Raw genomic sequence first — 288,358 nt, forward strand, 5'->3', positions numbered from 1 at the left:
AGGACAGCTCGCCAGGGGGCTTTGCAGAATCCGGTATATGTGGCCGGAGCACGGACTCTTTTCTGCGGCAGAGTCGGGCAGCTTCGCACGATCTCTCCGAGTGTGACGGCCATGGCTCCTGCACAACCATGTAATTTTCTTTTGACCCTTGTGCTAAGACCCTTAGTGTGATTAAGCTTATCTTAAGGGGGAGGAAAATTACCACCATTGATCAGAAAATTGTAGCACCTCAGTGATCTCTTTGCCGCCGTTAAAATCACAGGGAGGCTGTGTGCTAGGTAAAGGCGATTTACCTCTGTTTGTTCTAATTTTACTAACCATTAATTTTGGCAAGCGGCTGCCTGGCCTCGGATTAAATCCTGATACACTTGGAACTAAAGGGAAGTCAGGGCCCCAGTCACAACGATGAGACACAGGGGAGGCTCCGGAGGGACTGGCAGGCACAGAGGCAGGGGGGTAACCTTGTCCTGGTGCCTGCCATTGGCTCTCAACAATGAAAGGAGAAACGGAGGTTATGAAGTATGGTGACTGGGAAACGCTCTGAGGCCTTGTCGGGCTCAAGAGGGCTGGAGATGGGGTGGGGGGACTGGTTCTAGGTTCTAGGACTCTATCACTTCACATAAAAGTTTGGCTCTTATCATCAATGGTCTGTGTCACAGAAGTGACTCTCATCCAAATCCTCCTCCCTTCCCTCCTGCTTCCTCCCTGCCCAACCCTCCCTTCCCATCAGCTCTACAAGAGGAGGGGCAAGGGAACAACCCAGAAGTGATGAGATCTCACAGTGAGTGCAGGCTCGTATACACATGCTTCTCCACGCTCCTGCATGCTGCGGAAATACATGAAGATCATCCAAATGAGAACAAGCAAAGACTGTTGATTCCAAGCTTGCTGGAGCAAGGGAGTCGGCCACCATCACTTGCATTTTGGCCGAGGCTCAAAGGCAGGCACAGGAGTGGGAAAACTTGATAGTGGGAAAAAGAGAAGGTTTCACGTATGCCCTGATAGCAGAGGCTGTTGGCATGAGGAACCCGAAACAAGTTCTAATTACTGGTTCTAGTGACTGGCTAGGGGGCGCATATTTGGCTTCTCCCAACTTGGAAGAGGGAATAAAAGTAGGGGCCATTGTTACAAGGACTATTGTTTGGCTTCCTGGACCGGTTACTAGAGATAGGGTCTGACTTGTACACGTTTGATTTACAGCAGGCTGGCTTCCTGAGTTGTTTGCTACAGACCGTGGATTACAGTTTTATTATTACATATATGGTCTGGCCTTTGTCTGTTTATATATCATCTCTCGACACACACCCACATGCATACTCACACAAAAACTCCACCCACACCGAGACACATGCACACACTTTCTGGGGCTTCTTTCTCTGTCTAAATGCTAGATGGTGGCAGCTGATGGTCTGCAGTGCTTGCTTAATAAAGAAGGTCCTCAGACATGGTAATTGTAAGAGCAGGTGGGCGTGTAAATCACTCTGAAGCTGACTGAGAGGGTGTAGGGAGTAGGCTAAAGTCCCAGGCTCTGAAAGGAGTGCCCATACAGATAAGTGGGCAGGGCAGGGCTGGGGCCAAAGGGTTAAACTGAACCCCAGCATGTGCAGAGAGGCTATAGCCAGGAGAGGGGCTGACAGCAATTCTGCCATGTCTTGGTCAGCTTGGGCTGCCATACAAAATACCATAGACTTTTACACTTGACCTTTGAACGACACAGGGCATCGGGGCACTGACCTCCCACACAATGAGAAATCCATGTATAACTTTTGACTCCCCCAGGACTTAACTACTAGCAGCCTACTGTTGACCGGAAGCCTTATGGATAACACAAATAATCCGTTAACATCAATTTTGTATATGTATTATAGACCACATTCTTGCACTAAAGTAAGCTAGAGAAAAGAAAATGTTAAGAAAATCATAAGGAAGTATGGAATCAGAAAAGACCCCAAATAGCCAAAGGAATTTTGAGAAAGAAAAGCAAAGCTGGTGGCACCACAAATCTGGACCTCAAGCTCTCTTACAAAGCTGTCATCATCAAGACAGCATGGTACTGGCACAAAAACAGACACATAGGTCAGTGAACAGAACAGAGAGCCCAGAAATGGACCCTCAACTCTATGGCCAACTAATCTTCAACAAAGCAGGAAAGAATGTCCAATGGAAAAAGACAGTCTCTTCAACAAATGATGTTGGGAAAATTGGACAGCCACATGCAGAAGAATGAAACTGGACCACTTTTATACACTGTACACAAAAATAAACTCAAAATGGATGAAAGACCTAAATTTAAGACAGGAATCCATCCAAACCTTAGAGGAGAACACAGACAGCAACTTCTTTGACCTTGGCTGGAGAAACTTCTTGCTAGACACATCTCCAAAGGCAAGGTAAATAAAATCAAAATTGAACGAATGGGTCTTCATCAAGATAAAAAGCTTCTGCACAACAAAGGAAACAGTCAACAAAACTAAAAGGCAGCCTGTGGAATGGGAGAAGATATTCGCAAATAACATATCAGATAAAGGGCTAGTATCCAAAATCCATTAAGAACTTACCAAACTCAACACCCAAAAAACAAAAATTCCAGTCAAGAAATGGGCAGAAGACATGAACAGACATTTCTCCAAAGAAGACATACAAATGGCCAACAGACACATGAAAAAGTGCTCAACATCATTCAGCATCAAGGATATACAAATCAAAACCACAATGAGAGATCACCTCACACCAGTCAGAATGGCTAAAGTTAACAAGTCGGGAAATGACAGATGTTGGTGAGGATGCAAAGAAAGGGGAACCTTCGTACTGTTGGTGGGAATGCAAGCTGGTGCAGCCACTCTGGAAAACAGTGTGGATGTCCCTCAAAAAGCTAAAAATAGAACTTCCCTACGACCCAGCAATTGTACTACTGGTATTTATCCAAAGGATACAAACAGAGTGATATGAAGCGGCACATGCACCCCCAATGTTTATAGCAGCAATGTCCACAACAGCCAAACTGTGGAAAGAGTCCAGATGTCCATTAACAGATGAATGGATGAAGAAGAAGTGGTATATATACAATGGAATATTACTCAGCCATCAAAAAGAATGAAATCTTGCCATTTGCAATGACATGGATGGAACTAGAGGGTATTATGCTAAGCAAAATAAGTCAGTCAGAGAAAGACAAATACCATATGATTTCATTCATATGTGGAATTTAAGAAACAAAACAGATGAGGGTGCCTGGGTGGCTCAGTTGGTTAAGCGTCTGCCTTTGCTCAGGTCATGATCTTAGGGTCCTGGGATCGAGTCCTGCGTCAGGCTCCCTGCTCAGCAGAGAGCCTGCCTTTCCCTCTCCCTCTGCCCCACCCCTGCTCTGCCCCTTCCCCCTGCTCATGCTCTCTATCTCTCCCTCTCCCTCTCTCAAATAAGTAAATAAAACCTAAAAAAAGAAAAGAAACCAAACAAATGAACATGAGGGAAGGGAAGGAAAAACAAAATAAGGTAAAAACAGAGAGGGAGGCAAACCACAGAAACTCTTAACTCTGGGAAACAAACTGAGGGTTGCTGGAGGAGAGGTAGGTGGGGGATGGGGTACCTGGGTGATGGGCATGAAGGAGGGCACATGATGTAATGAGCACTGGGTGTTGTATGCAACTGATGAATCACTAAATTCTACCCCTGAAACTAATAATACACTATATGTTAACTAAATTGAATTTAAATAAAAGTTTGTTTAAAAAATCAATCAAGAACAAAGAGAGAAAATCATAAGGAAGTTCCAAAAAAAAAAAAATCATAAGGAAGAGAGAATACGTTGAGAGTACTGTACTGAATCAAAAACAATCTGTGTGTCAGTGAACCCATGCAGTTCAAACCCATGCTGTTGAAAGGTCAACTGTATTTTCACATAGTTCTGGAAACGGAAAGTCCAAGATCAGGATACCCCCATGGTCGTGTTCTCGGGAGAGTCCACTTCCTGGTTTATAGATCACTGCCTTCTCGCTGTGTCCTCACACGGCATCGACAGAGAGCAAGCTCTTTGGTGCCTCACCTTATAAGAGCACGAATCTCCTTGTGAGGGCCTCACCCAAATGACCCCATCAACCCCTAACACCTCCCAAAGTCCCCATCTCCAAATACCTTCATATTGGGGGTAAGGGGTCCAACATCTGAATTTGGGCGGCACACATATTCAATCTATAGCACACAGTCTTTGAAGCTGGGAGCCTACACGTTTGGTCCATCCTGACCAGCCCCTCTGCACCTGTCAGGACGCTCGGTGATCTCTGTCCCTGCATCCGGGCTGCCAACTCAGGTGACATATGCTTCAATCGGTCACTCAAAGAAGCTGCTGCAGCATTTGGAGAATCCTAGAAGCTTCCACCCCGGGGCCTCAGCAGGCACCTCCTCCATGACAGAGGCTCCCGGACCCAGGGGGATGGCTCATCACCAAATATGAAACTGGGAAAGATTGGGGTTAGGGGCAGAAGTGGCAATGAGCATGTGGGACGAGGTGCAGATCTCTGGTCCGGAGGGCCATGTGGAGCACAGGAGGAGAAGAGTCTGGCTGGCCCCGAGACCCTGTAGCCCTCCTTTTAACTGCCCAGGGTCTCCCTGAGGGCAGGGGGCCGCTCTATTTCATTCTCCGGTCAATCCCCAGCATTGAGGACAGTGCTTAATAGTTTTTTGAATGAACAAATGAATGAAAAATCGATTAAAAAAATCCTTTTGGTAGTGGTTTTTTTTTTTTTAAGTGGGTGGAAAGAGGAACCTACGTTGGGATTATTTGGGTGAGCTTGTTTATTTCAGAGTCCTGGACCGCACCCCAGAACTAGAGAGTCAGAATCTCTGGAGCTGGGGTCCAGAACTCTGCGTGTTTCATGATGTTCGAGGGGATTTTTATACAGGCTAAAACTTGAGAATCGCTAATCTAGAGTTTCATTTTTAGTTCCTGGAATGGTATTTCCCTTTTCTCAAATAGTAAGAAATGAGTAGCACATGATACTTCCCCTTTTTGCCTTGTTTGCCAGGAAGCCTGGAACTAAGAGTAAAGCTTGGTTGTATAACTCTGCCTAGACCAGCTTCCGTTAGCCCTTCTAGGAACATTTCTTTCCTTGGCTTAGTCAACTTATCTTTCAGGACCTCGTTTGACACCCATTGCCACCAGGGAGCCCTCCCAGAAGTCTCCCCTTGCCTCTTGCATGGCTGAGTGCCCTTCCTCGTCCCCGCCTCCACGGTGCTGGGCAGAATAGACCCGGGCAAGTGCTCCCCTCCTGACTGCCCCTGCCTTACTCAGCTGGGGCTTCCCACACCTGTTAAAAAGAACGCAGTTTCCTTCTACTGCTGTTTCGGTTTTGATCAAATCATATCTTGGTAACTTAGATCTAAGTCTCTTCAAGCAATTTTTAAGTAGGGCAGACAACATTAGTAAATACATAGTACCTGTTCTGAAGCCCACTTCAGAATGATAAATGCAGATTACTGGTCTCAGTGCTTTTTTTTATTGGTTTTGCTATTTAATTTGACTTCTCCAATTCAGCCGATGTCCTGGCCAACTAAATCCTCAACACCAATGAAACCAGAAAATAAAAAGGCACAAAGGTTTGGGGAGAAATTGCCAATTTGAGTAAGAAAGATGTAAGGGGACACAACTCCAATGCTAAGGTATGTGGGTAGTGCCAAAAATAAGTGAAAATGGAGAGGATCTGTAGCAGGTAGGAATGAGTAGTGGAGGGTGGGCGGCGATTGTTTTTTAGGTAAAATGTTATTTTTTCTTATTACAAAAATCATGCGTATTTATGCGGTAAAGTTAAATGCATATAAGCAAAACGAAAGTATTCCATGTTTAAGTTGCTGCAGATATTTTTCCGTACAGACTAGCTAACGGTGTCACCCTAGTTTCATCGCCTGCTACCAGCAGTTGGTACTACTCTCCTGCCAACAGACAGTAGGTTCAAAATGCACAGTCACAGACTCAGGTCTGGAAAAACACTAACTTACTCTATTTTTCCTTTATAGTATCAGTTCTGAACTTCAATTCTGGTAGTGGTAGAAAGGATATAGTCACTTACAAATACAACCAGTCAGTTTGGCAATTTCCCATTTATTTGGGATACACTTTCGGTTATTTTAGGGTCCCTCCATCTCCTTAGTTTTCGCTGAGATTGTGCTGGGAATGCTGGAGTTGGTGGGGAGGGCTGTCTCTAAAATGCAACTCTGGTCCTCGGGCCCTCAGAAGATCAGAAGCCAAGGATTATCTCTTTATAGTTATCTTTGCATTTTAGCTGAGACCTCTTTTTCCTAGACCAAATAGTCTAATTTGCTAGTCTGGGGAGCTCTCGATGAGTGTATGAACAGAGACAGCCCAGGGCCCCCAAATCCTTGTACGTATAGAGGTTCATCTAGTCCTTGCAGCACATGTTCGTGATAATTTTAATAAGAATGCAACTAACTCCCTCAGGGAAGGATGGAAGTGGTGAGACACTCTGGGTCCCCTGGGTTGAGAATAAGAAGTCCAAGGCCCCAGTCTTAGTTCTTTCACTAAATGGACTCTCTGGGCCTCATTTGCTTTATCTCTAAAACAGTAGGGTTGGCTAGATGCCCTCTAAAGTCCCAGCACTCACATTCTATGAGGCTGTGAGTTTCTTCGGAAGCAGGCTCATATAAGCGTTTTCAGAGGAGACCCGGGCCTCTGTTTCCAAAGACAGGACTTGCTTACAAGCCACACAGCCAGGTTCTCGAGATGTTTCTTCATCACTGAGATTCAGAAACGTAGGCATGTATTTACAGCAACATAGCAGCGCTGGGCTGGATAAGAGCGGATCCAGGGGGGTATCACTGAGTGAATGGGAGCGGCCATAAACACAGTGGGCTGGAGAAGCATGGTGGGGGTGGGGGTGGGGCAGGAGGAAGGGAATGAGCAGGCAAGGACACTAAAGAGAGAGATGATGCGTTTTCTTCACTGTCGTGAAGCAGCAGGCTCAAAGCTTCTTCGAGGCCAGGAACAAAAGCCCTCAAAGTCTGCGGGTGTGATTATTTCAGCTCTAACCACACAGGAGTGCTGGGCACGGCTGTCAATCCCATGTTCCAGTACCCGAAGGTCGGCAACAGCCCCACGGCACAGGAAGAGGTCACTTACTTATGTGTCTCATTGTTAGGTTCTCTCTTTGTGAAAAACAGCAATCCCTTATAATAGATTAGATCGTTGTTCCCAGTTCTTTATGCTTTCTCTGAATTACATAAATTACATCCATGCCCTCGTGACTTGGCAGTTCCTTCCACTCAGACAGACAGAGATTATTTCCCTGCCTTGGTGATGTGGGGCCAAGGCCATGTATCACTTGCTCTGACCAATGAAATATGGGGGGAAGAAAGAGTATGCCAGGTGTGAGCAAGTTCTTTAAGAGCCATCGCGTAATCTGGCTTGCCTTCCTGCATTTCTGTGATCTGAGATCATGAGCCCTATAATGTGAAGCAGACCTCAACAAGGTCAGAAACCTGGAATCCAGCCTCACTCAGCCAAACCTCAGCTGACTTAGAGACCCGGGGCATGACGATGAATGTTTCTGATTAGAAGCTATGGAGATTCAACAGTCTTACACAATTCACAGCGCTCACCATAGCACACACCCTCCCCAATGTCTATCACCCAGCCACCCCATCCCTCCCACCCCCCACCACTCCAGCAACCCTCAGTTTGTTTCCTGAGATTAAGAATTCCTCATATCAGTGAGGTCATATGATACATGTCTTTCTCTGATTGACTTAGTTCGCTTAGCATGATGAATCACAGACCTGTACCTCTGAAACAAATAATACATTATATGTTAAAGAAAAAAAAAGAAGAAGATGAAGATAGCAGGTGGGGAAGAATGAAGAGGGGGAAATCGGGGGGGGGGGACCAACCATGAGAGACAATGGACTCTGAGAAACAAACTGAGGGTTCTAGAGGGGAGGGGGGTGGGGGGATGGGTTCGCCTGGTGTTGGGTATTAAGGAGGGCACGTACTGCATGGAGCACTGGGTGTTATCCGCAAACAATGAATCATGGAACACTACATCAAAAAACTAATGACGTAACGTATGGTGATGAACATAACATAATAAAATTTTTTAAGAAAAGAAGCTATGGAGAGATTTAGGATTGTTTTTTACATAACATGAGTGCAGCAATAGCTGACTCACGTCTCCCTTAAGATTCTTCATTCACAAGTTGCAAACCTGAACAGAGAAAATCAGAGAAGGAAAATAGAGCTGTTTTTGGCAAAGCCACGAAATTTTGGCTGTCACCCATACTGTAGACAGTAAAGATAGGGCTTGTAAAGACAGGGCTGTTCACACTTAACTCGCCATTGTCCTCTCCTTCCCTCCTCCGGGAAGAGCTACTGCTCAGTCCAGAGCTAGCAGATATATACAGCTGAGTCATGCTGTGTGACCACGCAGGGTACGCCTGGATCTCTGAGTCCCTGAACAGTTGTGCTAGAAACACTGTCCATGGCAGTGATTAGTGGAGAGGAAGTATATTGACAGCACCTGCAGACTGTTAGCTCTACTTATGACCTTTATCAGAACACATTTAGATTATATAATTTAGACGATCTCTTTCTGCCCTAATTGACCATGCGCTTCTAGAAAGCAGGAACCATGTCTGAGTTAACTGTGAGACTTCTCTAGCTCAAAGCTCTGCCCCACAAGAGAGCCTAAGACCAATTAATACATGTTGAATGAACAGAGGAAAGGAAATAAAGACTCTAAAAACGGCCCTTATTCTAATGGGATTTTTTAAAAATCTCTTTTTTTGCCTTTGTAAATGGTCACAAGTTACCAAATTGGAAACAAAATAATTCTTACTGTCTCTCTGCCAGGAGTTTAGATTCCCGAACTTTCACAAGGGAGAACATTTACTCCCCAATGCACACGCTGCCTAAATTTTCCTCCTCTGGTGTAGTTATTTGTCCCATTGCATAAAATTGTCTGTCCTCCATCCTCAGGGTTTTTTTGTTTTTGTTTTTGTTCTGCAAAACACATTGCCTCTTTCTTTGAAAAAAAAAAAAACTTAGCTACAATAGAATGGAGGTTTTGATGTTTGGCGTTTTGTATCTGAACATCTGAAAGTGTTTGTGTGGTGATGTCTGGAGATTTGTTCGGGCTGAGCTGAAGGTGTTTGGCTTGCTTGGGGAAAGGCGATCTCATGTGGTTGGAAAGTGGAGTGTAAAGTTAGAAAGGAAGGCAGGGACAAGGTCCTAGAGGAAGGGAACTGGATTCTGATGGCAATGCAGCAATATGGCTTGAGCGGCGTTCTAGTGACGTCTACCCCGTGAAGAACGTTTTCTTTTAAATAACATGTATTCCCCCGCCCATGTTGCAAAATGGGTTGCTTTTAAAGGCGCTGCATTTGATATTGGTGGGTTTTCACTGAGGACTGGGTGGTTTGCTACAATTTGGGTAAACAAGTTCCTGAGGAATTGGAGGCAGATAAAAATAGCATCGTGCACAGCTGTCCTTTTGGGTGCAATCTAAATCCATGGCAAGTGAAGTCATAGCACAAATACTCATATAAGTAGCCATCATCTGACACTTCCAAATAGGTTTATTACCGCAATTCTAAATTCAAATGAATCAAAATAGGCTACAGTGTGTTCCCAGGGTATCTCGTGTTGTTTACATTTGCTAACTCCGGAATGGACATCATCATCCTCAAAAGCATTAGAAAACAAAGCACTTATTTACTTATGACACCCCACTGGGCACTACACCAGATAAATTCCTTTATTTTCCTTTTACTTACTTACACATCATACATTAATGTAACATTTTCATATATGTTTTTTAAAGATTTTATTTATTTATTTGAGAAAGAGAGAGAGAGAGAGCATGAGCAGGGGCAGAGGGAGAGCGAGAAGCGGACTCCCCACTGAGCAGGGAGCCCAGTGACAATGTGGGGCTCCATCCCAGGACCCTGAGATCACGACCCTTAACTGACTGGGCCACCCAAGCGCCCTAACATTTTATTATTTTTGAAGTGATATATGCTCACTGTAGAAACATTAGAAAATGCAGATCAGTAGATGGCAGAAAAGAAAAGCATCACCCACTCTTTATTTCCAGAGTTTTTTTTCAAATTAATAAAGAAAAACTATCATTTTTTTCAAAGAATAATTCTGAAATTACACTTGTGTATTTCTGTTCTTTTTTTAAAAAAAAAGATTTTATTTCTTTATTTGAGAGACAAAGTGAGAGAGAGAGAGCACAAGTGGGGAGGGAGGGAGGGAGAGGGAGAAGCAGACTCCCTTGCTGAGCAGGGAGCCCGACACCGGGCTCGATCCCAGGACCCTGGGATCATGACCTGAGCCGAAGGCAGACACTTAACAGACTGAGCCACCAGGAGCCCCACACTGGTGTTTTTCTATTTAAAAATAAAAATTTTCCTGGAATACAGTATGGAGGTTCCTCAAAAGGTTAAAAATAGAACTATCCTACAATCCAGCAAATGCACTACTAGATATTTACCCAAAGGATACAAAAATACTAATCCGAAGGGATATATGCACCCTGATATTTATAGCAACATTATCAATTATAGCCAAACTATGAGCCCAAATGTCTATCAACCAATGAATGGATAAAGAAGATGTGGTGTATATATACAATGAAATATTACTCAGCCATCAAAAAGAATGAAATCTTGCCATTTGCAACAACATGGATGGAACTAGAGTGTATTATGCTGAGCGAAATAAGTCAGTCAGAGAAAGACAAAAATACCATATGACTTCACTCATGTGGAATTTAAGAAAAACCGATGAACATGGGGTGGGGGTAGAGAAGAGAGAGACAAACCATAAAATAGACTCTGAACTATAGAGAACAAACTGAGGGCTGCTGGAGGGGAGGAGGGCAGCGGGACGGGTTAAATGGGTGATGGGTATTAAGGAGGGCACTTGTTATATGATGAGCACCAGGTGTCGTACGGAAGTGTTGAGTCACTAAATTCTACATCTGAACCTAATACTGGATGTTAACTGGAATTTAAATAAAACGAAAACAAATCAAAGTAAAAATTTTCCATTTAAGTGGTGCCTGGGTGGCTCTGTTGGTTAAGTGGCCAACTCTGGATTTCAGCTCAGGTCATGAGCTCAGGGTCATGGGACCGAGCCCAGAGTAGGGCTCCCAGCTCAGTGGGGAGTCTGCTTGAGGATTCTTTCTCTCCCTCTCCCTCTGCCGCACCCCGGCTCATGTCCTCTCTCTCTCTAAAACAAAAACAAATACATCTTTAAAAAAAATTTTTTTTTCCATTTAAGTAAGTACAGGAACCTAATCTATCCTCCAGTTAAGTCTTTATTCTTGGTGAAGTTGATGCCAGTGTGATAACCTCTTGCTCTGGGAATGTAATTATATGTACAGTAATATTTGACTGTAAGGAAAAACAACTACAACAGTAGTTGCTTTTATCTTAATTAGTTAATTGTTGTCTTAAATTAACTAGTTAATTTAATATTTCTAGATATTGTTAGTCCTTTAGAAATTATCGTACTGTGGATTGATGGTTTGTTCCAACAGAGCACATTTTTGTTTTAGCCCTGATAACTTAGTTTCCATTTCTTTTCCCCAAAACAAGTTAAGAATCGTTACTAATTTTATTTTTTTTTTAAGATTTCTTCATTTATTTTAGAGAGAGAGAGAGAGTGCTGCACATGAGTTGGGGGATAGGGGGAGAGGAAGAGAGAGAATCTCAAGCACACTCTCCACCGAGTGCGGAGCCCAGTGAGGGACTTGCTCCCAGGACCCTGAGATCATGACCTGAGCCGAAATCAAGAGTCTGACACTTTGACTAAGCCACTCAGGCACCCTGAAAATCATTACTAATTTTAAAAAAGAGACTTTGATTCTGTTTTTTTTTTTTTTTCATTCTTTTGATCTGAGGAAGTAGAAATCATTAAAAGTACTCCAAGACATGGCAAACAGGGAGCAGAGTGAAGGCACGGCAGCAGTGACTAAAGATATTAGTTCTGGAGTTATTTTCCTAAATCACCCTTTAAACCATTTCAACATTCTTGTCATGGTAGCTTTCATTCCCAACTTCCTCTTAGAGTTTGAAGGAAGATACATCAGGGTATTTTATTGTCTTGAGGTAGGTCGTTGGCTGACTCAAGGTGGCACTTGACCCAAAGCCGTCCAGTGATTACAAAGTAGTGGGTCCGAGAGCTTTTTCCTATAAAGGTGATAATAAGCTAACATAAGTGTGTCCCTCTGAAACTTGAAAGAATTTTTACCCCTTTGGCCAATTTGTTGGTGGAAGGAGAAGGATAGAACTCACAAAAATAGAAGGAGAGGCCCATGTGGGTCAGATAAACCAGAGACAAGAGGAGGACAGGCTCAGAGCTTTGAGATGTGAGAGGTCCAACCACACACAGCCTCACAATAAAGCCTCTGTCTCAAAAGGCGGTCAGGTGTCCTGTTTTTGTTTTGAACAACCAGAGGCTGTACGTGCATATGTTCATTTTAGTGTTCCAAGTGATTAGCATAAGCTTGATATGAACTAAGTCTTAAAAGGTATGGAAATGAAATAATTACAGAAATGAAATTATTCATTTGTTCTCAAACTATGTTGTATTCGAGACCTTGGAAAGATTCTGCATAAAATGTCATGATTCCAATAGACAATACTAAGAGAATTAGAAGACAAGACCCAGACCGGGAGAAAATATTTGCAAAAGACACGTCTGATAAAGGACTATTCTCCACAACATATAAAGAACTCACAAAATCAACAATAAGAAAACCACCTGATTGAACCCTGGGTCAAAGACCTTAACGGACCCTCAACAAGGAAGATATACAGATGGCAAGTAGGCATGTGAGAAGATGTTCCACATCATATGACATCAGGGAAATGCAAATTAAAACAACAGTGAGATACCACCACATAGCTATTAGAACGGCCCAAACCTGCAACACTGACAACACTAAACACTGGTGAGCATGTGGAATAATAGAAATTTTTTACTTCTTGCTGGTGGGAATGCAAAATGAAGCAGCCGCTTTCAAAGACAGTTTGGCAGTTTCTTACAAAATGAAATAATCTCTTACCAAATGATCCAGCAATCATGCTCTTTGGTATTTATCCAAAGGAATTGAAAATTGATGTCCACACAAAAACCTCCTGCACATGAATGTTTATAGTAGCTTTGTTCATAATTACCAAACCTTGGAAGCCCCCAAGATGTCCTTCAGTAGATGAGGAGATAAATAAACTATGGTACATCCAGACAATGGAGTATTATTCAGTGCTAAAACATATGAGCTATCAAGCCATGAAAAGACATGGAGGAAACTTAAATGCATATTACTAAGTGAAAGAAGCCAATCTGAGAAGGCTATATACTGTAAGATGCCAACCATCTGCCATTCTGGAAGAGGCAAAACAGTAAAAAGATTAGTAGCTGCCAGGGCTTGGGTGGTGGAGGGATGAATAGCCAGAGCACAGAGGATTTTTTAGGGCAGTGAAATTACTTTGTATGATAGTGTCATGGTAAATGTATGTTATTATACATTTTTCCAAACAACACCAAAAGTGAACCCTAACGTAAACTATGGACTTTGGGTATCAGTGTAGATTCCTCAATTGTAACAGATGCACCACTTTGGTGGAAGATGTTTTAATGGGGAAGGCCATGTATATATATATATATATATATATATATATATATATATATATATAGGGGGGCAAGGGGTATCTGGTTAATCTCTGTACCTTCTTAATTTTGCTGTGAACCTAAAATTACTCTTTTAAAAATGAAGCATTTTGGGGTGCCTGGCTGGCTCAGTTGGTGGAGCATGCAACCCTTGATCTCGGGGTTGTGGGTTTGAGCCCCATGTTGGGTATAGAGATGACTTAAAAATAAAATCTTTTAAAAAATGGAGGCATTTTTTAAATGCAAAAAATCATGATTTCTGATCTCAAGAAATTTAAGATATAGACACAAATATCTGCAGGCAAATAAAAATGGAGTAATCTTCAGGAGGCTAAAATAACATATGTCATTTAGGATGCTTTTGGCTTGAAGAAACAGAAGACCTAACTTCAAATGCCTTAAACAAAGAGAATCTCACGTAACAGAAAGTCTGGAAATAAAGCAGGTCCAGGGTTTGTTAGCTCAGTGGCTCAAGGACATCATCGAGGACCTGGTTTCCTTCCACCTTTCTGCTCTGCCGTCTTCAGGGTATTGCCTTTACTCCTGAGGCTTGTTCCCTCAACAGATGCCAGATGGCTCTTCTCCCAGGATCAGACCCTCACACCACAGTCTGAAGCCTGGCACACAGAATGTTCCTGATTCCTGTTCTAAAGAAAACTTTCCCAGGGACCACCATCTGACTTCCCTTCACATTGCCATTTTTATGCTAGTCACCGGCAAGGAAGTGGGATTACCTTTATTGGTTTAGTCTAATTAAGAGTCACCCGTGATAACACTGTATTGTATAATTGAAATTCGCTAGGAGGATAGAACTGAAATGTTCTCACACACAAAAGATAAACCTGTGAGGTGATGGATGTGTTAACTAGATGGGAGGAACCCTTATCACAGAGGACACATACATCAAATTATCATGATGTACACTTTAAGTATCTTACAGTATCACTTACCAATTACTTCTCAATAAAGCTGAAAAAAAGATCACCATTGAGACTTTAGAGGCTCTCATGGGGCACATGACTACCCAATACCTCAACAAAATTGGGGTCTCATTAAGAGGAAAGGGGGATATAAAATGACCCTTGAATGGGCATGGGCTAAAAGGGGGCAAATTAAAAAAATATTGATAAAATAAAATGGAGTATAAATTAGCATCAAAGGTGGCAAGAAAAATCTAGATACACTATAAATTAAGGGGCGCCTGGGTGGCTCGGTCAGTCAAGCGTCTGACTTCTGCTCGGGTCGTGGTCTCGGGTGCTGGGATCTGGCCAGTGAAAGCCTCCACGCTCAGCGGGGAGTCTGCTTCTCCCTATTCCCCTCCCCCCCCATGCCCCCTCCTACCCTCTCCCAAATGAATAAATAAAATCTTTTAAAAAAACTATAAATTAAGGAAAAAATAGAACATAGTTTAATGGGAAGAGGAAAACAAAAGCTGAGGAAAATCGAGGTCTAACTGAAACACTCAATCCAGAGAACTAAACTACTAAAAGGATGAAGCGATACGGTAAGACCCGAGGTCCTCAAAGTGTGGTTCTTGGAGAGGCAGCACCAGTGTAACCCGGGGACTTGTCAGGAAGGTAAATGATTAGGCCCCACCCCCAGGGCTCTGGAACCACAAACTCTGGGAGTGGGGCCTGGCGATCTGTGTTAACAAGTTTGCCTGGTGATTCTGAGGTAGCTAAAATTTGAGGATCCAAAAGGAAAACAGATATTTTAAAACACTGAGACTGGCAAAACTCAAAAGATCAACAGGCAAAAAGGGCAAAATAAAAACCAGCCCCTAGATCTATTCCAGGGTTAACGCCCTCGTGTGGGGCAAACAGGTCCTCTGCTCCTCTTTGGGTGCCCCATCCCTCTCCCTCTCCCGACTGACCACCTATTTGGTTGCCCCACCAAAAGTCAAGTCAGTGGTTGTCACCCTAGCTGCACTTCAGAATAACCTGGAGAATATGTCAATAACATGGCTGCTGCAAATCCCACTTCAAACCAAGTAAGCCAGAAGCCCTGGGGGTGGGGACCTCACATTTGTGTTTTTAAGAAATCTTCAAGTGATTCTATTAGCCATAGCTTAGAGTCTCTGGGATGAGAGTGAGGGTCAGAGAGCCTCTCCGTGGCTCCCTTTGCCTGCTCACATTTGCTTCTCATATCTGCATAGCCCAGCTAAGAACATTCAGGAGAAGATTAGGCAAACAGGCGAGCTCATTTCTTTTCTCCAGCAGGTCTACATATACCTGCCCTACCTACACACATTTATTTATGTAAATAAATGGGGGAGACTTGGGGCACCTGGGCGACTCAGTCGGTTGAGCATCTGACTCTTGATTTCGGCTCAGGTCATGATCTCAGGGTCATAAGACCGAGCCCCACTTCGTGCTCGGAATTGGCCCACGCTTGGCAAGGAGTCGGCTTGGGATCCTCTCCCTCTGCCCTCCCCCTCCCCCCCGCTCATGCGTGTGCTCTCTAAAATAAATAAAATAAAATAAATCTTTTTTTAAAGATGGGGGAAACTAATGGAAGATTAGAGTTACTTAATTATTTATCATGTAGATTCATCTTGGTGCCCGTCTCTGGTTTAATAAGAGTGTAGAGTTCTCTCCTGGTGATGAAGAGTTCTTCCCTTCCTGATAGAGGAAAAGGAGACAACTTTACAAATTTATGTGCAGCTCTTAGGCAAATAGGGGGAGGGCAGAGAGTTTTCCTCACATCTGCTTCTTCCCAGCTGCCTTCAGCCCAAAATAATCCTAAAAAATAATAATAATAAATAAGACCACCCAGTGTGGGAAAGCATAGGCCAATGCGGAAATCCTTGACTGAGGTCTCATGTTTTCTGAACACCTGCTGGGAACACAACGTCCTTCCTCACTTCCAGCCTGGGCTGGTTCCCCAGCTAGCCAGCAACCTGTCAGTGCTATCAACACAGTGCAGCTGCTGTGAATGGCTCCAGCATGGGCCCCACAGAGGCTGGGCATGGCCATTAAAGGCAAACTATGGTGGTCAACAACTCGCCAAGCACTCCCTCAAAAAGTGATCCTACCTAGGCTCATCTGGTACTCTGCTTTCTCACCAAGAACAAGCACCCCTTTTTTCCCAATCTTGGTCATGTTGACTAGCTAGTTTTCCTTCCTAGCTCATTTTTGTCCCCTCTCTGACATTCATGCTCGCTTGATCCCTTAGTCTAATGCAGCTGACTCCAGGGGCCCATGGCCCACGGCAGCACTGACCCTTCATTGAATCACCAGTGCCTAGACGGTAAGACACTTCTTGTTGACTTGGAGAAAGATTTCTGGAGTCCTGGACATTAAAGGACCAGAATCCAGGCCTCTGGTCCATTCTTGAGCCATTTCCTTGACTTACATGTCTCTATAGACAGATTCCTTCTCCTCTGCATGTCTTAACTGCCTCCCTGCCCTTATCCACTCTGTGGATAAGACCTGCTGACTCATTTCCCCAGTGTGTCCTTCAGCTCCCTTGACCTCCCGAGGTCCCCTCATCACATATCTTAAAGGTCTGTATCAGTGATTCTCAGTCATGGCTAGACTCCTCTGAGAAAATTAAGTAGATAGATGGTGCCTTGTAGTAATGCTTCTCAAGAAGGTGAACGCAGAGAGGAAACAAAGAAGGTTGTAAGGACCAAGGAATTTATGTGATTACATATATAATAGGTATGTAGGGATCTATGTTAATACAATATTACATAGACTATGTAAGTTCATATATATATATATATATATATATAAAGGAATTTACATATGATAATTATATGTAAATTCCTTTATTTTGTGTAGCGATAATATCTATATATATGAATTCCCCAAAACTTTTATGTATAATTTTATATATAATTTTTATATAACAATATATTATAGCTAATGTAATATGTAATGTAAGATATTAATTATATACATAATATATACATGTGATTACATATTACATGTAATTGTATTATATATAAATGCCTTTATATATGTAATTATAATATATACTTATATATGAATTCCTTTATATATATATATATCCTTAGGAAATTATATATATGCGTAATATAATTACATGTATAAAGGAATTTATATAAATTGTATATGTTAATTACATATGATTACATATTACATAATTACAGTATATAAAATTCCTGTAGACTTTCATATGTAATGATATATGTCAATACCTCATGTGTAATTATAATATCTTATATATATAAATTCCTTAGGCTCCCTTCTTAGAGATTCTGACTTAAGTGGTCTAGGCTGGGGCCTAAATATTTTTGAAGCTTCTCAGGTGATTTTCCTGTGTGGCGAGGATTGAGAACTACTGATTCAGAATGAACCCTTTGTAAACTGAGATCTCCAGATAAGGTAAATATAACATACTTAAACTGAAAGAGAGAAATACAGCTAACCAAAGTCCCCAAAGAAATCATGTCACCCTTACCACAGAGTACCATCAACAGCCCCCTTGGTTACACGGGCTCTTCCACTGAACCTTCTGTCTTTTCTTCCCATCCCAAAGGCTTTGCTCTCCCTTCCTGCCCAGGGAGTGAGCTCAGTTCAATGGCCTCTTCACATTTGCCCTCTCCTGCTAAGCCTCACGTGAACCAACAGACACAAATGACGCTCCTGAGGCTCCTTCCTGTCCTCAAGGCTCAACTGAGCTGAATGTCCCCGGAAAAGTCTGAGCTGGATACAGGAGGGAAGGACTATGCAGAGACCAGAAAGCGGCCACGGTAGATCAAGCAAAAGAAGATGGAGAAGGCCCGTGGGGTGGTGGGGGGGGAGGTTAGGATGACCAACTGTCCTGGTTTGCCAAGTTTTAGCGCTAAAACCAGGACAGTCTTGGACAAACCAAGTCTTAGGGCCAAGCACGGCTTTGTATTCTTCTGGAATGGAACCTCAAGTGTGGCAGCGAGATCTTACTTAGCACAAGCATTTCCTATTTGTTACCCTGTGAGCATGCAGGGAGTTAATTTTTCAGTTTTATTTTTTGCTTTTTAAAGAATTAAGCCATTGAAAAAAATTAAAACAATTGATGCATCAGCCATAGAAAAACTTAAATATTCAGAGAAGCAAGAAGAAAATGAATGACGTTGCTTGTGATCTCACTTCCCCCAAAAAACTGCTTTTAAGATTCTGGTGTTTCTCCTTCCAATTTTCTTACGTGCATATATTCTAATTTTCTGTAAGTATGTAAATATGTTAAATTTATTTTTTTCTATTCGGGAAATCAAAGGTGTCAGGAGAATAGCAGAGATCATTAGGCATGAATAAAAGATGGCATGCCAAGGGCAATGAAAAATAAAACATGAATGACTAGGTAAACTGGAGTAAAAGTAAAAAGCATCTGAGCTGTGTCCAGAGCCACAGCCTTGTTTTGAGATATCAGCGTCGCATGGTGCATGTGGAGGCCAGTGTTCTAGAACCACACAGCCATGCTCCCAGCACTCTCTCCGACGGTGACCCGGTTCTGTGCACATATCTGCACTCCAGAACTCGAGATGCCTGGGCAGCATGTGTGTGAGTGGCTGTCGCTAAAGAACATGGAAAGAGCTCAGAGAACAGAAGCAAAGATGAGTAATGGGGAGTACCAGAAGGCCTTCAAACAGAGGGAAAGAAAGCAGAACTCTTCAGCCGGAAAAGCCAGGCAGTCTGAGGGACAACTTAATAATGCCCTTCACCTAGATGAAGTGTTGGGCACCCACGGGGCAGTGACCCACTGTTTTCCATTTTCCCTAAGGACCAAAAAAGGAGAACAAATAATCAATGTTACCTTGCCTGTGGGTTTTTTTCTTGGCCAAAAAATTTTCATGCCCATTGGATGGTCTCATCCTCAGAACATCTTTGAGATGCTGAAGATGCTTACCTGAGTTGATTTCGATTTATGCAGGAGAAAATGCTGTGAGGGCTATGAAAGCATCCAACCAGATTCTCCATGAAGGGCCCAGGCTCTTCTTTTCGTGGTCAATAAAAATAGAACCATTTCTCTTCAAACGGGGATGCTTTCGACAGTGCCCTGCCTGAGGACAGGGAAAATAATAAGTATCCCTTCCATTTATGTCATACATTATCTGAATTTCTTTCATTCTCCTAAATTTACTGTGGATGAAACAATCATTTGAGGTGGCAGGGATATATTATTTTCTCTAAATGAGGAAATATAGCATTAAAGAAGTGAAGTGACTTGCCCAAGGTCTCACAGTGAATTGGAGAGCTAGAGTATACTCTTGACCTAGGCGTCTTGGTTCCCAGGACTCTTGCCACACCAGCTGTCTCCAGCCTTTAGCACACATTAGAATCACCTACAGGGCTGGTTAAAACACAGACTGCTAGATCCACCTGCAGAGTTTCTGACGCAGGAAGTCTGAGGTGGGGCCTGAGAATTTGCATTCTCAAAAGTTCCCAGGTAATGTTGCTGCAGCTGCCTGGCAACCACATCCTGAGAACCACCATGTTACACCATGCCTGTTGGCCAACTAGACTGGCAATGGGAAAAACAATTTTTTTCCTGAAGGCCACAGACCCGTAAAAGTTTGTTTTAACTTGAAAAATCATCTCCATGCAACTCACTAACTTCTGACCACCTCTCTAAACAGCTGACAGCTGTGTTTACCAGAACACCATAGCACACGCATCTGCTCCCAGGGTAGGCGCCAACTCTTCCCAGTTTCCCACAACACAACCCAAACAGGTAGAAGTAGAGCAAGAAATGAAGAAATATTGAGCACATATTCTATTCTATGACAGGCTTTCTTTAAGGTATTTTATAATACCCTCTTTTATGTTTGTAGTTACTCCTTGATATAAAAATCATTATTTGCCTTTCGTAGATTAAGAAACTGAGGCTCAAAATGTTATGCAACTTGAAAAAAGAAAAAAAAGTAGGATATCCAGCTTCAACACTATATTTTTTCTTTGACGTCATGTATTATTTTAGATCTATTTACCTGATTTCCATTATACTCATCCTAATCTTTGTTAGGTGCTCAACACATTAGTCCATGTAGCTTTCTCCCACTCTACATAGTTATTTTCTCCCCAGCCTATGGCCTTATATTTAACTTCTCCCTAATCCATAAAGATCTTTTCTGGACTTTGGTGCTGGAATCAGTTAGCACTTGTTAGTTGACCAATTCATTTGATGCAAAAGACCTGCCTAAGAAGGAATTAATTAGTTGGGTAAATTGTGGTACATCCGCATGATGCTGTTTTAGTACATACTGAAATGAAAAGATTGTCATAACCTATTTTTTTAAAAGGCAAGTTACAAAGGTAAATACCATATGATTTCACCCATGTGTGGAATTTAAGAAACCAAACAAAGAAGCAAAGGGGGAAAAAAGAGAGAGAGAGAGAGAGAGAGAAACCGAGAAACAGACTCTTACCTACAGAGAACACACTGATGGTTCCCAGAGGGGAGGGGGTGCAGGGATGGGGGAAACAGGTGTTGGGGATTAAGGAGGGCACTTGTCATGATGAGTCCTCGCTGTTGTATGGAAGTGTTGAGCCACTTTTCACCTGAAACTAACATTACACTGTAGGTTAACTAACTGGAATTAAAATAACTTAAAAAGTAAAATTTAAAAAAAAAGCAAGTTGCAAAACATGCAAGGTATACCTTTTCTGGTAAAAATAGTCATGTAAACACACGTGTGTATATGCAAATGCATGTACCCACATTTCGACACACTTAGGAAGAGCACACCTCAAGGTGTTCACAGTGATTATCTCAGAAGGGGTGGCTTTATGGTGACTTTTTTATTTTCTACAATTTGCTTTTCTCAAGCTTATCCTTTTTCTTCCATGGGCATGTATTATGCTGTGTTAAGAAGGCCTTCTTGACCAATCCTTAAAATCAGCCTCTTACCCTACACACTAAGTTCTTTACATTTTCCTGGTGTTTCTTCTCCTAACTAAATATTTAGCGCTATCTTCCCCTCTGTACCAGAAAATAAGAGTTCTTTGGGAACAGAAAGGGGAAAAAAAAAAAACCAACAAAACAAAACAAAAACAGCCTCCCACCTATGTGTAGTTCAAGGAGAAAACAAGGCAGCTACCAAACCTCCCCAGGCTCACATTTTATCTGAGCAGTGAGAGCACTATTCAAGGGCATCAAAGAACTGAACATATGTAATAATTATTCCTCCGGGATTCTTGATCTCTGCAGGGTATGATTAAGAATGGACTACACCAACCCATAAATCCAAATGATTTACAACAAGAGCAAATATACCCTAGTAAATACTTCTGGAAATCAACGAACAGAACTTCTCTGTTGTAGCAGTGCCTAAACAACATGGAAAAATTAATAGCTGAAGTTTGAAGCCCTCGAGTAGTAAATTCTCTAGCAATTCTCTGCCCAAGTGAGTCTGCCTGAGACTTGAGGACAGTGAGGACTCAAAGCTGTGCAAGTTTGAAGAAAGATTGTGCCATGTGAAGTGATCGCCCCTTGGGGAGCAAGCCTCAGGGCCAGGCCTCTTCCGGTAGAGATCATTTGCCAGCGGAACAGAAACCACCAGGTGATGCCCTGGGTTCTGATGAACTCGCTTAGTCACAGCCGGTGCCCTGAGTCAAACCACCCACCCACCTCAAGGGAGCGGGTACCTGCGCACTATCCCCAAGAACAAAACCACCTTTGACCTCTAATGACATTCAAGCCAGAAAGGGAAGGAATATGGCTTCTTTCATATGAGTTCATGGAAAGGATGGAGGGCAGGGGGATTCACTCAGTGAGCAAAGAGAAATATTTGAAATTAGAACATCTCCAAGCCTGCAAACAAACACCTCTAAGCCTTCAAAATAAGAACGTGAGAGTGAGAGCAATTTCTGGCCCTGAGTGCTTCAGCCAGACAACCCTCCTGAGGAAAACAAAAGGGTCAGCCCTCCTTAAGGCCTACGGGGTCTGGCCGGAAGGCTGGTTGCTTAAACGGATGATTGTTTTCTAAAGAGCTCTCAGGGAGAGCAAAGTCATGAAACTGTTTCGCGTTTTCTATCTGGAGAGTGGGCCTCTGCCTGCTTCTGGTTGCTTCTCCAGAGCCTTCTCCTTCACTGTCACTGTCAGACCTGTCAGGTGGGAGTGGGGCAGACAAGAAAGAATGACTTCACAGCCCTTCCCTGTAGGTTAGGGAGCGTGGTGACTATTAGCAGCTAGACACCTGATGGCCAGGAGCGGCGCACCAGACTCACTTCCTCTTTGAGGTGATCTTTTGGAACGTGTGTGTGTGTGTGTGTGTGTGTGTGTGTGTGTGTGTGTGTGTGTGTGTAAGACTTCTGCTCCAGCCCCAGCCTGCCTCCCTACTGTGAGTTCCACCCACATGCCATCAGCAGTGCCTCGGGTGGGTCTGAGCTGTCCCTTCTCTTCCTGTGAGCGCTCCCTAGGGCCCCAGGAAGACCGGCAGGGCCCAACAGCGCAGCAGGGAGATGCCAAGGTGGCAGCACCTCACATACCAAGGCCCGGGCGCCAGCAGCCCCGAGAACACTTTTTGACCAATCTGAGCTGAGGGAAAAAGCACAGCGGCTTGAGCAGGATGCTACACCGGCACCTGCACCTCGTAGCCGCCGAGGGGAAGAGGCTCTTGGAAAGATTCTTTGGGAACCTTGACAAGAAGCTGAATACAATGAGGCACCAAGTGGCTCGCTAGCCACAGTGTCATGCTCACAGCTGCACGTTTGTCTTCGTAACTCCTAGCCACCGCCTATTATCACCTGCCTCCTACTTCTCCAGAGAGGCCCAGGGAAACAGTAGTTCACTGAGTTGTCTTCTAGAATAGCAGCACAGATACTAGAATAGCAGAATGTTTCTCATCTCCCCATGCTGAATGTAGTGTGCCTTTGCCCCTCCTGCAAGAGAACCAGGGCTTCCTTGTTCCTTCCTGTCCTCCTCGTTCTTATAAATCTATCTGAGAAAACACTCACTCACTCTGCCTTTCTTTTTTTTAAGATTTTATTTCTTTATTTGACAGAGAGAGAGCCCCGGTGGGGGGGAGAGGCAGAAGGAGAAGCAGGCTTCCCGCGGAGCAGGGAGCCCCACGCGGGGCTCAATCCCAGGACCCTGGGATCATGACCTGAGCCGAAGGCAGACGCTTAATGACTGAGCCATCCAGGTGCCCCCACACTGATCTTTGTTATTAGAGAAATGCACATTAAAACCACAGCGAGGTACCAGCACACACTTATTAGAATGGCTTAAAAAACAAGGGGAGCTTAGGTGACTCAGTTGGTTAAGTGCCCAACTCTTGGTTTCGGCTCAGGTCGTGAGATCGAGCCCCGCGGCCCAAGGTCTGCTTGTCCCTCTCCCTCTGCTCCTCCACCCCCCGCCCCCGCTCTCTCTCTCTCAAACAAATAAATAAATATTTTTTAAAAAATGGCTTAAAAGACAAACTAACGGTATCAAGTAGTGGTGAGGTTGTGAAGGAACTAGAACTCTCACCTACTGCTGGTGGGAGTATGAAACGGCACACTCTGGAAAACAATTTGGCGGTTTCTTATAAAGTTAAACATATACTTACCATCTGACCCGATCGTCCCACTCCTAAGTGACGTAAATATCTATGTCCACACAACAACCTTTATGCAAATGTTTATGGCTGCTTTATTCAAAATCGCCCAAAGCTGGAAACAACCCTAATGTCCTTCTACTGGATATGGATAAACAAACTGCGCTACATCCATACATGGATGAGGAATGAGGTTCTGATACAGGCGACAACATGCATGAACCTCAGAAATATTATGCTAAACGAAAGGAGCCAGACTCAAAATTCCACGTCCTGTTGCCTCCATTTATATGATATTTACGTGATATTTTTGCAAAGGAAAAACCACTGGGAGAGAAAACAAACCAGTGGTTGCCAAGGATGGGGGTTGGGCAGAGGGGTTGACCACAGAGGGGCATGGGGGGAATTCTGGTAAAGATGGAGCTCTTCTATATCTTCATTATGGTGGTGGTTGCACAAATCTACATGTTTATCAAAACTCACTGAGCTTGGGGCGCCTGGGGGGCTCAGTAATTAAGCGTCTGCCTTCGGCTCAGGTCATGATCCCGGGGTCCTGGGATCGAGCCCCGCATCGGGCTCCCTGCTCCGCAGAAAGCCTGCTTCTCCCTCTCCCACTCCCCCTGCTTGTGTTCCCTCTCCCTCTGTGTCTCTCTCTGTCAAATAAATAAGTAAAATCTTAAAACAAAAACAAAACTTACTGAGCTATACACACAGGGTGAATTTTCCCATATGTAAATGGTACCTTAATTTTAAAACCAGGAAGCCAGAGTTGGAGTCTGTCTTCAAGCAGGCGGTGTGAATGGCCATGACAGCACATCTCTAGCCAGCCTTTCACGAAGGGGTATGGCACTGCTTCTCACCCCCCTGTACGGAAAAAAGAGCACCTTGGAGCCACTGAAAATAAATGCAGCTTCCCCACAGGCTTCTAGCTGGGGAGGAAACTGCTGTTGAGGATTAGCTGAGAGAGGTGACACTAAAAAGAAAGTCAGGTTGTGTGGCTGGTTAAACCCAACTGGAAGGGGCTCTGTCAGGACTGCCCTTTATAAACAATGTCATATGATTAGCGGTCATATAGTAAGTGGTAGTCACTGATGTTGAACACGGTCACCGTCAAGCCATTTAACACTAGGATGACCTCCAGGGTGAAAGTGATGGGAGGCAGCCTTGCCTACCATGCGGTAAGCACGTGCCAAGCTCAAGAAGGTCCCCAACCCCAGGTTACCCTCTGTCCCTCCCCTCCACCATATCCAGTGCCCAATACCATGGGGCCACTGTCCTGGTGAGCAATGCCTCACTCTTCAGCCAGAAAGCCATCTGACATTGGCTAGGAAAACAGAGAGCCAGGGAGGGTTCAGAACGGACAGGCCCCCATTGTCTTTTGTTTCTCTGATAAGCAAGGTCTATTTCAAGGCTGGTTTGGGAGTCCAGGTTCCCTCCATCAACGAAAGCCTATGTTCCTGGGAGCCAGCCTGCCACTGGTTCTGGAAAGAATCCTTTGGGCCAGAGATGAACTGGGGCCTAGATGGCTCCCCTAGCTGAATTCCTGTCTAATGTGCCATGCCCAGGGTGGGCCCCAACAAGGCAGGCCGCCTTCCTACAGTGTGGAGGCCCAAGGGTGCAAGGATTCACCTTACCTCTGGTATCTGCCTCGCCCTGGCTCCAGGCTTGCCTCCATTATTCTTCTCATTGCTCTTCCTTGGCCCTTGGTTACCCTGACCGGCAGCCTTCCCTCTCTCTCTCTCTTTCCCAGTTTTATTGAGGTATGATTGACATAAGCTGCACATTCTAAAATACACAATTTGGGGCACCTGGGGGGCTCAGTCGTTAAGCGTCTGCCTTCGGCTCAGGTCATGGTCCCAGGGTCCTGAGATCGAGCCCCACATCGGGCTCCCCGCTCGGCGGGAAGCCTGCTTCTCCCTCTCCCTCTCCCTCTCCCCTTGCTGGTATTCCCGCTCTCGCTGTGTCTCTCTCTGTCAAATAAATAAATAAATAATCTTAAAAAAATAAAATAAAATAAAATATACAATTTGATAGATTTTGACATGGGCACACATTCAGGAAAACATCACCAGAATCAAGATAGAAAACATGTCTATCACCCCCAAAACTTCCTTCATGCCCACTTTGTAATCCCTCTCTCCTGCCCTTGCTTGCTTGCCCCTCATTCTCAAGACCCACTGATCTGCTGTCACCATAGATGAAAGCACATATTTGAGAGTTGTATATAAATGCAATCATACAAGTATTTCTTTCTCTTTCCCCCTCTCTCTCTCTCTCTCTCTCTCCCTCTGGTCTGGCTGCTTGCAGAACAATTATTGTGAGATTTATCCCTATTGCTGCATTTATCAATAATTCATTCCTTTTTATTGCTGACTAGTATCCTATCATATAGATATACCACAGTTTGCTTGCTATACCATTCATTTGCTGGTGGATATTTCGACTGTTTCCAGTTTTGAGACCACCTTTCTCTTAAACCATCTGGGCTGGCAGTTAATTTCCGAAACGTCCAGGCTTCCAGGGCTTCTTGCTCTGACCTCCCCTGCCCTGCCACAGTGGGAGTGGCAGGCGTCAGTCCACAGAGGATGGGAATAGTTGTGGGGAGACAGCTCTCCCAGCAGCTCCACACACCCCTCCGCTTCTCCCCTCCTTCCCCGTCACCTCCATGCCAACAGCCTTTTAAATCACAACAGCCCCTTGTTTTGAGCTAGGAAGGGAGGTGACCACGCGAACCCTGGGAGGAAGGGGCAGCTTGATAAGGACATCCTCCATGGTGCCACCTCCCACCGCCTCAACCCTTTCAGAAGAAGGCAAGTAAGTCTCTGCAGGGTGGTAGGTCGCTGACAGCTTTTAGAACACTGGTTCTTGGAACCTGTTTTTAAGAGACCAGTATAGAATGTCTATGACGGTGCTTCCTCCACTTTGAGGTGGACCCAAATCATGATAGGATCACACCAAAATGCAGGTTCTGACGCAGTAGGTCTGGAACGGGGGCCTCAGGTTCTAGATTTCCAGGAGGATCCTGGATGATGCGATGCTGCCGCTCTTCAGACCACGCTCTTCGAAAGGGTCAGTCACAGGTATGTCATCATTTAATAATTGCTTTGTAACAAGTGTTTAATCACTACCTATGAAACTCCACTAAATACAGGCTAATTCCTATCTTCCTGTCTCCCGAAGATCCCTGCAGCTATTCTCAGCCGGCCAGGGCCTCCTACTGAACGGCTCCAGTGCTACCTAAGGGCGAGGACTGGCTTTTGAGCTGGATGGCGTCAGATTTTATTGTTTTATTTTATTTTTTTAATGAAATGAGAACTTTTTTTAAGATTTTATTTATTTATTTGTCAGAGAGAGAGAGCACAAGCAGAAGGCGCGGCAAGCAGAGGGAGAGGGAGAGAAGCAGTCTCCCCACTGAGCAGGGAGCCCAATGTGGGGCTCAATCCCAGGACCCCGGGATCATGACCTGAGCTGAAGGCAGACGCTGAACCAGCTGAGCCACCCCAGTGTCCCAGTGGTGTCAGATTTTAGAGGGTCAAGAACAGCACCTCCTGCTGGCAAAATATCTACTGCTTCTCTTGTTTTCTGCCTTATCCCTTAGAGAAATACTAAGTTCTGGAACTAAGATGCTACAGAACTGGGTTATGGGATAGGCTGAGAAACTAAAAAAGAGAATAGAAACAAGGGTATGAACAGGAAAGAGAGGAAGAACTCCTAATTACGTTCCCAAGGCTGATCCAGCTAGAGGCCCAAGGACTGGATGGTGGCGAATCTGAGCCATGCTCTAAGTTACAAACCTAGATCTCCAGAAAATTCCAAATGGGTCTCAGCTGGTCCACTGTTCCCATGAAATGCCCCTACCCTTCTTTTCATTGGCCCTCAAGAACTCCCATGTTTGAGGAATGGCTCATTCATTAATTTGACTCATTTTTTAGGCTGTATACACTTCCCCAGAGCCTAACTCTAATGGAATCTTTTTTTCGTAGGGGCCAACTATCACAGATTTAACTAGAGTGGAAATGAGCTGGTGATGGTCACTGTGGAGATCACAGATCTCTTGGGTACCAAGTTTTGATAAGGTGATTCATTCAATCATGCAAATGAATGTCCCTTAAAATGTGCAAAGCACTGGGGATACTGTCCCTTCCCTCAAGGGAGGATAAGACAGAAACTGATAGATCTACTCTCATTCATGTTGGGAGGTATGAATGAAATCTTTGAGGAGATCAGACAAGAGAAGTGTCACTTGTAGCTACAGTAAACAGGGAGAAGGCAGCCTGCGGCAGGTGGCATTTACCTGGGTGATTGCTAGGAACTTGTTAGGGGATAATGTGAAAGGCACAAAGGTGGGAATGCCTGCTGTCTTTAGAGAAAGGAACTCGCCCAGTCTTTGTGTTGGGAGGAATGGAACAGGAAGACAGGAAGGGAGGCCCACCCTGACTCTATGGCTGCCTGAACTGTGTTGGTGGTCAGCTGAGGATACAGAAGTGACAGAACCAAAATGGAGCTTTAGGGTTAACTTGGCCCCAATGTGCTCTGATGGATCAGAGTGGGGTGAGTGGGGGGGTAAGGAGTCTAGTTAGGAGGCCACCCTATCGGGCTGGGTGGGAGGGCCTTGCCAGCATGGCATTCTGGGAATAAAAAAGGTGGGTTGGGTGAAGGGGTGGGGAAGTGTGATGTCCCAGAACCAGGGGGTCCGTATGTCAGGAATGATAGAGATAAGGCCATGGTCATGTTGTGATTTTGAGTCTCTCTGGGGGAATGACAATTCTGAACCATGAGTTTGGTTTTAGTTCAGCTGAGACATTATGTGAAAATGTCCAGCAGGCACTTAGAAACAAACCTGTAGCCTTGAAAGCGAGGGCCTCCTGAAAACACACATTTGGTTACACTGAGGTCCTTCGAGAAACAAGCAAACAAACACACGAGAATCTCTGGAACTTCACACAGTGCTACTCGCTGGGGCTGGAAAAGTAAGAAAGACAGGGTCTTCCCCTTGTGCAGTTTTCAGATCCGTAGAGGAAACAGGCCCCTCCTGCGATAATTGATTCCAGTGCCCGGGATGGGGAAAGTGCTGCCCTGGAGGGGCATTCAGGGAGTTGCCCCTGAGGAAACCCCTGGAATGGACAAGAGTTCTGAGGAGGCAAGGACATGAGGAAGCAGGCTCTTTGCCCATTGGCTACATTTTTTTAGGGCTTACAATGGGCCAGGCTCTATTCCATGCACTGCAAAGTACGGACTTGAAACCACCATGCCATACTGTCCTACTAAGCAATGTCTGGGCTCTGCAAGGAGAGGAGAGAAATTAGAGGACATGGAGAGGAACTCAAGATACCAAGATGTCCGTGAAGTAAAAAAAAGAGAATATTTGCAAGTGATAGCAGTGGTCGTCAGTGTCAGATGCTACCAAAAAGTCAAGAAGGATAAGACCTGAGCAGAGATGGGGCGCCTGGGTGGCTCAGTTGGTGAAGCGTCCAACTCTTGATTTCGGCTCAGGTCATTATCTCAGGGTTGTGGGATCAAGCCCCACGTTGGGCTCTGTGCTGGGCATGGAGCCTGCTTAGGATTCTCTCTCCCCTCCCCCTCTGCCCCTCCTCCTCCCCTCCCCCCCCCCCCCCCCCCCCCCCCCCCCCCGCTCTTGCATTCACTCTTTCTCTCAAAAAAAAAGAAGGACTGAATAGAGATGGCTGATCTGGGGACTTAGGAGGCATGCTGACCTTGGGTGACAATTTCAGTTAAGAAGCATCAGAGAAAGTTATATTCTAAAAAATTAAGGAATGAGCTGGTTAACAGGAAGTAGAGGAATACTGAGTATAGACGTCTTTTTTGAGAATTTTGGTAATAAAAGAGGAAATGAGTGCTAGCAGTTCAAGGTGAGAGCAATTTAGGATTTTTTTTTTTTAAGGTAAGAGAGCTCAGGGCGTGTTGGTACTCAGAGGAAGGAGAAACCAGTGGAGTGGGAATGTTCAAAGATTGGGGAGATAATAATAACCTAGATCCCAGCGAGAGAATGTAAACGTCTCCTCAGCTACTGGCCTCTGGGGCCCCCTGCTCTCCACGTGGAATCACCTAGGCCTCACCTGTGGTGGCAGCCCTTGGTGGGAAGAATGGGGCCCCCAGTCGGTAGCACTCTGGTTGGACCCTGAGTCCTTCCAGAACCACCCTGCCCTGATCAGCAGTTTCTCCCTTGTGCTCCATTTCCCTGAGAGTGAATTAGTGGCCTGAAGCCCAGTTTCTAATGGCGTTGCTTCTGCCTTCTCACCTGTAAATAAACTCTTGACCTGTTGCAAAGATCTCAAGAAACTGGTTTTCCTAGTCCTAACTGCCAGATTCCCCTGATGCCCAATGACAGACAGCTCCCCACCGTTTGTCTACCTGGATTTCTATGAACGCCATCTTTATTTACCAGACACCCAGGATTTGAGACTTGGTGTGGAAATTTTGCTAGTTGTCCTTCTCCCAAGAAACCTTGCACCTTTCTAACACACAGCTACTAATAACCTGCCTTATTTATATAAGGCTGCCGAACCAGCGTTCGGCTGTCTCCAGTTTAGCTTAGCCTGCTGTTGCCTCAACTTTGGTGTTGAGAGCAGGAGAAATTGTGAGGAGAGCATTGGAATTGTGAGTGGGGCTGCACCCCTTACTTTCAGGAAGTTTAAAGGAGGGGGAAGATTAAGGAGTTCAGGCAGGTCAGCCTCAAGCTCCCGGTTCTCCAGCCCATCAGTCATCCACCTATTCATTCATGTATTCATCCCCTCAACCACTTTTTTATCTGTTCACCAGTCAGCAAGGTTTGTGAAGCACCGACAGTATGCCAGACTCCAAAAGCAAGAGATAAAAACACCGAGAAGCCTCAGGAAAGACTGAAACCAGCCCATCGGTGACTCAGACGCCTAGACTCGCCCAAATTCTCTCTTGCTTTCCACCAAGGAGAAAGGGAAAAACCTGTTTTGTTTGCCCCTCTCAGTGCTGGGGCCTCCCTTAACCAATTGGGATCTCAGGCCTCTCTCACCCTCCCATTCTCCCCCGGGAGGCGCGAACAAAGTCATCATTTGGCAATTCTGGACAATAAAGCAAGCACCGGATGCCAAGTCCTTTAAAGACCTTGCCCTGATTGCCAAAACTGGAGGTGGGTTGAATGCTACCTGCCTAATACGCCTTGCTATTCGTCAAGGCGAGAGGAAAATGAAACTCAAATTTAACAGCAGGCCCTGCTCCAGCAGAAGACCCAGACGGCCTTCTCAAATTTCCACTGCTGAGCACGGGGAAACCAGCAGTGGCCCCCCCTCACCCCAGTCCCACCCTAGAGACACCTGCTTCCAGCTCTACTTCCTTCCCACACGGGACTCATGGGACCCAGAATCCTGACAGCTTCGTCTGCTCCCCCAGGACCAGAATGGAGCCCAGCCTTGGGCCAGGCAAAGGAAGAGGCAGGGCTGTCAACTCCAAGGTGGGGTGAAATTCAAGACTCTAACAAAGGAGCAGGAAGGCTGTTCCACCCCACCCTGCCCCGTCAGACAAGGCAACGTGCGACAGGCCTCTATCTAAATATGCTCGTTTGAAAATGGATTTGTATTTTTTAAAATTTTCTGATTATAAGCAAAAATATTATTATGGTAGAAATTTGTAAAATATTGAAAACTATTAAGAAGAAATAAAGGTCACCCAGAAATAAGCAGTGCTAACATTTGGTCCGTTGCCTATATATACATGTGTTTTCTTTGCCTACATAAATTATGTATTTACAAAGTTGTTATCAGGATTACGGCTATTCTGCCAGCTGCTTTTTTTTTTTTCACTTCCTATATCATGTCCATTTCTCCATATTTTTACATGCTCTGCTACATATTTAATAGCCATGTTGTGGGCACCTGGGTGGCTCAGGTGGTTCAGCGTCTGCCTTCGGCTCAGGTCATGATCCCGGGGTCCTGGGATCGAGTCCCGCATCGGGCTCCGTGCTCAGCGGGGAGCCTGTTTCTCCCTCTCCTACCCACCTGTGCTCTCTCTCGCTATCTCTGTCTTTCTCTCTCAAATAAATAAATAAAATCTTTAAAAAAAAATAGCCATGTGGTATCCACAGGAAGAAGAGTAATGATAACAGCAGCTAGCACATAGACTAGAGCAGGCACTTTAAACAGAGCAACCCATTTAATTCTCACGAAGACTTAGGCAGATGCTATAAAATTATCCTCAGTTTACAAGTAAGGAAACTGAGGCACAGAGAAGCCACCCAGTACTAAGTGAAGGGCCAGGATGTGAACTCAGAGAGTGTCCGCATGCATGCTATTTTGTTTTTTAAGATTTTATTCATTTATTTGAGAGAGAGGGAGAGTATGAGCAAGGGGCGGAGAAGGGGGGAGGGGCAGAGGGAGAAGCAGGCTCCCTGCTGACCAGGGAGCCTGACGCGGGACTCGATCCCACGATCCTGGGATTGAGCCAAAGGCAGACACTTAACCGACTGAGCCACCCAGGCGTCCAGCATGCATGCTCTTAACCACTTACTCATCCTGCAATGTAATGTACTGAATCTATTTCCTGTTGATGGCTCTCATTCCAACTCAGGGGCTGCTTTGCAATCATCAATACTGAGTTAAACATCCTCGAATACACTTACTTTTGTAAACATGCCCAATTATTTCTTTATGACAATTCCTAGGCCAAAGGGAAAACTTACTTTTAAGGCTTTTGATACATATTGCCAAATTTCAGGAACATACCAAGTTATAGTCTGCATATATGAAAGTACTTTTTTTTTTATGAATGCTTACCGATGCTAGTAATTTTTTTCTTTGTGGCTTATTTGGTGAAAATGTTCCGCATGGTTGTTTTAATGTGCATTTATTTGTTTACTAGTTGTTGGTTTTCTGTAACTATTTATTTATTTATTTATTTGAGGGAGAGGAGGGGCAGAGGGAGAGAGAGAATCTCAAGCAGGCTCCATACCCAGCGCCTGAGCCCGACCTGGAGCTCGATCTCATGACCCCAAGATTATGACCTGAGCTGAAATCAAGAGTCAGACGTTTAATCGACTGAGCCACCCAGGTGCCCCACCATGTTTACTAGTTTTATAGAACATTTTTTTCATAAAATTATTGAGTATTTGCATTTTCCTTTTATAAATAGCCAATTTGTGTGTTTACATATTTTTTTCCTATTAGGATCTTCTCCTTTATTTTATTTTTATATTAAGATTTTAAATCTCATGTCTGCAAGGTATGTTGGAAACATTATTCAAGATTGCCATTTGCCTTTAAATGTTATTCACGGTGTTTTTGAAAAAATCTACAGACGTTTTTAGTTTTTATTGTGTCACATTCACTGATCTTTTTCCTTATGTTCTATTTTAATGCCATATTTAGAAAGAATTTCCCTATCTCAAAAGAAGTTGAATAATCACTTATATTCTCTTGCAGTTCTTTCCAAACAATGTCCATTCATGACTTTACGGTCCAGTGAGGAAAACTGCAGAAAATCCGAACAACGTATCCAATGACTTGATTGATTGTCCAGCTCAATATCTACTTTGCTGCCATTTTAAAAATGCCCCTCTTGGGGAAAGACAGGACTCGGGGCTATTTTGCGGGTCTCTTGAGAGCAGCCTATCATTCTGACTCAAGGACTTAAATTCTTCATTCTCACAAGGCTTCATTTCCTATCTCAGAGGTGGCCTGCTTGAGTCAAGATGATTTCTTGCTGCTGTTGATGGGAGCTGTGGGTTTACCATCTGTGTGCACTTGGACCACTTTTCTTTCCTCTCCAGGCTTCTCCAAAGAATATGTTTAAGAAGAACAAACACCTAGAGCTCCCAAAGACATTGAAATATTGGCCTAAGGACTCCAACATTTCCTTTCTTAAGAAAAGAAAAAAAGAGACAGGGAGAGAGAATTGCCTTCGTAGATGCTTGATAGACCTTGTCCCCGCAGGAACAGCTCCACCCAGGGCACCACCCTCTGCCTGGCTGTGATCCTCACAACAAGGTTGTTTTCCAAGCCCCATCAGGCATTCTTGCTGAGGGAGAGGAACACTCAGCGTATTGAGCTGCATCTTCTCAGCAGTCACTGGAAATAAGAAAAAGATCATTCAAGTCCTTATGAGTCACACACTGCTGGCACAGATTATCTTGCTAGACAAACTTTGCCAAGTGCAGAATGAACAAGGTACAGCCTAAATGCCTGAGCAAGAAGCTGACAGTCAAGCAAATGGACCCATTTGTGAGTGAGGAGCCTATGAATTCGGTCTTCTTATCATATTTCTCCTTCCCCATTTTGAGTAAAAGTAAAGAAAAATATTTCCTCTGCATAATTTATCTTTATCCCCTAACCTCACCATTATTTCCTCCCCTCCCCCTTAACCCTGTATTACAATGACTTCCAGTCTTTCAAGAGAGTTCTCCAAGCAAAGTGTTTTCTCCCTGCAATGACCAAGGTGTAAATGAGAGAAGATTTTGCTGAGACAGGAGAGGAGGGACGAGGTCCAATGGGCCTGAATTCTTAGAAAACATTGTTGTGTTAATCACAGTTTCCTCCTCGCCTCCCCTCCCTGCTGATGTATCTGCAACCCTGAGGTGGAAACTGGTAGTAAGTCTAAAGTGAGCACCAACCTGCTTCTTCTTCCTGAAGAGGAACGGGAGGATGAGAGGAAATGCCTACAAAACATCAAGTTTTAGTCACTTTCAATTCCTTCCCTCACAAACATACTTAAAACAGTCTTTAGCTAAGGAATGCAGGCTTGCGGGGGGGCAAAAGAAGAAATGAGAAATCGTGAGAGGCTCAGTCCATCATACTACCATACTCTACCCAATAACCAACTTAAACCAACAATACACTTTCTATTTTAGGACAGTTTCAGACTTACGGAATTTTTGTAAAGATAGTACAAAGAGTTTCCGTATACCCAGTTCCTCCTATCATTAACATCTTACAGTAGTATGGTAGATTTTTTACAATTAAGGAATCAATACTAATAAGTCATTGTTAACTAAAGTCCATACATTTATTTACGTTGTCTTTGTTTTTGCCTAATATCCATTTTCTGTTCCAGGATCCCAACCAGGATAACCACATTACATTTATTTGTCATGTCTCCTTAGGTTCCTTTGGGCTGTGTCAGTTTCTCAGGCTGTCCTTGTTTTTAATGACCTTGAGAGTTTTGAGGAGTACTGGTGAGGTATTCTGTGGCATGGCCCTCAGTTTGGGTTTGCCTCCTTAGACTGGGTTAATGTGTTTTCGAGAAGAAGACCACAGAGGCCAAGAGCCATTCCCGCCACATCCTATGAAGAGCAATGCTATCCATATGTCTTACTACTACTGATGTGATCCTTGATCACCTGGCTTGAGGTAGTGTTTGTCAGTTTTCTTCACTGCAAAGTCGCTCTTTTTCTGTCCACTTTCCATGGCCCTCTCAGGAGGGAAGTCACTAGGCCCAGGCCACACTTAAGGAGCAGGGAGCTCCTCTCCTCGAGGGTAGGGTATCTACATTAGTTATTGGAGTTCTGCATTTGTCTCTTCTTTCTCATTTATTTATGTATTCACTCAATATAAAGATAATTATTTGCATTACTATTGATTCCTGCACTTTATTTTATACTTCAGGATATAATCCAATACTACTTTAACCAATAGGCTTTTTTTTTAAATGTTTTATTTATTCATGAGAGTCAGAGAGAGAGAGAGAGAGAGGCAGAGGCAGAGGGAGAAGCAGGCTCCCCGCCTAGCAGGGAGCCCGATGCGGGACTCGATCCCAGGACCCTGGGATCATGACCCGAGCCGAAGGCAGACGCTTAACCATCTGAGTCACCCAGGTGCCCCTAGGCTTTTTTTTTTTTTTTAGTTTCTCTTATGAAGAATCTTGACTACAGACAAATGTAAAGGATATAGTATAACAAGCCCTCACATCCCAGTCACCCAGTCCCAAAAACCATTAAGCCATGGGCAATTCTGTCCTCCAAACATTGTATCATTTCATCCCTAAATATCTCTTTGTGTAACTATAAAATACAAGGATTTTGAAAAAACAACCATAACACAATGGCCACAGCTAAAATAATGACCAACAAATCCTGCAGAGCAAATAGTCAATATTCAAATTTCAAATTGTTTCCTAATCCTATATTTACAGTTTTTCTTTTAAATTGGAATCCAAATAAGATCCATATATTGTGATTGGTCAATGTGTCCTATAAGTCTTTTTTTTTTTTTTCAGTCTATAAATTCCCTCTTTCTCTCCCTCCCTCCCTCCCACTCTTTTTCAAGTCTTGCAATTTATTTGATGGAAGGATCAGCTGTATATCCCAAGAGTTTTCCAGTCTGGATTTTGCTGACCGCATCCCTGGGGTGTGGTTCAGTATCCCTCTGGCCTCTGGGGTTCCTTTAAATGGGTGGTTGGATTCAGAATCATTAGCATTCTTCAAAGCAGACACCGACTGTCAGTGAATGATGAAACATGAGTTATCGTTACCTGTTAGTATGACCAAGCATAGAGAAGCAGGTCTGTGCAGAGCCGCATTCAAGCCTTGTACCAGTGTTGCCTTGAGATGGGTCAGCGCTGTGGGCCTTCAGAACCTCAGCCTGAAGCAGCCTGAGGAATGGCCGCCAGCCACTATAACACGATATCAGACTCACTTAGCATGCTCTGATAACAGAAGCCCCACAGAATTCAGGTTCAAAGAGGTCTGCATAGATCTAAATCTCCCATTTCTACTAATTTTTAAATGTTCTTGAGGTTCTTTCCAAGCAGCTGCTGACGCTATAATTTTCTTAACTGTTAAAATTCCTGTGACCTGGGATCAGAACCGGCTACATAAGAGGTATGAAGTCCAGGTATGAAGATATGGGGGCCCTTGTTCAAAATTACTAAGAATTTCAAGATGGCAATAGCAAAGCATTAAGCCGAGCATCGGACCCCCTTCAGTGTCAGAGTCTGTGTGACTTGCAGGGCCCAGGAAGCCAGTCCCACATGTAATGCTCAGGAGTTAAGCTGGGAGATGGATACTCCTGATCTTCACCCCTTATACAGGCGAAGGAAAGGCATCTCTACAGAACACCGCACTTCCAACCCCAGAACTCACTGAGTTCTTTGTGGAACACCATGGGACGCTGATACCTCACATCCCTGCACGACAAATCTCTCTCCTTCTCTGGCTCATGGACACACCTGGAGGCAGTACTGCAAAGGCCTTGGCTGGGCACTCTAGAACTGTTTCGTGGCTGGTCACACTGCATGGCACTGAAGGGGGTTCAGATTCCAAGACCCCCATCTCCATTATTTGGTTATGTGGGAAAATTGTCTTGTTCTTAGGAGATACATGCTTAAGTATTTTGGGGTAGAGCATCAGAATGCCTGCGATTTATTTTCGGATGGTTCCGATGTGTGTGTGTGTGTGTGTGTGTGTGTGTGTGTGTGTGTGTGTGTACGTGTGGTGGTAAGGGGCAGCTTAATTGTGCACCTTGTATGTGGACATGTGGACAAAGAGCATTCCGGAACAGGGAACCACAGGAGCAAAGCCTTGACCCCGCAGGCCCTAGCTGGGCAGCCAGCGTAACAGAGCTAAAAGCCTAAATTTGGGGTTCCCAAACCTGACAAGTACCCCTTACAGACCCCACTTTAGCCCATCATAGCATAGTTTGCCACTTGCCATTTGTTTGTTTCCCCCCCAACTAAAATGTAAAGTTATTAGGGAAGGGACCGTGTGTTCTTAGTCACCCCATACTGCCGTATCCCAGCACCCAGAACGGAGCTGCGAGACTAGAAACCCCCTCGATATTTGTTGCCTGAGTGACAATGTGTGAGTAAAGGGTCAAAACGACCGTTTATCTCAAGAGTGTCAAGGGCCCATCGCTCCCTGGTTCTGCGTGCTGCTGCCCCAAAGGGCATAAGAATCAGTGAAGTCAGTCACACGGACTGGCCACATGTCCCATGGCTGTGTCTCAAGAGTATGAGACACTTCAAAGAGAGCCGAGGGAGAGGCTATTACTAGAAGGGCACACCTCAGTGAATGAGGAGGTTGGGGTGGGTGAAGAAGGATGAAAGAGGGGAACTTTCCTGCTTTTCAAACCACTCCATATCATCGGAGTTTGGGCCCCACCCTCCAGGCCCCACCCTCCCTTTCCCTGGGTGGGCCCTCCGAAACTTGGTGGGAGGCCAAGGTGCACAAGTTGCTAGGGGAGGGGGGTGTTATTTCCTCTTTGCTCAGCAGCACTCTCTCAACAGAAACAGAAATTCAAAGGTCCAAGGGTTAAAATGCCACCAAGACCCCTCACCAAGCTCCCCAGGGGGCTTCACAACCTGTTGGAATTAATCTCCTAAGGTTTAGCCATAACCCACGGACTGATTTTATTATCATAATTCTCCACTCGGGAAATACACAGTAGCGATCTGGCTTGACAGGGACATTTGCATCGCCCTGCCTAGAATGTTGATGATCTGGCAGAATACAGAGGAATCCGGGGCCACATTTTTTTTTTCATCATTTTTAGCTTCTTCAGGCACCAAGGAAGAAAGGGAAAGAAAACAACTGTCTGGGAGTTCAAGTAAAATGATAATTCTGGACCTTAAAAACCAGAGTTGGATACATGCCCCAGGGCTGAGCACTCCTGTCAGACATGTTTTAAGAACAGCAGGTTTCTTAAGTACAACACCACATGTGGTGTTGGCAAACCTGCGTGGTTGCTTCCCCACCTGTGAAATGTGTGCATTTATTCCTCTTAAAACACACTGAGGCTGTCAAATATTTAACGTAAAAATAGGACACGTCATGTCATATAAATAGGATTTATGAAACTAACATGATTTGTATGTCAGAGAGCACACACTGGAAGTAGCTAAGGAACTAGCTAGAAGCTTGAAAGTCTAAAGGTTTTATATATATATTATATCATTCCCCAAAGCCAAGAAAACAAAATAAAAATTATGCCAAATTATTCCAACGTTTCTCTCTGCTAGTGAGTTTAAAATCTTTTTAGGGAAAAGTCCATCTGTTTAGACGCAAAGAACAACAGTCCCTTGGCCTTGACACAGGTGAAACTTCTTCAGAGACTTGGTTGGCCCTTTGCCTCAGGTAAAAGCTAGACACGCCAAGTGCACAGACGTATCAGAAATGAAGGTGATTCCCTTCCAGGAACAAATACGAGTCTAGTTATTTGGCAAATGACTAAGTGAGCGTCCTGTTGGCAGACAGATAAAACTGAAGCAAACAGACAACTTGAAAGTTTCTGTAGCTTCTCTCAGAATCAAAGAAACAGAAAGTTGGTTCTATCAACCAGCCCAGTATGGACTAGAAAAACAGGCATTCCATAACCAAGTGCAACAGAGCTTGCGTCACACAAATGACTAATGTCACCAATCTAAATACATCCAACAAGAAACACCTGCTTTAGAAGAACTGTCATCTAGGTTTCATCAGAAGTCATCGCATGTTTTAAGAACAAAGTTAAAACTCCTAGCAAGATTAAGCAAATTGCTTTAGATGGTAAGGAAAGGTCTAGAGAGGATGTAGGAAACACGAGGAAGGTTGAGTCCTTTGCGTTCTTTTTCTCTGGGTCTTTACCTCTGTTTCTTTTGCTTTCAGGCTGGGGCAAGTCCTTTCTTAAGAAACTAAACAGGTAAGAACAGATGTGGTAACATATGCTGTCGAGATGTTTTCTAAAACACGTGATTTAAATGATAACAGTATTTCTAAAAATAATTTGAAATCTGAAACTATTTTCTAAGACCTATAGCTAAGTATTAGTCAGATAACTTTTTAAAAGACCAGGCTTTCACTAATTCACTTGGGGAAAAAAAAATGTTTGTTACATATGTACATTGGAAGCAAACAACACCTTTAAGTTTTAATCTCCTTTTCTTAATTCATGGAAATGAAATAGTAATTTCTATCTCATTGTTGCTGCTGGATAGAAAAAAATGCCCCCACGCGAAGATTCTCAGCAAAAAGGGCTGATTGTTTTAAAGCTCTGGTTTCTCTTGCTTATAAATACACCATTCGTCCTCTGTCTAAATATTTACGAAAACTGCTATGTGCAAAGGAATGAACTAAAGGCTTTGGTGCACGGAGAGAGGGCTCTCCTGTGGATCATTTTGCATGGAGTGTCTAGGATAAAGAACACACAGGACTACAGTCAACTCACCTCACCCCTGGAGGCCTCACTATCTTCCCCTATCAAATGAGAAAGAAACTAGATCGGTAATTCTTAACCTGGGGTCCACGCTGCCCAAGGTGTTCAAAGGTAATATTGGGGGGTCTATAAACTTGTATGGCAGAAAATATTGCATTTAGTTTCCAGTAACCTTTAACTGATAATGGGCATTTTCTGCCATTGTGAATGTAGGCAACAAACCACAGTAGTATTTGCCATGTATTAGCTGTACTCTGTCATCAATAGAAACAATAGGTATCTTCATATTATATGGAAAATTTGCAGGTATCTTGAAATATTGCTTGGGCTCATTGTTACTTTGAAACTATGATAATGATTAAAATTTCTTAGAGTTTTGAAAATTAATATGTTCATGAACAGCATACATACAGTACGATATTACAAACTTGTTTTTAAAAATACGTTGAAAACTCCACCTCATACCCATGACGACGGCTACTATTTTAAAAAGAAAAAACGAAAACAAAAAAAAAATGGAAAATAACAAGTGTTGGCAAGGATGTGGAGAAATCAGAACCCCTGTGTACTGTTGGTGGAATGTAAAATGCTGCAGCTGCTATGGAAAACAGTGTGGTAAGTCCTCAGAAAATTAAAAGTACGACAGATGTTGGCAAGGATGCGGAGAAAGGGGAACCTTCTTACACTGTTGGTGGGAATGCAAGCTGGTGCAGCCATTCTGGAAAACAGTAAGGAGGTTCCTCAGAAAGTTAAAAATAGACCTGCCTTATGACCCAGCAATTGCACTACTGGGTATTTACCCCAAAGATACAAATGTAGTGATCCAAAGGGGCACCTGTACCCCAATGTTTATAGCAGCACTGTCCACAATAGCCAAACTATGGAAAGAGCCCAGATGTCCATCGACAGATGAATGGATAAAGAAGATGTGGTGTATATATACAATGGAATGTTATGCAGCCATCAAAAGGAACACAATCTTACCATTTGCAATGACGTGGATGGGATGAGAAGGTATTATGCTGAGTCAAATAAGTCAATCAGAGAAAAACAATTATCACATGATCTCACTGATATGAGGAATTTGAGAAACAAGGCAGAGAATCATAGGGGAAGGGAGGGAAAAATGAAACAAGACGAAACCAGAGAGGGAGAAAAACCACAAAAGACCCTTAATCTCAGGAAGCAAACTGAGGGTTGCCGGAGTGGAAGGGGGTGGGAGGGCTGGGGTGGCTGGGTGATGGACATTGGGGAGGGTATGTGCTATGGTGAGCACTGTGAATTGTATAAGACTGATGAATCACAGACCTGTACCCCTGAAACAAATAATACATTATATGTTAATTTAAAAAAATACTTAGGTAATAAAAAAGAAAAGAAAAGAAAAGAAAAGAAAAAGTAGAATTACTGTATGATCCAGTAACTCTACGTTTGGGTATATACCCAAAAGTATTGAAAGAATGGACTCAAACAGATATGTGTACAACCGTATTCATAACAGCATTACTCACAACAGCCAAAAGTGGAAACAACCCAAATGTTCATCAACAAATGAATGGCAAGCAAATTGGAATATTACTCAGGCATAACAAGGAAGGAAATTCTGACCCATGCTACAACACGGATGAACATTGAAGACATTATGCTAAGTGAAATAAGCCAGTCACAGAGGGGCAAATACTGCATGATTCCACTTCTCTGAGGTACTTAGAGTCGTCAAATTCATAGGGACAGAAAGTAGAATGGTGGTTGCCAGGGGCGTGGGCGGCTACAAAGAATGGAGACATACTGTGTAATAGGTACAGAATTTCAGTTTTGCAAGATGAAGAATGTTCCGGAGATGGAGGGTGGTGATGGCTGCACTGGTACATTTAAAAATGGTTAAGATGGCAAGTTTTATGTTATGTGTATTTTATCAGAATTTTAAAAAATAATAATCAAAAACTACATTTTGATAACTCTATCTCAACATGATCGACATGTCTGGAACCTTCTGCATTTTATTTAATGCATTTAAAAATATTATTCTGGAAGGGGTCAGTGAGCTTCACAGGAATGCTAAAGGGACCCTTGACACAAAAAGATTGAAAACTTAAAAACCCCAAAAGCGTTTTTCAGTTTTGAAATTCTATAATTCTCTGCAATGGAAAAAGAAGCAGAAGAAAAACAGTTGTTTTATAAAATGGATGACTGTAGCTATATGTAGGAATAGTCAAACCTTCACTATACATTAATATCTTTTTTCCTAATAAAAATTTTAAGCTGGATTCAGAAATATTGAAAATGTTAATTAAATCCCAAGAAAGAGCAATCATATCATAAGCTGCCTTTTTCTTCAAAAAGCTCACCTTGGGGCACCTGGGTGGTTCAGTTAGCTAAGCGTCTGCCTTTGGCTCAGGTCATGATCCCAGGGTCCTGGGATGGAGTCCTGAGTCGGGCTCCCTGCTCAGTGGGGAGTCTGCTTCTCCCTGCCACTGCCCTCCCCCCACCCGGCTTGTGTCCTCTCTCTCTCTCTCAAATGAATAAATAAAATCTTTAAAAAAATGCTTACCTTGGGAGTTTGTCTGATCAGGTGCTCTATGAATTATGTTATTGATTATAACTAATGCAGTCAGGTTTTACCAAGATACAGTAGTGGGCTAAGAAGAGGACTTTTACATCATTCTGCATATAGCAGAAAAGCTCTCCTCCTGTTTTTTTTAATATCTTGACTTCAAAGGGGAAGAGGAAAGTATCTAAAATCTTGAAGGCTTTTTGTCAGCTCTGATACTACTGGATACAGGAACTGGGTATGCTTGATCCAGCCCCCATTGCCTGCCCCAGCTGGTCCCACCACAGGCGAAAGGGGCAGTTCAGGCAAAAGGTCAGGAGGAATTTCCCTAAGGTGAGACAAAGGCCTCTTTGTCAATTCTGTCTCCCTTACCTGATCCCTAAGGTTTGTCTAATTACCTGAGCTGCAAGTAGGTCGTTCTCAGTTGTAAAGGATTTGTATGTAAACTCTTAAGTAGTATGTCATTTGTATAGGCTGCATGTGCTACAGAATGCCTTCATAAACCTTATCTCAGTGGTCTTAACCAGTGCGATTTTGTCCTCCGGGGGAGACATTTTTCATTGTCAAGACTGGAGGGTAGGGGTGTGCTACTGGCATTTAGTGGATAGAGGTTAGGGTCAGGGAAGCTTCTAAGCATGCTACAATGCACAAAACAGCTCCCCACAACAAAGAATTATCCAGCTCAGAGTGTCGATAATGTCAAGGTTGAGAAACCCTGCTTTACCTGATTTTGTTAAAAAGAAAAAGATTCAGTGTGCCTGGGTGACTCAGTGGCTTAAGCGTCTGCCTTCAGCTTAGGTCATGATCCCAGGGTCCTGGGATGGAGCCCCGCATCGGGCTCCCTGCTCAGCGGGAAGCCTGCTTCTCCCTTTCCCACTCCCCCTGCTTGTGTTCCCTCTCTCGTTATATCTCTCTGTCAAATAAACAAATAAAATCTTTTTTTAAAAATCATATTGAGCACTTTAGGCTTTACTTATGAATACTTTAAATATATATATTTTATTTTTAAGTAACCTCTATACCCAATGTGGAGCTTGAACTCCCAACCCTGAGATCGAGTCACATGCTCTACTGACTGAACCACTAGGTGCCCCTACTTATGAGTACTTTTAATGCTCACAACCATGTGTTTTAGGTATTTTCTCCATTTGTACAAGTGAAGAACTAGGCTCCGTAAACAAGTCCCTTATTTGGGTCATAAAGTGACAGAACAAGAATGAACCTGAGCTAAGTCTGGCCCTGAAGCCTATGGGCTATCTGTTACTTGGGCTGTAAATACTGAAAATTCAGCTGTAATAGGATGGACCTAGTCTTTATTCAGTCTTTATTCATTATTTATGCCATGCTGTGGATGGAGCTTATACAATATGCATTGCAGCCTAACTCTTTGTTGCTAAAGCAGCATACAAAAGCAGTATTAGATTGTTCTGGGGAACAGAAATGAGTTGAGGAGAAAAAAATGAATCTGCTTGAAGCTAGTAAATAATAGCACAATATATTATAGCACAATATATTGAATTGAAATAATAGTGCAGTATATTGACAGGTGTTGAATTGGTTGGCATCAACAGTGAGTGTTACGGGATTTGAGAAGGGGACCCATCAGTGTGTGCTGGAGTAGATGGCAAGACTTCATGAAGGAAGTGAGAACTGAGCTTTCAGAGAACATAGGAGTTGAGGACAGAGTTAAATTCAGGAGAGTATGGCAGTATATTATCATGATGAGCATGGCATCCTCTGGAATCAGATTCCCTCGGTTTAAATCCTACCTCTAGCACTTAAAAGTGGTGTGACCTTGGGCAAAGCATTTAGCCTTTTGTGTTTGTTTTTTCATGGGCAGAATCCAGATACTATATTTTCCATTAGGTTGTTATGAGAATTAAATAAGTCATGCACAGAAAGTCTTAGCATACTGCTCACCCATAGTAAATGCTCAGTGAATGTTAGTTAAAAAAAAAAAGGCAAGGTGGGTGTGTGTGTGTGTGTGTGTGTGTGTGTCAGGGTTCTTGCGTAGAAGCAACAGAAATCTAGTTAACTTAAGCAGGAAATAATTTTACTGGAAGATTACAAGGTAACTTGAAGAATTGACAGACAAGAGGACTGGGATCAAGAAACTAAATACAGGTGGGTCACTGAAACGACAGTCAAAATCATTTGGTGACGGGCAAGGTCCTGCCTTCCACCAAGACTCACACAATGAGGAAGTTCTCCAGATAGGAAAGGGTAATTAAGATGTTAGGTTATCGTAGTGGCGCCTGGGTGTCTCAGTTGATTAAGCCTCTGACTCTTGATTTTGGCTCAGGTCTGCCCTGAGCATGGAGTCTGCTTGAGAGTCTCTCCCTCTCCATCTGCCCCTCCCCCTCCTCACTCTCTCTCTAAAATAAATACATCTTTTTTTAAAAAAAAGATGTTAGGTTATCCTAGATTAGCAAATATCTACTAAAGTGGGTATTATGTTTCGGGGGAGTAAGAATGGATTCTAGGGGTTTAAATTTGATGGTGAAGGGTAACAGAAGAAAGCTTCAAATACTAACTGGGTACAGGGTCAGTGGGAAGGTGTTTGGGGGTGCAAATAGAGCCTCCTGATGGTGCCTGTATGAACAAGGAATATAAAAAGTGGCATGAATGGAAGGAACTTCTGAATCTTCCACTGAAGCAGCTTAACCAGCAACCAGAGGAGAATGACCTCTTGCCTCTGCGGGACCAGAAGAAGCAGCCCAGAGGGACCTGCCACACACTCAAAATTTCTTTTAAGTGTCCTGTTTAGTCTTTAAAGTTCTTGTGAATTTAGTATTCTTGTTCACAATATGTTTGTTTTAATATATAACTTAGGTTGCATACTAATTAAATTCTTTAATATATTCCCCTCAAAGCTTCAAGTAAAATGTGTGACTTCACACATCCCCACCCAAATTCCCCTCGTACTCTCCAGAGGGATATGCAAATTTTCAAGCATTTATTCAGCAAGTGTTGATTATGCAGCTCCTATGAGCCGGATGCTAGGTATAGGGCCCTGAGTAAAAACCAGCAAGGTCCCTTCTCCCTCATGGAGTGGTGGTCTATATCCAGTCTAAGGAGCATAAATCCTAGAGGGCTGAGAACAAACGTGGGTGAAGAAATATGGATGGAGTCCAATCAACTCAACAATCACTAGGCCTTAAAGAGAAAACAGAGTTCGCACCAAGTAGGAGAGGCAGACAGGAAGAGGAGAAAATCAGACTCAAAAAGTGGGCAGAAGATACGTAAAGACAGACACTACGTATGATGTAGTTCTTAATAGACGTATGCCTGAGAGAGCGCAACAGCACAAAGAAGGCAGTGATGAATGCCAGGGGAGATGTTACCCTGAAGATGGTTTTAAGGGATGACTCGGAGCTGAGAAGGCAGACGTGAAGGGAAGGGCACTTCGGGCAGAGAAAAACTCAGCGTTGAGAAGCAGCATGGTGTGATGCGTGTCTTTTTACACCCCTTTTCAGCAGTGGACAGAAACAGCCTGGAGGGATGAGTGTGAGCCACATATGACCCCTTTGTCTGTCACATCAGTGCTAGGACTTTATCTGAATGCAGTGGGGGAGTCACCAAAACGTTTTTAAACAGAGGAATGAAAGAAATCCAATGTGTTTTCAAGAAACGTAACTATGGAAGCAGTCGGTAGGTTGGTCTCAAGGTGGCTGGAAGACAACTTTTGAGACTAGCGAGCTAGTCAGGCAAGAAATAGTGAGAGTCTGAGGTGACTGCTGCAGGGATGGGAGGAGGGGCCAAATCGAGCAGGGTGAAGAAGATGACGGTTACAGCAATCAAAATACCAGTGCAGATTCATAAAACTATTGCTATATGCCAGGCACTGTTCTAAGGACATGATGTGAATTATTTTATTAATTCATTCAATAAATATTTGAGTACCTACTATATTCCAGACAGAAATCCAGATACAGTGGTGAATAAAACCAATAAAAATCCTTGTCCTCATAGAGCTTTCATTCTACTAGGAGAGACAGACAAGCTAAATAAATAAAATTTAGTAGCATGTTAGATATTGCTAAGAACTAAGGAGAAAAAATACTGCGGGAAAAGGGGAAATGCAGTGCTGAAAAGGGGTGTAAAAAGTTTAGCTAGCAGAGCCAGGGAAGGCCTCAATGAAAGGTGAGATTTGAATAGATGTGAGGAAATGAGGGACCTAACCACAAAGATAACTGGGGAAGAGCCTTCCGTGCAGAGCGAATAGCATGCACAAAGTCCCAGATGCAGGAGCATATATGGTAAGTTCCAGTAGCGGTGGGAAGGCTGGTTTGGCTGGTCTCAAGTGAAGGAGGAGAAGAGAAATTAAAGACATGGTAAAAGCAGTACTAGGGTCTTAATCTTGTTAGACCTTGAAAGTTGTAATAAGGACTTTGGTGCATCCTGAGCAGAAGAGTGACATGATGTAACAAATTTTACTGGATCATTCTGGCTGATTTTTGAGACTACACTGCAAGGACAAGGGCAGGATTGGAGAAACCACTAGTGCTGTAATTCAGGAGAGAGATGATGATGGCTCCGAACAAAATGGTTGCAATGCAGGTGGTGAGAAATGATCAGTTTCTGATTATAATTTGAAGACAGGGGTGCCTGGGTGGCTCAGTGGTTTAAGCATCTGCCTTCAGCTCAGGTCATGATGCCAGGGTCCTGAGACTGAGCCCCACATCAGGCTCCCTGCTCAATGGGGAGTCTGCTTCTCCCTCTCCCTTCCCGCATTGTGCTCACTCTCTCTCTCTCAAATAAATAAATAAAATCTTTTAAAAAATAATTTGATGACAGATAAAGTCAATAAAATTTGCTGATGGATCAGATATAGTGCGTGTGTGTGTGTGTGTGTGTGTGTGTGTGTGTGTACATACATACGATTGTGGGAGAGAGAGAAAGGCCAAGATATTTCTAATCGTTTTGGCTGAGCAGCTGGAAAAAAAAATGAAATTGCCCTTAACTGACATGGAGATGACTATAGGAGAAGCAAGTGATTTTTGCAGGGAGATTGATATTAGTTCATTTTGGGACCTGTTAGGTTAGAGATGTCATGCTGGCAGTTGGATAATTTGAACTGGACTTCAGAGGAGTGGTCTGCGTTGGAGAGAAAAATGCAGGGATGATCAGCATGTGGGTGATGTTTAAAGCTAGGAGACTATGTGAGATCAGCTAAGGAGGGAATAGACAGAAAAAAGAAGGGGTCCAAGGACAAAACCCTGGGCATGCTGACATTCGGAGGTTGTAGAGTTGAGGAAGAAGAAATTGTTATAGGAGACGAACACGGAGCAGCCAGCGAAGGTAGGAGAAAAACTGGGCAAGTGTCCTGTCCTGGAACCAAGTGAACAAAGTGTTCCAAGGAGGAGAGTGACAAGCCACCATACAGTGTTGCTGATGGATCAAGTTAGATGAGAATTGGGAAATAATTACCAGATTTAGCAATATGGGGTCAAGGGTCCTGTGTTCAGAGCAGTTTCTGAGTGGAGATTCAAGCAATAATGGGGGGAGAGAAGTTGATGTCTGTGGGTGTAGACCATTCTCTCAAAGGAGTTTTGCTCTAGAGAATGAGGGGAATACAGCAGTGCCAGATGCAGAGCTGGGGTCAAGAGAGGTTTTTCTTGAGATGGGAGAAATAACAGCATGTTTGTAGGCTGATGGAAATGACCTTGCAGAGATGGAAAAACTGATGGAGAAAGGAGGAAGAATTTAGTAGTGAGAGGGGCTGGGCTCTAAGGCACTGGAGGTGGGTTGGCCTTAGCTCAGAGCCAAGTTCAGCAATAGACGCAGGAGAGCACATGGAGAACACAAGCACGGATAGGGGCATAGGAGCTTTACATTTAAATTAGTTAAACATTAAACAAAATTTAGAATCCATTTCCTTTGGTTGCATTAGTCACATTTCAAATATTCAGTAATCACTTGTAACTGATACCACCCCATCGGACAGAGTAGATAAAACATTTCCATCATGGCAGGAAGTTCTCTTGGACAGTGCTGGTCTAGGGTAAGGCCATGGGAATGAACGGCTGAGGTCAGGTGGGTAGAGGACAGGGTCATTGGAGGAAAAGTCAGGGTGTTAGAAAGCTGATCTGTGTGTAGCTGACACTCAAGATGGAGCAGTACTGGGGAGAGTGAAGGTGAGACAGATATTAAAATCATCAAAATGTGTAACAATGCCTGGAGACTGTTACAGTCTGTTGATAAGATCATCAAAGCTGAGCGAGCGTGGTCTAGAGGCAGCAAGGAGGATCAAGAGGAGCACCATCCCACCTCTAGCCCCCTGGGAGAGATCCAGCCACCACTGCAGGGGGCCTCAGGGGAAGCAGTGTCTCTAGGGGACAGAGCCAAGTCTCAGTTAGGGAGATGAAGGGAACACTCAGAGGAGAGGTAGAGGCAAAGGAAGATTTTGCTGATGACTGACTCAAGTTCCAGAGGGCAGGCGTTGGGGAGGAATGCTAGATGAGGAATGCCAGATGAGGTCAGGAAATAGGGTAGGGATTAGACTCCCGGGAATGAGAGGTGACCTGAGAGTCCTGGGTCTTGTGAGGATAGGGGACATGGTGAGGTCAGTCCTGATGTTCACTTGGCAGATTGGGAGGGACCCAGGGATCTTGACAGGAGCTGGACAGGTTCTGGATGCCCCTGGATGGCTGCTGGGGAAGGCGTGATTCTGGCACTGATGTGGCCTAATGCCGGGCGCTGTCCTGGCTGCTGCCTAATGGGAGCCTTATTTAATCCCTACAACACCATGAAGGGAGTACAGTTGTTTTCCAATTGTACAGAAGAAGAAATACTCAAAAGGCAGGTAGGATGTAAAATCAACAGGGCTTGGTGAATGGAGAACCTTAATTTGCAGGTTGAATCTGGTCTTGATCACCAGTGAGGAAGTTGATAAGGGAGTCTATTGGGATGTGAATTTGGAGGAAGAGAAGGGTTTGGGAAGCAGATTCCCAGATTCCTGTTCAACAGGTTTTCGGTGGCAGGTGCTGGCAGGGGGGTTCAACAAATGGAAATGAGTTGATGCTCAGAAAACACAAGGAGTCTTGGCTCATGTGGCTGGGCAGGAGAGGTTGATTTGGAAGTCAGCAATCCAAGGCAGAGCAACTTCTCAGTCTCAGGTCTTCCCAGATAGCGGTCTTACTACTGCAGGGAAAGCGGAATTATTTTCTAGGGGTGAGAAACAAGAAGAGATTAGAAGTGGATTTCAATTTAGAAACTTGACAAAATCCCAGCTGCTGCCCTCAAACTACCCGTAGAATGTCTTTCCCCTTGCCATGCTCTGAAGGATTCTTTCTCAATTTTATTGCTGATGTAAGGCTGAAGCTTTTGAAATATTGCTTTCACAGTGACCTCTAGTGTTATAAAGAGATCTCTGCTAACCAATTGAGGCAGGCTGAGAACAAAAATTCCTTAACCTCAGAATCATTGCATAGATTCATTTTGCCAGAAGGTACCTTAATAAATTATTCAATCCAGGCTTCTGCCTTTAGGGAAGACATCGCTTGGACAATTCCAGGTCACTTCCCTTCAAGGCAGCTGTAATGGAGTTTGAGAAAGTTCAGAGAATGGTAACTAGAGTAAACAAGGAGGGAGATGTACTTTCTTGGGACAATACATTTCTTTTAAGATGAAAAGGAATACACTGCAGACTAGAAAGTTGATGTGTCTAATAGAGTGAACAAATCTCCAAGTGCAAGATCTAAGCTAATAGAATAGATCTGAGCTAATAGAATGAACAAATCTCCAAGTGCAAGATCTAAGAAGCACCTCTCTGAAACTACGAAGAGGTCACTTTAGCATAATATTGGCTACTACTTTGGGGCATTTACTTTGTACCAGGTAGGCTGACAGCCACCCCTAAAGTATTATCTCCATTTTACAGGTAAGGAAACCAATGGAGAGCAATCAGTTAATTAACCAAGGCAACACAGCTGGAAGGAGGCAAAATCAAGATGGGAACCTAGCCTCTTCCACCCCAAGTCTGTGCTCCCAACCTGTAAGTGCAACAACCCCTTAATAAATAAGAATGCTAATTTAGATATAGGATGCACATGAATCAGTAAATTGGCAAAGGCTAAAAATGTAAATTTGTTCAAGAAAAGTGTGGACGTGGACATGGCAGTTTGGGAACATAGGGGATCTTTTCAGGCATGGGGGTAGGGGCCGTCCCCTTCCCTTTCCCACCCAGGGTTCCTCAGTCCTAGCAAACCTTTGATCTGACCCTGTGTGCTGTTTCTCATGTCCTTACTAAGTACCACATCTATGGACCTTGGGAGAAGAAACTCTGAGCTGACTGAGCCATGCATTCAATGTTTAAGAATCCTCACTAGCAGAAAGAGTCTTTATGTCTACTCTAAATCCCTCGTGTTGATGCCCATTTTCTTTTATTCTGTCATCAGTGAGGATGGAAAAAGTTGACCAGAATCCTATCTCACCCTTTCTATAGGTAAGCACCATTATTAAGTCACTCTCTAGGATTCTGGTCTATCTGCCTTCAAGATAAGTAGTCCTCATCCTTTTGAATATCTCCATAGGTCTTGTCCATCTTGAGGCTTTGATGCCTCCTTATGGGAGCATTTCCAATCTTAAAGGGATGCTTGTGCATATGTATTTAATAAACCATAAAATGTCTTCCTCCATAATACTTATACAATATTTCTCATTTTCAGAGGACTTCGATATACCTTCTCTTGCTTGATTCTCACTTGTTTGTCCCTGTTTAACAGAAAAGAAAGTGAGCCTCCAGAAAGTGAAATGATTTGCCCAAGGTCCCCTAAAGGGAGAGTGGAAAAAATAACAGGGTTGTCAAGAAAAGATGGTGCATGGTATCTGATGACTCAGAAATTTAGAGACAACTTTTTAGAAAGCATGTAAGGGTTGAAAAAGAATCTTCTTTGTCTTTTCTGTTTATTTTGGTAGCTCTCAGCATCTAGTAATATAAATATCCACCAAACCAAAGCAAAGCAAAGCACAACCTCCCTATCTGGTCATCCTCAGGGCTTTCATCTTCAAACTGGAGCCCAGCACCTCTCCTTTAATTTCTAGGACTTCGGTAGCTGTCAACTCAGTGCCACCTAATGATTTTGATGGTGCCAGTCACTGTTTCGATCACCCTACATGTATCAACTCATGTAATCTTCACAAGGACCCTATGAGGTGGGGGGGGGGGGCTATTTTTACCTCTTGTTTTGGAGATGATAAAATAAGCACAGAAAGATTAAATAATTTGCTCAAGGTCATTCGGGTGGCCCTGGTAAATATAAAGTTTAAGAAAAAGTCATCTAAATTCTGCTATTAAGCAGTCAGTATTCATTACAGACTATGACCCGTAATAATGCTGTAGGGAGGCAGGACAAGTATGCTTCCTTTGACGCATGAGGAATTTGGATCTCAGCGAGATTCAATTATTCAGTGTTGGTTGCACAGTGAGGCGGGGCCGATATCCGTTGGCACCCATTAGTGTGACAATATCGGTTGTTAAAAAGATAAGTTTTTCTATACAGCTTAGCAATGGCTGCTGCCCCAGCTTGCCAAGAATCCCCATTTACCCCTGCTGTCCGGGACCCTCCCCCGCAAGTCCTCCAGCTCTCCCAATAGCCTGGCAACTCCGGGGGTCCCTGCACCAGTGGTGGTTTTGCTCAGCCACGGCAGCCCAGCGTTTGGGAACTGGTGTGGGATGGGAGTGGCATGCCAAGGCAGGGCGGGGGGGGGGGGGGGGGGGGGGGGAGGGGAGGCAGAGAGGACAGCCCAGGATGGGAGGCTTTAGATGCGTCTGCTGCATAGCTCGTTTCACTTAACCTCTGAATTAGCATCCCAAAGACAAAAATAGGGTTCAGGAACAGCAGAGAACATATTTTCTCCTCTGTTTTTACATTAGCTGGAGATACTCCAGGTGTCCGAGCAAAGAAACAGCCCTGTCTGTGGTGTGATGGTACCCTGAGGGGGATTCTTGGTTTCTGCCACCTTCTGGTGGCTCCTGCCATTCCTTGGCTTGTGGCAGCATGACTCCAATCTCCGCCTCTGTCTTCACGTGGCCTTCTTCCCTCCATGTTTCTTTGTGTCCTTGCTTCTTTTTACAAGAACACTGGCCATTGGATTTAGGGCTGCCCTAAATCCGATGATTTCATCTCAAGATCCTTAACTAATTCCGTCTAATTACATCTGCAAAGACCCTGTTTCTAAATAAATCCACATTCTGCAGTTTTGGGTGAACATGCATTTGGGGGAAAATGGTTCAACCCACTACAATGTGTGACCCATAGCAGAAAATGCACAAAGGGGGAGCTTATGCATTTATAAGACAGGGAAAATTTATTTATTTTTTATTAACTTGTTATTCTTACTACATCTAACTATGTCATGATGGTTGACAATAAAAAGCAAACTTGATCTTTATCTATATCCCACAGGACGGTGGTTCTCGGGTCCTGTACCATTGGATAGCACTGGTTCAAGGAGTTTTCACAGGCCAAGGCATCTTTCCCCATAAACCCTGCAGGTTCTGTGTTGAGGCCCCCAGGGCCTCCAGGTGCTCAGCCTCAGCTAAGAGGAGTCACTGAGTAGGAACTTCTTTTAGGTATTGGATTCCACCCCCCAGATTCTTTAGGGCCCAGGAGTAAGGGCAGCATCAGAGCTGTTAGTGAACAGGCTTCAGTTTACACAGAATATTCCAACTTCAGGGAAATGTCAGTAAGAGTGTTATTCCAGTTTTTTTAACAAATCTATGAGAAACAGAGTTTAATAGAAAATGATAAAGGTAAAATATGAAAATAAATTGAACATTCATGCTCCACTTCACGGTATCCCATTGAATATGTAACCACAAGCATCCACCTAATGATTATATACGACGTCATATTGTAAAATAAAATTTCAGGTTGCAATTCTTAAATGCAAAAATGTTGTATATATCTGAAAGAATATATTTCTTCTGTGTTGCCAGACTACCAACTGTCCTTTTTGCTCTGCCCTGTTTACTGTTTGGATGTCAAATTCTTATTTCTTTTATGAAATCATAGTTAAAATCGATTTCTACCTCACAAAACATAAAGGAGGAAACTTTTTGTTGGTTCTGTACTTTAAAAACACAGTTACTGAATAGATCTTATATGTCAATGATTTATTAATCTATTGCTTTGAAACATAGAACGATTACAGAAACAGGTTTCAGAATATAAAGGTATTGCACTATGAGAAAACCTGCCCTTTGGGGCACCTGGGTGGCTCAGTCGGTTAAGCGTCTGCCTTTGGCTTGGGTCATGATCCCAGGGTGCTGGGGTCGAGCCCACACTGGACTCCTTGCTCAGCAGGAGCCTGCTTCTCCCTCTCCCTCTGCCGCTCCCTGTTTGTGCTCTCTCTCTCTCTCTGTCAAATAAATAAATAAAAATCTTTAAAAGAAAAAAAACCCTGCCATTTGAAAGTCAATCTTAAAGAATACATTCGTTACAATACTCTTATCTGTGTTGTTTTTCTTTGAGGTAAGGATTTGCACTTGAGAGAAGGTACACCATGGATGTCCTTTACACAATAAACTCCTAAAGTGCATTTATAATATGATTTCATTTAATACTTAAATCCAAAATTTCAAGAGTACAGACACTTTGCAAATCAAATTATACCCCCCTCTTTTTTTCCAGAGGTAGCTGTCAGTAGGCAAGATATGCCAAAGGCACTTTAAGATCAGGTGGGTAGAATGACTGCAGATGTGGGAGCCATACCCAGACTGGGCAAAGTCGTTCTGCCCAGGACATTGGGTTTTCTTTTTCCTGGGCCTTTACTCTGATTGACAGCCCTGTGACAAAAGCTGATAGCAAAGGCAGGGTCACTAGATCATTATTACAATAGCTTTCAAGTGTCAGAAGACCTGTCTTCCTTCAGATGGAAACCCTCAGCCCTGTCATTTGCAGGAAGTATTGAGCCTACTCTGTCTGAGGTGCTCCAATGGGCGTGGCATACGGTCTAATCGTGTTTTATCTTCATTACGTCCTTGATGTTTCTCTTGTGCAATTGCTTCTGTACTTCCTTCCTTGTACACTTAGGGAAAAAAGACAAAAGTCTCAGGTGCCTTACTAGGAACTGGTTTTGTTGGCTGCTTATAATTAGAAAAGGACTATGTCAAGTTGTCTTCTAATCGTTGTGAATATTTCAAGCTTTTAGAAACCGAAGTCTTATTCATTGCCCTTAAAATGTTTTTGAATTACAACCAGAGGCCTTGTTTACCAATAACCCCGTACAAAGTCATGTTCTAAGAAATACGTATGTAACATGGCTGACTTGCTTTCCAGTCGACTCTTATGGAAAGTTAACCGTGCACTTCTATCTGTGGGTGCAGGGATATGCGGATCTCTGGCTGATTCCCAATGACATTTTTTATCTGCCTCCATGGGGATACATAGTTTAACATCATGCATCAAACCACCTGTGCCTTTCATCCCAGAGAAGGAGTTGGCACAGACCAAGGATGGCAAGAGTCTAAGAAGATGAAAACACTTACCAGTTTTCTTCTTGGTCTTTCTTGTGCTTCTGCATTTCATACACAAAATATATTACGTCCCTGGAAACGTCTTTTTCCCTCTGCCCTCCTACCATCGTGTCAGAGTGTAATATATCATACTGTAAGCCAGATAATAAGCATCCTTTTGGATTGAGCTGGCCAGTAAATTAACTTATGCTAAACGGCTGTCTGCCCAGGATTGTCAGCCCTACCATCCTTGTCTGTCTTCTTTTCCCTTTCTCAGACATTGCATTTCACTGTGGATGACATTTCATTTCATTCTCAATACTATTTCATCTCCTTGCAATGTATGAAATTCTTCAGTGAACAGAATACTCGCTGACCCTTCTGAAACTGACAAGGATACTTCCACACTCCAAATAAGTTCATAATACAATACTGTTTGGCTTCCTTTCCAGTTTCTCCCAAGCTAGTCTACACTTCAGAGTTCTTAAAAAGCATCACCTGTCCTATCTGTGCTTGACTTTCAAAACTGGATTTAAGCCTTCATTATAGACACCCACCTTCAAGGATTGGCCATCACATGAAAGTCCTTAACGGGCTAGTGAGCAGAGGTCATCTAGGAATGAAAAATCAACAGAGATTTCCTAAGCTCTTGCAGTGTGACCTTAGATGTTGGGCTGGTCTCAGAGCTACTTTAGGAGCGCGTGATTACTATGTGCTTTATGATAGAGATCCGTATTCCTAGCATAGCAACTTTTGGAGGTCTTCTATAAATATACGAGGGTTCTAAGTTCTCCCTACCTCTTCAGTTCCAGATACAGAATCACTTTTTCACACAACTATTTATTGAGGCCCTACTAAGTACCCAGATATTTGTTGAATGCTGAGAATACAATGCTGAAAAGGTGGGTGTGGCTGGCGATCTGGTTAATGTTTCTTTGGTGCAATTGCTTTGGCACTTCTCAGAGCTTGTGGTCTGGTTGAGGAGCTGGATGGAGAAACTATTAAGAAAAGGGGATGGGAAGTACAGAACGCTGTGGGAGCACACAGAAAAAGGGAATTAGGAGAGCTTCTCGGAGGAAGCAATATCTGAGCTGAGACCTGAAGTGTGAGTAGGATTTAGATTAGGGGATCGTGAAGGGACCACATTAAACCCTCCTGTGGATTAAACATTGGCTAGGTTTACTGTAGTAATCACTCACTCACACACACATACCCACATGGTTCTCTAAGTATAACTGACATCTTACTATTTCATGCTCTCCTGAAACCTGAGACATAGTTACTGGTCCTATCACCCAGGCTCCACAGCTCAGGCTTGTCTGTATGCACTCCTGGCATTGTAGACCAGGAGCTCCACGGAGGAGAAACATATAACTCTTTTGTAGAGCAACAGTTAGCAAAATGCCAAGAATGAACCCTTGTAATAGTTTCTAAACTGGTGTATGACTCATTTCAATGGATCCTTGCAAGATAGTACCCTCATTTAACAGATAAAGAAACTGAGGCTCAGAGAAGTTAACTGAGCTGACCATAATCACACAGCTTGTAAGTGGAAAATTGGGACTCAAATCAGGATCTAAGAAGGGTTCGTATTTGTAAAATGTTTTGAACAGTGTCTGGATCATAGTTGGTGATACACAGGTAGGGGTTAAGGAAGTCATGAAAAATGTTAATAAAATAGGCTTTCCGACTCCAAAAACAGAGAAAACAGAGCTTTTTCTCTTGATCACAATGGCTTCTCTTGTGTCCTGGGGAGTAGTAGAGTTCTTTGGGGGCTTATTAGGGGTCACTTTAGGGACTCTAGGAGAAGGCAGAGAAACTGGGACTTGAGACCCATCCTACCCTACCCCACACCCCCAACCAGAATGGTTCATTTGCTTGAAGACTTTCCTGTGGGGAGGAACGGAGCAGCCTCCCTAGTAATATAGCTTGCTTATATTCTACAAATACTATCTATCTGAGGGTGATGGTGATGTGATTGGGAAATTGTAACCTAAATATGAGAAAGAGAAACAACAGCTTCCAATTTCCAAATGCATTACATCCCATGGGGGAGAATAGGTACCAGCCGGTGGATCACAGACAGAAGTAACCTTATTTCCTGTGAGAGAAAGACCTGGAACTTTTAAATTGGAGAGAATTATATTTAAGCCTTAAACCTTTCACTGGCTATGTGAACCCCAGTTTTGTCATTGGTAATAGTGGAGCTAATAAATCTTCTTTACAGGATTATTATGACAAGGCCCTAATTTTCAGTGTGTATCCCTGATGCCTAGAGCGGTACCGGGAGTATGGTAGGTTCTCAGTAAATTTTTGTTGAATGAATGACATGAAATGACAATTATGATAGTTTCTAGCCCAGCATCTGGCTCATGGAAGATGCTTTAGTTTCTTTCTGGGAAGATGAATCAACTGGATAAAGACCGAGACTGTTTTAGGGCAGGGGCACTGGAGAGAAATAGTAATAATAACTAACACTTACTCTTTGTACCAGATATGACTCTACGTGTTCATACACATTAACTCTGTGCCCTGAGGAAAGTTACTGAACTTCTCTCAGCCTCATTTTGCACATCTATGTAATGGAAATAATAAGGGTTCCGACCTCACAACTTTGTTGCGATAATGAAATCGGTTAGTCCATATGTAATTCTTAGAACAATTCTGTGTATGTAGTAAGCACTCAATGTGCTTGAACTGCAATCAGGTTGTGAAATCTCAAATACTCCATGTTTTACTAATGTGCCGTTCTCCTGAGTTCAATAAATAAATGCTTTACGAGTTCCGTGATGAGATCAATATAGGCGATAGGAGCATTTACCAGAGGACACGGGATTTAAGCTGGGCCTTCACTACATTTGGTTGGGCAGAGTGGAGCAGGAAGGGCATTCCGGGAGGAAGGAGATACACAGCTGGGGGTGGGGTTAGACTCATCCTCTGAAGTCATGCTTAAATTCCAGCTCGAATATTCACCAGTTTCCCCATCTGTAAAACCAGGATACTATCTGCCCAGGGTAATTGCTATTCGGATGTTATCCGAAATAATGAACATAAAGTGCTTAGCACAGTGCCAGGCACACCATAAGCATCCAATAGAGCTATCACTATTATTTTCATAGAAGAAATAGAAGGGCAGAGATTGCAGTTTGTGAGACAGTGAGAAAACTAGCTGATTCCATCCAAGAATTCAGCTAGCCCCTGGCTCCTCAGAATATATCATTAATTTAGTGATTTTTTTTCATCTACATCAGACCTTATTTGTAGCACAAATCTGGTTTAAGTGGAACCTCAAGTTTTAGTGGCTTGGATTTGGGGCCCGGGGAGTGGGAAGTGATTTTGAGTATACTACTTAGGGTAGGTGTTTTGTGCTCAAACTGGTTAATGTTAAAGTTACTGTGAAATGGAATTACTGGAAAGTAAGTCAAATAGTAAGCTTAGTGGAGAGGCCATTTGCTCTTGCTTCACACCCTTTCATGGAGGCAGAGCCGTGTTTCTTTGAAGTCACCTTGTGGCTGCCGGGGCAGGCAGCAAGTAGTAACATGAGCCAGATTACTTTCCAGCCACTCCTTCACATGCTCAATATAAACTTCTAGCTCCCAAAATAATTTTCTTGACCTCGGTGCTCTCTTGGACTCTGGTGTTCCCTACTGGATCCTTTCATGCTAGCTACCCCAGATAGCTGACATTCCAAAGCAAGAGTTTAGGCCCCTCTGACTTTTTCTTTGATGTGTACGGTAGGAATTGATATTTTAATGATTTCTAAAAGTTCCTTTGTGAGGATTACAGGCATTCATTTAGAATGGAAGGGCGATTTTCTGTTGGAACTTTATGCAGGCAAGGGTGGGTGTTGGTGGCTTTATCTGCAAACTGCACAAGCCCTAGGTGAATCAAAAGACTCATCTTCCACCATCTACGTTTGGAAGCATTGTAAATGGACATTCTTCTTTATATGTGACACAGAAAATATCCAACTAAAGTCCTTTGGTAATTCTTCCAGCCTGGGTTTATTACCCTGCACTTCACCTGTCCAGGACTGAAGCCTTCCTGATGATGGTAATTCACACCACATTCTTCTCTGCACTCTGGGAATCCCGTTCTCACAGGGATTGGAAATTTAGCATGTAGTGGCTTGTATCATCCGGTGTGTTTATTCTGTCTTCCAAATTGGATGGCAAAATCCAAGGGTAGAGACCAGGTCTTTAACTCCTCTATGTCTCTCCCCACAACCTAACATAAGACATTGCAGAGAAGGCTCTCAAAATAATATTTTACCCCTATGTGACATTCTTCCTCCCGGTTCTGAAATAGCTCTGCTAATAATGTTTGTATGACTGAATCATTATTTTCTTTGCTCCAGAAATAGAACACATGTCATTCCTGGGATATTGGCCTGGAGTCTGTAACTCAGTGATTAAAACTTGTGTCTCTGAGGCTCCAGGAGATGATACTGTCAGAGAATGTCGCAATGAGCAAGTCCTGGTTATAGAGATTCAGCCTGGTACTCATTCTGGACTCCGTGTTCAGCTTCTAGAGAGCACAAGTCCTCAGACCATTCTATTTATTAATTGGATTTGGCAAAAGGAGTTAATTCCTTGTAAAAAATACACCAGCAAATGATTAAAAATAACATTCAAAGAAGATAGCCAAAAATAATGTGCAAAAGAAGAGCAAATTGCTTAACTCAAATGCAAGTTTAGAAAAAGAATTCTATTAAAATTTTCTTTAGGTATTTATCGGAAACATTGAAGTGTTTTAAAAAGAAGAGTCAGATGTGGGATATGAGCTCAACTCCTCAGAGACTGAGTTTTTTCTTTCCTTTTAAGCAGTTTTGTATAGCTTTTAATGATGAAGACTATAAATGGTGAAAGGATGAAGCAGGGGCTCTTAATGGTGAATCTTCTGGCATTTTAGGCAAATTTTATATACATGTCCTTTTCCTGGAGAAAATCCAAAGTTTTACTTGGATTCTCAAAGGGGGGTATTAATCAGACGAGATCTAAAAACACGGGTGGGGTTGCCTGGGTGGCTCAATCGGTTAAGCATCTGCCTTTGGCTCAGGTCATGATCCCTGCGTCCTGGGATCAAGTCCCGCATCGGGCTCCCTGCTCAGTGAGGAGCCTGCTTCTCCCTCTGCCTGCTGCTCCCCCTGCTTGTGCTCTCTCTCTCTTTCAAATAAATAAAATCTTTAAAAAATATAAACAAAAACATGGGTGTTCTTCCTATCTACTACTCTGAGCTTAAAGGAGGGATGAAAACACTTTCAAATTACCTTTATTCCAAGTACATCTCAAGTCTCAATGCATTTCTCATCTATTTCAAAGTAAATTTTAGAAACCTCTACCTTTAGCAGTCTCAAAATGAAAAAGAAAAGAATCCACAGGTGGAATTTTTTCAAGGGTTGAAGTATGTACCGATCTCATGCGCTTATCAAGCTTGACAAGGACTTCTGGAGTTGTTCTTGAGAGCTTTGAACATCTGGAGCCCTGTAGAAGTGGGACCACTAAGTCATCAAAACGTGTTAGAGTTTTAGCTTGCCTGATTAAAAATGTAGTGTCATCGCCCCTAGGTCCCACAAAAATCACTAGAAGTACTTAACAGATTCCCACACAGTGAAACCATTCTTTGGGCAGTTAATTAGGAACTGTGCTTTTTTCCCTAGAGTCAAAGAAAGTCTCAAACTGCTCAGCACAGTGTGTCTATTACACACATTATTGACAGTTAAAAAAAATTTTTTTTTTTGCCTGAAACTTGTGGGAAAAATTCTTACCGAAAATAAAAATCAAAAGAACCATCCTCCAACCAGGGGCATTGTGTGAAATAAAGTTAGTTTTTAAGATGTCTGGTTTCTTGTTAATTACATATATTGGAGGTGGAGCAGTGTGAGAAAAATGTGTTCTCAGTGGAAGTGATTTTAGACTCCTACTCCTGTTAATGTGTTCATCATAAAGCAGGGAACGACACCCCAGCTGAGAATATGGTCACGCCAGTGACAACAACAGAATTTGGGGAGGACAGCAAAATTCTAAAAATATTTTTTCTATTTTTTATGCTAAGAAGAGCTGAAGAATAGGATAAAAATACCAAGAAAATACCCAAAATAAAAAATTAGAGGAAAGAACCTTGCCTGTTGTGCTTTATCTGTGCTAAAACATACTTTCTTCTCTTCCTTCTTTTTTTTTTTAAGATTTTATTTATTTATCGGACACAGAGAGAGAGAGAGAGAGCATACAAGCAGGGGAGCAACAGAGGGAGAGGGAGAAGCAGGCTCCCCACTGAGCAGGGAGCCTGAGATGGGGCTTGATCCCAGGACTCTGAGACCATGACCTGAGCCAAAGGCAGACGCTTAACCAACTGAGCCACCCAGGCGCCCCTTTGCTCTTCCTCCTTGACTCCCGTACCCCAGTCTGTTATATAGTATAGCATATCTTGTTACTACACTAGATAAGGGGAAATAAAGGAAGGAGACATCATTTATTAGAGAATCATTTTTTTAAATAAACATTTATTTTTCCTTTTGTCATATTTTTTTCTCCTTAGGTGTTTTCAAATCCTCCTTTTGAGGCTTGAACCTTGAAATAGATAGCTTTTGGATGGATTACTTATTTCTTTTTTAATAGCATTGAAGATGTGTTATTCTAAGATGTTAATTTCCAGTGAAGCCATTTGAGGGCATTGACCCAACATGACTCAAGCCATGCCATGAAAAATCACACCTCAAAGCAGAGAATCAGGAGAACCCTGGCAATTATTCTACTTGTGCTTCCTCATTACACATGATAGTCATCCATATTTATAGAGAAGTGGCAAAAAGGGAATCAAGACTGTTACAGGAGATTGTTGAAATCTATTTTAGTGTTTTTGTAAAGATGTATGTCTTATAGTATGACCTTACCTGTTTGTTCCATATATTTGTTCTTTCCTCCTAGATTGTAATTTGTATTATTAGCATCAAGGAATTAGTGTCACTGTTTCGCCATCACTAGAGGGACGGAGACCGGCATTTCCGCTAGGTGATCACCAAGCAAAGTCCTGGCTGCTGTGGTCAGAGGAAGACTTCCCTGAGCAGGTGTTAGGAGAGAGGATGCCTGACAAGCCCGAGGCCCAGGCAATGGGCACTGCCCATTCTGGTGCTCACTCCAGTGGGTTCTGCACCATCTGCATCGGCAACTCAGCTCCCATAGTTCTTGACCTTCAAATGACATCCCTCTCAGTGACCTTGGCTGTCACCTTCCTCATTATTTTGTGGCCGCGTTGATGTCTCTGCTCTCAGGCCTTTGTCTCTTTTCTCCCCACTGCGGCAGGAACTGCTTTTTATCTTGAAAGGAGACTTCACTTTGGTCAAATTCCATTTTCTTGCTAACACTTTGAGTATGTTCCAAGTCCCATCGGCTTGCTTTGGCCTAGGCTTTAGAAGACCAAGATGGGTCTCTCTTTTCCGTTTACTTTTTTTTCTTATAAAAAGGAGAGCAAATGCTTACCCAGCCCTGACTACAGGCCAGTCCCTGCAAGGCCTGGTCTCTACCTACCTCACTACAATTTTCTTCACTCTAGATTCTTTCTTTCAATTCCTTAACCCATTCAGGCTCCTTCCCTTTCAGAGCCTTTGTCCAGAATGGTCTTCTCTTATCTCCTTTGCCTAGCGAACTCCTACTTACCATTCAAATCTCTGGTCTCAGCTCCTGACACTTCTTCACTGACTCCTCCCTGACTTTAAGACTATGTCAAATTCCCACGTTACATGATTTTAGAGAAGCAGGTGCTGCTCCTTCCGAGTACTTATTGCGTTTGCAATGTTATATGTGTTTGTGTCATTATTTAGCAGTGTCGGTCTCCCCCACGAGACCACTGATTCCGTAAGGGGCTTTTTTTCAATCTCACCATTAAATCCTCAGTGCCTAGCTTAAGGAGGGTGATAGGTTCTTGTGGGATAAACAGTCATTTTTTTCCCTCACTACAATCTTCAGAGTCACTAGGATTGAATCTGTTCTATTTGGAAACTCCTGGAGTAACTAAATTAATTAGGTAAAAAATTAACCTGGATTTCCTAGGATTTCGTATGATTTCTCTAACAGAGTAAATGAATGTGACAGACAATGATCAGATTTGGAAGAAAAAGTCTCAAATTGAAGTTCTGCAGCCTAAGTATAAGTAGATGTAAAAGGTTAGCCTTGTAGTAGACTTAAATTGTACATGCTACAGTTCAGGAATGCAAAAATAAACCCTTTTGAAAAATAAGCTTTGGGGGGTACCTGTGTGGCTCAGTCAGTTGAGTGTCCGACTCTTGATTTTGGCTTGGTTGTTGGTTTCATTTAATTTGGTAATTAACTGTTCATTACATGAACAATATGAAATTCTCGTAAATACTTTTGAGTGTACAAGTGAGGCAATTATCTCTGCAAGAGTTAAGAGGTAACATTCTGGATCTTTCCGGAGGAATGGTTCCTCAACCCGGGAGGTCGTGACAGGAAAGTGGCTCTTAATCTCTTTGCTGTTACCTATTTTGCAACGGTAGAAAATAAGGTGTGGGATCAGCCAATAACACAGGCAGTGACTTTGCATTAACAAAGAGAGTTCAGTAGCACACAATGAGGAAGTTAGGGGAAAACAAAACAAAACAAAAACTTGTTCTTTATTACGAATACAGGAAACAAGACTATCAGCATCTTTGCATTTGGTTCTCCAACTGAGCAAATATTTAATATATTGATAGCCTGTTTGTATTTAATAGGTACTGTTGGGGAGAGATATATAAAGGCATTATACAACAGCCCCACCTATAAAAAAAAAGACAGTTAAACATGATTCTGTTGGATTTGATGACTAAGAAAAAAATAAGTTAAAGTGAAGTGGGGCCCTATCTTTTCAATTTTTTCCCCTGACATATTGGCTAAGAGTTCTCTGAACAAGGAAGTTGACTTCTTTGAACTTAAATTGGGCTAATGCATGGAGATGAACATGCAATCTATAGTACATTAAACCAGCAAATCTAGTTTTTCACCAACTCAATACTATGCTATAGATCCTGTTTCACTTGGCAAAAAAATTTCTAGCTTGGTGGTGGATGATAGGATGTTCAACAAGGAGAATCCGAGGAATAGATTTTAGTTCCAGAATTTGCAAGTCAAATTTAGAATATATCCAGTTCAGGCAAGCAAAGTTGCATATATGTGCAAGTAAAAGAAGTTAAAAAAAGTTTGGACCTTGACATTACACTCAATATTACATGTATATTTAACCAATTTTCTACTAAAAACAGTTTTCAGTCTTTTTTTTTAAGATTTATTTATTTATTTGAGAGAGACAGGGGTGGGGGGTGGGGAGGCACAGAGGAAGAGGGAGAGAGAAAGAATCTCAAGGAGACTCCTCACTGAGTGCCGAGCCCTACACAGGGCTCCATCTCGTAACCCCGAGATCATGACCTGAGTTGAAATCAAGAGTTCGCTGCTTAATGGACTGAGCCACCCAGGCGCCCCAAATAGTTTTCAGTCTTGTTTCTGTTTTAAGCTACTATAGGACCAAATCTTTTATCTGCATTCTGAAACATGAAGAGTCGTTCTGAAAGCCTTTTTGTAATCCATTTGATGGTGAAAGCTGGCCTGATATGAATTTATTTGGCAATAAAAACCATGAAGCTATTAAGCTATTTAGAACGTTTACGTATTTGACTTCATATAAATATGCTTCACTGCAGAGTTATTAATGTTTGATTGTGGGGTGCTGCCCTAGTATCTCCTGGGGGTGTTACATAATATGAAGTATACACATAGGGGCACCTGGTGGCTCAGGTGATTAAGCATCTGCCTTCCGCTCAGGTCATGATCTCCAGGTGCTGGGATCAAGCCCCGTGTCCGCCTCCCTGCTCAGCGGGGCTGGATCTCACGATGCTGAGATCATGACCTGAGCCAAAATCAAGAGTCATATGCTTAACTGACTGAGCCACCCAGGCGCCCCATATGTGAGTATCTTTATTGGTACTAGTTGTTATGGATTGAATGTCACCCCGGAAATTCATATGTGGAAGCCCTAAGTGTAGTGCTGCTTGAAATGGGGTTTGGGGGAGGTAATTAGGATTAGATGAGATAATGAAGATGGGCTCCTCATGATGGAATCAGTGCTCTTACAAGAAGAGATACCAGAGATCGCCCCCCCCACACACACTCCCTGTGATGGCACAAAGAGGTCACGTGAGCATATGGTGAACGGGTGACTATCTGCAGTATTTTGCTGAAGCTTTGCACAGGAAAAAATGAATGTTTCTGGGTCACCTTGTTCCTTCATTCAAAGTGGAAATGTTTTAGTTCTACAGATAAATTGCATATTCCTAGAAATGCTGACTTCCCTGTTTTATTGAATAAAGGAATGCCAATGAGAAAATTGTCATTGATGTCTAGTGACCACAAAGCTAATACCTGGGCATATCCAGAAGTAGTAGCACTGAGGCACCATTCTGGTCATTCTTTGTAGTCAGGGAACACTTTAGAGTTTGCTAAATGCGTTTGCATGCAAAATTTTCTTTCATCCTCAAAATAAATTCAAATGAAGTGTCAGTCTCATTTTATGGGTAGTACAAACTGAGATTTAGAGAAATGAAATGTCTTTTGCAAGGTAGCATAGAACTAGAGCTAGATTTTTTTTTTTTTAAAGGAGTGTTTTGGGGTTAAGCCAAATGCTTTTTTTTTTAAAGATTTTATTTATTTATTTGAGAGAGAGAGAATGAGATAGAGAGAGAGCATGAGAGGGGAGAGGGTCAGAGGGAGAAGCAGACTCCCCACTGCGCGGGGAGCCCGATGCGGGACTCGATCCCGGGACTCCAGGATCATGACCTGAGCCGAAGGCAGTCGCTTAACCAACTGAGCCACCCAGGCGCCCTAGAGCTAGATTTTTTCTTTGAATGAATTTTTCTTCTGAGAACTTACTGTGTGCAAACTACGGTCCCCCAACCTAGGCCTTTCTCTCCTCCAGCGGTAGGAATTCTTCTCAGCAACTGCTGTAGCTTCTTGGCTGCCTTATGCCACGCTGTACTTAGCTAGGTAGCTCTAGGTACCCCCAAAGATCCAGCCCACCACTGGACTCTGAACCTGTTGGCAGATACGGGGTGCTACCTCCCCTGAGGGACAAATCTCTCTCTGCCAGTCTCTACTGAGCCAGTGTTTGAAAAGGGCTTCTCTTGACATCTAAGGTGTTTGCTTGGGAAGCTCTCCTTCAACTCTCCCTCTCCTCTTCTTCTCCTCCCAATTATTCTGCTTTGTATACAGTAAATGGGAGGTTTTACATTTGACCTCAGGTCCAAATGAGAAGTCAGGCAGGCAACATAAAACCCTCAGGTCTTGGTTTACTCATTGTCCTACTTTATCCTGAACCAAACCTTTCACTAGTGAAGTGAATCAATGTCCCAAATTCAATATAAGGTTTGTTGTTTGTTGAAGTAGACAGAAGGGAAATCATTGTTGCAACAGTAGAAATTTATAAAGCAAGAACAATGAAAATGATGTTACATTTAACTGAAAAGCAGGTGAATTGTTAAGTGAAGTTCTTTTCTGAAAAGACAAGTGACATTTAGTCCCAGCTTTGTATTAATTGTGTGTGGAGAAGATAAATCAGGAGTGAGGTATGCCGTGATTTTCTGTTCTAGGAAAAGTGAATTAAAAAAATTTTTGTTCTGAAAATTTTTAAATTTACATAGCTTGTAAACTACACAGAAGGGTATACAACATTAACAACTTAAAGTTTATCTTTAAATTTAAATCTGCAGGCATCTTTTTCTTATTCACTGTAGGAGCCTTCTCTAATTTTATCCCCTTTAGACTTACTATGCCCCAGAAATAACAAATGAATCCTGTCACATAGGAGAAAAACTGGTAGGTCCTTTCAGCACTTTGGGCATATTCATGCTGTTTCAAATATTTTTCTTAGAACTCCACTGGAATCTCTTGTTAGAGTGGTACGGAATTACCAAGCCAGAAAGTCCGAGTGTTGCGTTAGTAACAGTGTTCGCAGGAGAGATCTTGGGAACAGAGTTATCAACATAGATTCAGCAAATTCTCGGATATATTTCACCCTCGGGCCTCTAAACTCAAGGGAAAAAAACAACAGCATTTTCTTTTATGGAGTATAGAAAAGCAGCATTGTGGTATATAGAGGAACACAGGACTAGGGGACACGGTTTTGGTTTTGGTTCTGAGATTTTAACCAAATTATTTTTTCAGGTTTCGATTTCCTCATCCATAAAAGTGGCAGTAGTAATTCCTATGCCATAGAATATCTGGAATGATTAAATAAAAATATTTGATATCAAAATGATATGAAGTAGAGAAACAGAGAGAAAAGAATTCCTGAAGGCTCGACAGCCAGGTGCTCTGGTTGCAGCTGGGGCTCCTAAGAGAGATTAAGATCCATGATTTAGGTCCACAATTCCAACCACGCTAGAATTTTAAATCAAATCATTAATTAAAATGCTTTCAATTAGGTTTAAGTAACCTATATTTTGCTCTACAAGAAATTTTCTTAATTTGAATATATCTTTAAGGCTTGCCATTACTAAATCTCAAAAGCAGAGTAAATCAACAATGGAAAATAAAAATACTTGCTATAAGTATTTCCTTCCAAATGTGTCTTTTGTTGGCAGACTAATAATTCATAATAAAAATAATCTGTATAACATTTAACACTTTTTCAAAATACTTTTCAAAGGGTACCCTAACTTATATGTAATATGTTAAATAAGTATGGCGTTTAAAATTTGAAAACACCAAAGTCTGACAGGTTATATTTTTCTACTTTTAAAGACTATTCTCTGGATGGAGAGAAAATAATTTCATACAGTATTTTAAGAGATTCTGTAGACAAAACTTCCTCAAGCAGAAATTTAATTCAATATGTTAGCCATTGAATTTGAAAGAAAAAAAGATTAAATATATCAAAATATGCTGAAAAGACACTCAGTTTTTCCTGAAAATAAAATTCAGTAAAATCAAGAAAATAATGATAGATTAAAAGTTTCAGCTGTTAAAATTAGAAAACTATCTAACAACCACATAAAACATTTTCTTTTCTAATAACTGCATATATATCTTCATATATACTTTTCAAGAGTAATCTTATTAAAATATAAATATTACAAGAGTTCACAAATGTTCCAGTAATAGATTTTTCTATTAAACACACACATATACATACAGATATTTAGGAAGAATCCATATCATCTTCTGGTTATAGATGACAAAAAGCATCTGATAAGTTAATAGTCTTTCATTTGACCTTCTACAGAAATAACTGGAAAGTAGTGAGACATATATTTTTAATCACTTTGGTGTATAATTGGATCAGATTTTATTTTCAGTACTTTTTCATAATTTCTTCTTAGCAAGATAAGCTAGTTACAAGAAAAATAAAGTAATTTAAAGTTAATACTTGATACGAGGCTGGAATATATGTCTTTATAAAAATAAATATGTAATAGATATTTTACTTCCGAGACGAGGTAGATAAATTAAAATATTCTATAACATGATCTGCACATAAAAAAAAATAGCAATTCACCAATTCAGCTATATGAATCAAATAGCTGGAAAGTTTTTTTATTTTTGACATTTATACCATATATTTCAAGTACAAGGCCTCTGAAATACATTTTCTACTCCCCAAAACCTTGCTAAATTGAAATTCTTATTTTTCATTTACTTACTCATTACTTAATCTACCTAGGGAACTTTTCCATTCAGGCCAAAGACATATGCAATTAAACAAAAGATTTCTTTTTTTTTTTTTTTAATGTTTAAGTGGTATTTTCCCTTTATATACCTCATGTGGTAAAATACATCAGGAAAAGCTATTACTCTTCAGATGTTGTACCACAAATAATTATTTAGATGATGAGTTAATAAAAATTTCAAGGTCTGCTAAAGAATTATGAAGCTCATCATTCATATCTTGACTTCTAAGAAAATTTTTAAGAGTATCTAAAGCAGTTATTGCCTCATTTTTTGATGGCAAAGGGAGTTCAGTTCCTAGAGATCCATCATCATCCTCTTCGTCAGAAGTATAAAATTCAGTTTCATCTGATTTACTTTCTTCGGTCCATACCACATCACCTTCTGGTGCAGCTTCACAAGTCTCCAAATCATCGTCGAGGGCAGCATACTCTTCTATAGATAAACCTTCAGGAAATTCCACGCCTGCTGCCTGAGCATGGGCAACCAAATCAAGACCGGTGTCTGTCTCTGCATTTGTCTTGTCACTTTCTCCTTTTTGAGATCTGAATCCTGCCTCTTCGTAGCTCTTAGCAATAATCTCTGGGGTCACAGCCCTCCAACAAAGGTGCAAAGTATCAACTGCATCGAGTAGGGAAAATGTAAATTCTTTGCTGCCTTCAACAGAGCTTAAAAATTTCTTGATAAGACAATGTCGATATTTGATTTTAAGGCTTTTAATAACACCTTGTTTCATAGCTATAAATTTGGAAGATAAACATGATGGAAAGAATGCTAACTCAATGGACTTTAGGTTCTTTACCTCTGGATGTGAAGGAAAAGAATCAACAAAAATCACCACTCTTCGTTGCTGGACTTGAAATTTCTCATCGAGCTTCCGCATCCATTGTTCAAATACAACTGAGGTCATCCATGCCATTCTGTTAGCTTCATAACACACAGGCAATGATTTTATACCTTTGAAACAATGTGGATTTCTGTTTTTTCCAATGATAAGCAAAGGAAGTTTCTCTGAGCCATCCATGTTTGCCCCAACCACCAGAGTTATTCTGTCTTTGCATAACTTTCCGATTGAGCATGTTTCTCCTTTAAATGCAAACGTATTTGTAGGTAGCATTCGATACAGCAGCCCAGTCTCTTTTATATTAAAAACATTTTTAGGATGATAATCATTTAAATAATAAGGAAGTACATTTTGGTGCCAGACAGTTGAAGGGTCTACTGATACACCTGTAGCTTCTACAGGTTGAGCTCTGAATACTAAACCATACCTGGATTTAAAGCGATCCAGCCAACCATTACTGCACTTAAAATCATTATGTCCCAGTTTCTGGGCAAAATCGTTAGCTTTTAGACGCAACATTGGACCATTAACTGGTACATTTAGACACTGAGCAATTCGATACCACCTCATTAATGCTTCTTCCAGATCTGTGTAAAAAGCAGTTCTCAGTCTTTTTCTCTTTGGATCAAATCTCAGAGATTCAAAGGCTTCTAGAACTTTGTCTTTATTCTTCATAATAGAAGACAATGAATTTTTCTTTATTCCATATTCAGCTGCAATTTCTGCCTTTTTCTTGCCGCTTTCTACTGCATTTATGATGTCGATCTTTTCTTCAATGGATAAACTTTTCTTTTTCTTCACTGTTACAGGCAGAGCTGAGGCATCCTCGGAAGCTTCTGCCATCTCCACCAGTGCTTATGTAGAGATTGCTCGTCTTTCTGGTGGCTGTTTCTTTAAATTTCTAAAAATTGTTAAGTAAATATATTTTCAAAGGTTCTGAGTAAGAAAAATGTTACACACAGCTAGAATATTTTGGAAGAGAAACTTCCTTCCCAGGACCTGTGCAGCTCAGTTTATAGTTTATTCAGTGTTCCAGAAGTCAAGCTAAAATAGAAATCTCATTATGTCAAACCTGTCCAGTCCTGCTGATATATTTTTGGAACTTCAATCCTTTAAGATGATCCATTTTATCCATGAGCGCATTCAACCTCCTATTAATTCTCCGCAGAAGGCCTCCGAGATAAGAAGGAAAAGCATTCAGTAATTTTCAAGCAAAATGTTACCCATTAATTTCCAAGTCTCTTCAGGGTGGAGAAGAAAGTGGTAGAATCCTTCTAGGACTTGACGGCATATCTTCTGCCTCTTGAAAATAGAAAAGAAAAGAAAAGAAAAAAAGAAAGCTATTTTAGCAATGATGTGTCAATTGAATATCAAAAAGAATATTTATACTAATTGGTTATGTTTTTAATAATAATGAAATGAACGGGAACATGTTTCTGCAAATGTAATAACCAAAGCTTCCAGGAGAAATGCTTACCTCCTAAAGGGCCTCTGTAAAAAGCCCTCTAGGTCTGCTCTGTGCTTTTGAATTCTCACTTGCTTTCAAATGCTTTGTAATATATACTTCTGAAATAATTCAGGCAAATTTAATCTGTTTTAAAAATGGGTGCTTACCAAAATTAAAGAACTAAAAATGATGCTGGATAGATCTTTGGTGGCTATTTTTCACATGAAGTCACAACTGCCCCCCTCTGACTTCTCCAAAAGAAAAACACAGTCAGACAGAAGTCACAAGGTTCAACTTTTAATAGCACATGAGAGACAGCGTCCCCTTTATAGGAGTCTGGTAGAAAAGGCTTCACTAAAAATCAAATCAAGCGATTCCATTACAAATTTTAAAAATCAAAATATTATTTTATCTAAATGCTTACAAACCTAGTAACTTTGTAGTAACTTGACACATTAGCCACATGCACAGAGGCCAGAAATAATCAACAAAATGTATAGGAATAAGCAAATGATTAAGAGGATATAATGCAGAAAAAGACCTAGACTAGAATAAGAAGGAAAGTGACCATGGCTCTTGACGTCTCAGGACCTCCAGTTCCTCATCTGTAAAATAAAGAACTTACTATACTGTAAGGATCTGGGCTTTGGTGTCAGGCACACCTAAGTTGACAAGTGATTCCGCCATTTAAATTTATGTGATCCTGGGTAGTTTACTTAACCATTTGAAGCTTCAGCTTCCTTATTTGTAAAATAGGTGTAACTACAGCCCCTACCTTATAGGATTATCGCACATTCAAGGAGATTCAGCAAGAGAGTGTAAAGCACTCAGCACAGCATTTAGCACCTTACAAAGTGTTCAATGAATGTTTGGTGATGATCTCATCATCATTATCCTCTCTCTAATGGCCCCTTGGCTGTGTCGATCTTTATAATTTGAAGATTTTTCAAAATCCTACTTGCAAACAGAAGCCAAGAATCCCACTGAAATATATACTGAAAGCAGAGATCCTTTTAAATCAAACAGTACTGTGAGAACAGACACACGGACCTAGATGGGCTTGCCCCTATCTTCCCAGGTGGCAGGTACCCTCCGAGAATCTACAAGCTCGGGGCACACTGCAGGCCAAAGTAACAAGCTAATTTGATGAGCAGGTGTTACTACTGTGTGAAATAGTGTGGGCATGATGTTCCTCAGGTTTTTCGCTCTGTCTTTCCAGGTTTCAAGATGTCATGTGCATTTTTTGCACAAAATTTTGGACAAGAGTTTTTGTCAAAATTCCTCTGCTTTTGTTGTCTAAAAAAAGTAATTTTTATCACAGGAATTACAACTAGTAAAGGAGTTTTTTGTTGTCACTGTAAAAAAAGTCTTAATAATAATTATGATAGCCCAGGGCTTTAATTTACAAACACCTTTATTTCCTATATTCCAAACAACTCAGGAGGAAGATAAAACTGAATTTCAAAGCTCATATAGTTATAATGCGTTGAGTGCAGTCCAGAATCCAGGCTTTCTAAAGTCTACTATTCTTTTCACTATATTACAGTGTCTTTGAATCACACTGGTGTGGCCTCCTCTGATAATAGTTATACACTCTGTGTCCCCAGCACCAAGCCAAACCAAGGCAGCATTTTCAATGCCTATCTGAATCTAACAAAAACAAAACAAAACAAAACAAAACAAAAAACCCAAAAAAACAAAACAAAACAAAAACAGTATCAAGCCTCTACAGAAGAACAGAAGAATAGGCCTGTATGAATTCTGTGAACACAAATAGCAACCATATTCCACTATTAAGTGGGCTCACCTTCCTAAGTAAGTAAGTTTTGACCATTCAACTAAAAAACAAACAAAAGAACCTTGCTCACATATGGGATCTCTCTGCACATTTTTCTGTCATTTCCTATAAATCTACAATTACTTCAAAATAAACATTTTAAAATTATCTTGCTATTAGGAAGATACCGACCTTCAGAAATTGAGGTAGCAAGAACCAATTTTTCAAGAGAAAACCATGCAAAATTACTCCCTAAGAGAAAAAGGGACTGTCCCAGCTTCTCTCTCCCTTCTGTCTTCTGTTCTTTCCCTTCTTCTTTTCTTTCTTCCTTCTTTTCCTTCTGCCTTATTTCATCATTTGTCACAAATAAACCCTGTCATCTCAAATAACAAGGATTACAGAAAAAGTCACTTGAATTTCCTCCCATATAAAGCAATATAATATACACAGAGATTAGTGATTAACTTGATCAAATTGAAAATAATGATATGTTTCTTTAGGAAGATATTCATTGTTTTCTGTGAGTTAACAGTATATATTTCCTTCTAAAACAGTAGTGAAACCTACAATTTTCCATGGTAACATACAATACATCTTTATTCCTGAAACAATCACATGCCTAAGGCCAAACCAGACAAGCCAGACTTTTTCCCTAGAAAAGAACGAGGCACAAATACTGCTTAATCAATGAAGTTAACAGTTTCCATTCTCCCACAGTATAACGTCTGGGATATTTCTTGCAGGGAGTAATGGCAGAAGGTAATATTTCTCAGAAGTACCCATTCTCTCAATTAAGATCATTAATCATTCTACTCCTTGAAAATATTACAGCAGAAAAATATTGTACTGCATGTTAGATACTATTTTCTCTATGTCAATGGTAAAGCTAACTAAAGAGTAAGAATAGGCAAGTCACTAAAAAAAGACTTACCAATTGAAACTCCAAGAAAACAATAGTCAATTCTACTGGTAACAAGAGAAATGTAAATCTTCTTTCAATACAGGAGATACCTTTTTGTTTTTTGTTTTTGCCTATCAGAATGGCAGTATCTAGTGTTTGCCAGAATGTCATAACATAGTTTGTGAGGAGGTATATAAATTGGTACAAAGCTTATGAAGGACAAATTAGTAATATGATACAAAAGCCTTAAAAATGTGCATAACTTTTACCCAGCAAGTCCATACCTAGGATTTTTATCCCGAAAGAATAATTATAAATATAAAAATAACCTAGCTTACACATGTCTTCATGATCTATTGCTGCATTTAGTAGCTTAAAACAATACCCATTTATTATCTCACAGTTCTGCAGGCCAGAAATCCAGGTGAGCTCAACTGGATCCTCTGCTTAGGATCTCACAAGGCAGAAATCGAGATGTTAGTTATCTGGAGGCTCTGGGGAAGAATCTGCTTGCAAGTTCATTCAGGTTATTTGCAGAATTCAACTTCTTGTGGTTGGAGGACCGAGGTCCCTGAGTTTTTTGCTGGCCCGTCAGCAGAGACTGCTCTCAGCTCCTGGTTCAGGTCCTTGACTGTGGCCCTTTTCATTTCAGCAAGAGAGAACCTTCCTCCTGTCAAATCTCTCTTACACTTCACATCTCTCGCCTTCTCTGCTGCACCAGCAAGAGAAAACTCCTTGCTCTTAAAAGGCTCCTGTAGCAGTTTAGGCCCATCCAGATTATCTCCCTTTTGATTAATTTAAAGTCAGCTGGCTACATCTGCAAAATCTCTTGTGCATGTAATACATGATGAGAATGATGTCCTATCATGCTCATATGGGAGGGAATTATACAAAGTGAGAATCATTGGAAGTCATCTTAGAATTTTACCATACAACCATATTCCTCACATTGTTGTTTTTTAATTACAGACCAAACAGGAAAGAACCTAAATGTATAAAAAGGACTAAGTAAATAAATTAAGAAATACATATGCTGAAACACTACTGAGCCACTGAAGGAGAATATTTAATGATATGAAGAAAATTCCATAATATCTTAAGTGAAAAAAGCAAAATGCAAAACTGTATGGCAACAAAACCAACATATACTGTAAGTTACATAGGGGCAGAGGCTCATGGCTATTCCTACAGTGCTTAGTGCCCAGCAAACAGTAGGTTCTAAATAACAATTTCTTAAATAAATGTAGACAAAGCATATATGCATAGAAAAAAAGACACTGACAAAATGTTGAATGTTAATTCTAGATAAAGGAATTATGAAAAACTTCAGTTTTTTTCTCTTTGTAGTCAGAACAATTTCTACTCTTATATTCTACTCAGACTACTATTCACTATTCTTTAAATGTTCCATTTATCAGTATCCTCTAACAAAGGTTTGTTTCCAGATAATTACATTGTGCAATCATTAACTAAATATGTCTCCATGAAAAGGGAGGTAATGATGGAGAGTGATATAATTATTGTGACATTACCAGAATTCCCCTAGAAAAGATGTGAAGGTAGCACCTTTTTCTTTCTCTTGAGGAAATATTTATATGCAGCATACAGTATTCAACATCTAAAGTGAAGAAAAAAGGTTTTGTGCACTTTTAACTCATTGAGAAAGGAATAATATTCTTTAACCTGTTGCCCCCCTTTGTGGTCAATAAATGAAATATAGGCTGTCAGGGTTCCCACAAGCCAAGTGACTAAATAGCACCCGATTTTTCAAAAGCTGAATAATAACCAATAACAGTACAAAGGCAAATTAGTAGATAACCCCATGTCATAAACATACAGAGAAGATAACTATTACCTTTTCTCTTACCTCTCCAAACATAGATGCCAATTTAGAGAAAAGAAGTAATCTATTCTTCCTAAGAGAATGAGCAGGCAGAATTCCCCAAACTCTAGGGCAAAGAAAAAAAGAGAGGGAAGAAGGAAGGAAGGAAGGAAGGAAGGAAGGAAGAGAAAGAAAGAAAGAAAGAAAGAAAGAAAGAAAGAAAGAAAGAAAGAAAGAAAGAAAGAAAGAGAGAGAGAGAGAAAGAAAGAAAGAAAGAAAAAGAAAGATCCCCATCTAAGCGGGGTTAGATTTAAAATAAGGTCTTTCTGTCAGCATCAAAAATATCCCCCAAATCAAAAAAAATACCAGTTACTGCTTCCTTTTTCCAAAATAAATTACATAGAATTTCACTGTCTTCCATCACCAGCTGAAGTAGCTTCCAGGGTTTTCTCCAAGCCAACCTACATTCTAATTTCCCTTGGGGCAGCAGAAATCATGGGAAGAGTAATCCTGTGTGGAGCCTTGCACTATGTATGAGAACTAATCACGTGCAGTACCAGAATCACACCAGACTGGAGTACCTAACATGGTTAACCGCACCTTCACCAAACAGAAATTAGCATGAGTTCCAAGCAGTTCGGAATCCATCTGAATCTCTATCAAAAACATCAACAGCTGCCAAGGAAACTATCCAGCTAAGGACAAATAATTAAAGCAAATGTCCACCTTTCCAATTTAAGAAACACCTCTGAGTCTAACAATTTAATAGTTAGACTAACTCTAATGAAGCTAAGCATCCCCAAACTCAAGAGACACCTGGCAGGAATCCTTAAGGTGCCAGCCAACTCAAACAGTCAAGTACAGATCATTCAAGCACCACTGAGCACTACTATGCTCCTCTTCCTAATTACCCTTCTGAAACTAAGAATACTTGTACTTAGCTGCTAAGTTCCATTCTGTTCCTATACAACAAGAGTAGTAATTATTCTAGATTGGGATCCTTTTCTTATAATTGAGAAGACTAACATGATGGCTTTGAACAGAAAAGTCCATAGTAGGCTATAGAACTGAAGTTACAGTTTGAGTGAACTGGCATATACATTTGCTCTTCTCTTTTTGTTAAGGACAAAGCCACTTAAGATGAGGGTCCTTAATACACAGATTCATGTTTTGAGACTTCAGTACCTTTTTTTGACAGAGGAAGTGTCCTGGAGATCTCAGCCGATAAATAATGTTACTTACTTTTGAAACTTTTGTGTCCTCAGGGGTATTTACTATTCACGGATATGGGGAAGATATTTGCACAGGCATATATGATTCACCATGCTGAAACTCCCTAGAATTTGTAAAGGCAAAGGTCTATCTTTGGGCACTTAGCCATTAAAAATGTCTCATCAGCTAATATGACAAAGGCAGGTGAGAAGTACAGTCTAAAGAAGAGTTAATCCCACGGGATGCACTGTTATCCTTCGCATTTCTACAAGTGAAATGGCGGTAAAAATGAGCATGCAAGGCATTCAAAGGAAAAACAGTTCTGAACCTTGATGGGAGATGTATGTGGATGGATCAACTGTAGGTACTGTATGCAAATGAGCTTCAGGTGTGTCTAGCACCATTGTGCAGCCATACATTCCCTCCATTCAGTGCCGGGGGGTAGGGAGAGTATCCACAGTACAAGTTGGGCTCAGAGAGAAAGGATTGTTCAGCGGTTTCTGCAGACAAGGCAGTGATCTACCTAAGAAGAAACGGGGCGAGCAAATAAAGCAGAACTCAGTCATCTGGATAAAGAAATAGGAGCAGGAAAGAAAATGTATAAGGGGTCCACCGTCGGCGAGCGAGCAGCGCAGAGAGTGATTACAAAAACAGCAAGTCAAGAACTCAGGGATGCCAGGGTTGGAGGTCTGGTCTTCTTTAAGGAGGTGGGCGTGAGTGACGTGGCCGGAGTGGCGCGCTCCAAGCACCGGGGAAGCGAGGGTAAGGCGCCCGCATCCCGTCTGTTCCCTTAACCCCGCATTCCCTCCACCCTCCCACTCCCCCGCGGGACTGAAACAACCTTCTACGTGCTCTCCAGCAGCTGAGAAAGCTTTGGTTCTGTGATATGCGTGGCGGCGAGCTACGTCTACCTCCACCCTCCCGCCACCGGCTCACCGTCTGCTGGGGGGACGCCTAACGCGTGAAGCTGGGGTGTATGAGTGAGAAAGAAGGGATGCTGAGGGCTCCAGGAGACCTCCGACCACTGAAGACCAGGCCCGCGCGCCCTTCTGCAAGCTCCCGGCTCTGGCAGGTGCATTGGGACCCGGGCGCACACCCCTCTGTGATCCGGCCGCAGCCAGAAAATTACCCGGGCAACAGCACCCGCGGGGCCCCGGATGTGGTTGCTAGGGCCGCAGCGGGAGGGGCGGGGCCAGCCTCCAGGAGAGGGGCGGAGGAGGCCTCAAGGGAGGCGCGCTGGCACCATCGAGATGTGGCTGGGCCGGGCCGGATTGAGGGAGAGAGAGGCCGTCCAAGGCCAAGGACAACGCTACTTCCGGTCTCCTCACTTCCGGCTCCGCTGCTCTCTGTGTTGGTGCTGCAGGCCGGGTTGAGAGGCTGCCGGTCTGAGTGTCCTCGCGGTTGGTCAGTGTGAAGCTGTGACAGCTGCAGTTGCTCCCCGCCCCCGAGGATCCGAGGTGCGTGGGGGGAGGGGAAGAAGGAAAAGGCCCAGGTCGCGTTTCCGCTCACTTGGTGCCCGGTTTGAGGCGATTCCAGAGAGCCGCGGCAGGGATAATCCTCGACGTGAGAGCCGCCGAGTTCCCCCGCAGACAGGTGAGGGCGGAGCCGGCCCGCAGGGAAGGGAGGGGCAGGCTCGTCCGAGGTAGTTGGCGGGGGCGGACACGTTGCCTCTGGAGCTTTCCGTTCCGGACTTTCACTGGACACTGTCCCTAGGCTGTGCTGTATCTGCCCAAGTATTCGGCCTTTCGTTTCTGCCCCAACCCCCTGTGTGCCCGAAACAGCCGGTGAAAAGGGAGGACTGGCCCTTGCAAGGCTGCACTCTTTCATCCTTGCATGTGTTGGATGGGAAAAGGGGTGGCAGGATCCAGGTCTTTCTCGACGAGGTCTAGGAGTGGGCCACCTTCAGGTGTGATGATATCCCGTGTTAATTTTTCTCCTCTCTCTGCATCCCTTACTTTCTCTCTCCCGCAACGAGAGGAATGGAGATAGTGATAGTCCCTCCCAGAGGTTCATGGGGCAATCAGTGGTGCAGGTTGGAGCCTTGCCTAAGAAACGTCCCAAGTCTGTGCCTGTGAGGACGGCCAAGGAATGCTGCAGTTTGGGGAGGAAGTCGTGCCGTCGTTTTCTTGTCCGTTCCTTTTTGCCAAGTTGGTGTTTACGTGTCTAGGAAAAGGAAAGATTTTTTTTTTTTTAAAGAACAGTTTCTAGACGCTTTTCCTTTTTACTTTATTGCTTCCTCTGTTGTTTTTATTTCTCTCTTGAACACTTTGATCTCAAAAAGTTTATAGTTTACACTTACTACAGCCCTTAAGCCATCCCCTTTTAGGATTTCTGTCTCCTCCCTTTGTTTTCTTCTAGATTAAAGTACGTAATTTCTCTAACTCGTTTCTTATCTTTGTTTTCCTTGCTCTACACGACCAACACCCTCTCCTGACCACGTCTCACACTCATTGAGAAAATAGAAAATATTTCTAATTTTATTATTTGAATGAAAATCTCTGCCTCCGTTACTTTCATTCCTTTTCAAATTAATAAATTAGTTTGCTTTAATCCTGGGTTATGCCTTGGGGTCCATAGTCTAGGAGTCTGTAACTTCCAGGGGTTTTCTCATCTGCACCCCTGAAATTATGTGCAGAACTTTGTTTCAGTGCATGGGGTGGGGGAGTTGGGGGAGAATGTCCATTTACAAAATCAAATTCTCGAAGGAGATATAAATCCTCCAGAGAGATTAAAAACCATTCCTTAGTGTCTTGTTCAAGTTAATGACAACTTTTTTTGTGGAGCTTTTATTTTTACAAACTGTAAATAGCTTGTGTTGGGACAGTAGAAAGCAGAGGTTCTAGCTTTATACTGAAATCTCTTAAGTACTTCAAAATGTCGGTGTTTCTAAATTCTTTCCTAGACCTAGAGAAGGAAGCAAGACTGCCTACTTACTTAGTTCCTGATTTGTGGTTTTGAGGTTTCTTTTTAGGGATAGCTGTTTGTGACCAATGCTTTGGAGATCCAGTGGGTTTACAGATTAATGTGGTTAATTATTATGTAATACATATTAAATACCACCAACCTACTAGGTACAGTTCAGAACAAAAAATTTAATTTTTGTTGTTCTTTCTTTCATTTTCTTGTTTTTCCCTTGAGACTTTGGCTTTGCTAAGAATGGCAAATGAGATACTTCAGTAGTGTAGTTCTTAAATTTTTGGTATGTTGCTGCTTATCTCGTCATCCCCTTTCCTTCTCTGTATTAGGTATTTTAATGATTGTTCTTTCATGTGACTAAGTTAGTATCCCTCCAAACTTAATGTGAGTTTAGAGTGTGTACTTGAACTTACTGATCTGGTTGGGAAATGTTTATTGGTTGAGGGTTGAAGTTCTAAACGTTTGCCTCTTGTTTCGTAGAATGTTAGAACTTGAAGAGACCTATACAGCTTATCATAGTTTGTGTAGAGTAACCAGGTTCTTCTGCTCACAAAATTATTTTCCTGAAGTCCGTCATCACTTGGGGAAGCAGAAAACATAATTTTATAAAGAGTAGATTATGCTGAATTAGTTTCTTTCTAAGCTGATGACAAAGTCAGCAGATAGGTTATATCTGACACCGTACCAACAATTAACATTTTTTTGCTTACTGTGTGCCAGGTATTATTTTAAATGTTCTACGTGACTATCTCATCTAATCCTCACGGCAGCTTTATAAGATGGCTAAAATCTCCATTTTTATAGATGAAGAAACTAAAACTAAGTGATTAACTGAAGCCAAAGTAATCTGCTCAGAAGCACACTGGTGGAGCCAGGATTGAACTTAGGTTGTTTGACTCCAGACTTGAGCTCTTAACTACCACTCTAGACTGCTACCATATTTCCTTTACATCATTTTTGGCATGACTTGGGGGTATCTCACCTTATTCCTATCAGCTGTTAATAAAAGAAGATCTTTTCCCTTATTAATCTTCAGTAGGTAAACACCTTTTTGAATGTCATACCTAAAAGTATGACACAAAGAAATGAACTTGGTGAAAGCCTATGGAGTGTTTATTTGATAGTTTTCCCATGGGGATGGATATAAATCTGTGTGTATGTAGAGTGTGTGGGTTTATTATGACGTGAGGAGTGGAAAGTGAGAAAAAGGTTTTAAGTAATAAACTTGGCTTTGTAAGAGTCTGGAGGTATAAATACATCCAAGAATGATAGATTTGGGATGGAGTAAGGAATAAACTCAGGATGAAGGAAGGAATAAATTCAACAGGGCATTTTTTTTAAGATTCATTTGTTTATTTTGAGAGAGAGAGAGAATGAGAGGGAGGAGCAGAGGGAGAGGGAGAGAGAGAGAGAGAATCCCAAGCAGACTCCATGCTCATCGTGGAGTCCGGCTCGGGGCTCCATCTCATGACGCTGAGATCACCACTGGAGTTGAAACCAAGAGTCATGTGCTTAACTGACTGAGCCACCCAAGCACCCCTCAACAGGGAATTTAAGCTAATATGGCTATGGATGAAAAAACTAACAATATATGTACAGACTGGAAAGACCTGTTCCACATAATATGAAAGACGATGACTTAGGAAACATGACAGTCTGAAAGTCAGATATGTACCAGCATTAGTTCTAGGATGTATGAAAAAACACTATAAAACAAAAGAATCTGAAAATAATCTTGTTATCTTTGGTCTACTAGCTTTAGGCAGCCATGGAAGCCACTGAATAGCTCTTGCAGATTCTCAGCTATTGTCTATAAAAGTATCTTTTCTTTTTCTCTTTCCTTTATTCCTTTTCTCTTCTTTCTTCTGTCTCTTATTCTTCTCTTCATGATTTCTAAACCTTTGTCTTACGGTGTTGCTGGAAATAGCTCAAATCTTCTGTGAAAATATGGCAATATCTTTGCCATATTCTCGTCTAAGAGTTTTTATTTTGTTTTATTTTTGTATATCTGTGATAGCATTGGACTAATAGCTCCTTGATGTTCAGGCTTGATCTTTGACCTTTTAGGGAACTGTGATGCAGTTTTTGAAGCAGGATCATAAGAACCGTGGAGTTGATGATGAGGCCTAAATATCCAGAGGAGTCAGTTGGCCAACTCCAGTTTCTGCTAGCATGAGATAGTATTTTAGAACAAGGTTTCCAGACTTTTCTGCATCATGACAGAAATGATTTACTTGTATGGCAGACTATAGCCTGGCTCTCCCTGGCTCCCTGAAGTCTGAGGGAGGGGTCAATATTTCAGCACATCTATAATTCATTCTTGGCACACTGGTTGGAAAGCTTTCCCTTGGAGAAGAGGAATATGTTACTCTTTGTTTAATACCTTCTGTTTATTTTAGCATATAATAATTTACAAAGCACTTTCATACTTTATTTTACTCCAGTTTTTTCCATACTCCATTTTACTCTTAGTTTTACTCCAGCCATATCAAGTAGGTGGAGCAAATAATATTACCATGTTAGAAATGAAAAAATTGAGATTTTAGATAAAGTGCTTTGTATAAGGTCACACATGTAATAAGGGGTGGATCAGGAATTCAAATCCCAGGTGGAAAGAGTCCCTGGGAGTTAAGTCAGTGGCATGTAACCTCCAGGATGGCCAGGACCCTATCTGTTTTGTTTAAGTGCTACTTTCAAGGCATCAAGGGCAGGGCCAGGTACATAGAAGTCCATAATAGTTGTCAGTTATTAAGTGCTACTCTGGCTAGGCAGTATGCTTTGTAGATGCTATATTAGGTATTATATTAGGTATATTAGATATTAGGGATTCTTATTTTCTATTAACAAATGAAGAAACAGGTATATAAACCAGCAGAAGTAATTAGTCCAAGGTTACCCAAGCTGTAAAGGAGAATCACAGACTAATAACCAAAGTTGCTTGCTCCAAAGCTTGTACTCTTTTCACTATAGTGACTGAATGATTTCATGACATTGTAGGGTAGAGATTGGGTTCCATTTAAAGTGTGTGACATTGGGGGCAAAGGTGATGGTGGCAAAGGGAGCTAGCCAAGTGGACTATTAAGTGTTTATTTTTGGCAGTTTTGTGGTTGAGTTCTAGAGATGATGGCTGTCTTTTTTAAAGGATTTCCAAGTTGTTTTGAGATGGGGGTGGGATAGAAGAGTAGTGTGATACAACTCAGTGACTTGGGCCGTTGGTGCTATAGGTGCTCCTAACAAAAGGGTTAAAAAATATAGATCCTCTTCATATATGACTTAATATTAATTATAGATTATTTCCTAAAGGTAGGTTTACAGATTATTTTTATTTGTTCTTTCTGTATTTACTAATTTTTCTCTACGGCATATTAATGACTTTTAAAAATAATTATACAAGTAATATATAGTCTTCAAATTAAAATTCAAATAATATAAGCAGATGGAATGAGAGCTTCTAGTGCTCTAATCCCTCTGTCACCCACATCCACTGTCAGTTAATTTGCACGGTAGTTGCTGGGGATTAGATGAAATAGATGAGGAAGCTCTAAACCAGCTCTCATACTGTAGCACTAGCCACATGTGGCTATTTAAATTGTTTAAAATAAAATAGGAGTAAAAATTCAGCTCCTCAGTCACATCAGTCACATTTCAGGTGCTCAGCAGCCACATGTGGCTAAGTTGCTACTTTACTGGGTAGCGCAGCTATAAAACATGCCCAACAACATTGGCCAGCCCTGGTAAAACTAAAATACTACATGATTAGTGACATAATTGCTGTACTGTTGAACCAAGATTTTAAAAATCTCTATTCCCCATGGTGCCTAGCAGTTTTTGTTTTAGCTGATGAAATATTATTACCATATTCTCTCTCTACTTTTTGTTTTAACTAAATCCAGATGGTCAAAGTCTAATGTTTTTCTTGGATATTTGGGGATTATAGTTAGCTGCTTTTCTAGGATAAAGAGGACAGCTTTTCTAAGGGTGTGTTTTCTCTCTCCTCTGAGCTCTAGACCTGTATATTTTGCTTTCTAGTTGGTGCCCTCTCTTGAGTATGTAAAAGGTGTCTCAAACACAACATGTCTAAAACTAAATCGATTTCCCCTTCACTTCCACACCCCTCCCGCAAAACAAAACAAAACAAACCCCCAAATGTTCATCTTCTGTCTTTGTTCCTTATTTCAGTGAGTGACTCCATTATCTTTCCAGTTGTAAAATCCAGAAAACTAGGAGTGGTTCTTAATAACTCCCTCTCCCGGTTACATCCAGTCTGTCAACAAGTTTTATTAATCTTTCTTTCTGGATATCTCTTGAATCTGTTTACTTCTTCCCATTTCCACTACCACTGCATTATTTTGTTACCATCATCTTGCCCGAAATTTCTCCCGTAGCCTCCATTCTTATCTGCCCACTTCTGTTTTGGCCACTCTCTAGTCCATTAACCATCCTGAAGGCATAGTGGTTTATTTTGAAACACACATCTGATTGTTGCTCTTCTCTCCACCTCCCCAGTCTTTCTATGGCTTCCCACTGCTTCCAGGATAAAAATAAAACCCCTTAACAATGCTTAACTCATTCTCACCCTCCAGCTTCCTCCTATACGGTGTTCTGCTTAACTCTCCACTTCAACCATGCTGGCCACCTTTTAGTCCTTTGTACTTGTCTTGCTCTTTGCCATTACAGATCCTTGGCACATGCTTTTCTCCCTGTCTGGGTCACTCTTCTACATTTCACTTCTCTTGTTAGCTCCTAGCTATTCTTCACACTTCAACAGAAGTTTTGTTTCCTTAGGGAATACTCTAACCTCTGAGATTAGATACTCTAACCTCCCAGAACACACATTTACCACAGTTACAATTTACATTTTGTGTGTGATTATATGATTGTCTTTCTCTTAGATTTGCCTCCAAACTCCATGAAGATAGGACTGAATCTTATTTTCTTTTTTGGCTCATTCTTAAATCCCTGTGACCTACCTAGCTCAGTACCTGATATGAATATTGAAAACTAATTATTATAAAATATAGCACAGTATTCTTAGATTATATTATAATAAACTTATTTTAGAACAGTTTTATAGAATTATTGCAGATAGTATAGTGATTCCTCTATACCCCATGCCCAGTTTCTCTTATCGTTAACATATTGCATTAGTATGGTACATTTGTCAGAATTCATGAACCAGTATTCATATGTACCAACCTGTGTTCAAATTGCATCAGTTTCTCCTAATGTCCTTTTTCTATGCCAGGATACCACATTACATTTAGTTGTCATGTGCCCTCTTGGTTTTGACTGGTTCTCAGACTCCTTCATTTTGATTACAAGTTGATAGTTTTGAGAATTACTGCTCAGGTATTTTGTAGACTGTCCCTTAATTGAGATTTGTCTGATGCTGTTCTTAGGATTAGATTGGATAATGTGTTTTGGCGAGGAAGACCCACAGAGGTAAAGTGACATCCTCATCATATAAAGAATAAATACTATCATTGTGTCTTACCACTGTTGTTAACCTTGGTCCACCTGGCTTGAGATAGGGTTTATCAGTTTCGTGGTGTCCTCTGTAAAGTTACTTCTACCCCCACCTTTGCACATTGTATTTTAGAAGAAAGTCACTATTAGATGAAGTACATGCTTAAGAAGTAGGGGGTTACGTTCCATCTCCTTAATAGTGGAGTATATGTGTGAACTTTTTGGAATTCTTCTGCAAGGGAAATCCGTCTCCTTGTCCTCATTTATTAACTTAATCATTTATTTATATGAATATTGACTCATGGGTATTTATACTTTGACTTATAATCCAGTACAACTTTATTTGTTGCTCAGATTGCTTCAGCTTTGGCCATTGGGAGCTCTTCCAGTTGGTTTTTATATTCCTTTGACATATCCCCATCATTGTGAGGATTTTGTTGTTTGGTTTGGTTTGTTGGTGGTGGTTTGTTTTGTTGTTGTTGTTGTTTTTTAGCACATCTTCACTTTCTGGCACTACAAGATGTTCCAGACGCATCTTGTATATTTCCTGCCGCAGTCCTAGAATCAGCCATTTCTCCAAGGAGTGCTGGTTCCCTTTATTGGAGAATGGTATTAGAAATCAATATCTGGGGACTGTGTGTGCTCATTGTTGCTGTGATTGCTTCTAAAAATATACACCAACTCGTGAATATACATATCTATAAATATTTAATATCTGTATTTGTGTTTAAGCTGTATTCTTAGATTATTTACTCTGAACTGTTTTCCACTGAAAATAATTTCCTGTGAATACTGAGGGGTTTATTTTATATAGTTTTGGGAATTTATCAAAAGAATTAAAATATTCCAATTCTTTTGGTTCTTGGTTGGCTTCACTGCTAATGTTCTGGAACTTGACTGGTCATTTATGAAGAATGAGGCCATAGTACATTGAATAATTTAGAGTTTATTTACAGCTATTTTTCTTTTCAAGGTGTAATTTAGTTTTGAGAGTCTTACAATTTTACTTCTCATTAGTTTCTCCGTAACACGATCTGAATGGGGAAAATAAGACTTCTTCAGTGAATTTATTACTTGGTTAAAAATTAGTAATGGTGGTAGGGATGGGAATAGTTGAATATTGAGTTTTATTTTTTAAAGTTTATTTTTATTAGTAATCTCTATACCCAGCATAGGGCTCAAACTCACGACTCCAAGATCAAGAGTTGCATACTCCTCCAACTGAGCCAGCCAGGTGCCCCTGAATATTGATTTTTAAGTTGTTTCTCATTATTACATATAATTGAGAATTAACTATATTTTGCCAAAGCTTTCTATTTTTGAATTATCTAGACTGTTGTGTTTATCCTAATGAGCAACTTAATCTTAACCACTACCCGAAAGGACTTAGAGATATCTAGCAAAATAGCTTTTACAGATACAAGGTAATTTGTTGACATACAGACAGCAGCATAATGTAAATGGTTCTTTATTATCTTACTTCTGTTTATTTGGTTATTCTACTTAGGAAAGGGAATGTAATTGTATTTTGAACATATTGTGTGGTGGAAACATTTTTAGTTCAGTATCATTTGCATTGGACAGTGGGTTAAAGGATTTTTTTCCTTATATTAAGAAAACTACTATCATAAAAACAAAAATTACTTTAAATTGTTTTGACTAAAGCAGAAAGCTTCTGTATTTTGGGTATTATTTTTCAACTTTAAACACATGTAGTTATTTAATGTCACTATGTATTTTAACTTTTTTTTTGGTAAGTAAGTTCAAGTTGAAATTTCAGATTAAATTATGAAATTAAAGCAAGTCTTGCCATTCTCTTTCTGTTTATCCATGGGCAAGAAAATATATTCTATAGATTCCGTCAAGAATGAAAGAAACAGAGTCACTTTTCTTTAATATTTAGCCTGGTAACCAGTCTCTGGAATAGCAGCAATATAGTAGTCTAAAGAAACTAAGCAAGTTTGGATTAAAGCAAGCCCATTTTGCTACTTTTTGCTTTCAGTTTTCTATATTTACTTCCCTAGCATTGTCTTTGACTCACCAGTCAGAGCTGCTTTGTCCCATATATTATAATTATTTCTACTATTTCTCCAACTTTTTTACTAAAGTACCCCTAGAAAGATGTATCCCTCTTCAGATTTTCTTTTCTTTTTCAGATGTTTCTTTGGAGACTCATATTTTGTTAGAAAAATTCAAGAAATTTCTTAGAAGACTTATGTATATTGTCTTATTCAAGTGAATTTTGCTTTAGCTCCCATAAGATAGTACTTATTTTAATAAAAAGAATGTAAATTCCCATTCTAGTAGGATGTGCCATGTTATCCTGTTTATATCTGCCTTCCTGTGTCTTGATCATGCCATTTCAGACTCTCTGTGGTATGTGGATACCTTAATTTGAAAAACTCATGGTTTCTGTTTAACAACACTTATTCCATACATAGGTCCTTTAGTATTAGACTTCCAGTCTTTTAACTCATTGGCATCATGGAGACTATAAATGCAGTTTTTCTTTTCTGATATCCATGGAGTCTTTTGTTTCTTCTTCCAGTATCCTGGCAAATCTAGTACCTACTGGCTTCTCTTTCTTGGGTCCTAGGAAGACTTTAAGTGCATTTAAGTATTGTAGGCATAGAATCTCCCTCATTAAATTCCAGTTAAAGTTCTTATATAATTTCCCTTTGCATAGCTCTAGTTCATTCAGTTTATGGAAATTAAAATGTGATTTTAATAATAAAATCAAAAACAACCCCAAACGGTTGGATGAATTATAAACTTCAGGTGATATTATTTATGTACTTTTTACAAGTGCTAATTAATAATTCACTTTATAGGTCATTTGTTCTTACACTCATTAGTTAATGAATACCTCTGGCTGATTTATAGAAGTAGAGCCCCAGAGATGACTTGAGGCATTTTTGACCTGCACTACAAACTGGCCTATGAAGCCTGAGCATTAATGGTAGTTTTGTAATAGTAATTTGTCATTCTATTTTGAAAACAGGTTTTTTTTTTTATTGTATTTATTCATTTGAGAGAGAGAGCATGCATGCGCACAAGCAGGGGCAGAGGCAGAAGGAGAGGGAGAAGCAGGCTCCCCACTGAGCAGGGAGCCTGACAAGGATTCTATCCCAGAACCCTGGGATCATGACCTGAGCTGAAGGCAGACACTGAAGGACTGAGCCACCCAGGCCCCCTATTTTGAAAACAGTTTTTAAAGATAACTGAATTTATGTAGAGATCAAAAAACACATAACTTAAACAGTACAAGTTACAAGTCATTAACTTTTTAAATCTTTTTGTTCCCATGTATATTAGTTATCAAAGTTGTGAACAAACTTCTAAAAAATAAATGTGAAGGTCAGATCATTTAAAGAGTATGAACAAAACACAGATCTAGTAATTATCTCTGTAATTCTCAGAAATTTGATTTCCTGTTTCCCTATATGCCTAGGGTTATTTGGCCTTTTCTTGAGCTGGATAATAATATTTTCCTAATTGGTGCTGCTGATGAATACAGGGGGAACAGATGATAACTCCTGTTTTGCTTTTTTCACTTAACAGTATGTCCTGGAAATCACTCCGTATCATAGAAATCTTCCTCATTTTTTTTTTAGTTGCATAGTACTCCATTCTTTGGATGTACCATAGTTTATTCAGTCATTTTCCTATGTACAGACATTTAGGCTGTTTCTCATATTTTGCATTTATGAAGAATACTGCAATGTCTATGTATTTTTGTATTGTTGGAGGTGTATTCCCAGGATAGATTCCTATAATTGAGATTGCTGGGTCCAACAGTAAATCCATATGTGATATTCTTAAGCATCACCAAAATTCCCTCCAGAATGGTTGTACCAATATGTATTCCCATCAGCAGTGTATGAGCGTGCCTGTTTTTCCTTATTTCCTCACTAACAGAATGTTTTTGTTATGTTTAAAATTTTTTTGCCAGTCTAATAGGTGGGAAATGGTATCTTGGTGTTGTTTTAACTTACACTTCTCTAATTGTGAGTGAATTTGAACATTTTTATATTTTGAAGGGCCATTTTAATATCTTTTGTGTGTGTGTGAATTTTCCGTTCATGTCTTTTTCCTGCTCTCAATCTGGTTTTTATGTTTTTTCTTTAAGAATTCTTTACAGTAGTCTCCCCTTATCTGTGGGGGATACATTCCAAAAACCTCCAGTGGATGCCTAAAAGTGTGAATAGTACCAAACCCTATATATACTGTGTTTTTCCTACACAATACATATCTATGATAAAGTTTAATTTATCAATTAGGCATGTTCAGAGATTAATAACAGGGATGCCTGGGTGCCTCAGTCGGTTAAGCGTCTGCCTTCAGCTCAGGTTATGATCCCAGAGTCCTGGGATCAAGTCCTGCATCAGGCTCCCTGCTCAGTGGTGAACCTGCTTCTCCCTCTGCCTGCAGCTCCCCCTGGTTGTGTGTGCGCTCTCTCACTCTCACTCTCTCTCTGACAGATAAATAAGTAAATAATCTTAAAAAAAAAAAAAAGATTAACAACAGTAATAAAGTGGAACAATTATAACAATATACTGTAATAAAAGTTATGTGAATGTGGTCTCCTTCTCTCTCAAAATATCTTATTGTTCTGTACTGTACTCACCTTCTTCCTGGGGTGATGTGAGATGATAAAATGCCCATGTGATGAGATGAAGTTGAGGTGAGTGACGTAGATGTTGTGACATAGTGTTAGGTTGCTGTTGATCTGATGACATGTCAGAAAGAGGATCATTTGCTTATCAACCACAGTTGAAACACAATGATATCCCTCAAATATACAATAGTCTCCCCTTAGCTGAGGTTTCACTTTCTCTTGTTGCAGTTAGCCAAGGTCATGATGAGAAGTTAGGTTGAGAAAGTCTCCCTTGATTCCTTTCTCCTTGAATGTTGCATTTTGAATGGATGTTGAATTTTGTCAAAAGATCTCTCAACATCTGTGAAGAAAACTTTATTCTTTCCCTTAGATTTATGAATACAGTTTATATTAATAGATTTTCTAATTGAACTAGTCTTGTATTCCTGGGATAAATCCCATCTGTTCATGTTGTATTTTCCTAATGTGGTATTGGGTTTGGTTTACAAACTGAAATTGTAAAATTGTTCCCTCCTGTGTATTTCAAAAGTAAAAATTTGTTTCTTTGTATTATAGTACCTAACATGGTGCCTTGTAATTATTTATTTGTTTCCTTGATTAGATTCAGAGTACTTGTAGAATGTGAATTAGATTTTACTCTTCTTTCTCCTTAGTGCCTAGCAGAGTTCTTCATAAATAGTTGGTGTTCTCTAAATGTTTTTGAATAAATTCGAAGCAGAAATAGTCTGTTAAACTCTTTTTTATTAAACTTTTATTTAATGAAATTTGGATATAGTGTTTCACTTAGAGAATGACCAGTCATATCTGTTATCAGTTCAAAAGAGCACTGGCCAGGGAAGTAGAAGAGGTCTGAGTTCTGGTCTAAAACTTTGGGTTTATATAGGCCATGAATAACTAATATTTTGGTTTCAGATATCTTTGGATATGAGTTTTTTCATCTGTCAAATCAAGTTGACCCTCTGATCTTTTAAATTTTGTTTCATATCTAAAATGTATGAAGTTATTTCTTAATCATTGGGGTCTGTATTTACATTCTACATACTTTTTTTTTAATTTTTGCTTTTTAGAATTGTTTACCTGTTATAATCAGTAGATACTCATGTGGTTATAGATCATCTTGCAAAGCACATTCTTACTGCAAATAAATTAGTTACGTTACGGAATATTTGTTTAAGAATATTGGTGAGATTATACAGCTTTTTTAACTAAATTATTTAATGTGTGCTTAACACATTTTACTTTTAGGTATGTCTGACTGCAGCAATGATACTACAACTCTTGGTGCATCTAAACCAGGCACAGAAGAAGTCAAGTCTAATTCTGAGGTGATTGGGTGGTATTTCTATGCTTTTTGAAATCAGCCCATCTCAATCAAAGTTTTAGACTGTCCAAATTGACTCAGTTGATCTAAACATGTGTCATTCTGAATAAACTCTTTTACACACATAGACACAGGAAAGGAGTGGGAAGAGAGAGATTTCTTCAAAAACGGGGAAGTAAGTTGCTATTTACTTTTGGGCATCTGAAATTCTAGAATATACTTGTCACATAAAGATGAATGTAAAAGTTGAGGTCAAAGTATAGCTTTTAATTGTTATATTTATTTATTTATTTTTAAGATTTTCTTAGGGGGGAGAGAGAGAGCGAGCGCACAAGCAGTGGGGAGCAGCAGGCAGAGGGAGAAGCAGGCTCCCCACTGAGCAGGGAGCCTCATGCAGGACTTGATTCCAGGAGCCTGGGTCTGTGACCTGAGCCAAAGGCAGACATTTAACTGACTGAGCCACCCAGGCGTCCCTATAGTTTTTAACTTAAACATGAAATTTTCTATTGAAATAATATAGTAATAGGTTCATATTGAACCTGTCTACTTCCGTATACTGTCTTTAGTTAGGTATGCATCAGAATCCCAAGTATAGAGTTAAAAAAAAAAAAACAAAAAAAAAAACCTGAGTTCTGAACTTTCCTTTTGACTCACTGAATCTAAAGCTACAGTGATAGGTACCAGGTCATATGGGTTTTTGGGTTTTTTTCTTTTTGGAAGTTCTGCAAATGATTCTAATCACTTCTCTGATGGTTCAATGAACCACTAGTTCATTAGAGTAAAGAGAAAAATATGGAAAAAGTTAATTTTATATTAAATTTAATTTATCAGATGTTTTTAAATACCTAATACTAGTAAAGCCTCTCATGTTTATAGTGTGTAACGATTTATAGAGTAGCACTTTCATATTGTCCCATTTTGAACCTTAGAACAGTTTGGTATCATTCAGATAGGTACTAGAACAGCTGTTATTTCCCCACTTATTTGTTGAACATACTTCGCTTTCAGAGATAGTGACTGACTTAGAGGAATTGGCAAGGCTGGAACACCACGTGGGGTCTTCTGACTCCAGATACAGTGTTTCTGAACCAGGTTGCCATCAGTATATATGAACAATGCCAGGCACAGTATTTCTTCAACTAAGCCAAGTCACTGTGAGTCTGTATGAAAGCTTTAACATGGGATTTAGAGCTAGATAATTTAATTTTAGTCCAAAAGTCAGAGATGAGTTCTGGTTGGCAAAAATGTATTACCTATGGAGGGTTTAGGATTCTTTGTGATTTAAAATAGTTTGGTTATTTACTGTTTGTCAAAACAATGTTTTAATTGTATTTAGTTCAGAGAAACTAGGGAATTATGTGTACTGTATTTATCTTAACTCATGGATTTGATTTTTTATAATCAGATCTCTGAATCTAAACTGTTGAGAAATGATCAGAGGAAGTTTGATGCTTGTGAGCTACAGGAAGGATTGGCAGCCCAGCCAATGATAAGATTCATAATAAATGAAAGTATTGTATTTGTGGTTTACCACTGAGTTTCGGCTGTGTGAATGTCACTCACATAGATGTTAAACTAGAAGTTTCTTGCTCTTTTAATAGTTAAACCTGAATGATGATGATCTGAAGGAAACTACGGCCAAGTAATTGTTGTGAAAATTTGTATGTATATTAACATTAAAATCCATGTTATGGGGGCGTCTGGGTGGCTCCACCATTAAGCGTCTGCCTTCGGCTCAGGTCATGATCCCAGAGTCCTGGGATCGAGCCCCACGTCACGTTCCCTGCTCCGCGGGAAGCTTGCTTTTCCCTCTCCCACTCTCCCTGCTTGTGTACCCTCTCTCGCTGTGTCTTTCTCTGTCAAACAAATAAATAAAATCTTTAAAAAAATCCATGTTATGCATTCCCTGCTTTTTAGCCATATCCAAAGTGCAGTGTTCACAGGAAATATTAGGCCGGGCACGGTGGTGCGGGCCTGTAGTCCCAGCTACTCGGGAGGCTGAGGCAGGAGGATCGCTTGAGCCCAAGAGTTCTGGGCTGTAGTGCGCTATGCCGATTGGGTGTCCGCACTAAGTTCGGCATCAATATGGTGACCTCCCGGGAGCGGGGGACCACCAGGTTGCCTAAGGAGGGGTGAACCGGCCCAGGTTGGAAACGGAGCAGATCACAGGAAATATTAGGATTTATTTATTTATTTTTTAAAGATTTTATTTATTTATTTGAGAGAGAGAGAATGAGAGATAGCATGAGAGGGAAGAGGGTCAGAGGGAGAAGCAGACTCCCTGCTGAGCAGGGAGCCCGATGTGGGACTCGATCCCGGGACTCCAGGATCATGACCTGAGCTGGAGGCAGTCGCTTAACCAACTGAACCACCCAGGCGCCCGAAATATTAGGATTAAAAAAAAAAAAAAAAAGATCAGGTGTGTGAGTATAGTCTGAATTTATGTCCAAATTTAAAAGTACTGTGTGAGTTTACAGTTAACCAAAGAAAGATTTAGGGATATTTTTGACTTTAAAATTCCCCGTTTATGGTGTGCCTGGATGGCACAGTTGGTTAGGCTTCCAGCTTTTGGTTTCATCTCAGATTGTGATCTTGGGTTGTGAGATCGAGCCCTGCATCAAGCTCCATGCTCAGCGTGGAATCTGCTTAGGACTCTCTCTCCCTCTCCCTCTGTCCCTCCTTCACTGCACGCGCGTATGCGTGCGCTCTGTCTCAAATAAATAAATCTTTAAAATTCCCCATTTACACTGGGTATAAGACTGATGAATCACTGACCTCTACCTCTGAAACCAATAATACATAATATGCTAATTAATTGAATTTAAATTTAAAAAAATAAAATTCCCCATTTATTTGTATTGTGCTAACTTGAATCTGCTCTTTTTCAAAATCCAGATGAAAACATTTTTGGGGGGTCAGATTTGCTTACAAGAATTTTTCCTTGAATATATCTCTATATGTATTATGGCAGTTAAGTTCTTAAATGTTCTATGCAGCAAACTTCAGTAATTCGGACTGATCTTCAAGCTTGGTGCATGACTGGTGATCAGTAATTCTTGCTACTAGTATAAAGGATATATGGATATTGGTTTCTTAGGAATAGAATATTGAGGACATGGGTGATAGTTTTGATATCTTTAAAAGCAAAACAGAACAACAGCAAGGGGGTTGCTGGGTGGCTTAATCAGTTAAGCGTCTGAATCTTGGTTTTGGCTCAGGTCATGATCTCGCTCTCCTGGGATCGAGCCCTGTATGCAGCTGCTCACTCAGTGCGGAGCCTGCTTCAGATTCTTTTTCCCAGTGCGGAGCCTGCTTCAGATTCTTTTTCCCTCCCCCTCTCCTTTTTTTTTTTTTTAAGATTTTATTTATTTATTTGAGAGAGAGAATGAGATAGAGAGAGAGAGCATGAGACGGGGGAGGGTCAGAGGGAGAAGCAGACTCCCTGCTGAGCAGGGAGCCTGATGTGGGACTCGATCCTGGGACTCCAGGATCATGACCTGAGCCGAAGGCAGTCGCTTAACCAACTGAGCCATCCAGGCGCCCCTCCCCCTCTCCTTCTTCCCACTGGCTTGCACTCCCTCTCTCTCTCAAATAAATATACAGAATTCTTAAAAACAACAGCAAAAACTCCAGCTTCTTGAACTGAGCCAAAAACACTGTCAACCCTGAGCAGAAAGAAACTTAAAAAGTTCATTTAAGTTCTGTAAGGTGAATTGCCTTGCTCATGATCATTCAGCTAGTTAATTATAGAACCTAGGGTGATTTTCTAGCTCTCAACCAAAAGAGCTGTTAAAATATCCATCTCATCAGTGACCATAAAAATGCTTTCTTCTTTTAATGTGTGTGTGTGTTTTAATGACATCAGTTTTTTTCTTTTTAAATTAAAAAAAAAAAAGAAGAAAACATGAGCTTGGCTTGCTTTATACTCTAGTCCAGTCTTGATTACAGCAGATGAAGGTGGATTTTTTTCTTTGTGTTTTTAATATTTAAACTTTGTACCTTGAAATGTGTTTAAACTGCTTATTCTGTATCTGTAGAAGAAATAATGGTTTAATAGGCACCATTCACAGAGAGTCTGTTAGGTGCTAGACACTGTACTGGGTTTTACATATGTACTATCTCATTTAATACTATAATAACCCTGTTTGCATTTGAGGTATTCTCCCTCATTTTACAGATTAGGCAACAAACATAGCTAATGAGGAACAGAGCTGTGATTTAAACCCAAATAAAAGTGGAAAATATGAGTAAATTTAAGAAACTAAATAGGGAAAAAATTATTTAAAGGTAGAAGCAAGGATATTGGGAAAAAAGCAAATAGATATATTTTTAACAATAAAAAAGGAAAGAAAGAAAAGTAAATGTATTAGGTATTAGCATGTTTTAGGGTTATTGCCTGAATTCTTCTTTTCTGTCTGCCCTTCAGTATAGTAACACCTAATACATATTCCAATTTCTAATGTCCAAAAAATATATACAAAAATTTGTGTTTTTCTTTTAATATGCTACGAAGGGAATGCAGATCCTGCATTCAAGACATGTTGATTAATAGAGGAAATTTTAAAATAAATAAAATGTGGAGTAATAATGTCTTTAGAGTGATACAAATAAAGAATTGTGACAGTTCAGAGGAGTATCAGCCAGAAACATCACTGCAGGTGGCATTTTAAACTGAGTCTTAGAGTGTGAGTAGAATTTGAGCATATGAGTGATGATGGTCACTGTTTGAGCAAAGGCATAGAGAAAGGAAATTGAGAAACGTGTTTGGGAAAGTGTGAATAATTAAGTTTGATTTAATAGGGTATCTGAAGAAGTATAATTGATGGAAAGAAGATAGTCCAGGTCATGAAAGGATTTTGAGTGTCAAGAGGAGTTTGCTTTTATGTTGGAAACATACTGAGGGAGACAGAAGTTAAACATATACATAAATAGGGGCACCTGGGTGGCTCAGTTTGGTTAAGCATCTGTCTTCAGCTCAGGTCATGATCCCGGGGTCCTGGGATCTAGCTTCAATTTGAGTCGGGGCTCCTTGCTTAGTGGGGAGTTGTCTTCTCCGTCTCTGTTTGCCCCTCCTCCCCCACTCATGCACACACTCTTTCTGTCTCAAATAAATAAAATCTTTAAAAAAATACGTAAGTGATTTTATAATTAATGTAGTCTTTACTGCTATAAAGCAGGTTAAGGGGCTAAAGAGTGATGAAAACTGCAGATTTGCATTGGTTGGTCAGGGAAGGCCCTTCTTAGATGATGTTTTAGCAAAAACCTGAATGAAAATCTGGAAATATGAACTTTCCAGAAAGAGGAAACAAGGGCAAAAATAAGATTGGTGTGTTTGAGGAACAGTGGTAAGGGCTCTGTGGCTGGAACTGAGTGTCACTGAGGAAAGAGTGGGAGGAAATGTGGTTCAGGTGGTAGCTGCAGCTGAGATTGGCTTGATATAGAAATGAGAATGACAGAGGATGAGAAAGTTGGGAGAAGATTTGAAATGCAGTGGTCAGATAGCACCTGGTAGAAAATATAAGACAAATTAGGTGTTGATACTAATATATTATAACATTTTTAAGGGAAGCTTGCAACGTGTGAAATAAAGATTAAATAGTAAATGAATTTGGGGAGGAGGAGCAAGATGGCGGAGGAGTAGGAGACCTAAATTTGTCTGGTCCCAGGAATTCAGCTAGATAGGTATCCAACCATTCTGAACACCTACAAACTCAACAGGAGATCGAAGAAAAGAATAGCAGCAACTCTGAACAGAAAAGCAACCACTTTCTGGAAGGTCTCCTCTGATTTGTTTAGTGTATATTTTTCTGGAGTTATTACCCTTTTAGCATTTTGTTCTCTCATTCATCTATTCTCCTCTGGACAAAATGACAAGACGGAAAAACTCACCTCAAAAAAAAAAAAAACGAGGCAGTACCGACTGCCAGGGACCTAATCAATACGGACATTAGTAAGATGTTGGAACTAGAGTTCATAATGACAATTATAAAGATACTAGCTGGGCTTGAAAAAAGCGTGGAAGATACTAGAAAATCCCTTCCTGGAGAAATAAAAGAACTAAAATCTAACCAATTCAAAATCAAAAAGGCTATTAATGAGGTGCAATAAAAAATGGAGGCTCTAAATGCTAGGATAAATGAGACAGAAGAGAGAATTAGTGATATAGAAGACCAAATGATGGAGAACAAAGAAGCTGAGAAAAAGATAAACGACTACTGGATCACGAGGGCAGAATTCGAGAGATAAGTGATACCATAAGATGAAACAATATTAGAATAATTGGGATCCCAGAAAAAGAAGAAAGAGAGAGAGGGGCAGAAGGTATATTGGAGCAAATTATAGCAGATAACTTCCCTAATTTGGGGAAGGAAACAGGCATCAAAATCCAGGAGGCACAGAGAACCCCCCTCAAATGAATAAAAATAGATCAACACCCTGACATCTAATAGTAAAACTTACAAGTCTCAGAGACAAAGAGAAAATCCTGAAAGCAGTTTGGGACAAGAGGTCTGTAACCTACAACAGTAGAAATACTAGATTGGCAGGAGACCTATCCACAGAGACCTGGCAGGCCAGAAAGGACTGGCATGGTATCTTCAGAGCACTAAACGAGAAAAATATGCAGCCAAGAATACTGTATCCAGCTAGACTGTCACTGAAAATTGAAGGAGAGATAAAAAGCTTCCAGGACAAACAAAAACGAAAGGAATTTGCAAACACGAAACCAGCCCTCCAAGAAATATTGAAAGGCGTCCTCTAAGCAAAGTGAGAGCCTAAAAGTAACATAGACCAGAAAGGAATAGAGACAATATACAGTAACAGTCACTTTACAGGCAATACAATGGCACTAAATTCATATTTTCAATAGTTACCCTGAATGTAAATGGGCTAAATGCCCCAATCAAAAGACACAGGCTATCAGATTGGATTAAAAAACAAGACCCATTGATATGCTGCCTGCAAGAGATTCCTTTTAGACCCAAAGACACCTCCAGATTGAAAGTGAGGGGGTAGGAAACCGTTTACCATGCTAATGGACATCAAAAGAAAGCTGGGGGCAATCCTTATATCAGACAAATTAGGTTTTAAACCAAGGACTATAATAAGAGATGTGGAAGGACACTATATCCTACTTAAAGGGTCTATCCAACAAGATCTAACAGTTGTAAATATCTGTGCCCCTACTATGGGAGCAGCCAGTTATATAAGCCAATTAATAACAAAATCAAAGAAACACATCAACAACAATACAATAATAGTAGGGGACTTTAATACCCCCCCTGACTGAAATGGACAGATCATCTAGGCAAAAGATCAACAAGGAAATAAAGGCTTTAAATGACACACTGGACCAAATGTATATTCAGAACAAACATTCTCCAGAGTAGATCACATCCTAGGTCACAAATCAGGACTCAACCAGTACCAAAAGATTGGGATCATTCCCTGTATATTTTTGGATCACAGTGCTTTGAAACTACAACTCAGTCATAAGAGGAAAGTCGGAAGGAACTCAAATACATGGAGGCTAAAGAGCATCCTACTAAAGAATGGATGGGTCAACCAGGAAATTAAAGAAGAATTTAAAAACTTCATGGAAACCAATGAAAATGAAAACACAACTCTTCAAAATCTTTGGGATGCAGCAAAGGCAGTCCTAAGAGGAAAGTATTACAGCAATACAAGCCTTTCTGAAGAAACAAGAAAGGTCTCAAATACACAACCTAACCCTACACCTAAAGGAGCTGGAGAAAGAACAGCAAATAAAGCCTAAACCCAGCAGGAGAAGAGAAATAATAAAGATCAGAGCAGAAATCAATGAAATAGAAACCAAAAGAACAGTAGAACAGATCAGCGAAACTAGGAGCTGGTTCTTTGACAGAATAAGATTGATAAACCCCTGGCCAGACTTATCAAAAAGAAAAGAGAAACGACCCAAATAAAAAAAATCATGAATGAAAGAGGAGAGATCACAACCAACACCAAAGAAATACAAACAATTGTAAGAACATATTATGAGCAACTATATGCCAGCAAATTAGACAATCTGGAAGAAATGGATGCATTCCTAGAGAAGTATAAACTACCACGGCTGAACCAGGAAAAAAATAAAAAACCTGAACAGACCCATAACCAGTAAGGAAATTGAAGCAGTAATCAAAAATCTCCCAACAAACAAGAGCCCAGGGCCAGATGGCTTCCCAGGGGTATTCTACCAAACATTTAAAGAAGAATTAATACCTATTCTTCTGAAACTGTTCCAAAAAATAGAAATGGAAGGAAAACTTCCAAACTCATTTTATGAGGCCAGTGTTACCTTGATCCCAAAACCAGACAAAGACCCCATCAAAAAGGAGAATTACAGACCAATATCCCTGATGAACATGGATGCAAAAATTCTCACCAAAATACTAGCCAGTGGGATCCAACAGTACATTAAAAGGATTATTCACCACAACCAAGTGGGATTTATCCCTGGGCTGCAAGGTTGGTTCAACATCTGCAGATCAATCAGTGTGATACAATACTTTCATAAAAGAAGGAACAAGAACCATATGATTCAGTAGGTTCAGAAAAAGCATTTGACAAAGTACAGCATCCTTTCTTGATTAAAACTCTTCAGAGTGTAGGGATAGAGGGTACTTACCTCAATATCATAAAAACCATCTATGAAAAACCCACAGCTAGTATCATTCTCAGTGGGGAAAAACAGAGCTTTTCCCCTAAGGTCAAGAACATGGCAGGGATGTCCACTATTACCACTGCTATTCAACATAGTATTAGCCTCAGCTATCAGACAACAAAAAGAAATCAAAGGCATCCGAAATGGCAAAGAAGTCAAACTCTCACTCTTTGCTGATGATATGATCCTTTATGTGGAAAACCCAAAAGACTCCAGCCCAAAACTGCTAGAACTCATACAGGAATTCAGTAAAGTGGCAGGATATAAAATCAATCTACAGAAATCAGTGACATTTCTATACACTACCACCAAGACAGAAGAAAGAGAAATTAAGGAGTCGATCCCATTTACAATTGCACCCAAAACCATAAGATACCTAGGACTAAATCTAACCAAAGAGGCAAAGAATCTGTACTCAGAAAACTATAAAATACTCATGAAAGAAATTGAGGAAGACACAAAGAAATGGAAAAACGTTCCATGCTCATGGATTGGAAGAACAAATATTGTGAAGATGTCAGTGCTACCTAGAGGAATCTACACATTCAGTGCAATCCCTATCAAAATACCATCCACTTTTTTCAACGAAAGGGAATAAATAATCCTAAAATTTGTATGGAACCAGAAAAGACCCCGAATAGCCAGAGGAATGTTGAAAAAAAAAGGAAAGCTGGTGGCATAACAATTCCGGACTCCAAGCTCTATTATAAAGCTGTAGTCATCAAGACAGTATGGTACTGGCACAAAAACAGACACATAGATCAGTGGAACAGAATCGAGAGCCCAGAAATGGACCCTCAACTCTATGGTCAACTAATCTTCGACAAAGCAGGAAAGAATGTCCAATGGAAAAAAAACAGTCTCTTCAACAAGTGGTGTTGGGAAAATTGGACAGCCACATGCAGAAGAATGAAACTGGACCATTTCCTTACACCAAACACAAAAATAGACTCAAAATGGATGAAAGACCTCAGTGTGAGATAGGAGTCCATCAAAATCCTAAAGGAGAACACAGGCAGCAACCTCTTCGACCTCAGCCGCAGTAACTTCTTCCTAGACATACTGCCTTTCAAGGCAAGGGAAGCAAGGGCAAAAATGAACTATTGGGACTTCATCAAGATTAAAAGCTTTTGCATAGCAAAGGAAACAGTCAACAAAACCAAAAGACAGCCAACAGAATGGGAGAAGATATTTGCAAATGACATATCAGATAAAGGGCTAGTATCCAAAATCTATAAAGAACTTTTCAAACTCAACACCCAAAGAACAAATAATCCAATCAAGAAATGGGCAGAAGACATGAACAGACATTTTTCCAAAGATATCCAAATGGCCAACAGACACATGAAAAAGTGCTCAACATCGCTCGGCATCAGGGAAGTCCAAATGAAAACCTCAATGAGATACCACCTCACACCAGTCAGAATGGCTAGAATTAACAAGTCAGGAAACAACAGATGTTGGCAAGGATGTGGAGAAAGGGGAACCCTCCTACGCTGTTGGTGGGAATGCAAGCTGGTGCAACCACTCTGGAAAACAGTGTGGAGGTTCCTCAAAAAATTGAAAATAGAGCTACCCTGTGACCCAGCAATTGCACTACTGGGTATTTATCCCAAACATACAAATTTAGTCATCCAAAAGGGGACATGCACCCCAATGTTTATAGCAGCAATGTCTACAATAGCCAAACTATGGAAAGAGCCAAGATGTCCTTCAACAGATGAAGGGATAAAGAAGATTTGGTGTACAGATATAGATATAGATATAGATGCAATGGAATATGATGCAGCCATCAAAAAAATGAAATCTTGCCATTTGCAACGATGTGCATGGAACTAGAGGGTGTTATGCTAAATGAAATAAGTCAATCAGAGAAAGACAAGTATCATATGATCTCACTGATCAGAGGAATTTGAGATACAAGACAGGAGCATAGGGGAAGGGAGGAAAAAATGAAACAAGATGAAACCAGAGAGGGAGACAAACCATAAAAGACCTTAATCTCAGGAGACAAACAGAGTTGCTGGAGTGGGGGTGTGTGGGAGGGGTGGGGTAGCTCGGTGATGGACATTGGAGAGGGTATGTGCTATGGTGAGTGCTGTGAATTGTGTAAGATTGATGAATCACAGACCTGTACCTCTGAAACAAATAATACATTGTATGTTTAAAAAAGAAGAAAATAGTATAGGAAAGGAAAAATGAAGGGGGGGGGAATCAGAGGGGGAGATGAACCATGAGAGACTATGGACTCAGAAATACACTGTGGGTTTTAGAGGGGAGGAGATGGGGGGATGGGTTAGCCTGTTGATGGGTATTAAGGAGGGCACATATTGCATGGAGCACACAAGCAATGAATCGTGGAACACCACATCAAAAACTAATGGTGTAATGTATGGTGACTAACATAATAAAATTAAAAAAAAAGAAAAAATAGTAAATGAATTCCCATATACTCATCATACACATTCAATAATAATCTGGATTTTACCACATTTGCTTTAGCTATTCCTTTATAATAGGTTTGAGAGTCATCCCCCCCTTTTTTTTTAAGATTTTATTTATTTATTTGACAGAGCACAAGCAGGGGGAGCGGGAAAGGGAGAAACAGACTGCTGAGCAGGGAGCCCCATGAGGGATTCGATCCCAGGACCCTGAGATCATGACCTGATCCGAAGGCAGACACTTAACTGACTGAGCCACCAAGGCACCCAGTCATCTTCCTTTTAAAATCATGAAATTGCCGGGGGCGCCTGGGTGGCTCAGTTGGTTAAGCGACTGCCTTCGGCTCAGGTCATGATCCTGGAGTCCCGGGATCGAGTCCCACATCGGGCTCCCTGCTCAGCAGGGAGTCTGCTTCTCCCTCTGACTCTCCTCCCTCTCATGCTGTCTCTCATTCTCTCTCTCTCAAATAAATAAATAAAATCAAAAAAATAAATAAATAAATAAAATCATGAAATTGCCAAGAAAGATAGAATAAAATAAAAAAGAACAAAGTTACAGACAATAACATTTGGATTCAGTTTCAACTCTGTCTTGATATTGGTCTGTTTTAGAAAAGTATAGTGAGGATACCCATGGTGAAAAAGTTAGCAAGCATAGGTGTGCTGGTAAGTATTAGTGTTGATGGACCTATTCCAATATTTGTCCTATTGGAGCTGAGCTGAAACCAGTGTGCTATAGTTATGACATCTTTATGTAATACGGTGTTTTCAGTTTTCCCAGCAATTTCCTATTTGATCCTTACGATATATAGTAAGGTTAATAATCTCATTTTATAAGGAGGAAATTGAAACTTGGGAAAATAAAGTGACTTTGATAAACTTATAAAAAGGGGTAAGGCTAGTCCTTAAGTCCATGTTTCCTGATATGTTGGCTCATTCTGAAACTTCATGCAGGAGGTTTATTCACCTAACACTTTTGAACCATGCTGAATTAACACTTCATAATAAATACATTAACTATTTTTTAAAGAAGGTCATATTTTTACTAATGTAGAAGGAAATTTCAAAAACTGAATTATGAGTTTAATATAATTGCTTTCTCTTTTTGTAGGCAAACAAAAATGTAAATAATTTCATTTGACACAGAAGGCATTTGTGCTTTTTGTATTGGAACAAAGTATGGTCTCTGTTGACATGCATATAATTCGTCCACTAAACACTGCAACCTTCATTGTTTGAAGCCATAACTGGAACAATTAGAGTTAAATATTTTGGCTACTTTCTTTTCTTTTTTCACACTGTTCACTTTCTTTGTTGCTCTTTTGTCTCAGATTGACTGGAATTAACAATTTAGTCCCTTAAATTAGCAGAAAATATAGCTATGTGATAGAACAATATACCTACTGAATATATGTAGCCAGTGAACTGAGCACTGGAAATATTTCACAGTACTTTTTAATGAATTTTCAAATACCTTTTTTAAAATGGTAGATTTAAGAAAGAATTGGAAAAACTTAAAGCTTATTATTATATCACTTTATTTTTGCTTGCTCAGTGGTAAATTGGAGTAAAGAACAATGTTAAATGTGTGTGTTTTAGGAGATATAGTGCCTTGTGTAGTTGCAGAAGTCCAAGACTATGACAAGTTCTTTTACATCTTTTCTAGAAAGTTTCTACCTTGTTGCTAAGCATTGTAGAAATTAAGTTTTACCATTAATAATGTAATAAATTGATAACAGGAAGAAATATATTTCCAGTATGCCTTCTCTTTCATTATTAAGATAGATTTTTAGTCTGGGTAAACATCTGTTAATGTTGTATCTTTTATTTTCCATGGGGTGTTCACCTATAAATGCTGACTGTTATATGTAAAGCCTTTTTAAATGTTAATGTCAAGATCTATTTTGAATTAGAATTTGAAAAATATCAGTTGTGCCAGCAAAATTTACAGGAGCTTTTTTTTCTTTTAGCCTAGGTCTTCAGGAACTACAGAAAAGGCTTTAGACTAGGAATTGAATAGAGAGGGAGAAGAGTTACTGTGCATCCTGAAGGTGAAGATGAAGTTAGTAGATATTTGGTTGCCCAGTTGGCCAAGTTGGAGAGAGCTGGAGGAGAAAATGGTATGAGAAGCAGCTGGAGGAATAGGTAGGGGTCAGACTGTAAGCAGTTTTCTGAGCCATGTTATAGCTCTTGTAGTGTTGAAAAAGCTGCTGGAATGATGGACAGTGTTAAGTGGTTCACCAAAGGAGTGCATGGGGGGAGTAATTCTCCCCCCAATGCAGTTGGTCACATGCTTTGGAATGGGTTATCTTTATGACATTAAAGTGAGTAAGTATTAAGACTCATGGGACCCACTAGTGTAAGAAGCAGTTTATAGCATCAGGCTGTATACAGAGCCTTTCAGCTTTGACACTGTGACATTATTTGGCTAGATGATTTTTTTATTGTGGGGGGATTACCCTGTGCATTGTAGGATGTCTGGTAACATCCCTGTCCTGTACCTTGAGGATGCCAGTAACATGCCATCCCCACCATAAGAACCAGAAATGTCTCCAGACATTGAAAATGTTTGGGGGAGGGGGTGTGCAAAATCAGACCTGGTTGAGAACCATTGAGTTATTAGGATCATTGATAACACATACATATTTTCTGGCAGTTGATGCCATTTGCAATAAGAGACTTAGTATCCTGAAGCTTCTGATTCACACATGTCCTAGCTTAATTCTGCATCTGCCCACAGTGGGGAGTAGGAAGTTCCAGGATACAGCTGTCTCTAGGACTCTGGTGTTAGTAAAAGACAGCACTAATGATATAATTGGAGGCTGATGCTACATTTTCAGTTGTTGGAAACGAGGGTCAGAAAAAGACAGTGCTACTCTTTGTGCACAACGATATGGAAATAGAAGGAACAACAGTACAAGTTGTCAACATTAAGAAAGCAGTAGGTTTGACTCACATAAATCTGAGTGCATATATATTGGTTGGCATGACCCAGTGATGTATTTCAGTCACCTTTGGAAAGGTACTTTAATGTAGAGGTTAAAAATGGGGTCTCTGAAGCCAGACTGTCAGATTTGAATCCCAGTTTATCACTTGCTAGTTGTATGTCAGTAAGCAAATTTCTTAATCTTTCTGTTTTCTTACCTGGAAAACAGGAATAATAATGGTACATACATTAGAAAATTATAGGGTTGAATGAGATAATGCACATGGAACAATTAGAACTAAATCAGTTAATTTATGAAAAACACAGAATAGTGTCTGACACATGGAAATACTCAATAAGTGTTAGCTCTTAAAAATTGTTGTAGGGCTCCATTTGCAAAAGGATACATTATTTAAATTATTTAAATTCCTTGACCTTCCTAGTCCTCAGTTTCCTCATCTGTAAATTGGGAAAATCTCATCTATTTCACAGGGCACCTGTGAGGGTTAAATGAAATAATTAACATGACGTGCTTAGCACAGGGCCTGGCATGTAGAAAGCAGTCGATAAAGATCAGGTTTTCAGTTATTCTATTAGATTAGGGGACCATGAAGCTATCAAACAAGTTTCCTAGCCTAACGTTCTGAAAAGTTTCTAAACCATTTCGTAGTTTTCACTCGATACTCAGAAACATTCATAAGACCGTTTTCCATTTATTCAGTTCTTGCAGCTCTGATGTCAGGGTCTTACGTTGCAAGCAGTGAAACTGACTCCAGCTCACTTATGTAGAGACATTTACTAAGAGGATATGAGGTAGCTTACAGAATTGTCAGAAAGATTGGAAAACCAGAATCCAGGCTTCATACCTAGGACTCTGACACAATTGTGATTCAGCATTGTTTCAGTGAGGTTCCCAGTGCTGCCATCACCTAGCACCAGATGTAGCAGCTCACACTGCCAGTCCCCCGAGCTGTGTGCCTAGATGCTCCCGCGAGTGCTGTGGCCACTGCTGACCCAGCATTTGATCTACCTGCAAGTTATGGCTGCTCCAGATGGAGTTCCTGGCGTCCCTCTTTCTTACCATCACTGGTTTCTGATTCCAAGTCTGGGCCAGTGCCTTTTATTTGACAGAACCTAGGTCAGATGGCAGTGCCCCCAGAGCTTGGAAAACAAATAATAATAATTTATATGGTACTTCTTATAAGTCAGGCACTTTTCTAAGTACTTTATATTTCATTTTATTTTCACAACAGTGCTACAGAGTAGGTACTATTACATTTTACAGATGAGGAAAGAGAACTTCAAAAACTTGCCTAAGGTTACCTAGCTCATATGTGGAACCCAGGTAATCTGGCTCTGGATAGTTGCTTGGTTATGTGGTATTTTGAGCTTTTATATAGTAAAACACAGGCTCTACCTTTCCCTGGCTTACAATATGGAGGCTTTCCCCAGCATTGGAAGGGAGCTGTGGCTAGGCAGCCAGAAGGATTATACACACACACACAATACTTGGGCTAAAATCTGATTTGGCAAGCTAGTTATTGCCTCGATTGCTGATTTAAAAGATCTAGGAGAAGGGTCACTGGATCTGAGAAACCGGGATTTTTTTTTCAGTGCCATTTTTTAGATACTCTCTTAGAATGCAAGTGCTTATGATTTTCAGACTGGCTTAAATAGGGAATATATATCTGTAAATGGCACTTAGGACTGTGTAGTGATTTTTATAGTGAGAGGGTATTAGTCTAATATATTTTTGTCATGGAGACATATTTTGGAAAATGACAAACTTCATTTGCTCCTAGGTTGTAGAGCTGCAAGTGCTTAAAGGTGGGTACTATGATCAGGCCATAAACCTCCCCCCACCAGATTGGGCTCTCTGGGTGGATTTGGGGCTAACAGAAGAAATGGATCCTTTACGATTAGAGATGATAGAATGGAATTTTACCCTTTAAAAAAGAAAACAGTTTGAGATGAAATTTTCATATGATAAAATGCACCCATTTAAATATGCAGTCCAATGAGTTTTGACAAATGTGTAAACTTGGGAAACCATAATCATAATCAAGATAGATAATGTTTCCATCATCCTAAAGTTTCTGTGTCCCTTTGCAGTCAATCTTCCCCTCCCCCTCTCTCAAGGTCACAGCTGATCTGCCATAATAGATTTTGTATGTGCTAGAATTCTATATAAATGGAATCATTTGGTATGTCTTCTTTTGTGTCAGGCTTTTTTTTGGCTCAGCATTTTTTGAGATAAAATAATTAACAGTTACTGCATACATAAAGAATTCATTCCTTTCTGTTGCTGAGGAATATTACATTATGTATACATGCCATAGTTTGTTTATCCATTTACCTATTGATGGACATTTTTTTCTAGTTTGGGGCTCTTATGAATAAAGCCACTATGAATATGCTGATAAAAGTCTCTTCTGGACATTTTTTTTAAATTTCTGTGGTGAATGATTAGGTGTAGAATGGCTGAGTCATATGGTTAAGTGTATATTTACTTTCATAAGAATTTGCCAAACATTTCTCCAAGTGAAGTACTTTTTTACATTCCCTCCAGTATGTAAATTATGCAAATTCCAGCTACTCTTTACCAACACTTGTCAGTCTTTTTAAACTTCAGCCCATTATAGTGGGTATATAGTTGTATCTTAATTTGGATTTAAATTTCATTTCCTTGATGATTAGTGATGTTGATCATCTTTTCATGTACTTACCTATCACATACTTTCTTTTGTAAAGTGCCTGTTAAAATTTTAGCCATATTTTGAGTTATTTGTCTTCTTATTACTAAATTGTAAGACTCATATATTATTGTAAATTATATACATATTTATATATCTTGAATACCAGTCATTTGTCAGATACATATATTACGTTTATTCTCTTCCAGTCTGTGGCTTGCCTTTTCATTTTTTTTAATGGTACCTTTTGAAGACATGTTTTTAATTTTGATGAATCCCAGGTTATCAGTGTTTCTCTTTTATTATTTTATGCTTTTTGTGTCCTAAGAAATATTTGCCTACTCCAAGATCATTATTTAATCTAATAAGCCCATTTCTGTTATAGTGATTTTGATCTCTAGCATTTCTCTTTGGTTCTTTTGTATGATTTCTGTATCTCTGTTTACGTTGCCCGTCTGTTGGTATATGCTGTCTACTTTGTCCATTGTAGCCCTTAACATATTAATCATAGTTGTTTTAAATTCCCAGTCTGATAATTCCAACATCCTTGCCATATCTGGTTGTGATGCTTGCTCTCTTTCTTCAAATTGTGTTTTTTGCCTTGGGTAGGCCTTATAATTTTTTTCTTGATAGTCAGATAGGATGTAAAAAGAATTGTTTAAGATCTTTAGCAATATGGTTGTAGAGTATGGGAGAAGGGAAGCATTATATAGCCCTGTGATTAGATCTCAATCTTTTAGTGAGCCTGTGCCTCCAGACTGTGAGCCTCACAGGTGTTTCTCAGTTTTTCTCTCCCTTGCTTAGATGGGACAAGATAGCTAGAGTGTGTTGGATTTGGTTATTTCCCTTTCTGAGGTCAGTTAGGGGCTGATTATATCCAAGCCGGTTATATTCTGGTTTCTCCTGAGGGTAGGCCTTGTTAAGAAGAACAGAGTGGTAGGGTGCCTGGGTAACTCAGTTGGTTAAGTGTCTGCCTTTGGCTCAGGTCATGATCCCAGGGTCTGGGATCGAGCCCCGCATTGGGCTCCCTGCTTCTCCCTCTCCTTCTGCCCCTCCCCCAACTCATGCTCTCTCTCTCTTTCTCTCTCCCCCCCCCACTCTTGCTCTGTCTAATCTTAAAAAAAAAAAAAGGCAAGTAAATTTAGTAGTAGAGGATCTTTAGAAGGTTAAAGTTAAGAGACGTAAAGCCTGAAAAGTTCATTGGCCCCTACTGTGAAGGACCTTATCTTAGTCCATTCTGGCTGTTATAGCAAAACACAGGGTGGCTTATAAACAACAGAAATTTAGTTCTCACAGTTCTGAAGGTTGGAAGTTTAAGATCAGGTGCCAGCAAAGTCAGATTCTGGTGAAGGCCCTCTTCTAGGGTCTTTAAAAACACTAATCCCATTCATGAGGGGCTCTACCCTCATGACCTAAGCATCTCCTAAAGGACCCACCTCCTAATACCTTCACATTGGGCATTAGGATTTTAACATGTGAATTTGGGGAGTGGGGGATACAAACATTCAGACCATAGCAAACCTTAAATAACATAAATCTTAGAAGAGATTCTAATTTTATTTGTAAAGGATAATTATTTCCCAAAGCCTTTTGTATAATTATTTTGAGTGTTTAATTTAAATTTAAACTCAAATTCAATTTCAGTTTAAAGCATGACTGAAGTACTGTGAATGGTTTTTATCCAGGGAGATGACATGGAGTTTTTGGTTTTGAGCCCTATTCTGCCAGTTTTTGTATTGGGTATTAATTTTCACTTCTATGATTAATGTTTAGTAAATGATGTTTCTAAAAGTAGGTCATTCTTTGTGGGTAAGAGAGTGAACAGATAATAGCTGGAATATTTGTATATCTTTTGGCAAATGAATATTCCTATTACCTGCTTTATGGCATAAAGTTGTATTAGTTTATTGTACTTTTCACTTTCAGAGCATTTGTTATAAACTAAAACAACACATAGTTTTACTGTTATAATTTTCTCTGCCGTGTCTGCATCGAGAACTATTTGTCCCCCCCCCCATCTCTTTTGCAGTGTTCTCTGCCCTTTAATGTTCCACTGGATGCTTCTCTTCAGTTTCTCTTGTCCCTCTTACCAGTTCATGCCATCGACATCCCTATATTGGTAACTCCCAGATTTATGTGTTCAGTCTGGGGCTCTGGACCTATATTTTGAAATTCCTGAGGTACTGGTGGTCTTGGATACCCCACATTCTCAAATTCAGAATGTGTGCAACACAACTCATTTTCTGACCTTCCCAAAGCCAGATAAACCTCCACTTTTCCCACTTTGGTGAGTGACATGTTTGTCTTTCTAATTGTCCAAACCACAGGAGGAGGCATAGGTCATCCTAGATGTTTCTTCCTTTTTTATCTTTCACAATCCAATCACTCTGTAAGTCTTTACTGCCTTTTTTTTTTTTTTTTTTTTTGAGAGAGAGCAGGCATAAGCAGGAGGGGCAGATGGAGAGAGAGAGAGAATCTCAGGCAGACTCCATGCTGAGCATGGACCCCCAGCTTGGGGTTCGTGATCTCACGACCTGAGATCATGACTCGAGCTGAAATCAAGAGTCAGACACTCAACTGACTGAGCCACCCAAGCGCCCCTCTTTTGTCTTTTAACCAATTCTTGAATCCACCGTTTTCTATTCCCACAACCTTAATTTAGATCATTATTATTTCTTACTTGAACTGTAAAATAGTGTCTTAAATAGTTTTTCTATGTGGAGTCTTTCCTTCTTTCCCTTCAGTCTAACCTCCCGTGAGACTGTTCTCTAAAATAAATTGATCAGGCTCTCCTGCTGCTTTCTCCTTATCCCTCTCAGGATGAAGCCCATCATGATAGGCTGCTGCATACTTGTTATTTTTATTTTAAAAGACTTTTAATTTTGATGATAAGATTTCATACTGAAAACTTAAACTCTTTACCCAGATTTACCAGCTATTGTTTTGTTCCATTTACCTGAACATTTTCTCTCTATGTATATACAGCTTCCTTTTTGATCCATTTGCGGGTGATTCTTAAATATCATGTCCCTTTTTTCCTAAGAACAAGGACTTTTTCTTATATAACCTCAATATGTTTATCAAAATTAGAAAATATAATTAGAAAATTGATACAGTGCTATTGTTTAACCCACAGTTGTTCTAATAATGTCCTTGCAACTGTCTTTCTCCTTGTTTGTGAACCAATCCATAGTGTACATTGTACTTAGCTGTCTTTGAAGTCTCTTCTTTCATGCAACATTTCATCTCTTTGTTTCTTATGAGCTTAAGCTTGTTGAAGTATGCAGGCCAGTTTTTGTACTATTTCCTTAATTTTTGGTGTGTATTATTATTTCCTTCCTACTGCTTACTTTTAGTTTAATTTGCTCTTTTGTTTTGTTTTGTTTTCTTAAGGTTCATCCTTAGATCATTGGCTTAAGATCTTCTACTCAAATGTAAGCATTTAAAGCTATAAATTGCTCTCTTAGGTGCATCCCACAAACATTATTGTTTTTGTTATCATTCAGTTCAACATATTTTCTTTCTCTCTTGATTTCTTCTTTGTTCCATTAATTATTTAGAAGTGTTATTTAATTTCCAAATTTTGGTGATGAGGTCACTGATATCTTATTCCTTATTGAAATTGATTATAATTTAATTCTGCTGTGGTCAGAGTACATATTTTATATGGTTTTCGTATTTTAAAATTTACTGAAGCTTATTTTATGCCCCCAAATTTGATCTGTTTTATTAAACATGTCATATTCATGTGGAAGTGATATGTATTCTGCCATTATTGAGTGTACTGTTCTATAAGTATTAGTCAAGGTGGCTAATAGTGTTCAGATCTTCTATGTCTATGCAGATTTTCTTTGTCTAGCTGTTCTTTCAATTGCTATGAGATTGGTGGTAATATCTCTAACTATGATTATGGACTTGTGTGTTTCTCCCTTTAATTCTGTCAGTGTTTCATTTATTTTGAAACTCTATTATTGGGACCAATATACACATTTATGATTGTTATGTATTCCTGATGAATTGATCCTTTTATCATTATGAAATGTCCCTCTTAGCTCTTGTAATGAAGGCCTGAAACATACTAATAAAGCTGCATTGACTTTCTAGGTCACCATCATCTCTTGCTTAGATTATTCTGTTAGCCTCCTAATTGTTCTTCTTGCTGCTGCCTTTGTTCACTTATAGTTTAATTCAACACAGCAGGAAAAAAGTGATCTTTTTTTAAAAAAAAAGATTTTATTTACTTATTTGACAGAGAGAGACACAGCAAGAGAGGGAACACAAGCAGGGGGACTGGGAGAGGGAGAAGCAGGCTTCTCGCTGAGCAGGAAGCCCGATGCAGGGCTCCATCCCAGGACTCTGGGATCATGACCTGAGCTGACGGCAGATGCTTAATGACTGAGCCACCCAGGTGCCCCCAAAGAGTGATCTTTTTAAAACATAAGTCAGGTCATTTAATTTTTATGTTCAGAACCCTCAAGTGGCTTCTTACTTCACTGAAAATAAAATCCAAAGTTCTTATGATGGTCTTTAAAGCCACACATGTTCTTGCCCCTGGCTGTTTCTTGATATTTCCTCTCTTCCCTTGCTCTCCCCTCAAGCCACATGGCCTTCTTGTCTTCGCTTAAAAAGCTGAGCTTCTTCCCACCTTTTCGTCTTTGTATTTACTATTCCCTCTGCCTAGAAGGCTATACTCCCAACTGTTTTTATGACTTACTCCCTCACTTTATTCAGATACTACAAAAATATTAAAACCTCCTCTGAGGTTCTCCCTGACCACACTGTTTAAAACACATGTATGAACACATGTGCACATATACATGCCTGTTAGCACTTAGGACTCTGACATGCACATTTATTTGCTTTTTCCCCCAACTAGAATGTAAGCTCTATGAGGATAGGGAGTCTTGTCTGTTTTGTTCACCACTGTCTTGTGTGTCTGAAATTGTGCCTGGCACATTTAAGCGCTCAATAAATCAGTTGAACCAGTGAGTATATGAATGAGGAATCACCATTCTAGCCAAGTTGCTTTACTTGCAATTTCTAGAGTATACCAAGCTCTTTTTCCACTATGCTCCAATTATTCCTTCTATTTAGAATCTTTCCTTTACTGTATCCCAATCTGTTATCCTATAAGATTCAGCTTAAATACCATTGCTGATTAAGTTTTCCCTCTTCCTGCTCACCACATTAAGTGCTTCCCTCTGGTGTTCACCCCACTGTATTATAATTATTTCTTTTTGTCTGCAATACACTTTAGATTTATATAAAGACCTTATTGTTATTTTTGTTTTATCCCATGTACATTGGAAGATAGTAAATACCTGTTGAATCACCAGCTGTTTTTAAGAGGAAGAAAGTAAGAACTTACCTTAAAATTTGAAAGAGTGATGATTATTTAGATGGCTAGATTTTAGCCTTCCAGGTTGAATTAGAGACCAGATAACTAGTGTCTCTTATTTGCAAGAGGCAGACGTCTAACTCCAATAGCCACAAGTAATCTGGGTGTATTGTAAGGATGCAGTAGCAGTGAGGAAAATAGGAATCTCAGAAGAATCCAAGATGCCAAGAACATTCAGTGGGAAAAGGAAAATCTCTTCAACAGATGGTGCTGGGAAAACTGGGTTATCCACATGCAAAAGAATGAAATTGGACCCTTATATACAAAGTCAGCTCAAAATGGATAAGATATCTAAATATAAGACCTAAAACACCTAAAACTATAAGATTCTTAGAAGAAAAAACAGGGGAAAACCGTCATGACATTGGATTTGGGAAAGAATTCCTGAATATGATGCCAGAAGCACTGGAAACAAAAGTAAAAATAGACAAATTGAACTACATCAAAACTGAAAATTTCTGTGTATCAGAGGAAACAACAGAATAGAAAGGCAACCTATGGAATGGGAGAAAATATTGGCAAACCGTATTTCTGATGTGGTTAATATCCAGAATATAGAAAGAACTCCTGTAATTCAGTAATAAAAACACAACCCAATTTAGAAAATGGGCAAAGGACTTAAATAGACATTTCTCCAAAGATGATATACAAATGGCCAACAGGCATATAAAAAGGTGCTCAGTATCACTAATCATCAGAGAAATGTAAGTCAAAACCATAGTGAGGTATTACTTCTTACCTGTTAAAATAGTTACTACCAAAAAACAGTAAATATTGTTGGTGAGTATATGAAGAAATTGGAACCTTTGTGCACAGTTGGTAGGAATATAAAATGGTGCAACCATTATGGAAAACAGCATGCTGTTTCTTCCAAAATTTAAAAATAGAGTTACCATATGATCTAGCAGTCCCACTTCTGAGTATATTTCCAGAAGAAAACAGAATCTTTGAAGAGATATCTGCATACCTGTGTTTATAGAAGCATTATTCACATATAGGTAGAAGCAATCCAAGTGTCCATTGTTGGATGAATGGATAAATAAAATGTAGCATATACATACAATGAAATGTTATTTAGCCTTAAAAAGGAAAATTCTGACACATGTTACAACATGGATGAATCTTGAGGACATTATGCTAAGTTAAATAAGCCAGTCACAAAGAAACTGTACAATTCCATTGATGAGGTATCCAGAATAATCCCATTCATAGAAACAAAAAGTAGGATGATGCTTGCCAAGGGCTTGGGGGTAGGGGAAAATGGAGAGTAGTTGTTTAATGTGTGTGGAGTTTCAGTTTTGTAAGATGAAAAAGTTCTGGAGATTGATTATACAACAGTGTGAATATACGTAATACTACTGAACTGTACACTTAGAAATGGTTAAGATGGTAAATTTTATGTTAAGCATTTTTTACCACAGTTTTTAAAAAAGAATCTAAGAACAGGATTTTCATAAGGTCATAATTCAGAAAGGAAGAAGCAGCCACAGATAACACTGTAAATAAACTTTGACAAGTTTGATTAACACTTGTCAACTAGAGTTTGTGAATTTTTAAGCTGTGACCTGTCATCAACCTAATTCTACTCTTTGCTCTTCTTCTCTCATTTGTCTTTCAATATGCCAGTTGACTAATTCTCTCAGCATCCGTAATTTACACTTCAAAATGACTGATTAGCTCAGAAAATTTCTCTTTCTTCTATTGGGCAATACTTTTCTAACGTGGCCTTCTCTTAGCTTGTAAACTGTGGATCAGCCAGTCTGGTGTCTTTGGTTCAGTTAGTGGGCGCTCCTTAATTGGGGACTATGAAAGGGACAGATTTTCTTAGTAGAGATCAGCGAATTTCTGTAAATTTATGCATAAAATAGATATCCTCTAAACAAGACATTTCAAGCTCTTTTAAAATCGATACTACTTTAGGGGGCCTGGGTGGCTCAGTCGGTTGAGCATTCAACTCTTTGTTTTGGCTCAGGTCATGATCTCAGGGTTGTGAGATGGAGCCTGATGTCAGGCTCCCGAGTCTGCTTGTCTCTCTCCCTCTGCTCCTCCCCCACTGCATGCACACGTCCTCTTGAGAATGAATGAATGAATGAATGAATGAGTAAATACATACATACATACATACATACATACATACATAAAAGATACTACGTTAGTAATAAGGAGGATATAGTGGATGCTGTGGTGAGTGGCTCAGTTACTTCCTTTGGGACCAAAGCCCTCGTTCCAGGAGTACTGCCTCCTGAGGGCTCATAGCTGAGTCTTCCCAGGAATTGCCTCTGCCAAAGACAGTTGCCTTATCCGTGGTCATAGCCCCATCCAGGGAATAGCCTGCATCTAATGATCAGGGGTACAGATGTCAGGGTACAAAGGCCTGGTCTCCTTGCCTTAATTTGGACAACTTTAAAGAGCCATCTCAGCTTTAGTGCTGGCTCTGGGATTGGCCATCGTCTATAACAATAGCATTGCCGCTCTGTCCAGTCTTACTGGCCTCTACTGAAGTACTTTACTGGAGGTGTCTGCAGGCAAAATTCTAATTAATAAGAGTGCCTTGCACATAACAAGCTTTCACGAAATGTTGGTTAAAACCATTTGTCTGTACCATTGTTTTTCAAAGTGTGGCCTGGAGGTTTTGGAGGACCCCAGGAATATTTCAGGGAGTCTACAAGGCAAAACTGTTTTCATTAATACTGGTAAGACATTTGCATTGTTTGCATTTTTCATTGTTGTGTCATTTGCACTGATGGTGCACAAAAATAGGTAAATAAGAGCACCTGGGTGGCTCAGTCAGTTGAGTCTGCCCTCGGCTCAGGTCATGGGCTCAGGTCATGATCTCAGCCCTCATCAGGTTCCTTGCTCAGCGGGGAGTCTGCTACATGACAAAGGTCAGTGGTTGTCTTGAGGAAAAGCACATGTGTGATTCAGTTGTTAGCTGTACTATTTTTTTGTTTGTTTGTTTTTTTAATATAACACCATTTTTTTATTAGGAAAAATGGCAGACAAACTGTGGCTATATTTAGACTTGGGTATTTGAGAGACATACTTTTGGAAAAACCTGTTACTTGAAGTAAAATGACTGACATCATTTCTTGCCAGTGGCCAAATTCAAGTTTTCCAAGCAAAAATTAGAATTTTGGGAAATTTATACCCACCAACCTGAGCTTGATGGCTTCCTAGTACTTAAAGACTGTTTTGATAAGATCAGTTATATATAAAAGTAAGAATTTTTATTATTTAAGGAACTACATCAATATTTGGGTGATATGTGTAAGTCACCAAATCAATGTTTTCTAAATGACCAATGCATGATGTTACTAAAAGATGCATTCAAAGTACAGGGTAGACTGGTGGATTTTAATGCGACAGATTATGAAAGAAGTTTATCATTATGGTTTATATTCCACATTTTAGTTAACTTTTAAGAAATGACCACTTGTCAAGTTTTGATATAGTACCAAAAACGTATGTCCGCAATTATTTGAAGAGACAGTAGCCACATAAGCCAGGTTTTCTTCATAGACTTGTACCAAAGCAACATATTGCAACAGATTGAATGTGGGAATAAATAAGAGAGTCCAGCTGTCTTCTTATAAAGGCAGACATTACAGAAATTTGCAAAAATGTGAAACAGTGCTACTGCTGTCACCAAGTTTTTGTTGTTTTAAAATATAACTATTTTCATAAAAAGATTTTACATTAACATATGGTGGGTGTACATTTATTACTTGAAAATGGATTAATACTTTTTAAATTTACTTTATAATGTAGTAAACATTGATAGATATAACCCACATAAATAAAGGCTTTTTGGGGTACTTGATGATTTTTAAGAATGTGAAGAGGTCCTGAGGCCAAAAAGTTTGAGAATTGCTGGTCTGTAGTGTTAGGAATAAATTAAGTCCTACCTCCATGTACTTGACAGTATCTTCTGTCTCACATACGTAATGATACACACAGTGTATGAAAAATATTGTTAGGTATCATTCAATATATTAATAAGACTTTTTTATGTTTCACCGAAGTAGAGAATAGGCCACAAACCTATTTACATTAATACTTGCTTTTAGTAGTATGACTCACCCTATTAAAATTCCCTAAATTATAAAAATATAGTGTGATTTTTTTTTTTTTTAAAGGTTCCTGGCCTTGAACCCATCCTTAACCCCTCAAAAACAACATGAGTAATGCATGAGCTTGGTATGACAACACTATCTTAGTTATTTTAATCTTTTAAACAAAATTCTTCCCAGAGAAAATCAAAGAGCCTCTTAATGCTCTAGGTAGTAGATTCAGGTCTGTAGATTAAACATAGACACACGCACACACACACACACACACACACACACACACACATTTTAGTTGTTTGGTTTGGTTTTGGTAATTCTTTGTAGTGCAGAATCAGGAGTAGCAGCTGGATTCAGGATTGAACATTAGAACACATATTGTTAGATATCGATTGTGTTGCTAACAAGTCTTTTAGTGTTCACTGTTGTTAAAAGTGTGTGTGTGTGTGTGTGTGTGTATAACACTTTTAAAGCCATTACTGGTTTAAAAGGGAGGGGAGCTGGGCGGAGATGGGGTACTTGTTCTCTGTGAAAAGTGGAATAGGGGTGCCTGGGTGGCTCAGTCTTTGGGCGTCTGCCTTTGGCTCGGGTCGTGGTCCCAGGGTCCTGGGATCGAGCCCCACATTGGGCTGTTCAGCAGGAAGCCTGCTTCTCCCTCTCCCACTCCCCCTGCTTGTGTTCCCTCTCTTGCTGTCTCTCTCTCTCTGTCAAAATAAATAAATAAAATCTTTCTAAAAAAAGTGGAATAGTTTAGCTATTTACTCTGAAGTTTTTTAATTTTTAAAATTAGGAAAAATAGATAATTTTTAAGATCCTTTACAGGTATAAAATTCTCATTTTAACTCTTAGCCACACATGCTTTTTACAATCACGTACGATTGGAGGAAAGAAAGTTTTTACCAACCCCAATTGACTTTCTATTACTGATTAACTATAGTAAGTTTCTGAAAGAAATTTATATTTAGAGAAAATAAGGTTATAAAATTAAGGACTGTATTTTTTAAACATTATTGACTTCTTTTTTTTAAGATTTTACTGATTTGAGAGAGAGAGAGCACGAGCAGAGGGAGAGGGAGAAGCAGACTCCCCGCTAAGCAGGGAGCCCAATGTGAGGCTCAATCCCAGAACCCTGAGATTATGACCTGAGTGGAAGGCAGACACTTAGCCAACTGAGCCACCGAGGTGCCCCAAACATTATTTGACTTTTAGAACGGTAAAGCCAGAGTATAAAACTAGTATAGAGATTTAAAGATTTTTGTTATGGGGTGCCTGGGTGGCTCGGTCAGTTAAGCATCTGCCTTGGGCTCAGGTCCTGGGATTGAACCCCATGTCAGGCTCTTTGCTCAGTAGGGAGTCTGCTTCTCCCCCTCACTCTCCCTCTGTTCTCTCTCTCTCAAATAAATCAGTCTTAAAAAAAATAAAAATAAAAATTTTTGTTATATCAGGGAAACTCTTTAGACAAAAGCTGACCTAGAAGCCCATTATGTACAACAGGAAAAGTAGAGCTGTGTAGTAGAATTAATAATCAAGCTTGGCTTTCTGTGATATTTTTTTCAGTTGTAACTGGTAGTCTATCATTACACTATTTGTGAAGCAAGGGTATTGCCCACTGGGATCTACAAGTAACTTTTTTTTTAAACAAGGAATTTAAGTTGACTGCAGTTTTAAATGCCACATGCATTTTTTATTAGATTAGTATCATGTTTATTATGTGTTAGGTTGTAATTGTTTTTTAAAATGCTATAATAGTGGCTTTTAAGTGCTATAAACATGAAGAGTCTTTTGAATGTGTGCCTTTTATGATTTGGTGTTATTTACAGCTGTTTCTTTTCTTCTTTTTTTTAGGAGTATAGCATGGCTCAAGAATCTCCCAAAAATTCAGCAGCAGAAATTCCAGTGACTAGTAATGGAGAAGTGGATGACTCTCGTGAACATGGCTTTAATAGGGTAAGAATAGTTTTCTTTCTCTTAATACAAAGAATCATGATAAACCCTTAAATGTTGAGATGAAAGTAATAGAGTTTAATATAGGAATATTTTTCTTAGATTGACTGAAGTGTTGGGAATCTAATGTTACCATGTAGGGATGACTAGGTGGATCATGTTAGTGAATTGTCAAGATTAAGCTCCCTGCCAGTAAGCATTTAAGCTTTGATGTTATCATCAGTAATTCTGTTGTATGACCAGGACAAGAGTGTAGCTGATGACTTTGGCATATAACTTTATAAAACTATTTAATTTTATTTGTGATAAGAAAAAATATTAACTGTAGATTATCCTTTCAAAAATTGGCACTGATTTGTTTTTTATGTGTCCTTAGTACATAATTCCTAAGTAGGCTTTTCCTGACTTTGCTCTTCACTTTCTAAAGTGGCATATTGACTCTGGAAAATGAAACTTGCGGTGCTTTTAATTTTGATTTGACTCTCATTTGAAATTGAAATTTAATGCATTTTAATGGAAACACTATGGGTTTAGAGATAATCTGCAAATTTCCACTATTTCATTTCTAGCAGTGTAATCTTAGGCAAGTATTTAATCTCTTCTAAATTTTGTTTCTAATCACTATAAATGAGAATCTTATTTCATGGGGATATTGATATTAAATGAGATAAAGTAAGTAATATGCCTAGGATTGTCCTAGAAATGTTAGTGATGATTATTATCTCTGGAGATATTTACATTAAATACCCCTTTTTATGACATTTGATACATGTGTACAACTTCCCTTTTTTTTTTTTTTTTAAATCAACTTGGGGCTTGAACTCAACAACCCTGAGATCAAGACCTGAGCTGATATCAGGAGTTGGAGGCTTAACCAATTGAGCCACCCAGGTGCTGCCCCTGTACAATTTTAACTTTAAAAATATAGTGTTCGTATTTTTGGAAAAGTAATAGTTGAAAGAAACTTGAATTATTTTATAGTTTAAATAGGACTCTTTAGTTCATACACTTAATAAAATCCTTTATTTTTTAAAATCCTTTGTTTTAACATAAGGTGATATTTTAGATCAGGATTTCTTAATCTCAGCACTGTGGACATTTTGGGCTGGATAAATTCATTGTTGTAGAGGGCTGATGTCTGCATGTAGGATGGTTAGCAGCACCCCTTGGCCTGTTCTGCTAGATGCCAAAAGCACCCTCCTCCAGTTGTGACCAACAAAAATGTCTCCAGACATTGCCAAATGACACCTAGGGTTGAGGAAAAACAAGTTTTAGATAGATTGTTTTAGTTGATTTTAGTAAATTCCATTGAATTTCACTTATTTTTGCCTTAGCCATTTTTTGGAAGCAATGAATGTGTCTTCAAACTTGAGGCTTATTTTAGTTGCAAGTGTTTTAACTTGGTTTCTAAGCCCCTGTGGCCTAATATAGAGTGACTCACAGAAGGAAGAGACCTTAAATTCTGAACACACAAGAAATTTTCATTTTAGGTTTAGTCTTTCTTGTGTTTGAAAGTACTGAGACACACCTGCATAATAAGCTAATTCAAGTTACCATCATTAGACTCTAGCAATTACTTTATAAACTTCTGTTAATTCAAATAACTCATTATACCAAGATTTTAGTTAATGATTGCTTTGTTTTACTTTTGCTTAACAGCTCCTTTTGCAAACTTATTCTGCAAATATTTTTTTTAAGATTTTATTTATTAGAGAGAGAGAGCATGAATGGGGGGGCGGCGAAAGGGAGAGGGAGAAGCAGGCTCCCCACTGAGCAGGGAGCGATCCCAGGACTCTGGGATTATGACCTGAGCTGGAGGCAGACACTGAACCAACTGAGCTACCCAGGTGCACCTTATTCTGCAAATATTTATCGAGTATCTGCTGGGTACCATGCCTGGAGATACAGTAGTGAATAAAAATGACAAAAATACCTGCCATCAGGGAGTTGATATTCTAATAGGCAGTCTAGTGACTTTCGTCTAAGAAAAATGCAGTGCATACAAAATGTTGCATTGTTCTAGAGATTCACCTGCTACCTTAAGCCTGTTCTTTTTCTTGTTGTTTTCATTTTGTTTTGTTTTGAGCTATAGTTTATACACAGTATTAGCAGAAATGTTAATGGGGCACATGGGTAGCTCAGTCCGTTAAGTGTCTGACTCTTGATTTCTGCTCAGGTTATGATCCTCAGGGTTGTAAGATTGCATCCTGTCAGGCTCCATGCTCAGCGGGGAGTCTGCTTCTCTTGCTCTCCTTCTGCCCCTCCCCTTGCACACATGTGTTCATGCACACTTCTCTCTCTCTCTCTCTCAAATAAATCTTTTAAAAAACCCTCAAGATCGTAGATTAAAAAAAAAAAGCACAAATGTTAAGTGTACAGCTGAAGTGGAACCACTACCTACATTAAGATGTAGAACATTTCCAGGACTTTACTGGCTCTCTTGGCCTCTTCAGAGGCAATATACTTCCCTCCCTCCCAGGATAATCACTGCTACTCTAACTTTATATCATAGATTGCTTTTGACTGTTCCTGACTACAAATAAATGGAATCATACAGTATGTACTCTTTTTTGACTGGCTTCATTCAACATTATTTCTATGACATTTATTCATACTGTTGCTTATGGCAGTATTTCATTCTTTTTCATTGTAATGTAGTTTTCCATTGTGTTAATATACCACAATTTGTGTATCCATTCTTCAATTGATGGATACCTAGGTTTTTTCCAGTCCATGGCTATTATGAATAAAGCTGTTGTGACCTTTCTTGTACAGGTCTTTTGGTGTACATGATCACCTATTTCTATTGGGTATATACCCTAGAATGGAATTGCCAGATACATGATGTTTGGCTTTGGTAGATACTGTTAACTAATTTTCCAAAGTGGTTGGACCAGTTGACAATCCTACCAGCAATGAGTGAGCGTTCTAGTTGTTAAACATCCTTACCAAAACTTAGTATTCTCATACCTTTTAATTTTAGCCACTCTGATGGAAACATAATGGATCTCACTGTGATTTTCTTATGCATTTCTCTAATAATTTATGATGTTGAGCATATTTTCATATTCTCATTGACCATTTGAATATTATCTTTTGTGAAGCCCTTTTTTAAGTTTTTTGCCCATTTTTCTGTTGGGTACATGCCTTTTTCTAATAATTTGTAGGCGTTCTTTATATATCCTAAGTCACTTGTTTGGATATATATATTTCAGATATTTTCTTTCAGTCTGTAACTTGCTTTTGCACTCTGTTAATGGTATCTTTTGATGAACAAAAGTTGGTAATTTTTAATGAAGTCCAATTTATCAGTATTTCCTTTTAGTGACTTTTGTGACCCTTTTGAGACATCTTTGCCTATCCCAGTATCATGAAGATATTCTGTTTTCTTCTAAATATTTTTTGTTTTGTTTCTCACACTTAGCTCTGTGATTCATCTTGAATTAGTTTTTGTGTGATGTGGGGGTCAAGGTTCTTTTTTTTTTTTTCCTCATATAAATATCTAATTGCTATTCACTGTTTATTGAAGAGACTGTCCTTTCTGCACTGGAAGCTTTTGCTGTTAATCAGGTAATCATATATGTGTTGTTCTATTTCTGGACTCTGTTTTATTTCTTGGTCTTTTATCCTTATATTATCCTTGTAATAATACCACAGTTACTTAATTACTACAGTAATTAAGTCTGGAACAAATATTATGTTTAACCCTAATACCTAGTAGTTAATTCCTCTAGCTCTGTTCTTTTTCTGGGTTGCCTTATACTTAAACTTATTCATGACTCTTTACTTAAGAACCTTTATTTTTAAAAGCCTTTGGGGCATCTGGGTGACTCAGTCAGTTAAGCGTCCGATTCTTGGTTTCAGCTCAGGTCTCAGGGTCCTGAGATCAGCCTTGCATAGGGCTCTGTGCTGAGTGCAAGTCTGGTTGAGATTCTCACTCCCTCTCCCTCTGTCCCTTCCCCCACTCGCCTGCACACATGCTCTCTCCCCCTCTCTCTCTCAAATAAATAAAAATCTTTTTAAAAGCTGTGGGATGTCTGGGGTCGGGGGGTGTTCAGTTAAGTGTCCAACTCTCTATTTCCACTTAGGTCATGATCTCAGGTTTGTGGGATAGAGCCCTGTCTCAGGCTCTAGGCTGAGCGAGGAGTCTACTGGTCCCTCTCCCTCCCCCTCACCCACTCGCTTTCTCTCTTGCCCCCTCTCTCTCAAAATCTAAAAAAAAAAAAAGATTTAAATAATAAGAACCTTTATTTGCCTTTGAGTGGCACTGAAAAAAGTTTTTATCCTTTCAAATTTTAACTTTAGAATTGAGTCTTATTTGAGTGAAGTGAATTAAACCATAACATTATCTGTGTAAGCTCTTTGCTTATGCAGTCAAGACCAACTGACTTGCTGCTTTGTAAATTACTCATTGGTTAACGTCAAATCCTCTTTTTGGACATTCCCCTGCAGTGTTATTTCACGTCTTTTGGGTGGTAAGAGAAGGAAAAAAGATGTTCTCCTGGAGGTCTCCTTTTATTGGATGTGAACTTTACCTGTGGGCAAGGTTTCTTAAGAAGCAATCTAGGGGTGCCTGGGTGGCTCAGTCATTAAGCGTCTGCCTTCGGCTCAGGTCATCATCCCAGGGTCCTGGGATCGAGCCCCGCATCAGGCTCCCTGCTCAGCGGGAAGCCTGTTTCTCCCTCTCCCACTCCCCCTGCTGTGTTCCCTCTCTCACTGTGTCTCTCTCTCTGTCAAATAAATAAATAAAATCTTTAAAAAAAAAAGCAGTAATCTACTTCAAGTAGTACACCCCACTTCACCTACCTGAAGAAATTCAACATAAAACTTGTTTGTTTGTACCTGCTCTTATTAAAAATATATTCATCACGAGAGCCTCTTACATATTTAATATCCTTGAATTAAAATAAAATTGGCTGTGTGATCCCTTTCACCGTGAGTGAAAACAATATTTCAAAAGCATCTTTCGACCGTTTTGAATAAATTATACTCAAGATCTTGTAGGGATATTTACCTCAATTTTGTCATACTTTCCATCCTTTATTTTCCTGAGCAATAAAAGGAAAATTGCATTTAACCTCAGGTCTGTGTTCATATTTTAATATTGATAAAAGTTCATATGGAAAAATAAGTGTGAAAATGTATTAGCATTAGACTGTATTTTATAGACTAGTAAAGATGTCTCATGTAAAACTCGATCATAACCAGAGTTTTCTGAGATATTTTACTTATATACATCTCCCTTTTATACCTGTTTGTTGTTTAAAATCATTTGATGGCTTTTATTTAAAGCATACTGCATAATGCACTTTAAAAAATATAAAGTCTTGTATAAAACTAAGATGGTAGTTTATCAAGTTGTCATATCTTGACTGGCCAGTTGGTGTCACTGTGGCACAGGCAATGAAATTGTAAATGTTTCTGTCCTGGTTTTTGTGTCTCATTGCAGATGTTTCATTCTTCATTTGGTTTCCCCTCTTAGTGTGTCCTACAGGAGGTCCTGGTTGGATGCTAACTCAACATTCACATTCTAATAGAGATCGTAATGAAAGAGCTTGTCCTAAAAATCCCCTGGTAGCAGCTTAACATATGTTAATATTTTGAGGCTTGTTATTCTTTTTCTTAAGATAAGGGACAACAACTATATAAAGAGATGATAGAATACTAGTCTTAATATTATCACAGTTTTTTACAGCAAAAAATATTTTTTTCTAAATAAAAATTCTTGTTTTTTAAAGATCAGTAAAGTTTAATCTTAGAAGGATACAAATTATTCTTTGACTTATAAACCGTATATTATTTTTACTTTTTCTGTTAAAGTGCTGGTCAAAATATTAGATTAAAAGCATGCAATTTGTGACCTGAATTAAAGAGAAGAAGCAAGTATGAGCTCCACGAAGTTGAAACTTCTTGTTAATTAAGTTATACTTGGCAGATTTAGTGAAATTATCTTAGTAGATAGAGTTAAAACAAAATTTTTTCTGTGGGAAGCCCAAAACTAAAATCCATAATTTAGTTTTTTCCACCTGTGGAACTTTTCTCTGGAAAAATGTACATATACAGAAAACTACCAAATTTTGCATTCAGTTTTAGGGAGTTTAGGACGCCCTGAACCCTGCCTGTGGATCCTTAGTTTCCTGGGTCTTAAAAACCTCTGGTCTACAAGTTTTGAGTTAAATCACAGGATTCAGTTTAGTAGGAGTACTTTACAGATCCCTGAATCCCATTACTTTATTTTACAGTTGAGGAAAAGGACCCTTGGGGTTTTGATGGAATTATCCTTATAACTGGCTGTACCAGTTGTACATGACTTGATTATAAGTAAGGTGAGGGCAAAAATGTTTCCATTCATTCATTACCTTATCTGCAGTGCTGCCACATAAGAGGTAATCCAGGCTTTCATTAAATGTTTGGTGAATAAATGAGTGAATGAAAACACATGTTAAAGCTGGGACTAAAAACACGTTTCTAGACTTCTGTGGAACAACAGGAAGATGTACTGTACTCTCAGACTTGATAAATCCATCTTGTCTTTAATTTCCCAGCATGCATCATCATTGTTGTTGTTGTTGAAATTTTGCATCCGTGGCCTTTGTTGTTATTGTTCTAAGGCTTTTATTGAACTAAGTAGTTACTCCATTCCCCTGTACTTATCAGTCTGGATGATAAACTCTAGCAGTCTGGAGAAGATTGGGGAAGGAACATAAGAATAGAAATGGTTAGAACACTTGTTTTGGACATATTTCCTCCCCTCACCTCAGCGTTGTAACTGCCCATTTACTTATCTGCTTTTCCCAAGAGGTTGAAATCAACTTAAGGGCAGAAACAGTGTGCACACAGCACAGTTACAATTTCATAGGAGTTGCTCAATAAAGGAATGAATTCCAGTATAAGGACTTAAAAAATGTAACATGTTTTCTACTTCAGCCATCCTGTCCTAGAGTGTGAATAGCATGTGATAACAGTTTGCCTCCTTACTACATATTATTCAGTATCACATTTCTGCATTACTCACATCTGGAAAGTTTAGTAGCTCCATCAATGGCAACATTGATTTGATGGGGACTTTTTCCAAAGGCCAGTTTTTACCAGCTGTATATCATGTGTATTGTGGACCCTTTTAGAAGTATGGCAAATGTTTTTCAAGGATTGTTTAACCCATGCAAATCTAGATTCATTTTAATACTTACTTTTCAAATAAAGACTATATTCTTAGTACTATTACCACAAATTATGTTTTTAAGTATATGTTTTTACTACGTATACATCTTTTTTTATGAAATGATTTTTTTTTAAAGATTTATTTATTTATTTGAGAGAGCGAGAATGAGAGATAGAGAGCACGAGAGGGAAGAGGGTCAGAGGGAGAAGCAGACTCCCTGCCGAGCACGGAGCCCGATGCGGGACTCGATCCCGGGACTCCAGGATCATGACCTGAGCCGAAGGCAGTCGCTTAACCACCTGAGCCACCCAGGCGCCCTACATATACATCTTTTAAATTAACTCTGGATTGAAATTTCTATTGAAAAGTGTGAATAAATATAATTATATATAAATATAATTTTTATTATATATTTATATATATAAATATAATTTTTAATGAGGGGCTGAAGCCTTATCTATCTTAATTATAAGATATTGTGCCTATAAAATAGATGGTAGATTCTGCCTTTATTTATAAGCAAATTCTATCATGAATAAGTTTTTTGATTTCTAGTAGCAGTTGTTTTGAATGTAGATACATACAAATGTTCCCACAGTGATAAGTCTTTGAATGAATTCAACATTCCCTTGATGGAGGTTGGCAGGTGATTTCATTCTTATCAAATTTCAGTACTATTTAAAGTTTAGACTAAGAGGGCATGGGGGTGGGGGTGAAGCCGAGAGGGTAGGCAGAAAACTATCAAAAGAGTGCTTCTGTAAGTTCTTGTTAAATGTTTGTTGACTGAATGAGAGGGGAGGAGGGAGAGACAGAGGAGACTGAGATTGTGTGTATGTGTGTGTGTGTGTGTGTTGATAAAATGGAGAAAATAGATGAGTCAGGAGATTTGCTAACTTGATCAAGTGGAATAACAGATACAGGAGGTTGTGACCAAAAAGTGAGTTATTGGTCTTAAAATTCCAGAGGTATTGCTTCCTGAGTGATGACAAGGTCCCAAAGAGTGGCCATGGGAATTCCGGTGGCTTAAGTAGAATGGGGCATGAAAGATGAAAGGAATTAAAGATGAAGTGGTTAATGAAATCTGAGACGAAAGTATAGGTTGGATTGTTTTTTATCTTTTATCGGCCCTCACATTTTTTTTGGCCCATTGTCCAACTACAAATTACCAAACCTGTATCAAACGACCAACTTTGGGCTTCCTACAAGTATACTAAGAAAAAAAAAATCATACAATAACAGATTATTACTACCACCCATCATTCTGTATCAACATAGGTAGGCAAGCTCATGCGATAGATTTTATTTCATTTTCAGTATCTCACAGTTTGTATTAAAAAAAAAAAAGGCAGGGGCACCTGGGTGGCTCCGTCGTTAAGCGTCTGCCTTCGGCTCAGGTCATCATGAGCCCCGCGTCGGGCTCCCTGCTCAGCTGGGAGCCTGCTTCTTCCTCTCCTGCTCCCCCTGCTTGTGTTCTCTCTCTCGCTGTTGTCTCTCTCTCTGTCAAATAAATACATAAAATCTTAAAAAAAAAAAAGAAAAAGAAAAAAGCAAGCAACAGACTACATACCGTGCCATTATAGGCTATGTTTTTGATGAGCTATTAAAACTCAGCTTGGACCTTATATATCAGTTTGGAAAGAATTGCAAACTGAACATAGAATCATTTTATTCTCTGAAAGTGTGCCCAAGGACATGCAAAAGGTTGGGAACACCCAGAATAATGGTAAGAGTTGGGGATAGAGCAGAAGACCTGGATGTGCCAAAGCTCTCAATAAATATTTGAGATTGGCTAAAAAGAAGGTAGATGACCATGTTAAGGTGGGGGAAAGGGCAGTGAGGCAATGTGGCCCACAAGGAAATGTGGGATGGGAGTCAGTAATGTACAGCTATGCAGAAACAGTTCTCTACAACAGAGTTCCTTAAAATGTAGACAAAGGATTAGCTGCATCAGCATCACCTGGCTTATTTGTTTGAAATTCTGGCTCCTTGGCTTCATATTCCAACTTAATGAGATCACAGTGGACAGCTGAGAAGAATCTGAATTTTAGTAGGTTCTCAGGTGGTTCTTACCCAAACTAAAGTTTGAGAACTGGTAGTTTAGAAGTATCAGTGGAGAACTGAGAAAATGCTGACCCTGCCTTTTATTCCTTTGATAAGCAGAATGTTGGAGAATACTCATCTTTGACTCGAGGTAATTGTGGAGGGTAGCGAGGCCACTACGTGGAGGTTAGGATGTTGCGGTAGTTTACAGTAGGATTGGGGGTGTGGAGATCTGTTTGAATAATAGCTTTGCTTCTGGCAGATACTCCTTCTAGGCAGCTGTTAAAACAGCAAAGGGGATTTAAAAAAAAAAAGATTTTATTCATTTGAGAGAGATCATGGTGGGGGAAGGAGCAGGGAGGGAGAGGGGAGGAGCAGACTCCGTGCTGAGCCAGGAGCCCCGTTGTGGGGCTCAATCCCAGACCCTGGACTCATGACCTGAGCTGAAGGCGGATGCTTAACCCACTGAGCCACTCAGGTGCCTCAACAAAGGGGATTTTAAATTACCAAAATTCATAGAACATTTAACAGAAACTTTTCAATTTGTTTCTTTAAAAATTATGTAAATGTTTTGGACGGTTTTATCCATTTTGAGGAATGTTTAAATTGAGGAAATTTCTAGTAAATGAAGTTTTAGTATTATATCTACTAGATGCTAGGAATGAAAACTAAAGGGGAACAAGACAGATAAGCAACCTGGTCTTAGCTTTTACAGTAGGCGGGAAGAAAGAATATAAAAATTAATTAATTTACAAATTTTAATATCATCTGAAAAGTAATATGCTAGGCCAAGTATAGCATGGTCTGAGAACCGGTAGGAAGAGTATGGAAAGATTACCTGAGGAATTGCTGAGCAAGCTGAATCTCAAGAATGAGCTGGCCAAATGAAGGGTGAGGGAAGTTCCCGTCAGAGGCAACTAGAAGGAACTGAAAAAGGTGTAAGACTATAGAATTGAAAATTTTCTGTTGTTGGAGTGGAGAATGTGGGGGCAGATATGTGAGAAATGAGGCTAGAGAGATAAGTAGGGACCAGAGCCTGCAAAACCTTAAAATCGTGTTGAGTAGTTCGGGATTTTACCTAAAAGGCAAAGGGAACTAAATGATGTAAAAATGGGAGGTCTCAATCAGATTCACGTTTTAGGAAGTTCTCTCTATGGGGCGCCTAGGTGGCTCAGTTGGTTAAGCATCTGCCTTCAGCTCAGGTCATGATCCCGGGGTCCTAGGATCTGAGTCCCACATCGAGCCCCACATCAGGCTCCCTGCTCAGAGGGGAATCTGCTTCTCCCTTTCCCTCTGCTGCTCCACCTGCTTGTGCTCGCTCTGTGTGTGTCAGATAAATTTTAAAAATCTAAAATAAAAAAGAAAGTTTTCTCTGCCTACAGTTTGAAGAATGAATTTCAGGGGTGACAAGACTAGAGACACGGGAGATGGATCAGATTTCCAAGGGAAGTGGGGAAGTGAGACTTCAGACTTTTCTCTTGTAGAGAACCTAGAACCAGTAAAGAACAGCAGACCATTTTAGAAGGAGATAAGAGGAAAACAGGGAGAACATAGTGTAAGGGAACTGAGGGATGAGAGAGTTCGTGTGATTTATAGAGTACTTAGAGAATCCTTAACAGATTGTTGCTGGTTACAGGACACACTTTGAGAATCACTCCTTTGTTTAAAATTTCTCCTCTCACCCTACATAAAGGGGAGTATTAATTAATAAATCTCTAGTTCTGCTTATCTGTTGTGGTGTTATGCATCTTATTAAGGATTTGTTAAGCATCCTTAATAAGATGCATAACAAAATTGGCTAAACATTTTGTGTTATTTGCTGGTTTTGCACTATTTCAAAAGTAGATTACTGTGCAAAATTATAAATTCTGAAGTTATGTTTTTAGCCTCATTCCTGTTCTTACCTCCATGAGAATCTGCAAAATGAAGGCATTTTGGTTGAAAATTAGCACCCCTTCACAGCCTTATGGAAGCTGTTACTACAAATACTATTTTGTATCCTCTCAAAAGGACTTAAAATGTACATGAAACTTTTTTGCCAAAAGCATTATATTTATTGCTTTAGCTTAATTGTTTGAAGATTTGTTTTTAAAATATTAAATGCTGAGTTTTAACCTAATGCTTTAATAGAAAGTTAACTTTAGGATTATTCCATTTTATTGTATAATTGTTAAGCATGACTTTGCTAAGTCCTAAACTTTGAATTGAATGTCAGTGACATAAAAATGCAAATTAAGGATTTTATGTTGTTGGGTATAGTGGGCTCATTGTTGCTGAAATACATTCTAGAGACCATAGGGGTAAATGCAGTAGCAGATATTTAAAAAGTTACTAAGCTAGGCACAGCCTTATAACTGAGACACTAAAAGATAAATTAAGGATCATATAAAGGCACATTTTAGGTTTTTGTGAGTTTCGAGGCTAAATTATATTAACATAGAGAATATGTATTTTACAAAAAAACAAAAACAGTAAACAAGCTCATACAATACAGAGTTACCTCACAAGTCCTACATTTCTCTCACATAACCCCATATCACTTTGTGTTACACTCAGCTGCTGGACAACTGTCAAAATGATAATTCTGTTCAGAATCTGAATGGACCCATTTGTACCACTTTTGGGTAGGTTCCTTCTGTTAGTGACAGTTGAGGCATAGAAAGGCCTTAGTGCTTGTCAGATTTCACAGCTGTTTTACATAAAGGTTTTTTTTCTGGAAGAACTTTTGTTTGTTGAGTAAAAGACCCCTAGGAGGTCATTGGGAGGAGCCTGAGTGAGATGTAGTATCTTCAGAAAACTAGTTTCTTCTAGAGGCCATGCATGAGAAGTTGGAAGGCATCCCTGTAACTTCTTGAAAACTTAGATAATCAGAGATATCCATCATGTTTACTGTGTAACCCTCTTACCAACTACTACTACTGTATCTCTTTTCTGGGAATTTACACAGTACTTTGTGACAGGACAGATGATTCAAATGAGTAATGTTCTTTTCAGAGAAGTTCCAAGAACACAGCAAACACAACTGCCCTGGATCTGTATACCATTTTTATTTTTTTATTTTTTTTTTTAAAGATCTTATTTATTTATTTGACAGAGAGACACAGTGAGAGAGGGAACACAAGCAGGGGGAGTAGGAGAGGGAGAAGCAGGCTTCCCACAGAGCAGGGAGCCCGATGTGGGGCTCGATCCCAGGACCTTGGGATCATGACCTGAGCCGAAGGCAGACGCTTAACGACGGAGCCACCCAGGCGCCCCTACCATTTTTATTTTGTTTGCATGTGCCTTTTTTTTTTAAGATTTTATTTATTTATTTGACAGAGAGAGTACAAGTAGGCAGAGGGACAGGGAGAAGCAGACTCCCAGCTGAGCAAGGAGCTGGATGTGGGACTCAGTCCCACGATCCTAGGATCATAACCTGAGCCGAAGGCAGGCGCTTAACTGACTGAGGCACCCAGGCACCCACATGTGCTTTTTTATTCCTCAGATTTTGAGGGGTGTCTTTGATACTTATTTTCTTAGGGAGAGCTAAAAAGTTATCAAGACTTTGAGCAAGGCAACATTCAAGGAAACCATTCTAAAAATAGGTTGGCCTTAATGACCAAACTTGCAAAGTTTAAAAAATGTCTTGGTAGTTTGACAGTATTTATTTTGTAAGTGATATATTTGTCTTTCAGGGAGAAAAGATCGTCTGGTTTTAATGTAAATATGAATCAAAGGATCATTAATATTTAAAACTAGAAACCACTGATTTACTATATTAAAAAATAAACTGGAAAGGTAAAGATCATTTATTCCGTGAAATGAACAGACTCAGAGATTTGGTTTAAAAAGAGGAATTAAATAAAGCTGAGTGTAATGATTTTTCTTTTTAATTCTAAATTTAGAGGAAAAGGATTTTGTCCTGTGATAAGAGATTTTAAGTGACATTAGGAAATAAATGAAAATGGATGAAAGAGTTTTAATTTCTTTTGTACTATTAGGAAATTACAAGTTGAGAATGTATTTGCATTAGTGTTTAAACTTCAGCAGATTCTGAAATAATGTTTTTTAAAAGGCATTTCTTTAAATCTTTTAGAAAACGTAGGGACTAAAATAAATTCTAAGTCTCTAATAAATTGCTTATAGCTATTTACGTTTACTATACATTCAGTTCATATTGTTTCTTAAAGCCTAGTCCTAACTGTATTGCTAGTTAGTTAGTAACTAAATGACACATTTCTGTGTCCCAATTTTTCATCTGTAGAACAGTATCATGATAGTACCATTTAGCATTATTGTCAAGATTAAAGAGAGACTATACAAGCAGTTCTTGTTTTGTATAGATTCAATATGCATTAATTTCATTTACCACAGTTTAATTAAATGATGCCAGTCTCCCAACAACACATCTCAGATTTAAGTCTCCATGGTATATTAACTGTAATTGAATAAAGGACAAACTTCACTGCTAGCACTGGAGTCCATAAATCACTATGTGAATAACAGAGGTAAATCATGATTATCGACTAATCATATCACTTCTTTCAAAGTCTCTTGGTGATTGGTCACTGCCATACCTGTTATTCAGTTCATACAGACAGCAAACCATGTGGTAGTATTACCTTCTTGTCTCTTGGTCATAAACCCATGTGACATTTTCCAAAAGTGGATGATCAAAAGGGAATGGGTGAATAAAGATGGAAGTCCAGCAAAGAAATGAAGAATGATAACACTGGAAAAAGTGAAATTCATATCAAACCTAAATGGAATTTTGGAAGAAATAGCTGACTGTAGGGATGTTGATTGACACTGCCACTGTTGGAGAGACTCTAGATTTGATCCGGAAGAACTTAGTGACGTCTCACTGATTAACGTAAACAAGGAAAGAGCTTTAACATTGTGACAAGAATTTTTAAAGGTTGCGGAATAATCAATATTTTCCATAAATCACTTTGCACGGTTTCAGCTTGCTCGATCATTGTTACAGTCCTACACTGTAATGCAAAGTGAGGACTGCCTATACGTATGTTAAAGTGCTTAGAACAATTCCTAGCACTTAGTGTTCAAGAAGTGTTTTTCACTGTAATTATTAGCAATAGCATTAATTAGTTGTAACAATGATTGTAGTAAGGGAGAGGGATGCCTAACATTAACTGAGTGCCTAAAAATATGTAATGGGGTGCTTTGCCTATATTAATTATCTCACCTGATTTTCATAGAGTTCATAGAACTCTGAGGTAATTTTTAGCCTATTTTTACAGCTGAACAAACAGGGACTAAGAAAATTTTTAAGTACTTGTCCAGGATCACATAGCCCCTAACTAGAAAAGCTGGTATTCCAATAAGGTCTGTCTGAATTATCTTTCCAGGTCTTTCATGTTTCTAGTAATAGTTGGTTCTTGGTGAGACTATGACAATCTTTAAAAAGTGATTTAAGAGTCTTTGCTATTGGGGCACCTGGGTGGCTCATTCGTTAAGTGCCTGCTTTCGGCTCTGGGATCGAGCCCTACATCAGGCTCCCTGCTTAGCAGGAAGCCTGCTTCTCCCTCTCCCACTCCCCCTGCTTGTGTTCCCTCTCTTGCTGTGTCTCTCTCTGTCAAATAAATAAAATCTTAAAAAAAAAAAGTCTTTGGGGGGCGGAGCAAGATGGCGGAGGAGTAGGAGACCTGGATTTCGTCTGGTCTCAGGAATTCAGCTGGATAGGGATCAAACCATTCTGAACACCCACGAACTCAACAGGAGACTGAAGAAGAGAGTAGCAACAACTCTGAACAGAGAAGCGACCACTTACTGGAAGGTAGGACGTGCGGAGAAGTGAATCCGAGGCGATATTCGGGAGGATAGGCGGTGGGGGAGGGGGCCTTCCTCGGCCGCTTCTTCCAAGTGATAGAGCCAGGGAGCACAAAATCGGAACTTTTAGAAGCCGGTTCCGGGGAGGGACGTCGCTCCAGTGGCTAAGCAGGGGGTGGAAACCTCGCGGGACAGTGTGATCTCAGGACCCTCGGGGTCACAGAAAGACCGGGGGTGCCTGAGTGCGGCAGAGCTCCCAGGTATCGGAGCGGGGAAGCCGGCTGCAGAGATGGAGCCGAGGCGCAGGCTCTTAGCTCGGGGTTGCCATAAACTGTGATCTGCGGCCCAGTCAGGCCACTGCTCCTCCAGCAGTGACCCAACAAGCGGCAGATCCAGGGAGACTCCCCTCCCTCCCCCGGGAGGAGCGGCGCAGGAGTGCACTGCAGGGATCTGCTGGGTTTGGAGACTCTACACGGGGTCGGGTGCCAGAGATAGAAACGCTTGGTCACAGGCCGGGTGAGCACGCAGTGCGGCCAGAGACCAGGGAGATGGGAGTGACTGCTTTTCTCTGGGGACGCACTGAGGAGCGGGGCCCCAAGTTCTCAGCTCCTCCGAGTGGAGATTGGGAGGCCACCATTTTCACCTTGGTCCTCCAGAGCTGTATCAGAGTTTGCAGGGAACAAAAGCTCCTGAGAACAAACCGGAGCAGCTTGCTTAGCCTGGACCACAGGGGTGGGGGCAATTCCGCCTCCGGCAAAGACATTTGGGAACCATGGCAACAAGCCCCTCCCCCAGAAGATCAGCAAGAACAGCCAGCAAGCCAAGAACAAGTTTACCGATCAAGGAGAACGGGAGAACTCCAGCGCTAGGGGACTACTGCACAGAGAATTCATGGCTTTTTTTTACCATGATTCATTAGTTTTTCAAAGTTAATTTTTTAAATGTTTTTTTTTAATTTTTCTTTTTCCCTTTTTGAACCAACATCGTATCAATCCCTTTTTTTAAAAAAACATTTTTTATTTTTCATATTTAGAGTCATATTTTATCCCTTCATACTAGCTACCCTTATTTTTGGCATATATGTGTAAATTCTCTCTTTAAAATTTTGAGATACAGTTTCTTCTAACAGATCAAAATATACCCTAAATCACTAGTGTATGGCTTTGTTCTAGTCTCCCGACTGATCACATTCTCTCCCTTTTTTTTATTTTCTTTTTCTTTCTTTTTTTTTAAATCTTCTTCTTTCTTTTTTCAAACAACTTCTTGTATCAATTCCTTTTATAAAATCTTGTATAATTTTCATCTTTACAGTCATCTTCCATCCCTTCATTGTATCAACCCTTATTTTGTACATATATAAGTCTTTCTTCCTTTAAAATTTTAGGAGGCACTTTTTTCTAACAGACCAAAATACACCCAAAATCTAGTGTGTGGCACTGATCTATGCACTAGCCTGATCATATTTGATCATATTTGTTTTTTTTGGTATTGTTCTGTTTTTGTATTTATCTTTATCTTTTTCTTTTTGTTTTCTTTTCTTTTTTTTTCTCTTTCTTTTTCTTTCTTTCCCTTTCTTTTCCTCTGGTTTAGGTCTTTTCTGATTTGTATAGAGTATATTTGCTGGGGACGTTGTTAACCTGTTAGCATTTTGTTCTCTCATTCATCTATTCTCCTCTGGACAAAATGACAAGACGAAAAAAATCACCTCAGCAAAAAGAACAAGAGATAGTACCGTCAGCCAGGGACCTACTCGATACGGACATTAGTACGATGTCGGACCTAGAGTTCAGAATCATGACTTTAAAGATATTAGCTGGGCTTGAAAAAAGCGTGGAAGTTATTAGAGAAACCCTTTCTGGAGAAATAAAAGAACTAAAATCTAACCAAGTTGAAATCAAAAAGGCTATTAATGAGGTGCAATCAAAAATGGGACCACCAACTGCCAGGATGAATGAGGCAGAAGAGAGAATCAGCGATATAGAAGACCAAATGATGGAAAATAAAGAGGCTGAGAAAGAGAGAAACAACTACTGGATCACGAGGGCAGAATTCGAGAGATAAGCGATACGATAAGACAAAACAACGTTAGAATAATTGGGATCCCAGAAGAAGAAGAAAGAGAGAGAGGGGCAGAAGGTATATTGGAGCAAATAATAGCAGAGAACTTCCCTAATGTGACGAAGGAAACAGGCATCAAAATCCAGGAGGCACAGAGAACCCCTCTCAAAATCAATAAAAATAGGTCAACACCCCAACATCTAATAGTAAAACTTACGCATCTCAGAGACAAAGAGAAAATTCTGAAAGCAGCTCGGAAGAAGAGATATGTAACCTACAATGGTAGAAATATTAGATTGGCCACAGACCTATCCACAGAGACCTGGCAGGCCAGAAAGGACTGGCATGGTATCTTCAGAGCACTAAACGAGAAAAATATGCAGCCAAGAATACTATAGCTAGGCTCTCATTGAAAATTGAAGGAGAGATAAAAAGCTTCCAGGACAAACAAAAACGAAAGGAATTTGCAAACACGAAACCAGCCCTCCAAGAAATATTGAAAGGGGTCCTCTAAGCAAAGAGAGAGCCTAAAAGCAGCATAGATCAGAAAGGAACAGAGACAACATACAGTAACAGTCACTTTACAGGCAATACAATGGCACTAAATTCATACCTCTCAGTAGTTACCCTGAATGTAAATGGGCTAAATGCCCCAATCAAAAGACACAGGCTATCAGATTGGATTAAAAAACAAGACCCATCAATATGCTGTCTACAAGAGACTCATTTTAGACCGAAAGACACCCCCAGATTGAAAGTGAGGGGGTGGAAAACCATTTACCATGCTAATGGACACCAAAAGAAAGCTGGGGTGGCAATTCTTATATCAGACAAATTAGATTTTAAAGCAAAGACTGTAATAAGAGATGAGGAAGGACACTATATCCTACTTAAAGGGTCTATCCAACAAGAAGATCTAACAATTGTAAATATCTATGCCCCGAACATGGGAGCAGCCAATTATATAAGGCATTTAATAACAAAAGCAAAGAAACACATTGACAACAATACAGTAATAGTGGGGGACTTTAACACCCCCCTGACTGAAATAAACAGATCATCTAAGCAAAAGATCAACAAGGAAATAAAGACTTTAAATGACACACTGGACCAAATGGACTTCACAGACATATTCAGAACATTCCATCCCAAAGCAACAGAATACACATTCTTCTCTAGTGCCCATGGAACATTCTCCAGAATAGATCACATCCTAGGTCACAAATCAGGTCTCAAGCGGTACCAAAAGATTGGGATTATTCCCTGCATATTTTCAGACCACAATGCTTTGAAACTAGAACTCAATCACAAGAGGAAAGTTGGAAAGAACTCAAATACATGGAGGCTAAAGAGCATCCTACTAAAGAATGGATGGGTCAACCAGGAAGTTAAAGAAGAATTAAAAAAATTCATGGAAACCAATGAAAATGAAAACACAACTGTTCAGAATCTTTGGGATACAGCAAAGGCAGTCCTGAGAGGAAAGTCTATAGCAATACAAGCCTTTCTCAAGAAACAAGAAAGGTCTCAAATACACAACCTAACCCTACACCTAAAGGAGCTGGAGAAAGAACAGCAAGTAAAGCCGAAACCCAGCAGGAGAAGAAAAGTAATAAAGATCAGAGCAGAAACCAATGAAATAGAAACCAAAAGAACAGTAGAACAGATCAACGAAACTAGAAGCTGGTTCTTTGAAAGAATTAACAAGATTGATAAACCCCTGGCCAGACTTATCAAAAAGAAAAGAGAAATGACCCAAATCAACAAAATCATGAATGAAAGAGGAGAGATCACAACCAACACCAAAGAAATACAAATGATTATAAGAACATATTATGAGCAACTATATGCTAGCAAATTAGATAACCTGGAAGAAATGGGTGCATTCCTAGAGATGTATCAGCTACCAAAATTGAACCAGGAAGAAATAGAAAACCTGAACAGACCTATAACCACTAAGGAAATTGAAGCAGTCATCAAAAATCTCCCAAAAAACAAAAGCCCAGGGCTAGATGGCTTCCCAGGGGAATTCTACCAGACATTTAAAGAAGAATTAATACCTATTCTCCTGAAACTGTTCCAAAAAATAGAAATGGAAGGAAAACTTCCAGACTCATTTTATGAGACCACCATTACCTTGATCCCAAAACCACACAAAGACCCCATCAAAAAGGAGAATTACAGACCAATATTCTTGATGAACATGGATGCAAAAATTCTCACCAAAATACGAGCCAGTAGGATCCAACAGTACATTAAAAGGGTTATTCACCATGACCAAGTGGGATTATCCCTGGGCTGCAAGGCTGGTTCAACATCCGCAAATCAATCAACGTGATACAATACATTAACAAAAGAAAGAACAAGAATCATGTGATCCTCTCAATAGATGCAGAAAAAGCATTTGACAAAGTACAGCAACCTTTCTTGATCGAAACTCTTCAGAGTATAGGGATAGAGGGTACATACCTCAACATCATAAAAGCCATCTATGAAAAACCTACAGCGAATATCATTCTCAATGGGGAAAAGCTCAGAGCTTTTCCCCTAAGGTCAGGAATGCGGCAGGGATGTCCACTATCACCACTGCTATTCAACACAGTATTAGAAGTCCTAGCCACAGCAATCAGACAAAAAAAAGAAATCAAAGGCATCCAGATCGGCAAAGAGGAAGTCAAACTCTCACTCTTTGCAGATGATATGATACTGTATGTGGAAAACCCAAAAGACTCCACCCCAAAACTGCTAGAACTCATACAGGAATTCAGTCAAGTAGCAGGCTATAAAATCAATGCACAGAAATCAGTGGCATTCCTATACACCAACAACAAGACAGAAGAGAGAGAAATCAAGGCGTCGACCCCATTTATAATTGCACCCAAAACCATAAGATACCTAGGAATAAATTTAACCAAAGAGGCAAAGGATCTGTACTCAGAAAACTATAAAATACTCATGAAAGAAATTGAGGAAGACACAAAGAAATGGAAAAACGTTCCATGCTCATGGATTGGAAGAAGAAACATTGTGAAGATGTCAATGCTACCTAGAGCAATCTACACATTCAGTGCAATCCCCATCAAAATACCATCCACTTTTTTCAAAGAAAGGGAACAAATAATCCTAAAATTTATATGGAACCAGAATAGACCCCGAATAGCCAGAGGAATGTTGAAAAAGAAAAGCAAAGCTGGCGGCATCACAATTCCGGACTTCCAGCTCTATTACAAAGCTGTCATCATCAAGACAGTATGGTACTGTCAGAAAAACAGACACATAGATCAGTGGAACAGAATCGAGAGCCCAGAAATGGACCCTCAACTCTATGGTCAACTCATCTTTGACAAAGCAGGAAAGAATGTCCAATGGCAAAAAGACAGTCTCTTCAACAAATGGTGTTGGGAAAATTGGACAGCCACATGCAGAAGAATGAAACTGGACCATTTCCTTACACCACACACAAAAATAGACTCCAAATGGTTGAAAGACCTAAACGTGAGACAGGAGTCCATCAAAATCCTAAAGGAGAACACAGGCAGCAACCTCTTCGACCTCAGCCGCAGCAACTTCTTCCTAGACATCGCCAAAGGCAAGGGAAGCAAGGGCAAAAATTAACTATTGGGATTTCATCAAGATAAAAAGCTTTTGCACAGCAAAGGAAGCAGTCCACAAAACCAAAAGACAACCAACAGAATGGGAGAAAATATTTTCAAATGACCTATCAGATAAAGGGCTAGTATCCAAAATCTATAAAGAACTTTTCAAACTCAACACCCAAAGAACAAAGAATCCAGTCAAGAAATGGGCAGAAGACATGAACAGACATTTTTCCAAAGAAGACATCCAAATGGCCAACAGACACATGAAAAAGTGCTCTACATCGCTCGGCATCAGGGAAATCCAATTCAAAACCTCAATGAGATACCACCTCACACCAGTCAGAATGGCTAAAATTAATAAGTCAGGAAACGACAGATGTTGGCGGGGATGTGGAGAAAGGGGAACCCTCCTACACTGTTGGTGGGAATGCAAGCTGGTGCAACCACTCTGGAAAACAGTATGGAAGTTCCTCAAACAGTTGAAAATAGAGCTACCCTACGATTCAGCAGTTGCACTACTGGGTATTTACCACAAAGATACAAATGTAGGGATCCAAAGGGGTACGTGCACCCCAATGTTTATAGCAGCAATGTCCACAATAGCGAAACTGTGGAAAGAGCCAAGATGTCCATCGACAGATGAATGGATAAAGAAGAGGTGGTATATATAAACAATGGAATATTATGCAGCCATCAAAAGGAATGAGATCTTGCCATTTGCAATGACATGGATGGAACTGGAGGGTGTTATGCTGAGTGAAATAAGTCAGTCAGAGAAAGACATGTATCATATGACCTCACTGATATGAGAAATTCTTAATCTCAGGAATCAAACCGAGGGTTCCTGGAGTGGTGGGGGGTGGGAGGGATGGGGTGGCAGGGTGATAGACATTGGGGAGGGTATGTGCTATGGTGAGTGCTGTGAATTGTGCAAGACTGTTGAATCACAGATCTGTACTTCTGAAACAAATAATGCAACATATGTTAAGAAAAAAGAAAAAGAAGAAGATAGCAGGAGGGGAAGAATGAAGGGGAGTAAGTTGGAGGGGGAGACGAACCATGAGAGACGATGGACTCTGAAAAACAAACTGAGGGTTCTAGAGGGGAGAGGGAGATGGGTTAGTCTGGTGATGGCTATTAAAGAGGACACATTCTGCGTGGAGCACTGGGTGTTATGTGCAAACAATGAATCATGGAACACTACATCAAGAACTAATGATGTATGATGATTAACATAACAATAAAAAATTTAAAAAAAATCTTTGCTATTGATAAACATCTTTAAAATATGCCGTAAAAATTCAAAAGATAAGTCCGTGGGGAATTCTAATTGGGATGAAGAAAGCAAGCATAAATCTTTGCAGCTTACTTGTATTAATATTGTGTTTCTGTGCTGTTTTGTGTTTATTTTTTTTGTTTGTCCCCATAATGATTAGCAATAAGACTTTTAAAATTAAATTGTTAGAGCTTTGCTTGGATAACATATTGGAATAGGTAACTTTTTTAAGGCCAATTCAAAGAGATGTCCCTGGTAAAACTAATGTTAATTCGTTTTCTGTTTTGGGGTAGACCTGTCACCTCCATTGGTTTATATAGCAGTTTCTTTTGGTTTTGCTAATGAAAAATTCTGGATGCTGAGTATGCATAGGTTTTACTACTTTTTTCATGTTTTTATTAAATATTAGATGTAAAAGAATGTTGGCACAAAATGTATAAGATATAAAGAACAACAATACAAATGAAAGGCATCAAGATTGGAAAGGAAGAGATAAAACTATTTCTATTTGCAATGTGGTCTTGTATATAGAAACTCCTAAGGAATACACACACACACACACACACACACACACACACAATTTCAAATTATTAGAACTGATAAGTTCAGCAAAGTTGTGAGGTATAAGAGCATTATTGCAAAGCCCAATTTATTTTTAAGGAATAAATAATGCAAAAACAAAATTTTAAAAATTTCAGTACTCAGGAATATGTGCAAGACTTGTACACTGAAAGCTATAGAACATTGTTGAAAAAAGTTAAAGATCTAAGTTAAGTGGAAGGACATCACATGTTTATGGATCAGAAGACTTAATTCATTAAAGTGGCAGTGCTCCCCAAATTAATCATATTCAACATAATTTCTATCAAATCCTGTTTTTTTGTAGAAATCGACAGATTGGTCAAATGTAAAATCGAGATCCTAGCCAAAAAAGTCTTTAAAAAGATGAACAGTTATAGGGCTCACCGATTTTAAAACTTACTACAAAGCTGCAGTAATCAAACAGTATGGTACTCACATAAGGAGGGCATAGGCCAGTGGAGCAGAATTGAGAGTACAGAAGTAGACCCTTACATTTGTGGTCAGTTGAATTTCACCAAGGGCGGCAGGAGTTTTCAATAAGGAAAGGATAGTCTTTAAGAAATGGTGCTGGGACAACTGGATATCCATATGCAAATAATGAAGTTGGATGCAGACCTCACACCGTACTAAAAAATTAACTCAAGGGTCGCCTGGCTGTCTCAATCAGTGGATCATGCAACTCTTGATCTTGGGGTTGTGAGTTTGAACCTCACGTTGGGTGTAGAGGTAGCTTAAAAATAAAATCTTTAAAAAAATTAACTCAAAATGAATCAAAGATTTAAATATAAGAGCTACAAATATAAAATTCTTAGAACAAAAAACAGGTATAAATCTTCATGACTTTGGATTAAGCACTTTCGTGTCTTAGATACAACACCAAAAGCATAAGCAACAAAAGATAGATAAATTGGACTTAATCAAAATTTAAAACTTGTATGCTTCAAAGAACACCATGAAGAAAGTTAAAAGGCAGCTCACAGAATGGGAAAAAATATTTGCAGATCATACATCTGATAAGGGAATTGTGTCATAAAGCTCACATGGCTCACTTCCTCACACTGCTTCCAGGAATCTGCCCACCCAAAGTAGCACTGGTTGCCTGTCACTCTGTATCTCTCTTACCCTGCCTTAAAAAAAAAAAAAAAAAAATTTACTTACTATTTGTTACTTACAGCACTTATTACTGACATACATTTATTTGTTTACTATCAGGCTCCTTCACCTTCCTCCCCCCATGTGAGTCTGATTGGGGCAGAGACTAGTTCCTACACTGCTCTCTGTAGCTAGAGCAGTAGCTGTCATTGGTGTTCATTAAATGTTGGGACAATGAATAAATAAATCCTTTAAGTTTCAGAGCTCAAGCAGTACTTTCACTTTTCCTATTGGGTTCTCATAGATTTAGTCCCTATTCTGAATTCCTCTGATACCTATTGTCTTTACTTTGGCAACAAGTTCAACTTTTACATTAATATTTGTATATCTTGCCTCTCCAGTGAGGCAAGGACTATACCTTACCTTTTTCTTCGCCTAGAAAGTCTAGGATACAGCAGGAGTCAGCAAAAACTCATTAAATTTAAAAATAAACCAAGTTAATCTATATGGTGTTGAATCACAAGTCCTTTCAACAAATTCATTTATTCATTCGACGAATATTTAGTGAACATCTATATCTCAGGCACTATTTCAGGTGCTAAATATATAGCAGTAAACAAAATGGGCAATATCCCTGCTTTCATGAAACTTACAGTATATAGAGAGAAGAGATAAAAATAAACACAAATACTGAGTGATACCTGCTATGAGAAGAGTAAAACAGTAAGCAGAATAGGGACTTCCAGTGTGACGTTGTGAGAGTTCCTATTTTAATTTAGTTTAGTTTTTTACTATTTTATTTTTTAAAAATTTATTTATTTTAGAGTTGGGGTGGGCAGACGGAGAGAATTTCAAGCAGACTCTCTGCTGAGCACGGAGCCCGATGCAGGGCTCAATCCCATGACCCTGAGATCGCAACCTGAGCTGAAACCAAGAGTTGGACGCTTAACTGACTGAGCCACCCAGGTTCCCTGAGAGTTGCCATTAGCCTCTCTGACTAAAGGAGCAAGCCCTGTAGATGTCTGGTAGGAAAGCTTTGCGGGGGGGGGGGGGGGAGGGCAGGAAATACAAGGCTCTTCAACAAAGATTCTTGTTTTTGAAGTAGCTGTGTGGCTGTAAGCCTGAGGCTGGTAGGAGATGAAGTCAAATCATGTAGTGCCTTGAGAACATTTTACAGTCTGGGTTTTCTTCAAGTGAGATGGGAGGCTGTTGGAGAGTTTTTACATGCAGGATAATTTTGGTTGATGTGTGGATTTAGAGGTGTTTGTCTTGGATAGAAGCAGGGAGACCAATTAAAAGGTTCTTGGAGTAATCCAGTTGAAATATGATGCTAGCTTATTAGACCAGAGTGGTAGCAGTGGAAGTGGTGAGAATTGGTTTGATCCTGGATATATTTTGAGAGTAAATCTGATAGAATCTGATAATGGTTTGGATGTGGACATAAGAGAGAATCAAACATAATTCCTAAGATTTGGGCTAAGATTTTGGTAATAGAGATGCTGTTAACTGAAAGGAGTGAAAATATAGGTGGTATTATTTTGTTTTGTCTGTTGGGGGTTGGGGATTTACTGTGGAATCAGTTTTTGACACATTAAGTTTGAGATGCATATTTAATATCCAAGTCGAAATAACAAGTATGTAATCAGATATATTGGAGTTAAAGAGGGAGGCCCAGGTAAGACACCTAAATTTGGAAGTTGTCAACGTATAGATGGTTTTTAAAACCAGAAGAATCAATTAGATCACCAAAGAAGTGGCTATAGGAGAAAAAGTCCTCTGACTGAACCCTGGGCCACTCCAGAATTTGGAGGTTGGGGAAATGAGGAGGAATGAGGAAAGGAGACAGTAGAACATAACAGATGATGTAAGAGGAAAGTCAAGAGTGTCTGAAGTTAGCTGGGGGGGTTGAAAGTACAACAAGGAGGGAACAGTTACCTGTGTCAAATACTGTTTGATAAATGATAAATTTGTTAAGTCAAATGCTGTTTGATGAGAATTGACTTCATCAGTTACTAATTCATTAGGGTCCACCATACCAATCGAATAATTGCCTAAGCAAAATTAATGAGCTTCTCAAGAAAAACCCGTCTCAACATTTGCCAGTTATTTATCTGTTAAATGTAGACTTTGCTAGGGAGCCTGGGTGGCTCGGTGAGTTAAGTGTCCGACTCTTGTTTTCAGTTCAGGTCGTGATCTCAGGGTTGTGAGATCAGGCCCTGTGTCAGGCTCCACAAGAGTCTGCTTAAGATTCTCTTTCTCCTTCTCCCTCTGCCCCTCCCCCCCCTTTCCTCTTTTTCTAAAATCTTTTTAAAAAAATTTAAACTTTGCCAATTAGAAAATTTAAAATGTTAGTCCTGAGTTTTCAAATTGTAACTGTACATTATATGTGATGTGATACCATATTAAGAAAGGATTTCAAAGACATATTTTTGTTTTAGTGCATCATTTGTCATTATTGTGTGAAACCAGTGGAATCCATTCATAGACTCTGATTATGAAAATTGGGTAATTCCTCATATCCAAGCCAGAGGAAAGAAAGGACTTTTGGAAATCTGTGTTTCTTAGCTTTCTTTCTTTTTTTTTTAAACTATAAGACGGAATGTGGAATATTACATTCTTTACAGCTAAGTTCCAATTAGAAGCTAATTTGCAGTTGGGCTGACTACTATCAGTGTTTAACATAAATTTAAATAGCAGAAAATTTCCTTTACCTCACCCTGATTGAAATCCAGGAAGCTTTGCTTACCTAGCTAACCTTGAAACCAAAGGAAAATTAATATTGCAAGTGAATGATTCATTTATACTATTAGCCAGGCTCATCATGATTGTATTAGACATCAGTTTTTACATAATAGACTTTTTAGTTCTCTTAATTCTGTTCTTTAAAATGATTTTTCCGATGTATCAGTAGCTTAGGAATTTGAAAATTGAATTTTAGTATCTGCCTGCTGCTTAGTTCTAGAAGAATGGAAGTATTTTGTATTTGACATACACCATACCTCTTAATAGCAAATCTTGCTGAATTTGCTGCTGCTTATACATCATTATCGAATGACACAACAGCATTCTCTACATAGTAGAGAAAAAGATAGTTTAGAATGTGAGTAAAAGGACACCATTATGCTGAACTGCCATGTGGTGTGAAAAATTTTATGAAAATTTTCTCTTTTATTCAAATGTTGCCAAGGATTTGAAGCGTTCATTACCAGCTGGACTTGGTCTCTCAGAAACCCAAATTACATCTCATGGCTTTGACAATACCAAAGAGGGGGTTATTGAAGCAGGAGCATTTCAAGGTAAGAGCCCACATATTTTTAAAGATGGCTGGGTGGAGGATGGGAGAAATGCATCAAAAGCTATCTTTATTAATAAAGCATAATAAAGTCTTTTGATTCTGTGATAAAACACTGATTTTATAAGCATAATTTTTTCTCTTCAATTTAAATAATTTAGGAATTGTTTTAGTAGTCTTCTTTATATAAATAGATCAATATGCATAATTTCACTGATTATTAAAGAATTGGTTTTAAAATACTAAAGTAAAAACTGAAAAATTATATAAAAAATGCAGATTTAAATTATTTTAGCTTTTAACCACAAAATTTGTAACTATAAGTCAGTATTATTTTATATGAATACATATTTCCTATTTCAAAACAATTAGAAAAATAATGTTTATTTTTCCTATTATACATTCCATGTAAGTGGTCTCCCAAGACCACCCTCAGATTCAGTAATTTGCTGAGAGTACTCACAGGACTCAGTATATAGTCAAACTCATGACGATGATTATTACAGAGAAAGTATACCAAACACAATTAGCAAGGGCAAAGGATGCCTGAGGCAGTCTGGCAAAAGTAGGCATAACTTACAAGGGTCTTCTCCCACAGGACATTAGACAGCAGTTATTAATTATGTTTAATTCCCCCAGCAGACTGTGACAACATGTATGAACTATTGCGAACCAAGGAAGCTCTTTAGAGCCTCGGTGCCCAGGGCCTTTATTGGAGATTGCTTGTATAGGCACCCTCTGCCTGGCATGTACTAACATTCCAGACTCCCAGAAGGAAAACAGGCGTTTAGCATAAACCACATTGTTTGTATAAACAGTTTAGGCATAGTGAACCAGTTTTACCATTCTAGGAATGGACACCCAAAATTTAAGTTTCCAGATGCCAACCAAAGGCCAATTATGTAAGCTGGACTCTTTAAGGATAAACAGACTTGCTATGTTAACTCTTTTCTGCACACATTTCATATATAGGTCTATTTTTAATATAAGGAAAAAGTTGCATCCTTTTAATATTCTTGCATATAACAACCTTTCTCAGGTGTTTTATTTTCATGTGAGTGAAAGTAAAACCATGTAAACATTTGGGTATAAAAAATGAATTTTTTCTTTCTTTAGCTATAGTTAAAATAGTAGTTATATTTGATGTTCGATAAAGTATATTTTAAAACTTCATTATAATTTCATAAAATGAAAAAAAATCTCTGTGCCTTTGCAGTCCTTAGCTTTTATTATACTAATAGCCAATACTTGATTCAAAAACAACTTATATTTTGAAATATATTCTTTCCTAAATGGGTCCTGCAAATAAGCATTGAGGATAATCCAGAATAACAACCTCTGTTCTAGGCTATAAAATGAATGGGCTATCTAGTGACATCATTTTCCCCCCTTTTTATCCTTAGGTTCAGAAAAATAAAACCATAGAAAGGTAGCATACGTGTCAGTATCTCAGTAGTCATTATGTAGCATTCTGGCTAGCATATCTTATCTAGGGGATAACTTTGATTTTGAAAGGGTTGACTGAGTGCCTAGAATTGTGAGTGCTTAAGGGATAAAAGGCTTGCACAATGTGACACCATTTTTGGACCAGTCACCATTTTCCAAATTTAAATGTCGATAGGAAATATAAAAATGCTTTTACTATTAAGATGTTTTAAGTATTCTCAGTGAAATTATTTAACTGACATTTGGTTCGGTCTTTTTCCCCTTAAGTAGAATAGTAGTATACAGTGACTGAAATCAACTGACCATTATAAACTGTTGTGTGTGAGCATGGAAATGCTGACAAGTTTCACGTGCTTATCGATATATCCTAGTCCTTCAAAGTGGAATAAAAAATGTTTCATGATAATGGCAGTAATTTATGTCTCTTTGAATTGTCTTTATATAATTTTTTTAACATAAGCTATGTTGTTGATCAGTATATTAAAAAGAATCATTCTGCCATATGCAGATTAGTTAAGCATTTATTAGAAAGCTGTAGTTTGTTTTTTTTCCAGAAAGTTGTAGTTGTTTTAAGTGTCTTTGTTTAAAAGTATTTACAGATAAACTGGAATGAACATGAGAAAAAGCAACACTATTAAAATGTATGAAATTGGTCTTCTGAAAAAAATGTGAAAGGAGTTGGGGCTGTTTTAGCTCTCTGGAAAAATGACTGAATAATAACTTAATAATGACGTTATTACTTGAACAGTTGCTTCAAGAAAAGTATTAACCATTTACTTTTCCATCTCTAGAGCAAATTTAGGAGAACTTATACTTATAACTTTAGCCTACCAACAGCAAATACTGAAATCTACCTAACAAATACATTGCAGAATTAGTAATAGTGGAAATCATGAATAAATCAAAGCTCATTAGAGTGAAGTATACTTGATACCTGAGTTTTGTTTTAGTGGGGTGTTGATCATTACCTACATATATTCATATTCCTAGATTCCTGTTATTGAGGTGAAATGGAGCTAATTCCTCAAAATTTAGTCAATAAGGATTTTAGATTTTTAAGAATTATTTTTTATTGGATATTAGTGAATGATTTTAGTAATGAATTTAGTCTAAATTAGTGGTTTAAAGGGTTGAAGATACAAAGAAGTGATAATTACCCATGAAAGGAAAAGGAAAAGGCTGAAGTACCCAGTTACCAGGGCACCATGTATTTGCTATTTTAGTTTGGAAGGTTCTATATCATTAGTTACATATATTATACACATCTCCTGTGTCATGGGATTATTTCTTATGAAAGATTAATAAACAGTAATAACCAGAACAACAGAGCTCTATTCCTGGGATCATCAAGAAGTAGAATTACAGTAGTCATTTTTTTTTTTAACATTTGCTTATACAACAGAAACCCTTGTGCCTTGGATAGTAGAGATAGTCTTTGTTTGAAATGGTGATTGGATTGGATAACCTATTAAAATGCCTTCCAACTCACTAAGTAATTTATGGATTGGTGTTTTCTGTATTGAATTTAATAATGGAAATTTTAGGGTGTGAATTCAGAGCAGCTGAGTCTCTGATAAGCTGTTTTAACCCCTCTGGGGTTTATTTCTCCTATAGTTTAATGTCAGACTTAGTTGATTTCTGTCATCCCTTCTAGTTTTAAATTTCACAGTTTATCACATTTAAAGAGATAAATATCTCTCACTTTTGAAAGGTAGTGCCAGTCTATTTAGGTCTATGGCATGTTTGGATTTTAATGTTAGATCTAGTTCAAATTAAGGTTTTCATATTATTAAAACTGGTGACTATTTCTCCAACAGAACTTAGTATATCTGGGATATAACCAGTTTTTACTAACTCTAAGTAAGGAAATTTGATCTTGATTTCTATTAGAACATTTTAATTACAAATTTGTTTCATTATATGATTTCTAGGGAACTGGGAGAGGGTAGTTGAAATAAAAGTACCTTACAGACTTGAAAATATTCTCAGCTGAATGTGAAAGGATATTAAGTTTTTCAACTTTTAATTATCATTCCCTTAAAGATGTACACACTTCAGAATTTAAAATAAAGAAAGCAGTTGAAGTTACATGGTTTTATTTGGTTTAATGCCGGACATTAGAACAATGTTGGATAGTCAGTTTTCTCATTTTGTAGATAACTAAGGCTCAGAGATATTAATTAATTTGCTAGGACGTTCCTGATACTGTGTGGCAAATAGAACCAGAATTTCAAATGCAGAGTTAAGAATTTAAAATTCAGTTGTGTTTCATTCAAAAAATGTTTTTTTCCTATGATTCTCAAACTTCCAGTTGAGTTTGAGAATAATTTGAGTGGCTTTTAAAAAACCACAAATGCCTAATGTACAGCATGGTGACTATAGTTAATAATACTGTATTGTATACTTGAAATTTGCTAATAGAATAGATCTCAAGTAACCACAGAAATGTAACCAAAACAAGTGATGGATATATTAGTTTGTGGTAATCATTTCACAATGAATACATATATCAGAACATCACACCGTACACCTGAAATATATACAGATTTTTTTTGTTTAATAAATAAAAACAATTGAATAAAAAAGGTAAAACTGAAAAAAAAAAAAAACCGACAGATACCCACTGATGATCAGTAGATCATCTTGTGGAGTGGCCCAGCTATGTTTTAAAAGCTCCATTCTTGTGATTAGAGTAGCACTTTACATCAGCACTTCTCAAACTTCAGAATACATACAAATCACCTAAGGATCTTGTGAAAATGCAGATTCTAGTTCAGTAGGTCTAGGACAGGGCCTGAGTTTTTGGATTTTTAATGAGCTCTCAGGTGAAATCCCTGATGTAGGTCCCTTGCATCCATACTGTGAGTAGCAGTGATCTACACTACGTGCTATTGGATTTATGATGTGAAATTTTGGACTACAATTCTTGTGAACGCTGTGACTCATTCACATTTTGTGAATTCTAATTTTGGTACATTATTACATACCTTGTTTATTTAAAGAGCTTTCCTTTGAATGTAGGAGTAGCACATTATAAAATATTTACTTAAGCTTTAAATTGTCCGGCTATGGAACTTTAATCATATTCTGTTCATTGATTTGGAAATAGCAGAGTCCAGGTAGAGTCCTGTTTAGACGTGATCTTGCCAAGTTTCGTCTTATATGTGTTTTGTTTGGTTTCAACAGTTCCATGAAAAGTTTATACAAGAACTCCCCCGATCACATCCATTTATTTTTAGTCCATTCCTGCAAGAAAGCAAATATATTAATTCCAATTTTTAATCCTAGCTTTTTAATATTTTAAGAGCAATGTCAGTAAACCGATATTCAAAATGTGTAGTATGTAGAGGAGGAAAAGGATTTTCACAGTTAAATGTCTACCCTTTCCAGGTTCCCAAGCACCACCATTGCCATCTGTTATGTCTCCTAGCAGGGTTGCAGCTAGTCGACTGGCTCAACAAGGAAGTGATTTAATTGTTCCTGCAGGTATTCACTGCACTGATTGGATAAAGCCCTTCTTGCTACTTCTGAAACTAAACTAATTCACTCAGTTTCATAATCCCTCGCTTTATATTCTTAGGTGTGTGTAATTCTGGCTTTTTTTGGTGGCTGCTGCTTTCTTTTTTAACAAGAACGGAAATAATCTCTCTAGACATACCTATTTTTCTGGCTTTTCAGTGTTATTAACTATGTATCTTAAACCTGAAATTTAATTCACTTTAAGATTAAAAAACATTGTAAAATTGGATTCATTTTATTTTATTTTATTTTAAAGATTTTATTTATTTGATAGAGACACAGCGAGAGAGGGAACACAGCAGAGGGAGTGGGAGAGGGAGAAGCAGGCTTCCCGCGGAGCAGGGAGCCTGATGCGGGGCTCGATCCCAGGACCCTGGGATCATGACCTGAGCTGAAGGCAGACACTTAATGACTAAGCCACCCAGGCGCCCCAAATTGGATTCATTTTAAATCATGCTTTCTTAACTCTGGAAAATGTAGATTTACTTATTTGATCCTCTCAGCTTTGCAGGTCTGCTCTCTGTTTTCAGTTAAACAAAAAAGGAGCCTTCAACAATTGGGTTGTTCATTATTTGGAATGGGTCAAGTGGAAAATGTTGTATCTTCCTATTTTCAACCACAGCTTACAGATAGCTTGCAGATTGCAACAAAATGATATGTAATTTACCAGTTTACCCAATGAAAAATACTTGGAGAAAATGCATTTCTTTGCATTGAATTTGCTCTATACTTTAATATTGCTGGACTATAAAAACAGGAAAAAGTTGAACTACATATTTCTTTTAACATATGAAATGTTAACATTCTGTATTTTGTTTCTTTGAGAATTTTGTAAATCTTAAATGTATTTGATTTTATATACCGTTCTTGATCTTGGGTTATGGTAAAGTTGTGGCAAAGGCTGGTCTGACTGCTGACTGTAGGAGTAAGTGAGAAAAGAAATTTTTGCTCTGGCTTTAAAAACCATTTTTTAGAACTTTTACTCTTCTCCTTATTTCATTGTTCTTTTTAAATTATTACAAAGTTTTTACTCTGAGTCATTAGTATCATAAGCATTTAACTATTTCTTCTATGAAAAATATTTTACTATAGAAACTCTATACTGGTAGAGTTGCTTTTATGTCATAATTTCTTAATAGTCGGAACAATACATTGTCAGCGCCCTATACTGCCTTTATTAATTATGGCTTTTTGCAGGAGGGTGGGTGGTCTCTTGAGAAAAAAAGGAGGTACAATGTAGGTCTTGTTTTAGCCTAGCCTTTCATACTGGTGGTAAGATATTTTTAATGACTATTTGAAATTTGAATTATATTTTTAAATCCTCCAAAATTATAGTAACCTCTGTTGTTACTCTGTTCTACATCGTATGATGAAAGGAGATCACTGTGAAGAGTATGTAACCTTTCCAGATTTTTACTGACACAGATTTTTTTAGGGTCATTAGGTTATAAGATTAATTGTGGGAATTTTGTTTTCTAGAAGTAAAGAGCTTATTTAGAAAAGAAGGCTGGTTGCAGCATTTTTTTTTTAAGACGATAGACAAACCACAAAGCATTTGTGTTTAGTTGGCAGAAATATTTTTTAAGTGTTTGGAAATTGTCCTCAATTATTCCAGAAAGTTCTAGTCCTTTACTTTGTGGAAACCATTTTATTTTTAAATGCATAAGTAGTTTAATTTGAATAGCATCAATGGTTTGGGTTTTTTTTTTCCGTCTACTTGTCTTTATCTAGTTTGTGTTTTATCTTCTGTTATGATCATGCAGGTGGCCAGAGAACACAGACCAAAAGTGGACCAGTTATTCTCGCAGATGAAATAAAAAATCCTGCAATGGAAAAGTTAGAGCTTGTTAGAAAATGGAGTCTAAACACCTACAAGGTTTGTATTTTTTTAATGTTTCTACCCTAACTAGCTCCAAGAATTTTCATTTGTATGTTATTCAAATTATTATTTGCAATTATATGAATATATAGGAAAGAATAATGCCTCTAACTATAAAAATACAATTAGAAAATGAAGTACTCTGTTTTATTGGTCTTTGCATAAATGTAGTCTAAAAAGTCAGCAGCAAAAGAGTAAAAAAGCTACAGAAATGCTTAATTGATAGTACATAATTGAAGAAGAAATATATTACCTTGGAATATGTTTGCCTGTAAAACTGCTATAGACATATCTCTCGCTACCTCCTCTTTTTGATACCTTATAGTAACTGAATGTCAAAGAGGTGTAGTCATTTTTCAGAGTTAGAATTCTCTGATCTTACTGTAATAAGCATTAACTGTATAGACAGCACCACATTGCAAATGAGTTGGACTTCAGAAATGTATTGTTGTTGTTAGTTGCGTTGCCTCAGAGTAATTGGTGGCTATTTTTTTGTATGGCCTCTGTAAAAAAATAAGCAAATTATTTAATCTGTAGTGTATTTGATATATTACAAATAGCTCAAACCACAAATCCATGGTACCTTTGAATCCTAACAGGACAAAACAGTAGAATTTAAAGAATAGTTAGGGGCACCTGGGTGACCCAGTCAGTTAAGTGGCTGACTTCTGATTTCAGCTCAGGTCATGATCTTGGGGTGGTGAGATCAAACCCCACATTGGGCTCTGCACTCATTGCGCAGCCTGAGATTCTCTCTCTCCTTTTCCCTCTGCCCTTCCCCCTGTTCACGCTCATGCTCTCTTTCTCTCTCTCAAATAAATAATCTTTAAAAAAAATAGTTTAAAGAACAGTTGAGTGGATGAAAACCCTAGTTAGTCAAGTCAGAGCATTTGCCGTAACACTCTCTATATTTGTGAATTGTTTGTGGATGTAGTGGTTTGTAAGTCAGGAATTGTCTGTATTTTGATACAGAGGACATGTCTCTTATGTGTCTTCTCAAGAGTAATACAGAAGTGAATTTATACTTTCAGGTAATACTTGCAGAATACTTTCAGAAATCATCTATGAAAGTACAGGTTTTCTTAAGATGATGAAAGTGCCCCTGAAACATGTTCATGAATCTTTCCAAAAATTATTTTCCTCATGCCAATGTAGCCCTGATAAATGCCAATGGTAGTCATCAAAACCTGATGCCAGCGTCAACTGTTCTCATTCAGGACATTGTATTTAATTATTGCTCCTTTTGTTATCAAGTATGTGGGTTCTCATTCCATGTATTGTTTCTCCCTTTGTATTCCCTCATATCACAACAGTTCACCCAGCTATCCAGACTTCTACCTCATCTTCTCATTGATGCCACATACCTCTTATCATTAAATGGACTCTGCCTCCTTAATATTGTTTGACTTTATCCCTTTTTCTCCATTCCAGCTTTCCCAGCCATAGTCCATATTCTTTGTTACTCTCACATTACTGAATTAGCTTCTTGACAGAATCTCTTAGACTGCATATTCTACGCTGCCTAATGTGGTTCACTTTTACTGAAATTGATCGGTTGATCCCCATTGTCTTTAGAATGGCGTGGATCTGACCCATCTACCTTGCCAACGTTAACCCGTTGTTCCTCTCTCCCACCAGTGGATCCAGTGATCCATACCAAATTATCCAGAGATTTCCGAAACAACTATGCTTTCTCACACGTCTATAACTTTGTTCATGAGACTATATTTGCCTACTGCTTGGAATTCCTCTTTTTGCTCCCTTTCATTTCACTTATTTGTCTTTCATACCAAACTGAGCTTTATTCATTTATTTATTAAATTTATTTATTCAACCATTCCTTTGTTCATTTATTCATGAAATTTGCCTCTAACTAGTAACATTCTGTGATCACACATTGAAACCTAAAGAATACAGGCCTTAGCCGTGCCTGTTTGGCTCAGTTGGTAAAGCATGTGACTCTTGATCTTGGGGCTGTGAGTTGGAGCCCCACGTTGGCTGTAGAGATTACTTTAAAAAAAAAATAAGGACACCTAGGTGGCTCAGTTGGTTAAGTGTCTGCCTTTGGCTCAGGTCAGGGTTATGGATTGAGCCCCACGTCAGGGAGTCTGCTTCTCCCTCCCCTTCTGCCCCCTCCCCTGCTCATTTTCTTTTCTCTCTCTCTCTCTCAAATAAAATCTCTTTAAAAAATAATTAGTAAAAATAATTACCACCTGAAAAAAAATACAGGTCTTAGTTCTGAACCAAGTCTTAGTAATTACAAATTATAAAATTTAAGATTTTGTTCATTTGAGCCTTCTTCTCTTGTGTCCTTTAGTTCATGTTTCCCTTGTTCCCTCTTTTTTTCCTATATACTTATTATCTGTTCCCCAATTTTTTCTTTTACCTCTATAATAATCTGAGTTGAATCATTATTAAGATTCCATATTTATCTCTTATATTAACATACCACATTCAGCCTTTTTAAAGTTTATGTTAGTGAAATTGACCAGGCTTTAAAATGTTGCACAGATGGCATAATACTACATGAAGGAGTTATCATTCTCCTCAGAATGATTATTTTTAACTGAAAATTTTTTTCATCAGAACTTAATTGGGATATTACAACCTAAATCAGAAGAGAGGAACTATTGATCTTGGGGTTGTAAGTTCAAGCCCTGTGCTGGACCCAGAGCTTACTTTAAAAAAAAAAAAATTAGGCATACATGGGTGACTCAGCGGCCTGCTCTTAATTTTGACTCAAGTTATGATCGTGGGGTCCTGGGATTAGGCCTCACATTGGGCTCCCCACTCAGTGGGGAGTCTGCTTGAGGATTCTTTCTCTCCTCTCCCTCTGCCTCTCCTCCCTCTTGCGTGCAGTCTCTCTCCCTCTTTCTCTCTCAAATAAATAAATCTTTAAAAGAAATTTGTCTGGGTTGGCATATGCTTCTCCATCTAAACAAGCTCAGAGTGTAATGACTTTATTGGATTTTCTTGACTCTGTTCTTATGGCTTTTTTACCTTTTCATTGCAAATTATGAGCTATATAGGACATTCATTGTCATTTGGATAATCCTTCAAGTATAGATTTTGATTTGGTTGATTTAGGTCTGTACTTATTATCCATTTTACTGTTGAGCAACTTGTTCTGGCTACAACTTTGATCTTTTTCTTGGACTTCAGCTCCTGCATTGTTTTTGGCCTTTAATCTCTCTTCTGTTTCTGTTCTCTAACAAATACTAAATAATTTTGGGGAAGATTGATGAGCATGTTTCAGGTACTTTTATCATCTTAAAAAAACCTGTACTTTTGTAGATAATTTCAGATCATATTTTAGAAGTATTAACTGAAAGAATAAATTCACTTCTGTATTACTCTTGAGAAGAGATAAGGTGTCTGTATAAAAGTATAAACAATTCCTGACTTACAAACCGCTACACCCACAAACAATTCACAAATATAGAGAGTGGTATGGCCAGTGCTCTGACTTGAACAGCTAGGGTTTTCATCCACTTAACTGTTCTTTAAATTCTACTGTCTTGTCCCTGTTAAGATTCAGAGGTACTAAGTGGATTTGTGGCTTGAGCTATTTGTAATACATCAGTCACTTAAAGGCTTTTCCTCACAGAGACTATTTAGCACTTCTTTATTGGTTGTTTATTTTGGCTCAAAAAACAGGCTGGTAAAGCCATAATAAAGTATTTGCTTTAAAAAAAAAAAAAACAGCCTGGTGATTTAAACCAAATATATAATGGGAACAATTTTAAGTTTAGGCTCTGATATATAAGTAAGTATTCTTAAATATTATTTTAATCTACCTGATTTTATTCATAAATTTTGAATCCAAAATTTATTTATTTTCTTATTTATTCTTATCCACAGGAATTCTCAGCCCCAAAATAAAATAAATTTTAAAAAAATTTTTTTAAGATTTTTATTTTTTATTTATTTGACAGAGGAGAAACAGACAAAGAGAGCACAAGCAGGGAGAGCAGAAGAGGGAGAGGGAGAAGCAGGCTCTCCACTGAGCAGGGAGCCTGATGCAGGGCTCGATCCCAGGACCTTGGGATCATGACCTGAGCAGAAGACAGATGCTTAACCAACTGAGCCACCCAGGCGCCCCTTAAAATTTTTTTTATAAAGAATAGAGTAGGGGCACCTGGCTGGCTCGGTCAGTGGAACATGCAACTCTTGATCTCTGGGTTGTAAGTTTGAATGCCACGTTGGGTGTAGGGACTACTTAAAAATAAAAAAATAAATCTTACAAAAAAAGAATAGAGTACTTTTAGAAGTCCATCTTCTTATTATTTTATTTAAGAATAATCTCTGTTTCATCATTCAGAGCTATTTTGCATGTTTCCAAACAAATACTTTCTTTGAATGTTTACGAATTTGTCATCAGTATTTACACCTTATCAAATTAATCTTTGTTGCCTATAAGCCAATATCTTTCAAACTTTCATTCCTGTTTTTCTTAACCATATTGTCTTATTCATTTACTGATTATTCCCCTTGTTCAGTTTCTAGTATTTTCTTTTATGCTCCCTTCTTTCCTATCCTTCACCCTTAATAACTCTTTAGTATCTATCAGCTTTTGCCATGAAATTATTCTTTTCCTTGTACTTAAGTGTTTTTATTCACTTTTTGGTATTCCCAGAAAAAGTTCTTGGTGCTGTATAAATACTGAGAGTGCACAGTGACATCTTATAAATTCAGACCTGTATGATGGTGATTCATAGTATGTTTTTATACAGTGTTTATCACTTTATTATATCCACCCTCCCCGCAAGTAGGAGATCTACATAGAGCAATAGTTTACTTTTGCTTTAACCTTGCTCCATTTGTCTTATCTTCAAAATGGAGTCTTAATTTATAAGTATGGAATACTGAATAGGACTGTCAGGTCATTATAAGTCATCTGCATTTTCAGCAAAGTAGGCTATCTGGAGTGCTCTCACTTTCAGATTACTTAGATTGTCCTTAAGAGTGCACATTATCTATATTGAATACAAGGTGGGAAAGGTCCGTTTCAAAACTTGTTTCCAGTGTCCAAATTTTCACATGCTTCATAATCAATATTGCCTTATGCTTCTTAGTGCCTTGGCTTCCTAGAAACAAAAAACATTTCCTCATTAAACCTTTGACCCTGCTGTCTGCTTGTAACCATTATTTCTGGGGGAAAAAAATGGCCACTTAGACAACAGTAGGCATTTCTTTCATTTTGCCCAGTCTGCCAAGCTTCTTCAGTGAATTCTAGCTTCTTGACTTTTAACAGACTATTTTATCTGGGTTGCTATGGAAGGTACCATATGCTTTGGCTTTTAAATGGAATAAATCTCTGATAATATTGCTTAGGGAAAATCCTGGTGTGGATGAAAAGTGGTGTATCTCCTTTATCTTGTTACCATTTCAGATATTATTTTTGCTGATGTTTCCCTTGTTAAAATGACAGAGTCTTCAGTTAAGCTTTTCTCTTGAAGTGATTTTCATCTTCTAAGAGTGTATGTGTTCATATGTTTTCCTATAGAAATAGTTTTATCTCTCTTCCGTGAGTTTAGCCTCTCACCTTTCCTATCATTTTCAATATAGTTAATTTCTCTGCCTTTTAAAAAAAGAACTCCTTTTTTTTAAATGTTTATTCATGAGGATCCTTAATTGATGAGAATAGAGAATATATAGGGAATTCATTTCAGTTTTAAATAGAAAAACATGAGTAGTATATAATATACTAATTAGAAGGATAAATATAGATTTATATGTATTGACAAGGAAAAATCTCAAGGTATTTGGTCATAGGAAATAGAGGATGTTATGTATAGCATAGCACAGTCTCATTTTACTTGAAAAATATTATATATGTGAGTATAGAGGTTTAAGGAAGAGTCTAGACTATGCATCAAACTGTTAATAGTAGTTTTCTATTATTTAGTGGGATTAAAGGAAGGAAGAGGAAATTCACCTTTTATCTCATTCATTATTATTTTTTTTTTAAGATTTTATTTTTATTTGAGAGGGGAGAGAGCACGAGAGGGAAGAGGGTCAGAGGGAGACGCAGACTCCCTGCTGAGCAGGGAGCCCGATGTGGGACTCGATCCCGGGACTCCAGGATCATGACCTGAGCTGAAGGCAGTCGCTCAACCAACTGAGCCACCCAGGCGCCCTCATTCATTATTTTAATTGTTAGAATAGATACCAGTTCTGTAACCAAAACTGTGAAAGACAAGATAAAAGAGCAAGTTTGCAAATTTAAAAAATTGCAGTATTTATTACTTTTTTAGAATATTTTTGTTGACTTTAAATGATGAAGAGTATATTAATGCCCTATATAGTTACTCTCAAAATATACTATTGAGTGGTGAAGTTGCTTATAATTCTTTGTTGCTAAAAAAAATTTCCTGTATCATTATTTCTGGGGCAGGACAGAATAACAGAATTTAATACTATTCTTTCTGGACAGAAGTAAAAGCATTCAGGAATCTCTCATCTCTACCCCTCTCTCTTCTTTCCTCCTTCCCTTCCTCTCTCCCCACCCTTCCCCATCCTCCTCTTATCTCTTTCTCCTTCCTTTCTTCCCTTCATTCCTCCTACTCACACACATACACACAGCTATTTAAGAGGAAGATAGAAGGAAAAAAAGCATTTGAAAACAACAGAAGAATAGAATTTTGATGTGCTTATTATTCCTATATTTAAACAGCCCACTCAGGTTCTTAAATCAATGCCAAGTATCTCAGTTGTTGTAAATAATCTACCGAAGTATGCTAGGCCTGAAATATGATTCTATGAGGGAGCTCATCTGGTAGTATATAAATTAGCTCTCTAAGTCTTAAAACTTCTCTGGTTAGTAGTAGCTATTAGAGATGTCTGGTAAGTTTATTTTGAATCTTGATGAACTTCTAAGTGGGCTGACAATTTTCAGTTTTTTAAGGGTAGCTTGTTTGAAGCCAAAAATGGTATATGTCAAATGCTGTAGTATTTGTACTTCGGATTGCTATATTATTCCTTTCTCTTTTGTTCTTTTTTTTCTTCCTAAACAAAGTGCATCTTTCCACTTTTAGTGCACTCGGCAAATTATCTCTGAGAAGCTAGGCCGTGGATCGAGAACTGTGGACCTTGAACTTGAAGCTCAGATTGATATATTAAGAGATAACAAGAAAAAATATGAAAATATTTTAAGACTGGCTCAGACATTGTCAACCCAGCTTTTCCAGATGGTGCACACCCAAAGGCAACTTGGAGATGCATTTGCTGACCTGAGTTTGAAGTCACTAGAACTACATGTAAGATTATTTTAAATAACTGTCGGAGAGTGTGGAGGAGGAGAATGGCAAATAGTATTCGAAGATGTAATTTGTTACATTTCTGATTTGCTTAACTCTTAATAAATTTGGAATTGGTGTTCTTTTAAAATATTTCATGTAATTAAAGGTAGAGCTGTGGGTCACTCAGGTAGTTCAGCAGGTTGAGCATATGACTCTTGCTTTTGGCTCAGGTCATGATCCCGATCAGAGTGCTGGGGTTGAGCTGGTGTTTGAGTGCTTTCAGCCAGGAGACTGCTTGTCCCTTTCCCTCCCCCACTGCTCCTCCCCCTGCTCATGCATGTACCTGTATGTGTGCTTGCGTGCACGCTCTCTCTCTCTCTCTAATAAATAAAATCTTTTTTAATAAAAGGTAGAGTGGGACACCTGGGTGGCTCAGTAAATTAAGCGTCTGCCTTTGGCTCAGGTCATGATCCCAGGGTCCTGGGACCGAGTCCCACATCGGGCTCCTTGCTCAACAGGGAGCTTGCTTCTCCCTCTCTAATGCTCCCCCTGCTTGTATGTGCTCTCACTCTCTCTCTGTCTCTCATTCTGACAAATAAATAAAATCCTAAAAAAAATAAAATAAATGAATAAAAAAAAGTAGAGCTGAAAATCATATCTATGTGTAATTTATTTGTTTTATATATACAAACATACACATATTTGGTTTTGTTTTCATAGCCAAGGACATGTACAGACAGTGAGGCCAGGAGCAGGAGCTCTGGGTGGGGCTCGCCTGTGCATGTGCACAGGGAGGAGCTACACCAGACTTGTCTATGTTTCTCCATGATCTCTTGCTACCTCTTTAAGTGGAATCTTTAGAGAGAAAAATCCCCACAGTAAGGAAAGAGGTAGCCAGGGTATAGGGTCTGGGGAAGTGTTAACAGCAGTGTTATCAGTGATGCTGCACTCAGTAGACCCTGCTAATTATAATAGTTAATACAGATTGGGGATTTACTATATGCCAGGTAGTGTTCTAAGTGGTTTATGTATGTATTAGCTCATTTAATGCTCAGTCGTAGCTAGTAGGTACTTTTATTATCTTCTAGATGTCAAATCCTTTTTTTTTTTTTTTTAACAGAACTGAGAGGTTAATCCTAAGTATTCAAGTCCGTTAGACCCAGTTTTAATTTTTAAGTTTGTTATTTGAGCATCTCTAACCCTTTGTAAGGATTTGATAGTTCATGAGTTTTATTCCAATGCAAACATTTACTTATTTTTTTAACAATACTTTTTTTAAAAGATTTTTTATTCATTTGAGAGAGAGAGAGTAGAGTGAATGAGAGAGAACATGAGTGGGTGGGGGCAGAGGAGAGGGAGAAGCAGGCTCCTCGTGGAGCAGGGAGCAGGACGCAGGGCTCGATCCCAGGACCCCAGGACCATGACCTGAGCCGAAGGCAGATGCTTAACCAACTGAGCCACCCAGGTACCCCCAGAATACAACTTTTTATCTTGGAACTGCCATGTGGGTCCATTGGAAATCAAAGACACAGTATGGGATCTTAATGATCTTAAAACATTTTGCTATTTCATCATCTTGGGAATTATTTCATCACTACTCATCTGTTATTTCCAACCATGTTAAAAATTACTAAAATGATAAGAAAACAAAAGAATTCTGGCATCGCCTTAAAAAATAATGTAATAGATAAATACTCTTTGTAGTCTTTTTTTAATGTTTTTGCAACATAGATGAAAATTTAGAATTTTTCATTTTTTGCTCATATAATGGCAAAGAGAAGACAATACCAGAGGAAGATATTTCACAGTTATTAGACAAAATCATAAGATGGCTGCAGAGAGACAGCAGTAGTGACTCAACAATGATGGCAAAATAGATAATACAAGTGAAATCCCTGTCTGAGTCTTCTGATGATGATATCCTAGATGAATTTTCTTAAATTCAAGAGTCAGTGAATTTTTAAGGACAGAAAGGAAATATGGTACTGTATTAGTCAAGTTCTGTAGACAAACAGAACCAACAGGATGTGTAAATATACAGAGGGATGTATTTTAAGAGACTGGTTCACAGGATTTTGGAGTCTTGGTATATGTAAAACCTGTGGGGTAGGCTGGCAGACTAAAGACTCAAGGAAGAGTTGCAGTTTGAATGCAAGGGCAGACTGTTAGCAGAATTCCTTTTTGCTCCAGGGCATTCAGTCTTTGTTCTGTTAAGGTCTTCAGTTGATTGGATGAGAGCCACTGCCACTGTGGAGGGCAGTCTACTCACACTCCACCAATTTAAATATTAATCTCATTCAAAAAAACACCTGCACTGAAATATCCAGAATAATGTTTGACCAAAATCTGGACATCATGGCCTAGCCAAGTTGGCATGTAAAATTAATCACCACAGGTATTTTTATCTAGTTAGTCATTCAATAGGCATGAGTCCATCATGCAACATTTTTCTTTTTTTTTAAGATTCTATTTATTCATTTATTAGAGAGCACGCATGCGTGCACACACACGCACGCACACAGGCACGCACAAGTGAGGGAAGGGGCAGAGGGAAAGGGACAAGCAGACTCCATGCTCAGCACAGGGCCTGACTCAGGGCTCGATCCCACCACTCTGAGATCATGACCTGAGCCGAAATGAAGAGTCAGACACTTAACCAACTGAGCCACCCAGGCGCCCCCATGCAACATTTTTTGACAAGAATTTGGACTATCCTATTTTGCTAAAAAGACATACTATATTCTTTTATGATGACTTATGCACCAAAATATACTTGATATAATTTGTTAGTGAACAAGTGCTAAAGGCAAATATGTACGCAGAAGTGATTTGAAGGAAATAAATAATGTAAGAAATAGAAAATTTATTGGATTAAACATTTTAATCAGTGTTTATAAATATAAAAATAATGGTAAACTAGAACCTATTGGAGATTGTTTGAAATTTGGAATCAGTATTTACAGGATAGATGTTTTTGTATCAGGATTTTCCAAAGAAACAAAACCATAGGAGATATGTGCATAATACACACACACACACACACACACACACACACACACACACACACACACACACAATGGTAAACTAGAACCTATTGGAGATTGTTTGAAATTTGGAATCAGTATTTACAGGATAGATGTTTTTGTATCAGGATTTTCCAAAGAAACAAAACCATAGGAGATATGTGCATAATACACACACACACACACACACACACACACACACACACACACACACACACACACACACACACACTTATTTTAAGGAATTGACTCCCACAGTTGTGGGGCTTGGCAAGTCTGAAATATGAAGGGTAGGTCAGTAGTCTAGAAACCGAGGCCAGATTTCTAATGTTACAGTGTTAAGGCAGAATTCTTTTTCAAGAAACCTTAGTCTTTTTGGCTCTGAAGGTCTTCAACTGATTGAATGAAGTCCACCCATATTCTGGAGGATAATCTCTTTAAAGTCAACTTTAAATCATATCTATAATGTTTATCATTGCAGATGTTAATCACATCTACAAAATCTGTATCTTCATAGCAACATCTAGACAGTGTTTGACCAAACAGCTGTCCACTTTAGTCTAATCAAGTTGACACATAAAATTAACCATCACAGTCTACCCTTTGTCAGTTTAGCAGCACTTACTCACGTATCCTTAAACTATACTTAATCTCCAAATAAAGGCAGTAGCAAAGTCTTACGTTCACCTAACATGACATGACTATCCTGCATGCTATCAAAGACAGATTAGCCTTTTCCCCAGAAGAGTATGCAAAGTCCTTGAGTGATGTTCACTTTTTTCCTTGGTATCCTGTAAGTTGAATACTATGATATAAAGTTAATAATATATCTTATGTTGTATGCCAAGGGGATAAGAGAGGGAAGAAAACAAAGTTATTTGCTTTATACATATACACACATATTGATAACAAAATAAGGAAGGAATACTCGTAACAATTATAGTCTTCATTTCTACAGATGGTCACAAGGTCTTACTTAGCTTCTACTACCCATTCCATAGTGCACTGGCTTTCAGCTAGCACCTCAGCTTGTCAGTTCTTTGCCTCGTGGGGTGACCCAAACCTTCATTCCTGAAGCGTCCAGGCCATTAGTAGTCTTGGCTGAAATGGGTTGTTGTCGTTTTCCATTGCCATTAATCACAGAGCATGGTAGGAGTACTAGGAGATGTCCTAAGAGGTTGCCTATATTCTAGGCATATTCTTCTTTAGCAGTTTAGTTTCCTTTCCCTTGGTCATCAGGATCAGTCACATGCAAGCCAGCAAAGTAACTCTCTTCCTTGCCTGCTGATTTCTTTTTGAGAAAAAGTTGATAGTGTAGTGATGAAGAGCTGGTGTCCACTTCCTCCTGACATATTAACTGAGACTCATTGACAACACTTAGCACAGGTATGGCACATAGTGGCACTGAATAAAGTATTATGGTTATGATAGCTGTTTTGGGATTGCGGCATTTAGGAGTTGGGGAAGAATTTAAAGATTAGCTCAGTTCTTTCATTTTCTAGAGAAACAACAGTATCGAGCAGTAGAAATGGCCAAGCTCCTGAAATTTTTTTGAATGTCTGTAATATTAGGAACTTTAAGCAAGTTGTCTCACTCATTACACTTCCTATCAAACTGTAAGAGAATTATCTTCATATTATTACTAAGAAATTGACACACAAAGAATTTAACAAAACAGATAAATCCAGTCAGTAGCAGAACAAGATAGAAACTCCAAAACTGTTTGAATCCCCAAATTTTACCATTTTATCACATGCCTCTGACTCCCAGTTCTGTTAAAGCATGGCACCTCACCTCATTAAATTGTTTTTTCTCAATTTAGAGAATTGAGTAACATTTACACAATTTAGAGTAACATCTACATCAAGATTAGAAAAGTTCACATAACCCATATTATTGTCAATTATCAATTAGTACCTGTGAGTATAATTTTTTATTGCTCTGTATTTAAATTAACCCACTTGCTATTAATTAGGTAATAATTTATAGTACTAAAACTGGGTGTTTTAGATCTAGTCAGATGTTTCTGTTATTTGGTCCTCATGTATAAGTTTAAGGGGAAATAGTGGTCATTTACATCTGGTAAATGTTGTAAATGATATAGGAGCTGCTAAAGAGAAAAAAAAATCAAATGTTTTGAAACTTTGTTCTCCCTCTGTATAAAGCAAGCAAATATTGAGGAATTGTATTGGCCTTCCCTGTTCAGTGTCAGATTAGAACCACAGCCCTGTTCTTAATGTATATACCCTTTGATTACTTTATATTTAGTTATTTAGTTTATTTGTAATTGTTAAAGCAGTTTATAATATATAAAATGTCCCTGTCCAACCGAAAATACTAAAATAACTTACCAACTAAATGAAGTTTATGAATCCTGTTTTACTTTTCAATGCCCCAAAAAGCATAATTATTTATGTGTTTCTTATAATGCGTATACATATGTATATTCATTTCTTTCTAGTGTCCCAATTGTTTTATATCTTTTACTACTATGTCTCTTGTACCTTACCTAAAAAAAAAAGCTTTTCTATTCTAACCACTTAAGTTTAAATTACATGTTAAAATCTTAAGTTTTCTATTTTCTTCACAGAATTACAGATAGGGTTTATATTAATGAAACAGAACAGTGGCAGTTTACTCTTCCTGTCTGCTTTGAATTTAGGCCGGTTTTTTCATTGTAAATATAGTATTCCAAATTCTGCTATACAACTTTTCAATCTGCTGCTATTTCGTCTTACTATGATACAGGTTTTTTTGTTTTTAGTAAAAGTAGCCTTCTAGGTTGTATAGATCTCCCTTTGGCTAATTAGGACTTGTGGCATTTTCAGTGTTTATAATGTGAAATTGTGATAAGTGAACAGTGTTGGGGCGCCTAGGTGGCTCGGTTGAGCATCCAGCTCTTGATTTCGGCTCAGGTCATGATCTCAGGGTCCTGGGACGGAGCCCCAGGTCAGGTTCCATGCTCAGCAGGCAGCTTGAGATTCTCTCTCCCCTTCTCCCCTCTGCCCCTCACCTGACTTATGCACATGCGTGTGTTCTCTCTCAAATATAGAAATCTTTTTTATTTTTTTAAAGGTTTTATTTATTTATTTGAGAGAGATTGAGCAAGAGAGAGCATGATTCGGGGGGGTGGCAAAGGGAGAGGCCGACTCCCTGCTGAGTAGGGAGCCCGATGCAGGGTTCGATTCCAGGACTCGGGATCATGACCCGGGCCAAAGGCAGATAGATGCTCAGCTGACTGAGCCACCCAAATGCCCCTCAAATACATAAATCTTAAAAAAAAAAAAAAAAAGTTTACATGGACGTCTCTTAAATGGAAAATGTCCCTGTCCAACCGAAAATACTAAAACCCAGCACAATAATTTTACTTTCCTGTACTTATTGGATATTTTATCACCTAGAAATTTAACTGTATCTATAGCAGCAGCATTAAACTTGCATTTTCTAAGATTATATTTAATTTCATATTACATTTTTCAGCTGACATTAAGAAGTATTTCATAACAAACTTCAGAATTCTCAAATTGAATGATACATCTTACAGTAAGCTATGATCAAATTTTTTATTTGTTCGGATATGTCCTGATAATCTGTTAAAGCTTTCCAGTCTTTCACTACTGAAAATTTAGAGTTAGTACTTGCCATTTCTGAAGGAGTCACACGTAATGTTTTCTAAGCCAAGACTCGGTTTATTCAGAGCAAATGAACTCGAACTGGTGTTGAGTGATTCTTCCCCAGCTGTGTACCTACGTAGACCTGAGCTTGGGAGTCAACTAGTCACTGAATTTACAAAGAAATGTGCGTTGTTAATATTTATACACCAAGGAGATTATGTCAAAACACAAAAATTGCAATCTGTCTTATGTCTGAAAGTTTTAGTCAATTGTTAACCTAATTTGGTTGTGAAAGTTATAGTTTCTCTGATTAATAATCTGCTATATTTTTTGTAACAGCTGTGCTTACAGTATAATAAAAACAAAACATGGAAGTGAAAATATTCTTTCTAGTACAAAGTAGTTTAACTTTTTAAAATTACTTAATTCTAGCTATACATCTGAGCTGATGACAGTTTTGGTTTACTCAACTTTTTTGGTAATTATATAGCTAGCTGTGATTTAGATTTGTTTAAGCATTAAAAGAAGAAAACTTCTATAGCTAAATATTTTAAATCAAATATTTTCTAAATCGAATATTTTCCCATTAGTGATACATTTGAGATTTTTTTGGTCACATTCACTAATAAGTGGATATGTTAAGGTGATTTTTATTGTTTTAGGAAGAATTTGGCTATAACGCAGATACCCAGAAGCTACTGGCTAAAAATGGGGAGACTCTTCTTGGAGCCATTAATTTTTTCATTGCCAGTGTGAACACTTTGGTGAATAAAACAATTGAAGACACATTAATGACTGTGAAACAATATGAAAGTGCCAGGTAGGTAATAAATTTTCATTATATTGTCTGCTTACAGATGGTACATAATTCATTTAAGGTTTTAGGTTGCATATGGTAGAAATCAACTCTGGCTAACATGAGCAGAAAAAGAATGCAGTAGAACGTTATAGGATAGCCCATAGAACTAAGAGAAAGGCAGGAGAACAGATTCTAGAAACAAGCAGGAATCAAAATCAAGATAATGCCTCAGAAGAATCTAATTAGGAATCTAATTAGAACCCTGATGCTGGGTACCTCTGGTACTGGATGTTATCACAGCTACATAAGTCATTTCCAAAAGGCCCCTAAATATTTTGCTTCATTGCCTAGAGAGTGTCTCACTGAGCCTTGGTCATGTGCCCAACCCTGCCTGTCAGAGAATTAGGGAGGTAGAGGATCTCCTAGTTCCAACTTCCTTAGAAAAGGACAGGGCCTTGTGTTCTACTAGGTAGTTACTAGATGCCTTCTATAATCTGGCCGTAAGCCTCTCTTCGTTCTTGTCACTGTTGCTTCCCAGTAGAAGCAGTACAATAGCCGGACTTGCAGTTTCACTTTCTCTTCAATATACAAGCTCATTTTTGCTTCCATGATTTTGTTTATGTTGTGGATACCAACAACCTAGCCTTCCACTTATCTAGGTTATAATCAGCTTCAAACTCTTTTGTATTTTACCTTTTACATATTTTCATAGCTGTTTATAATGCAGTGTTTTCATACATTTTATACACACACACATACACACTCATTAATTTCTCTATCTCATAACCATCCTGTTAGGTAAGCTAAGTACATTTTAGCAGATGAGCAGTAGCATTTTCAACTTTTGAGTCCAGGCCCAATTTTTCTCCCATTCATTCTATTCTGACTTACTTTGAGGTTTTTTTTTTTCCTCTGTGAACACTTGAAATCCGTATTTCCCATTATTCTTTTTATAGCATAGTTGAGGATAAGTACAAACTATACTTTTTAGAAGTGTAACTTTATGTTTTGGCCCCTTACCCTAGTTTAATGATATGAGAAATAGCTGTGAAAACTCTAAACTTATCTAGTTTTTGAGTGCTTCTTCTTAAGTATGTATTTCCTTATGCTTCACATGAGTAAAAGCCCAAAACCTTTGGAAAGTTAACTTTTAATCTTTTCACAAGAAGAAATGCTTCTGTGTTACTCTGTGTTTATAATTTTAGGTTTAGCATTAACATGTGGTTCTTAATGACTTGGATATGAAGGTCAAGATAAATAGCTGTGGTTGTTTGGTCGGAGAAGGGTGGAGGGGGGGTTGTGTGCCCTATTTAGGTTTTGGACTTGGTTTTTTACTTTTCTTCATTGTTTGAATTATTTACTAACACAGTATTAAAATCAGAAGGTGGAAAAAAATAAACAGAAGGAATCCATCAATAGGATATCCCTCAATAACATTGAAGGAATTTCTCAGTAAGATACCCTTCAATAGGAATCCCTTCGGTAACACTCTTAGTAATTGGTTCTCCAGTCTCTATTTAAATCTTTTCGTGGACATTGTATTTTTCAAAAGAATATTCTGTATATTTTTTATTTTTATAAATTTTATTTGGTTCTTTTCCAAATCTGTTCCTTATTCATGATGTCCTAATTTGTTCATAATAAATACTCTTTTCCTTTTATTTCTTTAATTCTTTTAAGCATTCTTATTTTCTAGTCTTTCAGATTGTTTTCTGGGTTATGAAGATGAAAATTCTTTTGTTCCCAAATTCCCACCACCACCTCCTAGTCAAGAACTACATGAATCTAGTTTCTGTTTATGTACTTTGTAATTGTCCACCTATCCTGAAAATATCTCTAGTACCTAAAACATATTTTTGTTTAGTATATTTTAAAATACGTTTTATTTTAGCATATAATATCTTTTTGGCCATTCTTTCTAAGGCACTTTTAAAAATATTAACCAATATTGTGGGACGACTGGCTGACTGGCTCAGTTCGTAGAGCATGCGACTCTTGATCTTGGGGTTGTGAGTTCAAGCCCCATGTTGGGCATATAGCTTACTTTAAAATAAAAAATTTTTTTTCAAATATTAGCCTGTAGTAAAGAAGGACAAATTCATCTGATAAGTCACTGAACAGTACATGAGTCATGTTTTAATTCGTGGAGGAGAAAAGCCTCTGGAGGTTAAATGTTTGTTCATTTGGAGCCAATTTCAAAGCCAAAATGAGAGCCCATTGGCTTTCTGCCTTTTACTTTTGATCATTCAGTCTCAAACTTGAACTGGATTTATCTCAAATTTTCATATCTATTTAAAAAATTATGACGCACCTCCAGTCGATAGAGCATGTGACTCGGGGTCTCAGGGTTGTGAGCCCCACATTGGGTGTAGAGATTACTTAAAAATAACATCTTTAATAATAATTTTCACATCTTATATTGAGATATCTGACTTAAAGTACAAAGTGATAAAAGATCTCAATCTAGGGGCTCAGCCAGTTCAGTGTCTGACTCTTGATTTGGGCTCAGGTCATGATCTTGGGGTCGTGAGATTGAGCTCCACATCAGGCTCTGTGTTCAGCAGGGAGTCTGCTTGAGATTCTCTCTCTCCCTCTTTTGCCCCTTCCCCTGCTCGAGCACACACTCTTTCTCTCTCTCCCTCTCAAATAGATAAATAAAATATTTTTTAAAAATCTCAATATGTCTAATATATGGGTTTATTTGAAACTTTTGAACAGAGTTATAAATCAGGTTATATGTACTTGGTAGCTGGTTATCAGGAAATCTTTAACCACCTATGTGTGTAGTTTAAAAACTGACAACAATAATGACCTCACCTCATAATTTATTCTCTTTTTATTGAAATTACAATGTGGGGCGCCTGGGTGGCTCAGTTGGTTAAGCGACTGCCTTCGGCTCGGGTCATGATCCTGGAGTCTCAGGATCGAGTCCCACATCGGGCTCCCTGCTCAGCGGGGAGTCGGCTTCTCCCTCTGACCCTCTTCCCTCTTGTGCTCTCTATCTCTCATTCTCTCTCTCTCAAATAAATAAATAAAATCTTTAAAAAAAAAAAAAAAAGAAATTACAATGTGATTTTATTCATTAAGCTTAGCTTGGGGTTTGACTTTCCTATACTATTTATTGAAGTAACTGAGGGATTCACTATTGTAATACTAAAACATTGCCTGCAGAGGGATAACATTTAAAAAGAACCCCAGATTAAAAGTTTCTCAGTAACTGAATTTTCTTCTCTGTCAGAACCAGAATTTACTGACTTTTAGGGCATGGGTCAGCTATTTGATCAGCACAAAAAGTGGCAATTTAGGCAAATGTCCAGTGGCCTTTTAATGCTCCCTATTATGCATTGTGTACAAGTATTTCCAGCCCTCTGGTGCTCCGTGTATAGAAAATCTTGTAACGGCCCATTCAACACTTCTCCACAGCACCACCAACAAGGGAGTCAGTTGTGGTCAAGACTTTTCAGATGTGGACACCTGTTCTGTAGAAGTTTTACATAAGCCATAAAGTAACCAACTATCACTAACTTTATTGATATGGATTCAGTTCAGACTGGCAACCTTGAAGGAGTTGCATTTTGAAAATTTAGTGTGCTTCTCTTCCTGGTGGTAATGAGCACTGTTAGAGAAGCTCTTATGGAAAGTTTTACTTTGATACCATCTACAAACTCTGGATGTAAAAATTAAGGGATATAAGGTCAGTATTATAACTTTGATTATGTTTATATTAATCTTATTGTTTAGAAATGTGCTCCAAGGCTGATGAAGGATGTTTGTCTTCACGTTAAATCACCATATATCACTATTTTTGTTCTACATTTTTTCTTTCATTTTTTGTTGTTTTTAGTATATTTACATCTGGCTATTCCTCTTCTAATTTGGCTATTATAATAAACACTCTAAAGATACTAGTTATTACCAGGTATCCTAAGTACTCTATATTTTTTAATGGAGATTATTATTCTCATTTATAGATGAAAAACTGCAGCAGAAAGAGATAAAATAACTAGCTCAAGACATGAGAGGCAGCAAAGGTCAGAGTGGTCCTTCGGTTTGCCTAGAGAACCCATGGAGTTTAACTTACTTGTTACCATTACCAAGTCAGTCTTGCCTCCTAAATCTTTAATATCTGTCTCCCCTTCTTAGCCCCACTGCCATTGTCTTGATTCAGTGACTCATTTCTCTTTTGCCCATGGTCTTCTAATTGGTTTCCTTGTTTCTGTTTCTTAATCTACTCCGGTCCATCCTCCATTTCTTACTACTAGAGATGCCTAGTTCTATTCTGAACGAGTAGAACATGTCACTTTCTAGAGCAGAGTTCTTAAATGGCTTCCCATCACATAACTTGACCTACCAGATTAAATCCGATCCCTTTAGTGTGGCCTGTAGGCCCTGCTTAATGTCCATCTTGCCTACCTGTCTGACTTTTAATTCCTTCCACTATCGTGCTCCAACTTCAGGTTATGACATACTGAATTACTTCCCAAATGTATCGTGGTATCTTACAAATCTGTGCTTTTGTTTGTGCTTTTCTCTTCCTGGATTGCTCTATTTCCCTGCCCCAGTCCACCTTGGAAGCTCTTATCATCCTTTAAAATTTAATTTTAAGTGTTTTAATTCTGTTCTAAGATACCTAATTAGGTAATTCTTCATCTTGATTTCCACTCTCCCTTATTCTCCCTCCCTCATGGCAGTTAGCGTTACCTCATTTTGTCGTTTAAGAGTCTCTCTCCCTCTAGACTGCAGGTTTCTTGGAGATAAACTTTTATCTGTTCATCTTTATAGCTCTGGTTTCTAGCATAGTGCCTGGAACATAGAAGGGGCTCACTTAATATTTGTTGAATAAATCAGTGTATCGGTGAATGAATGATTCTCTTCTGGCCCTGAAAGGTCAAGTTTGTTAAATTCAGTACAAGATAAAAATAAATTCTCAAGTCAGATTGGAATATAGTTTATGTTATTTAAAATATTCTTAAAGGGTGCCTGGGTGGCTTAGTCAGTTGAGTGTCTGACTCTTGGTTTCAGCTCAGGTCATGTTCCTTGGGGTCATGAGATGGAGCCCTGCGTTGGGCTCCACACTCAGCCAGGGGTCTGTCTGCTTGTATTTCTCTCCTTCTGCCTTTCCCCCCCACCTCATGTGCACGTGCTCTCTCTAAAAAGAATAAGTAAGTCTTTAAAATATTCTTAATTGCCAGAATAAGAGATGTAGATAGTACTTTAGATATTGAATAAAGAGCTTTAGTTCTGGGGCATAAGTTTTGTGATGCTGATTTTGACTAAATCAGAGGTTACAGTGATCTTAACTGAGTACTGAATAGTAGAGACTGCTGGGTAAGTCACTGTTTTATAATAAGCAAGTTGGTAGTATACTTACACAGGTGCTGTGATGGAGACATTATGAGGTGCAGTGTGATCATGGAGCGGTGGGGGTAACTATTTTAGTGGTAGGAGAATATTAGGGAGTAGGCATCTAAACGAGCACAAGGTGTTAAGTGCTCTGTCATAGATGCCATTGTCATGTTCTAAATACTAATATTACGGAAATCCATTCAGAGTTACTCTGTCCCATATGGTAGCCACTAGCCACATGTATCTGTTGAGCCCTTGAAATGTGGTTAGCCTAAATTGAGATGTGATTAGATGTGTAATATATACGATGGATTTCAGAGACTCATACTACTCCCCCAAAAAGTAAAATAGTTCATTAACAACCTTTTCACATTGATGACATGTTGCAATGATAATATTGTAGATATATTGGGTAAAATAAAGTATATTGTTTAAAAGGTAAAATTAATTTTTATTATTTTAATGTGACTACTAGAAAATTTTAAGTTACATATGTGACTTGCATTATATTTCTGTTGTGCCTTGCTGGCTAGACTATACTTTCAGGACTGCTGACTCTCAGTGTAGCTTCGTTTTACCAGTTAAAGGATGTCATCCTAAAGTCTGCTGTCTTCATATGCTTTGCCTTATTTTTTTTTTTTAAAGATTTTATTTATTAGAGAGAGAGAGAATGAGAGATAGAGAGCATGAGAGGGAAGAGGGTCAGAGGGAGAAGCAGACTCCCCCCTGAGCAGGGAGCCCGATGCGGGACTCGATCCCGGGACTCCAGGATCATGACCTGAGCCGAAGGCAGTCGCCCAACCAACTGAGCCACCCAGGCGCCCCATATGCTTTGCCTTATTGGTATTAACCAATTCCCATGTGAGATAGATCACTTGATCTTGTTGGCATTAGGTTTTAACATCTGTTTTTTTAAACTGGTTTTTAAATTTTGGAAATTTCTGCTTGTCAGTTAATACTGTACTTTGGGAAAAATAGTTAATGAGATTAATAAGCAGCTCCCCCCCATGCTTGTATTAATAGCTCTTTGTATTAAAGAAATATATGATTTTAAAAGTGTAAGGTGTAATATGTATGAGAATTATCTGTTAATATATAACATGAGACTGCCATATATTTTCAACTCACCTCCTGAACTTATTTCACTCTGTTTTTGTAATATGCTTCACTTACTTTGTTCTTTCCAGGATTGAATATGATGCATATCGCACTGATTTGGAAGAACTGAATCTTGGACCACGTGATGCCAACACTCTGCCAAAGATTGAGCAGTCACAGCATCTGTTTCAAGCACATAAGGAAAAATACGATAAAATGCGTAATGATGTTTCTATCAAGTTGAAATTTCTAGAAGAAAATAAGGTAAATTTAGTCTTTACCTTCTGAGATAAATTTTTATGGACTTTAAAATGATGTCATCCCAAAGAGAGATAAATAGAAAGATTTTGTTTCTGTTAGCTCTCTTTCATTACAGTTGCAAAATGGAATTCCACCAGTAATCAGTGTTTGAGTTTTTAGAAGAACCAAAAATATATTTATCTTTCTGTTATAAAAGTCATCATCAACCCTACTGTACCAGTCCTTCACATGTAACAGTTGGGAAAAAATATTTGATGTTCAACTATTGACCTTCAGATTGGAGTTGGTATCAAATGTTATAAAAGTTACATGCTTGGAGCACCTGGATGGTTCATTCGGTGGAGTGTCTGGCTGTTGATCTCAGGGTTGTGAGTTCAAGCCTGTACTGGGTGTAGAGATTACTTTTAAAAAAGTAAAATCTGAAAATTAAAAAATAAATAATAAAAAATTACATAATGATAGATTCTGCTTTGAATATTTTGAGACCTTTTTATTAATGATAGGTACAGACTTCAGAAAGGGAAGAACATTCTTCCTAGTAACTGGTAAATGAGGAATGACTAAAAGGTCCAGCTTAGAGCTGTAGTTAGCATACCCTAGAAGAAACAAGCCAAGAAATCAATTTTCCGCATTATTTTTGTATAACATGAACCCATCTAAGGACTAGAACAGTGAGAGCTGAGATGGACCTGCTGTGGGCTTCTATTCTATTCATAGACTAACAGGCTCCTGAGTTTTGGCTTAAGTAGAGGACAGGTTCCTGTGTTTAACATTTTTTTTTTAAGATGTATTTATTTGAGAGAGCGCACATGCCAGAGCCCAGTGGGGAAGGAGAGAGGGAGAGAGAGAATCTTAAGCAGACTCCCCACTGAGCGTGGAGCCCAAACAAGGGCTCAGTCTCACAACCCTGAGATCTTGACCTGAGGCAAAATCAAGAGTGAGACGCCCAACCCAGATGCCCCTGTGTTTAACATTTTTGACATGACATGCATACTCAGTTTTGTGAGTGGGATTACAGTTCTGGAAACAGGGAGAAGCCAATAGTGGGCACAGCACAGAGTAGGTGGAGTGGTTCAGTCTTGTGGAGATGGGGTCTTTCCACTGCATATTGATGGTCTTCTTGTGATTTTCATATCCTCTGAAGTCACAATAGGTCTTCAAATCTACTTTCTTTAGGTACCCTCTTAAAATTGTTCTTCATTTGTTATTTCCTGTTGATATCCTCTTGTTTTCCTTAACATTTTTTTAGAAACTCTTATGGCTACCATAAAAGCTGCAGAGTAATACATTTCCTCGGGATCTACCAAGTCCTGCACTACCACTCACTTTTTTTAGCTACAGTGGGTAAAAAGTATTCACCAGAAACAATTACAAGGGCAGTAAAAGAAACTTCAGTAGAGTTATCAGACAGATTACCTAGCATCATTCCAACAAGAACGCAGTGCAGCCTTTCAGCATTGATTAGCTGAACACGTAAGATGGCATTCCTTTTAGTCTATTCATATTTATCTATATAGATGTATCTCTCTACAGGTATATATGTAGGGAGAGATAGATCAGTTACATAGCTTAACATTTTAATAGATAGGAATATATCAATACTTAGATGTAGATGTATGTTTTAAACATAAAAATATTTTTTGACATATTCCTCTATAATAGATCAGCATTGTACAGGATAGGGCTAAGTGAGGTATGCTAGCTAGCATTTGAGAGGCTCTCTCCAAAGCTAATTTGAAGGGAAAGAAAGGAATTCACCTAATTTGGGGGTTCAGGACCTCTGCAAATAAAGAAATTGATTTTAGAAAATCTATAAAATGGTAATTATATTCCTTTGGAATCTAATGGTATCATGTACTCTTCTCTGGATAGTGAGATTATGGGTAATTTTTATTTTCTTTATATATTTCTCTATTTTAGATGGTTGTGTTGCCTTGATAAAAAAGGAGAGAAAGTGGGGCACCTGGGTAGCTTAGTCGGTTAAGCATCTGGCTCTTGATTTCAGCTCAGGTCATGATCTCATGGTGGTGAGATCGAGCTCCAGGTCGCATTCCACACTGAGTGTGGAGTCTGCTTAAGATTCTCTCTCTCACTCTCCCTCTGCCCCTCCCACCTCCAAAAAAAGAAGAGAAAGTAATGTTGAAAGAATCAGTACTCCAAAGCAACTATGCTTATTAGTCCTTGCCAGGGTAAATAGGAAAATTACACAAGGATAAACAATGGCCATGTGATTGCTACTTGTCTTACTATAACTACTTTGGAAACTTAGGAGATACCCAGATGTGGACATGAATCAGGGAAGGCACTTATCTGTCAGTTACTATGCATTTTACACATATTCTCACCTAATCCTTCGTACTTTAATTCTTTCAGTAAATATTATTGAATACTTTATATACTGGGAATATGTCAGGGAACAAAAAAGACAAAATCTCTGTCCTTTTGAGGCTGACATTCTTATCAATCAGATACACTCATCATCCATAGTTTACAGATGAGTGAGTTCGTTTTACATCATCTTCTGTGATCATATATGCCCTTCGCTTCTGATCTTTGGAACCTCTGTCTCCCTGATCTGTCCACTGTAAAGTCGTTCCTCACTTACTAGGAAGAGTTGTATGACATACCTAGGCTCTTCCCCTTCATGTGTCGAGGAGAAGTTCTAGATTCTGGGAACATCAAAATCAGTATTTGAGCTGTGGAGAATAGACTGAAGAAATTATTTGGGGCCTGTCTATATCTAGTATCATTACTGCCTAAAGTAGCCCCGTGTTGTATCTGGAAAACAGCTATCGTGCTAATGTGAGAAATAGAAAGGAGGTACAGAGGAGGTGGCAGGGAGAAAAGACCTTGTGTACTTTCTCCTCTGCCCTTGCTTTGCCTCACTTGTTTTATGCTGTGCTCTGCTCTGCTCTGCTCTGCACTAGAGTTGAGCAGCATAGGCTAATGAATAGGCAAGGTGGACTGTGTCCTTTGTAAAAAAGTCCAGATTAAGAATGTGAAAACTTGGGTTCCAGACTTGCTCCTGCCACCTGCTTACTTCATGATCTTGGACGGGTCTCCAAACCTTTGTATTTTCCTCTGGAAAATGGGGGTAAATCATGCCTTGTGTTAAGTGAGTGAGAAAAACACACTGTCCTCTGTAAGGTATAAAGTACTGTTCACCAGTATTTATAGGATTCCTACTGTGTGCCAGGCCCTTTGCTAGGTGAAGGGATGAAGGAGAAAGAAAATAAAGTTCACGATCTTCGGGAGATACAAAAGCATAAGATGGGTTTGTTTTCTAGAAATTACCACCTTCACACCTTCCCCTGGTGGCTTTTAAACTTAACCTGTATCCTGCCTACTTTGTGTCTTTTTTGCTGATAGGAGCAGAAATTGACATTAGAAAAGATGTGGCAGGAGACATGAACTGTATTTATTTCAACATATTAATTTGAAATACTAAATTTATATCATTTGGCATTAGGTAAGCAATACTTTCTCAGTAGTAAGTAAGGGTAATGAATTGACCATTCAGGGAAGTCTTTAAGATCCATGGAAGAGACAGGACTTCAGCCTAGCCTTGAAAGGTCAGGAGGACAGGCCTAAGAGAAGTGGGAGGAGAACCTGCTTGGCAAGGGCAGTGGCCCACATGTACGAGCAGAGGAATATTCATGTTTAGTAGAGAAGAAGTAGACTACCATGATGGGACATAACCTTGACATGCTTTAAAGGAAGAGAGAATCAGAAAGGTAATTGGAAGCCACATTGTATTGAGCCTTGAACACATAAAGATCAAGTTGTGGCCTCAAAAAGGATGCATAGCTGAGCAATGAGGGACCAGCCAGGTTATCTCTGTAAAGTTTCAGTGTCTGTCAGATGGCTTTCACATCCCAACTTTATCTAGTTGGCATTAGAGAATCTGTAAAGTTAGGGGGCATCTGCGTGGCGCAGTTAAGTGTCTGCCTTCGGCTTAGGTTGTGATCCTAGGGTCCCAGGATCCAGCCCCACGTCGGGTTCTCTGCTCAACGGGGAGCCTGCTTCTCCCTCTCCCTCTGCCTGCTGCTCTGCTTGCTTGTGCTTGCTCTCTCTCTCTGTCAAATAAATAAATATATCTTCTGACTGTTGGTGGGAATGCAAGTTCATACAGCCACTTTGGAAAACAGTGTGGAGGTGCCTCAAAAAATTAAAAATAGAGCTACCCTATGACCCAGCAATTGCACTCCTGGTTATTTACCCCAAAGACACAGATGTAGTGAAAAGAAGGGCCGTATGCACCCCAATGTTCATAGCAGCAATGTCCACAATAGCCAAACTGTGGAAAGAGCCGAGATGCCTTTCAACAGATGAATGGATAAAAGAAGATGTGGTCCATACATACAATGGAATATTACTCAGCCATCAGAAAGGATGAATACCCAACTTTTACATCAAGTGGATGGGACTGGAGGAGATTATGCTAAGTGAAATAAGTCAAGCAAGAAAGTCAATTATCATATGGTTTCACTTATTTGTGGAACATAAGGAATAGCGTGGAGGACATTAGGAGAAGGAAGGGAAAAATGAAGGGGGGGAATCGGAGGGGGAGACGAACCATGAGAGACTATGGACTCAGAGAAACAAACTGAGGGTTTTAGAGGGGAGGGTGGTGGGGGGATGGGTTAGCCCGGTGAAGGGTATTAAAGAGGGCATGTACTGCATGGAGCACTGGGTGTTGTACGAAAACAATGAATCGTGGATCACTACATCAAAAACTAATGATGTGATGTATGGTGACTAACATAACATAAAATAAATTTAAAAAAAAAAATCTTAAAAAAAAAGCATTTGTAAAGTTAGGAGTAACAGAAGAAAAAAATGACTTAAAAACATTGTTCGGGCACTATAGTTCAAAGGCAGAAAGAAAGTAGAAGCACGCAAACCAGCAAGGAATCCTTTATAGCCAAATGAAATGATGAAGAGCCTGACCTAGGGTTGTTGGAGTAGTAACAGAAAGGAAAGAATACCATGATTTCAAGGCTGCGTGGCAGGGGTTGGAAATCAACAGAGGAAGCTAGTTTGGCTGGAAGGTTGTGAGGGATGAGGGATGGGTATTTGTTCCATTTAACCTAGTGTATATTTGAGAATATTTTGATGACAAAATATTCACATGGAAATAGTAGGAAGTTAATTATGTGAGTTTGGATGCACAGGGTGTAAAGGCTTCAGAGATAAAGGCTTGGAAGTCATTGCCTTTTGAGAATGAAGAATAACATTGTTGTCGCATCTTCTTTTGACCTTTCTTACTACAAAATTTTTAAAAATTTGCCTTTATTCTCAAGGATTTATGTTCTTAGAGAGTCTAGAGATAGTCTTTGTTTTCGGCTTTCCACGGTTGTCATTAACCTGAGTTTCAATTTGAACTCTAATCAGTGGTGTCTAAAATAAAATCTATAAAGAAACCCTGTTCTTTTTATCTTATTTAACTCTTCAGAACTGTAAAGAGATAATATTGATCTCTGTTATTTTAAGCAATCAGTAGCTGTAATTTGGGTGAAGACTTAGATTCATGAGAAAACTTTTTTTATTGTTAAGCAACTTTTACCGTTTTATTTTTAATAGCTCTAACAAAGGGAGGAAAAAGCAAGCCTTTAGGCTTAGAAACTGTCTGTCATCCTTGTTTGCTTTCTTAGCAGTGTGAAATGCCTCAAATCTTGTTTTTTTCTTCTTTTGTTAAACTACAACTGAATTTGTACCTTAATATCTCTTTTATACGTAGTTGTCAGATAAACTTCTTAGCACTCGGATTTTAACAAAGTATAATATGCTCTTCCTATTTCTTAAATATTGTACATTGAATTTTTAAAAACATAAGTTATTTGAAACATCGTTGAGTGTGCTAGTTTGTAATTTGATAATGTCCTGAAGGCTACTGCTTTTTTTTTAAAGCTGTTTTTGCAGCTTTTGCGGGGAGGAAACTTTATTTGGGTTCTCGTTTCATGGCTTTTGGAGTGTCTTCCCATAGCAACACTTCTCTTCTAAAATGAGAGGCCAGATAACCAAACAACTAAAATGGTGCATAAAGTAAAAGCAAATAATGACTGAGTAAAGGACTAAGAACCATTCCAGTGACTGTTGTAATAAATTTTCATAGCCAACAATTGTGAGAATGTTTTGTTTGTTTCATTCTTAGAACTTTAAAAAAGATTTTTTTTTTTTTGGAGAGAGATTGAAAGGTCGAGTCTTAGCTGTATTTTAGAAAATCGAAGTGTTATATGCCCTTAGTCTAGCCTTCCTTCTTTCTGGCAAAACAGAGGAAATAGGTGTGTAAAATACACACATTCCTGTGTTCGTATATGCATTCATGCTGAGTGATAGTGCATATATCTCTTGTCATTTACTCTTAATGGAGAAACTTGAATTCTTCTATTATGTGAAATCCATACTTTTATCCAACCACTCCTAAGATATATTGTGTTTACCTTTAACCTAAACAACTCTTACTAATCTCTGATATTCTCTTCCTTGTTTTACTAAATAATTGAGTTGCATAGCAGTAAGAACGAATTAGGCTCTTCTGATGTTTCTCTTTTAATCATTATTTCTCCTTTTCCAGACCTTTGAGTAGTGTTACATGAGCTATTTTGTGACTTAAGGCAGTTTATTTACCTTTTATTGTTCCTTTCATGGTTCAAAACAAAATATAGACTAATTGAGTAAAGAGAAGAAAATAGATATTTCTGTTGTTTTGTAGACTTTGTGAGAAAGGCACCATGCCTCCTTTCACAGCCTTCATGATACCTAGCAATGTTGTTAAATATATAGTAGTTATTTTAGCAAATGTGTGCTTGCATTTCTTCCCAGAATTAGAGGCACACTGCAGGGAAGAGAAAGAGATGGAAGAAAATGAGAGTCAGCCACGACAGGATAGAAGGGCAAATCCTGATTACGTCATTCTTTGCTTTAGTGAGGGCAAAGCATGCTCTCTCAGAATACCACTATTGTCTGCAGTGCATACTGCTGCGTGGAAAGAGGAAGCAGAAAATTAGAGAAAAAATATGCGCATCAATGTGAGCAATTCATGTTTATTTTTTCTAAACAACTTTTTATAGGGTTAGAATCACATAAAATATGAAAAAAGTAAGTTAAGATTATTATTTCCTTTAAGATAACTATAATTTAACTTGGGAGTGGTAAATCTCTTTTCAGGGCTACTAGTGCATTAGAGGGGAAAAACCTGAATGTATCAAAAGATTCAACAAAGCAGCTTAGGGTATAAATCAAAAGTAAGAATCTTGTTAATGTTATTACATTCTTACTTTAAGAAAGATGAAATATACTCTAAGGTAATGTCAGTTAATCAGCTGTATCCATTAAATGAAGGGTTTTTTTCCTTTGTTAATGTTTCAGCGACTTGAGGATGACAGTGGGGACAGGAAAAGATGAGCCAAACTTGGGAATGTATCCTGCACACATATTTGATTAATATAGTTGGAATCTATCCTGGACACATGGTTGATTAATATACTTAAGTTAAATACCTTTTTAAAAAAACCATAGTCATTTTTGACTCAGGTTGATGAAAAGACTGTTGTTTACACTCAACACTGTATTTCATATATAATCATCATAATATTCCTGTATATTAGGACTTCTTTTCTAATATGTTATTAATACACTATTTTTTCTAATATATTTCAAACTTATTTCATATGTATCTTATAATTAATTTAATTTTTCAGAAAACAATGCATAAACTAAAATGGGAAGGAGGAGAAAGAGGGAATACACAGACTAAAACACCTAGAACAAAGTAAACATACTCATGTAATTTGAGTCAGCTACATATACATAGTTGTGATGATTCAGTGACTATGCAAATACATACTGTAATAGGAAATACTTGAAACCTAGTACATTTTTGTAAAAATAGGCTATAAATGTTTGGAAAAACTTGGAAGGCAGAGGTATTCTTTGTTTGCTAAAGCTCCTCTGAGAGGAAAAAAAGTACACCTCTGAATTTTAAAAATGGATATTTCTTGCCAAATTTTAAGAAGCATGTTAATTATTACTCAATATGTACAAGCACATACATTCTTAAAATCTTCTCTGTTGTCAAAAGGACCCTAACTTCTTACTCTTGATACTTTTTAAATGTTCATACCAATGACTTACTATCATCTTTTTCTATAACTGGAGGTACAAACAGTTCTCTTGGTATTTGCTCATAGGTCAAGTGAAATTAAGTTCCACAGGTAAAAGGACCGTACTGGTTCTAAATAAAAAATTAACATTTATGGACTGAAATGTGGAAGTATGTATAATAAGCAACCTCAACACTATGCCAAATATGATTACCTACATTTGGATTTTGTGAAACATTCCCTAACTCATGCACCCTTACTTCCTGAGTATATTTCATCATATCATTTCAGGTTGTTATTGTTCTTTTTTTCATTCACTTAACAAACTTTTATCAGATATATACGTGTGCCAGGAAGTGTTCTGGATATTGGTGATACCCATTGAGCAAAACCAAAAACAAATTTTACCCTCAAAGAGCTCGTAGACTAATAAAAGTAACAACAGTGATCAAATCACATCAAAATATATATATAAAATCTTGACTGTGACCAGTGCTCTCAAGGGAGGTACGTGGTTCATTAAGAGTGGCTATGGCAGGCTGCCATGAGAAAGTGGTGTTGAGCATTAACTAGGTAAAGTGAGAAGCAAAGAGTATTCCAAGTAGAAGAAACAGCATGTGTAACAGCCCTGTGACAGAGAAGGGTGTGGTGTGCTCAGAGAATTAAGTATGACTAGAACCAGTGAAACTAGAGCATAGAGAGATGACTGGGAGGCAAGCAAAGGCCAAACCATGCAGGCCTTATAGACCCACATTAAGGAAAAGTTTATTTCAGTATCGGTAGGGACCCCTTGAAAAAATTCTTGGCAAATGATAAGTTTAAAATATGGTGCATAGATCTTAGTTGGAACCTAAGAGTGAATATAGTAGTTTAGACAAGAGATGATGAGAGCTTATTTAGGGTGGTGGTAATGGAAATGAAATGAACTGAAGGTGTTGAGAGATATTTAAATAGTAAAACAAAAATACATATAAAAGACTAAGAGCAAATTGATGTATAATTAGCATCTTTAACTTTTTATTCCTTTATTCATCAAATATTCATCAGTTTTTTATGTGCTGGGGTTAAATAGTAGAAATACAATGTTCTTGCCATTATAGAGCTTATGGTCAAGTAAGAGAAATAGGCATTAACCAAATAATTACATAAATACAAACTATGACAAGTGTTGTAAAGGGGAAATTGAGGAGCCATGTGAGTATACAAAGGGGACTTGGCTTGGCGTGGGGTATTGTGGAAGGCTAGAGAAAGTGACATTGGGGCTAAGCTCCAGAAGGATGTAAAGAGCTGACTAAAGGTGTGTGGAGGAAGCAGACTTTAAATGGAAGGAATAGAATATGCAAAAGCCAATTGAAGAGAGAGGGAGAGGGAGAAACTCTTAAGCAGGCTCCACGTCCAGTGGGGGAGCCCGACTTGGGGCTCAGTCTCACAACCCTGAGATCGTGATCTGAGCAGAAATCAAGAGTCGGCCACTTAACCAACTGAGCCACCCATGCACCCATAGGTTTTTTTCTTTATTCCTCTTAGACCTCATAACATTCTGGCTTTCTATTTGTATTTCTTCCTTTAAATTTTCAAAACATGCACTTTTCAAAAATTATTCAGTAAATTTTTTAAGGTGCCTGTTTGGGGCTATTATAATGCCTAATCCTAAGGAAATATTTTATACAGGGCACCTGGGTGGCTCAGTTGGTTGGGCAACTGCCTTCGGCTCAGGTCATGATCCTGGAGTCCCGGGATCGAGTCCCACATTGGGCTCCCTGCTCAGCAGGGGGTCTGCTTCTCCCTCTGACCCTCTTCCCTCTCGTGCCCTCTATCTCTCATTCTCTCTCTCTCAAATAAATAAATAAAATCTTAAAAAAATATATTTTATAAAGGTATTATGACAAACTTCTTGCTGACAAGCAATATACAGTCTAATGGATGATACTTAGTAAAATGCTGAGTTAAGCATGAGAAAAAAGAAGTAGAGAATTTGATGAAGAAGAGCATTAATGTGGGTTCTTAGAACTACCTGCTAGGCTAGGTAGTATGACTTGAATAGAACCACACAAGAATGAGTAATAGGAGCATTGGTGGAAAAGGTCAGGAAAAAAAAATTCTTAAAAAAACCCTAGAACAGGAGCACCTGGGTGGCTCAGTCGGTTAAGCGTATACCTTCTGCTCATGTCACAATCCCAGGGTCCTGGAATCGAGCCCCGCATCAGGCTTCCTGCTCAGCGGAGAGCCTGCTTCTTCCTCTCCCTCTGCTGCTCCCCCTGCTTTTGTGCTCTTTCTCTCTCTGTCTCTCTCTCTCTCTCTCTCTGTCAAATAAAATCTTTAAAAAACAAAACCTTAGAACATAGGGGCACCTGGGTGTCTCAGTCGGTTGAGCTTCCCACTCTTGGTTTAGGCTCAAGTCATGGTCTAGGGTTTGGGGATCAAGCCCTACCTCACGCTGTGTGCTCAGTGGGGAGGCTACTTGAGATTCTCTCTCCCTCTCCCTCTGCCCCTCCCCACTGCACATGCATGCACGTGCTCTCGCTCTCTCTCAAATAAATAATCTTAAAGAAACCCTGGAACGGGGTGGAGCGAGATGGCAGAGGAGTAGGAGACCTGGATTTCGTCTTGTCTCAGGAATTCAGCTGGATAGGGATCAAACCATTCTGAACACCTACGAACTCAACAGGAGATCGAAGAAAAGAATAGCAACAACTCTGAACAGAAAAGCGACCACTTTCTGGAAGGTAGAACGTGCGGAGAAGTGAATCCGAGGCGATATTCGGGAGGATAGATGGTGGGGGAGGGGGCCTTCGTCGGCCGCTTCTGGCAAGTGATAGAGCCGTGGAGCACAAAATCAGAACTTTTAGAAGTCGGCTCCGCTGAGGGACGTCCCTCCAGTGGCTAAGCGGCGGGTGGAACTCTCTCGGGACAGTGTGGTCTCAAGACCCTCGGGGTCACAGAAAGACCGGGGGTGCCTGAGTATGGCAGAGCTCCTGGGTATCGGAGCAGGGAAGCCGGCTGCAGAGATGAGGCGAGGATTGGGCTCTCAGCTCAGGGTTGCCATAAACTGTGATCGGTGACACAATCGGGCCACTGCTCCTCCAGCAGGGACCCAACAAGCAGCAGATCTGGGGAGACTCCCCTTCCTCCCATGGGAGGAGCGGCGTGGGAGCGCACCGCAGGGATCTGCTGGGTTTGGAGACTCCACACCGAGTTGGGTGCCAGAGATGGAAATGCTCGGTCACAGGCCGGGAGAACACGGAGTGCAGCCGGAGACAGGGAGACAGGAGTGAATGACTGCTTTTCTCTGGGGGCGCACTGAGGAGCAGGGCCCCGAGTTCTCAGCTCCTCCACGGCAGAGATTGGGAGGCTGCCATTTTCACTCTCATCCTCCAAAGCTGTACCAAAAGCTTGCAGGGAACAAAAGCTCCCGAGACCAAACCCGAGCAGATTATTTAGCCGGGACCTGGCAAGGGCGGGGCAATTCCGACTCCGGCAAAGACATTTGGGAACCATGGCAACAGGCCCCTCCCCCAGAAGATCAGCAAGAACAGCCAGCCAAGACCAAGTTTACAGATCAATGAGAATGGCAGAACTCCAGCGCTAGTGGAATACTGCACATAGAATCCATGGCTTTTTTACCATGATTCTTTAGTCTTTCAAAATCAGTTTTTTCTAACTGCCTTTTTTTTTTTAATTTTTCTTTTTCCCTTTTCAGCCAACATCTTATCAATCCCTTTTTTAAAAAAAACTTTTATTTTTCATTTTAGAGTCACATTCTATCCCTTCATAGTAGTTACCCTTATTTTTGGCATATATATATATATATATATATATATATATATATATATATATATATATATATATATATAAGCTGTTCTCTCTTTAAAATTTTGAGATACGTTCTAATAGATCAAAATATACCCTAAATCTCTAGTGTATGGCTTTGTTCTAGTCTCCTGCCTGGTCACATTTTCTCCCCTCCCTTTTTTTTTTCTTTCTTTCTTTTTTTTTTTAAATCCTCTTCTTTCTTTTTTCAAACAACTTATCAATTCCTTTTATAAAATTTTTTATAATTTTCATCTTTACAGTCATATTCAATCCCTTCATCATATCAACCCTTATTTTGTTTGTACATATATAGTCTTTCTTTAAAATTTTGGGAGGCACTTTCTTCTAACAGACCAAAATACACCCAAAATGTAGTGTGTGGCACTGATCTATGCACCAGCCTGATCATATTTGATCATATTCTGTTTCTTTTTTGTTTTGTTCTGTTTTGGTTTGTTTTTATCTTTTTCTTTTTTTTCTCTCTCTTTCTTTTTTCTTTCTTTTCCTTTCTTTTCCCCTGGTTTCAGGTCTTTTCTGATTTGTTTAGAGTATATTTTCTGGGGACATTGTTACCCTGTTAGCATTTTGTTCTCTCATTCATCTGTTCTCTTCTGGACAAAATGACAAGACGGAAAAAATCACCTCAACAAAAAGAACAAGAGGTAGTACCCTCTGCCAGGGACCTACTCAGTACAGACATTAGTATGATGTCGGACCTATAGAGTTCAGAATCATGATTTTAAAGATACTAGCTGGGCTTGAAAAAAGCATGGAAGTTATTAGAGAAACCCTTTCTGGAGAAATAAAAGAACTAAAATCTAACCAAGTCGAAATCAAAAAGGCTATTAATGAGGTGCAATCAAAAATGGGGGCACTAACTGCTAGGATAAATGAGGCAGAAGAGAGAATCAGCGATGTAGAAGACCAAATGATGGAAAATAAAGAAGCTGAGAAAAAGAGAAACAACTACTGGATCACGAGGGCAGAATTCAAGAGATAAGCGATACCATAAGACAAAACAACATTAGAATAATTGGGATCCCAGAAGGAGAAGAAAGAGAGAGAGGGGCAGAAGGTATACTGGAGCAAATTATAACAGAGAACTTCCCTAATGTGGGGAAGGAAACAGGCATCAAAATCCAGGAGGCACAGAGAACCCCTCTCAAAATCAGTAAAAATAGGTCAACACACCCTGACATCTAATAGTAAAACTTACGAGTCTCAGAGACAAAGAGAAAATTCTGAAAGCAGCTCGGGAGAAGAGATATGTAACCTACAATGGTAGAAACATTAGATTGGCAACAGACCTATCCACAGAGACCTGGCAGGCCAGAAAGGACTGGCATGATATCTTCAGAGCACTAAACGAGAAAAATATGCAGCCAGGAATACTATATCCAGCTAGGCTCTCACTGAAAATTGAAGGAGAGATAAAAAGCTTCCAGGACAAACAAAAATGAAAGGAATTTGCAAACACGAAACCAGCCCTCCAAGAAATATTGAAAGGGGTCCTCTAAGCAAAGAGAGAGCCTAAAAGCAGCATAGACCAGAAAGGAACACAGACAATATATAGTAACAGTCACCTTACAGGCAATACAATGGCACTAAATTTCTGTCTTTCAATAGTTACCCTGAATGTAAATGGGCTAAATGCCCACAATCAAAAGACACAGGCTATCAGATTGGATTAAAAAACAAGACCCATCAATATGCTGTCTGCAAGAGACTCATTTTAGAACCAAAGACACCCCCAGATTGAAAGTGAGGGGGTGGAAAACCACTTACCATGCTAATGGACACCAAAAGAAAGCTGGGGTGGCAATCCTTATATCAGACAAATTAGATTTTAAAGCAAAGACTGTAATAAGAGATGAGGAAGGACACTGTATCCTACTTAAAGGGTCTGTCCAACAAGAAGATCTAACAATTGTAAATATCTATGCCCCTATCATGGGAGCAGCCAATTATATAAGGCATTTAATAACAAAAGCAAAGAAACACATTGACAACAATACAATAATAGTGGGGGACTTTAACACCCCCCTGACTGAAATAAACAGATCATCTAAGCAAAAGATCAACAAGGAAATAAAGACTTTAAATGACACACTGGACCAAATGGACTTCACAGACATATTCAGAACATTCCATCCCAAAGCAACAGAATACACATTCTTCTCTAGTGCCCATGGAACATTCTCCAGAATAGATCACATCCTAGGTCACAAATCAGGTCTCAAGCGGTACCAAAAGATTGGGATTATTCCCTGCATATTTTCAGACCACAATGCTTTGAAACTAGAACTCAATCACAAGAGGAAAGTCGGAAAGAACTCAAATACATGGAGGCTAAAGAGCATCCTACTAAAGAATGAATGGGTCAGCCAGGAAATTAAAGAATTAAAAAAAATTCATGGAAACCCATGAAAGTGAAAACACACTGTTCAAAATCTTTGGGATGCAGCAAAGGCAGTCCTAAGAGGAAAGTATATAGCAATACAAGCCTTTCTCAAGAAACAAGAAAGGTCTCAAATACACAACCTAACCCTACACCTAAAGGAGCTAGAGAAAAAACAGCAAATAAAGCCTAAACCCAGCAGGAGAAGAGAAGTAATAAAGATCAGAGCAGAAATCAATGAAATAGAAACCAAAAGAACAGTAGAACAGATCAACGAAACTAGAAGCTGGTTCTTTGAAAGAATTAACAAGATTGATAAACCCCTGGCCAGACTTATCTAAAAGAAAAGAGAAATGACCCAAATCAGAAAAAATCATGAGTGAAAGAAGAGAGATCACAACCAACACCAAAGAAATACAAATGATTATAAGAACATATTATGAGCAACTCTATGCCAGCAAATTAGATAACCTGGAAGATATGGATGCATTCCTAGAGATGTATCAACTACCAAAACTGAACCAGGAAGAAATAAGAAACCTGAACAGACCTATAACCACTAAGGAAATTGAAGCAGTCATCAAAAATCTCCCAAGAAACAAAAGCCCAGGGCCAGATGGCTTCCCAGGGGAATTCTACCAGACATTTAAAGAGTTAATACCTTTTCTCCTGAAACTGTTCCAAAGAATAGAAATGGAAGGAAAACTTCCAGACTCATTTTTGAGGCCACCATTACCTTGATTCCCCAAACCAGACTAAGACCCCATCAAAAAGGAGAATTAGAGATCAATATCCTTGATAAACATGAATGCAAAAATTCTCACCAAAATACTAGCCAATGGGATCCAACAGTACATTAAAAGGATTATTCACCATGACCAAGTGGGATTTATCCCAGGGCTGCAAGGATGGTTCAACATCTGCAGATCAGTCAGTGTGATACAATACATTAACAAAAGAGAGAACAAGAATCATATGATCCTCTCAATAGATGCAGAAAAAACATTTGACAAAGTACAGCATCCTTTCTTGATCAAAACTCTTCAGAGTATAGGGATAGAGGGTACATACCTCAATATCATAAAAGCCATCTATGAAAAACCTACAGCGAATATCATTCTCAATGGGGAAAAACTGAAAGCTTTCCCCCTAAGGTCAGGAACATGGCTGGGATGTCCACTATCACCACTGCTATTCAACATAGTATTAGAAGTCCTAGCCACAGCAATCAGACAACAAAAAGAAATCAAAGGCATCCAGATCGGCAAAGAGGAAGTCAAACTCTCACTCTTTGCAGATGATATGATACTGTATGTGGAAAACCCAAAAGACTCCACCCCAAAACTGCTAGAACTCATACAGGAATTCAGTCAAGTAGCAGGCTATAAAATCAATGCACAGAAATCAGTGGCATTCCTATACACCAACAACAAGACAGAAGAGAGACAAATCAAGGAGTCGATCCCATTTACAATTGCACCCAAAACCATAAGATACCTAGGAATAAATTTAACCAAAGAGGCAAAGGATCTGTACTCAGAAAACTATAAAATACTCATGAAAGAAATTGAGGAAGACACAAAGAAATGGAAAAACGTTCTATGCTCATGGATTGGAAGAAGAAACATTGTGAAGATGTCAATGCTACCTAGAGCAATCTACACATTCAGTGCAATCCCCATCAAAATACCATCCACTTTTTTCAAAGAAAAGGAACAAATAATCCTAAAATTTATATGGAACCAGAATAGACCCCGAATAGCCAGAGGAATGTTGAAAAAGAAAAGCAAAGCTGGCGGCATCACAATTCCGGACTTCCAGCTCTATTACAAAGCTGTCATCATCAAGACAGTATGGTACTGTCAGAAAAACAGACACATAGATCAGTGGAACAGAATCGAGAGCCCAGAAATGGACCCTCAACTCTGTGGTCAACTAATCTTCGACAAAGCAGGAAAGAATGTCCAGTGGCAAAAAGACAGTCTCTTCAACAAATGGTGTTGGGAAAATTGGACAGCCACATGCAGAAGAATGAAACTGGACCATTTCCTTACACCACACACAAAAATAGACTCCAAATGGTTGAAAGACCTAAACGTGAGACAGGAGTCCATCAAAATCCTAAAGGAGAACACAGGCAGCAACCTCTTCGACCTCAGCCGCAGCAATTTCTTCCTAGAAACATCGCCTAAGGCAAGGGAAGCAAGGGCAAAAATTAACTATTGGGATTTCATCAAGATAAAAAGCTTTTGCACAGCCAAAGAAACAGCCAACAAAACCAAAAGACAACTGACAGAATGGGAGAAGAGATTTTCAAATGACATACCAGATAAAGGGCTAGTATCCAAAATCTATAAAGAACTTATCCAACTCAACACCCAAAGAACAAGTAATCCAATCAAGAAATGGGCAGAAGACATGAACAGACATTTTTCCAAAGAAGACATCCAAATGGCCAACAGACACATGAAAAAGTGCTCTACATCGCTCGGCATCAGGGAAATCCAAATCAAAACCTCAATGAGATACCACCTCACACCAGTCAGAATGGCTAAAATTAATAAGTCAGGAAACGACAGATGTTGGCAGGGATGTGGAGAAAGGGGAACCCTCCTACACTGTTGGTGGGATTGTAAGCTGGTGCAACCACTCCTGAGAACAGTATGGAGGTTCCTCAAAAAGTTGAAAATAGAGCTACCATACGATCTAGCAATTACACTACTGGTTTTTTACCCCAGAGATACAAATGTAGGGATCCGACGGGGTACGTGCACCCCGATTTTTATAGCAGCAATGTCCACAATAGCCAAACTGTGGAAAGATCCTAGATGTCCATCGATAGATGAATGGATAAAGAAGTGGTGTGTGTGTGTGTGTGTGTGTGTGTGTGTGTGATATATATATATATATATATATATATACACACACACACAATGGAATATTATGCAGCCATCAAAAGGAATGAGATCTTGCCATTTGCAACGACGTGGATGGAACTGGAGGGTGTTATGCTGAGTGAAATAAGTCAATCAGAGAAAGACATGTATCATATGTCCTCACTGATATGAGGAATTCTTAATCTCAGGAAACAAATTGAGGGTTGCTGGAGTGGGGGTGGGGTGGGATGGATGGGGTGGCTGGGTGATAGACATTGGGGAGGGTATGTGCTATGGTGAGCGCTGTGAATTGTGCAAGACTGTTGAATCACAGATCTGTACCTCTGAAACAAATAATGAAATATATGTTAAAAAAAAAAAAGAAGATAGCAGGAGGGGAAGAATGAAGTGGGGGAAATCAGAAGGGGAGACAAACCATGAGAGACGATGGACTCTGAAAAACAAACTGAGGGTTCTACAGGGGAGGGGGGTGGAGGGATGGGTCAGCCTGGTGATGGGTATTAAAGAGGGCACGTTCTGCGTGGAGAACTGGGTATTATGCACAGACAATGAATCATGAAACACTACATCAAAAACTAATGATGTAATGTATGGTGATTAACATAACAATAAAAAATTTAAAGAAAAAAAAAAAGAAACCCTGGAACATATGTTTAAGGTAGCTGTACATTGTTAAATGTTCTCTTCTCTTCTTAAATAGTGTAGTATAACTGCACATGGATTTTTTTTAAGAAAAATAATGTTCTATCATAACAAATTTTGATGAAGCTTTTCCATTAAGTTTATAAACAGTTCTTATGTACATAGGATCAGAATTTTTATAAGTTGTATAAGAGTTTGAATTCTTAATCTTAAAAAAAAAAAAGTAGTTTTCCAGGGTATGATACAGAACCATATTTAGGACAGAAAACTATTTTATGAATGTAAAGATGAGTGTGAACCGGCCATTGGTTTAACTATAGGTTTTTGCTGTCCAGTGTCCAAAGGCCAGTGAGAACAGGGTCACCTAATAGATGAAAGGAAATATTCAGTTCCTTAACTATTCTTCTGTACCTAAATTAAGTTTTGGTTTTATTTTATTTAAGATTTTATTTATTTGAGAAAGAGCATGGGGGGAGGGGCAGAGCCAGAGGGAGAAAGAGTCTTAAACACACACTGTGCTGAGCACAGAGCCCGACTTGGGGCTTGATCTCAGGACCGTGAGATCCCGACCTGAGCCGAATGTGAAACCAAGAGTCGAACACTTAACCCACTGTGCCACCCAGGCACCTCTGTACCTAAACTAATTTTTGTCTTGGAGCATAAATGCTGTCTTGAATGATTTGTGATACTTAGTATTTCCTCTAGCATTCTGAAAGTTTCTTTCTTCCCCTATTACCCTGCTGTCCATGGCTTTCTCTAGTAAATAAAGCACATACCATACTGTGCAATGAATGAATGTCTGTTAGTCTGTTTCTTTCCCTAGATGTAAGCTCCATGGGTGCATCTGTAGAGCATTCTCTTTTTCCAGCCAATGATTTGGTGAACACTGATCTTTGAGTAATCTGTATACGAAGGAGTTCTTTATAAATATTTTGTGTATCTATATGTATATCTATCTAATCTGTGATCTAGGTGATCATATACCAGTGTACAGATGATGATACTGAGGTTCAGAGAGGTTGAATAATTTGCCCAGTCTCAAAACCAGACCAGGATTCAAATCTAGATCTGTTTGACTCTACAGCCCTGCTTTTAATTGGCGATGATGCTATAATGCTGCTCCAAGTAAGGTTCTTAAAATAGCAGAGGGAGAAGATGGTAGATAACCTTGGAAAACAGAAGCCATATTGGCCATATGGAAACCTGGAGCTATTGGAAGGAAGGGAGGCAGAGGAGGGAGCTAACACTATAAACCATAGAACAAAAGGGCAAAGATATATTTGCTAAAGGGGGAAAACCTGTGTATTGAGAATTTTAACGTGCCATTGGATAAAGAATTAGAAGACCTTAGCACTGTTCTGAGACCTATTGATACTAGAGCCTGTGTTTCATCAGTTGTCTGCTTTTCAAAATAGGACTGCCCTTTTTTCCCTCCTAAGGTGCTTTTGTTTTTAACCTGCTTGTCCATGATTTGTTGAAACCTATCCCAAGGAGTCAGAAAAATAAAATCTGTGCTTCTACCTCCACTTGTAGTTCATATTTGTCTTTCCTTCTCTTACTCCCTTCCCAATGCCCACACCCATGTTTTTGATAGTGCCTTTTTCTTGGCTGGTAGTTGCTTTGACATGACAGGCATATCCAAAGCTATTGCAAAGTAATAAAATTATACTTCACAAACCTAATAAAAGGCCAAGACAGATACACTTTTCTGTTTGTTATTTTTCTGGTTTCTTACTTAACTAAAAAAAGATCAGTGATGGGCAGAGAAAGCATATAATAATACATTTTTAAATAGTTGGCAGTAAAGAATGGAGTTAATTCTTTACATGTTAGTAGTTGGAGACGTCTTACTAAAGAATGATTTTAGGGGCGCCTGGGTGGCTCAGTTGGTGGAGCATGTGACTCTTGATCTTGGGGTTGTAAGTTCAAAGCCCATGTTCAGTGTAAAGATTACTTAAAAATAAACTTTTTAAAAAAGAATGATTTTGTTTCAGCTTTTCCTCACATGTTTAAGCCAAGCTACTACCTAAGTATTGTTCACTTAATATAAACCCTTATTTTATAGAATTACTGGGAGAGCCAATAATTGCTTTGAAGAAACTTCACAATTATAAATATATTAAAACTGGTAACTCTTGGGGGCGCCTGGATGGCTCAGTTGGTTAAGCATCTGCCTTCGGCTCAGGTCATGATCCCAGGGTCCTGGGATTGAGCCCCAAGTCAGGCTCCATGCTCAGCAGGGAGTCTGCTTGAAATTCTCTCTCTTTACCCCTCCTCCCCAAAATAAATAAATTAATCTTTTAAAAAAATGAAAGTATGTAATTAATCTAAATTTGATTTGGAAGAAAAGTTCATTTGGTAGAAATACAGTGTCTTTTTTGTGATTTTGATGCCTGTGAAGTAATACTTTAAATTTTTCTGTCAGTTAACTTTGTAAATGGTATTTATCTTCTGTTGATATATGCTGTGTAGGCAGGAGGAAAGTTTTCAATGTAATCCACTTGGCATCAACTCTCAGTCCTGCTCTTAAATTTCTCTTACCCAGTTTCTATTTAAAACCTCAGCTTGTCTCTGCCTTAGTAGTCAGTGCTGAAGTTTGTTTTGCCCTTTAACAATTAAAGTATTGTATGGCATATTTTAGGTAATTCACCAGATGTTGCTGTAGTGGTTTTGCTTATGTCTGAGCTGGGTTGCTCATTGTTTGGCAGATCTTTATGAAAGTTCTTTGTAATTGAGTTCACAGTGATTTAGTGTATTTCTAAATTACTGTAATTGTTTCTGATGTTAGGTTTTGAAAATTTGTCAAATTTGTCGTCATCCTGTTTCTCCCTGGAATTGTTACCTCTATCTTTTTTGGCTCCTTTTTAAAATCTGCTTTTCTATTGTATGTCACTTATCCTTATAACCACTTTAAATCGTTTCTAAGTTAGGACATTCATAAATAAATAGTTCAATATAGATTTTTTCCCTGCTCTGTAAATATGGAGTTATCAAAGTTTAATATTGCATTATTCTTCATAATTTTAGAAAGAATTAACTTTTCTTTCATCTCCTCCAACCTTTGTGTTAGATCCTTGTCCCGAGGATATTTAAATGTAACTTTAGAGCCAACAACAAAATTAGGAAGGAGGCTAAAGCATATCATCCATACATTTCTAATCTTCCTTTAAGTGCTCTGCCATACCTTTTTTTGTTTCAAACTTTGTTTAAAAGCTTTCCAAAGTGTGTATTGCCTTATGAATAGAGAGTGAGGTTGGAATAGGTGAGAGAACATGGACCTGTTTTGGGAGAAGACATTCCACATCCCAGCCCATCTGCTTCCTAACTCTCTAACCTCAGGCAAGTAACTTAACTTTCTGAGTGTTTTATTAACTGTAACATGGAGAGAACAGAAGCAGAGTAGATGTAAGGGTAACATATTTTCTCTCAGATGCTTTGTAGGGCCTCTGGGTGGCTCAGTTGGTTAAGCCTCTGCCTTCGGCTCAGGTCATGATCCCTGGATCCTGGGATCAAGTCCCAAGTTGAGCTCCCTGCTTGGTGGGGAGTCTGCTTGTCCATCTCCCTCTAACCCTCCCCCTGCTTGTGCTTGCACTCCACTCTCTCTCAAATAAATAAATAAAAATCTAAAACAGTGCTTCATAAAAGTGTCACCCACCGTATCAAAATATAATCTACCAAAAATACTTGGCTGTTTTTTTGATTCTATGTGCTCATCGCTTCTCATGATCTGATAACATAAATATAAACCTAAGTCAAAAAAGTATAATGACCCTAAAATATTTCCTCAAACATTTTTGGCTTTTTGTACCTTTTCCTAAAAGTATAGTCTGACCTTTCCCCCACCTTACTTTCTTCGTCTCTCTTTCTAAGCCATTTCTGTTTGGGAAACTAGAATCTTTCCTAGATTGACCTTCACAAGGCCAAGTAGCCTAGTAAAGTGAACCTGATAAATAAGTCAAGTGACTTAAAATAACACTTTTAAGTCTCCTTAAAACTTCTTATGTATAGTGACAACAGTACAGTCTACTAAGTTTGCAAAAATTAGTTATCTTTAAAATTGTATTTGAAAAAAATAAAAAACAAAATTGTATTTGCAACTGTTTTTCTAATATTACTTAATTGTTCTTAAACATCCTGGGGACTCTGTGTCTTCAGTCAGAACCACATTGACGTTTATGAATACATATTGTAGTGCAAATTAGTTCATCAAAAATTTAAAGAAAATTAAGCAAAAATAGGTAGAAAAGCAAATGTTTTTAACTCATTTAGTACAGAAAGTATATTCATACTGACAATTGATTTATTAATTTATTTTTATTTCCATTTACTTTTGGTAATGGTTAATAATGGTTTGGTTAAAAGATTGTTAGTTTACCATTCCTATTTAAATTTGCATCTGAGGGCACCTGAGTGGCTCAGTTGGTTAAGCCACTGCCTTCGGCTCAGGTCATGATCCCGGAGTCCTGAGATCGAGTCCCACATCGGGCTCCCTGTTGAGCAGGGAGCCTGCTTCTCCCTCTGACCCTCTCCCCTCTCATGCTGTTTCTCTCTCTCTCTCTCTCTCTCTCTCTCTCTCTCAAATAAATAAAATCTTTTAGAAAAAATAAGCAAATAAATAAATTTGCATCTGATTTAAGACATACTACCAAAACTAAAACTTGTACTCGGACAACACTTACATAATCAATGCTAATAGAAAAATGAGGTAAGTTATCTGTTTTGGCCTAAAAAGGCTTCTGAGATTAAAGTAACAATGAAATTATATACTTTATTTCCATAATTATAATTGAAAAGCTGTGAATCCCCAAAGGCTCTCTCTGTACCAGGGAACTGCTCTGAAGTGTGTATATATTTTTAAAGGCTTACACATCAACCTTCTCACAATTACTGGGAGAATGTTTTTGCAAAAATGGGTACTGTGTCATTTTGTTGTGAAAACTAGAATTCAGTCTTAAAAAGCACCCTCTTTCCTTGATTTCCCATGGATTAAGTTTCAGCGGGGTTGGGGAACATTTTGCATACAGGTAATGCACAGGGCTTGAGGCTTTGTTTAGTGGACTACCAACCTTCTTCAGCTACAAAAAGAGGCGTGTCCGTGTTGGGTTTGTCAGCAACCTCAAGGAGGTACGGAAACTGACTCATCAGTTGACATTTGTAGGGTTAGCTAAAAATTGTGTGATGCTCTTCCCACTTTCTTACCGTAACTTTCCAACCATTGTAACAGCTCTCTCCAGGTATAACACACAAACCAGAGCCCGTGCCCCGCTCTTGTCATCTCTAACACTGAAACATTGAGGATTGGAAGTCAAGTGAAAAATTCTTATGACCCAAAGAGCAATAAAGTAATTGGCTAGAATCTGTTTTTGAAAATTAGAATTTCACACTAAAAATACAGAAACCCCTTATTTGCTCTGTAACCCCAGGAACTGAGGATCATCCAAAATTCAACATAAAATAACAGAAAAGCTAAATCATGCTTAGTAGGGCAAAGTGGAAAATTACTCTGTGACCCAGGTAGGTTACTAGTGCAAAAGCCTTAAAAAAAAATACCTCTAAATAGGTAAGAGTATTTAATTAACGGGCTGGTTCATAAACTTGTATATGAATTCAGTTGAATTTCATAAATCTCTAAAAGAGAAGCTAGTTTTTGTCCTTAAAAATAAATAGAAATAATAATGTTTTTCTATTGAAAGAGAGCCTTTCAACTGAAAGGCTTTTCGAGAGTCATTTGAGTTTCCAAATAGATATATATAGATATAGATAGATACACACACCTCTGTTTAGAAAGCAAGTTCTCAAAAACGTTTAATAGAAAGGAACTATAAAAATTATCTTACTCTCTTTCTTTACTATACTGCTATCCTGAACTCTGCCCAGTCTCAAACATACTTACTCGCTCAGCATTTCCATGTGTCTGCCCGAAAGCCATCACACCTGTCCCAGACTGAGCTCTTGAGAGCCAGCTTGCCGCCTTCTACACTCCGCCCTCGCACAGCCTTTGCCATATCAGCCTATGGGAACTTTACACTTTCTGTTGCTCTGGGCAGAAGTCTTGGCATCTTTGTTCTTGATCTCTCACGCCCCACAGCTCCATCTATGGGCTCCACCTTCACAGTCTGTTGAGAATGCCGCCTCTTCTCTTACCACCCTTGTACAGGCCACCATAGTCTCAGTGGGTTATTGCTGTGGTAGTCTAGTAGGTCTCCCTACTTCTACCCTTGTGTGTTTATTAAAGTAAATCAGATGTTGTCATTTTTCTGCTCAGGATCTTCCCGCGCCTTCTCATCTCACTCAGAAATGTAGCCACGGTCTCTATGATGACATCCAACGTCCTGCATCCTCTAGCCCCCCATTACCTGTCTGACCACATCTTCTACCAGACCCCTACAACTCTGCCCCAGCCACACTGGCCTCTTTGCTGTTTCTCAAACACACCAAGCACAGCACCTGCCTCTGGGCTCTTGTACTTGCTATTTCCTCCGTCCAGAATGTTGTTCTTCCAGCCTCATTAGAACACTTAAAAGTATCTTAAAGCACATCCCCTTGCTTCCTTTGGGCCTTTATTCACATGTCACCTCAGACCAAGTCTACCTTTCCTATTTACATTGCCGTGCCCTCTCCTATAAACGGATCTCATATTCCCCATTGCTGCTTAATTTTTTTGCAATAACACATGCCATTATCTAACATACTGTATATTTTACTTACCTTGTTTCTCTTTCTTCTCTCACTAGAATATAAGCTTCTTGAGAGCAGAGTTGTATTTTTGTTGATTGCTTGCATTGCAGCCCCTAGACTAGTGCCTGACACTAGCAGACCCTTGGCAATATTTATTGAATGAGTGAATGTAAGTAACATTTTAGGTGTGGTATTTTTTTTTCTCTGAATGTAAAGTGGGGATGACTGTAGTTCATTAGAACACTGTGAATAGTGCAGATCCTCAGTGACGTTATGATACAGACAGACTTTATCTTTCATAACCTTTCCCTTTTCTAATAACAAAAATGTTAAGTATATTCAAAAGAATGTTTTAACATAGAGGCAAAATATAAAGAGCAATGACAACAAAAAATAGCAGCCATGTTCCCACCACCCAGGTTAAGAAACAAAGTCATCAGTACTTTTGAGGCCTCCTCTGTGCTTTCCCTTACCTCATCCTCCCTCTTCTCCCTATAGAACCCCTATTCTGAATTTTATTTACTGTTCCTTTTGGTTTTCTTGATAGTTTGGCCACGTGTGAATGTATCATTCAGTTAGGCATATTTTTGAGCTTTATATAAATGGAATCCTACCAAGGGTGTTTTTCTGCAGCTTTGCTGTTTCACTCTTATGTTCCTGAGGTTCATCCATGTTGATGCACGTGGGCTGCAGTTCATTTATTCTCACTCCCGTATAGTATCCCCTTTGCATGAAGAGACTGCAGTTTATTTATCCATTCTCCTGTAAATGCAAGTTTTGGGCTGTTTCCTTGTTTTTTCATCATAAAAACAGTGCTGCTATGATCATAATTGTACCTGTCTCATAAAACACACATGCGAGGTTTTCTAGGGTGTATTCTTAGTCAAATTGTTGTTCAGTAGGGTATATGCATCCTTCATTTTATGGATTAATGCCAAATTGTTTTCAAACGTAGTTGTACAAATTTGTACAACAATCAGCAGTGCACGAGAGTGTTAACTTTTAAGTTTGCTCAATGTAGAGGGTATAAAATGGCGTCCCAGTGTGACCATGGCACGGGGCCACGAGAGCAACCGGCTCCAGGGGTCCCAAACAGACCAGGCTCGGCCACTCGCCGCTGACAGAGACAGGTGGTGGTGAAAGGAGGAAAGAATTTCATTGTGGCCAACACATCTCAAAGACTGTCTCCAAAGTGCTGAAACTACTTCTGGGTTTATATAAGGAAAATGTGGGACAAAGGTGAGCAGGTACGTGCAGGTGGGCAGGAAAGGTCAAGGCGATAGTTGTCGTGGGGTCAGTCACATGCGGTCTTGAGGGCTCACTGCAGTCCTTCTTGCCTGAGGGGGTAGTTTCGGTTCCCATCACGGGACGTTTTGCCTGACTTAAGAGATAAGCTAGGAAGAACTTAATCAATTAGAAGTTTTGAGGGCCTAGTGGAGGTAGCTGAAGCCCCTTTCATCAGGTTAGTTTTTAATTTGCACTTTACTGTTTTCTAATGAGGCAGCATATCTTTTCAGATTTAATTGGCCATTCCTGTTTTCTCTTCTGTGAAATACCCATCCGTGTCATTTGCTCTTTTTAATTGGATTGCTTTTGTTTTGTCAGAGTTCTTCACATTTTCTAAATATGTTATACTTTGTCAGTACATGTAATGCAGATATTTCCTCAGTTTGTAACTTGTCTTTTCACTATCTTTGAATGACTAGAAACTCTAAATTTTAATGAATTTAATTTCTCAGTCTTTTCCCTTATGGGTTTTTATCTTTGAAAAGTTGTTTCCTATCTGATGTGGTTTTGGAATATAGGTGAGGTTCGGTGGGGTGGAGTCCGGAGCCTACAAACAAGAAAGAATTCTTGAGACATCTTTGGTGCAAAACGGTGGTTTATTAAAGCATGGGGACAGGGCCCGTGAGCAGAAAGAGCTGCTTCACCTGGGCCATGAAGAGTGGTGATTATACACTCAGGAGTTGGGGGAAGTAAGGAAAAGGGAGCTTTCAAAAGAACTTTCATATGCTAAAGAGGATCTACCTACAAGATACCAGAGGCCTTGCCATTGTCAAGTTAAGGTTGTATTCCCTCTTGCTAGGTATCCTGGAAGAATGTCACACATGTTCCATCCAGGAGTGGAGGGGTAGGGTGGGGGGAGTTTGCAGGATGTCAGCTTATGCTTTGTCTTCAGCTAGTCTTCTGCTCCCTCATCATTTCTAAGGTCATCTGGGGACTTTTCCACCCTCTGTCAAAGCATACTGCTCTTGGACCCCTCCTTTGACCAATCCGTAACAGCCTGTTTTCCAGAAGCTCTGAAACTCAGTCACACAGGCACAGGTGACTGAGAAGAGCTCAGTTTCAGAAAACATTTTTATGTAAATAGGAATCAAACGAGAGCTAAACCTGCAGTGTTTTATTTTACTTATTTTTCGCTAGTTATAATTAATTGACAAATGTCTTACAAGAAAGAGATTTGGGGGGGCATCTGGCTGGCTCAGAAGAACATAGGACTCTTGCTCTTGGGGTTGTGAGTTTGAGCCCCACACTGGGTGTAGAGGTTACTTAAATAAATAAAACTTAAAAAAAGAAAAAAGAAAAAGAGATTTGGTCCTGAAATCAAACCCCACACTCGTGTAAGGTGAACCCTGGTTATAACCTTAATTAGAATAATCTGACCTTTTCCTAGTAGATACTTATACAGAGTGTCAATGTATCATTTTAAAGCTTGTTTTAAATGTGATTGCAATGTAAAACTTTTCTGTCTGGACATAGAGAAAGGTCAATATGAATTAGTGGAATTAGTAGAAGTCTGTATTAAGAATGTTTTAAATTTTTTATGTAATATTATTAATTTGAGTGGTGCTGACCAATGAATAATTTGGAAGAAGTACCTCTGTGGTGCTTGAAAAATATGTTTATTTTAGAAGTAGAGAATCGTGGGCTTATAAATTGACCCTTAAAATTCATAGTTGGGGTGCCTGGCTGGCCCAGTTGGAGCGGGTGATTCTTAGTTCTCAGGGTTGTAAGTTCGAGCCTCATGTTGGGTGTAGAGATGACTTAAAAATAAAATCTTAAAAAAAAAAAAGTTCTTCTGAGGTGATCTGTCGAGCAGAGGAATTCCTTCTGCAGCATCCCGGGCTGTTTTCTGCCCTTGGATTAAAGGCCATTTCAAGGCAGTCAGTCTTGATAAGCCAACCGTGCCCCTGCATCTTTTCAACAAAATTTATTTGCTTAGCACACACCTTTTTTTTTTTTTCATTGTGCTAAGGTAAACTTCACATCAGTTTCTGTCTGCCTTTGGAAAGGAGAAAACTCTTTCTTCTTTTACACTCACAGCACTTTTCAAACACCAGATGTGTGGGGTTTTTCCCACACCAACTGATTCTCAATCCTGGACACCAGCTGGGTATTCCACAGTTCAATTCAGTTCTGACGCTGCCCCCACCCCCTCCACCTTCTGACACCAATCGCAAGTTAGGTTGTCACCAGTGCTTCTGACCATACATAAAAGATTTCCACAACCCCCTCCTCAACTTGGATTGTATGCTAGAGTGTCTCACGGAACTCAAGAAAACCGTTTACTTACTAGGTTACCAGTTTATCACAAGGGCTATTGAAGGATACAAATGAATAACCAGATAAAGAAGCGCATAGGGGTCAAGGTCTGTAAAGGTCCTGAGCATAAGAGCCTCTGTCCCCATGGATTTGGGGGTGCACCACTTTCCTAGCCTGTGGATGCATTCACCAGCCCAGAAACTCTCCAGATCACGTACTTAAGGGGTTTTATGGGGGCTTCATTACATAGGCACCATTGATGAAATCATTGACCCTTGGTGAATTATTCAACCTGTAGCCACTGTCTCCTCCCCAGAAGTAGGCAGGTGGAGCTGAAATTCCCATACTCCAATCACGGTTTGGTTCCCCTGACAACCAGCTCTTACCTTGGTTTTCTAGGAGCCTTCCAAAAATCTCATTAACATAAAGTCAGGTGTGGTTGAAAAGGGCTTTTTATTAACAAAAGTCATTTCTTTCACCTTTATAGCACTATGGCTATTTCAGGAACAGGATAAGACACTAAATAATATAACAAAAGATGCTCCATTCGCTCTTATCACTTAGGAAATAATAAGGGTTTTAGGTGCTTTGTGCCACAAATGACGAATGTATTTGTTATTCTAAATTACATTATCACGGTCTTCTTACAAGTTCCAAATCAGTTTCTAAATAAATGACATTTTATTTTACCAAGAAAAATCAATGTGCTTTGACTATCCAATAGGTAAACTTAGATTCCACTGAAATTGGATGAGTACTTACTGTGTATCAGACGGTGTGCTAGGTAGTATCTCATTTCACTTAACCCTTACAGTGACACTACATATGCAGTTTGGTAATGGCATCCCCGATAAATGGGTAAAGACCTTGGCCAGTGAATTTAGAAGCAACCTGTACCTGATGTCACAAAGAAAACTGGGAAATGGTACAGCTAAGATTGGCATGCATGCCTCGTGATACCAAAGCCCTTTCTGGCTGTTGCTGTAAAGGAACAATACTAATAATGGGAATATTTTACTGATGACCTAAATGAATAACAAATACAAATTTGGGGAGGCTGTAACCAGTATCAAACTATGCCTAATGCAATTGTCAGGTCTTCTAGAACGTTGGAAGTAAAGTCTTCAAAGATACTATATTACATTTACTCCAAAAATGCAGTTAGATTTTGGGACTAGTTAGGAGCATATATGCCTCTCTTGTTTGACTCTCTGTTCCCTAGCTGCTTTCTCTCTCTATTCTCTCATCTCGCAACCACCCCGACTCCTAACCTCCCCAGGTACTTTCTCCTTTACTTTATCACCCAGCTTAGCCTTTCCTCTTTCCAAGCCTATCCTCCCCCTTTTGATGTTCCTCCTTTTCACTGTGTTTTCTAAAACCCTTATTCATTGCTAGGAAAATGCATTCTTGACCTTTTTCATAGATGTACCCCTTATATTTTGCTGCATAACAAAGTACCCTAAACTTGGCGGCCTAGAACAGTAATGATTTATTATTTACCGCAATTGTGTGGGTTGGGTAGATGGGTTCTTCTGGTTTCACTTTCAGCTGGAAGGCCTGCTGAACCCTGGGCGTAGCTGGGATGAAGGCCCTCTCTCCCTGTGGGCTTCTTGGAGGAAGGCTAGACTGTGCATCCTCAAAAGGTGGCGGCAGTAGTCCCAAGAGGGCAAGCGCTTGCCTATCAGGCCTCATTTTCTAATATTATATGGCCAAGCTCGTTGCAGAAGACTCTCCAAGGGTGTAGATAATCCTACTGAGAAGAGTGATTCTTTGGGGCCATTATCGTAGCAGTCCAGTATAATCAAATATTTTGCTCACTTCCTAAATTGCCTTTTAGAAGCCTGCTTTCCCTAACATTATCCTGTTTCTTTAATAATTGCCCTTAGGTTGAGGCTCATCATCCTTTGAAATACCCCCATATCTCAGAAGCAGAGGGCGGGGGAGCTGGAGTTCTCCTGTCCCAATGTTCTTCTTTTTTTTTTTTTTGAAGATTATATGTATTTGACAGAGAGAGACACAGCGAGAGAGGGAACACAAGCAGGGGGAGTGGGAGAGGGAGAAGCAGGCTTCCCGCAGAGCAGGGAGCCCGATGCGGGGCTCGATCCCAGGACCCTGGGACCATGACCTGAGCTGGAGGCAGTCACCCAATGTTCTTCTCCAATACTTCTTGAAAAAACTTACTCTCCCCACAAGTGCCCTTTTTTTATTTTAAGTGAACCCAATGTACTTTTACTACCCATTTATCATACTAATTTTCTGCTGCCGTGTGCCTTAATCCCTAGTACAGTGCCTGATACATGGTGTTAAATGTTTCATGTTTGTCCTTGTACCTGCTACCAGAGGTTTTCATTATAAAGGCCTTAATGTCTGACCAGGTAAATTTAAGATATATCCCTTTTAGTTCGTATAGACATTTTTTTAGTTTTCATTGTTTATTCCTATGTGGTCTTCTTAAACTATATCCCTGCTAGAATTTGTTTTTCTCTTTATCAGAAGAAGAGAAAAAATGTCTTTTGTTTTAAACAACTTTTAAGTACATCCCAATGCCAGATGACCTAAGGGTCTGAGAGTTAGCCTAACCTCAAGGCTTGAGATACTCGTTTCCTGGGGTGTCAATACTTACTGTTGTTTCTGGTCTCCCTTCTCTCTTTCCCCACCCCCTGAGGATAGAAGCTCATGAGGAAAGGAATTTTTTTCTATTTTCCTAAGAACAGTGTATGGTACTGTATTTAATGTATGACTTTTCAATTTCCCTAAAGGGAATAGGTCAGTTTAAGAAGCTGTGTATTCTGTTAACCGTATTCAAACACCACTGAGGGCATTAATTAAAAATATTACTAAATCCCCCCTCAAACTAAATACATTCAAAATCAAATACTGAAGAGGGAAAATTATATATAAATATTTACTCTACAGTATATGCTATATACCAAATATGGACATCATTAAGGACATCATCAAAATATCTAAGATATTTTGAGGAAACAGCATTACAGAAAGTGTGCATAGTGCAGTCCCTTTGTGTTTTAAATATGTATACATGTAGAAAAATTCTCAAAGGGAACACAATAAAACATTAATAGTGATTCTCGTGTGGCAGGGGAGGGAATAGGTGCAGAAAGTATGGATCGGGAAGTTTTACTTTATAATCTGGAGTGTGTCTTATTTTTATAATATTTTAAATTTTAAAATAAAGACTTTACAAATAAATATCTGATATAAAGGTTTGTGTTGTTTGCTTTGTAGAGGTAGATGGATGGAGAAAAGACTAGAGAGACTATTTGTGTGTGTTCGTGTGTCATAATAAAATTAATGTAAATGTCATATAAAATGCCATGTCCTGTTTTTCCCTTAGCATTATATATCAGATGTTTTTATATCAGTAAAAATTATTAAAGTTCAAACATCACTAAAAATTACTACAGCTCAATTTTTTTTTAAGATTTTATTTGAGAGAGAAACAGAGCACACAAGCAGGTGGAGGGGCAGAGGGAGAAGCAGGCTCCCCGCTGAGCAAGGAGCCTGATGCCTGACACTATCCCAGGTCCCTGGGATCATGACTCGAGCCGAAGGCGGACACTTAACTGACTGAGCCACCCAGTCACCCCTAAAGATCAATTGTAATAAATATTGCATTAGATGGATAAGTTAGTATATTTTATACTTTATCTTTGAACTTTTGCAGTTATAAATGAGAGCTCAGGAAAGAATTTTATTCATAAATCTTTGTAATGCTTTGCTGATTTCTTTAATAAAGATTTACAGAAGTAGCTTGGTTTAACTTGGTTAAAACATAATCTTGTTATCATTAGAAGTACTAAGTACTTGAAAATAACAGAGTCATGTGAACTTTAAGTAAATTGGCTTTCTGGGCAACACTTGCTGCCATGCCACTTGGCTTGATTCTTTGCAGAGAACCGCAGTATTTCAAAATATCTGGCCTACTCTGTTTTACGTAAAGTTTAGCCTTAATGATGTCCATATTTGGTATATAGCATATACGGTATAGTAAATATTTATATATAATTTTCCCTCTTCAGTATTTGATTTTGAATGTATTTAGTTTGAGGGGGCATTTTTTTTTTTTTAAGATTTTATTTATTTGACAGAGACACAGCGAGAGAGGGAACACAAGCAGGGGAAGCAAGAGAGGGAGAAGCAGGCTTCCTGCTGAGCAGGGAGCCCGATGCGGGGCTCGATCCCAGGACCCTGGGATCATGACCTGAGCCGAAGGCAGATGCTTAATGACAGCCACCCAGGTGCTCCGAGGGGGGATTTAGTAGTATTTTTAATTAATGCCCTCAGTGGTGTTTGAATATGGTTAACAAAATACACAGCTTCTTAAACTGACCTATTCCCTTTAGGGAAATTAAAAAGTCATCAAAGGCTCAGTGACCCTGCAAAGATGTATAGTCAGGGTGTGTGTGTGTGTATGTGTGAAATACTTGGTCTTTATTAAAACAGCTTTTCCTGATGAGAGCTACACTATTTAGTGAGGACATGTGATAAGTCACCTTATATTTCATTGCCATTGGTGTTAACACTTGGTCTTGTGACCCTGCCCTGTTCACAGGTTAAAGTGCTGCACAATCAGCTGGTTCTTTTCCACAATGCCATTGCCGCTTACTTTGCCGGGAATCAGAAGCAGCTTGAACAGACACTTAAACAGTTCCATATCAAATTGAAAACCCCTGGAGTGGACGCCCCATCTTGGCTTGAAGAACAGTAAAATCACACCCGGGGGAAAAAAAAAAGAAAAGTCACGTCATTATATTTCTAAACAAACCTAATAAGAATTAAGCAGAGTTGGGTTAAGATTAGGGAACTGGTGACCACAACCATTGTAGTGATTCTTGCACAAACAGCTTTAATTTTTCCCTTTTTCATACTTTAACAACTGAACTGTTAAATTTGATGGGAAGGTGGGTGATTTTAATGTAAACATAATTTCTATGATCTGAACACAATAATTTTCCTTTTTGAGAAATCTTTTTGTATTGTGAGGGTTGATGGCTATTTCTGTAGTTTGAAAACATCTAATATAGATTTGCACTGACCAGATATAAAAATTCAAGGTTTTTGGTCCTGGAAAGAGGGCCAGTTGTAGCTTTTCCAAAGGGACGTTTACATGATTTGTATCAACATCAGATATTTTATATATGAATATATTAAACATCTTTAAGAGATTCATTTTCATGTATTGTCTTAAAGAAAAAAGAAACTATTTTGCAGAGTAAAATTATATGGTGTTCCTGCAGCATCCACACAGAGGTGGCAGCTCTAATGAATGACTGATTAGCTTGTGGAGTTGTGGCAAATGCCTTTTTAAAAATGATTCTGTACTATTATAATTTTGTTTAACCTTTTTTTTTTTTTTAAGACGCAGGAATCACACTGTCATTTCTGTGAGGCTTTTGAGCTTAACAGTTTGCATCACCCAAAGTCATTGGGCAGTTATGTTAGCCATTTCTTTTGATTCATAATGAAACCTGCTTAAGAGAATTTTTTTTGGCAGGTGGACTTGGGAATAGAAACTCTTGATGGTTTCTAGAGTAGAAATCTGTGCTTAGAAAGCAAGTTTTGGAGTAAATTCCATTTTGACAGAAGTGAATTCCTAGACAGCTTTCATTGACTTCCATATGTAACGATACCGGTTAAGCCTTAAATCACAGACATGTGCCTTCTCAGATACAGTAATTCTCATTCAACCAATGTACATAATCCATAAAGAAACCCCTTTCAGATAATGTTTGACGTGTCTTTTCCTTCCTTGGAAAGGAACACTGTGTATCAGTATTGGGTTTCTTTGTATTCCTTAAACCACGTTCAGGTTTATGGTAAAATCAACTTTTGAATTTGCTGTTTGGTTTTTCTTCATTCCTTTCATGGAATGAGAAGATGGAGGAATTTTTCTTCATTTGAGTAATGGAAAGGTAATCTGGGACAGTGTGGTGGTAACAAGAAAGGGGATTGGAAAGGCCAGTACTGTTTTAGTTGCTCAGCACTGCTGGGTTTGTGTTATGTAGTTGACCTATCCGCTGTGTGGTTCTATCAGTAATGTAAGCCTTTTAAGTATAAGTTCTCTTGATTTTTGTCATAGACATAAATTAATATGTCTTCATTTCTTTTGTGTTGAGATGAAGTACTAAAAAAATTACTGTTATACATGAACTCTGTGGACTGTAAGATTTGTTATATATGTTCAAATGCCTTTTAGCTGGCTTTTTAATTAATATGCCTGTTTTCAGTGCTTAATATGTACAATGTAATGTGATTGTAAATCATAAACCTATTTTAAATCATTCCTTCCTGTATATTTGTACTCTGACAGAGCCTTATTTTATTCTTCCAGCAGAATTACTACTTGTAATAGTTCCTGTACATTCCCCAGAATGTGCCTCTGGTGTGAATTTTGTATTCTTATTAAAAGTATTTGCTGCACTACCTTGTTTCTATGGCTCTTCATAATTTAAGAAGCAACTATCTGGAAATTGTGAAGATGTGATTTGTCTTTTCCTGACTTTAAGAACAAGAACAAAAAATGGTGCTTCTGTCATTTATAACAGCTTTTCTTCAGTAAGTTATTCTTTTTCCTCAATTAGAGTCTCCCTTGGGAGTGGAACACGTCCACTCTTAGCACATATTGGTAACAGTTTTAGTAGCTAAGGAATTAAACAGTTTCAGGGACTGATGATTTTTTAGAATAGACTAAAAATATCTGATTCTGAGTAGTGGGTACATGTGCAAAAGAAAGAATTAACATATTAGCCAGTTGGTATATTTACTTTGTTAGGAAAGTAATTTATATTCATTGTAGAAAAAAATTAGAAGATAATTTCAAAAAATTGAAGATAAAATAACTTCCCAAGTCAGTAAGTACTGCATGGAACCACCTAACTCTCCCCTGAAGTTACAGATTTTAGTTACCGATTATATTATAAGGTCTAGTTTGAATATCCTTTAACATGCACACCTTCATCTTTGTACTCTACCTAGTTATTTCCTTAGGTTAGATTCTTAGAAATGAAAATGAGCCCTCAAAGTAGATATACACTTTTAAGACTTTGTTAAGCAGTGCTGGTGGCTTTCAAGAAAGATTTTGCCAGGGGTGCCTGGCTGGCTCAGTCGGTAGAACGAGTGACTCCTGATCTCAGGGTCTTCAAGCCCCACATTGGGGCATGGAACCTACGGAAAATAAAAATAAGAGTTTCTTTGAACAAAAAATGGACTCAAATCAGGCAACGCCAGATTAAAAATGATTAGGATCCCTCCACCAATAGGAGCTAGGGGAGAGACTTTTCAGAGACGTAGAAGCAAGGTGAGGGAAATACTTGATTAGCTATAGCTTAAGCAGTTGCCTTATTTGGGAAGGACTTGTTGGCTGTTTGTGATTTGTTGTCCTTGGGTTTTGATTTAACCTTGAGGCATTTCAGGCTTACATTTTGGTTTGTTTATTTAGGATACTAAGTCTCTAAGCCACCTCAATCTAATGGCCCCCTTGTTTAATTAACAACGCCAAAGCTTCTAAATCTTAGGGGCCAGGAAGGACCTGGGCTTGCAGAAGCAATTTAGCTAAAATCTACTATAAGAACCATCTTTTCCATATTCAAAGTACATTGCGCTGATGGTGTTACCAAAACTTATCCCATTAAGAGTGAAACTAGAAGCTTCCCTAGAGATGATCTGTTTAAGGTCCTTTTTTACAGGTAAAGACATGAAGGCCCAAAAATATATTAAACTGGCTTAGCCAACCTCTATTACTAAATATAATGCCAGGTAAGTTATTTGCAACTAAATGTATGGTTTCCCCCTTTAAGTCCTGCCGTTTCAACTGTACAATTAATGTGTCAAAAGTGTCATTTCTTCTCCTAAAGTACAATGTGTATTAAATGTCTTTTCAGTTGAAAAAATAATCCATTCACCCCTAAATGGATTCATAGTAGGCATATTTCAAATATATATGATATATTTCAATCCACTGATCTTAAAGTATTCTGAAAAAGAAATGCAAACCTGGAAAGTGCTATATAAAGTAAAGTTAGCATATTGGAAAGGCTGAAGATAAGTGTCTTTTAATCATGGAACTGTTAATTTGAAGAAAAATGTATCTACCTCAAAATGTGCACAGTCTCCTTTTTCCTTCACTGGATATGAAAAATAAAAGCAAATTATCGAAATAGTTCAGTGTAACATTTGTATATAATTTGTACTAATTTTTGTGAAATACCAAGAATGCCTGTATTTTGTAATATTTCAAAATATCTTTTGCCAGGTAGCACTTTTCTTGAAACTTTCGGTTGCCTGAGAGACTTGAGACCCTGTAAGATCCTTCATCACTCAGCTCTAGCTAAATTTAGACATTTAAGAAATCTGATTCCTGCTGTAAGATTGCAAACTTTTATATTGGCTCAGACAATTTCCAGTTGTGAATAAGCTATTTTCTGATCAAAAGGCCAGTTATATTTTGCATTTTCCAGGCTTTTCCAAGACATTGAAAATTCTACTTCAGAAACCAATATTGCACTGTATGTTAACTAAAATTTAAATTTAAAAAAAGGGGGAGCACCTGGGTGACTTGGTTAAGCATCTAACTCTTGATTTCTGCTCAGGTCATGATTATCAAGCTTCCCTCCTGCCTCCATCCCCACCCTGAACGTGTGCTCTCTCTCTTTCAAATGAATAAATAAAATCTTTCAAAAAAAAAAAAAGGAAGAAAGAAAAGAGGGGCGCCTGGGTACCTCAGTCAGTTAAGCATCTGCCTTCAGCTCAGGTCATGATCCCAGGGTCCTGGAATGGAGTCCTGCATCATTGAGGCTCCCTGCCCAGCAGAGAAGCCTGCTTCTCCCTCTCCCTCTCCCTCTCCCTCTGCCCCTGTTCGTGCTCGCTCTCGCTCTGTCTCTCAAATAAAAATCTTAGAAAAGAAAAGCTTTTCCAAGGGCCACAGGTCCTTTACTATTGTTACAAAATAGCAAAACCTATGAAAATAGAATGGCGATGCAAACAACTTTTCTCTTTTGAGGACTTTCATTAAATTCTGTGTTCCCACTTGAAGGTTTCCTGCTCAACAGGTTTCCTGGCATAAATGGGCCTTTATAATAAATTGCCAAGTGGTTGTCCTAATGTACAGAGAACTATGAAGTTCGGCTTTGTGTTGTGAAATAAAAGTTAACTCAGTAGTTTATGTAAATTAAGTGAGAGCCATTAGTTAGTCTAGTGGTAACTCTGATATGGGAAGAGGAGACTATGGATATGAGGAAGGGAAATTAGACCCAGTCTGAGAACTGGGACTCTATATCTGTGCAGTTAATTGGATTAATATCTTACCAGAGCTGGGAATTTCAATGACATTGTTACAAAATGAAACTTTCATAAAAAAACTTTTTTTTTTTTGGTTTGGTTGGTTGGTTTCGACCCAATCTAGGCTTTGCCACAAGCATTCTCTCAAAGCATGAGCTTTCTGCAACTATGGTTTATCATGAATTGTTGATTCATAAGGACAGTGAAAGGGACGAAATACCATTTTGTTGATCTTAGACAAAAGTAACTTTATGTGACTTAGACTTTGATAGCACTTTGCTTCTGAGAAGCAAAGACGTATTGTTTTTACGTAGGGATGGAATGTATACAATGCTGTCACGGGGGGGGCACATAAGGACGAAAAATGGAAACCATATTAGTCTTCACTATATTTTGGAGCTTTAATTATAGAAGTTCTAAAGAAAATGCAAGCTCTCACTGTAAAAAGAAAAAAAATTTCAACAAGTGGAAGGCTTTATGGGGTAAGGAGAGGACAGGTAACTTTAACCCTGTTGACCTTGCTGAAAAGTTTCAAAATCATGAAATTTTTAGAATAACAACATGCTCAGATTATTCATATAATGTGACTTTACTTTTGTCTTCCCCCTAAATGATTTCTAATTCTATATCAGGAAGCTCTTTATGAAAAACTACCTAAAGTTTTAGGCAGATAATTACAGTTCTTTCCTTTGAGGAGTGTATACTTACGGCTAGACTCTAAGCTCTTGAGGAAGACACAGTGCATGCTTTCTTATTCACCCTGTATCCCCAACTCCGTGCATAATTCTTTTTTTTTTTAAGATTTTATTTATTTATTAGCACAAGCAGGGGAAGCAGCAGGCAGAGAGAGAAGCAGACTCCCCACTGAGCAGGGAGCCTGACACGGGGCTGGATCCCAGGACCCTGGGATCATGACCTGAGCCCAAAGCAGAAGCTTAACTGACTGAGCCACCCAGGCGTCCCTCCATGCATAATTCTTGAGAGGAGCCATGTAATAAAATTTGTTCAGTTTTTGTGATACAAAATTCAAATGCAGAAAAGCATTTGGTGGTTGCACTGCCATTTCATTTGAATGAGTTAACAAAGGCAGTACACTTAGAACTTATTCTAAATCAGTGTCAGGGTGTTACTTCAGATACTAGGATGTTTATAGAAGAACGGCCAATTAAAAAATATAGAAAGATTGGCAAAATTTTAAAAATCACCATTTTTTTTAAAGATTTTATTTATTCATTTGAGACAGAGCACAAGCAGGGGGAGTGGGAGAGGAAGAAGCAGGCTCCCAGCTGAGCCAGGAGCCCGATGCGGGGCTCGATCCCAGGACCCTGGGATCATGACCCGAGCCAAAGGCCGACGTTTAACTATCTGAGCCACCCAGGCACCCCCCAAAAATCACCATTTTGCAGCCCCCACTGAAATATTGATTCACACAGGAATCACCAATGGATGCTAAAATCATTAGAGATTGAAGAAAAAACAGATTATGTCATAATACCAAAGTATGACCTTATATATTACTCAATTTGAAAAGGGAAAAAGTACCATTAATAAAAGACATGTGCTGGGGCACCTGGCTGGCTCAGTTGGTAGAGCGTACAACTCTTGCTCTTGGGGTCGTAAGTTCGAGACCCACGTTGGGTGTAGAGATTACTTAAAAATAAAATCTTTAAAAAAAAATACAAGATTTGTGCTTACCATCCAACTCAAGTGATCAAAGTTAGGATCACTAATAACCTGATAATCATGTGCCTCCAGATAAAAGGCAATATAAATTACACAACATCACTCATGAGATACTCCTGCTGGAATACTCCTGTTTATCCTGAATCTACTCAAGACTTTTTGCCTTTATTTCCAGTGTATAGGAAATACAGGGGGTTAGGGGCGCCTGCGTGGCTCAGTCGGTTAAGCGTCTGCCTTTGGCTCAAGTCATGGGATTAAGCCCTTCATCGGGCTCCCTGCTCGGCGGGGAGTCTGCTTCTTCTACTGCCTCTGCTGTTCCCCCCACCCCCTGCTTGTGCTCTCTGGCTCTCTCTATCTCTCTGTCAAATAAGTAAATAAAATCTTTTTAAAAGAAAATACAGGGTGTTAAAATATAAGTTTAAATGACACCATGAGAAATCAATTGGACAAATCCAGAATCTGGGACATTCTCCAAGATAATTAGCGGGGCGCCTGGGTGGCTCAGTCATTAAGCGTCTGCCTTCGGCTGAGGTCATGATCCCAGGGTCCTGGGATCGAGCCCCACATCGGGCTCCCTGCTCGGCGGGAAGCCTGCTTCTCCCTCTCCCACACCCTCTGCTTGTGTTTCCTCTCTCACTGTCTCTCTCTCTGTCAAAAAATAAATAAAATCTTAAAAAAAAAAAAAGATAATTAGCTTGTTCCTCCAAAATGTCAGGCGCAAAAAAAATACTTTAGAAATAGTTATAAAATAAAAGACTTTAGATCACGGTTCAAAAAATAACTATAGAAAACATTTGAGGAACAACTGAACAATTCAAATGGGTGTTTGATAACGGACTTTTTGTTAATTTTTTTAGGTATGTTATTCTATTGTGGTAACCGTAGGCAAATGGCCTTGCAGGAGTTGCATGCCTAAAGTATTTAAAGGTGAAATGGCATGATGCCTGCAATTTACTTTTAAATGGTCCAGCAAAAATACATACATTCATATGTACTCACATATATGGAAAGAAAGCTGGAGAGAGAGAAAAGGAAGGAGAGAGATGTCTTAAATATGGCAATCTGTGGGTGCCTGGGTGGCTCAGTTGGTTAAGCAACTGCCTTCGGCTCGGGTCATGATCCTGGGGTCCCGGGATCGAGTCCTGCATCGGGCTCCCTGATGGGCGGGGAGTCTGATTCTCTCTCTGACCCTTCCCCCTCTCATGTACTGTATCTCATTCTCTCTCTCAAATAAATAAAATATTTAAAAAAATATGGCAATCTGTTAGCAATTGAAAGAGGTGGGTGTGTGGGGTTTCTTTGTACTAGTCTTTTAACTCTTCCCTTTTGGAATTTTTCATAATAAAAAAATTTTTTATTAGGATAGTTTGTCCAGAAGGGGTTTCTCCTCTTGCTGGTACCAGGGTGGCCATCAGGGGCTTTTTTTTTTTTTTTTTTGGTCGAGCCAATGACACCACTGGCTTTACTCCTGCAAATAACAGAATTCCTCGTCTAGCATGTGAAAGAAACTGGTTTGTACTTGGAAACACAGAAATGCCAGAAAGTATAAGGTTGAACAATTTTCTGTTAGGAAGAATTTATAGAAACAGGGCAACTGAAGAAGCAAAACAAGTTGAGGATATAAAACTAGTTAGAAAAAGAAATCATGTAGAAAAATGTGCATTTCACTAAACTAGATTTTTTTTCTCTCCGTTTTCTCCTCAACTTTCTAAATAGCTACTTGAATCTGTAAGAGAAGTTAAGCTCCCAAATAAAACACTTTTATTTTAACTTAATACCAATGGTTTCTTCTGCCTCAATTTTTTCCCCTCTTCTCATAAAGAAGCATTTATTACTCTATTCCATACTGCTAGTCTGGATTTCTTAAAACTTAGCTGCTTATAGTTCATTTATCATAACCAATTAGACTGCTTAAAATAAATTGTACATTGGTAATTTTTAATAACTTATTTTCAATCTGAAAAGATATTTTATGAGCTGGCCAAATTTTCCCTAATGCACATTTCTTAAATTAATAACATAGCTTAAATCTTTAAAGAATTCCCCAAATAAATAATGGATGTTTACATTGTTCTCAAATTCTCTGTTTCCTGTTCCCTCACCCCTACCTTAGGTCAAAACAAGGAAAATGTGGACTAAAATCTTCGAACTAGTTTACATCAATAATAGCAGCAAGAAGCCCAGATGATGTTTGGTTTTTTTTTTTTTTAAGATTTTATTTATTTATTTGACAGAGAGAGAGACAGCGAGAGAGGGAACACAAGCAGGGGGAGTGGGAGAGGGAGAAGCAGGCTTCCTGCTGAGCAGGGAGCCCGATGTGGGGCTTGATCTCAGGACTCTAGGATCATGACCTGAGCCAAAGGCAGATGCTTAACGACTGAGCCACCCAGGCACCCCCCAGATGATGTTTTGAGAATTGAGTTTTTACCATGGCCATGGTTACTGTTTAATCACTGGTACAATCAAGTGAGTTGAAAAAAAAAATCTGTGAATTTAAACAGTCATGAGTATTTGCTGAATGACCAGTCTGCTTGCCCATGTTGACTTTTTCTTACCTGATTCCATTAACACCTCAAGAGGTCCAGATGGTCCCTGAAGTGGATGTAACAATTTCTTCTTCACTGGTGTTGGCCAACCATTGACAAGATCAGACCTCTGATTCATCATTTAGATTTCCTATGGGGTGGTCTTTAAAAAAAAAAAAGTCTGTTCGTATATTCTCTAAACTTTATCTAAAAAGGCTCCCTATATTTTCTTTGTAAAGTTCAGTTAGCATCTTCCTTCAATTAAGCCAGCCATAAACTAAGAGAAATTAGTTAGAAATTACAAATGAACAGCTACAAGTCTAATTATGTACATACATATACATATATATACACGTGTGGTTGTGTGTGTGTGTGTGTGTGTCTGTTTAGAGAGAGAGACCTTGCCTAAACTCCCAAGAGAAGGGAAAGTATAAAAGCTTCATAAGCAGGCTCTGGTCTTAACTTGCCTCTTTGTCCTTTAAAAAAAAAAAATACAATGACATAATAAGCGGTCATTGTGCTGTCTTTGGCTTTTCAAGCTTTTGGAGTCACTATTTGTGCTCATGACTAGAGCAATGAAAACAAGTCTTTTTTCCCCAAGACACAAGTAGCTTCAGTTCAAGCCACTCCAGACTTCCTTGCAAGTGACCTCAACAGTGACCTTGACTTATTCTAGGAAGAGCTCTTTCTGTTGAGTCCTTTTAGCTCATTTTTATGTGAATTTCTGTTCGCTCCTAGTGGACTAAGATCACCCGATTAAGAAAACGTCATGATTCATTAAATTTCTAGTGTGCTGACTTTTCATTATTTTAATGTCTTTTCCTTACAGTAGCCTCTTTGGAATCTTGTACACCTAGCCTACAGAAGCGGCTTACCCAAGCAGTGACCGAGCCAGACAGCCGGCTTCCCCGGGCACACTGAATCTCTTGTCATTTGGGAAATTGGGAGGAGAGGATCCAAGCTACATTCTCAGTCCTCTGTATCAAATTTCAGAAGTGAGAACTCAATCCCAGTCAGTCTTCTTCCCAAACCGTGTCAAAGCTGGAGGTGTTTTTTAGTCGGACTCCAGCTGTATGGCTTCCTGTCGACCATCATCATGTCTGCTGAAGTGTTTCACTTGACTGGCCCATGTGCACTTCCACTTCCTCAGTTCACCATAAAATGGTGTGATGTCTGGCCGTTCTCTTCATGTGCCCTTACCTACTGCTTCAAAGAGCTTGAGTCTCTTCTGGTGAATTCCCTTCTGGATTCTAGAAGCTCTTGAGGGCAGAACTATTCTGAGCGTTTGTGTAGCTCTCCCTGTGCCTTGCACACGAAAGGCATTCAGTATTGTCCATAATGATGATTCTCATTGCCGGAGCCTCTAGCTTTGAAGGATGAGGCCCACTGGGTGCCATCTGCTGGTGATGAGGACCACGTTTAGTTGGCAGATGCCATGACTAACAACCATTGTCAGAGTCCTAACCGTACCTACTACAGGATATGAAGATTAATACAACAGCCCTGCCCTCAAACTTTCTGATTTAATGGGGAGAAAGTCTATGCAAATCCTGGGATTGGATGGTGTGGGGAGGGCAGGGACCAGTATGCTGAACGTGCTATTTGCAGTTGAGTGTGCAAGCAGCCAGCCTTCACCTCCAAACTGGAGTGTCTTGTGCGTAGGTGTGTGTGTGTGCTGGGTGCAGGAGAGTGCAGTTTACCACCCTGCCATCACAGCTCGGTCATTGGAAATGGTCTAATCTAAACCTCACATAAATCAAATCCTAAATATTAGTACAATATTATTTCTTTGTAGGCTTTGAATCTTAACCATTCTTTTTTCCAGACCAGTCATTTAAAAGAAAGCTCAATTCCTTTTTACCAACTAGCCCTAGAGTGTATTTGGACAAAGAGGCAGAATTTATCTATCTTCCAGATTATCAGGGGAGAATTGTTGGTCAGAAGATTTAGCAGTTTAATATATGACCTTATGGTGTGACCATCTGAACATCAACTTGTGTGTTCCCATTTCTGAGAAGGAAAAGATTTATTAACTTAATAACTAGCTAACTAGCGTTGAAACGTGTGGGTTACAAGTAGGCGTCACCAGGACTGGGGTGCATGAGTGTTTCATGGTCACAAGGAAGGGGGGTTGAATCCGCAAAAGTAGCTTTCTGGGAATTTGAATACGATTCTGGTAAAGTTCTTTATTGCAGTTTCGATTATCGCAGCCTGAGGAAGAAGAAATCAGCTTATTTTGACAGGGAAGGGAAGACACATGTAAAAAAAAGTCTTTGTTGGTAATCTCGAGAGCTTTGGCTAAAGTAGAACATGTGACTTTTGTTAAAAACCCGGACGCCACAGCACCTGGCTCGTTCAGTCAGTGGAGCGTGAAACTCTTGATCTTGGGGTCGTGAGTTTGAGCCCCACGTTGGGTGCAGAGATTACTTTAAAAGTTAATTTTAAAAAATTTTATTAAAAATCTGGATGCCAATAAAAATTTGGGAGTGAGTCATAATCTTCATTGCTCCCCTTTATTGTCTTGTGCCCCCCACCCTGTCCCTGCTCCAGCCTTCTGAATTAGGCCCTCTGATGTCTTTATGGTGACTACCCAGCCTGTCATACAGGACAAAGGTCTTTGAGCCATCAAGTGACTTCTGTAGACTCTGTACCATGAGCATGTGGATCACAAGGGGCCCACTTTTTTATGAGCTCCCGTAGAGTGAGGCTGTTGGGGTGGAATTCCTTCCCCTGTCCTCCCCTCTAGTAGACAAGGCTTAACCTGATTATGCCCACCCAGCAGGCAAAAAGGCACCCCTGGAAATTAGTCTCCTTATTGAGACCGACTGTGAAGAGGGCATGCTTGTAAAGGAAAGAATGCAAAGCTAGAAAATATGTTCCAATCTTTGATAAGGGGTGGGGGGTGAGGAGGGGAAATGAAGATGTGTGAACATCTAGCATTTTCTCTGCTTTCCCTTATTTATACTCCTTTTAAAGTTACAAATGCGATGTGTCTTTGTGACCCCAAACTTGGGGTAAATAAGAATCCACAGTGAGATGGTATTCCGTTTCCCTGGGACGAGAAATTGTCCCTTTGGTGGATGGGGGGTGGGGGGGAGAATTTCCAGCATAAAGATAATTCCATTGTACAGTGTAAATTACAGTCCTGTGTTCAGTTGTGTGCTTGCCCTACATCCCCTCTCCCCCTGTGTAAAACAGACACCCGGAGAGAGACATTGCCCATCAATCACCCCACAGGAAGCACGACACAATTCAAAATTCAGAAATTCTCATACCTGTGCCTTCAACAAAGGGATACAGTGGGGAGAGAGCCCAGAGTTTTACTTCAGAGATCAGCAACATTTCAAGCAAAATGAAGAGTAATTTGCTCTTTTCTGAAGTCTGGTCCTGCGAAATCACCACCTATAGAGAACTAGTGTAGATGTTCTACTCCATGTTATAGCTTAATATACAATTTAACATACAAAAGTTGATCATATGTACAAAAACACCAGATAAAAGGAACTTAGAGGGTAATGTCTTTCATTTATTTTAAACTACAGGTGGCTGAATGTTTGGTACCACCTCTCTCAGTTAGATTCAATACAGTAGCCTCTTTCTTCAGGAGGGGGCCAGCAGTTAGGAGTGAAGATGAAAAGAGAAGTCCAGGGTTTAACCCCAACGCAGCCCTGTTTAGAGTTAGCCTGATCAGGCTCACAAAGGGATACAAACTGTGGGCTAATTGTGATGCTGAGTGTTTTGGCAGGGATCCTCTCTGTGGCCAAGGCCCATCAAAACTTGAATAATGGTGTTTCCACCAAAAGGCTTACCCTCTTTCTCCAAAAATGGTCCATTTGAATTATTTCTATGTATCTGGCTTGAGAAATACTAAGATGCTAATTGTTACGGGCTGGTGTGATGATTTCCTATCATACGGAAAGTATTTGCCTTCTTATTAAAAATAGAAGCTTAGTGCAAAAGTATTTGTTCATAACTGGTCCTTAAACTAAGTACAAACCCAATTTCCAAGAGGAGTAAAAAGGGTTTTACAAATTGCTAAGTCACCAACATGTCCTTTTGCCCACCTTTATATGCCCTACAAAGTCTTGTATAAGACGTGCACATATTATTTCCCCAGGGAAACACACACACACACACACACACACACACACACACACCAGCACTACCAGCACCACATACCAATATTGTTGATTCACTGGGTTTCTGTTTGCTGACTGCCTGTCCTGTGTTATGGTTTCAAATTGCTGTTTGCTCCGCTAACTTCTTCGCTAACTTCTTCCGAGGGTAAACAATTTGAAACTGTTAAAACCAGTAGCAAAAGAAATTGGCATCTGACATCCTCTTTAACTTAATTCCTCTTAGGGAGACTCACATACTTGTTTTGATTATGGGTGAGGCAAAGAAGGGATACACTTTCATATTATATTTTTTTATTCTTTTTTTAAATTTTTATTGTTATGTTAATCACCATACATTACATCATTAGTTTTGGATGTAGTGTTCCATGATTCATTGTTTGTGCATAACACCCAGTGCTCCACGCAGAACGTGCCCTCTTTAATACCCATCACCAGGCTGACCCATCCCCCCACCCCCTCCCCTCTAGAACCCTCAGCTTGTTTCTCAGAGTCCATCATCTCTCATGGTTGGTCTCCCCCTCCGATTTTCCCCCCTTCATTCTTCCCCTCCTGCTATCTTCTTCTTCTTTTTTTTTTCTTAACACATATTGCATTATTTGTTTCAGAGGTACAGAATTTCATATTATATTTTAAAGGTGTTTTTGTCCTGGGCACCTGGGTGGCTCAGTTGGTTAAGCGACTGCCTTCGGCTCAGGCCATGATCCTGGAGTCCCGGGATCGAGTCCCATGTCGGGCTCCCTGCTCAGCGGAGAGTCTGTTTCTCCCTCTGACCCTCCCCCCTCTCATGTGCACTCTCTCTCTCTCTCTCTCTCTCTCTCATTCTCGCTCTCTCAAATAAATAAAAATTTTTAAAAATAAAAAAAATAAAGGTGTTTTTGTCCTCAAAATTTGGATGTTACAAAAGCCAGACCCCACATTGATCATTAATACTGATCAGTTCTCTAAGCACTGTATCAATTGTAAACTAAAAAAAAAAGCCTAGCTGAGGATTTTCTGGGTGAGAACCTCAGTGATGTTGACAGTATTTCTCTTACGTCAGTCTCCACTTCCATCCCTGCCTCCAAAACACACACGCACACGCAGGCACACACACACACACCTTAAAAGGGAGCAAATGAACATTGGGCTCTAAGGAAGCATGGTCCAGCAAGGAGAACCAGGTCATCGACTGTCTAACTGTCTCATTCTTATATGTTGGTAAGGATTGCCTGTAATCTCTCTTACCCTCAAAGAAATCAAGCACTGCTGTTGACGAAGTACCTGTATTTACTTCTGGCCAGGGAAATGCCTGTTGATGCTACCAAGGATATCAACATCACATGCATCCCATGTGAAGCACTTTCTTTTTTTTTTTTTTTTTAGTAGCCTCCACACCCAGCAATGAAGCCCAAAACAGGGCTTGAACTCACAGCCCTGAGATCAAGACCTGAGCTAAGATCAAGAGTCAGATACTTAGATGATTGAGCTACCCAGGTGCCCCTACCCATGAAAGCATTTTCTATTTTAAATTTTCAGAAATCACTACTTAGCACCCAGAAAAAAAGTTTCTCCCTCTTGATGGTTGGAGCCTAGTTATTATTTACTATACTTAAAGGCAACTTTCTATTTCCATTTCTTAGCCTGCAAAAAGAAAACATCATTATCTCAGTTCAAAGTTGTTTAGAAAACAACAGCAATCCAGTGTCTGCATTTCGTCAATAAGATACTTGATGCAAATTTGCATTTATGGTGACAACAACAATTCTGTTGATTTTATGTATTTTACACTTTCAACCTTTGAGGGAACAAGGAGGTCTAGCAATTTCTCTTAGAAATGTCTGTTATTAGAAGGAGTGGTGAGTCTTTGCTTTTGTGTGCCAAGCCTGTTTAACTACAGAGTTGGTAGTTGGTTTCTTTTGCAGTTTCCAACTTTAAGAGCCAAGACACAGCCTCCAATCTGAATACTGAACAACTGACCTCATCAGATATGTTTTAAGAAGAACAAAGATTAAGGAAGTCTCAGTCTGTATCACCAAGAGAAAGGGATTTAAAAATCAGTTTGATGCCTCAATCCTATGCTGGAGGGGACTTATTTCAGGGTGTCCACTGCGGTTCCTTAGTGGGTCCATGAAGTCAGCTCATGCATTAGACTTCCTTACGCAAATAAGCCTGTTTTATTTACTTATTTTTTTAAAGATTTATTTATTTATTTGACAGAAAGAGAGAGTACAAACAGGGGGAGTGACAGGGAGAGGGAGAATCAGGCTCCCCACTGAGCGGGGAGCCCTATGTGGGGCTCGATGCGGGGTTCGATCCCAGGACCCTGAGATCATGACCCGAGCCAAAGGCAGACGCTTAGCCAACTGAGCCACCCAGGCATCCCACAAATAAGCCTGTTTTTTTTTAACTTTTGTTTTTTTTTAAGATTTTATTTATTTTTTTGATAGAGACACAGTGAGAGAGGGAACACAAGCAGGGGGGAGTGGGAGAGGGGGAAGCAGGCTTCCTGCCGAGCAGGGAGCCTGATGTGGGGCTCAATCCCAGGACCCTGGGATCATGACCTGAGCCGAAGGCAGACGCCTAACAATTGAGCCACCCAGGCGCCCCTAAATAAGCCTTTTTTAGAACCGTAAGGTATTTTTTAGGATGGATTCTGCAATTTGATTTATTTTGGTTTTAAGGTTTTGTTGAGCTCCTAATGACAGATTCCAATACAAAATGCTTGATGTAGAGGAAACCACCAGCTTCTCAGGGCTGAGGAAGGGAAGCCCGAAGAGAGAAAATGAACTGGGCAAAGGAAAAAGAGCAATCTGGAAAGGACAGTCTGGGGAGAGGGAAGACATGCTGCAGACCGAGTTCTTCGGCAGGGGTTGGACCTGGGACCCGTGGGGGCTGTGGCCGGGGCTACACGAAGCTACAAGCACGCTCCAGAGAGGTTCGGCTTGCTGGGAGAAGTGCACGCTGACCACCCTGCCCGCTGCTCAGGCACCCCTGAGGTCGGCAGCTTCAAGCCACAAATTCTGGGGCTGGGCTGACTTTGGGCACACTTGGCTTCAGGAGTCTTGCCGGCCTTCCTCCCAGACAGAGCTGCTGACGTTTCTGGGATACAGACAAGCAGCCCACCTTACCTCCCAAGCACAAGGTCCGGGGAGACCACGGTGTGGTTAAGAATCAGCGTATTAGCGGACAAAAAACAAAGTGTCCTCTAGATTCCTCGCCTTAGAGTCACATCCATGGAGACATTGACTCTCTTCGAGAGTTGTGCTCTGTGCTACTCAACTACTTTTTGGCCGCCTAACAGGCACAACATATCAAATAAGAGCCAAAGATGAAGGCTGATACGTTCAGGGCCTGCACACAATGCTGCTTGGGTGCAAAGAACAGTTCAGACCGCAGGAAGGGAAGGTAAAATGCAGCCAGTGTCCGATGGATGATCGCCACTTTCTTCCCGTAGGCACGTGTGTGAACCTACGGATGCTTTTGAACAGGTAGGTAATGTGATGAAATTAGACTTTAAAAAACACTGGGCTGACCGTGGAATCAGGGAGAAGAGAGGAGAAGGAGAAAGGACGCCAAGGCAGTGGACACAGGAGCCCAATTTAACTTCTCTAAACTAGAAAATACAGATTGGTGGGTTTCTAGGGTTGGTGTGAGAATCACATGTGGTGTCTGACACACGGCCAAAAGCAATTATTTATATCAGCTTCCCCAACCTCTAATTGCGGTGAGTGGATGTGGATATAAAGTACAGATGTAAGAGATGAGATTTGTGGAAAGAGCAACAAATTCAGCGAATACTTAGATACAATGAATTCAGAAGAGAAAAAGAACCAGAGGAAAGCCAGGATTTCAAATTTTAAAAATCTAGTCTTTCTTTTTTTTAAGATTTTATTTACTTATTTGTTAGAAAGAGAGCACGAGAGCACAAGCAGGGGGACCAGCAGGCTCTCTGCCGAGCAAGCAAGGAGCCCGAATTTGGGACTCGATCCCAAGACCCTGGGATCACGACCTGAGCCAAAGGCAGATGCTTAACCAACTGAGCCACCCAGGCATCCCTAAAAATCAGGTCTTAAGTAAGAGGGTACAGGTAGGATAAGTGCTAGTTTTAAGAGAAAGATGAGTTGACCCTTGGACATTGAATTTGGACCTGAGATATTACAGAGACAATATGGATTTGAGAGTCACTGACCTAGAGGTGAAGTCAGAAGTGGATTTGCCTTGTAGCTCAAGTTTTCCTGCCCCTCACGCTCCTAGACACTTCCAAGGACATACACCTAGTGTTGTGTTTATAAGTTATTGATTTTCTTTAAAAAGCTCCCTCAAGAGTTATTTAAGCTTCAGGCCCTATAAAATCTGTACCCTTACAGGTTCAAGTCAGAAGACAGAACCCATGGAATAATGGGAGACAGAGTTGGAAGAATCCAGTTACTGTCCTCAAAGGGCAAAAGGGGTCAGCAGAGGAGGCCAGAGGGGCAGAGAGAAGGCCTATAGGCCGGCATGCAGCAGGGAGATCGAAAAGACCCGACATTGAGGATGGGTCACTGGATTTGACTCTTCAAAAAAGTGGCTGATTTGAAAATGTGTACTGAGTACAGTGTGGGGGAAGCCCAGGTTGGGGGGAGCGTATTGATGAGGCGAATTGTGCAGTGAATGTAGACTCTTCATCTGGCCAGCCCTCCATAAAAGAAAAGGAGAGGATACCATTCCGCTCCTCAGTTTTGAAATTCTTCATTTTGCCTGTGCAGTCCATATTCCTTTGGGATTAGTATTAACTCCCTGAGCATGGATCTGGCTTTCTCTTTTATTACATTTCCCACTCCTTGAGATTTTCTCTGCTCTTGGTTGGATCTACTCCTCATGTGTAGTGTAAGCCTGGTCAATGGCTAAGAAACGGGCTGGCAAGGATTTTGTTTTTTTGTTTTTGTTTTGCTTTGTTTTTGTTTTTGCCCTAATAGCTTCACTTTTTCCATCCACATGGAGGATGAGTTGTGGGAGTTCAGGGGTTGAAGACCAGGGTGGAGAGACAGAAGTCATTGGGCACCAGAGGCTGGAAAACTGTGGTCTGTTATCTGTTAACCAAGTCAAAGGTAAGGATGACTTCATCCCCACCCAAGGCGCCTCTCCACCCTTGCAGCTGATTTCCGACCGGTTGGTTTGCCCAGGAAAGGTTTTCATTGACTATGGCTCTCGCTGCCTGGCTTCACAAGTTACTTTGAAAAAAAAGATGCGATTAAACTGTTCCCCGGTTTTTTCCCTGTGAGGAGTCTTTCCCAGACAGCGTCCGTTCATGCGATCTGACTTGCAGTGGACTTTTTTTCCTTTGCTTTGCTTAAATATAACTGAAAGATCCTTGTTACCATCATCGAGGAGATTTAAAAAAAAAAAAAAAGCAACAAACCTACAGGTTGGCAGGACCCAGGGAGGAGGTGACCTTTGGGCAGCTCCCGCTCGGCTGGGATTCGGCTGGAAGGGCTGGGACAGTGCACCCCCATGCTGCCCTAGTGCTCTCGGGAGAAACAAGCGTGGGGCCGAGGGTGGCCTGGCGCGCGCGCCTGTGCGTGTGCGTGTGCGCGCGCGCGGAGGGCGTGCGTGCAGGAGTGTGCGTGTGCGCAGGGAAGGGTGGCGGGGAGGTTGCGGCAGAGGCTGCTTTGTGGAAAGCACTTGCAGGTTCGGAAGCGGCTTGGCGCCTCCCCTTGCGGGTTACACGAGGACACCTGGCTCTTCTTCACGCTCGTACTTCTCTGTTTCCCGCCAGCCCTACTTCCTCCGGCGCCTTCGGGTGCGGGGAGCAGCGTGCCGGGTAGTGGCTTGTAGGCTCCCGGGACCCCGGGAAGGTGAAGGTAAGCGCCGCGGCGCCGGCGTTGGCGCTCGGAGGGTGGGAGGAGGGAAGGGGCCGAGCAGGAAAGGGCGTGCTGCCCTTTGCGGCAGGCGCTGGGAGCGGGCTCGTCTGCAGCATTGTTACCTGAGGCAGCGGCTGAGCCCCGCCCCGCGTCGCCCTGCCCCCTCGCGGTCCCGAGCAGCCCGGGCTGCAGAGACCCGGGAAGCGGCGTTGGCGCTGGGAGACAGCGGTGGGTCCAGGAGCGCGCGCGGGGAGCGCGGGCCGCGGGTGAGTGGGAGCCGGGCGGCCGAGGCCGGGGCGACCGCCGCTCGGGGGCACCGGGAGCCGGACACTCCCCGGCTCCCGAGGGCCAAGGGCGGGGATCAGCCTGGACCCCGGGCTGCGGCGCCAAGTCTCGGCTGCCTTGGAGCCACAGTGGGAAGGGCTGGGAAGGTTTGCGCGCTCCCTCCACACCCACTCGAGTGACTTTGGTGCCTGCATTGCCCAGGCTGCGGAGGACAGCTATCGGTCTGTTGAGGCCAAGACGCGCGGGTCTGGGCCCGCGTCTGGGGAATGAGCTAGGTCACGGGCCGCCGCCCGGCTGGACCAGGATCGGCTAGTTTAGCTCTAGCTGCTAAGATTTTTTGATAAACCGCGCCCCCACTTGATCCCCGCCCGGCCTAAGAGCGCGCCACTGGCCAGTGGGAAGCCAAGACTTGCCGTTCCAGAAAGTGGGTGCGGGGTTGGCGAAGACTGCGTCGGGGTGATGCGGACCGAGGACAGGACGGCTCTTGCTCTCGCACACTGGTCCTAGCCGTTCGAAGTTCAGATTAGAAGTTTTGCCGTCAGCTTGTGGAAGTTTGGGGAGGAAGCGGGTGGGCTGGTGGATTAGCTCCAGCCGCCGCGGTGCCGGTAGCTCGGGAACTGCGGGCTCTCCGGTTTTATCCTCCGACCAAACACCAGGAGTCTCCCCCTCACACTTTTTTTTTTTTTTTTTTGCCGGCTCTTCACGGCTCCTATCCGCTGATCCGCAGTGCGGCCGTGAGGCTTTCTCCCCCGCGCCCGGGACCCAGACCCCGGACATCGGGGAGGTGTCTCCGCGAAGGTTCGAGGACTGGGCAGAGCCCGGGTCGGCGAACCAGGAGATCCCCTCTTTCGCTTCCAAGCACTGAGACACCTTCCCTCTTTAGGGGGAACCGACCCGGCTTCTGGAGCCCTGTGCGGCTGCTGGGCGGAGGGGCGGGTACCCGGGGAACCGCGCTGGGCCCGGGGGTGGGGCGGACCCTAAGCCCGGGTCCTCCGGGCGAGGGGGCGGGGCCGGGCGACCCTCCCCCCCACCCGACACGCCCAGACCCGCCTGCCCAAGGGGCCCCGGGAAGGACGAGCTTGTGCGGCGTCCGCTCCAGTCGATTCTGTTCGAGGACCGGAGGACACTCGGCGCTCCCGGGAGGCGGGGGACCCAGTCCTTCCCGGGCGTCGGCCCTTTCGGCCCCGCTGGTTCCCGCACGGCCCGCAGCGGCCTCTCTGCCGAGCGTGCCCTCGCCCCGCCGCGGCAGCCGCCCTGGAGCCTGCGCGGCCGTGTGGGCGTCTATCTCGGCTGAGCACCGGCGCCCGCTCCCCCACCGCCACTCCTGCCGCGGCGCAGATAAGAACGAGGCTTGAGGCTCGCGCGCGGCCGCGGGACCTCCCACTCGCGTCGCTCCTGGGGATTGGGGCGGACGCGGCGCCCCCCGAGCCCTCTGCACGGCCGAGCCGGGGCCGTTTTGGTGAGTGGCTGGGGCGGGACGCAGGACCCGGGGTTGGGGGGGTGGAAGGACGCGGTGGATCGCTGGCCAGTGCAAAGACCTTGGAAACCTACTGTGTGTCCAGACTTCTTGAAAGAAGTCGTGGCCCCCGGTCCCCCCACGCCGAATTTCTTCAGGACCTGGTAGTCAGTTTTCAAACATCTGTTTGCACAGAAATTGCCCCTAGTGTTCGGCCGTCTGTGACCCCCCTCTCCTGACCCACAGTTGTCTTCCTGCAATGAGTATCGAGCGCTTCCTTCCCTCTCTCTGGAGCATCCTTGGGCTCTCCTTTGCCTTTTTTTCGTGGTTTGGGGACCTTGAGAGAAACGGAAAATGCACATGCAGAAAGAAGCGTTCTTTCTCTGCTCTCTGGGTGTTGCGCTCGGGGGCATCTGTGAAGTGTTTCTGTTGTGCTGCAGATTAAACACGCTGACTGGAGACAGTCAGGGGTTCTTTGGCTGCAGCCTGCAGTGCCAAGGTGAAGCGCTGGATGTTACCAGCTCTGGTTCGACTGTGTGGTTGACATTCTGGGTTTAATAATCAATAAAGGTTTTGAAGGATAGGCGGTCGGGGAGGGGCCTTCCCCCAATGAATTAGTGGAGGGCAAAAATTCCATATTTTAGAATCGCCTGTACTCTTCCCGCCCTTTTTTCTCCCGCAGATAAAAGGGCTGTGTGTTCCCCTGTGTGCTCTCCAAACCTGGCTTGCTTTGCCCCCGTTTGTCATCAGAAGGGTGTGGGCCAGCCCTGTGACACAAGTCAGAAATGAAGGGGAAAGGTTTTCTGGCGGCTTTTCCTTGGCGTTTACTTTTGATTATTGTTGACCTAGAGGGTGAGTGAGCAGCTGAGCAACGGGGCCCCACTAACCCTCTTTCAGGAAAACCCTGAGCTCTGCACTGACTTTCAGGAACATGTTTTCCTCCGAAATATACTGTGAAATGAAACACATATTCTCTCTTCTTCCCTCTGCTCACTCCCTTCATGTTTCTGACACAAAGAGCAAAGCAATGCGGGCTTCTTTGAAGACCCTTATGAACATTCGCGTTCTAAGACTTTTTGCTTGCCGATCAGCTAAAGGCTAAAGACATGGTCCCAGCATCCTCCTATTAAAAATTCACATAGTTAAAAGATGCTCTGTTGAGCTATAGCCTCTCTAGAGGGTCCATCATTCAGACACACCCCTGATGCCTCATGATCAGCACTCAGGGGGCTTGCAGTTCTCATCTTCAGAGCCTTACAGTGGCAGCTCTACATTTTACTCAGGGCTGAACATTTGTCAGCCTTAGCAGCTGTCCTCCCTGCTGCTGAGGTCCCCAATCTGTAGGTGAGATGTTAAATACAACCCTGTCTCTGTCTGCCCTGGGGAGATTGATGGGACCCTTGACATTTTCCAGACAGAGCCAAGGCTAATTCCATTGTGCCTCCTGGCAATTGGCAGCTGTGAGAAACAGCAGTGTTTTCAGGGCGGTGGCATTACCTGTGTGCTAGCACACTTGCAGAGTATGCGTTTGCATCTTTACTGTGGACCGTCCCCTGGTAAATCAAATGCTCTTTGTGTATCCTCTGTTTTCATGTTACGAGACTGTGGAAAGGGTTAGAATGTCTGTCTGCACTCTCTTTTTCCTGTGTCTCCTTGACATTGGAAATCCTTGCCCAAAGGGAAAGCCCTATTAAAGCCCTTTTGAAGCCAGTAGTAAAAGCATTAGCATCTTAGCTAATCATTGCTGGAGAATTTATTCATTAGAAGCTGTTGGGGGCCTAGGATCCTTATTTGTTACCCTGGGAAAAAATTAGCCTGACAACATACCGGTAACAGTGTTGTAAATTTTATTTTGTTCTTTCAACTTTTAAAAATAACATTCTTTCTCTAGATGGGGCAGTGGTTAGAATTATGCCAGCGCCTAACTAACACGTGTCACTTTTTACTTTGACAAGCCTTTATCTTGTCCTTCTTCTGTGCAATGCACAATACTCAAAAAGACTTGCATCCTTTGGAGCTTTGGTGTTAGAAACTAGTGCTGGTGCACAACCTGAGTGTATGGTCTTTCTCACTCTTTTTAGTATCTCTGTATTTGCTGTATGAGGTTTAATGGCACATCTGTGGATGTACTTATGCCGCACTGAGTGAGTTATTGCTTTCTAGGATGGAGACTTTTTAAGGTTATCACTATTCTTAGCAGGAATAATCTGTAAACGAGTCAGCATATCTGTAGTTGGAGGTGACTTGGAGGATTAACAACTCTTCAATACATGAGATATTTTATGTACAAAAGTATTTTAAACTATGCAAGAGTAAACTGCCAAGATTACCTGTGCAGTCTTGAAAAATGAAGAGTTCAAATGTAACTATAAACTGTAATTGACAATGAGTCATTGCTTAAGGGGTGCCAACTATGAAAACAGCCTGGTTATGCCCCTAATGGTAATTATGAAAACTCCTTTTAAAAGCCAGTTGCATCTCAAGTGAGCTGTAAGTTGGCTTGCATAAATCATTTCAGTTTTACTTTCTAAAAAATTACTTAGTGATGATGGCTACACAACACTGCAAATGTACTTAATGTCACTGATACACAATTATAAATGGTTAAAATGGTAAAAAAAAAAAAAAATCCAGTTAGTAGCTGGCAATGCTATCTTCTACCTGTATATAGTTTTCAAAAGTTAAATATTCAAATGTTTCATAAAAACATTTGTGCTTATAATTTATTTATTTATTTATTTATGGGGTGAGGGGGCAGAGAGAGAATCTTAAGCAGGCTCCACCACCCCTAGCACGGAGCTGGACGTGGGGCTTGATCTCACAACCCAGCGATCATGACCTGAGCCGAAATCAAGAATCGGATGCTAACTGACTGAGCCACCCAGGCGCCCCTGTTCTTATAATTTAGAGATAATATAATATCTAATCACTGCGTATTGAAAAAGGACAAACTAGTAACTTAGAAAGCAAAGAATGGGACTGTTAAAGGCTTTTTTCTACCAGCCAGGAACAACTTAGCATTTTATCCATAAACCCAATACATATTTTAAAGAAAATATAACACCTGTGAAAGTAAAGAGAAATCATATATACCCATGACACTGGTAATATCGAACTATATACCAGACATTTTGGTACATGTATTAGCTCGTTCATTCTTATGCAAAGCAATGAAACAATATATCTTTATAGTATACCTAAGGATGCTGAACCATAGGTTCAGCAGCCTACTTCACCTCAGATTGCCCATCTAAGTAGTAGCAAACCTGAAATCTGAGGAAAAAACAGTCTATTTCTAGAGTCTCCACTCTTATTCCCAAGGCAATCCTGCCTTTTATACATGGTTCTGTGTAAAGCATTTCATAATATTTGAATTAGTGCTATCAGACAGTTTACTCCTGCGCAACCCAGTATTATTTGACCACTGTGTGTCTGTAAGTGTGAGCTTCGACAGTGATGCTGTAAAAGGGTAATTACGCTCAGAAGTCCAGTCTAAAAAAGCCTCTCCATGTGACCTGTAGGAAACAGTCCCCTTTTTACACGCCCACATAGTTGGGGAGCTCACTTCATCGCCTGCATGGAGTCCCTTCTACATCCTCTGTTAATCTGTCCTTACATCTGAAGAAATGTGGTTGTTTTGACCTCTGTTTTCACATCAGGTCCATAACAACTCTGCACCAAAAACAAACATTTAAAGGCCAATAAAAACACAAGCCACCAATATAACTCAGTGACTGTGTGGATAAGGGATAGACCTGTGGCAGGTATGATGCGAGCAGCATATACTTGTGGGTATGGGTCTTCTCTGCTAATAGTATCACAGAAGAAGCTGAAGAGGTAGGCATGAAGTTCTGATTGTTTCTGAAGAGTGGCTTAACGAGAATCTAAAATGATAGCATTGGCAGCAACGAGAGAGGTCATGGAATGGATCCCACCCTCCTAGTTTTACAAAGGACAAAACAGAAGTCTGGGAAGGTGAAGTGACTTGTCTAAAACGGAAGCAGTAGGGGCGCCCGGGGTGGCTCAGTGGGTTAAGCGTCTGCCTTCGGTTCAGGTCATGATCCTGAAGTCCTGGGATCGAGCTCCACATCGGGCTCCCTGCTCAGCAGGGAGTCTGCTTCTCCTTCTTACCCTCCCCCATCTCGTGCTCCTCCTCTTTCACTCTCTCTCAAATAAATAAATAAAATCTTTGAAAATAAATAAAATATAAGCAGTATAGTTTGATTTAGAGCTACAACCTTTAATCTTCACATCTAGTGTTCTTCTCTCTGTTAGCGGGGAGACCACATCACCAAACGGAGCAGGAACATGGTGGCCCTGACTCTAGGGGAATGAGTTTGGTCGCTATTTTATCATTTCCAAATGCCCTGCCGCTTCCATGCAAGGCAGAGGATACCCAAGTGATTGGTAGGGGACATGTCCGTACAGGAGAAAGGCAGGGTCGTCCACTAATACCTAATGCTTCAGCCATTTGGGTAATTTCCCTAGGGGTTGGGTATCCATTGCCCAAAGAAAATGAGCCAGTTAGTGAACAAGTAGTTTATTCATAAACTGAGCAATACTTGCTGAACCTATAGCAGGTTCTCAATCAATATGTGTTTTATTGATTAATGGAAGGTTGCCACGTTGGGTTTGTTGGCTGCTCCTTTGGCAGCATTTCCAAGCAGTAAAATTTTGTTTGGTTCATATTTAGAAAAGTATCAGTCCCATTTTTTGTTCTTTTGGATGTGTTGCCTCTCATTCATTGTAATACCCTGCCACTCCAGGAGGACTGGCATGAGGCTCTGAAGGGAATAGCTAGCATTCAGATGTTTTCCTGTACCAATTTCAAGTTGTTTTATCTCTGTAGGTTTGGAAGATGACACACAGCACGGTTGCCTTTTTCTCTGGCAGCCGACCAGCGAGTGAAAAAGTATGACACAAGTTTGATGTTTGTGTCTGCTTCCCCAAGGCCAAGAAATTATCTCCTTAGAAGGCAACAGTACTATGCATGTTATGAATTGTGTCTCCTTGGTCAGCGATAAAGAAAATGGGACTACCACTGAGGCAGCCGGATTCATGATCGGGCAGACAGCACCACCACCCCCTCCTCCACTTCCTCCTCCCCCGCCTCCACCATGTCCGTATTCAGGGGAGGGGTTTCCTCCCTCTCCTCCTCCTCCCCCGCCACTTCCGCTCCCTGGGGGGCCTCTGCTCCCACCTCCCCCTCCAGGACTACCCCCAGCTTCTCCCATGAATGGCTACAGCCACCTTGGTAAGAAAAAGCGGATGAGAAGCTTTTTTTGGAAGACCATTCCAGAGGAGCAAGTCCGCGGCAAAACCAATATCTGGACTTTGGCCGCCAGGCAGCAGCATCACTACCAAATTGATACAAAGACCATCGAGGAACTCTTTGGGCAGCAAGAAGATACTACTACCAAGTCTTCCCTTTCTAGGAGAGGAGGGACTTTAAATTCATCCTTCAGGGATGTTAGGGAAGAGGTAAGAATGGATGGGATCGGGGAGGGATAATCCTCCACACGCTGCATTGTTTTGTGTTTGGAAGGGTGTGTACATTTCAGAATTTGCTAAAGCACTGAGAAGTAAGATAATGTAAGTTTGTGTGCTCTGGAAATGATAGAAAGGGCCTTATATGATGAGCCTGAGCTGACTAGCAGAAAAGTGTAAGAAGCATGCATGCCACATCCTCCCAGACATCCCGGTGGATTATGACCTCACGCTGAGAACATGCTATGTGGGGCCATCGTTCTTTGGCCTCTCAGCACTGCCCTGTCTCCAGCAACATCTGCTGCGGTTTCCCCTGGTGGAGCAGTTCTGCCGAAGTCCACGTTATTAGTCTCTGTCGAAACAAAAACCTGAGTTCCTGAACTCAGCTAACTGAGATTAACTGGAACTTTCTGAGACAAAATGCCCTTTGTTAAAGACACCCTTAACTAATATGCATCCTGAAGATTTTATCCCTATTTTTCCCTCTAGTTTTCCTTCCCTAAGTGTTAGGCGAGAGCCTTCATTCCTCTAAAGTGTGGCCATTGTGGAATAGAGATTTCCAGAGAGTTCAAAGCGTAAAGCTACTTTTAGGATTTTCTAGCAAACATATTGCCAGTTAGCAATAAATGTCTTACGTTGAGAACAAAGTAAAGCTGGCAGGTTATAAGAAGTTCACTGAAAGCATGGCTTCAGAGCTACCAATTACCATATATTATAGAAACTGAGTCAAAAATCGTATTTGAAAGTACTCTGTTTAGAAACAAAGTAAATTGAGAAACCTCTGCTTGCTAGCAGAAGTACTGAGGAAACTAGAGATAGAAAGGAAAGAATGTTGCCCACCAAAAAGAAAAAGTGGGGGGGGCAACAAATGTATCATTTTTTAAATCTCTTCTACAGGAGCAGAGAATATAGGTCAAAGATGGAGTGACTCAGGTAAGAGAGTGGGCAGGGCTCGGGGATGAGGTAGCAGGCTCTCTGCATAATTGAATTCTCAAGCCCACAGTATTGACCCCATTTCTCTGTCTGGCTCAGGAGCAGGTTAACTTCTCTCCATGGATCCACTTGGGGGTCCTTGAAATTAGTGGTATGGTCCCCTGTTGAAATAGCCAAGAGTCTGTGAACTATAAAATGCGGGGAATGCTGGGGTTAGAATTAAGTGTGAACCGTGAAATTAATCTGAGAGGAAGTCTTTAGGACAACCCCTCGGCCCTCCCCTGCTGAACTTGGACTTTTCCTGTTCTTCCCTTTCTGCAGAGCCCTTTTATTTCTTAGCGGATCCTTTCAATATTGGAAGGAGCAAAAAGTCACTTCCTTAGTACCCTGGCCTTCGCCCCAGCTTCCAGCAGAGACTCCTTGCTGTACAGTAGGGCATTTCTCGCCATTGTTTCCTCGTTCTCCCTACTGCATTTCAAGAATTTTGAAGGAAAGAGTGGATGGGTACAGTGGGAAATTGAGCACACCTCTCAGGAAACCACCCATAACAACCAGAAGGGGGTCTAGCTCACCTTGCTGCTAGGGAGACAGCTACCAGGTTAGAATGCGTGGCCTCCTTTATAGATTGGAGACACTTATTTTGGCGAACGATAGTTCATGGGGCCACAAGGAGTTTGCAGCTTTATGTCTGCTAATTCAAAAGCAGGTAAGAAGCACTCGGAGGGAGGGAAGTAGCAGGGGGTGTTGCATCTTGCCCCAACTACAGCAGAAGTGTCCATGTCTAGGCCACGTCTGAGTTTCAGGAATAAAAAGAGTCTTCCCCTAATCTCTCTCTATCCCCTCACGCTAGATACGTCTTTACTTTTTTTTTTCCTTTCACTTAAAAAATAACTGGAACCAAATAATTGTTATTTTTAATTGTGATAAAATACACATTACATTTACCATCTTAACCGTTTGTAAATGTACTGGTCAGTGTCATGAAGAGCATTCACACTGTCCTACAACCATCACCACCATGCACCCACTGAAATCTCCGTGTCTTGCAAAATTGCAACTCTGGACCCATTAAGTCATAACTCCCCATTCTCTCCTTCCCTCAGCCTCTGCCAACCACCCTTCTACTTTCTCTCTCTAAGAATTTAACCACTCTATGTGCCTTAGGTAAGTGGAATCATATAGTATTTGTCTTTTTGTGACTGGAGCATTTCAGTTTGCATAATGTCGTTAAGGTTCACCCATGTAGTATGTGTCAGAATTTTAAGGCTGAATGATATTCCATTGTATATTTGTAGCACATTTTGTTGATCTAGTCATCCATCGACGGATATTTAGGCTGCCTCCACCTTTTGGCTATTGTGAATATGGGTGTGTGAATATTTTTAACACTTATAGGTCCTAATCTGAGAGAAGCTGCTAGAAAGAAGAAGTAAATCACCATGACTGTGAGTCATAAGATAATCTAACTTTTCAACTGTTTAGTACTCAGGATAAGTAGGTTAGGTGGATGGATTTAAGTGTATATTAGGCAATATTGTCACATAACAGGGTTATCCAGAATTATTTTCAATTTTTCATGCTATCTCCAACATGGCTAGAAGTATTATATATATATATATTTTTTTTTTCAGTGAAAGAATACAGTACATGCTATTTTCTTCCCTCATTAGACTTTCTTCTAAGGAAATTACAACTCAGCAGAGTGATAGTTTCACAAGGTCTGGTAATAAGTCTTCAGTTTAATCGGAAGGAGTAAATGGAATCCAGGGTTGAAAACACTAGTTCTCACCACCTGTCTGCGTGGAGTGGAGAATACCCTAAACAGCATGTTTGGCAGAGGGACCCATCCTGAGCCTGAACACAGGCCATAATTCTGGAGGTTCAGACATGTCAGGGATCAGATCATGTCCCCTTGAAATACAATAACCTCCTGCAGAAATGGCCTGCCATTATGTGGTTGGCTCCTACTTTAAAGTGCTTATAAAGCATTACAAATTAGTTTTATTATATTCCAGATAAAGAAGTTGCTGGAAGATAAGGAAGAGCTGGGTTTAGGAATGGCTGAATTTAGGAAGAACAACATTCAAAAGAGAAAAATTAGAATATTTAGCAAGCGGAGGGGAGGAAAGGTTATAAAATATTACTATCCTTGTGTTTTTGTTACCTAAAAATAAACTTGAGGAGGCTACAAATGTTATAATAATAATTAAACCGTAATAAAGTAATTAGAAATAACAAATATATTACTGGGGATAATAATAAAAAGAGTCAGCTCTTTTCGGAGTTCACTGACCTCATCCCTGAGAAGTTTCCTGTCTGTCACCACTGCTCCCCAGCCCCCTCAGAGCATTGTTCACACTAGTGGGTTGGGTCTGTACTTGTCTCCCTCTAGAATCTGAAATGCTCTTAAAGGGTAGGACAGTCTTAGCCAGTTGGTATCCTCCAAAAGAAATTAAAGGTAACTGAGCTGACAGAACTGAACCAAGGGGGCAAAGGGAGTATTTATCAGTATGGTAGATCAATATGATCAAAATTGGGATCGACAAAACACAAGGTGAATGAGGCCTGAGGATGTATTATAAAACAAGGTGACTGCCGTTGATAACCTTGTAGTCGGATAGTTGTTGGATAATTGAAGTTTGCTAAGAGTAGAACTTAAATGCTCTCACTGAAAAGGAGGAAACCAAGATAACCGTGAGGTGGGGGGGGGAGGGGGCGGAATCCTTCCACCATGTTTACATATAGCAAATAAGCACGATGCACACCTTAAATATCTTACAATTTTATCTGTTAATTATACCTCAATAAAAGTGAAATAAAAAAGGAAAAAGAAAACACAAATGTTGGAACACATGAGATCATTCAATATAATGTCTGTAGTAATCTTTACAATTAACATTAATAATACTGTATAAGAAATAACTAAAATTGCTTATTAGGAAAAGAGTGAGGAAAAAAGGAAGGATGGAAGGAAGATTGCTTTTATAAATTTCTGAGAAGTAATAATTCTCCCACACTAATTCAGGTTATCGGTTATTCTTTCTCAACTTTTGTTATGTTCTCAGTATGTTCTAGAATTCTGGGACATGCTCAATCCAGAACTACAGAACTAGATGAGTATTTGAAATACATTTGAAAGAAAAAAAAAACTTCAACTGGGTTTTTATTTTTTTCCCCCCAAACCCGGGCTGGAACATTTCCCAGTTGGCAGCCAACCAAAAAGAAAATGAAAACAAACAAACAAACATCACAACCCAAAAGCTATGTCTATATAAGAGGATACGGGAAGATTTTTTAAGTTTTGCTTTTCCGAATTTGATGTAACATTGAAATAAGCACTACTTAGTGGTACTTAAGCAGTCCAGGAAGCCCTCTTTGGCATATTGAAACAAAAATGGTTTAACAATTTCTTCTACCTTGAGGACATGATGCTAAGGGAAATAAACCAGTTGCAGAAGGACAAATACTGTATGATTCCATTGATGTGAGGCTCCCCAGAATAGTCACATTCTTAGAGACGGAAAGTAGAAGGGTGGTTGGCAGGGGCTGAAGGAAGGAGGGAATGGGGAGTTATGACTTAATGGATACAGAGTTGCAATTTTGCAAGAGGGCAAGAGTTCTGTGGGTGCGTGTGGACACACGGTTGTACCACAGTGTGGGTGCTCTTCATGACACTGACCATTTACAAATGGTTCAGGAAGGGGTTCCTGGCTGGCTCAGTTGGTAGCATATGCGACTCTTGATCTCGGGGTCATGAGTTGGAGCCCTACGTTGGGCGTAGAGATTACTTTACAAAAAAATGGTCGGGGCGCCTGGGTGGCTCAGTCGGTTAAGCGTCAGCCTTTGGCTCAGGTCAGGGTCCCAGGGTGCTAGGATCGAGCCCCACATCAGGCTCCCTGCTCTGCGGGAAGCCTGCTTGCTTCTTCCTCTCCCACTCCCCCTGCTTGTGTTCCCTCTCTCGCTGTGTCTCTCTCTGTCAAATAAATAAATAACATCTGTAAACAAACAAACCAAATGGTTAAGATGGTAAATGTTAACATGTATTTTACCACAACTAAAATGCAAAAGCTGTTTCTTCCTTGGAAGATCTTCCTTGGAAGAATATGGGAGGCAGATTGTGTAGGGGATTGCTTGTAGATAAATGTACAGGAATTGTAGAAGAAATGAGGAGCGCTTAGAGTTGTGGTGGAGCCAGCCACAGCCTCTCCCGAGTGCTGCAGTCTCAGTGCTTCAGAGGGAGGCAGAAGGACCCTGGCCAGCCTTGCAGTCTGTGGGGACGCTGCTTCTCTAGCAGGGCTGCCTCACATCCTAGTGGGAAGTCCTCAGTCGATTCCCACATGTGGCCTTGTATTTCATTCCCTCGTTCTCCAGGGCTGGCGTTAACTCTTCAGTGGGCCTTTGATGGGAAAGCCCGTGAGCTCTACAGTACCCTGGCTGTCCCTGTTGTGACAGGCCCTGACTTCAGTGGGGGTCCTGCCCCCCTGTCCCGCGGTGCCCAGAAACGTAGATTTTTGTGGATTGGAACTGGGGGGCAGGGAGGGAGCCGGGTTAGTTCATCCTTGTTCCTGAGGCTGGCTTTCACAGCCTGTGCATCCAGCACGCATGCAGAGTCCGCTGCTCTGGGTGATTCCAGAACACCGCCCAGTCCCCCATGCAGGGGTTCCTGAATTGCCCTGCTTTGAGATAGCAAGCATTTGGGGAGTAAGATAAGCTAATTTGCATTTGAAACGATAACCCGCTTTAAAAGACTTTAACAAACACATTTATAACACTGCTTTAGAAGGATGGAGTGTGACAGCCTGTGAGGAAGAGACTGCTCATGCGCTAGGCAAATCTGAGGATGCCAGTAGAGTGGGACTGTCCCTGGAATGCTGTCCGTTTTCCTGCTGTTTGGATGAGTCTCTGGGCTTTGTTTGCCCTGTAAGGTGCTCAGGGATGGCCAACCCAGGTTTTTCTTCGGAGTATTGCTGAATTCTCTTAAATTCCTTTTTAAGATTTTATTTATTTATCTTTTTGTCAGAGACAGCGCGCGAACAAGCAGGGTGAGCGGCAGGCAGAGGGAAGGGGGGAAGCAGGCTCCCCACCGAGCAGGGAGCCCGCTGCAGATGCAGGGCTCTGCGGGGCTCGATCCCAGGACCCTGGGATCATGATCTGAGCTGAAGGCAGACGCTTAACCACCTGAGCCACCCAGGCGCCCTCTCTTAAATTGGTGGCCAGTTTCTGAAGCTTTGCTTCAAGCGGTGGAGGCAGCCGCTACCCCAGGCTGTGGCTTCTCCCCTGTGTCAAGGGCATGATGGCAGCTCCTGAAGGCTGTCTCAGCTGTGAGAACATGATTTCTATCCATCATCTCACATAGACAGCCCTGGAATCGCCAGGGAACTTGGCCAGGACCTATGGATGGCTTTCTATAGATCTGCCCCCATTCCTAGAGTGGATACCAACCGAGGCTGGTGGTGGAACATTGCCACTTGTCTATACTCTAGCAATATTAAAACTCACAGAAACAAGAGAAGGAACCCGAGAGACCCAGGCTAGCATTTCAGGTCTCGTGTTGCTTTGGGGAAGGGATAACATGACATCGCTGAGGCTCGGTTTCCTTATCTGTCAAATAGGAATAATAAGAGTAATTTCTCCATCATTTTTCCAGGGGCACCAAGTGTCAGGGGGTTAGGGGTGGAGCTTGGAGTGAGGGGCAGGGGAGGGTGCTGCCATCCAGGGTCAAATAGAGCAAGAGGTGGTAATTTAATGAGAGAAATAGAAAAGGAGTTTTTTCCTCATTCTGGGTAGAAGTGAGTGCCAAGGAAGTTCTTTGGATATGTATAGCACTATATCAATATACATGTTATTACTTGTGGCTTTTTAATTGATGAATTATACACTTGTTTTCTGTCGTACTAAATTTAGATTCCTCTGTTTCCTATGAGCTTTCCTCTTTAAAGGGTGTTAGGTTTGACAGGTTTTATTCTCTCCGCGTCTTCTCCCCTCCCTTCACACTGAACTTGAACTGCATCCCTGGGTAGGATTCCAATAAGGAGCCTGCCCTGTTTGCTTGGGAATTTATTTTATGGCTGGTAGGTGATTGCACGAACATGAAATAGACCTTTAGGATAGTAAATAATGTGATTGTTTAAGATTAACCTTCAAAAGAAGACAGCCATACTCTTGTAAAAATTTAACCTTATAGCCAGGAAGTGTCATTAAATTTGGTTAACAGTTCTTGCTGCAGCTTATAAACTTACAAGCAGGCCTAGAGAACAGGAACTTAATCTGAAACCTGATTCGCTTTTGTTCACAAATGAATCACATACATTTGGAAAGGAAGAGAATCATAACAACATTCCTGTTTTAGTTAGTCTCCCTTTACCAAAAAACAGATGAGAAAAAACCTGTGGCAGTTTTAAGGTGATCTTTCCTCCATGCATCTTGGATGTTCCCTTCCAGAGAAAGAAATGGCTTCTGTATGTATGTATGTATTAAGATTTTATTTATTTGAGAGAGAGAATGAGAGAGAGAGAGAGAGCACAAGGGGGGTAAGGGGTAGAGGGAAAAGCAGACTCCCTGCTGAGCAGGGAGCCCAATGCCCAATGCCGCGCTCATTCCTGGGAGCCTGGGGTCATGATCTGAGCTGAAGGCAGACACTTAATGACTGAGCCACCCACACGCCCCGGCTTCTGTATTTAATAACAACATCCTCCCCACCCCCTGCCCAAAAAAGTTTCTGTCTAATTTCTAGTCTGATAAAACTCTGCCCAGTTACTAATTTTGAACAGGTAAAACCTATTGCAGCCCAAATCTGGGTTTTGACAGTATATTAGAATGGTACCATATTTCATTAAATCGAAGCTGCTGTGCATTTTCAGATACATCCTGATTGTAGAGATGTTAATAATGCATCTTAGACTTGGTGAAATACAGCACAAGAGTTTTCCTTTTTAAATTCCGAGTAAATTGAAAAAAAAAATTCCGAGTGAATTGGGCGCCTGGGTGGCTCAGTCGTTAAGCGTCTGCCTTTGGCTCAGGTCATGATCCCAGGGTCCTGGGATCGAGCCCCGCTTCGGGCTCCCTGCTCCGCGGGAAGCCTGCTTTCCCTCTCCCACTCCCCCTGCTTGTGTTCCCTCTCTCGCTGTGTCTCTGTCAAATAAATAAAATCTTTAAAAATAAATAAATAAATAAATTCCAAGTAAATAAAATGTAGGAAACTTTGTTACCTCCTCCTGAAGGACGATATATGAAGGGCATAGATTCTTTCTCAATGAGAAGAAATTTATCTTTTAGAAAAAAATTAATTTTATTACATTTCTTAAAATAACAGTACTGGTCCTTCTACATCCCTAAAGCAGGGCTTGGGACTCCGTAATATCTTGAGTTATTTTTTGCTTTCTTAGTTCAACTTTCATATAATCTAGCTATGCTAACACACCTGTTTTTCAAATTTGGGCTTTTAAATGAAGGCTGTATTATTCTAAGAGGAAATAGCTAAATTAAAAAAATTTTAATACACATTGTTCATTAAAAATTATGTAAGATTAGGGACATCTAGGTGGCTCAGTCGGTTAAGTGTCTGACTCTTGGTTTCAGTTCAAGTCATGATCTCAGGGTCTTGAAATCGAGCCCGGAGTTAGGCTGTGCACTGAACATGGAGCCTTCTTGGGATTCTCTCTCTCCCTCTGCCCCTCCCCCAGCTCATGCACACACACCTTCTCTCTCTGTCTCTCAAAAAAAAAAAAAAAAAAAGTTACATAAGATTAAAATAGATATGTACAGTTATTATAGTTAAGGAAATAGATCATTGCAGGAAGTTTGGGGAGATGATAATATTTTAATATTTGCAAAACTGTGGTAGGTGTATCGATTAATAACCAGATTTACATATTGGAAGTTATTCTCTTGTAAATTGGTGTTGTATTTTGATTTACATATTATAATTTATTCACTTGTAAATTAGTGTTGTATTTTGATAGGTTTAAATTCTCTTCTTCCCTCCAAGTCTTCTAATTTGTGATAGTCTTATGTGTGTCTGTTTTTTTCCAGATTACTGTCTTGGATGCAAAACGGAGCATGAACATTGGGATATTTCTTAAGCAATTTAAGAAGTAAGGTTTTTGCACGCATTTGCAACTTTAGGCACATCCACGCCATCAGCATCAGTCTGTGGGTGTGGCTGAGCTGAAAATTCAGCTTCTAACATGAGCGGAAGTCATTCCTCATACCTGCCTATCCTCCTTGGCACACGGCATGATAAGTATCCAAGTGCCTGTCACTGTCTGCTGTTTTCCTGCGTGAAAGCATGACCTAACGGCTTGAAGTACAGGCAGAGTTCCTCAGAGTGTCTGCTCAAGCCTGTCATGCCAGGGAATTTATAAATTCATCTGTAATGTTGCCTCTCAGTGGAGGGTGGACTGGTCAGAAGACAGTGGTGAAATGCCAGCATGTGGAAAGGAGAGGCTCTCCAGAATTCCATGTGACCCAAGGGGATTGCTTTTCTTCTCCTAGAGAAGACTCCCATGGTTGCTGCCACTTCCAGCCTTTCTGGGATTCCCAAGGATGGGCTTCTGGATGAACAGGCCTCCAGGCGATGTGTCAGGATCCCCACTTTCCCTGGCACTAGGGCTCCTGTGATTCCTGACAAAGCACATCCCCCAGACTGGGAAGAAGTCGGGTTGAAAAAAGGGTAGAGGTGATTTGTTACAGTTCCCACTGACTTGTGTTTCTTTGGCACTCCAACAAACGTAAAGTGGAATCTAATTGTCTTTTCAAGGTCTCCTCAGTCCATTGTAGAAGATATTCATCAAGGAAAGAGTGAGCATTATGGATCAGAGACCTTGCGAGAATTTCTTAAGCTTTTGCCGGAGTCAGAGGAGGTAAGGAATTTGGCATAGGAAATTTAGATGTTAGGAGCAATGATCTAAGCCCAATATTTTTCAGAGTGTCAAAACTCACATGGGAAAGGCACTCTGCTACCCAGAGCCAGAGTCTTCCCACATACAAGTAAAAAAGTGACCTAGGAGAAATTGTGGAGTTAGGGAACCTGGGTTTAAATTGGCGCTGTCCCCTTGGGCAAATTTCCTAACTCCAGTGAACTTGGTGTCCACACCTGTATAGTGAGGGTGTGGGTGCCTGCCTCACCGATTGCCAGGAGGCCGAAACCCTAGTTACGCATCGAGGATGGTACCTGGCACATGGGACCTCAATAAACTTTGGTATCCTTTTCCATCACCAATGATGGTTTTTGCCAAGGCTGCACCCAGGTTATTTTATAAATATGTATACTTTTTATACACAAAAATAAAAGGAAACCCCTTCTCGATAAAATGCTCTAAAATTTTGGAGAGGTAGGTAAACTGTTAAGAAACATTGTCTCTGGAATTGACTTAAAGGTGAAAATTGCTGTGATAGCCATGTAGTACTGCAATATAGTTATTGATCTTTTCTTTTGGACTGAATTAACTGAACTGTTGAATGGTTGGGAGCTTAATAGGAATAAAAAAAAATCGGAAAAACAATTTTATAAAGCTTATAAAATTGTGGGGTGCCTGGGTGGCTCAGTTGTTAAGCATCTGCCTTTGGCTCAGGTCATGATCTCAGGGTCCTGGGATCGAGCCCCGCATCGGCTCCCTGCTCCGCGGGAAGCCTGCTTCTCCCTCTCCCACTCCCCCTGCTTGTGTTCCCTCTCTCGGTGTGTCTCTGTCAAATAAATAAATAGAATCTTTAAAGAAAAAAAAACCTTATAAAATTGTAATATTGCCTTTTATTTCTGAAGAAAGGGGCCCTGAAAAAATTCAGTAAGAAATTACATGAATATATGTGCTTGTGAACATTTGAATAATGTAGAATCTTACAGTTATCCTTTTACCCACACTGCTGGTTCCTCTCTTCCCCATCCCACTCCACTTCCCCACACAGAATTTATGGAATTTGACTTTAGTCCATAAATAACAAGAGGGGTATATGTCCATACTTTTTCTTTTATGTCAATCAGTGATGCACTTGCAATGCCAACTCGAGGGTCTTACTAGGTAACTTGAGTATTCTGGGTGTATTTGATAAGCTGAACCTCTCTCTGTGTCAGGTTTTCTGTTTGGAAATTAAGTGTAATTTACCTAAGCCAAGATTAATTACCAGCATTTATTAATGATAGTAAAGGGTCCTAAAGTCTTGAGGGAAACATACATCACATCCTAATTTACCCTGGATCTTATACACTGAACAGTCCTTAGTCTTTTTTAATGTAGAGAATGAGAGTTTCAAAAATCTTTAATTAGGATGGGTAGGGTTAATTAATTTGGATTTTAAAAAGATTGAGTTGTTGAAATCTTATTCCTCTTTGGGCTTTTTTTTTTGTTTTTTAAAGATTTTATTTATGCGGGGCTCAATCCCCGGACGCTGGGATCATGACCTGAGCCGAAGGCAGATACTTAACGACTGAGCCACCCAGGCACCCTGTGAAAAGCTCTAAATTTCTAACTAAAGGGTGGCTAGGCGGGGGAGAGGCTGCCAGCTTCATACCATGGTAAAGAGGTGGGACAATAGGTCCGGTTTTTCCTAATATCTTCATTTCTAATTTTAAATTCAGAGGTGATTAGAGAACGCAAAGGCTGTGGGAGACTTGGGGATTTTTCAGAGAAGCAACTTAGCTGTCAAGCCTCCCATGTGGTTGAGTTGTGTATGGGGGAGGGCATAATTCAAAGGGGGGATGTTAAGGGCAAGATGACTGAAACCCGCCTGAGCACTGTCCGGCAGCCGGAGGCATTCACTCTCCCCCAGACAGTTAGCCAGTCCCGGAGACAGTGTCCTGCTGGGATGAGACGGAGCCCCGAGACGCTGTGCTGCGTCCCAGCCACTAAGCCAGGCACAGCTGCCTCTCCTGTCACCCTCCTGCTGCAGGTCAGCCTGAATATCCGACAAGCTTGGTCACACTTCTCCTTGTTTACATTACCAGCTCTGGGCTTCAGTTCACCACACCCTCCACACTCAGCTGGGAGCTTCTTTCAGCAGGAACACCCTGACAGTCCCCAGGGCTTCTTGGCGTCCCTCCCGAAACCACCGCGGGGATCTGTGCTAGCAGAGGGCGTCTCGGTGCGGGCCAAAGCCACCTCATGACGGATGCCTGCTGCGGGGGCCCCTTGGCCTTGCCACAAGCGCTGCATGTCCCTTGGCACCACCTTGATCAGGGCCGACCCCTGAGTCTTGGGTAGAGGGTGGAGGGTGGAGGATGGGGATGAGGCCAAGGAGGAGCCAGGGCCAAGTGAGAGAGGTTTAGGAATGTGGCAGAAATATGTTAATAAATGCACAAGTGTCTGCGTAACTGCATGTTGCTAAGCCTATGGTGTAATGTTCTGTGCTCGTTTTTAGCACAGGAAGGGACTAAACATCTTTGGAGTGTTGTCCCTGTGTTGCAGGCACTGGGCAGGGTAGAATCCAGCCGAGTGAGATCATGTGTTCAAGTGTGTAGCCCAGTGCCTGGCACGTAGAAAGTCACTCAGTCATAGCTGTGATGATTTGGGGTGCCTTTTGCATTGAATCCTCCCAGCCACATCGTCAGATACTCCTTATGGTACAAATGGGAAACAGGCTCACGCAGGTTTGCTAGAACTCCTCTCGCGTGTCCCCTAGTTGATAGGCCGGAGAGGAAGGTGGATTTGCACATGACTCGTCTGACCCCAGAGCAGTTCCTTCTGCTGCACCCCCACTGCATCCCTTTGAGGAAGGAAGGGCAAAGGTTCTCAAAACCCCACCTCGCACCGTGCGGCCTTCCTCCCAGCCTTTTCATCACTCCTGCTGCAGAGCAGAGCACTGGTGTGAGTGTCGCTTGAGTGATACCGTAATCTTATCAGCGTGTTGAAAAATAGGAGCGGAAATGGCCCTTTTCGGTCGTGCATTCTCAGCTGACAAGCCAGCAGAAGGTTAATTTGTTTTCAGGATTTCTCTGCCCTTCCCCACAAATCACTGATCTGGCATGTTTGTTCATCTTGCTTTCAACTCACGCTTAAAACTTGCAGAGGAAGAAGACAGACCCAGAAATAAAAGCCCTGGGAGGTGGTTCTTTGCCCTGAAAAGTATTCCTGTGGCCAGAGAGGGACAAGGGAGAGGTTGGCATAGGAGCTGGGTAGATGGTGGAAGGGAGCCCCGACGCAGCCCGCGAGCCCTTCCCTCCGATGGGGCTGGGGCCCCATCCCTGCATCACTGGCAGGGATAGAGGGCTGGAAGGTGGTAGAAATTTTCTGTTCTCTCTGGCAGCTGGTTGGTTGCCGCCTCTGACATTTTTATCACCTCATCCCAACCTTCTATGCCAACTCTGCCCCTGGGGTGGGGGTTGGGGAGAATGACCGGGAGGAAGCCCCAGGGTGTTCCCTTGGGGTGAGTCTGTTGGTGGGAAATCTTGCTATTTCGAGGCCATGTGAGTGGAATTAGATGGGATGAAGGAGGTCTGTCTGCCCTTTGGAATGTGTGAGTCTTAAGGAGCATGCTGTTTGCTATTAGGACAGAAACCGGGTACAGCCAGGTCGTAATGAGAGTCACTTGGCTCAGCCAACAAAATTATGCCTAACAATGTGTGATAAATGCTTTTTGATGATGACGAGAATGCACAATAATTATAGGGTTTGTTCACCTCTCTTTTTTTTTTTTACCTCCTTACCACTGTGACAGTACCATAATCCCTCTTAATGAACACAAGTCTCATTTTGAAATGGAATTAAGAACTGTATACATGGCATTTAAATTAAATACTATCTTTCCGTCACCATTCTCTTGAACTCCATAAACATTTTTAGCTCTTTATATAAGTGAAGGAGATTAATCATTTTTCAGTTACAGTTGAGCACATGTTTAATGGAAATATCTACCCGGTTTATTTAGCATGACCTATTCTATATGCTTTAGACAGAAAATTGTGCTGTTATTTTCAGAAGCTTTGCACATGCTGCATAGATGGTCTTATAAAAGGTACAACCTCACTCTGCCCCTTTCCATATATAGTGAATTGCTCAACTCTAGTTCAGAAGGGGTCAGGATTCATCCTATGGTTTTCTCTGTTCAGCAGCCAGGCACCAATTTGGGTTTAGCTAAACCAAAAATTCCATCTGCCCTTAAATTGAGCATGACTAAAAATGGTAAATTCAGTTTGGTGCCCTAAAGGTAGGGGAAGTAATGCAATTCTATAAATGGCTATTTTCTGCCCATTTAAAAAAAATATATAGTCTTGAGCATCAGACTTAAGTCTAGGGTATGCATCTGCACTGTGACATTTTGTATTTTTGGGTAGTTGATGTAGATACTTCGGATCTTTGCAAATATTCCCTCCTCTGTGTTTTTGAACTATCATTTCCTATTCTCAAGACACTGAAAAGTCATGTTATTTTTTATGGGCACCTGCCATAATCCTGGGGATGGAAGAGAGTAAGCTTTATAAAGGTAATGAAAGATGATAAGTGCTCACTGACAACAGTGAGCTGCAGAGGTAGGCTGTCTACTTTACTCATAGTCCCAAGGTTTGATTTACCATAAAGTATTTTTGTTGGAAGACGCTCTACGCCAGTGGATGTAGAAAAGTTTCTGCCATTGGGCCGGTCCATTTCTCTGCGTGAGGGAGGCACGGATTTGCTCTGATGCAGTTTGAGAACTTTCTCTTTGCTTCCATCCCCACCTACTCGCTGTTTGGCTATATTCCTGTGTCAGAACTCTTTCATTTTTCTTGGCGACGGTTGAAAGAATAACTTTTAGTTGAGTTTAATTTTTTACAAGAGTAATACATGTTCATTGTAGACATTTCAGGAAGTAAAAATGAGCAGCGGAAGAAAATAATAGTCCCTGTAATCCTATCACCTCGTGCGGGTGGGGCCTTCTAGTCTTTTTCCCCACACCTGTGGTGTGTGCATGGAGGGTGGCGGGGGGGGTATAGTGGACGCTTCTTTTAAAATTTCTAGGAATGGGATCTGACCATACATCCTGTTTTATTACCTGATCTACTCATAGGGGGAGGTCTTGACATTGACCCATCAGCTGCTTGAGCCATTTTCCTTTTTCTCTGCCACTGGAGAGCCAATGTGTCCACACCTCAGCACACAGGAGCCCCTTGCTGTAAGGCTATTCTGTGTGGAGGGGGATTTGGCCAGAGAAAGGTCTGTTAGCCCTCCCCCCGTCTGAGAACTTTATGTCCAAACTACCCAAAATATTAAGATTTTTTTCATTAGGGACCTAGAGGACCATGTTATAATGACGACCCAGGGTCCTCTTTTCTTCTCCCAGTGATCTCCCTTCCAGATTATAACTTGCAGAAAATTCTCATCCTTAGAACTGACCCTTTGGTAACCTCCCTGAGGAGTCCCGTGGCTCCAGTTCTCTGGTTTGATGGAGGTTATTTATACCCACACACGTGACGCAGCTCTTCTCCCTCTCATTTGTTTGGTTTTCTTTCAAAAAACATAGTAGATGCGATGATTTCCTTCTCTGTCTTTTCTTGGATCTACATTTTTATTAATTTGAATTTAGCACTGGAATCTTACTTTCTTACAGGGATTCTAAGAGGACATTTAAAATAATGTTACATTTTAATCACAAGTTATTTTTTTTCTCTACCCTCTTTTCTGTTTGGCTTTTAGATAAAGAAATTGAAAACATTTAGTGGAGATGTGTCCAAGCTGTCCCTGGCGGACTCCTTTCTACACCACTTGATTCAGGTGCCAAAGTAAGGATCGTCCATCACTGCTCTTTACAGGGGAAAGTTTTAAAATCAGTGACCTCAAACGCTACAGCTTTACTTTTTATTTTTTAGCTATTCGCTCCGGATTGAAGCCATGGTGCTAAAGAAGGAATTTTTACCTTCTTGTTCTTCTCTGTACACAGACATAACAATTCTGAGAACTGCTACAAAAGGTAAGTGAACACATGATGCTTCATGGAATTTGTTTTTATTAACCTTGGTGGTAGCACTTTATTTTAATTTTTATTCTTTTTTGTAAGCATTCTTCTCCTGATTTTTAAAATAAATTTATTTTTTAATTCCGGTGTAGTTAACACACAGTGTTATCTTAGTCTCAGGTGTACGATATAGTGACTCTCAACAGTTTGACCCAGCACTCAGTGCTCATCCCAGGGGAAGTGCGCTCTTCATCCCCATCACCTGTTTCCCCCAGCCCCCCATCCACCTCGCCTCTGGTAACCACCAGTTTGTTCCCTAGAGTTAAGCCTGGTTTTTTGTCTGTCTCTTTTTTTCTGTGTTTTTGTTTCTTAAATTCCACATATGAGCAAAATCATACAGAATTTGTCTTTCTCTGACTGACTTCACTTAGCATTATACTGTCTAGCTCCATCCATACTGCTGCAAGTGGCAAGATTTCATTCTTTTTTATGGCTGAATATTGTTCCATTGTGTATATACACCACATCTTCTTTATCCATCCATCTGTTGATGGACACTTGGGTTGCTTCCATATTTTGGCTACTGTAAATAATGCCCCAATAAACATAGGGGTGCATGTATCCCCTTGAGTTAGTGTTTTCATATTTTTTGGGTAAATACCCAGAAATGGAATTACTGGATCATGTGGTAATTCTATTTTTAATTCTTTGAGACACCTCCATACTGTTTTCCATAGTGGCTGTACTAGTTTGGTAGCAGTTTCTTTAAAAAACAAAAACCAAAAAAAAACCTATTCAATTGAAATGAGAAATGCAAAGTCCTAATTCTGATACACCCTAAAAAGGGAAATGAGCTATTACCTGGGATGACAATTAAGGCTTATTTCCACTTACTTTCCTCCTTAATTAATCGATTAATTGACCAGTTAATTAATTAGTATATTATCTTCCCATAAAAGAAGATTTCTTTCATCCCAAGTTTCAGAGTAGACCTTGCTGGTTGCAGCTTGCTCTTGTTCCTCTCCTAGGTCAGCTTTCCATGTGCATGCATTGTATGTAGTATCTGTGTGTGTGTGTGTGTGTGTGTGTGTGTGCGCGCGTGCGTGTGTGCGCGTGCATGCATGTGCGCTCAAAACCTAGGCACTTAGGCCAGCTGCATCCTTCCTCCCATCCTCTGGCCTCTGGTGTCCAGGGCCTGCTTTTCCAGCATCATCCCTCCTTCCTCCTGACTCTTCTGGGCGTCTTCAGTGTGACCTTCTGCAGGTTCCTGATGGTTCTGCTCTGTGTCTTCTCCCACTTGCTTCCCCTCAAGACTCTTAATTCCTGGCTGGCTGTTTACATTTGAGAGGGGCTAGTGGGTCATTTCCATTTCTTTGAATGACTTGTTTGCCCAGCTTGGGCAGACTCCTCAGAGTTGCTCTCCTGTCTTTCTTCCATAGTGCTGGAGTTTTACCCTCAGGCGTTTCTGACGCTGAGCAAGCAGGCCTAGCACACGTGTGGGCACTCCTCATAGCCAAGGCAGAGTCTCTGGCGTTCCCCAACCCTCACATTTTCCAGGGTTTTCAGCGCCAACCTGATTTCCTCTGGGTTGTTTTCTGGATTTCTAGTTATTGCAGAGCTGTTGATTCATATTTGATTTTCCTGTTTAGTTGCTCTGGCCCATGTTGAGATAAAGTTTTGCTCTTCAGCCCATCATATTTTCTTCAGTTTAGAGAGGAGACTAAGAATTAAGGGCAATTTTTCTTCTTTCAATAGGGAGGCCTTTTAACATTTCTTCGTACACACACCAGGACTATTGCAGCAACTTTGAAAGGGCCATCCCTCCTGTTCACGTTGAGATGGAGTAGTTTTCGTATTGAGCCATGCAAATTCATGGGCACGGTGGAAACGTTTCTTATCTGGTTTAACCTTCAAATACTGGCCTTCTTAGATAACATAATGCAGGCAGTGATCCAAATGTAATTTTTTGAAAGTAATACCACAATTAATGGAGAATATGAACTTAAAAAAATTGTAGGTAGCTTTTTATTGTCTATACATACTGTAATTTTAATCATCAAACTTCGCTTTTAGCTTTTGAAATATATTAACAATTTTTAACATTGTTAATTTGCGTAGATGTGTGTACAAAAGCTTCTATGTTTAAAGAACTAGTTTAAAGATATATTACAGTGATAAGCTCCTTTATAGCCTTTAAGCCAATCCAAATGAAATGTGTAGTTTTGAATAAAATGGACAGAGTCTCTGGGTGCCTGGCCCCTAAGGGTTAGTGCTTTGCAAGTTACTTACATGTCATCCCAACCTGTTTATTTTTTATCTCCTCATGGCTCGTGGACTAAGCAAAATGTTGCTCTCTGTTAGTTTTCATATTCTATAAATATAATCTCAAAGGCTAGTGGAGGTAGAGGAAAAAAAATAAAGAATTACTGAGAAAAAGTTTGTTCCTATAACACAGTGTGCCGCTTTTCATAAGGCCTTTGCATTTTCTACTTCTTGAAAATGTTCCTTTTTGAAGTATTTTGTGATATATGGAAGCATCATACATATTGATTCCCAGTTAAACACTAGGACACAGATTGCCAGTAGCAAATAGCGCATTAGATATACCACAGAATGTGGGGCTTGATTTGTTTTTTCCTGTCTTAATATGTGGTTTTGGGTCAGAGCTTGCTTCAGGCCCTCTTGAACTCAGATGTGGTAGCTATCTTTGTGCATTTAAGCTAAAGGTACCATGGTGTGTTCTTTTTTGACAGAGCTGATGTTGTGTGAGGAGCTACATTCAATATTACACTTGGTGCTACAGGCGGGGAATATCATGAATGCAGTAAGTAAAATTCAAAAAAATTATAATGTTGTGTTTCTAAGTTTATTTGTCCGTCCAAAGGTATATGTACATATTTTTTCTTTTGATTTGTCTTCTTTAGGGAGGGTATGCTGGCAATGCAGTAGGATTTAAACTGTCGTCTTTGCTCAAATTGGCAGACACAAAAGCAAACAAACCTGGGATGAATCTTCTGCACTTTGTTGCACAGGTAGGTGGAAGTGGTGAATTCAGAGAGAGAGAGAGAATGAGTGTGAATCCTCCCTGGAGGTGGGGAGGTTTTTCCCAGGTATTAGGTGGCATCACACAGAGATAGGAAAGGACGTGGTGGGCTCCAAGAAGGTTCTATTTGCAGAAGCACTCTGCAGATTCCTGAGCTGAGCTGAGCTGCGCCTAGGGTTGTAGGATAAGAGGGAAGTGGAGGGGTTGGGGGAGGCAGGGGTCAGGGTTGGTGAAGCCCGATTAGGAAGGATCCACATCCTAAACACTGAGGAATTTGGATTCATGCTTTAGCAATGGGGAGCCAACGGAAGTTTGTGCACAGCAAAATGGCCTGACCAGGGTGGCTTTGTTTTTAGGAAAATAAGGCAATATGGAGAATGAGCTAGAGTGAAGAGAGAACTAGAAATGGGGCACCTCTTGGCAGAAGTTGGCTCTCTGATCATTTGGTGAGAGCTGAGAATCAAGAGTCATGGCCACAGGGATGGAGAGCAGAGGCCTGGGTGCTGAAACATTCCCAGCGTTGGGTTGACTAGATTTGTGACTGGTTATGTGTAGAGTGAGGGAGCCAGGGCAATGAAAAAAATCAATTCCATTTGTTTCCCTTTGTGAACTGTAAGTCAGGGTGCCTTGCCACAAGCACAGGCCTTGGGGTCTGCACCCTGTTCATCACCTCCGTTTCTGACTGGGGCTTTGGGATACCAAAACAACCAGTTACAAAGTGAAAAATCGGTCAAAAACAGTTGTCTGTCTGTTGTTAAATTATCTCAAATTACGGATTGTAGCACTTTGTTTTTCCTTCACTGGATCACCTTTGTTGTTTTGACAGCAATCACATAGATGTAGCTCTAAGCTGGGGAGGAAGCTGGGCTGGTTTCCATTGTGAGCTTCAGAACAGGACAGAACTGGGATTTTGACATGTCCTTTATTAGCTGTACTTCCTCAGACAAGTTACTTAAATGTTAAGACCTTCAATTTCTTCTTCTAATCATGGGGCTAGTGATCCTTCAAAACAGGTACCCAAGAGGGCTGACGGGGATAATTCCATAAAGTGCTTACTTCAGTGTTTGGCCCATAGTAAGCTCTCCATAAATAACACACACAATTATTACTACATTCTTCAGAAAACAAAGGACATGTTGAACTCAGGACTCACTTAAGAGTTAATTTTCAGGGCATTGAAACCAGAAAATGTGTTCCTTATCCCATGTGCCTTACAGCTAGTCTTCCAGCAGTCCCTTTAGGTGCATGGAGCCGGATGCTCTGTGTAACTTGGTTCCAGCCCATGGGGGGACGTTTCCAGAGTTGGTAATTGCTCCCTTCATATCTACCCTCCTTGTATCCCCTGAACAGGTGAAGAATCCAAATGCCTGCATGGCTTGTGCACCCTCTGATTAAACTCAGTTTGCAAACTGGTTTAACAGCTGAAGGCATCTCAGTCATTTAAAGGCATACTCATCGGAATGGTGGTATTTAAGCAGGATATATTGGATTCTCTCAGAAACAATAGGCCCTGCTAAGCCACCACCCACTTCCATTGAGTTTGTGTGCCCATGAATTGTATTTCACGTCAGGATCGGTTGCTCTGGGAAGTTATATATATCTTGAGAGTAGGGGAGTTCTGGTAAATCTTACTAAGAATATAAGAGTTCATGTTTCAGTGAATTGCTCTGAATATATCAAGCATAAAAACAAGAACTTTAAGGTTCCTTTCAGCCTTGGGATAATTGTTTCCTTCCAGTTTTATACATATGGTAGAGAAAATTCTGTTTTTATTCTAGGAAGCCCAAAAGAAAGATGCCATTCTTCTAAACTTTTCTGAAAAATTGCATCACGTTCAGGAGGCTGCTAGGTGAGCAAAGAAGACTGAAAGTGAATTCTGAGAATTCAGTTTTGTTTTTTTTTCAATTACTTTTTAGATTTATTTATTTATTTGAAAGAGAGAGGGCACGAGCAGGGGACAGGGGGAGAGGGAGAAGCCGACCAGGGAGCCAGATGTCAGGCTCGATCCCAGGACTCTGAGATCATGACCTGAGCTGGAGGCAGACATATAACCAACTGAGCCTCCCAGGTGTCCCTAAACTTTTAATGAAACTGGTGAATATTCTATAACTTTGAGAAAGTTTTGTCTTGTTGAATTTTCAGACCTTCCTTTTATTTGCTTAGAGGTATGTGTGTGTACCTTTGGAATTTGGGGGTTTTGAAAAATTAGTCTTTATTTTTAATCTAAAAAACACTATTGCAGTCTTTTCTAATGAATGTCAGCCATGTAAAAACAATATGGATTAAGAACTTCAAATCCCTCCACACCCAAAAGATAGAGCTCAAACAACACAGCCTATTACCTTGGGAGTTGTTATATATCAGTCAAACTTCCAGGGCCATTTCCTTGTAGAATCTAACATGGTACATTTATTTTCTATTGCATTAGAAGTTGGAACCATACCAAGGGTTGTGAAAGGATTTTGTTTTAAATTAGTCACTCAACTTACAGAGAAAGTATCTACCAAACATAAAGCTGTGTTTACATCACTTTAATATGCTTCTGATCCCAGTATAGATGTACATTTTAATGTGGCTATAATCTGTATACACGAGCTATTTTGAGTTCCATGTTTTTTAAATTTATAGTACATATCCACATACCCAGTGGTATATGTTCAATAACCGGCTTCCCTGGAAAGAAGTCCTGATTTGTAGCATTTGCTGATCTCCATGGTGTAAATACTGCTCCCGTGGCAGGTGGCCTCACTGAGTGAGGAATTGGGAGGGGTGTCCACACCCACAGTGGCCTCTTGCAGGCTGGCTCCAGTGAACCACTTCAAGTCCTAAACTTGCTATCTGAGTGATTATATCTGATTAGGATAGCTATGAACCCTGTGCATAAATACACGAACCAAAACTTTTCAAGCCAAGCCCTGTCATTGGCCAGTGTCTCAGTATTATTGAGTGTGAACATCTAACCCCAGATTATATGTCTTCCCCAAAGTGAGCTTATGAGGTCGAAGCTGTGAACAGTTCATAGTTCCCATTTACAGATTTTTTGGATTATTCCCCCCAAACAATGAGCATCTTATAAGATATAAACTCTTCTGGTTTTGAATTTCTAAGAGAAATTCGTGTAGGAATATTTTTTCCTCTGACTAGTATAGAAATGTTACTAAGAGGTATGTATAGAGAGAAATAACCATTATGTTTTTGAGTTGACATTTGTGGTCAGAATCAGCTGGGGAAGTTTAGCTAGGTACTGTCTTAGAAAATAAAGTTTGCTTATTTGAGATGGAAGGTGAAGTGTCCTGGTGAAGTACAGACAGATCACAGATGGGTGCCAACCACCAATGAAGATGGAAAACTTCACTGCATAAAGAAATGTCAGAATTCACAGTGGACGCATGAAAGCATCCTAGCATATGAGTTTGCTAAGTGAATTCCACCTGGATTTTAGGTTTCACTATTCACTATACCTAGTGACAGAAGTATCATTCCTGCTCTCCTAATCTTGATTTGACGTATGTAACAAAAGCCTTGGAAACAGCCCCGCCATTTCTTTGCAGAATTGTTAGCCATGTGTTAGTTCTCTCTACCATACCGAGGGCTTACTCTGGCTGTCCATGGCAACACGAGGTCTGCTTCGTATCTCCTCATTGCCCTGAATGTCTACACCGCCTGGCTTTGCGTGAGTTAGAGCTTTTTGTGCCAGAGGAGAGGGGAAATATCTGAGGCCTGTTGGCTTTTATTTTGTAATGCTTCTTGCATAAAGGTGTTCAGACCCACTTTATGAACAGCTTTACAAGTCTCATGGTTTCGTTATCTCACCAATAAAGACAGAGTTACACAGCCATCTCTCTTTGAACCAGTGTGTCTCTAGGAAGAAATGGACTCTTAAAAAAAACAGGCGGAAACTCTAAATGTGGTAAATGTCATCGCAGAAGCTCTGCTGTCCGTGTCTAGGTTTGACCAACAGTTGGTCTTGTTTGATGTTCCTCCATGACACATGGCTTCCCTGTGCCACCTGCCCACTCTCCCCTTTCTGCTTGTAGATTATCTCTGGATAACACGGAGGCAGAACTGCACTCGCTCTTTAACAGGACGAGATCTCTGAGGGAAAACATTCAGCTGGATGGTGAACTTTGTCAGCAGATGGAAGATTTCCTTCAGGTTCGTGGGTGATTTGAGTCCGTCTCTCTCTTTTTGGCTTCCAGCAGCACCTGCCAGGGCTGGTTCAGTCCGCATAGCTTTGGGGAGGTAGCGGGTTCCCATTCATATTTTCCCCCCTGGGTCAATAAAAGGAACTTTGTATTTCAGTGCCCATTCTTTGCGGGGTTGGTTTTCTCGCAGGGGCCATCGAATGTGGTCTGAACCAAGGGCTGGCCTCCGTTTATTGCCACAGGATTGACATCATCATACCACGCTGTAGCGAATTGGTATCAGCGTAGGGAGCGAACGCTTGGCAGCTTATGCCTGGCAGCTCAGGTTTCGCTTCTCAACCATGGTGTAGGAGTTTCTGCCTCCTAATCAAACCTTTGGACGACAGAACGAAGTTCCACAGAAATCATAGACACTTGAGAACTCGGGCTGTTATTCCTTCACTTGTTTTTATTGAAGAAACAAGCTGCGTTTTGGCATGTTTTATGACGAGAGGGGGAGCACACACGAGAGCTGTGCCTATCAACACCCCAAATACATCAGCCCACAGGGTGTGTCAGGCGCTGCTCTGAATAACACCAACAAGAGAACAGCAGAGGAGACGTGTTTGTGATAGCTCACTGTGACTCACTGATCGCACAGTCTCACACGCTTCTTTTATCTTCCTTATTTGAAAAAAACAAAACAAAACAGTGGCAGCTTTTCATGCTTTCAGTCTTCAGGGGAAGTGGCATGCTACCTTAAATATCAGTGCTTCGAGCCTTGCGGGGTATAGGGGGTGTGGCGGGGCTGCCCTTGGTGCCAGGAACAGTGTGCTCCGAAGGTTGTATGCTGACTCGTAATTAAGCTACAGCAAGCAAATGTTCTGTGTCTCAGCTCCCATCGGCACACATTTTGTTTGGCTCTGGTGGGAGTTTATTTTTCTGATTAAACACGTGTTCTGTATTTTTTTTCACCTGTAACCAAACAGATATGCTCTTTTACATGCACAGATTTTTCTCAAAGTGAACCAACAAAGCAAACACCAGCACAGAAATGCCTAGCAGTAGGTAAGAAAGTACTCCGCAGTAAGCACATGCAGACAAGTGAGGGAAAGCCAGAAACTGAGGGAGAAGGCCCGTCCCACAGTGAGATGAGAATTCTGGATGTCTCCGTCCCTGGCTTTTAAATTAAACATTAATATTTTAGGCTATACATAGCAGTACAGAAAGGTGTATGATGAGAAACAGCTCTGTCTCAGCTGTACCCCTGGACTGCTCTTTCAAGGCGACCTTGTTTTAACTCCTAAATGCTTCTTTCTAGTAGTCATTTTTATCTGCGTAAATAAAATGTTCCCACACAGCTATTTATTTTTCTTTTTTATATTCAATTTCTTTTTAAATAGGGGAGGGGGTGTAATTCTGTAAGGTAGGGTAGGGCCAGGTCATGAAGGGCTTTGAATGCCAACCTGAAAACATGGGACAGTGCTCTTAGCCATGGGGAAAGATTGAAGTTGTTTGAGGAGAAAAAAGACAAGAACACAGTTTTGTAAATCTGTTTCAGTGTTCTGACCATCTGGGCAAGAAATAACGAATAAATTGGTTTGGAACTTGGGTCTGGAGCGGGCAGGTGAGACGTGAGAAGTTGAATTTGCTAGCACAACTGCTCATGTCTTGTCAATTATACTAGGTCAGTGTAGCTTTGGACTTTGTCATTTGGGGTCCTAACTGTGCAGAAAACTAACTCTTGGCAAAGAAAAGCCCTCTGAGCTGGGTGATTTTCCACACCCATATTCAGAATGTTTCACTTTCCGGAGTCCTCAGGATGACTGCAGTGCGTGTAAGTTTTTCCTTCCTGGTTCTGTCTCCATCCCCACGGGATCTAGTGATGAGACACAGGAGGCGGGGCTAAGCTCCCATGTAGGTTCTTGTCAAGAGTCCTATTTTCTGCAGTTGAGTTATCTTTGGCTGGAATCCACCTTTCCCCTGTGGAGGAATGACAGGCAAACATTTATCCTTTCATGAATACCCTTCTCCCCATAAAGAATAATAGAGCATGAATGCACACAGTGCCTTGGGCTACTGACTCAGATGGTTACTTTCTCTGGTATTCGGTTTCCTAAATGGTTTTGGTTTCTTACTACCTCTTGAACGTGTTTGGTGTAAGAAAAGGACTTTTAAGGGGGAAAGTGTGTTGGAGTGCGTGGCAGGTGATGAGTCTCCTCAGAATTGCTCTTCACTCTCCAGGCCTATCTTAGCAGCAGTTCCACTCCTTGAGGGTGCGCAACCCATAACTTCACTTTTCCAAGTCCTGTCCCTCCACTCAAAGGAAGTTTCTCAAATGTAAGCCTTTTTAAAAACATGATAGGTGTGATTTATCAAGTCATGTACTTCATGCATTCCTTCTTCATATAAGCCTTCTTACCCAGTGAAACAGGAAGTGACGTGAGACGAGAGTGATCCCAAATATTTAGCCCCCTTGGGGTTGTGCCTCCTCTAAGCTGCTGCCCCCTCATTTCAGCTCAACAGTAAACGTCACGCAGTGCTGTCAGGGCAAGGTGCTTGTGCGCCTGATAGATCCCCAGCCTGACAGGGTTGGGGGCTCACCGGAGGAGAGCAGTCTTCTTTCATTTCTACTTCTTTGTTGTGGTGGTACCCAAATCTATTTTTTTTTAAAGATTTTATTTATTTGAGAGAGGGGAGAGAGAGAGAGAGAGAGCATGAGCAGGGGTAGGAACAGAAGGAGAGGGAGAAGCAGGGAGCTTCCGGCTCAGCAGGGAGCCCCACGTGGGGCTCGATCCCAGGACCCTGGGATCATGACCTGAGCTGAAGTCAGACGCTTAACGACTGAGCCACCCAGGCGCCCTGATGCCTGAATCTATAGAGGCACTGGAGAGTTTGTCCTGGAAGGATTAGGAGGAAGTGAAGACGTGGAGAGGATGGGCTTGTATAGGGCAGTAGTTATTAACCATGGGGGCTCCTCAGAATCTCCTGGGGGGTTGTAACAAAATATTAGTGGTAGTTGCACCTCAGATGTACTGAAGTGTGTGGGTGATGTCCAAGCACGGACTGTAGACAGTGCTTCCTAGCTGACTTGGATAAGCACCCTGGTTAAGCCTTGGCTGGGGTGTTTGGGCACCAGGGTTTCTGTCCTGTGGGGGTGACACTGACCCTGACATGGATCATTTGAGTTGAGGTTTAAACTCCCTCTAAACAGAATAGCTCATCAGTACAAGGGACTTCTGACATCCTGAAGTGAACCCTTGGCCAGTATAAGACTCGCTTTTAAGAGAAGGAAGAACAGATGCAGAGTGAGTTTTCCTCAATAAAACCAACTTTACACCTATGTCATTTTTCAGTGACATTAAAGGTGACCGTTGTTATCAGTGGCCTTCTGTAGATTAAAGCTCTCTAGTCTCTTTGGCCTGCAGGCCTCCCACAGAAGTTCATCCTGCTTCCCCAGGGCTTTGTTTGGGTTGAAATATTTCCCTTTTGGCTCTGAGCGTGTTGGACTTGCCGTCACCCTTCCCCTCTCCCGAGACCTGAAGTTGAACCCAGGAGCACAGACGGCGCGCAGAGCGCCTCCTCAGCTGCCTGTTGCCTTCAGCGTGTGCGTGTGTGTTTTCCTGCAGTTTGCTGTGGAAAAGCTGACAGAACTGGAGCGCTGGAAACGAGAGCTCCAGGGCGAGGCCCACACCCTTATAGATTTTTTCTGCGAAGACAAAGAAACCATGAAACTGGACGAGTGCCTTCAGATATTTAGAGACTTCTGTATCAAATTCAACAAAGCCGTTCAGGTATGGCTGATGGCATCTCCGGGTTTTCTGAGTGGTGTGGCTTTTTCTGTTTTCCTCTTCCAGACCCAGCCCTCTGCCCTTGGCAGCAAGATGGCTCAGCGTCTGCACGGTTTCAGGGAAGCATGGCGTAGGCAGCATTGCCAGGCTCTCGGTTGGGATTCCGCAGGCCGGGGCTCTGCCGTCCCAGCCCCGAGCGCGTCCCCGTCCCCGGGGGGGCCGAGCCCTGGCCGCCTCAGCTGCTGTGCTGCTCATACCCACACTTGCTTTGATGCCCTGAAGCACTGTGTTAGGCAGGTTCATTTATGACGGCAGCTGTGATAATAACAAATCTCTTTGACGGTCCTGAAGGTCTCCCCCCCCACCCCAGGAAATAATTTCCTCTTTCAGGGAACGCTTTGTTGTGGTGGGATGATTGGAAGGCCTTCTCTCGCCTGTTTCAAGCACCATGGCCATGGCCAGGCGGTTGGCACCATGGGGACCATGTCATCCTCCGCCAGAGCCGGCTTGGAAATTCTCAAGTAGTTAGGAGTCCGCTGCTGTCTGAGCGATACAGCGGCATTTCCCGCCCTTCAACCTCCAGTTCCAGTCATCTCTGAGTTCAGTGTGGGAGCCAGAGAGCTCTGGGTCGCTTGGCTTTGCAAGGCCAACTCTCATCCGTCAATGAAAAACAAAACAACATCCTTTCACTTCAGTGGTGATGAGGAACTAAATACTTGTACGTGATCCCTCTCCCTGTATTTAAAAGCAGGTTTGCCCGTAGCTGAAATTCTCTGAGGGACTGGTCAGGTTTCCCTCCGGCCCTGAGGAGGCCAGAGTGACTTGAGTTCTCAACCCCTCTTTTCTGGCTCCAGCTAAGAGGAGGCTAAGCCTGCGGCCACGTTTCCTCTCCCTTATCCAAGCAGTGAGCTCAGAGGTGGGAGGTGGTGGTGGGTGGTAGAGGCCAAATTGGCTCTTTCTGAGGCTCTCACACTCCCTGTCACAATTCTGCAGGCCCAAGAGGCCACCTGTGTGATTGTCTCGGCCCAGCTGTCCCGAGCGCCAGGAGCTGGCCCCACCCCACCCCAGGCGGCCTTGGAGGAGAGGGCCCGGGGCACCTGGGACACTGGTGAGGCCAGGCCGGAGCAGAACGAGGGGCCGCGCGTCCCCCGCCCAAGTCTCACAGAAACTTGGAAGGGAAATCCACCATTTGAAAAAATTGATTTTCGAATAAAAAGTGCTATGAATAACAGATTAGGGTTGTGAGATCCACACATTTAGGTGACACAAACATATGTTTTTTAAAAGATTTTTTATTAGGGGGTGTGTGCGCGCGGGGGCGCGCGTGCTTGAGAGAGCACGCATGCGCAGGAGTGGGGGGAGGGGCAGAGGGAGAAGTGGACTACCCCCTAGCTGAGCAGGGAGCCTGATGCGGAACTCGATCCCAGGACCCTGAGATCAGGACCAAGGCCGAAGGCAGACGCTTAACTGACTGAGCCCCCCAGGCGTCCCACAAATATATGTATATTTAAAGTGCACAGCCCGGTGGTAAAGTGTGCTTTAGTATGTGCATTTGTTCTGGTTTGGTTTTGTTGGGGGAGGGCTGGGTACTTGGGAGCAGGGTGAAGGGTGGTGGAAGGATTTGTAAAGCAAATCCCCTTGTCTGATTGTGGGAAGGGGGTGGGGCATGAGGGACCGAGCCACCATGGCATCTGTGGTGTTTCCTTACCAGGGAGCGTTAGAGAACAGAAATTTGACTGGCATCTCTTAATATCTTGGGTATATATTTATGCACCCAAATGGTTAAGTAGAATGTGCTGCATGTGTGTGCCCATGTGTAGATGTATTCAACACAGATGCAACAGGAAGGTATGATCTCAGGGTCCTCCTCTTTTTTTTCTCTCTGCCATTGACTGAATAGCCTTGTCCTGTCTTGCCCTGCTTAGAAGCCAACCTGGGTTCCCTCGGAGTTGAGGTGGTCAGCATGTGTGGAGTCACAGCCCACACTTAGGAGACAGTGCCTTGACCAGAAAGCTGGAAGCTGATGGGGTCCTCTGCAGGCTGCTTTGGGAGAACTAGCCCTTTCCACACCCTCCTTACTTGAAAACACACAGTATCCCTCCTGGCGAAGCTTAGGACCCAGGCCGTTCTCTGCACCTGTATCTTGGGGTCTTAGGGCAGGTGGCTGTGGAATTGCACGCAGGTCCCATGGGTCTAATGCATCTTGGGGCTTCTCTCCACCCCTCCCTCAGGACAACCATGACCGGGCGGTGCAGGAGCTGAGGCGGCTGCAGCGGCTAAAGGAGCTGGAGCAGAAGCGTCGCTCCTGGGCGGCTGGGGAGCTTGGGGGATTCTGCCGGAGCAGCAGTGAGAACGACGTGGAGCAGCTGACCAAGAAGGGCGTGGAGGACCTGCCGCCCTTCCTGCAGCCCCGGCCAGTCAGCCCTTCCTACCGACCTCCTAACACTCGGCGCTCCCGCCTTTCCCTGGGCGCTTTTGCCGATCGGGAGCTGCTGACCTTCCTGGAGAGTTCCACCGGCAGCCCCGAGGAGCCCAGCAAATTCAATAGCTTGCCCCGGAGCAGCCCCCGGCAGGCCTGGCCCACACTGGCCTGGATGGAACCTGGGGACCCGAGAGCCCAGGACCCCAGCCAAGCACCTAGACCTCAGGCCTCAGAGGGCCAGGTGGGGGCCTCCGAGCCACCCTCATCTTGGCAGAGCCAGCAGCCCCCAGCCCCCAGGTCTGAGGACCCTGCGCCCCCCTTCCCCCGAGTTCGGCGCAGTGGGGTGGGCATCCTCCGAAAGAGGAATAGCGAGCCTGTGGGCCTGGGCCCGACCCGGTCCCCTCCACTGTCGCCATTGGCTCTGGGGATTAAGGAGCACGAGCTGGTGACAGGGCTGGCTCAGTTCGACCTCCAGGGATCCAAGGGCCCAGAGGAGGTGCCCCGGTTGACCCTGAATAATGACCTCAGCCCCATGGAGCCGGTGTCTCTGGGGGATGGGAGCATGCAGTCCCTCGGTGCCAGCCACGGCGGCCTGATGCCTGTGGGCACAGGGGCCCGGGGTGGTCTCAGCCCAGCCCTGGAGGGGGACGGGGCCGCCCCTGAGGAACCCAGTGGAAAGGCTCTAGTATCTGTGGGCAGCAGCGACCCCGAGAGCAAAGACCCCGGGCCTCTGTTCTACATCTCCGACGCCACCGACTGCTCGCTGACCCTGGACTGCTCGGAGCCAGGGGAGGGGGGCGGGGGGGACGGCTCCCTGTCCTCTGGGGCTGGGGAGACAAGCAGCCAGGTCTCCTCTCACCCCACTTCCAGCCCCCTTGGGGAGGCTTCTGCTCCGGTCTCTGGGAAGAGCCAGCCCTCCTGCAAGGACAGCCTTCCGCGGGACAGATCCGCCAAAGGGAAGGATGCGACAGCACCGAAGAGAAGCGCCCTCAAGGAGGCGTCGCAGGGGGCCTCCAAGCCCGCCAGTGTCCGGCGGAGCCAGGGGGCCCAGGGTGCAGCGCCCAAGCCCGTGCGGACCTTGACCGCCTCCGAGAGTGAGAGCATGCGCAAAGTCGTGCCCATCTCCAGAAGCCGGGGCGCGGTGGGCTGGAAGCGGCCCACTCGGGAGACCCCCAGCAGCACAGACCCGCCATGGTCGCGCCGGAGCTCCGTGCGGGGGACCTCGGACGTGTCGCCCAAGCGGTCCTCAACGGGGGCTGTGGCGGGGGCCACGGTGGCGGAGGAGCAGAGGCTGGGTAGGGTAAGCGGCGGCTCCGGCAGCGCCAGGTCAGGGAAGGAGCCATCCCTGCAGCCGAGGGGTTCTCTCAAGAAGCCCAGCGCCAAGCCCCTCAGGAACGTCCCCAGACAGAAGCCCGATGAAAACAAGATCTGCCGCTCCAACTCCCAGGATCCTGAGAGCCCCGAAGAGGAGCCCAAGGCCCCGCAGGCCCCCAGCGTCCCCCGTGTCCCGCCTCCCGTGCCGAGCTTTGCCCGAAACACGGTTGCCTCCTCCTCTCGGTTCACGAGAACGGATTCCTCTCCTGCGGCCAAAGCCCCCGGCATCACTCGGACTGTTTCCCAGCGTCAGCTGAGGCCGAAGGGTGGCCCTGAGGATGCTGCCCCCAAGGACAGCAGCACCCTGCGGCGGGCCAGTAGCGCCCGGACCCCCAAAAAGTGTCCAGAGTCTGCTGGGGCTCCCAGTGTCAACACAGAGGCCCCTGTGAAGGGCCGAGGGGCTGGGGAAAGGGCCTCCCTCAGACTGAAAAACTCCGATCGGACCACGCTAGGGAAAATGCTCGATCCCTTACGGAAGTGAAGTCAGATTGTGAGGACTGACTCGAAGTGAAGTCAGACTGTGAGGACTGACTCCTGTGAAGTAGGGCCAGCACCGAATGTCTTTGTTCCGCGTAGAGTGGTCTGCGGTTGCCGCCCGCTAACGCTCAAGTCACTGAAGGTGTCGTCAGGGAGGCCTGTGGACTGTCCCCTGCTGAGCTGACAACTACTGTAAAGTCCCAAGTCTGGGCGGGCGCCTCCCTCGCACACCCTGGAGGAACCCCCTCCCAAAGCAGAGACCCCACAAAAATGCAGATATGAAAGCTGACAGTCTTACCTATGGAGTTAAAAAAAAAAAGAATTTTGGCCAGTTTTTATATGTCAAACTTATTTTTTAATATTACACAAATTAAGTAGTTTAGTTCCTTTTGCAGAATGAAATGCCTCCCAGGAAAAGGAGACAAAACCCTTAACCTGGAGACTTTATTTTCCTGTGTTCCCTGGCCTCAGGGTTCCATCTGCCCGCACACCAGCCATTGCTGGCAACTGGGCTTCCACACAAGCGCTGGGTGTTCTGTGATTGGCACCGTCTCCTTGAAGGCTCTGCCTTGCTCATCTCTCTGTACGTGACTTTGGGTGAGGGTTAGCGCGTGGGCAGGAAGGAAGGTGAGACTGGTGGATGGAAATCAGATGCTCTCGTGTGTTCAGGCACAGACGAACAGGAGGCCCAGGCAGAATGCTGCATCTCCCCGAACTTAGAAGTGCCATCTCTTAATGGAAAGGCATCAGGGGTTCTTCAGCTGAGCACATCTTCCCCTTCCGTGTTTGCCCATTTGCGTGTCTGTTGTGAAACAGAATGACGGCTGCTATGACTTGGGTTCGCTCTAGTTATGGGAAGAATAAACCCTTCTGTCTTCCAGTCTTCTCCCTCCCTTCTCTCTCTGCCTGCAGCCAGCCTTTCTTTGGCTAACCCTACTTGGAGCCTGGAGAATCTGTATATCTATGTCACTGATGATACATCTTTTCTTTGGTACAGTGGTTTTTAAAATCCCCAGAAAAACCAAGTTTTTAAAAACAGACCAAAAAAACAAAAACAAAAACCCAACCCTGCTTTCAGAAGAATTTATATCATCAGGAAAATTTGGAAAAAAACAGGCTTTATTCAAAAGAAAGAATACATGTACTGTTTCTACTCACTGCCCATTTCACGACTTCTTTTGAGACTAGGAGATGAGGGGATTCTTGAAACTTTCTTGTTGCTGCCTGCCTTTTTTCACTTTTCGGTCACTTACTGAAACCTGAGTGAAACCTTATTTTAGATCCAACGGTGGTAGATTGATTTCAGCGAATCCACGTGGTTGATGTTACAGTCTTCCTCCTGTAGACTGTTGCCTTCCATCCAAATTAATTGGAAACTCTGAGCTTCCATAAGTCAGCTAAATTGAAATGGTAAGCTTTATGGTTAATGAAGTAAGGCACTTGACCACAAAACCTCATAAAAATGGCCTTGGGTAGATATTTCCTGGGCCCCACAAAGATGGTTGTGGGAATCCTGCACTGTTTTTCACCATCTCAAAAAGCCTAAGAAATCATGTATTTAACCATGCAGACAACAACGTTGAAAACATAGGGCCTGTGGGTGGCTGGAAATGGATGAAAGTGGTCAAAAGTTGGTGGATAGTGGGGCGCCTGGCTGGGCTCAGTCGGTTAAGCATCTGACTCGAGATTTTGGCTCAGGTCGTGATCTCAGGGTTGTTGGACGGAGCTCCGCATTGGGCTCCACACTTAGCACGGATTCTGCTTGGGATTCTCTCTTCCTCTCCCTCTGCCCCTCCCCCCACTCGTGTGCACTCCCTCCCTCCCTAAAATAAATCGATCTTAAAAAAAAAAAAGTTTGTGGATAGTGATGGGGTCAGGACCTCCAGGTGGGACCCTGGCAACCAGGGTTCCAGTCCCTGCTCTCGCTGATGCTATGTGACTTTGGCCAATCACTCCCTCTCCCTCGGCCTCTGTTTCCCAATCTTCGGAAGTGGGGGCATGGCCTCAGTGATAGTTTCTAAGAGTCCCTCCAGCTCCAAGAGTCTTAAGTTGCTATAAACAACCAAGGACCCATCTACCCCAGAACCAGCTTTTCCGAACTGACCCCCAGCACCTCCTAGCAGAGGCCTCATGTCGAAGGCCTGCTCAAAAGAAAGCACCTTCAGAACTTGCTGTTGCTTTGAAATCTAATAAGCTGAGTTTCTTGAGAAGTGGTGTTTTACTTAGCCCTGTGGACCCTATGTGTATGCATCTGTATGAGCAGGTGATCATTCTATTACCTTTTATCGGTAGTAAGCTTTGAAAAATAATTTAAGTATATAATGGAGAACTGTAAATAAGTTTCTATATAAATTTAAGATGAACTGAATGTATTTAAAGGTCCATTTATATGTTCTTTTATGTAACATGTAGTTTAATAAAGTTCCTGTTTATGGGAGTTGTGTTTTATCCTCAACTTACTCTGTTGATGGGGGTGTATGTGTGTGTGTGTGAGAGAGAGAGAGAGAGATCCTGGTGGAAGAATGTATAATCTCCTGCACACAGAAAGGCCCGGAAGCAGGAGGTGCAACAGGTTTGAGATACAGTGGTCTTGTCCTCAGGAGGCTCAAGAGTCAAATTAGGCTGTTGGTGTGTATCTTCTCGGTACCCCGGAAACTGTTTAACTGAAGGCCTAGAGAGCGGGCTTTGCGCCAGACCTGTGGGAATGCAAGCATGCATCTGACACGCAGGCCATCGATGGAATGTTCAGCACCTCATACATGCTCGCATTATTCCATGTTTTGGGCCAAGCTTTGTGTAATCTCTGTGAGGCCAGCAAGTCTGGATCTGCTCCTGTGTGTCCTCATGCATGTTGGCTCGGGGCACTATTGGGAAATCACAGCTCTTCTGCAGCTGCCTCAGGAATGAGCAGAGAGGGAGGGAGGAGTGGTTTGATTTGAAATGCAGTGCTGGTGCTTATATGAGAAAGAGGAATTGTTCGGAAGAAGCACCTCACACCTCGGGGCTTCATGTCAAGTGTTAGTCCTAGCTACTCTTGCGCTTGATCCGAAGGGGTTTAGACAATGATCCCTGGGTCAGGCACCAACAAGAGAGTAGATGAGCGGCGCCTGGGTGGTGCAGTTGGTTGAGCATCCAACGCTTGCTTTCAGCTCAGGTCATGATCTCTGGGTGGTGAGCCCAAGCCCCTCGTGGGAGCTCTGTGCTCAGCGCAAAGTCTGCTTGAGACTCGCTCTCTCCCTCTCCCTCAACCCCTCCCCCCACTCATGCTCTCTCTCTCAAATAAATAAATCTTTAAAAAAATTTTTTTAAAAAGTAGACAATGTCCTTGTGAGTTGCTGTCTGCCCCGCGGACACTGAGAGCCTGGTTTTGCTTGTTATAAGCTGGTTGGGCCACTGGACCCCTTCCTATAACTTCAACCTGTTATACCAGGGGTTACTGACATCAACCAAAAAGAAGACTATTTTCACAGTGGGTCTCCAAGTAGTTTTCTTTTTACCCTTTTATTTTATGGCTTTCACAAGGAGCCTGTGTTCCAGTCCTCCTAAAGACACATGTTGAAGGGCCACAGTTGTTCCAAATTGTTCATTCAAAATTCTGCTTCTTTATGTGTTATGGTGGGAGGTTCCAGAATAGTTTGTTGGAACTATCAATTCAGCCCTTCAAGGTGTACAAATTCACCAGCTTCTGCCTCTAAGGGTACAATATCCCTCCTCCCATCTGGCGATGATGATATTTTGCAATTTCACAGAATTTTCCATTGAAACTTAAACTTTATTCTCAATCCCTACACTTTTTTTTTTTAAAGTAAGCTCTATGTCCAGTTTGGGGCTCGAACTGATAACCTCAAGATCAAGAGTTGCCTGTTAATGTGCTGTGCACATTAATGTGCACAATTAGTGTGCTCAATCTCAAGATTGAGAATTTGAGTATGTAGTATATATGATATTAAATTGTGAATTAATGGGACTTAACAATGTAACAGTGTATCAGCATTTGAAGATCTTGGTACTTGATACACTGTTAAGGAAAATTTGCCTCCAAATTTTAAGCTGGAAGGTCACTGGAATAACTTTTAGAAAAGAATCACAACTACATGGTTTTTTTAGATTTTCGGTACATATGTTAAGAATTGTGTACAAATTGAAACGTCTGTACTGATCCTCAAAACAACCAATAAAAAATTAAGAATTTTGTGAAGCACAAAAAAAAAAAAAAGATCAAGAGTTGCATGTTCTACCAGACTGAGCTAGCCAGGCGCCCCTCGATTCTTACACTTTTGATTCACGTTCCAGTCCTGCCCCCAACGAAAAAGTGAGGAGTTGTTTTGTTTTGTTTTTTGGTATGTATCTTCAAATACATATAAGCATCAAACATATAAAGCAAATTAGAATAAGGGACTGGCCGAGAGTATGATTGAAGGTGCTTCTCTGTCTGAAGATCCAAATCACACCAACTCCTCAGGATCCTATAAGGCTCTCCTCCTAACCAGGCACTGAGCTCACAATACATTTTCTGCATCACTTGCCCAGGAGAAAAGCACCTGCATTTCCTGACAGAGGCTCGGAGAGGGGCCCAACCCAGGGAACAGCCCATCTGGTTACTCACTACTGTTTTTTTTTTTTTTCTTTAAAGATTTTATTTATTTATTTATTTGAGAGAGAGAGAGAGCGCGTGAGAGAGCAGGGGGAGGAGCAGAGGGGGGAAAGAATCTCAAGCAGACTCCACTAGCTGAGCGTGGGGCCCGACGCCAGGCTTGATCTCACAACCCTAAGATCATGACCCTGAGATCATGACCTGAGTCAAAACCAAGAGTCGGATGCTTTACCAACTGAGCCACCCAGGCACCCAACTCACTAAGTACTTCTTAAAATTATTTGGGCTGTGAACACACACAAAAATGGAGGACAGTGGGTTGGCGGGGTCACTCTACTCAGCGTCTATGGAGTAACCTTGTATAGCTTGGACTAAATCTGTGGCAGGGTTGAAAATAACCCAGGGCAGGCTCTCCTTGGGTGGGGGGAGTTCATCTGCAAATATCTCCCAGTAAAGTGCCTCATGGCTCACTGGATCACCTCAGTGAAGACAAAAGTGACATTCTTGTAGTTGAAGAAAATGGCTTCTCTGTCTTCCAGACCACAGCTCTGCAATGAAGCTTTGGCTTCCTGCTTGGTAGGTAGGACAATTGGACCCCACTGCAGGAGAGGTCACAGCCATGGGCAACGCTCACAGGCCAGTCATTCATGGGCCCTCGATCCAGGGCCCACCAGGACCCTGGCACAATCTGACCATCACCCTGTGGAATGAAGGTGCCTGGGTCTTTCAGTGAAGATCTGCTTGAGGTCCCTATTGATGCATTCATGCCAGGCCTTTGGAATCAGGCCTGGAGTTTGCCCCCAGCCTCCTTAGAAACAAGGACTCAAGGGCTGAGTCATAGCTGTTGATATTCCCTGAGTCCGCTTGCCAATTAGATGATGAGGAGTTGAGAATGCACTTTCCCAGAGCAACTGTGTCATGCACTATAGGTAGTGCAAGTCATGAAAAATCTATTTAACTCATCCATGGGTGGACCATGGCGTTGACGTTTCTATACAAGAGACCTCACTTGTAGTGGAGTTCCTCCAGGAAAATGAAATGCCAGGGTGCTAGGAACATCCCTCCCCAGCTTTGCGGCAGCAAGCAGAGGTTAAAGCCCAGCAACTTGAGGGCACCAGGAATGTTCACTCTTCGCTGCTGCAGAAGAAAAGTCCTCCCCACTCCGGAGGTCAGACACAGAGGCTCCCATCTCCCAGGTGACTCCAGTAAATGTGAGCCATTTCTGTATTGGAGACTACCTTTTTTTGTTCTTCCCAATAGAGAGCTCACAAGCCCAACGGAAACGTGTTCAACTTCTGCTTTCAATTTTCCAGAAGGGAGGCTGGATTCAACCACACGCCCTTGCCTTCTGATAACCAACAGGAAGATGGCAGGGATTGTGGGGAGGTCGCCTGTGTGGCTAAGGACGGTGGGTAGCTGGGCAAGTGGGTCACTCAGGGAGGGCCAGATGTTTGCTGCAGGTGGTGAGCTCTGCAGTGTCTCCCGACCCGTGAAAGTATCTGAGAGGCCGGTGGCACACAGCCTCCCACAGTGTGGAGTGCTCCAGGGTGCAAGAGAATCCCTGGGGCTGGCGGCTGATTCCTGTTCCCACCCTAGACCTACGCCAAGTCACAGTCTTTCTGGTGGGGCCCCCAAAGTTGCATTTTCACTCCCCAGGGATCCACTTTTCACCCTGCTGTTGAGAACCAGTAGGCTGGAGAGAAGCCAGAGACTGGGGTCCTGATTAGGGGCCAATGGGCTGTTCCCTGGGTTGGGCCCCTCTCCGAGCCTCTGTCAGGAAATGCAGGTGCTTTTCTCCTGGGCAAGTGATGCAGAAAATGTACTGTGAGCTCAGTGCCCGGTTAGAAGGAGAGCCTTATAGGATCCTGAGGAGTTGGTGTGATTTGGATCTTCAGACAGAGAAGCACCTTCAATCATACCCTTGGCCATTCCTTTGAGTCTGGAGCTCTCAGTGATGCAATATCAGAGCTTCTGGAACAATGGCTCCAGAGGAACATAGGAAGTGACACTTCACCCAAGTCTTGCAATGGCTGCCCTTTAGGAAGATTATAATTCAATGTCTGTGAAGCAATTAGCGAATACACGCTGAATAATGCCACACCCATGTGAGTGCACACAGTGAGATTTTGTCAGCAAACATGCTCTTTGGAATCCTGTTCTTCTTGGGTTCTGGAGCCTTCCACAGCCTTCGTGAGCGTCACTCCAACTCAGCTCTTGGGAGCTGTGCCCAGTGGCCGCAGTTGCTTCTCGCTGTGCGCTGGGGCCGGGCAGGCCAGCGTCTGTGCTGACCTCCCTGGTCAGGAAGTGGGTGGGGGGGCAGCTCTCCAGGGTGCTGACTCAGTCCCGATGGGAGCCTGGCGCACACGGGCTGTCTCCAGAATGCAAGCAGAAGAAGGGGCGTGGGAAAATAGCCCCCCACCCTGTTTTAGAATGGGGAAGCTCTCCCTGGAAGGAGGACCGGGCCCTGGTTCCTTCCAAAGCAGTGAGCCCAGAATAAGCTACCTCTCGCCATTTCTTGCTATAAACGGTTCCCCATCAGCCTGAGACATTAGCTGGGAGAATCTGGACAGCCTTGCCACTTTCAGGGATAGCCACTTCATCAGTTTGGGCAGATGCAGTAGGGAAGTCTGAGCTGTATTTGGATTAAAACGATGGTTCAGCACTGGAAGTTGCCCCAGCAGAAAGAACAGTACCTCCATTCAGCTGTGGCTGAGTGGAGAGACGTCACCCTCGCTGGTCAGCTGTATTTTCTTCTTTCCCAGGGCATCAGTACTTCCCACCTGCTGATTCATCCCCAGGGAGGAGAGAGAAGAGGTGGGCTGCCTTCAGGGCAGGCTTCTTGCCACTGCTGAGACAGACAGCAAAATGGCCTCCCCGCCCCCACAGGGCCTCCTACTCCCAGGGTCAGATTTGACTCCGGTACAATAGAAAGAAGTCACTAGATAAGCACCTGGCTCAGTTGCCTGATGCTCTCAGCCCTTTCCCAAGCCTGTTTTCCTCAACCAGCTCATAACGGACTGAAGTCTGGCTAGTACTTTTCTCCCCAGAAGCTCACAGCTTTGCAGACTTACTCACCACACACCCACCATTCCTGTGACCCAGTGGGAGGCGAAACTTGTCATTCCCACGTTTTGGTGGAGGAATTCATTCTGGGAAAGATGAAAGGGGAGTGTGCGAGTCAGTGGTCTCACATGGCTACCCGAAGCCCCATCTTTGGCCACATTCATGGAATGATAGCACCCAGCATGAGGTCCAGCTGGTCGGTCCGCATCTGGACCCTGTCCCCAGCCCTGGGACACCTTTCAGGAGGAGCCTTGATGAGCTGGAGGATGACAGAGGGGAATGACTGGGACAGCCAAGGGTTGGGCACCATGCTTGAGGATGGGCCACCGAAACTGTTTAAACTGAAAAAGGATAATAAAGATACGGTAGTGGGGTCCACCTCCCGGGGCTGGAGGCCCTCCAAGTCCCTTCCACCTGGAAGACTTCATATCTCTGAAATGGCTGCCCCAGACTCAGTGGCTAAGTGGATCCAGGGGCACCTAAGAGGGGCACCACTGCCCCGCGCCCCTCCCTCACTGGCACGTCTCTGCACCTGCCCGCGCCTGGGTTGAAGAGGTAAAGGTGTGGTCCTCAGGGACTCCCAGTTGAAGGCCCCCGGGAGGGTGCAGTGAGCTTCTGGAAGAAGAGGGTCCTTAGATGCTGGAAAAGGGACAAAAACAAAGATAAAGACGTGTTGAGTGCTGCAGGGACTAGGTCTGTGTTTGACATTGAGAGGAATGGGAACCTCATGGCCACCCCGATTAGGCCTGTTGGAAGGCAGCTCCCACTGAGGGGGCCAAAGCCCCACGACAGGGCTGCCTGCTCTGCCCTGGATGCCCCTAAGCCACGCCCTCGGGCACGGAGAGCCAACAGAAGCAGCCCCCAGGCATTTCAAGCATGACCCCCCATCTGATTTGTGAAGGGCCCTGGAGCATTTCTGGGGATGCTGGGGAGACAGACATGGCCAGGTGCCTGCCCTCTGCTGGCAGCTAGGCCATGGCCTGCTCTGCTATTTAATGGCTGTGTGGCCTTGGGCTGATCACTTAACGTCTATGCTTGAGAATCATGGCCTTGCGTAGCTTCCGAGCAGCCGATAAATAGCTCAATATGGTAAGACAGTCTAAGTGTTTGCCATTATCACTGTTCTGGGTCAGAGCCCACACCGGGCAACCGTTCAGAGCCTCCAGCGATGTGGGCTGACCCACCAAGAAGGCTTCAGAGACCCATATGAGTCAGGCAGGGGGGCCAGCACGTTCCACAGCAGCCTGCTGACTTGGGGCAGTGGGTCCTCACCTGGACTCTGTCCCTATCTGGCTGAGTGACCTTGGGCAGGTCCCTAACCCCAGGTTTGCCTCTCTTTGTGCTTCTTCCTCCAGTAGAGTAAGCAAGGCAGGGCTCCAGGACACCCGACAGAACCTCAATAGCCAGGGTGTATCTGATTTATTGGATCTATAAAATGCATTCGCTTCCAAGGCCCATGACTTCATCTTTGAAGCCAAAGTCTTCAGGGGATTCCCTCCCACCTGGGACTCCTGGTGTCCCTTCTCTGGGAAAACGTTTGCCCGATGCTCACATGGAGGGGAGGTGCTCTCCACATCACGGCAGGCAGGTGTTGGTTTAGGGAGAGGCCAAGGGAACACACTGTCTGGAGTCTCCTTCGGGCAACAGAGCCCAGTGGAAGCATGAGGAGGGAGAGGCTCTCTCTCCACAGCCCAGCACACTCCTTACTGACTCTGCCGTAGGGTCACCTGCTGCCCTGTGGCCACCTGGGCGGGTGTGTCCTCCCCCCGCATAAAACTGGCCACCCTGGTTGCCAAGAAAGCAGGACGAAAAGGAGAAAGCCGTCCAGTGCCCCAGTGTCAGCAGACACTGGCAAAAAGGAGACCACCAGATGTTGGGGAAAGAGCAGAGGACTGGAATTCATGAGACCTCCTCATGCTGCTCCGGATGACCCTGGGCCAGTTATATGTCCTCTCTAAATGTCTGTCTCCTTCTTCCTCTAGAGAAGGCGGGGCTCCATGCCCTCCAAGTTCCCATCAGGGCTCACGTTCCTTGATTCTAGTAATATGGTTCTTGCGAGAGTGTGAGGGACGTTGGGGCCGCACTGTAGCCCACCTCTCTGCTCCACTGGCTCACATTACACACCAGTGGCCTCACCCATCTCCTCAGAAGGGGCTCAAAGAGCTCCCCCATTGCTGGTCTTTGTGGTTGCCCCACCTCAGGGCCTTCCTAGGGACCTGTGAGGGCTGACAGGGGAGTGTGGGCTTTGGTTCTGGACTGCCCTGATTCAAGTCCCGACTGCTATTCCTAACCGGGTTACCTTGGCAAAGCCACTTACCACCTGAGGCTCAGTTTCTCCTCTGTAAAATGGGACACATGGGAAAAATGCTCTTTTGGGGTTGTCATTAACATGGGAAGTATACCCTGGTGCATAGACGGTGCTCAACAAATGGTTAACTGGGATTACTAGGGAAGTCTATTTTGTGGCTATGTCCTATATGCTTAGTGACAATTGCCTGGCGCTCTGTGCTCTGGTGGGCACATGTGTGAAAAATGGTGGGTTGTCCAACATGCTTGTCTTTCCTCATAAAGATGACGCAACCATGGGATAAGAGAACTATGGCTTATCATCTGGCTTCAAAGGAATTTCTACAAGAGACATTATAAGAGTGACTTGAGCGTACCAGCCCATCGCTTTCCACACACGCCTCAGAGTTTGGCCGTTTCCCACAACCGAATGCATCTTTGAGGCTCTGAAGTTTGTCACCGTTGAAGCCTCTTGGAGGACAGTACCAGGAGCTTGTCGCAGGCACCTACATCACCTCTCAACCTGTGTGCCCTCCCAGCAGAGCCCAGGTGGCTCAACAAAGAGCTGCAGCCGATGAGCATGATGCCCACAGAGGTCAGATGGTGCAGGGAAGCTGGGAGCCTGCCAGCGGCTCTGGCTGAAAGGTCGGGTTTCTGCTGACTTATCGTAGGACTCTTGTGACTAAGCAAGTCAGCTGTGCCTCAGCAGCTGCCATGGATGGGAACATTGCCTGTCACCTGCCTATCTCACGAGAGAACAATGGGGTCAAGGGAACTAATACTTGAAAAGGACTTTAATCAACCATCACACGATTTCTCATCTGCTGACACCCACTGCCCCTGATGCTGATGGGGTTAAAACAGGGGACGCACAACTCACCTATGCTTTTAGAAGTCAGCACAGTGGCAACCCTTGGGAGGGTGTGCAGTGACCCAGAAGGGACATGCAGGGCTTCTGTGGTCTGGGAATATTCTGTAATCTGATCAAGGTATTGCTTATATGGGTATGTGGAATTTGTGAAAACTCATCCTTTTAATAGATTCAGTTTTCCCTGTGTATATATATTATGCTTTCATAATTAAAAACTGGGCCATGCAGGATTTGGGGGTATTAGCGACAGAAGCCCATCTCAAAGGCTGCTCCTTGGAGAGGCTCTCTCTGAGACTTGGTGTTTACGCCCCTCTCTCAGGAAAGTTACTGTCATAAACCTCCACCAACCGCCCACGTTGACACCTTGTTCAATCTTCTTGCTAGCAGTTTTATGGGTCTGTGAGTTCCAGCAAAGCTGTCGACATCCACACACTGTACGCACACTGTGCAGGGGCTTCTGGACATGCCACCGGCGGAGCAGGCTATGGGAAAGACGAGGCCTTTAAAGATGCACCCGCCCTCCGCACTGCAGTGACGTCATTTCCTGCAAACGCAATGCGCTTCCATAAAAGCACCGTCCTGGTTCTGCACTTACCTGCCCAGGTGAGTCGATGAGCTCATCTGTGCTTTGAGGCAGTTGTCCTGGAAAGAGAAAAAACACGAAACAACAAAGTAAAGCAAAACGTGAGCCTCCCAGCTCGCAGGGAGGTTTTCACCTTGAACTCCGCTCAGGAAGGGCCAGTTAACACCAGTGCATGACTTCAGACAGGGAGCCCGTGTGCTAAGATAAACACGGCCAAACCCTTTACACAAACACTGTGGGGAGGCTCGGCTGAGCGGTCAGAAAATGCAACCAGACAGAGAGTGGGACGCAGAGTACTGGCCAGGGACTTGAATCTGCGTCTGTCTTCGTCTTGCCACCCGGGAGCTGTGCAACTAGAACAACTAACATGCCCTCCCTGGGCCTTGGGTTCCTTAACCTTAAAGTGGGAATTTGGTTGGAATAATTCCTATTACCCCTGAAAAAAATGGAATGCAATCATCATGCCCACGTAAAGTGTCCTGAGTCAGGGTTTTACTGGTTGGTTTGTTGGTTGGTTTTGTATTGTCTTTTTTTGTTGTTGTCGTTGTTAGAGGTTTTATTTATTTATTTGACAGAGAGAGAGAGACAGTGAAAGAGGGAACACAAGCAGGGGGAGTGGGAGAGGGAGAAGCAGGCTTCCCGCAGAGCAGGGAGCCCAATGTGGGGTTCGATCCAAGGACCCTGGGACCATGACCTGAGCCGAAGGCAGACGCTTAACCGACTGAGTCACCCAGGTGCCCCGGTTTTGTATTGTCTTGTTCTGTGTTGGGCCACAGGAGCAGAGAATAAAACTAACCATACTCAGTTCTTGGCACACAATTATCATCCGTCTGTGCAAAGCCCTTTCGTGCTGGACACTATTTTATTTCCCCTCATCTCTACTCTCCACTTTCAATCCCCCTCTCATCAGTAAGCACCCACCCTAATGCACTTGATATCTGTTCTTAGGTGTGTGTGTGTGTGTGTGTGTATCTATAGGTCTATAGATATACCCCTGTAAAACATGTAGCATTGTTTTGGATGTGTATTTTTAATTTACGTAATTTATAGTGTTACTATGAATCCTGTTCTGTGTCTTCACTCTACACACTGTTTTTTATGATTGCTCCATGTTGCTGTGTGTACATGTAGCTTGTTAATTCTTACTGATGCACAGACATTGTTCTTCTCCTTTTCCCTGTTGATGGACACTGATGTTACTCACACGTCCTGTTACCCCCCATAGCACCACAGCGAACATTTTCACGCACATCTACTTAAGGAGCCCAGAGAGAGTTTCTCAGGACCTGCCGCCTCATGCTGTCTATGTAATAGTCGCCGTGCCCAGGGGTGGGGACAGAGCAGACCGCTGCACAGTGCTGGAGAGGCGGAGCCCAGGAAGAGCCTGCTGAAGGAGAACATGGCTTGGCTGCCTTGTCTGGCGCGGGCTCTAGATTCCGTTCTCTGGGGAAGGGACATCCTTCATTGATTGGCTCCAGTTTTGAGAGCCACGTAACCCCTTCCTTCATAGCCGGCGCAGTGGTTTGGATTCAGTGCGATTTAATTTACTAGTTGATTGTCTTCTCTCGTCCTAGACTACAAGTTCTTCAAGGGCAGGCCCGGTGCTTTTCTCACTCGCGGTTGTAAGCTGCCCCATGCCTGCGACAGAGTGACCCAGTAGGTGCCCAGCAGACAGCTGTCCGATTTACAAATCAGTGAGGGAACTTGGGCTGGAAGGAATAGGAATGAAGCCTTGGCAAGGCTGGGACTGAGGTGCAAAATTTAAAAAGACCTTGTGTCAACTCTACTCAAATAAAAAAATTAAATTAAACTTAGGGGAGCCTGGCTGGTTCAGTCAGTAGAGCAGGCGACTTTTGATCTCAGGGTTTGAGTCCCACATGGGGTGTAGAGATGACTTAAAAAGAAACTTCAAAAAAATTAAATTGAAGTAAAATAATTTTTAAAAAATAAGATAAAAATAAAAAAAAAATTAAGAAGGCCTCATCCTTAGCTGCCGAACGGCATACACAAGATCCAAGATTAAAGGTCTCCCTTGCCTTATTCTAGAGCCCACTCTGACCTCGGATATTTTTTTAATGATTTTATTTATTTATTTGAGAGAGAGAATGAGAGCAGGAGCAGAGGGAGGATCAGGTGGAGAGAGAGACTCTCAAGCAGATTCCCTGCTGAGCACAGAGCCTGACCACGCAGGGCTCGATCCCACGACCCTGAGATCCTGACCTGAGCTGAAATCAAAAGTCAGACGCTCCACCAACTGAGCCACCCAGGCGCCCCTGACCTCAGATATTTTTGCCTTAGAAACGCTTTTGACCATTGAGGGGCTCCTGGGTGGCTCAGTCGGTTAAGGTCTGCCTTCGGCTCAGGTCATGGTCCCAGGGTCCTGGGATCGAGCCCCGCATCGGGCTCCCTGCTCCGCGGGAAGCCTGCTTCTCCCTCTCCCGCTCCCCCTGCTTGTGTTCCCTCTCTCGCTGTGTCTCTCTCGCTGTGTCTCTCTCTCTTTCTCTCTGTCAAATAAATAAATAAAATCTTAAAAAAAAGAAAAAGAAAAAGAAAAGCTCTCGGCCTCCAACTTAGCATCTGATGTAGGACCCTCCTCCCCCCTTCTGTCTTTCCTTTCCCTGTGTGCCTGACCCAGTGCTAGGATCTAGCCTAGAGAAATTGTGAAAGTCACTGCCCACCAGGGGAGGGAACATGAAAATAATCATCATAATGCAGAGAGATAAGTCTGAATAAAAGAACAAGTCCCCACCTGGGACATGGGGCGGGGGGTGGGTGGTTAACTCATGGAGGAGGTGATGGCTGGGGTGGAATTTTTGTTGGGAAGGCAGGAGGTGAAGGGTGTCTGAGCAGGGGCCCTGTATGCAAACACCTGAGTCAGAACAACGCAGCGTGGTGGTGGTGGGGGGGATTGTGCCTGTGTTTCCGGAGCTCAAAGTTCAAGGCGAGGAGGCCAGGTGCTGAGACTGGGGAGCAGGGAGGTGAGGCTGCAGGAAGAAGGGAGACCAAGGAGGTATGAAGCAGGGTACAGCTCATGGAGGCCACGTGGATTGTATCCCGGGGGACAACAATTTATCAAAGAATTGTAAGCAGGAGAGAGGCAGGACTAAATCTGCACTTTAGAAGACCACACATTTGCACCACTAAACATGTGTCCCTGGGGGTCCAGAGAAGAGCTGAGGCATCTGGGGAGCCAGTGGGTAGGGTCCCTCTGGGGTAAACAGAAAGAGCCAGAGAAATGTCTCCCTTATGGAATAGGGGTGCCCAGCCCCATAAAGCAAAGGACGTGAGCAAAGTTGTTTTCCAGAAGCCAGAAAGGCCACTGGGCCAACTTCAGCCTTGCCCAGAAGATGAAGGACAGGTCCCTGCCCCACCTAGACCCTAAGAAAGGCCTTCCACTCTCCCTTGTTGTCCCCATTCTGAGCAGGGAGGGGACGTGGCTGACACCTCTCCCCACATGGCCCCAGGCAGGGGCAGCTCGCTCCCTGGTGCTGGGAGGGCGCTTTCTCTTTATCCCTCACAGGCCATGATGGGAGGCTGTTTCTTTCCTCTCTCCCGAAACAGAAATCTAAAAAGCAGCCTTTTAAATCAGTAGGACCATCCTGACGCTGCCATACTGAGGAAGCCTCATTACCTGAGAGAGAAATAATTACCTTTCTGCTTACTTCAACGTTCGCTTTGCTGAAGAGAACTTCTCATTTCCTCTCCACCCATTTCCCAAACTGGACTTTCAGGCTCGGCTGCTCTCTGGGAAAGTTTTTGGGGGTGTCCTTGCCTTTAGGCCTTTATTCTCCTCTTCTCACAGCCGAACCACCCCCCTCCCCCCAAGAGCTCCCGTCGGTTGGCTTGTTCCCTTTGAATCTCTTCTTTGTGCCCTGACCTCAGATGCCTTGCCAGGTGGCCAAGGTGAAAACCGGTGTAGCCTCCGCGGTCCTCCTTCCCTGCGGCCCTCCAGCTTCCAGAAGCAGCAGTAGCATCAGCAGCAGGCAATGCCCTGCCAGATCCCCTCTGAGGGCCGTAAAATCCGTCCGACCAGGAAAACCCCAGGCTACAGCCAGCTTCCTGGCAGAAGCGAGCTCCCCACGCTTAGAAACGGTGCCAAAAATTGGTCTGTAATGTCTCTTCAACAGCGGTGACGCTCACATCCCTCTTGCAGCCCCTCTAGCACCTTCAGGCCTGTCCTGAAGGAAGTCCGAGCTTCCTCAGCCTCTTAATGCACCCAGGACTTGGGGACGCGTCTCAGCCCAGCTGGGTTACAGGGACACACAGCGGCGGCTCCCCTCCCCTCAAAATCACCAGGGAGCTGATTTTTAACAATAGAACTATCATGAACTCAGGTTTGTTTTTGTTCAAGGAGGTTGTACACCCAACGTGGGGCTTGAACTCATGACCCCGGGATCCAGCGTCACCCGCTCTACTGACTGAGCCAGCCAGGCGCCCCTCAGTTTTTTTTTTTTTTTTTTTTTTTTTACCGAAACTTCAGTGGTGACACCTATGCTGGTCTCAAGTTTTTTTCTTCCTCCCCCTCTCCTCCCTCATTTCCCACTCTACCTGGCTGTGGGTGGACCTCAGAAAGGCCCAGTAAGGTGCCAATGTCAGCAGAAGTTCTCCAGGGGGAGTCGCTGCGACCAACCGGGGCCTGCCAAGTGCCACCCTATCACGTATCGTGAGCGCACTGTTTGCACTAGGAGCGGGCCAGGTCATTTGGATGCTAAATCCCCACCTGTGTCTCCAGGGAGTGAAGGCCTGGGACAGCGGGTCGGAAAAAGGAGGTGGTTGCTTGAAGGGTTGGAGGGGCAATCTGTGTCCATGGAAGCCAGCGAGCTATTTGGCCCGTGGGTCAATGGAACCTTTGACCTCATTCCTCAGGGCCCTAAATACTTGAAGCCTAGACCTTCTTCTCTGTCTTTGGATTCAACTCTTTTGCTACGGTTGAGGCCAGGTGTTTGTTTGTTTTTTCATATTTTATTTCTTTATTTGACAGAGAGAGAGAGAGAGACAGCAAGAGAGGGAACACAAGCGGGGGGAGTGGGAGAGGGAGAAGCAGGCTCCCCCCGCCTCGCCCACCCAGCAGGGAGCCCGATGCGGGGCTCGATCCCAGGACCCCGGGATCATGACCTGAGCTGAAGGCAGACGCTTAAAGAATGAGCCACCCAGGCGCCCTGAGGCCGGGTTTTTGATTTCCCGGGTTGGCCTGCAGCCCCTGTAGACCAGAAAGAGAGAAAGAGGAGGGCACAGCACAGCTATTTGGGATTCTCGCCCAGAACTGATCTACTCTTTGTTATTCGTGGTAGTTTTTGTTTGTTTGTTTTTTACTTCAAACAGTCATGCTAGACAAATTTATACAGGGCAAAGTAAGAGTTGCCCTCCCCATGTACCTGCCCCCAAGGCCATCCTCTCCCTGGGGGCCCGCCGCTGCGGGGGTCGGGGTGGGGGGGAAGGCCTGGAACCCGCGCGCGGTGTCCGCAGTCCGCACGGGGAGCCGTCGCGCCCGTGGGGTCCTGCCGCCGCCTCTGCCTTCTCAGCGCGGCCTCGTGCACGTTCAGGGACAGCGAGCAGCCCGGCTCCCGGCTCTCTGGCAGCAGGTGAGTAATCCAGCGCTTTTTCCTGCCTTGCGGTGGGTGAGGTCACCTCTCTGGAGCCGGGGCAGGAGGGAAGAGAGTGAGTCACAGCGCTGTTCTGCTTATTTGTCCAGCGGGCGACTAGCCCAGTTCACGTCAGTGAAGGGTCTAGAAAGGATGAGCCATTTTCTTTACCTGAGTGAGTCTCTCCATTGGGGTTTCTTCTCCAGCACTGGGTTCCTGGGGCTACAGAAGGCAGATCAGAGGCATGGAAAGGGCACTGGACTCCGAGCCCATCCATCAGTGGGCAGCTACTTATTGAGGTCCTACTGTGTGTCACTGTTCAGACAGAGGGATGTAGTGGGCATGAGAGATATGGCCACAGCCAGACAGAAAATAGGACAGGGTGAGCCAACGGTTCCCGGAAGGGGGGCTGAGGATCAGCGGCCTGGGGGCAGCTCTCGTCTCTTGGAGAAGCCACCGGGTGACCTGGGACAAGGAGCAGACTTCACTTTGCTCACCTGCACAGTGAAGGTGTCAGGCCAGGTCGCCTCACGCCTCCTCTCCATAGAGAGAGCACACAGGAAGTTCAAGTACCATGTTCTATGACTACTTCTTCCCACAATCCCTCTTCTGGGGTTGCAGCCTCTAGCAAGGGAGAGCTGTGTTAAAATCCTTCATCAGACAATGGTCAAAGGTCTAGAGAGCACAGAACAGCAGGAAGAGGAAGCCAGCCTTGAAACCAATGCAGTCTGTATAGGGTAAAATTGGCTTTGTACCTTCTGGGCCTTTGCTGAGAGCCCAGGTGGGAGGAAGGGCAGATGGTTCTCTAGAATTTGAGAGCCCTGGACAGCTGGGCTCACACAGCCACAGACCATAGGGCAAGGCAGAGCCGAGACACCTGGGAAGGGAGGTGGAGGAAGGCGGCTGTGAAACAGAGGGTGGCAGAAGCCTGGTGGCCCTGGGGGACCAGAGCCCCCAGCTGCAGCACACCCACTGGCTGATGAGTCCACTTGTCGAATCCTAGCTACACCAAGTAAATCCCCTTGGCAGGGCTCTGCTGCAAACAGGACCAGCAGATCTGGTTTTCCGAGTGCTCTCGGGGCCCGAAAGGGGAACTGAGTTCAAGTTCCACCGAGAAAATCCTGCTCTGCAGAGAGGACCAGTTTAGCCCCTGAGAACCAGAGGTGGGAGGAAGGAGTGGAGAGGAGATTTACCTTCCCCTCCCTCAAAGGGCAGTGACTCATACAGTTTCTTTCTTTTTTTAATTTACAGGTTCGCATGTCACTTAGAAAGTGGGCACAGGGGCGCCTGGGTGGCTCAGTTGGTTGGGCGACTGCCTTTGGCTCGGGTCGTGATCCTGGAGTCCCGGGATCGAGTCCCGCATCGGGCTCCCTGCTCAGCGGGGAGTCTGCTTCTCCCTCTGACCCTCTTCCCTCTTGTGCTCTCTATCTCTCATTCTCTCTCTGTCAAGTAAATAAAAAAAATCTTTAAAAAAAAAAAAAAAGAAAGTGGGCACAGTGCCCGGGGGTCTGGGACCCTGGGCTCCTGGAGATTCCAGCAGGTGTAGCATCGTGAACTTCAACCCATGCTTGAGGTTTTCCTGTCCTGGCCAGACAGGAATGGCGCACGCACCTGAAAACCCAGAAGCGGTAGTGCGTCTATTTTAGGGGGAAGGGGGGGCTCTCCGGAAACCTCCTCTCCTGTCTGATTCATGCTCATCCACAGTGCAGCAGGCTTAGGAACCATGAATGACGTATTAGTGCAAGAAAGCAAGCCGGGCAAAGAGACTCATACATCACTGCCTTTGTGACGCCCAATTATTCACACTATTGAGGCTGGTGACTCTTGTCAGGGAACAAGGATGGCCACAAACAGGCCGCTTGGGGGCGGGGGGTTGAAACAAAACGAAGAGGTTGACAACACTAAACCTTGCCACCTTCAGTCTCTGAACCTGGGGCTTGCCATGGCAGGAACATTCTGGGTCAGACGGGTCTATATACATAGAGCGGGGCACTTGCTCCAAGGCTGTGGGTGAACTTTCCCCGTTTTGTACTTTTCTGAGGAGGGCAGGTGGGGCAAGTGGAAGGCGGTGGGGGCAAAGGGGAAGAAGGGACAGCAGTGACCTCCAAACATCAGTCATTTCCCTGCCAGGCCAGGACTCTTGGGAATTCGCCGGACCCCACCGATGTCAGAGCTCCGAAGGCTTCCCGTGTGTCAGATGCACGGAATTCTTGCCTCTGCATTTCTGCGAGAGTCATTCTCATTCCGATGACAAAGCCACAGGGGGTGGGGAGGTGGTGTGACAGATGCAACTGTGCTCTGGGAGCTTGCCCAGGCTTCCAGAGAGGGGCAGAGAGGCCTCTTCACACTACCTCACCTTCCTGCGACCCATCAGACCGCTCTCACGTACCGTGGCACGATAAATGTTGGGTGCTGGTCAGGGCTGGGGTGCCAGGGACATCCCAACGGCCTGCAGACTCCCGCTGTGACCAGAGGTGGGAGGGATCTTGGAGGGGTGGCTGGTGGGTCCTGGGATGTCCAGTGCTAGCATTCGGCCGGGAGCTAAGTGCAGAGGCTCTTTCAGAGAGAAATTTCCCATTGTGAAAAGCTACCAAATCAGTCCTTCCCGATTCTACCCTATATTGCCATTCCCGTGCCTCATCCGTGCAGTTATGCCCCCTAGAGCCACTTTAGCAGAATCCCTTCCTAAAGCTGGGGCCAGAGAGACACCTGTGTGAGGGCATGGGAGGACCCTTCCGTTTCCATCATTTACTGGAGCCCCCACCCCACCAGCCCAGTGTCCAGGCAAAGCAAACCGCCCTGGGCCTGGAACTGGCCAGATGCCTCCCTGCTTCCCCAGCTGCCTGGAGACCCCTGTCAGGCTTGAGGACCCATTTCAAGGGTCGCTAGCTCTGGGAAAGCTGACCTGACCTGTGCTGAGGTGGAGATGACCCAGCCCTCTCTCGTGCTGTTTCTCCCAGCAACAGAACACACCTCCACACTCGCTGTCACTCAGATTATGCCATCCCTTTATATGTCCCTCTTGATCCCTTTATATGTCCCTCTTGCACTCTATTGGTGTCTTGTACTTCTTTGTGTCCCTGGTACTTAGCTCAAGGGGCACCAAGTGCAGGCTTTTTGTGTGAGCAAATCTGCAAACACAGACGGGGGAAGGAGCACAAACTTAGAGCCGGGAGATCCCACAGTGTCACTCTCTGGTTGCATGACTCTGGGAGAGTCAGTGAACCTTTCAGAGCCTCACCTGGTAAGTAGAGAAGTGCCCATCTCAGGATTATGTTGAAAGTTAAGTCGAATAACGTTAAGTACAACAATACAACACTGTAATTAAGTGCCAACAACATGACAGGCACTGTGACCAGCCCAAGAAATCGAGTGTCAAAGAAGAGGCTGGTGTGGGTAGACCTCAAGGAACACCTGCATGGGGCGGGGGGGGTGGTGCCCGGCTGGTGCTCGGGACAGAGTACCGTGTTCAGTACACGCAAGTGAAAGGCTGAGGTCCGGGGACCAAAGCTGACCCAGGAGACCAGCGAGAACTGACGGCTAGGAGGGCTAGTGGCGGAAAGCCCCAAGGACAACAGCAAGCTGCCAAGAGATGCCTTTTTCTCCTCCCAACAGCCCAAGAAAGCACTTCCTTGGAATTAGAGAAAGGACTGAAGACGTCTCCATTTTACAATGAAAATAAATTATATGATATTGAAGAAATACTTCCCTGGACTTCTAGAAAGGACTAGAGATATAGTCATCTTGCAGCTAAAAAACATTAAAAGATCCTCCTAGAAAGGGCACCTGGGTGGCGCAGTTTGCTGAGCATCCGACTCTTGATTTCGGCTCAGGTCTTGATCTCAGGGTCCCGGGATCGAGCCCCGCATCAGGCTCTGTGCTCAGTGTGGAGTCTTCTTGTCCCTCTCCCTCTGCTCCTCCTCCTCCGATCTCTCTCTCTCTCTCTCTCTCTCAAATTAATTAATTAATTAATTTTAAAATCTAAAAAAAAGAGAGAGAGAGAGATTCCTGGGAAAATTCTGGCCTGAGGTTCTGAACCATGTAGCAATGCTCTAAGCCTTTGCTGGTGGCAAATTAAAAACATACATACATAAAATAAAATAAAGTAATAAAATATAAAATAATTTCTACATCAGTTAAACATTGATAGATTCACAAGGAGAATGAGAAAAATATTACCTAGTTGGTGGTACTAAGGCTTTTACTCTGGCCTTTTTAAAGGCTCCCAGAGATTTCTTACCGGTCTCAGGTTTGGTTTATGTTTGTGGGTGACCCCTTGCATCTGTACTCAGAGGAAGCTCAGGCTGCAAGGCATCGTGTTTCTGAAAATGTCACCAAAAGCCATCTCTGAGACACGCTACCTTCCCAGCCTAATCCGTCCCAGGGAAGAGGGATATGAAATGAGGAGTCGTGATCCTACGGAAGCTGGACCAGTGTTCCGGAGAGATTTATAGGCCTCAAAGATTCAGTGCATTTGCCAAAGCTCAAGATGCTCTTGTTCCCATCCTTCCGGTTTGAAGAGCCAGGCCTTTCCTCAGGGTGATGGGGGTGGGGATGCATCAGAACCTCCTGGAGAGCTTTGTAAGAATGTATTTGCCTCCCCCCCCACCCCATTCTGAATCTCTGTGGGTGGAAAGGTGGTGGGGACTGGCCCAGAAGGAACTCACTCTCCAACTATCTAATGACCTCGCACCATCCCCTAACCTCCCCCACCGCCCAACATTTATTTATTTTTCAGAAAATAGGGTCTGGAGTTTGCCAGAACTGGGTTTTAAACCACATCCACCACTTGCTTGTGGCTGGTGGGGAGGATGCTGTGAGGTCCCATATAAGCCTGCTATGGGACAGTCCCCAGTGAAGGCACCCGGCCAGGATGACGGAGAACCGTCTGGAAGGGAGCCCAGGCCCCTCCCTGGGACCTCTCTGCAGTGGGGACCGAGCCTTTGTCGGTCCAGAGGTGAATCCAGTGTGAGGCTCGGACCCCATGAGTGCCTAGGGGAGCCCACAGAAAACCCCCAAAGCTGGTGCGGCCCTGAGGAAGCTTTAGGGTGACCCAGGACCGAGGAGGTTCCTGGGATATGTGACTTTCAGTTCTCAAAACAGGACAGTCCCAGGCAAAGCAGACAAGCTGGTCACCCTAACGCTTTCATCTCGCCGGGGCGGGGGTGGGGGGGTGGGGGGGTGTGGCCTGAAGGGGGCGGGGTCAGCCATCTAAGATAAAGGGCATTTAAAACAGCAAATGAGCCAACTGTGATTCTGCTGCCCCCAGGGCCCCAAATGGGTGGATGGGGGCCGGCTGCGGGGCTGCTCAGGGGGGGAGCACTCGGGACTAGGAAGGAAGTGAGTTGGCCAGCTCTGGGGCATTTCTTTTCTTTCTTTTCCTCCCTTTTTCATTTAAATCACCACTTTCTGAGGGAGGCTGCCTTGGGACAGCTGTCTGCTGGGGAAGGGAAAGAAAAAAGTAGAACTGCCACCAACCCCCCCCCACCCCATGGGGGAGCAGAGGAGAGCGGACTCCGCACAGCTACCTCTGGGGGCTGCACACATGGGCGGGAGCAGGCAGCCCTCCTCCTGGGCAGAACCACACGAAGGCCTTCTTTGTCCTGGCCCTTTCCGGCCTAAACCCCTGTTGTCTACAGCCAGAGGTTTAGTCTGTGGAGTGTGGGGTCCAGCAGGAGGGTGGGCAGGACTGAGGCCCCTGGGGCTCAGAGCGGCTGCTCCCTCACCTGCCCCTTCGGCTTGTGCCCCTCACCCTCACCTCTTCACCTCCCGATAAAGCAGTCCCTCTCTCCCTGGCTCTCATTTCTTTCTTTTTCCACTTCCTGTTCCCCCCCCCACCCCCACCCCCCCCCCACCCCCGCCCCGTCACTGTGTCCTGATGAATAAAGTAAGATCTTGGCAGGTCCCTTGCCCTAGGCCTATTCCCTGCCACAGAAATTCTTTTTCTTTTTCTTTTTTTAAGATTTTACTTATTTATTTGACAGAGAGAGAGAGGGGAAGAGAGAGCACAAGTAGGGGGAGCAGCAGGCAGAAGGCGAGGGAGAAGTAGGCTCCCTGAGGAGTGGGGAGCCCGACGTGGGACTTGATCCCAGGACCCTGAGATCATGACCTGAGCCGAAGGAAAACGCTTAACCGACTGAGCCACCCAGATGACCCCCCTTTGAAGATTTTATTTCCCTCCTCAGAAATTCTTAAATGTTTAAGGGAAAGATAGCCTTTCACATAGGAAATGTTAACTTGTATTCGTCCTCACTGGGCTTTGAGTCCCACAGGGGTGGCTGGGTCTTCCTGGTGGCCCACGGTCTCCTGAGTGGGGAACATAAATATATGTTCAAAGAATACACAAACACAAAAGAAGATCTTTTTTTTTAAGATTTTATTTATTTATGTATGTATGTATGTATGTATGTATGTATGTCTTTGACAGAGAGACACAGCGAGAGCAGGAACACAAGCAGGGGGAGTGGGAGAGGGAGAAGCAGGCTTCCCTCTGATCAGGGACCGATGTGGGGCTCAATCCCAGGACCCTTGGGATCATGACCTGAGCTGAAGGCAGATGCTTAACGACTGAGCCACCCAGGCGCCCCCAAAGAAGATTGTTTTTAACACGGGTGGCATGTGATAACCTGTGAGGAAAGGGAGGGAAAAGAGTCCTTCAAACTGCTAATTTATTTATGAATTCCTTCTCTTAAAAGCTGTGAGCGTGGGCAAGCTCTTTGGTCAAGTGGAATGTCGCCTCAGCTCCTTTGTCGTCCAGGTCACCCCGAGGGATGGGAGTTGCAAGGAGGGCCTCCTCGCCTCCGGCTCCACAGAAAGTCCCATGCATCCAGGGAACAAGATCAGGGCGATAAGAAGCAAGAAAGTGGGAGGAAGATGTAAGTTTAGATGAACTTTCTCACTCCATCTAGCCAGCATCTGTGTTTAATCTGTCCTACCTCCGGAAAAGCTGGTTTCTACTCTAGAATCCTGAGGAGGGGATGAGGAGGAAGGAGCTAATTTTATTGAGCATCTACCACGGGCCAAG

At 41.4% G+C, this 288,358-nt stretch overlaps 3 protein-coding genes across 16 annotated transcripts; 2 read left to right on the forward strand and 1 right to left on the reverse strand.

The window, feature by feature from the left end:
- Window positions 1-68,431: 68,431 nt before the first annotated feature.
- TIGD4 (tigger transposable element derived 4) lies at window positions 68,432-78,127 on the reverse strand. 4 transcript variants are annotated; one of them, XM_027598612.1, is made up of 3 exons: window positions 77,936-78,127; window positions 75,498-75,583; window positions 68,432-71,142 (listed from the first exon to the last, which is right to left on the reverse strand). In XM_027598612.1, exon 3 carries the CDS (start codon window positions 70,681-70,683, stop codon window positions 69,148-69,150), a length of 1,536 nt encoding a protein of 511 aa, XP_027454413.1. In that variant the 5' UTR covers window positions 70,684-71,142; window positions 75,498-75,583; window positions 77,936-78,127; the 3' UTR covers window positions 68,432-69,147. The 4 variants fall into 4 exon arrangements, with proteins under 4 accessions (XP_027454413.1, XP_027454412.1, XP_027454414.1 ...); XM_027598611.1 differs by lacking the exon at window positions 75,498-75,583 and adding an exon at window positions 77,328-77,522; XM_027598613.1 differs by lacking the exon at window positions 75,498-75,583 and having other exon boundaries at window positions 68,432-71,136.
- A 113-nt stretch (window positions 78,128-78,240) lies between these two features.
- On the forward strand, window positions 78,241-209,085 carry ARFIP1 (ADP ribosylation factor interacting protein 1). Of its 10 annotated transcripts, XM_027598620.2 has the most exons (11): window positions 78,439-78,456; window positions 91,245-91,324; window positions 111,457-111,497; window positions 119,371-119,472; window positions 146,235-146,343; window positions 151,176-151,271; window positions 153,068-153,180; window positions 160,221-160,442; window positions 167,724-167,881; window positions 174,394-174,568; window positions 207,215-209,085. In XM_027598620.2, exons 4-11 carry the CDS (start codon window positions 119,380-119,382, stop codon window positions 207,368-207,370), a joined length of 1,122 nt encoding a protein of 373 aa, XP_027454421.1. In that variant the 5' UTR covers window positions 78,439-78,456; window positions 91,245-91,324; window positions 111,457-111,497; window positions 119,371-119,379; the 3' UTR covers window positions 207,371-209,085. The 10 variants fall into 10 exon arrangements, with proteins under 10 accessions (XP_027454417.1, XP_027454419.1, XP_027454424.1 ...); XM_027598615.1 differs by lacking the exon at window positions 111,457-111,497 and having other exon boundaries at window positions 78,341-78,456; XM_027598621.1 differs by lacking the exon at window positions 91,245-91,324 and having other exon boundaries at window positions 78,349-78,456.
- A 17,177-nt stretch (window positions 209,086-226,262) lies between these two features.
- FHDC1 (FH2 domain containing 1) lies at window positions 226,263-266,786 on the forward strand. Of its 2 annotated transcripts, none has more exons than XM_027597343.2 (12): window positions 226,263-226,370; window positions 232,695-233,326; window positions 242,297-242,358; window positions 243,024-243,126; window positions 248,866-248,951; window positions 249,039-249,139; window positions 251,878-251,948; window positions 252,049-252,156; window positions 253,946-254,016; window positions 256,205-256,322; window positions 259,921-260,085; window positions 262,314-266,786. In XM_027597343.2, exons 2-12 carry the CDS (start codon window positions 232,832-232,834, stop codon window positions 264,357-264,359), a joined length of 3,426 nt encoding a protein of 1,141 aa, XP_027453144.1. In that variant the 5' UTR covers window positions 226,263-226,370; window positions 232,695-232,831; the 3' UTR covers window positions 264,360-266,786. The 2 variants fall into 2 exon arrangements, with proteins under 2 accessions (XP_027453144.1, XP_027453145.1); XM_027597344.2 differs by lacking the exon at window positions 226,263-226,370 and adding an exon at window positions 227,498-227,848.
- The last annotated feature ends 21,572 nt before the right edge of the window (window positions 266,787-288,358 follow it).

Source organism: Zalophus californianus, chromosome 2 (genome assembly GCF_009762305.2).
Source record: "Zalophus californianus isolate mZalCal1 chromosome 2, mZalCal1.pri.v2, whole genome shotgun sequence".
NCBI lineage: Eukaryota > Metazoa > Chordata > Mammalia > Carnivora > Otariidae > Zalophus > Zalophus californianus.

What these genes read in the sequence shown, in the direction of transcription:
- TIGD4 (XM_027598613.1), bottom strand. Translation starts at nt 70,683, where the DNA reads ATGGCAGAAGCTTCCGAGGATGCCTCAGCTCTGCCTGTAACAGTGAAG.
- ARFIP1 (XM_027598615.1), top strand. Translation starts at nt 91,247, where the DNA reads ATGTCTGACTGCAGCAATGATACTACAACTCTTGGTGCATCTAAACCA. An exon ending in TGAAGCAGGAGCATTTCAAG is followed by an intron (nt 146,344 to 151,175) that starts GTAAGAGCCCAC and finishes TACCCTTTCCAG; the next exon opens with GTTCCCAAGCACCACCATTG. An exon ending in AATTTCTAGAAGAAAATAAG is followed by an intron (nt 174,569 to 207,214) that starts GTAAATTTAGTC and finishes CCCTGTTCACAG; the next exon opens with GTTAAAGTGCTGCACAATCA.
- FHDC1 (XM_027597343.2), top strand. Translation starts at nt 232,832, where the DNA reads ATGCATGTTATGAATTGTGTCTCCTTGGTCAGCGATAAAGAAAATGGG. An exon ending in TTTCTTAAGCAATTTAAGAA is followed by an intron (nt 242,359 to 243,023) that starts GTAAGGTTTTTG and finishes TGTCTTTTCAAG; the next exon opens with GTCTCCTCAGTCCATTGTAG. An exon ending in CGGGGAATATCATGAATGCA is followed by an intron (nt 251,949 to 252,048) that starts GTAAGTAAAATT and finishes TGTCTTCTTTAG; the next exon opens with GGAGGGTATGCTGGCAATGC.